This window comes from Alternaria infectoria, assembly GCF_024043175.1.
Source record: "Alternaria infectoria strain BMP 0036 chromosome Unknown scaffold_18, whole genome shotgun sequence".
Lineage (NCBI taxonomy): Eukaryota > Fungi > Ascomycota > Dothideomycetes > Pleosporales > Pleosporaceae > Alternaria > Alternaria infectoria.
In genome coordinates, this window is record NW_026250707.1 from 1 (window position 1) to 272,152 (window position 272,152).

The window sequence follows — 272,152 nt, forward strand, 5'->3', positions numbered from 1 at the left end:
GTCCTGCTGCCCGCTGTTTCAAACCGCGGTTTGAAACAGCGGGCAGCAGGACTATATAGTCCCCAGCAGCTAGGAGCGGGCGCTGGATCTAGGCCTTTTCTTCCTCTTTTCTTCCTCTTTTCTTCAACATGCTAATGGTTCAGCGCAGTACATTCGAAACATCGCACAGCGCTCAAGCCCAATCCCAAGGCTGACGACAACAACAACACCCCACAAGCGCAAGGCAAAGACTGAGGACCGCGGCCGCAACCGACACACGCCTGGGGCTCAGCATACAAGCGCTGGGTATCTTGCGCGGCAGTGCAGCGGAACCCCTAATATACTGGCCACAGGCAGGGCGCGACGCGACTGCAAATTCGATGCGAGTGCTATACGACTGCAGCGACACTTTGAGCCAGTTTACGGCCTCCGAAACACAAGCTTGTTTATCAACTCCGCAACATACCCAGATGCAGAGTTGAGAGCCAAGGCCCACGTAGCACTCTCATTGCCAGAATGGATCGTTCTAGTCTACTTGGATGACTCGCGACCCATTGTCGGCCAAGTGGATTGCTTTGCAATACCAGCATCTTCTATATGCGAGGAGCAAACCCTGCGGTCATGACTTAAGAAGTCGGAGTATCTGGCTGAAATCAAGCATCAGCGACTACTGTTAAACAAAACCCATTGTTAAACGTAAGTACACCACTTTGGGGCATTTTTCCCCGGAAGCGCTGCTAATATAACTTGTGTCTCTACAGAAATCTGATTCTCGTTCCCAACGACACACTAATGTCTACTATTTACCCACATTGGTTGAGAGCGGTCACCGTATACGGTGTAGTGTGGTACTTTCGCAATACATCCCGCACCCAGGATGTTGCCCTGGCTTTTTCGAACAGCCTAAATCTTAGCGAGGACGTTCTGGCAGCGGTACTGGAGCGTGCGGAACGACTTGCTGCTTCGAGAGGCACAAAGATACTCGTCACAAACTTGGCCAAAACCTGTGTCATGGCTAGCGGGACAGCGTCGAGCGTCGTCCGCGACTTCTTTCTCGCCCAAGAAGTCATGTGGATGCAGATGGATTTGCTCCCATGTTACATCAAGCTCCGGGTCTTTGGTCCTGGCTATGACCAGCTCTTAGTCAACGAGAGGTTGCGAGCCGTGGACAGAATCACCGATGACAACAACTCAGCCACAAGAGGACCGTTGTTGATAGCATCTGCCACTTTAGAGGACGCGGTTGACTTGGTCCCGTCCGATCCCGTCAAAGTGTCCACGGTAACCCCCGTGCAGGAACTCACAGCGACCGAGCTTGACGAAACCGCAATATCTGCTGAGTTCGTGCTTCCAGAAACTCATAACAGCGCCACCGCGACACTCGCCAACGATCGAATCTTCCGGGCTTCTCAAGCTACTCCCGTGGAAGATATCAGTGAGCCCAGTCGCGGCAACGATGCTGAGCCGGCGACGGAGACGGCGGGAGACATTGCCAAGAAACTCAGCGCTTTCCAGCACTGCCCAGGCATCACCAGCGATGGTACGAAATGCAGCCGCCGGAGGATCATGACGCCAGAGCGCAGCACGGAGAGATGGTTCTGCTCCAAGGCCCATCGCAGACAGTGGCATGATGGTGAGACCATCACTAGGTAGATGTCTAGCACTGTTGGAGCATTCGTCGGATAGAGTATGGTAAATGATTTGGCTACCTCTTTGGTTGCCCTTAAAGTTACGTTAGTATTGAGCTTGCTGCGTCTTGTGTCAACTCGTATATGCTATCTAAAACTCTATCTACACTTTTTTTGTTACAGCGATTCGACCGTGAGATCTGTTGCAAGGAGAGCCCGCTCTACCTCCAGCTGCGAAACGCCGTTCGAACCCCTCTTCACCCACAGCCTTGGTGCTTCAAGCTCTCTCGCAGGGCTTACTCGGCTCGCTCGCGGTCTGAGCGCTCATGAGGTCTCTTGCCATGTCAAGACGCGGTCGCGAGCAACTCTTTGTGCTTTGCGCTTGGTTCAAGTGCGGTATGTACAATATAGCTGGGCGATCAAGTGGCGCACGTTGAGAGAACATTGTGCGCATAGCTTTCGCGAGTTCGCCAGTGCGGAACACGGTCGTAGCAGGATCTCTTGCGTAGGCAAGCAACTGGACATTAAACTTTGATCGCTCCTGGTTGATAAGCTGGCTGACGCTTCCATGATCGGTAACACTTGAATCCTCAGCGCCAGCAAGATCCGCCAGTGTGAGCATCGCAAAGCCGGCTCCCCTTGGGATGAGGATCTGACAGATCAAGTGACTTCGTGAGGAGTTCTTGTTGACCGCAGTGGGCAATGTCTGCCGACTGGCAACAGTCCAATCTACAAGAGCTTGAAGATGTTCTGCTGAAGTAGCCGAGTAGGCTACTACCCGGTTCTTGAAAGCTGACAACTCCTGCCTTGTGCTGCTAATGGAGCGGAGCTTGGCTGGTGGAAAAGTTACCGATTTGTTGACGACGCCGTCCTGAATACTGTGTACTATCTCCGTCGCTGCGAAGAAGACTTGGCCTAGATGTAGCTGATGAAAGAGTAAGTCCCCAGCCCATTGAGCAATGCAGTCACGTGTCTCGAAGAGTGTGTAGGATTTCCCGGTGCCGGAATAGCCATCGGCTAAAATGACAAATCTGCCTCCGCGAACTGCAACAAGCTCGATTGCCTTCTGCATAAACAGGCAGATGTCGAGATTCATCGTCTGCGCACTGAAGACGTGAGGGAACTCATACTGTGTGAGCAAGCGGTCTGGCGAGTTTCTGTGCTCTCCCTCTTCCTCTTTCTTTGCTTCATGAGGAAATAGCTCGTAGATCTCCAGAGCGCGTTGCGACGCAGTGACGAGCTTCTGTGACTTGTCGAATACCTTTCCGGGGGTATCAGAAGCCGTGGAGAGAATGTTGGTCACCCGCGGCACACAGAGCACTAACCATTCTTGCTCAGCCCAGCACGTCTCAACGGTGATGGGTAGTGCTACAGGGGTAGGCGTTGAAGAAAACCGCTGTTCAGCTTCAGGAGATATAATGGTGTCGGCAACATCAGGGTCGCCATTCATGCACTCATTGAAGGGAACCGGAATAGCATCCTCCAAGTCATGAGTTGCTTCAATAAGCCTTGTCTCAGACACTCCGCCTGAAGTCTGGCGTTCATGGTATCTCGCAGCCAGAAAGGGCGGCTCATCCACATCATACTCTGACACGTCTGTGAGTGATGCTAGCCGCAGTGCCGAATCCGCAGTATGGGGGTCGCGCGTTTGTACCATGGAGACTTCGACCTCGATAGGCGCGGGTTGTTCTTGTCTTGTTGTGTCGACGACCGAAGAGGACTGACCAAGCGACACATGTTCTCCTCGACGTACGGTAGATGAGTGTGCTTGCTGGGCGCAAGGCGCACCCATTGTGACGAAAGCATGATGCAGAGGCATTACGAGGAAGTCAGGAGTTCTAGCACAACATCAGCAAGACATTTTTAGATTGCATAGGCTACGTAGCAGCTAGGGATAACAGAAACCTACCCGCGGAAGAGCCTTCGAATGAAACCGAACAAACATTTGGCTTTGATGAGATACGGCAACCAGTACCGGAGAAACTTGACCCAGGCAATTGTGCGAAGAGAAAGCCTTTCGCCACACACCTCGACCAAGCCACATACAAGTTCATCAAAAACCCACGGTGCTGCCAAATAGACTACGGCATAACCTAGTGCTTCTCCGAGAATCGACCGGACCACGCCACCGTAAGCTTCAGTATTCAAGGGATTGACAAGAGGGTCGCTGTAGCGTTGAAGTATGCGATCGCGTATCTCCTGCCAGGACTCTACGCTGCTAGTAGGTTCTTGGCCTGAATCGCCATTACCGGTCGCGACAGTATTGGGGGACGGTTCAGATGTGCCCTGGTGGGGTTGGTCGTTGGGATCGGGTGTTGATGGCGAACTCATCGTTTCGAGATCGAGTGGCACGTTGCCGACTTCAACCGCTGTCGAGGATGATTCCGATATATCCTGTGGAGGGTGGTCGTGGGGATCGGGTGATGTAGGTGGAGCGCTCATAGTTTCGAGGTTGAGGCGTTGGTGTCGCTTTCTATTGTTGTTGCAATGATGGCGCAGACAAAAAGTTTCCAAGTTTTGATGAGATCAGAATGGCTTGTGGTATGCAGGAACGCAGTCTTCAGACTTATATATGTAAGCGGTCAAGCTGAATTAGGTGAACCATATAGGAAGACACTCCCCCGATTGTCTCAGATGAAGACAATGCAACACATGACCGAGACGTCTTAGTACATGTATTATATCCGTGTTAGACAATTATTGTAACGTTATTGCGGAGTACATAGCTGCCGTTCCAGGCGGTCTGCTTCTATTTTACCAGTATGCACACATCTGTTATCAACGACTATCCTCTCCGAGTACCTACTTCTTACAATATGGCAACTGACCGGCTGGAAGCCTTAGAAAGGTTTCAGACAATGTTACGGGATAACGAGGTATGGAGTTGAGATACTGCGATCGTACGCAGCATTATACTAACGCTGTAGTTCATCATGGCTTTGCAGGAGAACCCTGCCCAGTCTCTTCCCCCTGACTGCAAGAAGGTGTTAACGGGGGTTGCATCTGCCTTTATCCCCGATATCAGCGAACTTCCCCGGAAGAAGAGCAAAGCTAGCGATGGTAGTTCAAGCCAGACGGCCAGAGACAAGGGAGTAGGTGGCGGCGGCAAGAAGAACGCAAAGAGCCCCTTCGTCACTATCCTGCGCCTCCAAGAGCTAGCGCTTTCACCCGTCGTCCAAGCCCACCTCGACACCAACAAGACTGACGCTCAGTCATTCTTCTACTCCAAAGAACTTGTCAACAACGTCCAAAACTACAGCAAAGACTCGACCGGTGAGGCAATGATCATTCAGTACCAATACACCAAGACCGTCTCTCGTCAGCTTGGTCTTAACAGCATTCGATGGCTCTTCCTTATGCTCATGTGGCACGATCTCGTTAAGCTTGCACGTCCCGACTGTACCGGCAACCGGATCGGCCATCTTATGAAGGTTCACCTTCTGGAACTCATCAAACCTGTGTACGCTAGCAGCTCAGACATGCAAAAGCTCGCTATAGAAGAGGTGGCAGATGAGTTGCATGCTTGGTGCAAGTTCGGAGCCAAAATTAACATTCTTGTGGAGAACTTCGGCGAGGGTTGCGTCTTCTACCTGCATAACATTCTCTCTCCAAACTTCCTCTCCGACAAGATGACAGCTTCTGGTGGATACTATGTTGAAGCTATCACCTATCTCCAAGACTCTCTACATATTACAAAGTTGCTAGATGATAATCCGCCAGTAGTCACGCTCGGCCGCAACATTCGAAGATACCTTGTCCAACCTTTTAGAGAGTCAAAAAAACAGATGTAGATAGTTAGAATTGATACATGCACTTTGTACATACAAGCTTGGACAAGGTCAGGATCCTAGTCCACAAGGCTCATACTCGCAGCAAGTAGGCAAGATGGCGGAACAAAACCAACAGCAACAGCAGCAGGAGGAGGTGCCTGATCACCCTCAGTTCAGACAACCGAGGAAGGATGAAGACGAGGGACCGGTCACACTAGGCGACGGGACTGTATTGCAAGAGAGCGATAAGCCGAGGAATCCAAAGAAGAAGATGTGGGAGGAAGATGTGGAGAGTGCGAAGCGTGATGAGGCGCAGGCGCAGGAGACACCAGCACAGGAGGGCAGTGGACAAAGGAGAAAGAGAGATGAGCTATGAGCTGCGACTTCGCAATTGGGTACGTAGATTGGAAGATATCCTATGATAATGACCATCATCATTACTTCGTCATCACTATCATCGCTCCGTATATCCTTCGTTTTTGTGGCATGTTGGGACCGCGCGTTAGCGGCTTTGCCCTATATAAATCGCTCTTTGTCTCGCATCTTGCCTCACTTCTTTCAACAACTACCAAAAACTCTTCTTCTCCCAAAAAGACACCATTGGCAGGGCATGACTCTGCTCTCAAAACGAAAACAAGAGTTCTACATGTGTGCGCTGCTGGCCGCGCCTTCCTTTCGATTCAAACCCAACGCGAGAGCTTCCTATGACTGTGTCGGTCCATTCCTCGAAAAGTCCAAAATAACCTGGAAGATATGTTCATGGCTGCACTTGTGCAGCGAAACTCCAAAAATATACCGATTCGCTTTATGTCTTGTCGAGTTGCCTGCTGAGAGTTACCAAAACTTTGAATGCTGTTTGCAATGGCCTGTTCCTCCTTTCCCGAAATGAAGATATACCCCGGCTATGTCACAGAACTGTGCCGGCTTTTACCCATGCCTTTGTTCTGGGTGCGTTCTAAAAAGACGTTAGTAAGATGCATGTTGGCTTTGCTCGTCTTCTCGAAACGGGCAACCGAACCCAGCATGTTCGTCCTTCTGGCCAGAAAGATACGTAAAAGGATGCCATGTGTTTGCCGTCCTTTCGTCAGAAACTACCGCACCAGCATTTCATGCTGTCTGGCTCGAGTTCCTGAGCCTAGCGATGGTGTAAAATCTACGGCTGTTGGTCTGGAGCTTCCTCCTTCCAACTACCTTCGCTGGGGCTTTACTTCCAAAAATATACCCGGGGAGATCCATGTGTTTTTCCAAAGCTTTCCGCAGGTTGGGCCATGTGCGTCTTTGCGCCTCTGCTTCCGACTCCAGAACGGTGCCTTCCCTGTCCGCTTCAAACCAAAGTTTGAATCCTTTTCGTCATGCGTCAAGCGTTGTGCTTTTGCTGTCTCAAAACTATCTAAATAAGACATGGTGCTGTGAAAACCTCACGGCAACATATAAAAGTAGCAGGCTTCGTTCTTTCTTCCTGCCTTTCTCTGCTCTTCCAAAATTTAGGCTGTATTGCTAGAACCAAGGCCTTCGTATGAAGCAAGCAGGTTGAACAACGATACTATGTTCTCGAAGTATACCGTAATCTAGATTATATTTGCCTAGCTAGTCTCATAATACGAGCCAACTGTTGCAGATTACAGTAGCATGCGGAACGCTATCTAAGGGCCACCGTTGCTCCCTTTGACCATTTCCTGGTCATACTTGTAAGGTATAGCTTTGCCGACGTAGTACGGATCCACTGCCAGGAGCACAAAGCCAGGATCGAGAGGCGCGATGTCCTTTGGCCAGCATTGGTTTGTCAAGAGCCCCTTTTCTGAGCCCGCTGGTGGCGTCGGCCACTTGGTGACAGTAAATTCGGGAATCTTCTGGGCGGTGCCGGAAAATTGGATAGTGGTATAGTGCCTCGTGATGTGGTTGTTTCTGCCCAACGACTTGGATGAGAGTACCTGCAGTTTGGCAAGGTCTTTTTTCTCCGCATCCAGGTAGTCCTTTTCGGTCCAGTCTCGCAACGGGGGCAAGAAACATACGCCTTTCCACATGTTCGCTGCTTGGACGTTCCACTTGCCTTAAGAAAAGTTAGTAGAGCTTGTGAGGAGGAGGGTGCCATAGTACCTCTGAGCCATCTCATAAGCTGACCATCCGGCTGTTTGCCTCCGTTGACCATAATGGGGTTGCCAGGGTACATAAAATACCTAATTGAAACGATAAGCTTCCCTTCCTGAAGACCTGAGTGTACCAGATGTCTGGATGTACTTACGCTGGAGGATATTCGTCCCTGTGGCAGTCCTGTTCAAGTCGATATGTGCTGTGTGTCCAGCCGTCCCCCCTGTGCTCGGCAGACCAGGTAGAAGTTGCGACCAGGTCTTTGTCTTCAGCTGTCAAAGAGCACTTCAGTCAGCAAAAGAACGTATGAGAAGCATATGGAGACTTACCTCTCCAAGCAGTGGATGCAGCTTGAGCATGGCAAGGTTGCGTAGCCCAGGCTGGGTTCACATCTATAGCCGAGCTGTAGTGGTAGCAAGCCTGTTCCCAAGACTTGCTGCACTCTTTTGAAATCGTGGTTGTCGGAGCGTTTTTGGCATACACGAGAGAAGCTGGAGCGAGAAAGAAAACATCGATCAGCAACAATTCAACTCCGAGATAGATCAGCGTACTTACTAACGACGTATTGCGTTATGTGAGTCTGACCGTTTTTGCACTCTTGCTTCTGCCAAACGTGGCCTTTGCCCCATGCTTTCGAGTCCTGATTAGGCCTGATAACACATCTGGCTTGCGTGGGTTGGTTGTTTGTAGATCTGGGCTTCGTCCTGTCACTTTCCGGGGGGTTCTGCGAGATATGTCAGTTTTCGATGTGTATGCGTTAGATATTTGGTTTACCTACCCCGTCGTCGCCTTTCTTACCGCTGCCCTTGTTCAGATTCTTTGGCTTCTTAAAACTTGAGACCCCATCAGCCACTGTGCTGAGTGTGTCGAACAATGTCTTGATGTCCTCAGGAACCAGATCGGTTCCTCCACAGGGCGATAACCACCACGAAAACGCGCCTTCGGGATCTTCTTCTTCGGGGTACAGATATGCAGCCATTTGAGCGGCTGTTGTAGCCATATCTAGACCAATGTCCAAGGCTTGTCCAACGACAGGAACAAACTGAGCTCCAACATCGAGTACAAACTTCAAAGAAGACATAAGTACGTAGCAGCTTATCTGTGTAGCTTTGATCAGTATCACCGAAGGCTATATTGAGGGAAGAGGGGATACCAACCTGTGCGATCATAGGCATTGCTTCAAGCACTGTATCCGCTATCTCGTTCATCAACCAGTTGTCACAAAGGCATGTGCCCGTGGTAATGTACCCATTGGGTACCCTATTCCATGTGATGCCGCCAGTACCGACATCAACGTTAGCTTGACAACCGTAGTTTGAGGTTCTCCCAGCCGCTGCAGCCGCATCAAGCTGCCTGTCAAATTGAATAAGGTAATTAGCATAGGCTTTCAGCAGTTGCTAAGAAGAGACTCACGGTTGGCAGACCTTCTTGCATTCTGCAACACTGTTATCGTATGGTGACAAGCCCTTCCATACTGTGCATGCTTTGGCGTATACGTCGCGCTTAGTCGGACTGGTGCTCTCTGTTTGTTCGATGATGGCACCGCTATCGTCTACTTCGTCGTCATTGACGACAGCGGGGCAAACATCGTCCGGGCAGTAGCCATACTTGCAAGCAAACTTGCAAAGCCGAGTGATGTCGACATCTGCAGGACTCCAGGCTTCGATGTCAGCCTCGCCCTGATCACGAGGCAGGGGTAACAAGTCGCCTTGCGCTCTACATTCACATAGTGTCTCAGGGCAGAACCCGTACGTGCAAGTGAACTCGCACAAATCCCAAGTGTTGAGGGTAAGATCTAACCCTGATACACAACCTTGTCCAGATGAAGGTCGCTCGGGAATCTCCATGTCGGCATTCGAGAACGCCTGCAAGTCGACAGCCCAGTCGATGGTACCAGCAAAGTTGAGATTTCTCCAGCGTTCTCGTCGAGATAGTTTGGAACTCTCATCCAAGAAAGAGACGTAATTGCCTGGAAATGATATGTGTGTTAGCCGAAGAAACCTCGATACGTGGGAATATGTTCAAGTCACAGGGGATCACATACCGTCCCAGATGATCACATTGGTGTTTGAGCTCGGGTCATAAAGCCTTCTGACACCTCCGCGTGACATCAACTCGTTAATCTCTGCTTGCGCGAGATAGCCACTGGTGTTGGTGCATCGGCCTGGAGTTGCGTCGGAGAGAGTCCGTGTCCCGGTAAACTCACACATTGAGCTCCAGCATCCAGGCTTTGCCATGCGGAATGATCTTCCATAGCTAGATTCGCCCACAAAAATCTTGTTGTTGGGTACACCAGCTTTGGTAACTAGCAGTTCAAATCAGTCTAACATCTTCCTATGGTGGTGTTTGATCTTACTCATGGCGAGGGCATTGTCGGTTTCTGTAAGATTCACTGTGGTCGGTCAATCAGCACGCCGCACTGTTGGTTTTGACCGATTTGTCGGCTTACCATGGCTCCTGATGCACTTGCCAGAGTCGCAAGAGTCAAAGGAGTTGGGGTTGCCGTAATCCCATTCTGTACTCGTCAATAAGTCTGTACAAGAGTGCCACCGGTTGGGCATATGCAGAGCACTCACGGCCATGAAGATCATATCTTCGGTAAGGATATCACGTCAGCTGTGTTTCCAACAATGTCGTTTTTATCACACTTACGTCATGTAAACAATATAGTCGATAACAGACGCGATCCGGTCGATGGGGAAGGCTTTTAGATACCAGTAGGATGCCGGCGCAGCGATAGAAACGAGCTTTGTTCCCATTTTCTGCTTCAAAACGGTGAGGAACTTGAGGTACTCAATACCGTCAGTCTTCTGGCTGATGATTGAGCCACCAACTGCAATATCCGGAGCCTGGATCACGTTAGTTGACCAGTAGACGAAGAGTGACTTGGGGATTGCCTTACACCTGGATATTCCCAATCGATATCAATGCCTTCGATACCTTCGTCTTGGGCGAACTGCGCGAGATTTGTGGCGAAGAGGTTGCGGTTATCGATAATCGCTCTACGAAGGATAGAGGCGCCTGGTTCTTCGGTCGAATAAGCCCAACCACCAAAGGAGACGATGCGCTTGACGTTCTTCAGCTTCATAAACCCGTCCCATTGTTTGTGCTCGTCTCTGATTATGACTTTGAAGGTTGTAGGATCGATGTCGGCGAAACTCCAGTGGATGTGCGTGTACGTTCCGTCCGTGTTTGCGTCCTCGGATCTGAGCCAAAGGCAGTCGCGATTCATGTTCCATGACTCATAATAGCCAATTCGTTCGTATTTGGTTGGCGCAGCCTAAAGAAACGTTAGAGTTGGAAAGCTGTAAAGCTTTGTCCTACTACTTACCGAATTCTTCTTGATCTCGTTGTCGCAATTGGAAACACATGAGTTCTGGAATTCCTTCAATTTGGTGCCGGGAGAAGAGTCAGGTGGTGCGTGGATAGCACAGTGACCTTCGAAAACGCCACAATAACCCCAGTTGCTACAACACGCCTTGAGCGGACAAGGATTGAGATCTGCTAGCGATATGCTACGATCTGTCAGTGCTGGTGTACCGGGTACGAGAGGTCCGCATTCGGCCTGCTCTTTCATTAGCATGTGAACTAGCCAAAAAGTCCACAACCTTGGAAATGTTTGGTGCAAATTGGATCGGTTACTTACTCCTTGCGCAGGAGGTGGCATGGGTGCAAAGCCATCCGAGACACACATGTTGTACCCAAGAAGCATGTCTTCGCATTTCGTCCATGCCCAGGTCTTCTTCTTGTTCCATTTCTCAATGTCGTCGACCGTGACTCCGTATTTGGTGGCTAGTGTTGTACATGTATCTCCGTTCTGGATGAGATGAGTCGCACAAACCCCATCAGAGCCTGGCATGGGGGCCACGGGCATGGCTGAAGGTAGATCGCCAGCTGAGCAACAGACAAAATCGCCCTGCTTCAAGGTCCCCGCTGCGCACAGCCCTGATCTTGGGTTGTACTTGACAAAGTCTGTGTTGGCGATACCGCATCGCTTGACAAGGGCTGGGCAGTTGTCCCCAGCTGCAACCGTTATGTAGCTACAGGTCGCACGCTTGTCCAGTCGGGTTGGGTATCGTCCATAGAATGATTGAGTTCCAAAAGTAGAATTCTGTGATAGCTGGCGTGCAGCGCGAGAATGAGTTGCGTTCGAGGGTAGAGTGCTGTTCTCTCGCAATGCAATCTGTAGGACTCTGGCGCCAGGCAAGTCACCGGTTGAGGAAACGCCATGTTTGTAGAAGCAATGACCTTTACTCCATTGAATAGTAGTCTCTTGAACAGATGCGAGATCGCGAGAGTTTTCGATGGTAATACCAAAGATGTTACCAGGATGTGTTGCGTCCGAATGACAGGCCTGAGCTGCAACATGACCCGGGAATGTTCCAGGTGCGTAACGGTCGGTAAGACTCGTCAAAGAAGACTGAATAGTGTCTTTCCCAAGGCCATCGCCAATGTAGACTCCTGCGACTGTTTCATTGTAGTAGCCGAACACAAATTGTTCATCACAGTTCTCGCGTGTGCTGAAGAAGTCTTGCATGCCCTTGATCAGAGTGGACGCACGGCCATTGTCTTCTTGTTCTTGCTCGGTACCACTGGCAAAAAGTTGCACTTTGTGTGATGTCTCAACGCCAGAAGCTACGCAAGTCGCTTCGGTCTCCCGCTTGGAGATAGCAAGGGCATTCGTCGTCTTTGGGTTTTCCACGGTAGCCAAATTCTCAGGCACGGAGATTCCGCCCTCACCGAGGGTGCAGCTGCGGATGAGGGTGGTGGCGTCCGAATCATTCAAAGATTGTGAGACGGACAATTGCAGCAGCCTGTCGAGATCAGTTTCTCTCCACAAATGTTCCTGAAAATGCGTGCATCTCACATGGGCTTTAAGCAGCGACGAAGACGATCTACAGAGAAGTAGGTGACCCAGCTGTGAATGTTTGCGTAATCCGTACATGGGAGTGGACAGTCATGTTGTTGTGGATAATAAGTGTTGATGTCCGATATGGGCGACGGGTCGTCTTCTGCAATCGGATCAACGACCTGATTGCCGTCAATGTCGATGGCTGATCGAACGAATCTGCCTCCCAGTAGGACTGAGAGCAAAATTGCTTGTCGCATGTTTGCCAGAGGTTTGCTGAATAGAATAGAGATTGTTTTGCCAGACTGGTTCGATTGAATTGCTACAGACTGTGACGCGGGACATGCCTTGAGCCTTTGCTATGAAATTCAGGCGTGATCGACCTTGACCCACACTTCAACATCATTCATCCGAGACAAGATGCCGCATAGGCAGAATGCTAGGATTAGGACTATGATTCGGAGACCTGGCTGTAAAGTGGCTCAAACAGGAAGCTGAACGATGAAACCGTGCCTCTAGACAGCGTTGGTCGCCAAAGTCAATTCGCTCAACGTACGGGATAGCCGCCCACACGTCTATCAGCAGCTTGCGATAATCAATCATTCTGCTTTCAAATTGGTATCGTCACTCTACTCAGTCATTCTCTCTCACGTCTAGACCCAAGCTTTCATTCTTTCAGGATTGTTGAAGGATTCGAAGGCGGCTTGGGTACTTGCATAGTACCGAGCAGGGTTAATACCCTTGAACACTGCCACGTCTGGGCTTCTTGGCTGCGCAAAACTATCGCACCGCCCTCAACCTAGCCGCATCTTGATAGTCTCCAAGAAGCTCGGTAGCGGGTACAGATCTAGCAGAATAACGAAATTACTTTGGGTGCCACTGGCGATACATAGGGGACTATCTACATATTGATTTCTCCATCGCATCTTGTGCATGCCGTCTCAGGCCCTCATCGAAGTTCATCATCTTTTCCCTCACTATTCGGTATCTGAGCACAATGCGTGATCAAGCCTACCTTTTGTTTCTTGCCGCTGCAGTCACTGCGGTGGCCCAGCTCACAAGTTCCGTGGGAGTCTCTACGATCTCAACTAGTGCTAGTCCTGCTTCGATTGCAACGGAGTCTATGGCTTCACATACACCAGAGCCAGATTCGTGGGACTGCATAACGCACAATATGTCCGACTATCTTCACCCACCAATGCCGACCGGTCGCTTGCTTGACATCTATTACGATCATTCCGACAAAATCTACCAGGAGTGCGAAGACAAGCTACCAAAGCCGTTCACATCGTTCCCAGCGTGCGCATCGATGGCAACAGCAAGCTGGTGCGCGGTACGTTTCCCCTTGCATGAGACATCCTCATCTGGCAGTGACACGCGCAATTCCTACCTCACAATCTCGATGATCATTTGTTGACTTTGCTGACGTTTTACAGTAAGTAAATACCTTTAAACGATGGCGAAAACTCTAGCTCTCAACACGACGAGAACATTACTGACTATTGTCTTTCAGAGTCTCTACCGCCATTCCTAGTGCATATTTGCCGGCCTATGAATCGTACCGTAGTGTGGCATCGTCTTGGTCGTATGCGCACAGCTCCAGACTGGCCGAACTGCAGTATGATTGTCCGAATACCTGGAAGCAGACAAAAGACCGATTTCCTGGTGCCGAGATTTATCTCAACGGAACCTTAGCTCTCGCTGCATGCGACAGTGAGAAGGTTTGACATGTGTCAGCCGGTACTGTACCTCACTCCAGGAGATCTCGGCATTGGGTGTCTAGACCATTCCTTTAAGGGACACGGCTGAAAGTGGGACGTATAGACGCGTAGCTATTGGTGTAGGTAGAAGAAATCGACAGGGTGCTTGACGCGGCTATGACAGCATTGTGGCTTGGTCTAAGGCTATGATAAACTTCATGCATATCAAGTGGGCGTTCAGCATGCGTGCCGTGCCGTACCGAGGGATGTCTGAACACTTAGGCGCCGGAGTGGAGAGTGTGAGCGATATAACCAGGTTATTGATTGCGCAACCCGGTCCACGTTCGGGGATGTTGGGAATCTCGATAGAACACCAGCTATTGTATGGTGTTGCCAGGAGATTTCTGGATCGGCAGCAGGGCACCGCAAGCAAGAGCTTTCTTCAATCATGCACACCTGAGGATGGTAGCCAGTTCGTGTAATAGGTATTCGCAGGATGCAAATCAAGATCTTCGCTGCGAAGCGCCGATATTAGTTTGTGTTCTGTCTTGATCATTTCAAGTACCTAGCTCCGACTTGGCAGCACGCCTGATGCTTTTCACACCAATCATCGATTACTCCTGAGCTCGTTAGGCAAAAAGCGTCTTGGCAAGGCTTCGGTAAGACCCGCAAGGCGGAGCCAAAGCCAACATCGCCTAACGACATCCGCGACATCTACCTGAGTAGGACCGTCAACGCCCCGGCGAAAGAGCACAGTATTTCACAATCTACGCAAATGAGCTGCAGACGATTACACCCCACCTTCCCGTTACGTCTGGAAAGATTAAGCAACAACACATTTCACCGGCGGCATTGAGACTTCGTTTTCCCGTTTTGCATGGCTCTTGCATGCAGGATAAATGTTGGCCTGACCTGACTACTCGATGCGGACTATCGCCAGCTTCGAGCATTGTTAGTTGTCTAGTACATCTTCAGCTGTGACTGCCGATATTGAAGACACGACCGAAAATAATCTGTCGACGCGATAGAGCGCCACCAATATATGGGATGTCATTCACATGGAGGATCGCACAGATCTTTAGCATTGAGGTTTTGGATCTGGACCGCCGGAAGAATTTGGGGTGGCTCGTAAAAGCTCTCGCGTCTTTCGTGAGCTAGCGTCGACGTTGGAGAACAGCAAGCATCGTAAGACCATCGAATTACAAGAGCCAAAGGATTTATAATGCTGGCTGCGCTTCTTACTGCTCTCCAGTTGTTATAAATCCCAAGCTGATCTGCACGATCTCGGGGTGCTGTCCAGCTTCTGTTACTCTAGGCTCATCTGTTCGCGCTATCTCTATACTTCATTGAAGATGCTGGGACCCTTGTTCTCATTCGTTCTCTTGCATGCTCTAGCACTCGCATCCTCAGTTGCTGATGCTCGCCGTCTTCACCGTCGAGCATGCACCTTCACGTGGCCAGCCATCGATGGTGATACCTGCGCCACCATGTCGCGCGACTGGGCCCTGGCCGCAGGGATCTTTCAGACCATGAACCCTGGGGTCGACTGCGCAAAGCTTGAGCCAGGCAAGGAGTACTGCATTGAATGGGAGGGCGCATTACCATCAGCCCCCGCGGTCACCTCAGCCCCCTCGGCCACACCAGCTCCTGTGCCCACATCAGCCCCTGTTATTACAAAACCTTCGAGTACCACCTTGATGACGACCACCAGCGTCGCTCCTCCCGGTGGGCCTGCTGCTCCATCTCCCGTACAAGAAGGGATTGCTGCGAACTGTGAGTCTGACAAATCTGGACAAGTCTTCCATACATCGGTGCTGACGAAATGACTGCTCAGGCCAAAAATGGTACTTGGTCAGCGGCGGCGATAACTGTCAGAAGATTATCGATGCCTACAAAACCTTCACTTTAGCTCAATTGTAGGTCAACAATAGAAATTTCATCTACATGCGCCTTCTGACTCTGAACGAAAAGCTACCAGTGGAATCCTGCGGTCGGCACAGGTAAGCCAATCTTCTGTATAGCCACATCAAGCCATACTGACCCATCATAGGCTGCGGCGCTCTCTGGCCAGGTTACTTTGTCTGTGTTGGTGTGCCTGGCACACCGACAGCTCCACCTTCGGTGACCACTACCACAGTTCAAGCACCAGCTATTCCAACACCAACTGGTCCTCCAAAGCCTTGCCGTTGGAACCCCTCCAAAGGGCAGTATGACTGTCCTGGTGTCTGGCCTGCTGCTCCTGGTCCTATCCAGGAAGGCGTGCCCTACAACTGCGTGAAATGGGTGTTGCAGAAGACTGGAGTGTTTTGCGCCGACATGGCGAAGGCGGGAGGAATTGCTCTGGATGACTTTTATTCACTGAACCCTTCCGTTGGCAAAAATTGTGGCGGGCTGTGGAGTGGATATGCGTACTGTCTGGCGACAGGCTATTGAGCAGTCGGCTGAGGATGCTACTTAAGATAGGAAAGGCGTAGTGTATTACTGTGATGGTGAAGCTTTCAGTACGCGCAAAACCTTCAGAACTCGCTTCCTTTTCTTGAGTGTTGTGCGCAATACCATTCGATGACAATGTGGTTCCGTATCTGGGTGTGGAATTCATTACTTCTGCGCAATGATCACATATGGCGGAGCTTGAACAAGCTTTATTGAAGCAGGCGTAACGAACAATGCAAGATGGCGAACAGCCGAATGCTTCATGAGCGGCCTGGTCCGTCGAACTTGTATAGTGGCTAGGCGATTTGAAATACGCATCCTCGGTCATGCCAAATCAAGACAACTGTCAGGTTCTAGAACGGGTACTGGCTGGTGCGTTAATTTCGTGGGGCTTACGTCCGCCTATGATGGGTTAATTCGCTTGGCAACCGCATAAATGGCGGCACGGCTGAATGCAGATGATTGTCAGCCCTCTCTTGTCAACTAACTCAACGACTATCACCCGAAACTCATCCGCCGCGATGGAGCCAATCTACTCACGCGATGAGTGTATCGCTGCGGTCCGCGACTTCTACGACTTCTTGGGAAAGATGTTCATGGACGTGCCCTCGTCCATCATCTACCCACCTCCCGGCGGTTGGCCCAACATGACTCCCGAAGTCGCGGATCGTCTAGGCAAGGATCCAGAAATCATCAATCTACTACGCCATCTGCCATTTCCTGATCACCAGCCTTACAAAGCACGGCCACACTGTTTGCCAGGCACCCGGTTCCACGCCTGGACGAAGGCAGTGGACGAGCTGAAGGAGCAGGAGGACGCAGAGAGAGAAGATCTACTAATCGAGACGGAGAGCCATGAAGACCAATTCGGCGGCATAATTCCCAAATACTGCATCGGTCTTACGTATGCTCTCAACATCAGCGAATATGTGATGCTGTTGGACGTCAGAACTGGGCTGGTATATTGGATGGACTGCCCGGAGGAGATTATCAAGGCGTGCGATCCTCAGCCATCACGTCTGGTGTATCCTTTGGAGGGGGAAGTAAAGGAGGAACCAGATAAAAGCGTCGTTGTTTTACAGGAGGAAGAGGATGATGTCGAAGCTTCAGACGACAACAGCGAAAACGAAACGCCTCCGACATCCGACGACGGTAGTGACGACGAGAACGATGGGTCTGTTGATTTCGAGGACGACGATGATGATGACGATGACGCGATGGACGTGGAGTGGGGACCCTGCTGGCCGGTCCGCCACTTCTTCGCCATGTTGAAGAACCACTATATCAAGCTGAACTTCATCCCACATAGCAGTAATCGCGTCGTTCAAATCTGGACGAAGCGATACACTGACCACGACCGAATCCCTGAAGGTTTCGCAGAGTTTTTACAGTCCATATATCACAAACATGGATGGCCTAATCTGGAAGTCTATCAGAAAGAAGCATGCATGGCAGAGCTCGAGAAAGCAACAGGAACAGAAGGTACCAAATATTACCGCCTGGAACAGTACTTCCAAAATCGCGAATACTAGACGAAGAATTCGGGATCAAATTACGAATCGAACGCGGTGTGACATGCACCATTGGTACGCAATGCTGAATAAATAACTTACTGCGGTTCCTTTCGGCGATGTGCACCGTTTTTCTCTCTTCTTCAAAGCCACTGCCTGACCCTGCATGTCTAATGGAACCCTTGACCTGAATCAATGAACGTAACCCACATTGTGGCTGTGAGTGGCCGTGCAGCTGTCAGGAACTCATAGGCAGCATATATCTGCGCCGTTATATGAGAATGTGATTGCGTGGTGCGGAAAATTACTGCCACTGCTTCCACGGTAAAGATCTTCAGCCACTGTCTCTTGCAGTGGTTCTAATACCCTTGAACGACTACACCAGTCCCGACTGAACTACTCAACCAGATCGTATTCCCCGGTGATCTTCAATCTCGACCATGAATGCCCTGAAGCACATTAGAAAGCTTTTCGATGAATCCGACATTGGAAACACATACCGCAACCCTGAAAAAGATACCGACAACTCGGTACGCCTACTAGACGATGGATTGCTGGACACCACACCCCGCGACGAGACGCTGGAGATGTAGGTGAAGCCTCGAGAATAATCCTCGACTCGAATAGAGAAACAGACACAAATTACACCGACAGTATCCACTAATACATCGTAGAACAACACAAAACCAACAAACCTCCCCCTTCCTCCATCTCCCCGCCGAACTCAGAAATCGCGTATACGACATCCTATTCGGCCACCGATCAATCCACCTCAAAGACCGTACACCTTCAAAATACCACCAGACCCCCCGACCCTGCGTCACGCACATCCGCCCCGTTCATCCCGACAACGATGTATACGGCCCCGGTATCGAAAACGACCGCACGCGCCATCCGGGTAAACAAACACATACATTCTCCTTACTTTTCGTAAGCCGCCAGATCTACGAAGAAACCCGCTATCTCCCCTTCAGCCTCAACACATTCAGGTACGACGAACGACTCGGGCGACAGACCTGGCTCCGCTCGCTGGCATCCCGGCTCGCTGTCGTGCGGAAAGTGCGTCTTCATGTTGAAGAGGATTGGGGCTTTAACTGTGGATTAAAGAAAGGTCTGGCCAACGGACTGGAGTTCTTCCCAGGTCTCGATTATCTGGAGCTGATTTGCGGGTATGACCGGTACAACGCAGGTGGGCTTGACAAGGTACGCAAATTGGCGAAGAAGACGAAGCAGGACCTGGAGGCGCTAGTCGGCTCCGAGGTCATATTGAGGATTTATATCAGGAAGGTTTGTCACATTCGCGAGTACTATCTTTTTGATTTTTACACCTATTTTCCCTTTAAGCTTTGAGCGTTGCGACCTATTTTGGTCGGATTGGAGTGACGGATTGCAGACATCATGCTCACAGCTGGCATGTTGACATGGGTCTGGTGTAGGATATGAACGGAAGAAGCTTGGTGAAGCTTGAGAAGCTTCGCGTTGAAGAGCCAGATCTTAGTCATCCATCATTCCCAACAGGGAAGGTACATAACACGACGACTTCGTCATAATAAAGCCCACCCAAAAGATATTTGACTCTCTTACCATCTCAGCTGTGATCCTCGCTTGCGACAGTACCATCTCATCCCTTCCTGCTGAAAAAGCCGAAGATGCAAGTCCACGAGCACCCCGCCTCATCCCCCATCCTACGGCGGGCCCTGAAAACCGCCCTACCCTACAGTGTCAACCTGGTCTACAGAATCCAACACCCAAACCGAACAGAGCACGCTCACATACTCGCCACATTCCCTCCGTCGGCCACTGAAATACCAGAATGCTGGGCAGCAGCCTACCTCGATCGCTCAATGCGCCCAGAGACCGAACTGTGGATCTTTAGTAGCGCAGAACAGCCGCATCACTCGAATGCAACCCCGGAGTTTCGTCAAGAGAGCAAGAAGGCGGTATTGGCATTACTCGAATATATGGCTACACTTGTTACTCCACCAATGCGTTCCGATAATCTACCTGCTTTAGAGCTAGCAAAACAACACGAGAAAGAATATCCAACCCCACCAGCGTGCGGCGCATACGAATCATCACCGGGGACGTATATGCGACATCTTCTCATGCCCCAAGTAGTCACTTTGGGTGCATGCCACCGCGATGTGGTCGAGATCCTCCGCGAAGCAGGAGTCTTGCGCACCGAGCTTCCAGGCCCTGATGCAGAGCTGAATAAGTTCTTGTTCAAGCTTTCTGATCTTCCAGAGACGCGAGAGCTGCCCAAGGGATTACGGTGGGGTGAGATGCGCGAGCAGGATATCGATGTCGTCAAAGCCAGGACGTCTATTCCAAGGACGACGAAGACACTCATGTCACTAAAGAGTGTGGGGGTTTTTGAAGAAGAGACAAATACAGCAGTAGCGTGGACATTCCTCGGTTTAGACGGCTCTCTTGTTACGCTACATACAGAAGAAGCATATCGAGGAAAGGGGATAGCAAAGGCCGTTGCAGCGAAGCTGTTTCGACAGTATGCCCCAGGGTTAGCAGTAGACGACGACGGGAATGCATGGTCACACGCGGACGTATACTTGGGCAATGCGCAAAGTGAAAGCGTTTGTCGAAGCTTAGGAGGCAAGCCGCTCTGGAGGTGCTTTTGGGTGCGGATAGACCTAGAAAGGGCGGGGCATCCTGCAAAGGCTGTCTGAGCTGCGGTCAGATGGTGCGCATCACCTCTTCACAGCATATTGAGGTGCACAAGCTAGTGGTATACCTGTTGGAAAGTCAGTCTCGAGCCTTGCCATGGTAACGAACGAGTGACTTGAAAGACAGGTTGCTCATTAAAAAATTAGAGTGTTGTTGTTGTATTTTGATCCTCACCGAGGAATCTCAGGGTTAAAAAGAAAATAATCATAGCAGCGCGAGATGAGAAGGGGATAGGCTTACCTGAGATTGTACTGACGCAGATGCTTTGTGAGCATCACGGCATAATGTCTGAACGAGTTCATCTGATCGTATTGTCGTTGACTGTCTATATCATGAAGACATGGTTCGACAGACCGTAGTCATACCGATATCTCTCAAGAAATGTCATCGCAAACGTGAGTAGCTTAGTCGAAGAGACCGAAGCCCATGTCGTCATCCTCAGACTCCTCCTTCTCCTCTTCCTTGGCCTCCTCCTTAGCGGCAGGGGCGTCACCACCACCGGAGGTGGCACCGACGGCAGGGCCAGCGGAGGCGTACTTGTCGGGGTTGGCGATGCGGTCCTTGAGCTCGGCGATCTCCTCCCACTCGTAGTCGGTCTCAATGGCGACAGAGATGACCTTCTTGTAGGAGTTGACAACGGAGTGCATGACGGAGGGCAGGGTGGGGAAGCCAGAGGCCAGAGAGATGGCGGCAATGGTGCTGATGGCAGAGGAGAAAGCCTTGAGCAGCTGGGACTCCTCAATGTCCAGGACGGAAGCCTCGAAGGTCTGGCCGTTGTCGTAGATCTGGTAGATACCCATACCGTAGGTGAAGGGCGAGATGTTCAACAAGTTGAGCAGGGTAGCCTCGGAGGCACCGACCTTGTTACCAGCCTCGATGAGCTTCAAGTCGGAGGTAATTTCGATGGTACCACGGGCAATCTTGGTGGGGACACCGAGAGCCTGGAAGAAAGAAGTCTTTCCGGGTTCCATACCACTGCGATATGTCAATCACTTGTACGATGTGTGCGCGCAAGACGTGTTCTTACGTGTTTCCGGCGGGAATGTAGACATCGCCGGGGGCGACGGCACCGGCACGAGCGGGAGCAGCGACACGGTTGGCGAGGATCTTGTCACGGGTCTCCTTGAGGTCGGCGTTGGTGAAGACGAAACCGACGTTGCCTGTACTAGTGTCAATGCTGTGCGCGAGCGTCGCGTGAGTTGGAAGACGTACCCTTGACGTGGGGAAGGAGACGCTCGTACTCGGGAGAGTCGTTGATGAGACCCTTCAGAGCACGGCGGACCATGGTGTTCTTTCCCATGAGAACGACACCCTCGCCGCGGAGCGACTGGCGGATCTCGTGCATCTGCTGGGACGAGACATTGTCGACGGTGACGATGAAGATGCTCTTGTACTCCTTGAGGAGCTGCTCGAGCTTCTCGAAGTAAGCGGCCTTGGTTTCTTTCTTGCCCCCCATTGTGTTCTGCGACCCAAAGGGATGTTTAAGGTCTTAGTTTGGTGGTGTTGATGGTTTGAGGAAGAGAGGGAAAGTTCGGCCGGCGAAAATCGAGGTTGTCTGCTGTGGGTGGCCCCTGCTCGCCTAACGGGCTAGCGCATTTGGGGCCTCACAGAAAAGTACCATCAACTCCACGAGCCGGTGTCCAACGCAGACATCATGACAGTTCCGTATCAGTGCATTGTAGCGCGAAGTTCTGAGTCTTCAGATGACTGGACTGTGTTTGCTGCGAGCGGCTCCAAGATTGTAGTTCAATCCAGTCGCGGGTCAGTGACGACATGGCCACAGCAAGACGCCCAAACTGAAGTGAGTGATGGCGTATTTCTTGTGATTTGTCGATGTCGCGGTGTTCGAATTGGTGGTCGAAGTAAGTGCGCATCGCTAATATGAACAGGATCAACAGGAGGGCGACTCCGAAGAGCGACCAGGAAAACGCATCAAATTGGAACAACCGAAAGAGCAAAAATCGAACTTTGCCAGTCTCATCTTTTCAAATGATGGACAGTACTTGGTCGGCATCACCGGCGAAGATAAATGCGTTCGGGTCTTCCAGATCGATGCTCAGAACCGGCTGCACCAGTTGAGCGAAAGGTAAGAGGCGCACGTTATTGAAAGGTTCGAAAATTGACATGATCAAGGTGCATGTCAAGACGGCCTTGCTCGATCACTCTCACGTCTGACGATGCAACCATATTGTGTGCAGACAAGTTTGGCGATGTCTACGCATTACCGCTTCTCCCTTCGCCTGACGACGACAAGGAAGAAGAGTTGCCCGAGGCACTAGCAACTGAAGAGGCCGATGAGAAAGAATGGATCCCCTCCGCTACTACTCTCACCGTTCACTCTGGGAGGAACCGAAAGACTCTCGAAGAGCAGCTGAAACGGAAAGCAAAAGGCCCAGCGAAGCCCAAGGAGACTATGCGATTCAAGCACGAGCTGCTCCTAGGCCACGTTTCTATGCTCACAGATGTCGTCTATGCTCAGGCAGACAGACGGGGCTATATCATGACAGCAGACCGGGACGAGCACATCAGAATATCACGAGGCCCACCGCAAGCGCATATCATAGAGGGATTCTGCTTCGGCCACGAAGCGTTTGTGAGCAGGCTTTGCCTCACACAATCTGGCCTACTTGTGTCTGGCGGTGGCGACGATCACTTATTTGTATGGGATTGGCAGAACTACCTCTTGAAGGAAAAGCTGGCCATCCGTGATCTTGCCTTCACTCATCTCCAGGAGCGTGGCATGATCCCAGCAGGAGTAAATGTGGCAACGTACAAGGTCGCGGTTTCTGGAATATGGAATTTACCAAGCAAGGACGGTGTAAGTATCATGAAGACTTTGACTTTGTTTCTCCATCATCTGACTGTTGATAGGCCGAGACAGTTGTTGTGGCATGCGAGGGAGTACCAGCGCTGTTCAGCTTCAGATTAGGTGCATCTGTACCAGGCTATGCCATTCCACTGGACGGCAACGCGCTGGACCTTGCCATCATCCGCACGTCTACTGGTCCTTTGAAGTTGGCTGTGTCGATAGACAACATCCAGAAGCCAGGCTCAACCACCGAAGTTCGGGAAGACACGGTAAGCTTCCTCAGAAGCATCTCATGGATGATAGCTAACATGTCGAACAGGCACCAAGACTGCAATACTTCGCAAGACAACAAGACGGTACATGGCACGCAGATGCAGAGCTCGCAGAGACATTGAAGAGTTTCGAACAAGGTGGTGACGACCGACTTGCAGATGACAAAGCAGTCCGGGATATGCTCTACAATGTGGAGAACCTCAGGAAGCGTCCAGGCGCGGAGGATTAGATAGCAGCGTTAGACGCCCACAATGGACTCGTAGTGCTCACTCCCAAGCGCGGGGCCGATATACAAAGACAGAAAGTGAAGCGCGACGCGTGCGACTCCAGAACGTGCATGAACTGTAATCATCCTAACAGTCGCCCCCAGACTACGCCTGAGCACCGGACGAAGTCGCGACATTTCGGACGTGGCTCCTGATGAACTTTGCCGAGGCTCGTGATACAGAAGTCGCCTCGAGTCAAGCATGTCAGCACCGGACATTAAACGCGAGATGGGCAAGATGGGTGGGCTGCGTGGAACGTGGGTCTAGTACAGGTCGATTTCTAAGAATGACAGCCCGGCCGGCGATGGCGTAGATCGACAGCAAGCAGCCGACTTTTTTCTTTCCAAGCAGAAATCTCCCAACGTCTGACATGTGTTGCATTTGCAAATAAGGTGTGCTTGCTCTCTTCCCTACTACCTACAGACGTGCTGCTCTCATTTTGATACCGCATTGCATATATATTGACTGCGACGCATAGTTGAGCACGATCTGCATCTCGAAAACCCCACCACGCCTCGGCTCGCCGTCATCCCCCAAATATCGCGGAACCTCCGAAGCTAGAAGACGACGCCCACTAATCGCAAACCCGCTGCGGCAACGTCAAAAGCGTTTTTCCAGCTCCTTCTCCGTCACTTGGTCCCTCCCACACAAGGCACCATCTGCACCGCTCGCACTCCGTTGCTAAACCTCCACATCGCATCCCACCATCCACACACGACCCACACGCCCGCAACCACATCTTGCACGCGACACGCGAAACTTTCGCACACGCCGCCAAAGTGTTCGCATCAATCTTCCGAAGGGCCTCCTCCCCCCGCAACCTATCCTTATTCTCCGTCCCCATCGCTGCCGCGGCATCGCATAATCAGCGCGTCTCACCTGTAGCGGGGCTTTCGACTGCTTCAACCTTTGCAAAAGTACAGTCGCGAAACATGCATTCAAAACTAGTCAGTAAGTAGCATCATATCAATCTGCGGCTTGGATAGTACTAACAGCATGCAGTTATTGGGTATGTTCTGCGATCAATGGCGCGATGGAGTCGATCTCGAGAATAATGCTAACATACACAGCTCGGGGCCAGCAGGCCACACCGCAGCTATCTATGCCGCGCGAGCGGATCTGAACCGTAAGACACCGCCACGAAATCACTCCGACGACATGCTAATCTTGTGCAGCCGTCATGTACGAGGGATTCATGGCTCTCGGTATTGCCGCAGGTGGTCAATTGACCACAACAGACGAAGTCGAGAACTTCCCCGGTTTCGTCAAGATCGGAGGCGGCAAGCTCATGGTCAGTAACAGCACGCGATAGTTATGCGCCAACTGGTACTAACAGCATACAGGAGCAAATGCGCGAACAATCCGAAGCCTGCGGCACCGAAATCATCTCCCAGACCGTCGCAAAGGTCGACTTGAAAGCGCGCCCCTTCAAGTACTGGTTACACCCCATGGGCGACGAGGAGGAGATTGAGGAGGAGATACACACTGCCGATGCTTTGATCATCGCGACCGGCGCAAAGGCCAGGAGATTAGATCTCAAGGGCGAAGACAAGTACTGGGGCAACGGTGTCTCCGCATGCGCTGTATGCGACGGTTCCCTTCCCATGTTCCGCGACCAGCCATTGGTTGTCATCGGAGGTGGTGACTCGGCCGTAGAGGAGGCTCTATACCTCACAAAGAAGGCGTCAAAGGTTACCGTACTCGTACGAAGAGACCAGCTCCGCGCGAGCCGAACGAACGCCCGCCGGTTGACAACGCACCCCAAGGTCGAGATCATGTACAACACCAGCGCAAGCGAGATCAAGGGCGAAGACAAGAAGAACGGTCTGATGACACAACTAGTGGTCAAGAACAACGTCACAAAGGAGGAGCAGACCCTCGACGCAAAGGGTCTCTTCTATGCTGTCGGCCACGATCCCGCCACTGAGCTGTTTAAGGGACAGCTCGACATGGACGAGGACGGCTACCTGATCACCAAGCCCGGAGAGGGTCTCACAAGCGTCGAGGGTGTCTTCGCTGCTGGTGACGTCCAAGACAAGCGGTACCGCCAGGCCATCACCAGTGCAGGATCCGGCTGCGTCGCCGCCCTCGAGGCAGAGAAGTGGCTTGCGGAGCAAGACGACAGCGTAGGCAACGAGCTCGAGACGGAGAACCAGGCTGAGAAGTCGCAAACCAACGGCGTCGTCCCCGAGTACCGCTCCAACCCTCTTCTATAGACGAAACACGCACCACAACATCACCATCACAAACTTGGACCATATTTGGACCATTTCTGGAATAACTCGCATGAAAGGGCATGGGCGTCTCATTGTTTAGCGCATATATGGAAGGCACGGGCACCATGTATAGACCTTCGGCAAAAGGCGGTGCATTTGATATAGAATCTTGAGCGGTTGATTTAGGGTTTTAGATAGAGCAGACACCTGGCAATGAATGTCTTCAACTGATGTATATCCACCGGGTTCCGTTCATTGCGACTGATCCTTCTCAACATGCTCACTTCGGTACTGATGGCATCCTACATGACGGAACAGCGCATCAGGTGCATCCTAGATGATGTGCACATCGAAAGGCTGGACGACCGCACCAATTGCCGCGGGGTTGGCGACGAGCTATCAGGGCCAGCGAGACGCTGTGAGACTTCCGATTGCGGCGGATGATGAGCAAGGTAGATAGCGCCTAGGTTGATGAGCATCAACGACCAAGGCCACTGGCTTTGAGGAGGTTGAGCGCACTCTCGAAGGCTTTGACTACATTGATGTCTGCGGCGTATTAGTCAAAAAGCATGAAATGAAGTAAAGGCTATCATACAATGATTCCGCTTTTGCTCCAATTCCGCTTCCTCGTGCTGAACATATGTCGAGCGTGTGCGAAGTCTAGGGCACGTCGTTAGTAGGTTACGCGACTTGTAGAAGGCATGTTTACCTTGCGTAGGTCCGCTCCGTCTCATGCTCATTCCCTGACGAAGCCCAGATGCGGAAGTACTAACAACTTCATCAGTAACTCGGGCAGAAGTAGCGAAGAGACAGCTGTACATTCATGAGATTGTCCCACTCTTGCATTAGCAGGTCCTCTTGGTTGTGGCATGTCTTCATCGCATCGTGGTACCGCGCCTCTAGGTCTTCCCAATCAAAATCGACAATTTTTTCTGCGGGGTCACTCTCTTCATCTTCCGACTGTTGTTCAGCGGCAGCACTTGCTTCGTCGTCGACCTCGTCTTTCGTGCGCTGTGCTGAAGATGGCCGCTCTGTCTCATCTGAGTGCATGCGTCTCATTGGCGGTCGTACAGTCTGAGCCTCTTGACTGGGTGGCGGCTCCGATTTGGCAGTCGGGGCAGTATCCATTGCGGTGGTATTTGTTAACTGTGTCAGTAGTGGAGGAGAAGATGGGTATGTCGACGAGATGTGAGAGGGGAGGGATGATTCGGGTTCGTGGTCGGGAGTCCTGCTCATTTGCGATGCCTTTGGTCAGTGCTGTAGGTAAGTAGAGTGATCGCGAGCGCGTCTCATCGTCATCAGAAAGATATTCGACGCGAAATATCAGTTCTATCAAATGGAACGCAGTACTCGAAAAGGTAGATTGAGGTTCACTCACGTATACCACGTGCGTTAGCGCGATCCGAATTGGTCAGTCGCGGCATGACGTTGGAAGGAGCGTCTGACTCGCGAAATCGCGCCTCTGCCTGAGTACCGCCTCCATCACACAACCTCTTCGACCACCAGCCTCTGGATGCCTTGCTTATGCTTCACGACAGAGGAGAGCGCTAACATTCACGGAGCCTAGACATTCACCGGAAACCCCACTGACGGATTCCATGGCTACGTAGGCACTCGCCAACCGCCTCGACGAATCACTCCCACCATGGTCTCGCTGCACCTTCCAGACCTACCACTCCACGGCATTTCTGCAGGCGACATCACATAACATAATCTCTACTCAAAATGGAGTGCGACATCTGCGGGAGAGACGGCAGCCTGAGCCAGCCTCTCCACTGCATGACCTGCGCGCGCTCATACCTCGAACAGCCCCGCATCCAACTCGCAAAGACGCTGATAGACCGCGATGCCGTTGCGAAACACGTCACAGCTATCATTAACGGCTCGGAAGACAAGGCCATCCAGCATGTTTCTCTCACCGACTCGAAAGGCGGGCTCTTGGTCGACAGGCAAGAGTGTACGAACAATCTGAACTGGGAGCGGACGAAAGCAGAAACGGCAGAGATACAGGACCGACTAGGCATGATATCAGAGCATGCCGAACAGCTCCGACAACAGATGGAGGATACCAGGAAGCAGCTTGAAGCGAAGCGAGCGGCGAACGCGCAACGCAAGTCAGACCTCTCATCCGCCACATACGGCATCGAATCGCGGCGGGCGAACGAGTTGGACAAGGTGCAGCAGAGGGTCAAGCGGTCGGACTACAACGCGGACAAGATGCACCACGATAACATAGATCTGCGCATGCAGCTATGCACGACCGCTGCGAGGCTCGCGGGACTCAAGATGCAGCGGCGAAAGACAAGGGACGGCGGTATCAAAGAGGTCTACAATATCGGGCCCGGCACGCGTTTGCGAATATACGATCTTCGAGATCTGAATGGTATGTCTTAAACCGCACCTGTCGAGGCGATATGCTAACTTTGAATCAGATGTGACGCCTGACGGCCTATCTGCCTCACTGGCTGCCGTGGCCCAGCTCGTCGTTCGAGTCGCTGCTTACCTGGGCATCCGTCTCCCAGCCGAAATCACACTCCCCCATGCCGATTATCCTCAACCTACAATCTTCAGTCCGGCATCCTCTTACCAGGGCAAGAAAGTACCTTTCCCTGGCTCGACACCCTCACATTCGTCCAGCGCCAGTCCGGAGGCGTCCCGAACGCTTGAGACGCGTATCCATCTTCCGAAGCCGCGCGCGTTATTCGTCGACCGCCCCCTGAGTCACCTCTGCGCCGAAGATCCTCCTGCATACTCGTCCTTTATTGAAGGCGTGTCTCTGCTTGCGTACAATGTGGCTTGGCTATGTCGAACCCAGGGCATGAAAGACAGCTTCAAACAGTGGGAGGATACTTGTTCGATCGGTCGCAATCTGTTCCGACTACTGATCACGCAAGACACATACAACCCCCAACGCCTCGAGAATCCATTGGAAAAAGATATCACCACTTCCAGGTCTTCCAGATCGATCCTCCGCAAATCACCTGTAGGCTTTGGGCAGCTTTCACACGCTACTTCACATTCCTTCCTAGGCATGGCCGAGAACGCACAGTACATCAGCGGATGGGGCTTGTCGCCAACTAAGATTATCGACGAGCTGAGGGGATATCTGTTGGCTGAGCAGCAGGCGCAAGAATGGGACGTGTTGAACCAGAAAGAATGGGAAGACATGGAGAATTTGATTGCGGAAGACCCCATACTCGTTGGTGAGAAACGGCGAGGTAACACCGGTCTCGACGATGGGCGTAGCTACCTCACGTCGACTACGAGGAACGGAAAGTCTTCACCATCACAGACGGGACATGTCTCCCAGAGCGAGCAGACAGCGCGGAAGAAAGGCATAAGTGGATATGTGAAGCTTAAGAGCCGGCCAGAGGAGGATGCATACTAAGCATCACCATTATACCCCCAAGATACCCATAGACGTTTGCGCCCTTCATAGACCTCTCTCCACTTCAATCAGATTACGATGCAAATCACTTGCCATTGAGCGCCAATGTTAAATTGTGCTTACGTATCCAAAAACTCTATAAAGCATCTCGCCCGAACAGCCTGCTGGACTTGGTAGCACTCGCAGCGCGATGTGTAATCGAAAAGCTGCCAAGGCCGTCACAAGGCGGGTCGGAGAATACTATGACACCATCTCCGCTTGCTCACGAAACCAACGCGCGCTTTGGGCCGAGCTGTGTATGCCACGGTTTGAGCAATCGCCGCCTGATTAATCTGCTGCTGAGAAATGTCAGACGTCCAACGCGGCCTGTTGGGTATAAGATGGCAGGAGCCATGGAGATGGTTCTCCCTTGCTTTCCATCTCCACTTTGACAGGAAATTCTGCAAGAAAGAATTATTCTGCATTCGCGCCATCACGGTCAACCGCACATGCACCACCGATAGAAAGCGCGCTAGGATTTGTCGCTAGAACAATAATTTACCTATAGGCGTCAACACCTCGGAGGGCCTGAAATTTAGAAAGAAGTTTGTCCTCTCGCTGCATTTCGAGGTTCAAGTTCCTTCGTACCACCACTTCAACTCCGCCCGCCGTTCAAAGAGTATTCAGAAGATCAAGATGACGCTCCCCGACCACCCTATCGACACCCCGCCACGCGCGCCGTCACCAGTCCACGGATTCGGCACGCTCGCCGTGCATGCCGGAAGCCCTCATGACCCCGTCACCGGAGCCGTCATCGAAGCCGTAAGCATTGCACGCGCAAAGTCTCACAGACCCATGGCTAACCCAATCAGATTTCTCTGTCGACAACATTCGCGCAAACCGCCGTTGGAAAGCCCATAGGCGAGTATGAGTACTCGCGCTCCTCGAACCCAAACCGGTACGCATGCGCGACACCACTCAGATATTCAAAACTAATGCGCCTGCAGAGACAACTTTGAAAAGGCAGTCGCAGCCCTCGAACACGCCCGCTATGCGCTCGCGTTCTCGTCCGGTTCCGCCACCACAGCCAACATCCTGCAATCGCTCGCCGCAGGCTCACACGTCGTGTCCGTCTCAGACGTCTACGGCGGAACGCACCGCTACTTCACCAAGGTCGCCCTGACGCACGATGTCAAAGTCACCTTCAGCCCGAGCATCGAGATCGACATCGCCGAGCTCATCCGCCCCAACACGAAGCTCATCTGGATCGAGTCGCCGTCGAACCCCACGCTGACGCTTGTGGACATCCGCAAGATCTCCACGATTGCGCATCAGCATGGCATCATGGTGGTTGTCGACAACACCTTCATGAGCCCGTACGTTCAGAACCCGCTGGACCACGGCGCGGATATCGTGGTGCACTCCGTCACAAAGTACATCAACGGCCACTCTGACGTCGTCATGGGCGCCGCGGCCTTCAACTCCGATGAGCTATACGAGCGTCTGTCTTTCCTCCAGAACGCCATTGGTGCCGTTCCCTCGGCCTTCGACTGCTGGCTCGCACACCGCGGTCTCAAGACTCTGCATCTCCGCGCGAGGGAAGCAACCAAGAATGCTACGGGTGTCGCAAAGGCTCTCGAGGCCTCGTCACACGTCGTTTCCGTCAACTACCCCGGTCTACCTTCGCACCCCCAACACCACATTGCGCTGAAGCAGCACCGTGACGGAATGGGTGGCGGCATGCTTTCCTTCCGTATCCAGGGCGGTCACGCAGCTGCAGAGCGTTTCTGCCAAGCGACCAAGATCTTCACATTGGCTGAATCGCTGGGTGGAGTCGAGTCGCTCGTCGAGGTACCCAGCGCCATGACACACGGGGGTATTCCCAAGGAGCAGCGCGAGGCAGCCGGCGTCTTTGACGATCTCGTCCGCATCAGCTGTGGTGTTGAGGATGAGGCGGATCTTGTTGCCGATGTTAAGCGTGCGCTTGAGGAGGCCGTTGTTGGTCCTAAGATCACGAACGGAAAGGTCTCCAACAATGCTGCGCCGACTGCTCAGTAAATCTTGCTCGAGTGCCGTGAGTGTGTACCGGGTGGAGAAAAGTAGCTTTTATGAGCACATATGGATAGATGGCGTTTTTATTCGGTATGGGCTTATGACCCTTATGATGGATATGATATCAGAGATAATCTCAATCGAAAGGTGTTGTGTCGTAGTAAGACACGGAATTATCGAGGTTGTCTGTCTTTGTACATTTGCACTTTCTACACATGACTCAAATGAGAGTCACTTTCCAAATGCGAAGTGCGCAAGCCGTGATTGGTTTGTCGCCCGCCCATGGTTACCACAGAGCCAGGGTAAGGGAACCAAAGTATGGCTGCGGCCAAGTGGTGAGTCATCTTCTTGTTTGCGCGCTCGTCTCGTAATGATCCGATTGCAATAACTTTAATAGTACTTTGGGTGGTTAGGTAGGCGATGACTATAATTTGCTAACAAATTCTAAGCTGGTTCGTCTCTATGTACATCCACGGTACGGCGATGAGTCTTTGAAACAAAGGTGGTGAGTCAAAGGAGAGTATATATTGTAATTGATGTCCATCTCAATTGTTTGCCCAACAGTCAATCCCAGCTCATCCGAATTGACCGTAACAGCAAGTATCAGTACTCTCAAAGTCATGTTTCCTCCCCCAATCTCACTTGAAGAAGTGCGCTGCCTGTTCCAGCAGCTTTTGGCAAGCAACCACGACAACCCCAATTCTCACGCACACCCCGTATTCATTTCCTTCGATATCGCACACGGAAACCCCAAGCGCTTCAGCGCTATCGGCGCATCCACACTCGACACGAGGAGTCTCACAACTTCACACTTCTCAACGCCGATGCACCATACTCACCCGCCCCTCCACACAGAGACTTTCGACTTCCGGTACGGTCGAGTAGGCGTAAATAGAAAGCAAGTGCAGGCCTTGTTCCATGGCCAAGTGCACGATGTGCGATGGAGCGAGCGCGCTGCCGTCCTCAACCACATCTTTTCTCACTACGTCAATGGAGATAGGGAGCCGTGCTGTAATGCGCGCAAGCTACCTTTGTACGACTTATCGAAAGTCAATGACTCAAACGAACAGCGACTGCCGATTATCCTTGTTGGCCACGACATCCCTTCGGATCTTCTCTCGTTGAACAAGGCGCGTATCAACATAAATGACATAGCCACCGTGACAGCGATCATCGACACGCAGAAGCTTGCTCGCGAGATGTACAAGGCTGACGATCCTGGATGGAATGTATCGCTCCGAACGCTATGTCGCCTGGTCGGTATGATACCCTCAAGGTTGCACGATTGCGGGAACGATGCTGCGTGGACGCTACTTGTGCTTTTCAGTCTCGCTGCGAAGCTGATTAGCGAGGATGACGAAGGGAGAGAAATACTAGAGGAGGTTGTAAGAGAAGGTACAAGCGATAGTAAGACGAGGAAGCAAAGGGACAAGGGAAGTAGAGTGAGGAATAAAGAAGATCAGGTGGACGACTGGGCAGACAATCTCGTTGTTGAAGTCCCTTGAGTTGCACTGCGCAGCAAGCTCATTGTACAGTCCGTCTGATACCTGGCTCGGGTTCGGCATCTATACTGTTGCTGCGCATGGGTGTGGTGTCTTCGTCTTGGGTCACTTCTCTAAAGCTGGGTTGTTTGGGTCCGTTGAACGTGGCTTCCCCATGAGCACGGCCTCCTCTAGAGAGCGACTTCCTTTCTTCACAAGCGAGTTCGCCACACAGTCAGTGACTTCTTCATGCGGATGCATCCAAATTACAGGTCGAAGGGTACAAAATGCCAGCGACCACCTTACTCATCTGACCTAGGGTATATAATGCTCGGTGTTCGCCATTCTTTCACCAACGGTACAACACGGTCCATGTGAGGGTTCTCATCGGACTCTACACTAGCTCTAAGAGGCCTGCAAAGGGTCCGGCGGTAGATGCAGCTGCCACATGCCAGGGGCTGGTTACCGGGTTCGACTCCTGGCGTTGGTACACAATTTCTTTTTGCAGATCGTAACACCTGTTCAATCGGGTCGGGTTTTTTTTATAAATGGCGAAGCTCTTTGTCACTTAAAACAACAATGCAAGATTGGTATGTTACTTGTCTCGGACCAATTGAATGAATCGACATGGTGACGTGAACTATGGAGTTGGGTGTGAGCTATTCTCTTATACCAAGAGTGCGCGAGAAGCGATTACAGTGGGTGTAGGCCTGAAGTTACGTTGACACGCTTCCGCGTCAAACTTATCGTCCAAGTGTCGTGTTCAATTAGAGGGACTTGTCCGGTGATGTGATTATAGAAATCTTAGTGACTGCATGAGCATAACGGTATTACGAATAACTCTCGACAGGTATTGCCGTGCCTCATCTACTTCACCCGCCAATCAAGTACAGGAACAGAAACGTCGCGACCTCTCTACACGCCAACGCAAACGTTGGTCTCTGCCCACATGCTTTGACAGTTGGATCCAACGCCAGTGTTCCACTTGACAAAATTCGCCAAAGTGATCTTCTCATAGCTGATGATCTGCTGGCAAGTGTCGCCCTTGGAGACGTAGTGGAACTTCCTGCAGTTGGAGACCATGCCAGGCTGGGTGGGTTGAGGGGTCTGGATGCCGTTTCCAGCAGAGGTGGTGGTGGTTGGCTTCTTGGTAGTAGTTGTGGCCGGGGTACCTCCGATAACACCAACGCAGACATTGACCTCAGCCCACAAGCCAGAACAGTCGTTATTCACACTAGGGTTCCACTTGGCAAGGTCAGTGAGGGCGATCTTCTGGCTGCTGAGAACTTGGCTGCAGCTAGAACCCTTAGGCACGTAGTAGAACTTGTTGCAGTTAGAGACCATTCCGGGTTGGGTTGGCTGAGGTGTCTGAATGCCGTCTCCTGCGGATGTAGTGGTCGACGGTTTGGCAGTCGTGACGGGGGTTCCTCCACCAATGACGCCAACACAGACGTTCACTTCGGCCCACAGACCAGAACAGTCGTTATTCACACTGGGGTTCCACTTGGCAAAGTCGCTGAGGCTGATCTTCTGGCTGTCGAGCACTTGGCCGCAGCTGGTGCCCTTCTCGACGTAGTAGAACTTGTTACAGTTGGAAACCATTCCAGGCTGCGTGGGCATGGGAGTGGCAACACCATTGCCGGCCGTGGTGGTGGTACTGGCCTTGGTAGTCGTAGAGGAAGTGGTGGGCCTCGTAGCAGAAGTGGTGGTGGTGGCCGGCTTAGTGGTTGCTGATGTGGTGGTGGTTACAGGAGTCGAAGTTATGATCGGGTCGTCGGTAACAGTGCCAATCACACAGTCTAATTGTCGGTGTAGGAAGTCAGCGTATACATCACATGCAGTTCGTAGGGAGGAACTTACACTCATTGCTGGTGTCGAGGTTGGGGCAGGTGATACCGGGGTTCAGATTCTTGAGATCGTCGACAGACAGTCCCCAACTGGATGCAAAACTCTCGCACGTCGCACCGCTGTCAGCTGTGGTAGAGAATCCACAGTCAACGCCCCGGCGAAGATGAGCGGGCCATGCTAGGGCCGATCCCGTGAGGAAACCGGCAGCAAGTAGACGTGTAAGTTGCATCTTTGGGAGTTTGCAGTATTACAGAAAAGTTGTAGAAACGAGTGTGGAATGGAGCAAGCTTGATGTCTTGATGGCAAGATGGGAACTCAACGACGCTCTATGCCATCTTTCTTATACCTTTCATCGCAGTTCCCCATCTTCTTTACTTGACTCTTCGTGTTCTAGCGTTCGAATAATTAGGCGGCAGACCAGGCGGGTCACTGGTGTTGGAAGCGGCCTGCATAGTTCATTCAGGAACCTCGGATGAGCTGACAACGGGGCGTAAGAGAAGCAATTGACGACACCACTAGCGCAGCCACAATAGCGGCCGGTGAAGAGTTTCCCCTGATTGTCCCTGCACTTGAGGCAGCAGCCATAACGGTTCGGGAACGGACCGGAAGTGGACATGAGGAACGGCAAGAACGCGGCTCGCGCGAGGGAGGTGGAGGCGAAGGCGTGGATGCCAAGCGGGCGTATTGGCGTTTTAGCCGCTAGCGTTGTTGCACGGTCGTTTGATAGGCCGCCTTCCCCCTTCAGCAAGGTACCTTGCATTCACTCTATCGATCCTCAATGTAACCTAAATCTTCCACTTATATTTTTCCACTTCTCGACTGTCTCCTTCTGTTCTACGACTACATCGACGCACCTTCGCCCCCAACTCCTCAGCCACCTTTCTACCGTCCCTGCTTGGCGTCAGCATGCTGGTCGCCTTACTCCTCGCCGCTTGCGCGGGAGCCGTCAACGCAGCCTCCGGCATGCTAGAAGTGGACCTCGTCTTTCCTCGCAACGAGACCTATGCCGCGACGCAAATTTTTCCAGTCATCGTCGCCATCCAGAACCCCGACCTAGGGCGATTCTTGAATCCTACGCTAGACGTGACGGTCACGAACGTGGAAACACAGGCTAGCAGAGACCTCTTCTACCACCTAAGATGGGCGAACTTCTCCGGCAGTGAGCCTTATCAGGAGGTCAAAATCCTTTCAAACTTCACCGAAGAGGGCGTGTGGGCGCTTCGCTTGGACGTGGGCTGGAACAGTTGCACCGAGGACTCGCTTGCATTCCTCGGAGGTGGTCTCGCAGCCAACCGCACGAGTCGCTCCACATTCTTCACCATCAAGAGTTCCGCACCAGAATTAGATCTCGTAGCCGCCACAACGAACCGAGATTGCACCGACAATGAAGCAGTTGCCATCAACGTCGACGCCACCCTGCCGGTCCCTGATTTTATCACCTGGGAGGATTATGATGGAAAGACTTGTGCATCTATGGCAGCCACCACACCGGCCCCGACTCCCTGCAACATCAAGATTGATGCGGCTGCTGCTTCAAACATTTCTGCATCCATGACCTCGCTTCATTGCCAGGCAACTCGAAAGCCTGGAGACTCTTGTCCAACTGACGAGAAGAGCACTGCACAGCGACTGATTGGTGGGGGTACGGCAGGATTGGTGGCCGCATTTGGTACATTCGGCTACATGATGGTGTGAAGATCTTCACAGTTACTTAATACACATTCACTCGGTTGTTGAGCGATTGACTTCCACTCCTATCTTAATTGGGACGACCATATTGCACATCGATACCTCAGATTCTGGCTGTAAGCAACAGCTAAGCAATAGCTTTAGATTACAAGACTTTTCCCGCTTGGACCATTGCATCAGGCCCCCATCAGGATCAATCTATGGAATTGCCGGGAGTTGGGCCGCACCGTGGGCAGCTCGGGTCTGACGGCACCGAAGTGCGGCTGAACTACGGGCCAGGCCGTCCGTAGGAACGGTCTAGTCTGGGTAAAAGCTTTGCTGAACGCTCCAGGATGACTGCAAGGCTACCTGGACTGGTACATCGTAGGGCTGATCTCAGACCGAACCCCTGCATACACCCGCGGATTTTCATCTCATGCTTGTTGGAAACCTACTGTAGCATGCCTCGGAAATGAGCATCCACAACAGGCCCCCCGAGGGCGGGTAAGCAATGACCGTGTTAGGTCCACTGACCGGAAGTTCGCCTTGCGGGAGACGAATCTCAAGATGGTCAGAGGTCTATCTAGGTCGTTCGATGCAAACCTTGACGAGCAACGGTGTGACTACAAACAGTATAAAGCAGACTTCTCCTTGTCGATAGTTAGGGCACCAGGTATCCAAAGTCACTCTTTTGACTCTGGTAGCTTCTCCTGTCACATTCATTTGCAGCCCTAGAGCTCAGTATCTTGACTGAGATAGCTTCAGTTGTTGTATTACAACTATGGTTGCCTCAGCATGGTTGAGCCCAGCAGTCAGGGCAATCGGATTCTTGCTCTTTGTGGACAGTGTGTCCGCGAAAGGAGACTTCAGACTTGCTACGAGCCCGAGCTACCGCAACTCTAATCCTTGCCCAGAACGATGCAGCATCTCTGGCGCGAACACGGGCAACTGGTCTGCCTATCCCAACTTCCAGCAGATCAAGCGGTGTACGGAGACCATGTTCTACGACTTCTCTCTTTACGACGAGGTCGATGACGATTCGAGCAACCATCGTATCAATGCCTGCTCCTCGTTTGGCACCGACTTCACTGAGCTTGCTAGCTCGGAACCGAATTCGACCAACACCGCCCAGACTGTCGATGTCGATTTCGAGATTGGCTGGTGGAACGAAGGCTTCGGCCTGGCTGCCTCCGGTCTCCGATCGCTCATCGCGCAAATTCGAGAATACGCAGACAACGGACATGGCGCTACTGATCGACCCTTCATCATGTTTGGCCAGTCTGGTCAAGCTACGATTGGTTTATACATTGGCCAAGGCTTGTTGAATCAGGGGCTCAGCGCTTCCGCCATGAAGCTTTTTGAAGACAAACTCGACAACCTCAATGTTTCGACGCCCAGCTTGGCTATGCAGCTTTGCGAGCCAAGCTACGGTAGCGACCATATCTTTGGACTCATGGTCACCAGCAACGGCACATTCACTCCAGTGCAAACTGCCATCAAAACTTGGGCCAATGCGACATGTCTATCCTTCTCCGAATCGACCAACATCACCGGACAGGCCATCTTTACCACGCCACTGGTACCCACGAACAGCACTACGAACTCCACCTTGTCCAATTCCACCTCGCTATTCGAGCGAACCAGTCAGCACCAAGCACACAAGAGGTATCCATCTCATGCCAGGTTTCACGCTCGTGCGGACTGCAGGACCGTTCAAGTCGATTCTGGCGACAGCTGTGCCAAGCTGGCTACCAAGTGTGGCATCACTGCTGCGGATTTCACCAAGATCAATTCGGACTCGAGCTTCTGTGCAAATCTGAGGCCAAAGCAACACGTTTGCTGTTCGAGTGGAACCCTTCCGGATTTCAGTCCCAGTCAGGGGTCGGACGGCACATGCTACACATACCAGGTCAAGACTGACGATAATTGCGACGATCTTGCTGCCCAATTCAGTCTCACGAGGGACAAGATTGAAGACTTCAATAAGAACACATGGGGTTGGAACGGCTGTAAGCTCCTCTTTGTAGGCACCAACATGTGTTTGAGCAAAGGTAGTGCGCCATTTCCAGCCCCTATTGCCAACGCACAGTGCGGCCCGCAGAAGCCCGACTCTAAACCGCCCACCGATGGCACAAAGGTTACAGATATGAATCCCTGTCCTTTGAATGCATGCTGCAACATCTGGGGTCAGTGTGGCATCACCAAAGACTTTTGCGTCGACACCAACACTGGTGCTCCTGGTACTGCTAAGCCGGGTACTTACGGCTGCATTTCCAACTGTGGAACCGACATCGTTAAGGGCTCTGGCAGCGGCGGTATCAAAATCGCCTACTACGAGGGTTATGGGATGGGCCGCGACTGTCTCTTCCAGGATGCCTCTCAGATCGATACTGCAGCGTATACGCACATTCACTTCGCCTTTGGCACGCTGACTAATTCATACGAGGTTGAGACTGGCGATGTGCTATCAACATACCAGTTTAACGCATTCAAGAAGATCAAAGGCGCGAAGAAGATCTTGTCGTTCGGAGGATGGGACTTTTCCACCTTTCCTGCTACGTACAACATCTTCCGGGAAGGTGTCACATCCGCCAACCGACTCAAGATGGCCACCAACATTGCGAACTTCATCAAGAAGCACGAACTCGATGGTGTTGACATTGATTGGGAGTACCCTGGTGCACCCGATCTTCCGGGCATACCTGCAGCTAGCAAGGCTGATGGCCCGAACTACCTGGCCTTCCTCGTCGTTTTGAAGAACCTTCTGCCCGGGAAGTCAATTTCCATTGCCGCCCCCTCCTCATACTGGTACCTCAAGCAGTTTCCCATCAAGGACATTGGCAAAGTGGTCGATTACATTGTCTACATGACTTATGATCTTCACGGCCAGTGGGATGCAGATAATTCCTATTCTCAGGAGGGATGCGCTACAGGTAATTGCCTGCGCAGTCAAGTCAATTTGACGGAGACAAAGCAGTCTCTTGCCATGATTACCAAAGCAGGCGTTCCAGGAGCCAAGGTTATTGTTGGTATCACGAGTTATGGACGATCCTTCAACATGGCCGAAGCAGGTTGTTGGGGCCCAGGCTGCGTCTACACGGGCACTCGCGAAAGCTCCCAAGCAACCAAAGGAAAATGTACCGGCACAGCTGGGTACATTGCTGATGCCGAGATTGCAGACATTGTGAATGATCAGAAGAGGGCTGGACGCGTAGTCAAGAACTTTGTCGACACTAGCAGCAACAGCGACATTCTTGTCTATGATGACACCCAATGGGTGAGCTACATGAGCGCCAGTACGAAGAAGACACGCGCCACTTTGTACTCAGCCTGGGGATTTGGAGGTACTACCGACTGGGCAAGCGACTTACAAACATTCCACGATGTTCCGAAGCCGGCGGCGAGCTGGGGCGACTACAAGCAACTCATCAAGTCTGGCCAGGACCCCAGGGCCGACCACACACGCAATGGCAACTGGACCAGTTTCCACTGTACTGACGTACTGGTCGACGATGCCTCATACTATACACCACATGAACAATGGGTGGGGCTCAGTACTGATGAGGCTTGGAAGGACATTATCAGAATCTGGAAAGATACCGATCGTGGTAGGGGTGGCATCAGCTTCTCTCAATCGGTTTCCGAGACTACCAATGTTGCCTCCTCACCCGACTGTGGTACGATGTCATCTAGCAGCAATTGCGATGCGACCGCAGACTGTGGCCAAGGATTGGAGGCAGAAGACTCAGGCCCCGCAGCCATGCTGATTTGGAACTCCTTCGTGTTCATTCATCAAATGTACAAGGATTACCATGACGCCTTGTTCGATGTGGCTGCAGTAGTTGCTACCAATCTGCGAGATCTGGAGAACAAGTTTGCGCCAATTCCACCCGAGCCCGATCACACATGGGAGCTATTCCTTATCGACCTTCTCACCCTTGGAACCCTTTCAGCTGCTGGGCCATTCTTCAACAATCTCATCAAGAAGATGCCTTATTTCAAGGGGGAGGGCCCGGCATTCGACAATGCGAAAGACACTACTTTCACCTTGATTGGTCAAAGCACAACCATCGCCAAGGACTTGTTGACTCTAGGTGACCCAGACGCAAAATGGACCGCCGAACTTCAAGATTCCTTTTCCAGTTACATGGGCAATGTTATCACTGGATGGGCCAACGTCACTACCATCGCGTTGAAGCGGTTGTTCGATGGAACCGATGGAAGCATCGATACTTTGTGGGACATCATCTCGGATGGAAAGCTTATCCTTGGCGCAGAGTCCAAAGACGTCCATGGTAGCGACAGATTTCCCAGCCCTATGACCGAGAATGATCTCCGTGCCAATATCCAGAAGTCCGTCTTTGGCTTCGCTATCCCAAACCTTTGGAGCGTTTCCAAGGCCTACCCCTTCATCATCGACTCCGGTAACGGTTGTGATGGCGACAACATTGGAAAATACATGGATGACGATACCATGAAGGCTACTGGAATGTGTTTTGAGGGCAAGATGTACTATATTGCCAGTCCTGACGGCGATGCTAGAGTGTGCAAGTGTGAGCCCCAGGAGAAGGGCCCTTGCCAGACTACATGCAGAGTCCAGAAGTTCTCAGCACCCAAGGGCCTCGATTCTTTGGACGGGAAAGACGCGTTCGGTGGTATTACCAAGGATGATCTCATCAAGGGCTCCGTCAGGACCTGGACCTCGAACGGTCGCAAGAACGGCGCAGAAGTTGCAGATCCCACCAATGACGGTACAATGGACAACTTGCTTGACATCGACGTAACGACGCCCGGCTTCATCCGCATACCCGTCTGCAGTGCAGACAGGGCTTTCCAATCCTGGGACACTGCCGACAAGGGCTCGAGCTCACACTATCCCTGCGACATACCACCAGGCCGAAACGACTGCAAGGACTCCTCTTTTGACGACAAGACGAGCGGTGCTTCACCTAGCGTCGACGACTGTCGCCAGATCATCACCAACATCCAAGGAGATGGTTCGACTGACTGGACCACGGATGTGATTGGGCACAACCAGCGCGAGATCGCCAAGTCTGGTTCCTGCTCTTTCGGTGTCGAAGCGTCCAAGACGAACGGTAACGTCAACTTCGTAGTTGGCGGACAGGACGTCATCGACATCATCAACACCGCTATCGAGAAGTTTGGTGGCAGCGGCAAGGTGGGAGCTGAAGGCCACATGGAGTGCAACGGCAACATCAAGGGCCAGGCAGTCACCTGGGGTATCTACTAGGAGAGTCTACTTAGACTCGTTTCACTTTTCTTTCTTGTACTTCCAAATACATCAGCTTGATGTACTGTTTCATTTGTATGCTTTTACTATAGATCAGAGACATGTTCGTTCACAACAATGAATGCATCATTGAACCTCGAGTAATGGCGGTTGACGAAGTCATGTATATCTTGATGTTCCCATGCTACCTACAATAGCGGAGAGGCTTATTTACATGAAGATTAGCACTGCATGACTATCTGGTCAGGGCCTCCCAGCGATATGGCTCCTCATCAAATCCCTTACGCGATTGCAACTTGCCTATGTCAGCTTCTGCCTCCTCTTGACCTCTATGACCTCCAGACCCATCCTACCAGTCGCCTCCCTTAGATAAACTCCAATGACATCGAGATTTATTGGCGGTGAGTGGAACGCGTAAGGGTAGATGGATACCTTTTGCAGCGAGGTCAGCGTATCGAGGTGCAATCGCGGGCTGTCGCTCGCATGATTCTCGGCGCGCATCTCAATCTCTTCCACAAGCTCTCCCGTCATATCGATAGACTTGACGGCGTTGAGTTGCTCCGCAGTGAGACTACTAGTAAATTCGATGAGTGAGGTGTCAAGCTCAAATTGGAATGTATTGAGCGCGAAATACATCATCGAGGCCTCGCTGTGGACTTGACGACATGTATATAGAAGCGCTAGCATTCTCCGTGTGATTTCTCTAGGGACAAAGTTTCCGTGCTCATCCTCCAGAGCGGGTATATCGACGTATACGGGGAGGTGATAGTGCAGAACGAACTTGTAGATCCGGTTTCGAAGCTCCCCCGGGAGTTGAAGAAGGGGCGAGTTGTCATGGTTGAGTTGGGTGCTAGTCTGGAGTTAGCTTTGATCGAGAAATGGCAAACGGAGAAAACTTACATGCGATCGTAGTCCGACATATTGTTGGTGATACGGCGACGGCGAGCCTTGAGAATGATCACTGGGTGGCTTGTTTTTAAAGCCTTGAGTTCAGCGGGAAGGTATCCTCCACCTGTTGAGGCCTTTCGTACACTTATCGAGCGAGCGATCTCGAATGGTGAAGTCAACGCCTGCGTACCGCAACTGTACACTACCTAGGTACAAGGTGAGAATGAGAGACAACGAGATCTTCAAGGAAACTATACCGGTTCCTAGCGGTGGGAGTGTGGATATAAATAGCGGGGGAGGGTACCTAGGTACTGGAGGGTTTGACTCAGTGACCAAAAAGAAGTGCTCCGTGCACACGCATAACACCTATTCACTGGGATGGCATTCATCGATATAAGACAACATACTCGCTAGGCTGGGAAGAATGCGACTCAAGAAACTACTCTTCCCGGCCGACCCCTAGAATTTTCAGACGCGGTACGGAAGGACCATGCCTAGACTTTGTTCCCATGATCGAAAAGTATCTTCGGCAGTGGCTTGCCAGCGCCGCACTATCTACATTTTGATCAGAGTCTAAAAACCTAATTTTAGAATAGCATCGCGATTCAAAGGGGTAGGTACAGCGTCGAGATGATCACATTAAGTCATGGTTATTTGAAATAGGCTCATCAAGCTTTTGTAGTGCCTATACTAATGCTAGTATGAGATCGCGCTCTGAAATCACTTTTTGACTTGAAAACCGCATCATAACCATGCAACCTGGACGTTCCTGTCTTCCAGTTGCGGTGATCTCCATATGCTCAGCCACGTACTTGTTATTCTGCTCCACGAACCTGGCCGTTGTGACACCCAGCCTCCATTCCATTGTTCCAACTCTCCAGGCCTGTCATATCGCCCTGTGGTTACTTCATGCTCTTCAAGTCGATAGTTTTCTCTTCTTCTGTCTCAACTCCAACACGTTCGTCCCTTCTATTTTCTGGGCAATCCCATCGTCCATCTGCAAGGCCGCCGTATCCGTTTTTTTCTTCTCTTTCTTGATCTCTTCGGCAGCGAGACGTTGCTGCAAGACCTCCACCTTGGCTTCAGATTGTTGCAACTCTATCGCCAGTCGCTCGCGCGCCCGCCGGTCAATTCTCCATAGGACGTCTTTCATGGCAGAAGCACCGGGCGCCGTCGCCTTGAGCGCCTCCCTCCGCTCATCTACCGTGTAGTCGTCAAATCCCGGCATGAGCTGTCCATCATGGCTCACCTTGAGCTTCTTCTTCATTGGCGGCGGCATGCCTGCAGGGTCCATGGGGCGAATCTTCCATTTCGGATCGAGTTTCCTCCACGCCTCTAGCTCTTCTTTTGTGATGTGCGGAGTCTGTTTCAAATTGCCCTGCTCGTCGTAGTTCCATGTGTAAACGGCAAAACGATGCGTGGGTTCCGGTGCGACACGTTGGATGAGCTCGTCTCCTTCTTTGATCATTTGAGCCTGTGACCGGGCAGTACGAGCTCTTACAAAGGTCGCATGAGTTCGGGTTGGGCAGGCTCTATCATTGGCATGTGCCCACGTTAAGGGGTTTGTATGATCATGAAAGAAGTAGTCGTATTTGTCTTCGGCTAAGATGACCGTGTTGAGGTCCGGGAGCTCGGAGAAGTCGGGTATATACTCCTCAGAAGTAGACGCAGTGGGGCGGAATAACTTTGTTGGAGGGGTCGACATGGTAGGCGCGGGGGCCGGATCGCCGGTAGGTGTTGTCAAGGATGGACCCATGGATCGGACTTGACTTGGAGGTGATAAGGGAGGATGGTTGATCAACGTGAAGTGTTGCTTGGGGGGAATTATATTCAGATTGGTAGTAAGAAGAGTAGTGGAGGATGTAGGAGTATCGATGGCCGGCTTTTATACAAGCGACTAGCAGCCGTAGAAGGGCTCGGGTGAGAGTCGCGTGGGTGAGAGAGCGAACCTGGGGTGACTGTGGATCTAGCCTCCCCCACGTCCTCGCGCAAGTACATCGAACGCAAGAGCGGCATTATATGGCCCTTGTCAAAGCTATTCTCGTTGCCTGGTTAGGCATCGGGGTGAGCAAGTTGGCATACCAATCCCCATGTCTCAACAAGCTTCGACGACTACTTCAAGGTCTGTGGTGCAACAAAGAGTTGAGTGTATGCCCAGGTATCGAATAAGATGTAAGGTGACGATTGATCCATCGCCAGTGTATGTAAGTGTCTGATCTTCCAGCATGTTCCACTCATTGGGGTTCTGTATGGCGTCCAGTGCTTATATGATGAACATGCTGGTGTAGAAACTGCGGGCGCAACACACTGGAGTGGCTCTATCCATGATACTGCATGCCAATTACATAGAGTTACAGCTTCATAGGGTATGCTTCAGACTATGAGCAGGTTGTTAAGCAGTCCAAGTGTAACTTCCTCATGAAGTGTAGCCGCGTGTATGCAGCAAACTACAATATGAAGTCTACGGTCACTCACAATCTTCCTTTCGCAACCTCTTCACTGTCATGCAGTCACTTGACATTCTTCTCCAGCCACTCTTCCCACTGCTCCGCCGTCCACGAACTGCTGATCTCATTGTTCACAACCCCATCGAACACAATTGTAGGCGTAACATGCACACCCGTCAGTCGATTCGCCTTCACCTGCACCTTAACATCATCCGTAACCCCGTTTCCTGAGTTCAGTGCCCCATCCTCGCCAGGCTTGTCACTTATCTCCAACAGTCCATAAACCTTGCCTTCATCAACACCCACAGACCCGGCGATCTTGGCCAGTCGCTTGTACGTCGCGTTCCTCGTCTCGTTAACCAGACTTACGTCGAAGAAGTCTTTCTGCTCTGCAAACAGCTTTTGTGAGAAGTCCCAGAATTTGGAACTGTCGACCTTTTGTACGGCGTAGGCGGCTTCATGGACGAGGGTGGAGGACGGGTGCCAGGGTTGGATTTGTTGCCGGAAGATGGTTACGACGCGGTCGGAGTATTTCTCGAGAAGTGTCTTGCGGAGAGGGGTCTCGTAGATTGTTTTGAACATCTTGGCCGAGAAGGGGCACACATAGTCGAGGTCTGGAATTTGACTGTTAGTCCGATGGAGGACTTGGGATGGGTCGGGAAGTTGTAATCCAGCAGTCGAGGATGAAACACTTACAGAGCTCGAGTGTGTGGACGGTCTTGGGCTGAATAGCACTGGAGGCCAGCTTTTGGCCAGCGAATTTGGGTGCGAGAGCCATGGCGATTGTTGATCTAAGGTTGTGCTGGGGGTCCGGTGAAGAGGTGGATGCTCAATTGATACAGAGCTGTGCTATATATTTGATGGAGACGAACAGATGGCGTGACAATCGGCAGCTTCGGAGTAGATGGATATGGTACCAGAACACGAATGCTGACATATGAGGATGCCATCGGAGCTATGGATATGACGAAAGCGGGGCCGGATGTCACGCATGCGAGAACACGGGCCGCAGGCAGGCATCTCCAGTAGCGCCGACCCGACGGCAAGAAATAAGCAGTATACATCTAGATGTGCCTGTATTTCTTCGTAATCTAATAATGCAGCTGTTGGATCGCACGTGTTGTCTGGTTGAGGAGGAAGCGCGGTCAGGGATAGCTCGCCCCTCCCCCACCGCGCTCCACCACAGCTGTCGCGCCAACTCCGCTCACTCCCGAGCCTCGAGCTCCATGCAACACCGCGTCATAAGCCGCGTCCAGTAGGCGCTATAACTTAGACATCCACAGTCCTTATCCACACATCACCGTAGTGATCGCCCATCATCCAGAGATGCCCGAACCTAGCTCAACAGACGACGACCTCCTTGCCCGCCTCAATGCGCTCAAGACATCCTCCGTCAGCCTAGATACCAACTGTAGCGCTTCGATAGCACCCACGAATCCTCCCAAACCCACCGATGACCTCGCCGCTCGCTTCGCACGTCTTGGTAGCGCGTCTCCCTCGGGCTCGCCACAGCCGTCGCGAACAACGTCCACGAACAATGCCGGCGCACCGGTCGCAGCACCAGGGGCACCGAGCTACCTGGAAGGGATAGCCCAAGGCGTAGGAGGCTCGAATGTAGAGTTTAACGAGGAAGATGAAAAGAGCCTAGAAGATTTACTTGGTGAGCTAAACGGCGCCGTCGGTGATCGGAAGGAATGGGACGTATCCAAGAAAGAACAACAAGATGTTGGAAAGCTATTGAGAGACATGCGCAAGATGCTCCCGGAAGTGGTGAATACTAGGGCACAAGGGCCGCAGAGTGGGCGTTCAAAATCTGAGCAGCCATCGAAGGAGGAGTTGACGGACTGGGAGAGCGTTGAAATCAACGTTGGAAGTGGGGAGGTTGGTAGAGCCAGGGAAGACACAGAGAGTGGAGATGAGGAAGACGAAGATGGCAAGAAGAGAACCGAGGACGACGAGGCAGACGATGTGATTGCGAGAGTCATGGCAGAACTGGAAATTAGCAAGAAATACGATCCCCCTTCTCCTCCGTCAGAAGATGACAAGTCAGAATCAGGAGACCAGAAGAATGCATCAACGGCAGATACCACAGACAGCGGCTTCACACTGCCTTCCGCACCGAATACCCTCCCCGAAGACGACTTCGCGAGCAGTCAAGCCATCGAAGATGCATTCACCGCACGCTTAGCCGCTCTAGCCGCTCCTTCGCCATCGCAGACAGATTCCCTCGGGCTTCCTTCCGCCCCATCGTTCGCACCCAGGAACAAGCCGCCGGTATCTACCAATCTACAAAAACAGGTCGATGACGAGATTGACACATGGTGTATCATTTGTCAAGACGATGCGACACTGAAATGCCTGGGCTGTGACGGTGATTTATATTGCCAGAATTGTTGGATGGAAGGGCACCGAGGGGAGTCTGCTGGGTTCGAGGAGAAGAGACATAAAGCCGTCTTGTATAAAAAGAAGAAGAAACAACCGGCCGCAGCTTGAAAGTCTCAAATCGGACCCGTAATATGCTGTGCTTGTGCGATTGAAGATGGCACCCAAGACAGGCCCCGGTGGCATTGCGTAGTGTCTCAAAGTCGACAACGCGAAAACAGGGATACGCGATAGGTTGTGTCCGAAGATTTCTGAACAGTAATACTCGCTCTTGGAGACACATGGAGCCTCTGGTCTGCACCGGAGAAGAGTGGACAGGTTTCCTCAAGCAAAACGCGAAGAGCCCCGTATACACCTCGTGGGGATGGGCGAACGGGCTTCGCCTTTAAGAAGCTTCAGTCTCCTCGGCGCATGCATCGCGGCACCGGGAACAAAGCATACGGTAGCACAATACCTGAAAGCATGGAGCTGTGTCACTTCAATCACTCTGCCACTCGGTTTTCTCGGAGCTAGGAACGAGGCGCTCTTCCAAATATACTTCGAGCCGGCCTATGGTGGAAAAGCCTCGCGAAGACAAGATAGATAGTCATTTTGGCTCGAATGAAGCGCCAGTTCCAAGCCAATCATGCATTCTACAAAGAATACTTAGGGTAGGCGTATACATTATCTTAGTAATTGTCTAGTTGTTAGGATTTGATAGTATCATACTTATACAGCAAGCTACAACTTGATGCACTACCATCTAAGCGCTTCTTGGATTCACTGGCGATTGGAAGAAGCGACGCTGTCTGGCCGCACCTTCCAGGTTCGTTCTCCAGGGCTCTCCCCTCCACTCAAACAACGCTAGCGGATGTTAGTCTGTGCCACCACCTCCCTCAGTCAGAATCAGTACATTGACCACATTGCATCAACCCCACTGTCTGTATTACGCGACCTCGAATTGTACAGCACTTTTTTCGATTTCCCCTATCTTCTCGCAACCACAAAGGGAACTCGAAACCTCATAATGGCGAAACTTGGAAGTCGTAGCTCCGACATGTAACACAACACTGTCCTGTCTGTCTGGCTGCCAGCTGACCGACCCTTCCAGTACTTCGCGCAACGCCGACTCGTCACCCCTTCTGCGTCTTCCAGCTGAGCTACGTAATCAAGTTTACGGGTGCGCAGATCCCTGCCCATCACAATACAAACGGCCTTTGCTAACATCTTGTGCCTCAATTAGATACGTACTAAGCGGCCGTGTTTACAGAGTCCAGGGCGACGGTCGCGTCAACGGACATCCGCTCAGTCTACTACTCGCTTGCAGTCAAACCTACCATGAGACTGCCAAGTCACCGTATATCGCACTGAACGTCTTCTCTTTTAACACTCTCCTCGAGTTTCAGTTATTCAAAAAGCGACTCTCGCCCTCGCAGCTCGACCAAATTCAGACCGTACAGCTCAACGCATGGGAATACACTCTGCCTTGGTACTCGAGTGGGAAGTCTCAAATCATCTGTGGTTCTCTTTACCTGCGCGGGCTGCGCGGATTACGAACTGTTTATGTTGAGGAGCCACTGATATCAAAGAAACAGCAGTGTGATGAGTTCCGGGCGCTTGTGAGAACACTCAGGAATTACTTGGACCGTACGACTAAGACCGTGGTGATAGTACCTAGGAAGCTATGACTGTCCAGGGCCGAGGAAAGCAAATCATGGCCGTCGATGATGGGGATGGGAAGAAGAAGTTGGATGTAGTTGGGTTGCTGAGTTAGCATGTTTGGATAGTGAAATAGACTGATCTCGTTGCACACGTCCAGATGATGCGATCTCAAGACGCGGACACTTGCTCGTCACTTCAGCGTGGCTTCTGGATTTTAGCTCGGGAAACACCGTGGGCGGCACCTGGGCACCTGGGGTAGGTGAGCGAGCGATCTGCTTGAGGCTAGCGTAATAGACCCTGGCCTTCCCTTAGTAGTCCTGGCTATGTGAATTACCTTTTGCTCCCCACGTCTTTCCCCATGCTACACTACGTCGACACCACGAGTAGCCAACAATGACGGATATGGAACGCACGACCGACGCATGCTTGCTCATGTAAGTACCGAAACACTGCACCGCAAGTGTGTAAGAGCCATTCACCATGCCAAGCTAACATCAACAGATACATGCGCAACACTGCCGAGTCCCCACTTTTGCGCCTACCCGGAGAAATCAGAAACCACATTTACGAACACGCTCTCGGTCAACGCACGTACGCCCTTTGGGTATATTCCTTCAAAGCCACATACACGCATCGAAATGACCTCGCTCTCCTGCGCGTCTGCCGCAAGGTCTACGACGAAGCAAAGCTCCTCCCCTTTGCGCTAAACACATTCTGCTTCCCCCATTTCCTCAAGTCATACTACACTCTCATGCTCGGGCTTGATGCAACGGAACGTCAGCTCATCCGCACGGTTCGCATAACGTTCTATTTAAGAGAAGCTGAGAGCCTCGTTGCGGATCTGCATGAGTGCAGGCTTGACTCATTGTCGCAAGTTTTCCCTGCAGTGCGGTCTGTACATCTGCATGTGGGCTGCGGGGATTTCGATCCGACGAGATTGGAACAGGCAGTGATGAGTATTGGAAAGCGGGTAGAGAGCGGTCTGGACGAGGGTGTTGACCTGGAAATCACTCGTGCTAAATATTGATTAGAGCATTGTGGTGGGAAGCCTCATCGATCATGCTCAGGATCAGGTTACCGGGGATCCGCGAAGAAGATTTCTTTTTGCGTCATGACGCCGTCTTGATATTGACTATGCATTGGAGTCAGATGGTAACCAAAGGCTACTCAAAGTCCGTCTTCACAGCTGTCGGGACTGAAATGTTTTCTGTAGCCCACGGGGCATGGGCATTAGCTTCCACGCATGCTGACAATTGAGTGATTCCAAGAAGAGACCCGAGTTCCGAAGCACAGCCATATCCATACTGCGCAACCTAGACTACTGAACACCCCCACCTTCATTTCACGGCATGCCTGACCACACCTTCAGCGACCCATTTCCCCTCAAACTTCTCTTCCAGCACCCTAAGCTTACTAAAGAATACATCGTCATCCACGTACGCCCCCTTCAGCCATCGCTCACCCTTTGTAGCATCGAAAGCCTTCCTAGCATGCAACACCCGCCTATTATCAAAGATGACACACTCCCCCTCATTCAACCTGTACTCATACAAATTCTCCTCCGCACTAAGAAGCTTCTCGTACGCATGCGAAGCAGCAATGAAGGAGCGAAGCGACGTCGAGTTGCCGCTGCCAATTCGCGCTTCGAACGGGCCCTGGAAAGGCGGGGACCAGTTTATGCGACGGATGGCGAGGTTGGCAGGATCGCTGTAGTTTGGATAGGCGAAAGTTTCAATCACTGGCCGGGTGAAGTGGTAATGGTAGGTCGGGTGGTGGTAGTGGTATGTTACGGGAAATGTACACAGCGTTCTGAAGTGCCCCTCTGACTGCCGCCGAAGTTGATGTGCTGCAGCGAAGGAGTCTGAGAAGAAGGATTCGCCACCTGGGGTACGGGCTCGCAGGGAGTGCAAGAGTTGCAGATGCGGGGGGTTGGATGTGTATAGCAAGTCCATGTGGAGACCGAGGTAGTCGGGCGTGTAGGCTATGTTTTCGGCTTTGGGTTTTGAGCGGACGTCCCACGTTCGGCCGTAGAAAGTATCTTTGAGAGTACCGATACGGGAGGCGAGCGCTACGACGGATTCCTCAGATTCGGGTACGTTTTTGATGAAGAGGAGGCCGTAGCGGTTCAAATGGGTGAGGGCTTCGAAGAGGGTTTCGTCTTGGGACATGTAGGTGTCGTAGTCGAGCCACTTGTTATCTTTTACGATCCTGTTCTTGTCCCAGAACACTCTGTCGTCGTGTCGCACTCCGCCACGTAGCTCAATCTCTGTGTTGAATGCGCGGCGTAGCCAGTCGATAGAGTGCCGTGTGCGGTGCTCCGGACCGAAGCCTTTGACGTCTGTCTTCCATTGAAGCTCGATAGAGACTCCCTTCTCTTCATCCACTACTGTCTTGCAGCTACCTTCTAGATCTTCGGGTATATCTGACGTCTGGAAGCGCTTGTTTTTGCTGTCAGGGTCCATGCATTTCGTACACGTGCAGCTGTCGCGAAGAAACGCAGCGTCGAAGATCTTGGGCTCTCCATCGATGTTCACCGCGATTCTCTTCGCTGGGCTACCGTCAAGCTGTCCAATGTTGGATTCATCATGAACGAGAAGTTCCTGCTCTTTCGATTGTCTCAGCTCTTGCTCCTGTTGCTGTTGCAGCTGTTCCTGGCGTTTGGTTGGCCGAAACGGGCCATGTGTAGCGGGGCTCCAATCAGCATGCTCGGCCGGCTTAGGTGATCGCCAGAACGAGTTGAAGAAGAAACACCGTCTCTGAACAGCAAGCGTAGTCCTGCGGGAAGTGGTGACTTGCGATCTCAGACTCCGTAGCGGTATTCTGGTGGTGATGGTGAAAGACATGGTCGGCCGCAGCTGTTGGCAGTGACGGGACACGGCGGGGTTCCTTGCTTTTCAACGCCAGGGAGCGAGCGTGGTGGAAACAATCAACCCGTAAACCGAGGTCTCTACTACCCTTTGCCCGGCACGTTTGCAATTACAGGTGTCCTACCGAGCATCGGCGGTGGGTAGCTAATTACGCGCGCGAACATAGCACGTGTCTCAATCGACGCGCTGGGCGCATGTCTGAGGGTGTCGCACAGCTGAAGCATGAGGTAGGAGCTTGTCTATCTTCACCGTTTACCGACGCGATATGCTGGCAGAACCAGGGCTAATATGACTGATAGGGCTCCCAGCGACAAGTTGTCGTCGCAGGTGCGGTGGCAGGCCTGGTGTCGCGGTATGTCTAATCTCCCATGTTCGCGCACATGGCTGACATTGCGACAGCTTCGTGATAGCTCCCCTCGACGTCATAAAGATCCGCCTGCAACTCCAGATCCACTCGCTCTCCGACCCGTTCAGCGTTCGCAATGTCCAAGGACCCGTCTACAAAGGAACATTGGGCACCCTCAAACAGATTCTTCGCGAAGAGGGTGTCACGGGGCTATGGAAGGGCAACATACCGGCGGAGCTCATGTACTTGACGTACGGTAGCGCCCAGTTCTCTGCCTACACGTACATATCGCATTGGCTAGAGACCATTCCGCCGCCATATACGCTTCCCAGCTCAGTCGCCAATTTCCTCAGCGGAGCAAGCGCCGGTGCCGCTGCGACGACGGCGACATACCCGCTCGATCTTCTTCGCACGCGCTTTGCTGCGCAAGGCAAAGATAGCGTCTATACCTCCATTATAGCGTCTGTCAAGCACATCGCGCAGCATGAAGGACCTAGGGGCTTCTTTCGCGGTCTCGGCGCAGGCGTGAGCCAGATTGTGCCGTACATGGGCCTCTTCTTCGCTAGCTACGAAAGCTTGAAGCCCATAACCGCATCCTCTCCCATACCACTGCCACTCGGAAGCTCAGATGCCGTCGCCGGTGTCATCGCGAGCGTTCTCTCCAAAACCGCCGTTTACCCGCTCGATACCACGCGCAAGCGACTTCAAGTCCAAGGGCCGATGCGCGAGCGATACGTTCATCGGAACATACCGACATATACCGGCGTCATCAGTACCATTGCGCATATATGGAAGCACGAAGGCAGACGGGGAATGTACCGTGGGTTGACGGTCAGTCTTCTGAAAGCTGCGCCAGCCAGCGCTGTTACAATGTGGACATATGAGCGGGCCATGGGCCTCATGCTCGCTTTTGAAGAAAAGCACAAAGACGATTGAACATCGGGTTTCTAACATGCATGGGTCGGCGTTAGGATACCAAATGCTCCTTTTTCATAAACTCCATTTCTCAAAACCAAGATACATTACAACCCAACCTCTTCGCGGGACTACGTCAAATTCCCGAATTGACCCTCTCCGCCCGTCCACGTTACCTTCATCATCGGCTGCTCTAGGAAATCCTCGACACCTCTCTTCGTCGTCACTTCGCCCCACCCTCTCCGTCGCAATGTCTGCTGTAATATAAAGGCCAGATCTACGTTGTTTACAGCTATCCCCAATGTCTCGCCTTTGGATCCTGGTATCACAAACTCTAGATATAGTCGTGGAGCGTCGCGGGCGGTCATGTAGAATGGTGTCCACAACGGTCCTGGTGGTGGGCGCTGAAGTAGCTGTGGGCGAGCGCGAGAGACATCTCTAGCGACGGATGGATCATGGAGAGGTGGCGATGGATTGGCTTGAAAGCTTGAATGGTTGATACGCCTGGTATCGAAGTCGGGATACTCGTTGCGTAACTTTTCTTCCAACTTGGCGAGTTCTTCTTGCATCTTGATGTTTTGGTTACTGAGTAGCCAGTTCGTGTGGTTTAGTTCCTCTATCTTTTCTTGGTTCTCACGGACGAGACTCTCGAGAGCTGCTAGACGCGTGTCTGTGGACATTACAATCTAGGCTATTCTGACGAGCCAGGTGGTGTATGTTAGAGAGATGACGGGAATTATAGCGATACCGATTCTGAACCATGCATATTGGATCTATTTATCACCTACGATAGTATGAGGGATTCAAGAAGTCAGAGTAAGGGTTTGAACCACTGGTACGTGATTCATGGGAGGATGTAGTCCATGTCCGATCATCCAAGTCACAAATTAGGATCGTAGCGTGAATTCGAGTTACGCGGGTTGGAATGTGCTCTTCAGGGAAGGACTAGGAAACGATGCTGGAGACGTTTTGATATATAAGCCCCGCGAGGACGTCTGCTGCTGACGCATCAACAACGACTCCACAAAACGCTACGTAGTTAACCCCTACCTAGGCAGTCTCTTGCCATTACTCCGAATGCTGACTGTGTTATAGTAAATCAAAACGCACACATACATTTCCCCACTGTCACATCAAGCCTACCTCCAGCAACGAGTCCGCATTGAACTCAACAACGAACTACACTTGTGTCAACAAAAGTCCGAAGCAAAGATCCACAGCATGTCAAATCAAGGCTGGATCTGTAAGGACTGCGGGGCTGTGAATTACCATAATGAATGGCATTGCGAGGTATGCACTCAGGTCTAAGAACTACTGTCAAAAGAAGCGATTATTGGAACGTCTTAGGCAGTTGCAATTGACAGGAACAAACATCTTCCACATTCAGTTCTGCAGTGTGACTAAAGTGATAAATGGTGCAAACCTCAGATATTCGGCTTCATACCACGCTATGCTCCATCACTATTTCTTCAAACTTGAAAAGAAGGTGTCATTAAGGAAAGCTAGAAGGAAGTGTTGGTTCCAATCACCACAATAGAGCTGCCGAATTCTTCCTCGCTGACATTACTCAGCACAAAGACAGCCATTGCAATCGATGCCGGATGTATGCATAAGCTACCTAACCTTGGAATAATCTCAGAAGCTAACCACTATAGGAAGCAAGGCAACATGTGATTATGCCAAGACCCACCTAGGCATCTGACAACCACTTCACACAACCTCGAAAACTTAGCAACCCATCGTTACCGACTATCCAAACCCCGGTCGTACATAACCAAAATTACTCACGAAAAAAACCCTTAGGCTCCAGCGCAATGTCCAGAAGAATGCGGCGATGCGGCTCTCACGGCATCGACCCCCGCTAGCCTACCCTTTTGGAACCCGTGCCGCACCTAAGTAGGTCCTTGCCCCTGGCGAGCTACATCCAATCCTGTCCCAAACTTGGACTATTGTACCCGACCGTACGTTTATCGTTCTACTAGGAATAGAGCTTTGATCGGGTTTGTTCCTATTATCCGTTAATCCTTCCAATACCTAATACAAATGTCGCTCCCCTGGACCAGTTTCATCCTTTGTACTGTGGTTTCTCAACTTTGCTGAATTACTTACCGGGTCTTTGCTACGATTTCTTCTTCAATATTATTTTCCCGACAGCCTTCTGGCCGTCTCTCGTCCCCAGAATGCGGGTTCTTACTTGGGTCACCTGGTTGTTCGTTTCCTTGCTTGGAGCTGTTGACGCGGCTGCCAGCGATACCTCAGGCCTTGTGGAAGTAGACCTAGTCTTCCCGCGCAACGACACATACGCGCCAGCGCCATATTTCCCCATCGTCTTTGCCGTTCAGAACCCGGAACTCGCAACATTGCTTAGTTTGCGGCTCGGATTCGAAGTCTGGAATATAACAAACGGCTCAATCGTCGACGAGGGAAGCTTCGGCGACTACTATAAGAGGAGTACGCTCAACTGGACAGACACGTCAAGTTCCGACCCGGAGCTCGTATATCGCCACTACACCGAGTTCAAGACGGAGGGCAAATGGATGTTAGTGTGGAATCTGATCTGGTCTAATTGTACATACGATCCTCTTCGGGAGATATATTATCAAAAGGGTCACTCGCAAACCTCAGGCGTTACGTTTACCACGAAGAAGACTGCGCAGGGTATTGATCTTGTCGACGCAACAAAAGACCAGAGTTGCCCTGGAGATCAGGGAATAGCTGTCAACGTTGTTGATACTACGAGAGTTACCGGAGGCTCCTACGGCGTGGGCGAACAGTGCGCAGTCTTGGACAATTCAACCGTCACCCCAACGCCTTGCCAGGTCAAGATTGACGCTGCAAGCGCTACAAGCATGGCGGTGGCCTTGACGGCAAGTCTCTGCTCTGATGAGAATCTAATGTGGGTGGAGGCTGGAAGGGCTCCAGAGCCAGAGATCAGTTGCCCTGTAGATGAGAGTGCCGCCCAGCAACTCCTCGTCGGGGGTCTAACATGCCTGATGGCTGCGATGGGAGCTCTGGGCTATCTCCTCTTGTAAACAAACCACGTGTTAAGATGCGGGCATAACGCCATGTAATAGCACAATGTATATACTTGGTATACAATCATACTCTCCAGCTGCCTAATACTCACGTTAGGTATCTGTACACAACAACCAGAAAGCAAGATTCAAAAATGAAAATAGAATTCGCAATCCTACTAAACCACACAAAAAAGCTTGGATATAGATGGGAATGAAGAGTCGAGTCGGGTTATCATATCCTTAACAAACGCCGCCAGCGCCCATCTCGGAGAGAGAGAGGGAGAGGGAAAGAGAAGAAACCCCCCCACAGTCGTGCTGTGCAAAGGCACGCCTTATGCTGCACACATGCCAACCACCCAGCCACCCCTTCCAAACGCGCGAAAGCGGTAAACATGCAAAACTGAATCGAAGCCAGAAGGAATCCGTAGAGAACCAGGCCTTTTCGTCCGCTCGCATTCTGTCATCCAAGTCCCGCCACACCACACAAAAGAACGCCATAGACGCAAGAACATGCGTGGCCAATCACCCAGCCGCATAGTCTTTGCGAACAAAAGGATTAAGCGCCTAGTCGAGACCATCTGCGCCGTCCATGTCCACATCTTCATTATCAGCCACCTTCCTGGGCTCTTCAAGATCCTTCTTGAACGCCGCCTTCTTCGCGTCTACATCGTCCCGGCTGAGGTCCTTCATCCAGGTGTTGTTCCTTACGAGGATATCTTGGACCCTCTCTCTTCGCTCGTCGTTGAGCTTCTTGTACTCTTCAGCTGGGTTGGGGACGGCCTCGCTGAGACCCGCGCGCACGGCGTCTGGTTGCAGGAAGTACTGGACACCACCTGTGCCGAAGGGTTCGCTGTTGATGAAGGTCATGATGTAAGCAGCGGGGCTGATGGAGACGGTGATCTTGTCGCTGTGCTTGACGTGGTCGAAGCGTTCTTCCTCGGTGAGATCTTCGGCTCGAGCGAGGCGCTTCTTGAGGTACGGGTAGTTGACACGGGAGAGGTCGACTTCTTCGGTGGGTTCCACGGCCATGTACGAGGCGACGTATGCTCGCCAGCGCTTGATCCGGTCGAGCGTGGTGAAATCAAAGGTCGGGTCGTCCTTCTTGAAAAGCCGCACGTGCGCCCACATCTTGGCGGGGTTCTGTAAAAACATCAATACAAGATTCATAGAAGGGGGGTGATGTTGGCTTACGTAGGTGATGCGGTAGGTGTCAGCGTCCTTGGCGAGCTTCTCCACAGCCTTGCGATAGCTAATCTCGTTCTTGTGAGTTGTGGTATCGTTGACGCGATCCTTTCTGAAGAGGTTGTAGATATCAAGGCTCTTATCCTTGTTATCATGACTGACAACAGCAAGAGCGAATCGAACAAGCGAGCTCAGGAGCCTGTCGAACGAGTACAACTGCCACCCGATCTGCAAATAGTACCTTCGTAAAGTCTCCTCGATAAAGTTCATCTCGACTTCGCCAGAGATTTGATCCTGGAACATTTCGAGAAGCTGTTGGTAGTAGTTCGCTGATGGCGATGTGTCCTTGAAGAAGTCGTCGGGCTGCTTGTCGAGCATCTTGAGCTTCTGCGCTGCCTTTGGCTCCTTGGCGCGCGCGATGACTTCTCGTACCTCCTCTTCGCTATCCTTGAGCTTCAGCAGCCTCTCGTAGAGCATGACGAACATGCGGAAGAAGCAGTAAATCGAAGCGTTGGAGTACATGTTGTACTCTACACGTTGGTAGGGCTCTTCGTGTTCGAACTCTCTGTCGCCGAAAGGCGTGGGAGCATCGGTATATTCTACCCATTGCCTCTCTGGCCGATCTACGCGGGGATTGGAGTTTGAGCTATCACCAGCAGCCTCCTCGTCCATAGCGGATGCATCCGGGGTACTGTCCCGACTTGCCGACGCAACACTGTCTTCCTTGTCCTTCCGTGACTTGTTGTTGGGATCGAGAACATTGCGGCGGAGGTCCCCCTTCTTCATTTTCTGCGAGCGTTGGGAAACATCGTCGTCTGGAGAGGGCGTGTCCTCGCCGGAATCGTTTGGCGTATCGCGCGGTGAGGTCTGTACCCGCTGCTCGAACTTGGCGGAATCGATACCAAAGAATAGAGGAACAAACTCTTTGATAAAAGGCACGACCTTTGCAAAGTCTGCGCTGTTGTTGTTGTCCGCAAAAGTGAGCATCAATCGAGCCACGTCGAAGAGTACCTCTTCATCCCGGAAGGAAAAGGCAAACTGGTAGTCCGGCTGCGATATCTCTTGGATCTGCTGGAGGCGCTTCTGCTCTTCGTATCTGACCTGGATCTCGTTCGTGAGGGACTTAGGCTGGAACTGTCGCTTGTCGGCCTGCTTGACGGTGATGCTCTGGTGATCCAGCGACTTCCAGAAGATCTTCTGGGTCTGATCGCGCCAGACCTTTTCCCATTCACGCTGAGCGGCCTTCCAATCCTCGAGTTTGGTCTTCAAGCGGTGGAGAAGTACGGGAACGACGCTCCAGGGCATTTGGAACAGTTCCTTAATCACGTCCTTTCCCCTGTCACGGCCATAGATCTTCATAATGACACGTTTGTAGATCGTCTCACTCTGTCCACCAAGTCCAGGTGGCAATGTGAATCCCTGTCTGTCCTCCGGCTTCATCGTGAGCAGCTGGTTGGCGATAGGCTCCAACTGTTGGATCGTGCGACTGCAGGCCTCGATGTTGAAGTCATAGTCGTGGCGCTCTTCCTCGATTCTGTGCAAACCCTCCTCGAAAGTGTTCTTGCGATGGGCAACGAAACCAGAATCCTCGGAGGCCCAGGTCGGGTGAGATGCCCACTCGTCGTTCAGAACAGATCTGCAGAGCTCGTCGCGTCCACTACACACGCGTTCTCGTTCGCGCCTTGGGAGCAAGCGATAGCTAGGACCAAGACTTCGGCAGTTCGATAATGAGACACGCGAGTTGACAGTCTTAGGACGGTACTTTTGCTGCTCTTCGTCCTCGCCCATGAACTTCTTGAACCAAGCATAGAGTTCCTGATTTCCGCCGATGAAAGATCCGGCGCGAGACAGTAGTAACTGCTTGTCGATCAAGTCTTGCGAGTAGAGATTGCAGAGCTTCAAGAACTCGTTCATCGTGTTCTTGTTTCCAATGAACTTCTTGACACGGTCAAAGAAAGCAAGCTCATCCTGGCTGGGTGTTGTAGTCGTCGTCGGTGGCATTGGCTCAGGTAGCGCAGGAGTCAGAGTAGGTGATACCGGTGGTCCATCGGGAATTGCCTGCTTTGCGCCATGTCCGGTCTTTGCGCGCTTCAACATGTTAGTTGATGATCTTTTGTGATGCTCTATTGCATTCAAAGGAAGGCCCATTTTCATCTCTGGTGGGAAGAGAGCTAAGCAGTACCCCACCATCAAACATAGTGATGATAGTCTCGATGACAATGATTGTGATTTGGTGGGGTTGAGATGGAAATAGAGTATGACCAAAGAAAAGAATTGAAAGGGTTGGGGCAGAGGACCATGGAGATGCACGTGCCTCTATAAAGAAAAACAACGTGACCTAACCCGGCCCGTGATAGTGTAGAATCATGTACGTACCTTGTTGACATTGCCCTGATTGTATCCGCCCCGAACGTTCGAGGTTGGCATTTCTTGCGACATCGGCGCGGGCATCGGCGCAGCCACAGGGCCTTGTCGCTCGCGCTTCCTCTTGTTGTCGCGGTTCGCTGTAGGTGTAGGTGCGAAGTTGCCCATCGGAGGCAATCGAGATGTATCGGCGCGTCCGGGCGTTTGTTGGTTTGCAGCGGCTCCGTATCCTGATTCACCTCGAACATTGCTGAGCATGACTGCGTCTTCAGCCGCGTTCTTGGCGGCCTGCTGTTGCGCTCTGTGTTGAGCAGCGGACTCCGGAAGGAACTGCTTGAAATCCTCCAGGAGATCTGGCGCGCCACCAAACAGGTGAGTGACTTGGGCGTAGACGTCCTGAATGGGCTTCGACTCTCTCTGGTACGTCTGTAATATCTCCAGGAAGTTTTTGTAAATGTCTGGGTGAGCTGCGAATCGGTTCTAGGGTACTATTAGCATTTTGGTTTTCAACCTCACAGTGAAGAATGGTACCTTGATCTTGTTCACGTAGCTAATCGCATGGTTGAACTCTACCGGCCCTCTCTTTTCTGCTGCAGCTCCGCCCATCTGTGGAAGCTGAGCAGCACCGTTCATTGCCTGTCCTTGTAACGAGGCACCCGGATCAACGCTGGGTGACATCATTGAGCGGCCAGTAGCTGCAGATACTGCGTTTTGTAACTGCGAAACGCCTCTCTGCTCTTGTTGGTGAGCTAGCGCTGCAGCTCCAGCAGGGTCAGGATGAGGACGCGATGTGACCTCTGGCGAGTGAGGCGCTGGGCCCTGCTGTCCTTGGGGACCGTACAATGGCCCTCCGAGAGTACGATTGTTGGGTGAAAACATCGATTCTTGTCCCTCAGGACCTTGAGCTCTCTGTTGTTGAGGCCATGGGCGTCCTTGGGCAGTCTCGTAGTATGTGCTCTCGTGTTGCAGGCCGTTGTTGCCATTGACAGCACCGCTGCGTGGCGGTGAAAGCGGCCTTGGAGCGGGCATAGTCGATACCATGGTTCCCATGGGCGTGGTGACTCTGATAGCGTTTGGGTCGCCGTTGGTGCCACACTCGATCTTGTAGCCGGGTGGCAGAAACGTGTTGAAACCTTGGATCAAGGCCGGGTTGCCCGCAAACAGTGTCGATACCCTCTCGATGACGCCTGGGGTGTCGATAGCACCGCTCTTGAAATCCTTCATGATGTCGAGGAATCGATTGTACACGTCGGGGTGGTCGGCGAACTGGACTTTGACCTGGTCGAGATAGCTCAGGGCGTCGTTGAGGATGGGCTGCTGTCCCTGGCCCATAGCCATTGATCCTGGAGGGCCAGCAAAAGGCATCAACATCTGGGCCTGGGTAGGTGCCTGTACGGCGTGTTGCATGCGCGGTGTAGTCTGCTCATGCTGTGCGGGCGCATTTCCATACATGGGGCCTGAGTTGGGGCCACCCATGGGTGGCGCAAGTGGGTTTGGCCCGTTCATGGGTCCAGATTGGCCGAGCAGACCGTTGGGACCGTGGATGGTTCGCGTCGATGGGGCGACTGCCACTGGCTGGTGTATTTGGATCGGCCCAGAGTGGTTCTGGTGCGCAGCGTGCTCGCGCTGCTGTCGCTCGTGCAGGTCGCGGTCCCGCTGCTCTGCCTCGCGCTTGACGATGTCTTCTTGCTGGTGCATGGCATGCGACTCCATCTCTCTGTCTCTGTTTTCGCGATCGCGCATCTCGCGCTCTCTGTCGGCGTTGGCTTGCTCCGAAGTCGGCATGTGCTGCTGCTGCTGCTGTAGGGTTTGCGAGATGCCCGGCAACGAGTACGGAGGGGCTTGCGGGCCTTGGTGAGCTTGCGCGCCCGCGTCGGACGATGGCGGTCGCTGGGCGGACATGTGGGGCGACGAGTGCTGAGGTTGCGCCGTCAGGCCGGGAAGTGTGGGGAGGTTCTGGTTGTGGGCAGTCGCGGCGTTTGACGAGTAGTAGCCGCCACCTGTGACGGGGTTAGCAATGCGAACAGGCGCGTCGTCCGCCGGTGCTACGTACCAGATGGTGGAGGGAGTACTGGTCCCGGACCCTGGGCGGGTGACGCATGTGAGGGACCCTGGGGCGTCGCGCTGTTTGGCCTGTCATCGGTCTCGAAGTCAGCGTGAATCCAATCGAAGGGTGGTGAGAAAAGGAGCTCGCAGGCGTCTTCGCTCATCGTGCCCGTCTGCTGTGGGCAGCGAGTGGGAGGCGAGTACGCACCCATAGGGACCCAGAGGCCGTGGCGCCTGGCCTTGACCCTGCTCTGTTTGCTGCTGGCCCTGCCCAGCTGCCGCCGCTTGTGCAGGCGGCCACCCGTCGCGATGCGCTGGATTCATCTCCTCGGCGTTACCAGGCGTGCCGGCGATAAGGCAGCTTGCGTAGCCGGTTCGGTAGTCGCGTTATCGTGTATTGAGCGGATTAGCCTCTGCTGGAGCTCATGGGAGGCTCGTTTCTTCGAGAGGGGTCTGTTGGGCGTGGTGTGGCTCGTAACTGGAACCTGGTCGCCCGCTGTTGATCAGGAGCAAAAGCGCGGCTGGAGCTGGCACGGGGGCCCAAGTCGCGCGATTCGGGCGTCGACAGAAGATGGGACGGCGGTCGAGATGTATGCGACAGGCTCGAACGAGTCAAAAAGAACAATAGCGAAAGGGCAGGCTGGTGATGATGCTTCCGCTATCGACACAGGTTCTCGTCAGGGACCACAGATCGGTACAACTGTCGGCCCGCAAGGCGGTGGCAGAAAATCAATCAGCGCGTCATCTAGCCGAGCCACTCGGCGCCAGCCTTATCTGAGATGCCGCATGCCGAAGCTACTTTCCCTTCGTTGGCTTATGGTATATTTTCACGCAAACCGACACCAATATCTCACGCGTCTTTTGCAAAATGAAGCACGAAAATATGTATTCACTGGATGTGACTTCGATGGGAAGCCAATTCAATCGCACTCGCCCATCCCCACCGCAAACGCCGCAAAACAACCAACATAAGAAGACTCGTGATGCTCGTTGTCCATTCCCTTACTCTCCGCTCAATCCTTCATTAGAAGATCCACTGGAAACTCTCCGTAACCTCAAAGCCGACTCTTGACCTGGACGTCACATTAGTAATCTAGCTTGAGTGAACCAACCAAGCGGCGGACTTACCTGATATCAGCGCTGCTAGCACCAATCAACACCTCAAACGCGCCTTCCTCTGCAATCCAGGCACCTGTCTGACCAAGACTCGTGTCGAAGTATCCCACGGAGTGCTTGTCCAGTGTCAAGACTACATCCTTCGTCTCACCAGGCTGCAAGAAGACTTTGCCGAAAGCTTGGAGTTCCTTCTCGGGGCGAGGAAGCGTCGATTTGACGTCTTTGATGTATGCTTGAACAATCTCGTGGGCCGCAAATGAACCCGTGTTTGCGACTGGTACGGTGATGGAAATCTTCCCATCCTCAGAGAGTACCGTGCTGCTAGCACTCGGTATTCCGTATTCGAAGGTGGTGTATGTAAGACCGTGGCCAAACGCAAAGAGCGGTGCAATCTTGGAGCGCTCGTAATGCCTGTAGCCCACGTAGATACCCTCGCCGTACACAGTCTTCAGGTTCTCGCCAGGCCAGTTGTGGTACGCTGGGTTGTCTTCGATGCGGACAGGGAAGGTCGTTGGCAATTTCCCGCTGGGACTGCTGTTTCCGAGCAGCACATCAGCAAGCGCATTTCCTGCTTCCTGACCTTGGTACCATGCTTGGAGGATAGCTGGTGCCTTTTGTACCCATGGCATGGTAATCGGTGTTCCAGATTGGTTGACGATGACGGTGCGTGGGTTGGCAGCTAGAACAGCTTCGATCAGACGATCCTGCGAGCCGTTCTTCGGGAGATCCATCGTTTGCCTGTCGTATCCTTCCGACTCCCACTCGGCGTCCAGTCCAACGACTACTACAGCCACATCAGCATCACGCGCTGCATCCGCTGCTTCTTGTAGACGGTCGATCTTATCTTCTTCTTGGTAGCCGATTCGGCAGCCACCGTAGTCGTGGCGACGACCGATCACAGAAACCTTAGACGCGGGTCGGACTTCGTTAGTGCTTTCAATCAAAATCTCCACAGGCTTGCCCTCTTCGAGATGAATCGACTTGAGTACATCTTCTGAAGCAGAGAACATAGCCTCGCCTTCCTGTATCCAGTCCCAGTTGTCGATGAAAATATCGCCATTGATGTACATGCGCCCTGGCCCCACTGACGCAAAGCTAAAGCTGTGGTTTCCGGTCGTCTTCGGTGTGAGTGTGGTCTTGACCTTGAAGGAGAAGTCTGGAAGAAGTTCCATTGGCGCAGAGTCCCATAGCCACAGATCTGTGCTGACCTTGTGTTGAACGACTGCCGGCTCACCCTTAAACCTGTCGCCCTTGTAGTATTCTAACCGAACACCGGTCTCACCATTGGACTGGCAGTATGGTGAAGCAAGCGGTAGCCACTTCGAGCTATCGCAGCCTTGGGCAAATGTGATTTCGCCGTCGAATCGATTTTGAAGGCCTTGCCAAGGTGTGACGTTGTAGTAGGGGTTTAGGCCTGCGCTCCCTCCTCCACTGGCGATGGCTCGCTTGACGTTCGGCCCAATCATAGCAATCTTCTTCGCGTTCTTGATGGGGAGTACGCTGTTCTCGTTCTTCAGGAGCGTCAATCCTTCGATACCAGCCTGGAGAATCAGATTCCGCGTCTCCACGTTGTCGATCGACTGCTCCGGCTCCTCTGGTGTCATGTTGTTCAGTCCCTTGACACGATCGACAAGATAGAGGACTCTGGCGGCGGATTCTTCGATATCACCACGGGTTAGCTCACCCTTCTCCAGACATTCCTTCACTTGGTCGATCTTGCGCCATTTGGACGGCCCGGGCATCTCAACATCAACACCAGCTTTTATTGATGGTGCAGTTGCATATGTGCCCGTCCAGTCGGAAATAATGGCTCCATTCCACTTCCACTCGCCTCGAAGAATCTCCTTGATCGAGTGCTCATACTCATCCGCGTGAATGCCATTGATCATATTGTAAGCACTCATGAGCGCCCAGGGTGACGCATCTCGGACAGCTATCTCGAAGGGCTTCAGATAGATCTCACGCAATGGCCGCTCAGCAATGATGGCATCGTACGCCTGCCGCTCAGTTTCTTGCTCGTTCCCGAGAAAGTGTTTGATCGTAGCTGCAACACCCTTGCTCTGAAGACCGCGAACATACGATGCAGCAAGCTTTCCAGTAAGGAAAGGATCTTCCGAATAAGACTCAAAGTTGCGACCACCAAGAGGCGATCGGTGCATGCACACGGTGGGCGCAAGTAACACGTGGGCGCCACGAGCCTTTGCTTCCTCTCCGAGGTGACGACCGATCTCCTCAATCATATCCAGGTTCCACGTGGAAGCCATGGATATGCCGCATGGGAATAAAGCGGCCTAGCTTCGTCAGCGTAAGACAAGCAGTGCCAAGCCGGAGTACGTACAGGTGTGCCGTTAGTGAAGAACTCTCCGCGAGCGCCATTGGGTCCATCTGATGTCTTGATTGACGGTATGCCCTTTTCGGGTATGGCTACAGTCCGCCAGAAGTCCGCTCCTGCAAGTAGTGAGATCTGGAATGGTCAGCCCGGCTCCGCTCAAGGCTGCTTCGGCTTTCGAATAGATTAACGAGGTCAGGTGGGATTCTAAGCGATCAGAAAGGCTATTCATTTTGATTACCGACTTTCGAGAGCCAATCCTTCTAGACCTTCTGCTCCAAAAGACGGGCTGAGATAAGGGATTGTGGCTGGGGAATGACTCGTATCCCTACCAGAAAGACGTGAAGGATAGAAGTTGACACACACTTCTGCCTCAATCATTCGACATGACCGTATCGAACGCCGAAATTCGAGATATCTGCCACAGAAGTAAAGGCGAACATACCTGTTCCTCTAGAGTCAGCTTCGCTGCAAGTTCCCTCGCCTTGTCGTCCGGCCGCTCCATGGAGAATATCTTCTTGCCCGCCATCGTTTCGTCTGCCGGGGAAGCCTCCTCTGGAGTCGCAGCAGGCGTCAACGTAGGAGTAACGAGAGTGACTGGTTGAATGTGGATAGCCGCGTGCTTTATGTCGTGCTGTTTGATATCTTCCGTCGGACTAGCGTTTCCAAGGTTGATTGTAGCCATTGCAGATCAACCAGAATTAATCATTCGATAAATGCGGAGCGTTCGAGCGAATTGCCGCGCCTTCTTGCCACTGCAACCGGTGCGGTAACGAGCGAGGAGTTGAACGACGATGCAAGCGAGAGAGGGAGGACAAGCTGAAGAATTAGCAAGTTCAGAAGCAGTCAATCGAAGTAGATTGTCATCCTTTAGTACTTGCGCAGCGCTGGATGCGACTGTCTCTTGACGCATGGACCCAGGGAAAACGCTCGAGTACCGGATCTATTGGAAACAAGCCTTGTCCTAGTCACGGCTCGCAGGCACGTCGTCTCAGATCTACAAGGTAAGTATTATTGGTCGGCGGGGGCAATCAACCGAAGTTAACGCGCCCGTCTCGATCTGTCGACAGGAGGGAGGCTCATGTGTGATCTCAATCTAGATCCGTTGCGACGGCTTCTTGTGGCGAAATCCGAGAGTAACGCGAAGGGTACGATAGCAACCCTTTGATCCCCACCTCGTTGCAGCTTTCTGAGCAAGTAAGAACCAGACATCCCGCGCAAGTAGGTTGAAGGAGCAGGTGACACGTAGACTAGACATGCAAGTCTACGCCGCGCAGCGAGACATTCGTCTCTCGAGGTAAGCAGCGTGGAACTTGATTCGTCGCCTACTCTTTGTTGGACAGCTGTGATGGCGGACCTGAACCTCCGAAGCTAGTCTAAAAGGCAGTTGAGCAGCTTCCGAAGCGCACATTAGGCAGTCAAAGGATGATACAGCGCGGTTGCATACCAATCAGTGGTGGGAAATCTCGCAATGAGGTTGTAGCGGCCCGAGAGGCGGGTATGTTAGCGGGAACCCGGGCCAGTGAACCGTCTGCATCCTGGCTTGCATATCACGCTGACGAAGTCTCCGCCTGGGCCAAGCGAGCGTTGATTGTGGTTCATCGAAACCATCGGACGTTGGAAGCAGTGACCAGACCAGAAAGTCGGAATGGAAACATCTGGACGTCGTCTGTTCTTACCCCGCCACCGCCGCACGTGCACGATGTCGCGGTTGGATCTCCGACACACGAAGATCATTGCGAAGTCTGGCTATCTTCACCGAATTTTCATCTGCGAATCCGTATTTCAATGAGGATGCGAATCTATCACGACACTACTGTTCAGGCCGGCTGCTAGCTCGTGCGTCAACTCGTAGCCCTATATCCCCACGCTGTTGAACACCTGACACGAGCAAATTGATCGGAGTATCGTCGGGGGAATAGCAAATGAAAAGGTACTATGGTACTTGATTGCGACCGCACCGTAGTCATTCAGTAACCAAGTGTTGGTAGTAGCAAGTACATCGTTGATATGCACTGTTTCCTGCTGTGCTGGTGTTGGAAAGGCACTGCGGCAAGTGACTTCGGGAGTAACTTCCGCGCCGCTTATCCTGCGTGCCTGCTTTCTCAGCAGGCGAAGCAGCGCTCAACCTCCATGTCCCCGGAATAGCATGTGAACACGTTCTGCGTATCATGAGGAAGGATAGTGGAGTACCGTGCCGTCTCTGGGGTCTTGCGCTGAATGTGATCGGCATGAACACACCGTTTGAGCAAGCCGAAGAAACCGCCATCAAAGCTGTGCCTGACGTCTCATTACTCGACCACGCAAGAACGTTGAACAATCTACATGTATTTCGGCGTCTGTGAATCAGAGCATGTTTGCCACTATCTCAGAGTACCTAATCACCTTCCCATCAAAAGCCATCTTTCCACATTGCATTCACGATCACAGCACATAAAATCCGAAATGCATGGCTCAAGACCAATTCTTCTATACGAATGCTAACTCATCGACCCAAAGAGGCGTTCCATCAACGTTGCCTCCTTCTCTTCTCATACGCCTCATCGAGGATGCTTTTAGCTTGAATCTACCAATCATCCTGCTTCCGTCCATGCATAGCAGCCTGACGCTGTCTAAGCGCCTCTGCTAATCCACCAGCGATACTACCACTGCTGTCCCGCGCGCTCTCCATTGTGCTACCCCCACTACCACTGTACCCACTATCCCGTCCAGAGTCACCGTTGACGGCTTTCCTGGCGGCAGGACGTTTGGCAGGTGGAGCCGGAGGCTTGGGCTTGCTGTTTGCAGGGCGAGCGGGTGGCGCTGGGGGTGGAGCAGGTGCTGCTGAACGTACTTCCTCAAGGTATGCAGACGGCGCCCAGCCGGAGGCGGATTTGTCAAGACGGGATGCTAGCCACCAACCTGTTGAAGCTTCGTTAGTATGTCGCGTTAGTGGAAGATCAGGATGAACGTACCATTGCCCTCCTTCTGTGTGACCAGGATGATCTCATCCTTCCCTAGACTCAACTCTCCAGCGCTCTGACCTGCAAAGTCATATAGCGCCTTGTATCGAGGTTCCTTCGGCTGAGCCGGCGCTGGCGGCGGTGGGGGTGGAGGAGGAGGTGTGCGTGATGAGCCGGCTGACACGGTACGCGCATGAGAGCCCGCACCGTTCGACAAGGCAGCGACGGGCGCCGGAACAGGTCTGGCTTGCGACACTTCTGGCTGAGGGACAGGTCTCGGTTGCGGGGCGGCAGGCGTGGGTACAGCTCTTGGTTGTGCTGGACGAGAGGCGAGCTTCGAAGGACCTCCGCCAGGACCACCGGGCCGCAACAGCTTACCCTTTGTGATGGGCTTTGCGGCGATCTGCTTGCCTTTGGGCGTGGGCTTGGAAACGGAGTTGGGTGGCTCTCCTGGCCCAACGTGGATGGTGCCACTCTTGTACTGGTCATCCCTCGGTACGGCGGGATCTTTGACGACCTTGACCTGAGCTGGCTTGCCAGGCTTCTTGTTGTATTGGATGCTACGGTGTGTTAGCCATTTTCGGATGCATGCCGACTGTGGAACTTACGTCTCGCCTATTTGGAGTGTCATTGCGCCTCGCAGCACGTTATGCAGCTGAGTGAAGAACTCAGTCTTGAATACGCAGTTCACTAGTGGATCAGGATCTGTTGGCGACCCAGCGCCGATCGAGAACCAGTCGTCTTTGAGTGTTGAACAGCTGATCATCTTGATGGCGCCAACGGGTATTACCCTCTCAGGCAAAATCTGGATTTGCCCTTTGACCGAGGCAACCTTGACCAGATAAACGTTCTTCTTTGTCAGAATGAGCGTGCGAGCTTCTGGTTTACTTGATCGACCGAGCTTCGATACAAGCACTTCCGCCCTGCACGAGAATGGCACCTCTTCGTTCGGAGCTATGCCGACCGCTTGGGCCATCACCTCACCAGTGCCACCTTTGTTTCCGATACCAAGGTAGTCACCCATGAATCTTCGGGAACCGATTAAACTGTATCTTCTGCGTTCTTTCCGTCCTCCGAGTATCTTGTGACCTTGGTCGCGCCATTCGATGAATTCCTTGCCGCCATTAAGCTTGCGCCAGAACCGCTGGATGCGCGTCGCGCACTCTGCTCGGTATCGTAGATAGTTTCTCCATGCGCGCTGAATGCGAATAGCCATGTTGTGCCAGTACTTGTCTCGCATAGTCTCCAAGGCGAACAGTGTCTCGGGTGTCTTGATGAAAACCTTTGTTGTACCAATTTGGAACTCCTCCGCTGGGATGTTGGTATCCTTCAAGATCTGTTTAGCACCCGTCTCGTAGTCGCCGGTCCAGGTGTACTCTCCGGCATATGAGCACTTTGGTGACAGCAAGAAGAACCGTTCCACGAACTTATCGAAGGTCTGACGAGACGCAAAACCTGCTCTCCGAATGCGCACGTTTTCTTGCAGACCCAGGTACTTGACCTGATGTAGTACGTTGGCATCGGTGAATTCCTTGGGCGATTTGTTCTCGTTGGGCTTGATGGTACGGATGTAGGACGGACGAGCTTGCATCAAAGTCGTCACCAGGTCGTTCGCAGAGGCTTTGATCTTATCTCCAGCCGTCGGGGGTCGCCGCCTGTTGTCCTGGTCCACCTGGTGGGGGAAGAGAGTATGCACAAAGGTGTTGCTGCTCTGACCAAGCAGGTTTAGCAAGTCTTTCAACAACTGATCCTTGTTCTTGTCGGTCATGCCATCGATCGCGTACGAGACCTCACCAGCATAGTGCTTAATGACGAACTGACCCTGGCGAGGCGTGAAGTTGGGGTTCGACGAGAGAGCGTTGAGTCTCTGGACGAATGTTTGATCCGCGGCGGTAGGATCGGCGTGGGCTGTCGCACAAGCGTCGTTCAGGGCAGCGAAAACACCCGGTGGCCGCTTCTCCTCAATCAGGTCGCATACAATCTTGTTGTCGAAGTACTTGATGGGAGTCCACTTGATCTGCTCGCGCTCGTACTCTTCTTGTTCCGCCTTGAGCGTCAACTGGATGAAGATTTGCTGTAGCTTCTCGTTGACGTAGTTGATGCACAACTGCTCGAAGCTGTTCTTTTCGAAAATCTCAAAGCCGTAGATATCCAAGATACCGATCGACTGAGCGGTCGCACCTCGGGCCTTCAAAGAGACGTTGACGCGCTCCACAATCCAGTCGAAGAGATTGAAGTAGATTCCCTTGGAGAGTGCGTCGCGGACTGCATTTGCTTGCGCGCAGTTCAGAGGCACGTCGTATACGGAGCCTCGTCGCCCTCCTCGACTTGTCTCCATAACACGAATAGTGAGAGCTTTGTTGACATGCGACGCATCGACTTCGAGGAGATAGGCTACGAAATCTACTACCGACTGGTCGACAATAGCTGCGTTGCCTGAGTCATCCTCGCGGAACGACACATTTCCTAGCCACAAAATTGCTGCAAGCATCCGGAATATGTTGTCCTGCTCCGCTTGTTGTAATCCAATAACCTTCATGGCGTTCAGCGTGTCGTCGAACTCGGCGTGGTCGTCGATCCCCGGGACGTCGAAACATTTCGATTTGCTCGTGTAGAGGTAGGCTTGCGGTTGTTGTAATCCGAAGATTTCTGTGCATGTCAGCGCGAGTCTAATGTCTGGTCAGATTAGGCGTACCTCTGTATTGTGAGGATGCGGCTTTTGTAAACTGGTAGAAGATGTGGAAGTTGCGCTCGTTCACAATCTGACCCGTCACTCGGGTCTTCTCGAGCAGGTAATTGTTGATGTTTGCTCCCACTGGCTCTCCTTGCGCGTTGAAGTGGATCTCGAGATACTTTCCGAACCGTGACGAATTGTTGTTCCTCAGTGTCTTCGCGTTTCCGAAGGATTCGAGCAGCGGGTTGGTGGCCAGCACCATGTCCTTGATCTCCTGGATAGATGAATTGCTACCTCCGGAGACATTGGCGATGTACTGCATAAGTCGCTTCGCGGCCTCTGTCTTTCCCGCTCCTGATTCGCCGGAGATGATGACACATTGGTTCTCCTTGTATGCGTTCATGTTGTAGTAGGCGGACTCGGCGATTGCGAAGACGTGAGGGGGTACCTATGCCTCATTAGCCCTGGAAATCGGCGGGCAGTTGTGCACCGCACCTCCAGCCTGTTCTTGCCCTTGTAGCTCTCCAGCACTTGGTCGGTGTAGATGCCCACTGCCACTTGTCAGCATCCCCCTCTGAGGCGCATGTCCTGTCACCTACAGTCGCGGAACGGGTTGACCGAGACCAGCACGTGGCCGATGTATGTCTGCGCCCATAGTCAGTCGCTGTCCTAGTCTATCGCTGCGTGGGTGTGCGACGCGGGGCTGGCGCAAGCGGGTCGACGCACGTATATCTCGCCATTTTCGAATCGCTTCTTCAGGTTCTCGTTGATGGCCTCATTCGAGACCTTGCTGATCAAGGTGAGATCCGATACACCGACTTCCTTCTTCTTGGTGGTCTCGAAGACGGCCTTGGTAGCGAACTGGGCCTTGGGCTGAGCGCCGCCTCCGGCCTTGCGCGCGGCGCGGTTGGTTTTCCCCTACATATCACCTGTATCAGCCTGTGTTCCTCCCCCGAAGTCTCTCTGCATCCTACCATGATTGGTGCCCGACGTCGAGCTGGGACCTGTAGCTTGAGCCGGCCAGTGGGGTAGTACGTATGCTGCGGATTTCAGGGAGCAGCGGATATGGTAATAATGGACGGCAAAGCCAGGTAGAGCCAGTATGGGGGGAGCAGTCGCTCGGGGGTGTGGACGTGTAAAGAAGGCTGCAATGCGGCGGTTGTAGAGACCGGCCAACGTCAGAGCCCTGGATGGAATCGGGCGCTTCGGAGGGTACTCGCCCCATCGTCCCAGCACAGCCACATCTATTCAAGTACGACGTACGCGCAAGCTGCCGCCGCGGCTGGAATTTCCTCGTCATCTCCATTCACCTCCATTTCATGTCGGACTGCACACACCAGACTGTCATGCATTGTAATCATGTCACTTCATCTCCCCTCATACTACTTCATCATTCACCGTCGCCGCTGCGAACCCATCCAGGCTCGGCCCAGTTTCCGCATCAAAGTGTCGCAGCAAACGCCTCACACAAGGACGACCCGGGTGTGCCGCGTACGCATAATTTCTCGTGACGTGTCACAAACTTAGGCATTAGGCACCAACGTTCTCATGGTCGTGACCGGATGCTCATTCAAACTAATCGCTAGGAGAAAACGCCAGCAACATGCAAACCGTCGTGAATGAGTGTTCGAACAACAGCACTGCTCAGTAGCAGAGACGACGCCGTGGAAATGCCCAAAACCCTAATAGAAATATCCCAGATCCCAAAAACGCCATCGCTCCAAGGTCGTCATTCAATCATCATGAGAAAACATCACCGCCAAAACGCCCAACGCTCGCCCAGTCCAGCCGCTTGGACTCTTCTAGTTGCGGACCGCCCCAGGAATATACCTTGGGGTCTACCAGGCAGCCCAGACCGCCTTCTTGACACCATTCCGACACGACAGCATAGATAAATTCAATCTTCGCGCGGAGGAGGTTGCCCTCTGTGAGCTCTTTGTAACTGTCTTCCTTGTCGGCTGAGCCGTAGAGAAGCTGTTGCAATGAACCGCGAAGATGTGCCCTGGCCTTTACGTGCTTCCACGGCACGTTTCCTGTCTCTTCGAGAAGAGACGTCGCATCCAGAGGAAGGCATAAAAAGTGCCCGTAGCTTGCATCTGACGACAAGACGAGTTTGGTGTGGTCGGGGAAGTTGAACTAAACATACTGTTAGACGGGCTTTGTGAGAGTTGGCAAAAGCACTTACTTGGAAGGAGCCGTCGTCGAAACCCCAGATCCCGACGTTACCCAGGCGTTGGTAGAAGCGAACAAAATTCACGCGGGGATCTTTTCTGAGCGGCTTTTCTTCGTCGCCAAAGGTTGCGCACATGTACTTTCCAAACTTGTGCCACACTGTCCGGATCTCCTCAATGCGTCGCGATTCGAGCACTTCAATCTCCGACAGTCCCCGGTCTTTCTTCACGGTCGTATAGTAGTTGAGCGCAACGCTTTTGGCAAGCTCCCGGTTGCCTCCAGCCTTCCGTAGGTGATTGTATCCGTCCGTGGCAAAAGCGATCGTAACGGGGTATTGATCCTCTGCAGAGAGGAGGGTCCCGATACTACCATCGTTGAGGACGTACCCCACTCCGTATCTGCGGCTGTAGTCTACCCATTTTGCGACAAACGGTAGTTGCGGTGGCTGGTCTCTTCTTGACTTTGTAGGCTTCTTGTCGAGGGCTCGTTCAAGATTATCGCGGAATGTCATCAAGCGCGCCAACACGGTCACTGGGTCAGTCGCAGGCATGTCATTGCTGACGGTCCGATAGCGGGGAGCACTTCGCGCTGAAGTTGGTTGCGGCGCAGGTTCCGACTTCGCGCTCTCTCGGGCGCTAGTTCGGGAGACTCTTAGAGGTGGGAGGTCAGGGAGTCCGTTCGATGTTGTCTTTGGCGCTTCCTTTGCGGTTTCCTTCGCTGTTCGTGCGCGCGTTGAAGTTCGTGCCTCACGAGGGACGCGTAGTGGCGCAGGTGCGGAAGCCGTGCTCGCAGTAACACGCCCAGTGTTCGAGATCTTGCGGGCTGCTCGTAACCGCGTCGGCTGTTTGTCAAGTATCCTGTGCGCGGGCTCTGGCTCTTCGGCTGGCTCTACGTTCTCCTTCAATGTCTGCATCGGCTGTGGTTCTCTCCTTGGGGCTCTGGATGCACGAGTCTTCGTCCGCTCGTTCCCGGTAGTTTCTGACAGGGCTTGGCTTTCAGATGACGATTCCTTCTCTTCCGAAATTTCGCTGAGCCCTCCCGGGGCTTGGTGAGGCCACTGCGTGCGGGCAGGGAAAGGTACGTAGACGACATCTTTAGAGAACGGGATGTTTGGTTGCTTGCCGGCTTCAATCTCCTTTTGACAATCTCTTGCTACTGTCTTGTTGGTTCTGCGACCGAAGGTTCCAAATGCCTTTCCTTGTTCGTATTCGCCGACCGATGAGGACTTGCAAAGTGCCCACCATTCCTCAGTGTATCCACGCCTAATCGTGGATGCTGTTGGTGGGCGGTTCTTCGGCCATTTCGGCACTCGCGAGGTACATTCGCTGCTCAGCTCCAATGGGATATAGCCCAGTTTGAAGAAAGGGTGCGCAACGATCTGGTCGGGGGTCGGTCTCTCGTCTTCGTGTACCAACAGTAGCGAGACGATGTCGCGGAGGTCGTCGGTGATCTCGTTGGCAAACTTGGCGAGGTCGGGCCAGGTGTATTCGCGAGCCTTCAACTTCCGGTAGATGTCTTCGCGCTTGGCTGCGTGAAATGGTGCCCTTCCGACTGCGAGTGTGTACATCATGATTCCGATAGCCCACAGGTCGACCTTCTCGTCATGACCCTTTCCTGTCTTCTCCAAGACCTCTGGTGCAAGGTAGTTTGGTGTACCACACATGGTTGTTCGACGGATCGCCCCATAGTCGCTCTGTGACACCAGTAGTGCAGCAAGACCGAAGTCGCCGACCTTGACATTCATATCGCGGTCGAGGAAGAGGTTGCCTGTCTTGAGATCGCGGTGTACGATGTTCCGTTGGTGGAGGTATTTGATTGCGCCGCACGTCTGAATCATGAACCGCCGGATTTCAGGCATGGTGAAGTATTTGCGCTTCTTGATCGCATCGGCAAGAGAACCGTTTTCGCATAGCTCCAGGACAACGTAGGTGCTTGATTCGAAAGAAAAGGCGCGGAAGAACTCGACGATGTTGGGATGAGATAGCTTCGAGTGGATCTGTAGTTCAGTGACAAACTGCGGCGCGTCAGCAATTAGCCATGCCTTCCTCCCAAGCTTCCAGTACCTTTTGCGCCAGTTTGGGGGGCTCCATTTTGGATTTGACAATCTTCAAAGCGACGGTAGAGCTGCCGAGGTGTTCGTGGCCCAGCAGCTTTGCGCGGTGGCAGATCGCGAAGCCGCCTTTGCCCAGCTGCGATCCCGTTTCATATTGGAGTCCCTCGGGGTCCTGCACCACGGCCGGCGGGGCATCTGCGTGTATCGACGAGGCAGACATTGGCGTCGAGGTAGATGGAGAGAGATGATGAAATCGGGGACGAAGTCGCAGAGTGTTGATGGCATGTAAACAAGGGCCCGTTAGCGTCGTTGCTAGGGCTGTCGGCCAATCGGTGCCCGGCACAGTCCGCTCGATGCACAGCGACTTGCACAAGCTTGCACTGGAGATCGTGCCTCACGATCCTGTACGAGTTCGACTTAGTCGTGTGAGCTGTCCATGCGTCTCGTCACGTCTCCCGAGTTGTCATGGAGCTGCTGGGCCCGCAGTCAATCGCCATCGCCGTCGGTGGATCTCCGGCAGCGCAAGGCAGCATCGATTTGAACATCGAACCTGCAGCCATGCGCACCACCACGAATAATCCTACACCACTTTGCTATACAGCTGTTCCGATGCGTCTATCTGTATGAAGCCTGCGATGCACAGCCGTCCGCCGGTCGATTGTCTTCATATCTCCCCGCGACCATCCGAAACGCTCTCGTAACCAGACATGTCTCTCACGCTCAAGGTCACATCACTGTTCGTCAGAACGCTTGCGAAGCCTGTAGCAGTATGTTGGTCAGCCCCGGGGATCTTCAGTCATAATTGACACATTCCAGAATGCCATCAAACGCAATGCCCACGAACACGACCGCTTTCGCCGGATATGCGTCAAATTTGCCCAAGGTTTGCATCGCGTCGACATGCGCATGCGCCTCGGCCTCCTCCAGGACCCGGCTGTTATCGACAGACAGATTAAGAAGGAAGTCCAATTAGCAGAGGCTGCGCGGAAAAAAGCAGCCGCCCCAACGGTTCTTACTGAAGAGGAGATGAAGGCGGAGGAGGCGCTCACGGAGAAGGAACGAGACGCTATCAAGAAGAAGACTGAAGAGAGAATCAAGCCTCGTATTCGACCTCTATCTGAACAAAAAGCCATCGAGATGGGCGCCAACTTCGCTGCCGAGACGTTTATATTCGCTGTTGGAATCGCTGTAATTCTTGTTGAGCAATGGCGACAAAGAAGGAAGGCACGCAATGCCAGAGACGATATAAGAGAAGACTTAGAGGAGGTGCAGGCTGAGCTCAAGGCAGTCAAGGCAGAATTTGAGGAGTTCAAGGCGAAGCACCCGAAGCCTGCTTCCTCAAAGGTACTAGGGTTCTTCACGGGCAGTGGAAAGAAGGAAGACAAGAAGCCTGAAGCCGTGAGCACCGAAGCGAAGCCAGCATCTGTCGAGGCTCAGCGCGATGCCACCCAAGCGACGAATGCTACATCCGCAACGCACGAGCAGTCGCCAGCCGATAAGCCCTCACAACATAAGGATCTAGGGATGTACACTCGGGAAGCGTAGATATGTACATCTTACGGGCATACATTCTCGAGGCTCGACTCATGGTAACACCATGTCGAAAGTACCATTTGGACACACTCCTCTCATATACCCAACACAATGATAGAAGCATGAAGTTTTCCATTCCCTACAGTGTCGCGATCCCAAAATCCTATGTTTCTAGCTTCGTGTCCTGATTTGACCTTCAGTTCACATCCGCTGGTTACTCTTTCCGTCGCGACCCACGCACCTTCTACAAGAAGAAGCTTAGCTCACAGGCACTGACCAGGGCCACATACAAAGAATACACTCCCTCGATATCTCAGAGACACACACTCAATCATTCTGACACCAGATCATCCCCAATTGCCTCGGAGACTCACATTCGCTTACTCTCGATATGGGTCTTGTGTGTCACACCAGCGATGCTGCGACTGCGCCTTGTCCCGATGAGAAGGCACAATCCATCATCCCAGGTGGAGAAAGGCGCCCCATGAACGTTGTCGCCCCTGCTCAATTAGACGGTGGAGCGGACTACTATTCGCGAGCAGTCAACGACAGGACCATCCACTCTCAGCAACGTCAACACCCCCAATTCCCGCGCCAAGCTCAGAATGCGCCTTCCGTCCCCCCACCACCGCCTCGCCAACCATCCCGCACCCTTGGCAATGTAGTCAACGACCTACTTCCTTACTGCACAACCGAGCCGCCTCTGAGCCAAGCGCAAGTCATTGCTCTAAGCGACGTTGTGGGTAGTCTAAAGGAACTCGTCGTACTGGCCCTAGGTGCTGCTGCTGGTGTGCCAGGGAGTATGGAGAAACTGGAAGGTGCGGTGGGTTCGCAGGCCGCAGTGAACATTGTGGAGTTCTTTGCCGACGAATGGGAGATCGAGGGCTGAGGAGACTCATGGATGTGGAGTGGGAAGTGAGGAGGTGGTTTGCTGCTGTATGGTGCATTATCATATGGGAGGTGATAAGGGGTCATGTGGATGCAATCATGAGGGAAATGTGAAGTGGTGATGGGAGATTGTATCATTCGCTACCAAGGAAAAAGTCCTGCGCTCGCTACCCAACCATCCACCACACCTATGAAGTACAAAAGACTTGCCCCTCCCGCCTCCTTGCTGCTCTGCACCTTGATCGACGATCGAGATGAAAGTCAAACGGCAATATCGACCGGTGATGATGAGAGAACGATGTCTTCGTGGCGTCGACGGTCTGTTCTGAGGTCAAAGAAAACGAAACAGAATAGCGGCGCCGACAGGTGATGACAAGAGGTCGATGTCTTCGCGACATCGACTAATGTTCTGAGGTTACAAAAAGAAAACGTTCAAACAGCACGTTCGACCGGTGATGACAAAGGAATCGATATCTTCGCGATGTCGAAACTCCGTTCTGAGGTCAAAGACACTGTTGTGCCCGGAAGAGGGCAGACTGAGTGTCGTGTTGTAATATTCCGTGCGCCGTTCAAAAAGGTCTGCCGTAGCAGATGAAGTAATGACGGGTGGATATCGTCGTTCTGGGAGAGAAAGCTCGACCGATCCGAAAAGCTCAGTGCAAGAGACGCGTGGGTTGATAGATCACCTACCTCAACTCTATCTTGACTCTGTTACGAGCGAACGGTATCACTCTCCAGGATCAGGGTAAATGTTCAGAATTGAGATGTTTGAGCAAGTAGCGCTTCGCGTTTCTGTGGCAAGAGCAAGAAGATTTCATGTTCCGAGAAGGTTGAAAGGCCCAGGCGCATGTGTTGAGTAATATTATGTATTACTATAACGACAAGGTATCATACATTAACCACTACACCCTCCATAAACACAATCATCCAAGCGATGGTATCAGAGCAGGCGCATATCAACGCTCCAGCCTCTCATGAATGACCTCAGAAACAAAGACGCAAAAGTACTGCGACGTTGCTGGGCAATCTACGAAGACCCGAAGCTGGTGATGTTAATCCCAATGTCAGCCAATGCCGGTCCAACATCGAGATTCAAGTTGATCGTGTTGCTCTTGATCGCATCTTCGTAGTAGGTCAAATGCTGACCATCTTTGATACTCGAGTTGCCCACAATCTCAAGCGGCAGCACAGCATCATTGTACTTGTTCTGGATCAGGCCCAAGATAGCGAGCTGGTCGACGTGGCTTTGCAGAGGGAACACATTGTCGCCGGGCTTGAGGTAAAGGTCTGGAATGAGTGCGTAGCCAATTGCGGTGCCGTCGACGGCTAGATTCATGGTGATGTTGCCTAGGTCGAGGGTCATGACAGAGGGGTTGGGAATGCTGACGTTGGCAATGAGGTTGGAGCCATCGGAAAGGATCTCGTCTGTGCCAGAGAGAATGCGCACGTCGCTGATGTTGAGTCCGGAGAGCTTGTTTAGTCCTGCAAACACAATTAGACTAGTCCTTACTGTAGCTTCAATGAGACCTACCCTTCATCGTAATGACTTTGTTGTAATCGACGTCCATGGTAGGCAGGCCAGAGAGGTGAATGTTGGTCTTGCCGTCAAGGTGAATTTGGAGTGTCTCGCTGTCAAGCACAGCCTTGGTATAACTGGAGAACTCGACATCACTCGCAAAAATGACATCTTGGTCGACGGTGACGCGGGTCTCTGCCTCAGACTTCGCTTCAGGTATGGTGATGTAGATGAAAGGGTCTTGTCCTGATAGCGATAGTCCTGCTTTGAAGCTATCAATCTTAGGGTGATAACTGCTGCCACTCCTGATGACTGTATCAATCTTGAGGTGGACACCGTTCTGCTGCGGGTTGGTAACTTCCTGGGCAGTAACTTCGAGTGTCGAGGAGTTGATCTCATGCTGTGCCTTATTTGGTATGCCAACAAATATGATTGGCAGAACGATGACCAACACTATGATCACAAGGACCAGGCAATCTGACGTAATGTAAACACGAAGTACGTTGAGGCTGTCGGGAGAGACTTACCACACCACCAAAACTTTCTGCAGTGGTTCTTCATACGCCCTTTGGCGCCTGGCGTGGGCCCTGGCGGGTAGAGCTTATTCATAACGCCGCCTTTCTTCTGGGGCGTTGTATACACATCGTCCGCCCGTGTCGCTCCGCCGTCTTTGCTCTCCATATTGACGGTCTTGTGTGAAGTGTAAAGAGGTTGTTGTGTACAGTTCGATCACTCTGTCGCCCACCGGTTGATGGCGATTCAGAGCGACTGTGGGTTCTTCAGGGGACAGACCCGCAGGGTGTCGCACGCGAATTAAGTAGAAACAAGAATATACACCAAGACTTCCAAGGACGGTATGAACGCGGAGGTACGCGGGGAACGCACACCTTGTGGATGTCAAAAGCTGGGGAATGTGTAGGAGACTGGCACATGCGCGAAAACGACCGAGACCCCTCTTACGCCAAATACCAATTGGCTGTGCACCGATGGCAAGGCGAATGTCGAAAAGGGTACGATCAGTGACAGGCCTCTTAGCGATTTTCATGAAGATGACGGGTTGCCCGAGAAAGTAGCCTGTTGCGGATACGCTCCGAAGCACTCACCACCTATCCGGTCGCATTATGAAGCCGAGGCAGCGCAGGCAATTGAAGGATCAACTGGCACATGCGTGAGGGATGTCTGAAGAATGCGGCCACATTTTGTAACCTAGGGCGCCGAAGAGCCGTGAGTGGATAGGTCTGCATGAAGCTCTAAGCTGCTCGGCAATGTCCGTCTATCTGGATTGGCTCGTCCTACTACAACCAGAGGCGAAAAGGCGTTGACTCGAGTGACACGCGATCATATTGAACAGCCCGAGCAGTGCGAGGGATCGTTGTTGACCCCAGACGGTAGCGCGGGTCCTGCACCTTTTGAGGTTAGAGGTGGAGAAACCCCCTGAAGCGGCAACCAATGTAAGCCAATGCTTGTCGGTGGTCGATCTGAATTCGGGAGACGCGCCTCTTTGTTGCAGTGAGGAAATAATCTAAAGCCGTCTAAATCAGCAGGTGAGCAGTGGCTTATTGCCTCAGGTAAGAGAATCACCAGCCCCCTCATTCACATGAAGGCGAAAAGCCGAAATCATGGGCTCAGCCGAATCAACCCCAACACCCAGCAAGGGGCTGCATCTCTGCATCTTGATATACACACTAGGACAAAGCATACAAGCAGATGGATCCGTCGCACTGAAAGTCGTCTAAATCAACATCGAGCAGGGGTTGCCTTGGCATCCGAAACACCCGCCATCTGCGGTTCATGTGGTGTCCAATTCGATTTGTGTGGCACTCAGGGCCGGCCCAGCCCTTTTCCCAAGGAACGTAGGTGGCGGAAGTCGTTGTTCGAGCCTCCCGGGTCTACGGTTGGAGACCAGATCGTTTGGAAGGCCTAATATGCACACAGGTCGTTTGGGAGGCCTAATGTGCACCCGCGATAGAATGCGCGATGCGTCACTGTAGCGCTGTTTGAGGGCCGATGGCATTTAACAGGCTGGGCGAGGAGATGTGGTCGAAAGAAGACTCTGGGGGATCGCCTGCCCTGACATATGCCAAGGGAACGCTACGAAGGTGGGTCGCTGCCGCTGCGGGCGGTCCTGCAAGTTGAGGCGCCCGAGTCGACAACACAAATTTTTAGAGCATTCACAACTCACTAGCACAAGATGGCGCAATCAGATGAGGAGGATGATTACATGAATATGGTGTTTGAGGATGCGCCAAAGGGACCAAAGTATGAGACTTCTCTCCAGCGCGCCGCGCGCAAGCGCAAAGAGGTGCGTTGAGTGGATTCGCCATATTTCGCCAGACTGACACATTGACAGGGCGAAGCCAAAGCGAGACAGAAGACCAAAGCCGAACGAGAGGAAGAGGCCGAAGCTGCACGAGAAGCTGCCCTCGCCACTGCTCTGCCTGAGACCAACAAGGGATTCAAGATGATGGCCAAATTTGGATTCAAGCAGGGTGATGCTCTGGGCAAGTCCGAAGACGCGCGCAAAGAGCCTATACGAGTCAACCCCAAAGACGACAGAGGAGGCATTGGTCTTGAGTCGGAAAAGAAGCGCAAGTTCAGGGAACAGTTCGAGGAAGCAGATCGACTGGCAAAGCGCGCAAAGGAAGAAGAGGGTGATTACCTAGAGATAATGCGCCAAGAACAGAAAGAGAAGAAGGCCGAACGAGATTTGGACAGCGCGCAGAGGACAGCCGAGCGCTTGTCGGACAAGAAGGCCGAAGAAAAAGGCGCGCCAGACACGAGCGAGAAACCACTGAAGGACATCAACGTCCTTTGGCGTGTTCGTGCGCGGCGCAGGGTGGAGAAGAACCGCGACAAGCAGCAACGACGAGAACTGAATAATAGCATTTCGTCGCGATTACCCACGCTAGCCCCTGAAGACGATGACGACGATTCGAAGATAGCACAAGGCCGAGACCTTGCGCCCTTCTATACTACACTTGAGAACGAGCTCGAGGATGAAGATCCAGAGCTGGCAGAGTTTGAGGCCTTGCCCGTGGCAGAGCGGTTACAGAAGCTTCTGGTATTCCTTCGCGAAGAGTACCATTACTGTCTGTACTGCGGATACGAATACCCTGATGCCGAAATGGAAGGATGTCCAGGAGTGACTGAGGAGGAGCACGATTGAGAGACCTAATCTTCACTACATGAAGATGTCTCGATAATACAAGCTACGAGCTCGAATTCTGCTATGCTCTTAGCCTGCAATAGGTGAGATCACGGCTGGACACATGAGACCGGCGTAACGTTCGGCTCGTGCAACATTGTCTGGCTTTGCAGCTCTGGGTCGCGGTCACAACATGGCAACGGTCTCGAAAAGTCATAGTCGCTGGTGAGAATCTAGTGAATCAAGGAGTCCAGTTTCTTCCGGCTCCAAGATGTTTATCGACGACCATTCGAAGGTGAGGTAGCTTCAAAGTACTTTCTACACTTCCAATAGCTATCGATTATCAATAAGATGGACAAGAGGAACGCGCGAGGTGAAAATAGTACAATACCTCCGTAGGCAAACCACTGCAGATAAACCGCAATTGAACAGAGTTCTCCGATGTCATACCTCTGTCACTCCTACCACAATATCGTCCATTACACATGCTGGCATTCGGCGTTGTCCCTGAAACAGCCTCGTGAGCTTTGACCAGATCACCAAGTCCCGTGCTCACGCGCTTCGCGATTCGTCGCGCCTGCCCCTAGCCCTTGCCCATCAACAACATCAGACAAGTAGAGAAATCATCACGACTGCAACAATCGAAAATGGAACATCAGAAAAGCTACATATATGAGCCACCTTCGACAGAAGAACGGGCGCCAAAGCGACAAAGAACCGGCAAATTCGACCCGCAGGCGCAACTACCAGAACGGCTAGCCAGGTATCGGGAATTGTGGGCACAGCAAGACGAGCGCATTCAAGTGAGCCGGATAGTAACACGCGTTAGATGGCTGCTAATGTGAGCAGAGTACTCTCGAAGGGGCAGATAGCGCCACCCAGGAAAAGATCGTCAACTTCATCTCCGCTTCCAGCGCATCGCCAGATGAGCCCAAGTTTGCCATTCCAACAGCGCTCATCGTTGCCGGTCCTAGCATTGCATCCCATGGCCCTTTCTTCGAGCGTCTGGGTAGGGGCATCAGAGCTGAAAACTGCGCATATGTTGTGCTGACGTCCAGCGAATGCCCAAATTTGAAGACGCTGCTGAAAACCCTCATCAAGAAGGTTACTTCGCGCGTGGATGATGAAGACGAAGATGATTTAGATCGCCCAGCTGCGTCTTCGAGGCATGGCCCGAAATTACTCAATTACGATCTTGGCCATGTTCAAGAATGGCAAAAGAAGAATCGCGCTTCTAGCATCGTCGTTGCTTTGCAGGATAGTGAGGCTTTCGACGTTGGACTACTCGTTGATGTAGTTGATCTTCTTCAGTACGTCTGATCATATCTAGCGATGGCCCATGCTAATTTATACAGCTCATGGCTCGATCGTCTGCCGTTTGTTGTACTCTTTGGCATTGCTACTTCGGCAGAGAGCTTCGAGGAGCGTCTTGCAGGCAATTCACTCCGCTACCTTGAAGGCCAGAAGTTTGACGTTACCCAATCTGATGAGATCATCGAGAAGCTGTTTCGCGCGACAGTTGTCAGCACAGATTCTCGACTTCACATCGGACCCAACCTCTGTCGCCGTATGTTGGATCGACAGAAGGATCACGTTCAAAACACACAGGATTTCTGTGATGGGCTCAAGTACGCTTACATGTCGCATTTTTATGCTAGTGTACCCAGCGTCTTCCTCGCGCATGATGTTACACCCGGAGACCTATCAGCGGATGCGTTCGAAGCTGTTCGTACTCTGCCATCGTTTCGCCAGTGGGTTGAGGGTATGCTAGAAGCTGGTCAGGCACAAGATGTACGAAGGGTACTGGAAGATAACAAGTACCTGTTCGACCAGATTGCACATCATCTGCAATCTGGCCAACGCGCCATGATATCATTGAGCCACGCTGCGGAAGTACTAGCGAACATCCGCGAGTCGCTTCAGATGTCACCCAGCGTCCGGCTTTCATCTATCTGGACCCGAGCAGCAGCTGGCGAGCTAGCTGGATCGCCCCTCATCCGCGAAACGATGTTGTCCATCAAGAAGATTCCATCCGACAGACTGGTACATTTGCTAGCATCGCTACGAGATCTTGAAGACGACAACCTCTCGTTGGGCATTGCTTCGGCTCAGCAGACGCTCGACAGCCTGTTGCAAAACGCCGATGCACCGCTCCGCACGCAGCACGATGTCCGCAACAACAGTGTACGAACCACTGTCGTGGCACAAAAAGTACTTCTGAGCAAGCACAAAGCTGCACTGTCCGAGCAAGACAAGGCATACTCAGACCTGGTCACAGAATTTCACGACAAGCTCGAGGCGTATTTCACCTCCTCGTTCATCGACCCGAAGACGTTGACTCTGAATGAGCTCTTCATATACGACCTAAAGTCACCACACACAGAGGTCTTCCAACCCAAGCCGCGCTTTGCTGTTGAGCGTGCACTAGCTTCTCCTCACGACTATCTGGGCTGCGAATGCTGTAGTGGAGTCGATGGAAACCCGGCAGCTCTTTCTGCAACACAACCCGCAACAGCCATTGTGTATCAGATGTACCTCGAGTCCGGCACGTTGATTAATGTCACCGATTTGTGGTCGGCGTTCAACGCCATTGCAGGAGACGGAACAGAAGAGAATGAGCCCAACACCATGTAAGTCTGCACCTACATATCATAGTCATGGTATACTAATCCGTCACAGGGCATTATTCCAGCGAGCACTAGCCGAACTGCGATACCTGGGCCTCGTCAAACCCAGTCGAAAGAAGACAGACCACATTTCCAAGATCATGTGGAAAGGACTATAAAACCCTTTTCCCGTCTCCATTGCAGCCACCGTACATACAATACATATTATAAACCCCATTCCATCCCATTCAAGCCTTCTTCGGCTGCGGCGCAGTATCACAAACAGTCCCACAATTCTTACACGTCCTCTTCTCCGTATCCGCCTTGAAAGCATTCACCGCATCCTTAATCTGCGTGCCCAAATCCGTACAATAAAACGCCGCCTCATACACCTTATCCCCACAGTTCTGACAATACCACCTCAGGCGGTCCAAACTGCCCTCCGGCCTCTTCTGCTCAAGCACCACGCCCACAGTATCTTTGAAGCGCACGGGGTTATGCGGTGTGTTTGGGGGCAGTAAGAACATGTCGCCTTCGTTGATGTGGATGTCTTTGAATTGCTGGCCTGGTGGGAGGGTCGTGTCGACGACTTTGAGTAGCATGGCGCCTTTGTGTTGGTAGAACCATTCTGCGGTTTCGTTGATGTGGTAGTCGGTTCGTTCGTTGGGGCCGCCGACTATCATTACGGTTACAGAGTCGTTGTAGACGCAGTAGTTGTTTATCGGCGGTTTGAGCATGTGCGCGTTCTCCGAAACCCTGCGTGCGAGGTTTGTTAGTTGGGTTTGTTTGAGGCAGGACGGGATGGGAGCAGCTGAGAGGAGCTGGGGTGGTATATGTATGTATCTTACCATTTTGGTATGTTCAATGGTGGACCTAGTTGTCGGTGCGGTTGCGATTGCGAGAAGTGGCGCTGTGGCAGTGTTACGGAAGCTCGCGGTGTTGATCGCGAAACGCGTTGCGCGAGCCTGATGGCCGGCCGTAATGATCGCGTCGTGTTCATGCTGGATTGATGTGTACGTCAAAAGAGAACCTCGTTCCTCAAGTCAGCGCGACGAGTTTGTTTGGTCTGCTTTGAAATGTAAAGTCGACGATGTAATCATCAAGGGTCCAGCACAAGTGGGGAGCTTCTCGCCCCGCGGCTCGTGCGTGCATTTGTCGATCACTGGTGCGACGCGTGCCATCACATGCAGCTTCTCGACCCGCCTATCTCGAGACACGAGCATAGCTTCCCCATCTCCTCCGCAGCATCCAACAACAACCACACCAACCGACCTCGAAAGCAAAACACAACATGGGCATGGATCACTCGCACATGGACCACGGCCACATGGGCCACGACATGCCTGGCATGGGCGGCGATGGACCCAAGTGCAACATGAACGTATGGCTATGTACGTCCCTGTATCGGACGACACGCTGACAAGTCGCTCGAATAGATGCTGTTCACCTGGGACACGACCGATCTCTGCATCGTGTTCCCCTCATGGCACATCTCCGGCACGACCTCGCTCGTCTTCTCGCTCCTCGCCGTCGTCCTCATGACCGCTGGCTACGAAGCCATCCGCGAGATATCGCGACGATACGAAGCCTACTCCAAGGGCGTCATGGAGGGACCTAGAGGTGAGTTTGCCTCTTTCATACACACACCCATACATATACAACCGGAGTAGTAGTAGTCAAGTGAGACTACGACAAAGAGGCAAGGTCGTAGAAGTAGGAGACTAGGGAGGTCTCTTTTCTTCTATCTTCAATCAACCACACTTGTTGGGGAACACTCGCTGAGTTTAACCTTTTCGTCGCCGTGTAAAGACGATGCAGATGAATCTAGCTCATTACTTGGATCAGGGAGAAACGGTGGTGTGGGGCGCAGTGCCGAGCAGCAGATGAAGATTATCAAGGCTGTTTTGTATGCTGTGCAGGTGTTTTACTCCTTCTTCATCATGTAAGTTCTTCCTGGTGGCATTGGAGTTGGAGATTGGGGCTGATGTGTGTAGGCTGCTTTTCATGACGTACAACGGTTGGGTTATGCTTGCTGTGGCTGTGGGCGCTTTCGTTGGATACTTGATGTTCAGCCAGTCTTCGTCGACAAAGTCGGTGGCCTGCCATTGAGGAGCATACACAGAAGCAATGGGGTACGGGGGATTGGAGAACAAGAGGGGACGAGGCCTACAGATGGTCTGCCCTCCACCAACGAGGTGCACATTGACATATCCTGTGATATCCGGGCCTAGTACCCTGCAGCTCCGATACATCGGACGCACCGTCCAATTTAGCTCGACTTCGTAGCGCCAACCCTGTAGATACTTTGAGAGGGAATGAGCACCTGGCAATATATTATATAACGAATGTCTCGTTCGGTCCTCAGCGTCGATTCGCGCGAGATACACCGAGATGGACCTGGTCGCATCGGCAACAGCTACCCCGAGAAATATAAATCCGAGCAGTTCCAAGGTTTGACCACGATTGATCTTGAATGCAGAGTCTTATACCTTGACATCGGAGCAGCGTGGGAAGTCGGTGTAAGATGATGGTCCGACATGGTTTTGGAGCGAGAGTCAGTTCCGAAGACGGCAATATCGCCCGCTGACTGTCGCGTTCGTGCGAGCAAAGACCGATCGGGCTATGATGCCTGGGCGGGATGATTTGCCATAACGAGCATCGTGGAGCTGAACCATCAACGAACATTGCAAGAGTTGAAGACGAAGAAGAAGTCGCGCAGCAAATGTATTGCGTCTACGATGTTCGAGATTTACGATTGGGGCTAGGCTTGACATGTGCTCTAGCCTTCACATGCCAACGGCGAGTTCCACGGTTGCGCGTTCCCACGCGTGACTTGCCCCAGGTTTCCCAGCAAGCCCCAACTCCTCGGCGTTCCGTCCGATGGAGAGGTCAGCCAACCGCCCTGCCGCCAACCACGCTGCGCATACCCAAGTCATGTGGGCGCTGACGGCGACGAGCGTCTTCACATGCAACAGCTGAACCGTTGCTCGATATTCACATCAGCAGCGCAGTGCAGGCCGGGCTTGGTGAGGCTCACGCATTGCCAGCAGACAAACTGCCGCCGCGTGATTGGCCCGCGCGGCGACAACCTTGGAAGTGCATGCGGGTTAGCGCATTCTCCACTTCCGAGGCACAAGTTGCGCTCCAAGTGCTAGACGGAAGCCGAGCAGCCATCCGTTGCATCCATACAAAGCAGAAGCCGATCCCCAGACTTTTCGCCTTCATCTGCTCTCTCCATACCCCGTCTTTTCTCCCCTTCCCTCTTCAACCGCATCCATCACCATGCCTGAGAGAGTCATTGTTGTTGGCGCTGGCCGTAAGCATCACCGCACCATACACCGTCACGCGCATGGCTAACCACGACGGCAGTGTCCGGCTTGAGCGCTGCTCACACCATCTACCTCGCTGGTGGAAATGTCGTTCTCCTCGACAAGAACAACTTCATGGGAGGCAACTCCACAAAGGCCACATCAGGAATCAACGGTGCTCTTACAAGGACGCAAGTCGACGAGAAGATCGGCGACAGCGTCAAGCAGTTCTACGATGACACACTCAAGTCTGCGCGAGACAAGGCGCGGCCAGACCTGATCAAGGTCCTGACCTACAAGTCCGCTGCTGCCGTCGAGTGGTTGATGGACGTCTTCAACCTAGACCTCACTCTCGTCTCGCGGTTGGGGTACGTCCGACAGTATTCCCGAATCTGACACATGTACTGACTTTGACAGCGGTCACTCCCAACCCCGTACCCACCGTGGCCACGATGCCAAGTTCCCCGGAATGGCCATCACATACGCTCTGATGCAACGATTCGAGGAGTTGGCCGAGCAGGAGCCGGATCGCGTTCAGCTTGTCAAGAAAGCCAAGGTCTCCAAGATCAACACCGAGGGCAACCGCGCCACTGGTGTCACATACACATTCGGCGGCGAGGAGACAACACTCGAGGGACCCGTCATCCTGGCGACTGGTGGTTACGCCGCCGACTTCACAGAGGACTCTCTTCTGAAGAAGTGGAGGCCAGACACCTACGACCTCTCCACCACCAACGGCGCTCACGCTACCGGTGATGGACACAAGATGTTGATGAAGATTGGTGCCAACGGCATCGACATGGACAAGGTCCAAGTGCATCCTACCGGTCTCGTCGACCCCAAGGACCCTACGGCAAAGACCAAGTTCTTGGCCGCCGAAGGTACGTGCATTACCGACATATATCTTTCTCATGCTAACAATCTCTAGCTCTCCGTGGTGAGGGTGGTATCCTTCTCAACAACAAAGGCAAGCGCTTCTGCGATGACCTCGGTCACCGCGACTACGTCTCCGGCATGATGTGGACTGAGAAGGAGAAGGGCAACTGGCCCATTCGCCTCGTCCTCAACTCCAAGGCATCCAACGTCCTCGACTTCCACACAAGACATTACTCCGGCCGTGGCCTGATGAAGAAGATGACCGGTGCGGAGCTCGCCAAGGAGATTGGTGTCAGCGACAAGGACCTCCAGACCGAGTTCCGAAGCTACAACGCCATTGCCAAGGGCGAGAAGAAGGACGAGTGGAACAAGAAGTACTTCCACAACCTGCCCTTCGATATCAACGACACCTTCCACGTTGCGCAGATGGAGCCTGTGCTCCATTTCACCATGGGTGGTATCGAGATCAACGACCAAGCCCAGTGCTTGAACTCCGACGGCAAGCCGTTCGACGGTCTGTACGTCTGCGGTGAGCTTGCTGGTGGTGTCCACGGTGCCAACCGTCTCGGTGGTTCATCCCTTCTTGGCTGCGTCGTCTACGGTCGTGTAGCAGGAGAGTCTGCTTCCAAGTACCTTTTCCAACAAGCGCTCAACAAGTCTGGTGGCGCCGCCGTCAACCGTCTCGGTCAGATCTCACTGCACATCGACCCATCGCAACCGGGCAAGGTCTCCGTCGAGTGGGGCAACGGTGTCAGCGGAAGCGCTCAAGCCAGCTCTTCGTCAGACCCCGTTGAGCAACAAAAGCAGCTGTCTTCCGCACCTGTCATGTCCTCGAACGGCGACTCAAACGACCCCGGCAAGGTTTCCAAGCCTAACGCACCCAAGAAGTTCAGCATTCCAGACAAGGAATTCTCGCTCGAGGAGGTTGCAAAGCACAACAAGAAGGATGATTTATGGATTGCAGTAAAGGGCATTGTCATGGATGTCACCAACTGGACAGATGAGCACCCAGGAGGTCCTCAGGCGCTCTTCAGCCATATGGGCAAGGATGCGTCAGAGGAATTTGAGATGCTTCACGACGATGAGGTTATTCCCAAGTACGCCCCCGAGATCGTTATCGGTCGGGTCAAGGGTCAAGAGGTGACACTTGAGTACTAGAGGAGGGAAAATGTTGTTTGTACTTTTAGCATGCTTGAAATGATATCACTCGCATATTTCCGATGAACGTTCGGTTGGCATACTCCTGTGATGTTTGTACCATTTATGCATTCACCTGGTTAGCAGGGTTACACTGCAGAGTCGAGCCTCTCGTGCCATGGTAGCGGCGGCAGATCAGCCTTGGATCAGCCTCGGACCCTGGGCCGCATTTTCCCCAGACCATGAACACGCCGCAACCCGTCCCCCTTTGAGCATTACGCAGGCGACATGCTCACGACTGCGTAACGTTTCCCCTCACGTGCATCCTTCCTCAAAAATGCTGCGCCAGCAACTCCTTCATTCCTTTGACAGACAATGACCACTTACGACGAGTATGGCATTCCCGTCGGCGCATACTCAGAACCCGAGAGCTTGACACACCAAGCATGGCGGTTGGGCAGAGCCTTCTTTCTATATCGCATACGACCTGCTGTGCAGGGAAAGAGAAATGAGCTGCGAAGTGGGAATTGGAGCTTTAAGCGGCTCTTTACCCTCGTGAACGGGCTGGTGCTGCTGTGGTGGGTGGTTCTGTACTGGGGCGAGAGAGGTATCTTCAACAGCGCCGTCGAGAGCTGCCACTGGGACAAGTGGGAGGACTGGGTATGTTTGTATCTCACAATATCTACTAGGCTATGCAAAACTAATCGCAACTCCAGGAACCCGGCGCGAACCCCCACAGACTCATCTTCGTCGCCGATCCGCAACTCATAGATCCGCACACCTACCCCGGTCGCCCGTGGCCTCTCAATCCTCTAGCCTACAAATACACCGATCTGTACCTCCGTCGCACCTATTCTCGCTTCCAGACCGTCCTATACCCTGACACTATCTTCTTCCTCGGCGATCTCTTCGACGGTGGCCGCGAATGGTCTACGCGCACAACTACCTCGCCCGAGAAGCAGTATCGCAAATATGGCGACGACTTTTGGATGAACGAGTACAGAAGATTCGGGAACATCTTCTTCAAGCACTGGGGTGATGGCGGCATGCAGACGAGACCAGGACAGCCCGGACGGAAGCTCATAAGCAGTCTACCTGGCAACCATGACCTGGGATTTGCTAAAGGAGTACAAGAAGGCGTCCGAAACAGATTCGAAGCCTACTTTGGCGACGGCAACAGAATCGACGTCATCGCAAACCACACCTTCGTCTCCATCGACAGCGTCTCCCTGAGCGCATTCGGCCAGGAGTCACCAGAACAAGTCGAGAAGATATGGCGCCCTACAAAAGACTTCCTCTCCGACGCAAAGAAGCGCAAGAAGCGCCTAATCCAACGCGAACTACAAGCGCAACAAGGCCTGCGACCCTACCCAGGCATGCCACACCACGCGATCCCAGCTCAAGACCTAGCCACCTCGTCCCTCCCCCACGCCAACGACGACATCACCGAATTCCCCACCATCCTCCTCACCCACGTACCCCTCTACCGCGCCCCAGGCACACCCTGCGGCCCCCTCCGCGAACACTGGCCCCCGACGCCTCCCCCACCGGGCCAACCTCCCCTCGACCACGACGACCGAAACGCCATCTCCGTCCGCGGCGGCTACCAATACCAAAACGTGCTCAACCGCGAAATCACCGCTGATATCGCTGAGAAGGTGGGTGATATCCGGTACGCTTTCTCGGGCGACGACCACGATTACTGCGAGTTGGTGCATAAAGCGTATACCAGTGCTGGCGGCGGCATACGCGAGATCACGGTCAAGAGCATTAGCTGGGCTATGGGCGTCAGGCTTCCCGGTGTTGTGCTGGTTAGTCTGTGGAATCCGGTTGATACGCTTGGGAAGCCGTTGAATGGGGGTGATGCGAGTAAGACGATTCAAACAAAGTTGTGTTTGTTACCGGATCAGATTGGCACATTTCTGAGATACGGAAGTCTGTTCGGGTTGACACTGTTGCTGCTGTTCGTTCGCGCGGCGGGCGTTATGCTAGGCGTTGTCTCGAATGGCGAGGACGAAAAGGCGGAAAGTCCGCTGTTACCTACGACAAACGTCCCTGCTGCTATGGAGAAGGAATCGCATTCCTCGAATTCGTCAACGAGTTCAGAAAGAAACGGCAACCTATCCGCTCGAGCAACTACTCAAGCACGAACCCAACAACAGCAACAGTCGAAATACCAACTCCCCTTGATCCAACACGCCGGCTACGATCCCGCCAAAGACTTCGACGTTGACGACGACGATGCAGGAGATAAGAAGGTCAGAGTCTACGGCGTTAGTACCAAAGTGACCAAGAAGCCGCGGAAACGGAGAAAGGGGTTAGCACTGTTTTGGTGGGAACTCAGAACGAGTTTGAGGACGGTGGTTGTGCTGGGGGGCGTGTGGTATGTGTTTTTGGTGTGGAGGGGGTGAGCGGTGTAGTTTATTTCTTGTTGCTTTCTATAGAACCAACTACGTCAAACCTAAGAAAAAGTTAAACATTATAGAGCCTGCATTAATGTAGAACTACGCTAATCTGGGACAGAACTAAACACTATAGAGCCTGCATTAATGTAGAACTACGTTAACCTAAGACAGAACTAAACACTATAGAGCCTACATCGACGTTAAGCTGCTTACTTTGCATGTTTCTATGTTAATGTAGTTTGCAGACCTATTTAAGGACTTTTCTTGTGTAAGGTGGAGCGCTTATTGTCAACTTCAAACTGGTGTTTTGGCTTGAAGTGCAAAGTGATGAAGTGCCACATTGTGATATCAGTTGCATACTTAACCTGCCAGTCAGAACAGGGAGACTCAGTCTATTCGAAGCAAGCAGTACAAGTCATACACATGTATTGATCTTCATGACGTCTAAATTTCATGCCATCTCACAGTACTGCGACTGGATCATACACGCACCCTCCCAGTCTAACCTCACGACCTTAGAGCTTAAGATTCTCAATGAACTTGGTCGCTTCCGCAACACCCTCATCAACCTTATCCGCATTCGTACCCTGGCCAATCGCAGTAGGAGCGCCCGGCTTGCCACCCGCCTTACCACCGATAATGGGAGTGACAGCAGCGGCCCATTTGGGTCCGTCGGCGCCTGCGTTCTTGAACGGCTGTGTTGTATACGTCAGCAATCGTTATCAAAGAAAAAGGAGAAAAGAGAATAGAACAAGGGGACGACATACCTCACTAACATAACACCCATGCACAACCTTACCCTCCTCAGGCGAAGCAGAGAAAAGATACAAACTCCGATCCTTGAGTGCACTCTTCGGTCCAGAGACAGTCTTGATAGCCTCGCTGATGGCCTTGTTAACCGTGCTCGACCACTCCAGCTTCTTCACCATGAACTTCTTGCTGTCGTCCTCGAAGAACTTGGTCACTTCATCGAGCACACGCTTGTTATCGGCTTTAGCAGCAGTCTTCTGCTCGTCCAGAATGCTCTTTTGGATCTTGGCGAACTCCTCGCGCAGTTTGGTCTTTGCGATGGCGGAGATGGTCAGGTTGTTGAGGTCGACGCCGATTTTCTTCGCTTCGGCTTCCTTGGCGGGGCCAAAAGCCATCTTGCCCATGGCTTGGACGCGTTCTTGGAATTCGCGCGCGATGCGTTGGACGTTGTAGGCTTCTTGGCCGGTTACCGCGACGATACGGCGGATGCCCTTAGCGATGCCGGATTCTTCGAGGATGACGAGTTCTTTGATTTCGCCTGTCTTGAGGACGTGGGTGCCGCCGCAGAATTCGATGGAGAGCTTTTCCCACTTCTCGTTCTTGACGTCGCTGAGGAGCTCCTCGACTGGGACGCCGACGGAGACGACGCGTACGGGGTCGGGGTAGGTCTCGCCGAAGACGGCGCGGACACCGCGGATCTCCTTTGCGGATGCGAGTGGTACTTCTTTGGCGTAGACTTGTGAATCCTGCTTGATGTACTCGGACGAGATCTTCTCGACCTTGTCTAGCTCTGCATCTGACAGACCAGCCTTGTGCGAGAAGTCGAAACGCAGCTTCTCTGGTGCGACTAGAGAACCCTTCTGGTCGACCTCGTTACCAAGGACTTCCCGAAGAGCGTAGTTGAGGACGTGGGTACCGGTGTGGTTGTTGCGGATGGGATGTCTCCGGAGCTCGTCGAACTCTGCAATGACCTCGCTGCCTACGCTCAACTCGCCGTACTTGATGTATCCAGTGTGCAACACGTAGCCGGCATACACCTGAACGTTCTCGATACTGATCTCGGCCTCGCCATCTACAAGTAACCTTCCAGTATCGAATTCTTGACCACCCTGCTCGGCGTAGAAGTTTGTCTTGTCAAGCAAGACACCGAACTGCTCGCCTTCCGGTACCTCTTTCGTGCTCTTGAGGAACTTCTTGTTGTGATATATCGCCTTGATGGTAGCGGTGATGTTTTCGCGGCCAAACTTAGCGGAGTCGTCGGTCTTTGGGACTTCGGGCATGTTCTCCAGCGCACCAAGGTCGTGTACGTCGAACTTGACGACTACGGCACCAGCCTTCTTATCTCCCTTGCTAGCTTCGCGAGCCTTCTCTTGTGCCGCATCAACCTCCTCGTCCTTGATCTTCAAGCCGCGCTCTTCAGCCATGAGCTTCGTCAGATCAACAGGGAAACCGTAGGTGTCATATAACCGCCAAACATCGTCTCCTGGCAGCTCATCCGAGCCCTTGACCTTGGCCTTTTGCGCGTACTTTTCGAAGATGACCTCGCCGCGATCTAACGACTTGGCGAACGCCTTTTCTTCCTCGTCCAGAATCTCCATGATGTCTTGTTGCTTCTTCTTGATCTCGGGGAACATGTCGCCCATCTGTTCAACCAGCGTAGGTACGATCTTGGAGAAGAAGCCGCCGATTTCCGTCTCGAAGTATTTGCGCGCGTATCGTGCACCTCTCCGAAGCACTCGGCGAACGACGTATCCCCGACCGACGTTATTCGGTACACCACCATCGGCAATGGCGAAGCTCATCATGCGAACGTGATCTGCAACGACTCGGTATGCAGTGTCGATACCATCTGGGTCCTGGTCTCCAAAGTTGCCCCTGTATTCCCGCGCTCCAGTAATCTCCTGTATCCTCTTGAAGAGTGGTGTGAAGACGTCGGTGTCGTAGTTGGACTTCTTGTGCTGCAGCACTGAGACTAATCGCTCGTATCCCATACCGGTATCGATGTGCTTGTTCGGTAGCGGTCGTAGTGATCGGTCGGGCTCGCGGTTGTACTGCATGAAGACGTTGTTCCAGATCTCGATGACCTCGGGGTCGTCCATGTTGACGAGCGACGCAGCGTTCCTGTACTCTCCATTGACTGGTTCCCTCAGGTCGTAGTGTACCTCTGAGCAAGGTCCACATGGGCCCTGGTCGCCCATCTCCCAGAAGTTGTCCTTCATGTCACCAGGCAGGATGTGGTCTTCCGGTACGCCCACGCTCTTCCACAGCTCCTTGGCTTCCAGATCTGGCTCCAGCTCACCTGGCACGCCCTCAAAGTATGTGACGTATAGCCTCTTGGGATCTATGCCGTAGACCTTTGTGAGCAGCTCCCAGGTGAAGCCTACCGCCTCCGTCTTGAAGTAGTCGCCGAAACTCCAGTTGCCCAGCATCTCGAAGAAGGTGTGGTGGTAACTGTCCTTGCCCACATCGTCGAGGTCATTGTGCTTTCCACCGGCGCGAATGCACTTTTGCGAGTTGGCGGCGCGCTTGAGCTGTGCGAAGTCGGACGAGGGGTCGACGGTGCCTTGGAAGATGGCCTTGTACTGGTTCATGCCCGCATTGGTGAAGAGGAGGGTGGGGTCGGAGAGGGGCACGACAGATGAGGAAGGCACTGTTTGCTGTCAATTGACTTCCTTGAACATGGTAGACTCATAGTATCAAGAGATGTCGACTCTCGAACACTGAGACGGAAACGCACCAAACGTGTGTCCGCGCTCCTTGAAGTAATCCAGGAAAGTCTGGCGCACGCGGACGGCGCCCCATTCGTGCTTCTCTTCAACGAGCGACATGTTTGCGGCCGGCGCGTTGCCGTGGGGGAGGGGCAGCGAGAGAAGGCGAGTGCAGGTGAAGAGTCTCGTGCAGCGTCTATACAGGACGAGCCGAGGCGAATGCGAACGAGGAAGGTGCGAGTGACGGGTCGCGAGCAAGGGCAGGCGTCTAACCGTATGGTGACTCAGAGGGGCAGCTCGCGTTGGTAGCAGCATTCACGAAAACATGTGGGCAGGGTGCGGGCGCCGAGAGCAGCTGCAGCAGCAAACTGCGGGGCTGTCCTGTCGATGGCGGGCCCAGGAGCTTCGGAGGACCGACATGGCGCGCCTCAGCCCTTCTGGAAGCTTCACGTAAGTGCGCCTAGACGACCGCGCTCCCAGTATAACAACCGCCATGTCCCGATCCCAACACCAGCCCTATCGCTAATCCATCACACCACCCCTACCAATCGGCTGTCTGCGGGAGTACTTGTAGCACGATTTCCTGCCAAAGCTGCGATGCATGGCGCAAGTCGCTAGCTCCCCTCGTCCCTTCGCGCAACAACAGAATGCGCCCCATGGCACCAAGAGAGCCGCTGACAGCTCGCTCGAGAATGAACAGCGGCTGAGTAAGCGGTTCGATCTGCTGAACCTAGGTACGCTCTACCCATTACACTCTACACATGGAAACCCCCTTCTAACAACAGTACAGTAGACAACAATGGCACCCGCCTCTACATCCCCGTCCCAGGCTCAACCGACGCCCCCCACCCCCGGCATCCCCAAGGCGCAACCTCCTACGGCGACCCTCTAGCCTTCGTCTCACCACGTCGCCAACAACCCCGCAAGCCACGCCACGTCCGCGCCAGCCCCTCCCAAGAAGCATGCGGCATGGAAGTAGAAGACACGCCCCACCGCGTCTACATCTCGGACCTGAGCGCCGAACTCTCAGACCTAGAATCCGACGAGGAAACGCCCATCTTCCTCTCCGACATCGAGAAGCACCTCTCCAAAATCCCTCAGCACATCTTACAGGGCCCAGAGCCCAAACCGACGGATAAGAACCAGTTGGTGCTGTATAATGTGCCGAGCAGTTTGACGGTGCCCGAGGCTCAGGATAATGTGCGCAAGGCGATTGTAGAGGCGCGGCAGAGGATTAGGGATAAGCAGGTTAATCCCGTGACGGAGCCTGTGGATGTGGATCTCGGGAGGGATAGCAGTGTGGTTGGAGGACCGAGGATTATGGATGCGATACCCCAAGCTATGGCGTCACCTGTAGAGGGAGACGGAGATGCCATGGACATTGACTGAGTCGAATGATTGTTTGAGTGAATGGTATTATTTGTTGTTGGTCATGAAATTATTATGGATAGTTTGTAACGCTTGTTATACATCAAATGCAATCAACGTGATCCAGTCACGATCTTGTATATCCGCCTTTTGCAGCTGCTTTGTATGTGCATCCTATCTACCGTCTGAATCTATCCAGCACACCCATGATCTTGGCCTTTGCTGGCCGGGGTGGCAGCTCTTGTGATTGTCCTTGCTCGACATCGGAACCGACAACGCCGCTCTGTTGAGGTCCGGCTTGTTGTGGTACTCCTTGTGGTGGGGCACCATATACTGGCATCTCCATACCCTGAGCTCCTTGGTTCGGGTTCATCTTGGTGGCGCCGGGAGGAGGGGGCGCAAAGTATTGGGGCGGTGCATCAGTGTTCTGGTACAGCGGCGGGGGTTCTGCCCATGTGCCGTCCTGTCTTTGTGTGTATTGCGGGTTGGGTGCGTTAGGTGCGTAGGGGTTTTGCGTTTGGTAGAAAGTAAAGTGGTTCTGGGGGACCTGACCATGACGGCGGCGTTCAGAGTAGGAAATGAGGAACTGTTGTGACCGTTAGTATATGAAGGGTTGCGTGTGTTGGAGAAGAGGGGTAACGTACGCGATGGTATGAGAGCAACGGTAGGCCCTTCCTCAGACGTTGCTTTGCGTGAATGCGGCCTCCTACAAACCAACCGAAGAATATGAGAAAGAAAGCTGCGAGGATAATCCATTTGACGATTATGCCTTTCTGTTATCTTGTTAGTTCAAAGTCCTGTGAAGACCACTGGGTGATGAGCCAAACGTACGTCTGAGTACCAAAAGCCATTGTCGTCAAAGCCACACTCCCTCGATCCGTCATCAAATTCGACGCAGTATCTCTTTGTTAATGAAATCATAACTGCGGTGTGTGTGTATTCTCAGCAGAGATAGTAGTGCGAGTCGTGGATGTCTACGTTGGATCGCAGAGGGGAAGATCGACTGGTATAAGCCCAGTATGTGCCGCAATCCAGGGAGGATGATATGGCCGATATGAGCGGTTAATGGGACAGCTGCGCCACTGCTACGTCGTTCTGTCCTTCGGTCGGTTAGGCTCCCGAGAGGGAGGTGTGTCGCGTGTGGAGTGGGTTGGCAACGGGTATTGTTTCAGATGTGTGAGGCGTGGGTGTGTTGGGTTTCAAGATGGGATGGATGCGCGGGCGGCTGTTGAGTGGCTGACCTTCGATAGTAAATAACTAAGGAAGTGGCTTGGGGAGAAGGAAATGGAAACGACGATGAATTGAATGAGTGACAAAAAGAACAACCAAAAAAAGAAGTGACGAAGATTGTGGCTGGGGCAACTGAAGCCTCGAGGTTGGGGAGGTCGGGGGAGCTCTGGTCTGCAAGGGACGCGTGGAAAGGAGTGGAGCGCGTCCCGTGCCCTGCAGGGCTGAAAGCTTGTTCCTTGCCCGCCTGGCCGGATGTGGCGGACTTCACTCCGCATCTTCGTCTGTCGAAATGTGGCTGTGGCATTAATTGCGTTGGAAAATGCGCGTGAGCCATGATGCAACAGTCGGTGAGGTTCGATTCTTTATATTGAAACATACACTTCCTTGTGTTACGTGTCGAGTAGCGCGTGTTCCCGCTAGACAGCAATGATCCGCCGCTGTTGCCGCCGCCGCAAGATACTTTCTTTTTTCGCACATCACATTGTAAAGTACTGTTGGGATACAGATCGAATTACGCGGAGAACCTCGCAGCACTGATGCGCGCACAATGGACATGTCATAATGATAGGTTGGATCAAATTCAGTGCCGTTGGGATGCCGGCTTCGCTAACCTAAAGCAAAAAAGAAACAAAACACAGAGTAAACGTTGTGGTATAATGCCACCAAACGCCTGATTAACATGCCCAATGAAGACCTCACTATCGCACTCTATACTTCCGCCATTCCACTGTAGACTCCAGAGATCCCCGCATGTTTCGCAATGCTACGTCACCGAGAGGGATATTCCTGCGTCGGACGCTGAACATAGAAAACGCCCAAAGGCTTCAACTCCGGTCCCATGCTTGAAGGTCAAATGAAACCGAGTATACAGTAGAAAGGATAACGAGGGAAAGGAAAGGATAACGAGGGAAAGGAAAGTCTAATGTAACAAGTTGCGAAGAGATGGACTAGCGCTAGCCCCCGTGTTGGCGCGCTCAGTGGGCGCTGACGTGACTGTTGGTGCCTCCCGCATCACTGTATCCATGGGTGTTGCCGGTCTGCCAGGTGCAGGGCTTCCGTGGTGGAGCACAGGGTACTGTGCTACTGGAGGAGGAGCAGTGAATGGGCTTTCACGCGACGCAGGATGTGCGTGAGGATGGGTTGGAGAATAGGGCATTGTCCTTGGTGATTGCATAGCCCCGTTGACCATCATCGCGCCGTTGTTGTGGTGTAACTGGGGAGGTCCACTAATGGGTGGTCCAGAGTACGGTGGCCGAAGCCCTGCCGCTGCTATCGCCGAGTGCATCGGTGCACCTGAAAAGGCTGCATACCCATTCGGCTGAGGCGGATATGGCGCGTGGAATGCAGGAATATGGCCAACAGGTGGAGCTTGTAGTGGTGGTGGCCCGTAACCGTTTCCATTGGGCATGTGGTGTGGGGGATGCCCAGGCCCTGGAGGAACACCGCTATGCCATGAAGGCAGCGGCGGAGGCTGACCTGGTATCGGTCCGCCTGGCAGCGCCCAACCTCCTGCCAAAGCTGGTGGTGGTGGTGGATATGGTGGAATTTGAGTCGCGGGCAGTGGATACGTTTGTGGTGGCTCTTTGAAGATCGAAACTGATCTCGCTCGCTCTTCCTCCTCATCATCTTTGCCATTTTGTTTCTTCCAATGACACTTCTGGCACATGTATGGAGCTGAAGGAGCCGCGTCCACATCAGTGTTGAGCCTCAAGGTTTTGTGCGCTGGTGAAGCAACAGCTGGCGCATCGGTCATTGGCTGATCGCCTTGGCCATTGCCGTTGACGATCTGGCCTTCCTCGACGACGGGCTTCTTCTCGATGTGGCCGTTCATGTCTGCAGTACCGTCGCGGTCGATTGGTCCGTCTACTATACGAGGCGCTTGCGTTGCTGCCGTTTCCTCGTCAAGTTTCCACCATCGTGGGCTAGATTCGATCTTGCAGCGCACGCATTTACGCTCAGGCTTGGGCGCCGCTGGCTCGCTTGACTCTTCCTTGACTGATATACCAGCGTTGGACTGTCGACCTCGGGCTGACGTGGGTGTGGGCGCTGCGACTGCAGATGCTCGGCGGTTGGCCGGCGCAGGCACGATTTGGGGTACGATGCGTGTCGATTGGTCCACCAGATTGGCTTTGCGCGCGGTACCAGTCAGGGTGAGGTCAGCCTGCTTGAACTCCCGCGCGAACAGCTGAAGCGCAATCAGGTCTGTTCCATCTACGGGTTCATTCATTGGGTGGACAACAGTCTTGGGAGCGTGGTCTTTACACCAGATCGCGGCGATCAGAGTACCCGTCTCTCCGTTCATAGTCACCGTAGGTACGGCATCTCTGCGAGAAACTTTGACTGGGGTCATGTCGAATCCGAATGTATATCCGTTGCTGTGCGCGCAGCCAACATGGAAAGTCGCGTGGCACTGCAGGCACGATGTGCATGCGCCGTCGGTTGTCTTGCAAAGCTTACAGACTGCGTCGTACCGAAGTGTTGGTGCTCCTATTCCCTCCACCATGTCGAGACGTGTCGCGCTGCTGAACTTGATTTCAGGATGCCATATTGCACAATACACGTGCACCCAGTTGTTGTCAGCGGTGCGCTTGAGCGGTTCACGGGGTACAAGCGGTCGACCCTTCTCTTGTTGCCGAAGGCGATACTCGTCCTTGGCTTTGTCAATAAGCTCCTTCTCTAGGCGCTCCCTTTCGCGATCACGATCCGTCCTCTTCTTATGCGTAATCTTCGGTTGTTCATAGAACTCTTGCTCGCTCTCCTGCTGTGGGCAGAGAACGCACTCGTACGTCTTTTAATGGTCAGCATGGTATCAGAAATAACGAACCTGCAACTTACATATGACACGCTCTCTTTCTTGTCGTTCTTGCATGGATCGCAATACCACTTGTTTGCCTGTCGCGTATCTTCGACACCGTAACAAGGTTTGTGAACAGTCAACCGACAGGCTGCGCATTCTAGACGCGTACCTTCCGACGACCGACATACAGCGCATGGCAAAGGCTTCAGTTTTGGAGGCGCAGGAACTGGTGGTGGAGTTGGGGCTTTGGGCGCCGGGGCAGCCTTCTCTTTTTCTTTCTTCTTCGAGACAGGCTCGTTGACAGGAGTTGTTGTTCCACTGTCTCCGTTGGTAATGGCGGCAGTTTTCTGCTTCTTCTTCGGTGGCTCTGCAATCGGTTGGGCGATAGCAGCCGGCATCTCGACGTACTCCGGAGTGGGGTTCTTGGAGCTGGGGTCTGACTGCGCGGCGTAGACCTCACGTAGGAGCTCCTCGTCGATGCGACGCTTCCACGCCTTACCTCCACCCTGCGCGACCTTCTTTGCGATCTCGTCTACATTTTCCCATGTCACTGCATACTTGCGCCATAAATTCGCGCAGCGCAGGCAAAGGGCGATGAGGAATCCGGTTTTGTCCTTGGAACGACCATCCGGGGGTATCATTTGACCAGGTGTCACGCCAGGCGCGCGTCTCCATTGGCGAGAGTGGCGAACCGTGCAGAACTTGCACTGGAAAAGTCGCTTGCGCTGAATGGCCTTTGCGCTGTCGAAAGCCGAGTCGTCTGCGGCATCCGCTACGTCGTCAACAAGCCGGGATTGTGCGTCAGGCTCAACCTTCTTGCTGCGGCCCTTGCGGCTGCTGTAAGAGCCCCAGATCTCCCTTCCTTTGGGTGTCTTCTTCCACATGTAGTAATAGCGCACGGCATCCCCGTAGAACATAGTCTTGCTGGTGTGCTGGCGAACGAGCCTGATCTCAGAACCATATTTTGCCACACCTTCGTTCCACTTCTTCTCTTCTTCCTTGGTCAACTCTGGTTCTTTCAAGTCTTTCCGCTTGTCGATCTTCTTGACATGCTTCAAGGCTACATCCGCATCGTACTGATATTTGGTGAAGAGCGTCAAGCACCGATCCAAGAAGTTCGTGTTGTACGGTTCCACTCCAACATGCGACTTGGCCAAGGCCCTTGCCCGATCCATGTACGCTTTTACTTGATCTTCCGTGACGTTGGGAGCGTTGTCTTCTCCTCGAGTGGAGTGTACTCCTAGTGGAGGCATCTTGAACATCAGTTCCGCGGTACACTTGGAGTCCTTGTTCGGCAGATCTTCACCACGACGAATATAACCAGGCGGCTCGTCCATTACCCACTTAGGGCGCTTGGCCTTCTCGGCCTTGTCTGCTTCAATCGCCGCTACCGTCTCTTTCGATAGCTTGCCTTCCTTCTTGTTACCCGCAGCCTTGACGTAGCGTTTCTTAATCTCCGCAGGTTTGACTAGTTCCACAGGGTGTCCATGCCAGACGTTGACGTTTGCTTGGTGTCGAGGTCCCAGCCGAGAACTTGCGCGAGGGTAAATGGCCCGATCGTCGTACTGCAGTGCGTCCTCTACCCGGCAGTGTATGCCAAGATATCGCATAGGCCACATCTTAGCCAAGGCAATCTCGGCCTGTGTTGCAGGATGTGTGTCGACTTGGGAATCGGGGTCCGGTGTGTCTGCATTGGTATCGCCGCTTGCTTCCTCCTCTTCCTCATCTATGACTTCTTCCTCTTCGGCATCTTCGTGAGTGGTACCCAGGCGGGCCTCCAACTTCTTCTCTTGCGCTCTGCTACATGGGCCACAAGCCCAAGCAAATCCACGAGATGGTTTTTTGAGTAGTGGTGGGCGCACGCAGTTCATGTGATAGGTGTTGTGACAGACTGCGCACTCAACGGAGTCATTCCTAATCAGGTTAGCCCCGTCACGTGGATGGGTAAATGGAGACTTACGCTGCGCAATATCCAACACAACGCTTGCAGCTCTTGACAGCGCTTGTGAGTTCCTTCACCCGACTCGTCTCGAGACAGATGTACTTCCACCGCTCGTCCAGGGCTTTCTTGACCTTGTCGGGTACGTTGATGACCGATGAGACGGGAATGACATCGTACCAGCGATGAATGAAGCGGTCAAAAACTTGGTTGAACCAGAAGCTATCTTTGGTTTTGCGATACTCGTCAAGATCGCCGATTTCGCTCCGATGCAAGATTTGGCATTTTCCCCGTAAAGACGCCAGAGGGCATAGATCAGAGTGCATGGTCGCGTAGACCAGACGAGTGTCATTGTTGTAGCGCTGGACATCTCGTGGGCGATAGAACCAATTGACTCGCATGGACTCTATCCGCTTCTTGGGGTCGTTGTCGACGTGGATAAATTCCATAACCCGGCAGAGGTAGTAAGGCTCGCCGGGCGGCTCGCACACGAGGTACACCTGATCTGCACATCCAATTAGAAAACGGAAATCAAGCCGCAAGACGTGGCTGGCGTAACGGAGCGACCGTCAGCTGCAGCCAAAGCAAATCAAAACTTACCGTTGACTGAAAGAATTTGGCCATCGTCGGCTTCCAAGTGACCGTCCTTGAGTAAAGCACCCGTGTTTTCGAACGTCATCATGTTGGTCTCGCGCGCGCTGTTGGCGGCTACCATGGCGCTGGCATGGCTTCCGCGCTTCGCCCCTGCTTGGCTTGGCGCAGCGGCACTCGCGTGACTACCATTTGCGCCATTCGCAGCAGCATTTTTGCGTCGTTTGGTTGCGGGCTGCGGTTGTGGTGTGCTTGATTGAGTCGATGCAGCTGTTGCTGATGTGCCGGAAATATGAGGATTCGGCGCGGTCTCTTTAGTGTTGGTTCCGGGATTACCCCACGATGCATTGCCTTGTGCAGAGGCGGAACCTTTCTTCCCACCCACACTGGCAGAGTGGCCGTTCTCGGGAGCCACAGAATTACGCGACGGCGGATCAGATGCGTTGCCATTTGTGGCTGCAGCTCCCATTTCGAAGTCCATTTCGGTGTCCTCAGCATAATTAGGTCGCGACCTGCCAGGACGGCCGCGCGATCGCGTACCGTATGACGATAGCGCCTCACCGTTTTGATCTGGCTCCTTTGACGATGCTTTGGACTGATTTGAAGCGACGTTGGCCGCCTCAGGTGATGGTTGCAGGTCGTCCATGGCAGAAGACGCGTCGTTGGGGTTATGTGCAGGCTCCCGTACTTCCAAAGAAGCAGCAGGTGTCGAATTTCTGGTAGAAGCCTTGCTAGTTGATTTCGAAGGCGCTACTTCTGATGCAGCGCTGGGTTGATGCTGTTGATTGCTTTGCGCGTCATCTTCGTTGCGCGGTGATGGTGCGTTGGACTGGTCCCCAGCCGTCGAAGACGGAGCCTCGCCTTCGCCGTTCTTCGTGTCCGCCATGCCGATTACTGCAGAAGAAGGCAGAATCAATGAAACGGCCGAGGCAAAGGACGGCGAAGAACCCTTTCAAGGCAGGCGCGGGCTGTCGCCAGGGTTGTCGCTAGAAAGAAGCCCGTCAAGTGCGGATATCAACGCAGCATGAGAAGGCCCATCAGCGCATACACGCGAACTTGTGAAGTAGCAGGTCAAAGGTGAGTATTTTCGGGGTTCAAGACGGCTGGCTTGATGGGGCCGATGGCGAAACCGGGAGAAGTTTCGTGGTTAGACGAAAGAAAGCGTGGTGTGGGGAAGAATTAGTGAAGAAGGGAGCAGTGGTTGAAGGAATTCGAAGATGGCGGACTCGCTGTAGTATGGGTCTAACGGTGCCAAGCTAGGCCCAAGGCTACGTCCGTGGGACCTAGGTTCTTTCTTACGCATATCTCATCTTTCTCATCGGTGCTGCTAACCACAGCACCCTGACAGCAGCGCCCGCGCCTGCCCACGCCGTACAGGTGCGTCGTTCGGCGAACGATGGGGGCGCTGATGGGTCCTTTGTCACGATGTGTTCTTTTGATGGTTTTTGCACGTTCATGTTCACACGGCTTCATCCTTCAACGATCTCCACCACCCCTGTCTGACATACACCGGCAACGCACCCATCATGCGGCGACTATCTCTGTAATGTGCAGTTGCTCCGCCTGTCTCAGTCATGTCCACTTGTATAGGCCAGCGGACAGGCTGCGTCGTTCGAGTCACTACTCGGTTTCATCAAATTGAGGCATTATATTCATCACATCTCATCGATTGCGTGCGCCTCGACATTTCGCCAGGCCTACTGATCTGGTATCGAGTGCTGTGATGATGGCGTGGGCGAGGCGACGAAGGTTGGAAGGAGGCGATGTATGGTACAGTCCATCGTCTAACTCGATTTAGCGCCGACAAGGGTCGACTGGTCTTAACGAGACCTCGTCGTTTGGCAGAGATCCGTGGATGGAAAGGCTTGATGCCGAATCTTCCACAGCACACATTGCGTCACCCAAGCTGGCAGAGTCAGGACATGCGCCTCATTGCCCGCGCATGTGTCCGGAAACGCAGAGCGCCTGGATCGTTTATTGTTATTCCTTTCTGCGGCCCTGCCACACTAGGCCCAGTCGCGTCTGACTCTCTTACACATCCACCTGTTCCGGCCAAATCAGCCTGGTTCGGACGGCCCGATCGTCTCCATCGTCGACTTCCATCTGGTGGTGAAGCTCCAGCGCCGCCCATGGTCGTGTCGCACATGTGCCTGCAACCCGTGCGGTTCGCGGGATTGCTACCTAGGTAGGTCCGCAGACAAGGGACGCTAGCAGACGCATTCAGTCATATCGTGTCGGCTGCCTTGTTGCCCCCCTTCGAAACACCCAGACACCCAGCCGCACCCTAGCAACCCTCGTCGGCCTCAGATTGCCCGCTCCTCATTCGCTGTTACCGGCATTCGCTAACGTGATCGTTGGCGCACATCAGCTCGCGCACTTGCAGCAACAATGTGGCCCACGCACCGTCTCATGGGCTTTGATGGGATTTTCGCTGAAGACGACACCGATGTCAAAACACGGCTTGTGAAAGCAGCCGTCTCGTTGACAGTGACTTGCGTGTGCGACCCGGCGCACTCCCCAGGCTTGCAACCGACCCTAACCAAAGTGGCCTATCCGGTTCTGCGCGGAACGCGCCAGTCCCTCCTTCGCTGGGCCTCACTCGAACTTGGGAGCCGTTTCAAACGTGTTGGTGACTAAACTCCGCCAAGTGACCGAGGATTCAGCTTGCGATATCTCACAACACTCTTGCGCCAAGACAGACGTGGAGTGATTGTCGAAATGCGCCTTGCAGATCAGTCTGCCTATGAGCAGCAGAGGCGGGGCCGGATCTCAACACTGCTCTGGTCCTACAGACAGGTCGCAGCTTAAAGACCTCATTAACTTGATCTCTGAAGTTGCGACACAACTATCTTGTGCCCACGCCTACCCGTGTTGACGAATAAGCGATAACAGCGAAGAGTCTCCTTCGTCATCGCTCGCGCGCGTATATCGATGCAGAGTCCTATAGTCACAAGACTATGAGTGATCTCAGAGCTCCACAGTGTTATCTTGTATTTGCGTTATCGGGGCATTTCACGGTCGCTTTCACCACCAGCACTCAGCGGTGCACATCATTTTCAGTCAAGGACCTGCCTACTCATAACACATCGCTTCGAGCCCCCCTCCACCGCGTCTGGTTTACAGAGACGTTTCATGCCTCAGTAAAGTACTTCGTGAAAGTTTGAATAAGCATGGTTCGGCATGGTGGTTGGGGATGTGTTAGCATTGTCTCATCTTGAAGGGGCGGTCTTTAGGTTCTTTTGCCATAAACTGGATTCAAAAGCCATGCGATCCGGTTCCGCCATGAAAACTACGAGAACTACGTCGTCTGGTACACGGCGATAGACAGACTTGGGCAAGTCGGTACACGCATTGCGAGTTGCGCGGTCGTGTACAGTGCAGGAGGGCACTGGCCGCAATCAACCGGTGGCTGAAAGATGTTCAAGGCACATTCAACACTCAAAACGCTATTCGTGAAATGCGCTGAATCACCAGGACGCCACTTTGCGACAGTAGAGCGCAGCAGGGTGGTTATCGGCGACGCCTACCTAGACTCGCACTCTAGTTTGGTGCATGCGGGAACGACAGGCGCTTGCAGATCGGTCGAAGAGCCATAACCGTGCCGGAACCTATCTGTTTTCTGTCCATCAACGGCGCGCAAAGCCCCTTTTCATGCCCATTGATCGAGCAAGGTTTTCAGCGACAACAATCAAACTTTCGGTCCGAGGGCAGATATAACCACTTACACAGCCGTGTCCGCACCGTCATGCTTGCCAATACTGCCTCAACCATGGGGAGCTGGGAATGTGCTGGCACCGTTCGTGATCGCAACAAACAACGCTCGGCTCCAGTACCGATAAACTGCCTCTTTTTGCGAAAAGCGCAGAGATCGCCATTTCCTGTTCCGGCTGGATATGTTCACGATGGATTACCCTGATTTCTTCAAGGTGTGCGGGCACTTGTCATGGTCGGGGTGGGGCCTTGATGACATCTGCCTGCCGAGGTCAAGCCGCTGACCTGCATGGAAAACGCACGAGCCAGCGCCAACATTAGCTGCGCTAGCATCCCCAGTGCGGATCCCCCTCCTCAGCGACTGCAACTCGCAACGGTAGCTCACGCATTTCACAGAATATCTACCCATGCGAAAATAGGTCATGTACAATCAATAGAACGGCAGTATGATTGAATTGTTCTGCACGTTGTCTGCATCTTGCCGCCAAACAGATCGTATCACTATAGGCTGCTGGCTTCCGCGCACGAGAAGTTCAGCATCCAACCATGATATAGCCATTTTCCGTTTGTCTTTTCCCTCATCAACTCCCACCTCATATCCCACCAAACGATCAACTCCTAGCAAGTTCCAAATTGTAGATGAAGAAGTTTACAAGGCGAAGATGGCCAAAAGACCGGCGAGACCGGCACCAGCGATACGAGCTGAAGCCTTGTCGGCGGCACCAGTGGAGGCGGGACCAGCTCCGGAGCCAGATTCGGTTCCAGAGGCAGAGGCAGAGTCTCCTGGGTTATCGTTAGTACAAGAATGAGCAGAATCTACTGCTGGTGACAATCATACCTGAGGTAGCCGTAGGGTTGGCAGAGCCGGTAGCAGAGGCAGAGGCACCTGCAGCAGCAGAACCAGAAGCAGAGCCGGAAGCAACAGCGCCACCAGCAGCGCCAGGGGCGAAAGCGGTTTGGCTGCTGGGGAAAAGGCTGTTGATGCAGCTGTCGACGCACTTGGCGTAGGCAATGGAGTCGGAGGTAGAGCCATCGCCCTGGTCGCACTTGGCAGCACATTCGTTGGTTGCGATAGCCTGGGAGGCGTTGGGGCGAGCGTTGCCCAAGCATGCAGCCTGGCAGTTCACATCGCCGGCGTCGCAGTCCATGGCACAGCTGATGGCGGGAGAGAGACCGCTAGGAATGGCGGCAGCCGCTGGGGCGCTGGTAACAGACGCATCCTGGGGAAGGGCGAAGGCGCCAATGGCGAAGAGGAGAACAGCGGAGTACTTCATCTTGAATTTGGTTCGGGTTTGGGTATTACTCGAAGGTTGTAAATAGCGGTTCGATTGTGAGGATTAATACAGGTATACTGAAGATGCGGTAAGCGAGCGTGGGAAGTACGAGTACTTGAAGGCTGAATCAGAATAAAGAACGAACGTTGGCGCACACACTGAGAATCCGGGGCAGGCCATCTCGCTTTTTATTGCACTGTTACACTACTAGTCAGTACATAGGGGTTTGGCGAGTAGTGGCTCCGTTGTGCTTATATTGGGTTTCGACTATGCCTCGTGTGGTAAGCCTTGTCGGGCCGGCGGCGTCATATCGAGGCACGTCGGCTGGAACCTTACCAGTGGTAGCCTGGACTCCAGGGCTGCAGGGGTCCACCACACCTGCCCCATCCATCTGCGCCAAAACGCGCTAGAAAACGACGCGTCGCGACATTCACCTCACCACGCCACTAATAAAGTGCCGCCGCCTCTCATACACCAGCGCAATGGACGACAGTGATGAGTATGGCGATGAGTTTGACGACACGGAGTTTCTCGATGCCGCAACGCAGGCCGAGAAAGAGAACACGCCTGCCTTCCCGCCCTCACCAAGGCCAGCCAAGCGGCGAAAGATCAGCAACGTAAATGAGCAATCGGAGTCTGTTCCGCGCAAGGCACAACGAGGACGTCGCCGAGGCCCATTCGTATCGTCTGATGAGGATGAAGACGCATTTGATGAATCTGATCAGACATTGTCTGATAAAGGCAGCAAGAGTGTCTCACCTGCAAAGAGCGTGCCTGCAAGTCGCAAGAAGAGAGCGCAGTCGAAGCAAAGTTATGATGAAGATGCATCGCCCGTCAAAGAGACTGCTGCGGATAAACGGAAAGAACGCATTCACGTATCCACCATCAACCTCGAGATGCCAGACACATTCTATACACAGCCACCTCCAACAGACTCCCCACCGTGGAAGCCGCGAGGAGCAATATGGACGAAGCCTGCTACCACGATTGGCGTTCATAAGCCATCAGCACCTGCGAAACAGAATGGGTTGGACGCTACGAGGAATGTGTCTTTGCCGGGTAGACAGTCAACATCATCTAGGCCCGCACCGCAAGCGCCGCCGTCTCCAGTTCCTTCAGACTCATTCGGGGATGTCGACATCGACATTGACGAGTCACCAAGATTACCAGTTCGGGCTGCAACGGCAACAGGTGCCTATGACTTCACCCAAGACCTAGCAGATCTCCCATCCGACGCCTTTGCCTCCTCATGTTCCTCGCCACAGAAGCAGGACGATGTACAAGTTACGTCAGCCAGAAAGCGTGTGGTCGCACCTCTCACTGGCCTACGGCAAACTACCTTGTTCGGTCGTGCGGGTGTTGATAGTACAATCGCCCCATCCCAAGTAAACAAGCGTTACAATTTTGTCGTCGACCAGAAGGCAGAGCCACCCACTCACCACAAGCTGGATCCAGAAGCAATCAAGACGTGGGTATATCCAACAAACCTGGGCACTATCAGAGACTACCAATTCAACATCGTCCAGAGAGGGCTCTTTCACAACCTTCTCGTCGCTCTTCCGACTGGTCTTGGTAAAACATTCATCGCAGCTACGATCATACTGAACTGGTTTCGATGGACGACGGAAGCACAGATAGTTTTTGTCGCTCCAACCAAGCCGCTCGTGGCACAGCAGGTAGAAGCCTGCTTCCATATCGCAGGTATTCCGCGCTCGTACACCACAATGCTTACCGGAGGCGTGTCGACAGGCTTACGCGCAGAAGAGTGGAAAGAGAAAAGAGTCTTCTTCATGACGCCTCAGACACTCCTAAACGACTTGAAGTCTGGATACGCAGATCCCAAGAAGATTGTACTGTTGGTAGTTGATGAAGCTCATCGTGCGACCGGCGCTTATGCTTATGTCGAGGTCGTCAGCTTCCTCCGCCGATTTAATACGAGTTTCCGAGTACTGGCCTTAACGGCTACACCTGGAGCTGATGTTGAGTCGGTTCAGAAAGTCATCGACGGTCTGGATATTTCCAAAGTAGAGATTCGAACGGAGAACTCTATGGATATCTGCAGCTATGTTCATCAGCGCAAGATCGACAAGAAAGTCTTCCAAAATACAGACGAGATGGAGATGTGTATGGAGCTATACAGCCAAGCACTACAACCCTTGGTGAACACAATAGCCGGTCTCAACGCTTATTGGAGCAAGAACCCCCGCGACTTGACGCCTTTCGGGTGCCAACAAGCCAAGAAGAAGTGGTTCCAAGAGGTCGGTCGAAACGCCAACCGTGGCCTTCAAAGCACGGTTCACACCATCTTTGCTATCCTCGCATCTATCTCCCACGGAATGGACCTACTGAAGTACCATGGCATGGGACCCTTCTACATCAAAATGAAGGAGTTTCAGGATGAAGCTGCCAAAACAAAGTCGAAGTACAAGAAGCAGATCCTCGATAGTGACGCTTGGAAGAAACTGATGGTGCGTCTCCATGGGTGGATCAACGACGACAACTTTGTTGGGCATCCAAAGTTGGAGTATTTGCAGCAGGTTATTCTGGATCACTTTGTTAACGCAGGTGATGGCCGAAACGTCGATGGCGCGCCTCCTTCGCAGACGAGAATCATGGTATTCGCCCACTTTCGTGACAGCGCCGAAGAGATCGCGCGCATCCTGAAAAGACATCAGCCCATGATTCGCCCACGCATCTTCGTCGGACAAGCGCACGGGAAGAATTCGGAAGGTATGTCGCAGAAGGACCAGTTGGAGGCTATCGAGAAATTCAAGAATGGCGAATTCAACACGTTGATTGCCACCTCGATTGGTGAAGAAGGTCTCGACATTGGTGAGGTCGATCTCATCATCTGTTACGATTCGAAAGCGTCGCCGATTCGCATGTTGCAGCGCATGGGCCGTACAGGTCGAAAACGCCAGGGACGAATCGTCATGCTTCAGATGGAAGGCAAGGAGGAAAACGACGCGAACAAGGCGAACGACAGCTACCTCAAGATGCAAGAACTTATTGCAGATGGAGGGCACTTCAATTTCCACGACGACGTATCTCGCAGGATTCTACCACCAGATGTCAAGCCAGTCGTTGACCGACGCGCGGTAGAAATCCCCGCCGAAAATTCTCAGAAAGACTGGCTCCCAGAGCCAAAAAAGGGAAGGCGGACAAAGAAGCCTCCCAAGAAATTCCACATGCCAGACGATGTCATCACTGGCTTCGTCACTGCAGGCCGTATGGGCGAGGAGATTGCACCAAAGGGTCGAGGGAAGAAAGCTGCTATGCCAGTATATCCCAGCGAGACAGCCTTTGAGATGCCACCACTCGAGCCGGTCCTTTTAGACGACTCAGCGATGCAGGATCTCGAGAGGCGATACCAGACAGTCTTCGACGATGATGACGCTCCTATGGTTGGGGGATTGGACCTGAGCAAATTTCCCGAGCGACAGCGCACCCTGCCTTACAAAACCCGACGAGTCGGGCCAGGTCGTGTCACACGGGCTTTTGCCGGTACTATGCAACGCATGCACGATATGGACACTGACCGCCTGGAAAAGTTCCAGCGCGATCTGCACTATTCTGATTGCGAATCAGATGCAGACGATGGTTTCGTTGTGTCACATACGGAGGTTGCGCCAGTCATCGCAGAAGACATGTGGGAAGACGATGAACCCGCTTCACCGGTCCTTCCGACGACCAAAGCAAAAGCAAAGCCTGGCCCGAAACCGAAAGCAAAGGCACCGGCGAAACCCAAGGAGAAGGCGCCACCAAAAGAGAAAGCGGCACCGAAACCAAAAGGAAAGCCAGTGCCGAAACCCAAAGAGATGGCACCTCCGAAGACCCCTAAAACACCAGCACCTCGTGGTCGAGCGCGGAAAGACAAACCAGCTGTGGAAACGCCGACTTACGACACCGACGCATTGGATGAAACACCGATAACAAAAACACCTAACTGGCGCGTGTCCAACCTCGCTATGGAAGGCAATGAGTCGTCTCCACCACCGACAGATCCCCGTTTCCGCCTACCATCCCAAGCCGACACAATTGGCTCGGACGATACGTTGGGTGCGGATGATCCGGAGGACCCTCTTGCATGGCAGAATGACTCGGAGCTGGCTAGCTTCATCATTGAAGGGGAGGAGGAAGAGGTAGTGCCTACATCCAGCTTGCCCAGTATTGATATCTTTGGTGTCGGGGCGGGGACGCAAGCAGTCGTCAAAGCTGCCACCAAACCAAAGCGGACACCCAGACGCGAGAAGCTCTTTACCAGCGATATCACGGACGACGATGCAGTTGTCAGCAGTGATAGTGACGATGATGCACCGCTCGTCAAGAAGGGTGCGAGTAGGAAGGACGCTGTCGTTCTTGATTCTGATTCAGAAGTGGAGGAAGACGCGCCTGTCGTTCAAAGGAAAAGAGGCAGACGGATTATAGACGACGACTCGGATGAGTAATAGATGAGGCATCGAATCGATCTTACGACCGTATAATTTAGATAATACAATGCATGTTCATTCAAACTGTTTCCAATACCCTGGCTCGAAGCCGTCCATTTGTTGAGTGTACGGTTCTCCAGCCTTCACCCAACCCTTGATGCCACCACCAAGTGTCAAAGATGTGATTTGATCATCGCCCTTGTCCGCAATATAGTCTGCAAACCAGCCAGAGCACCTGGGGCCTCTTCCATTCGATGCGCCTATGATGTGTCAGCGTGCTAGTAGGATCTTCTTGTTCGTGTTCCTAAATGACGATACCATGTGGCACGCATCTCACGCCACCAACACACGATCATCTCCTTCATGTCGCATCAAGAACGTCATTTTCATGAGGTGAAGAACTGACCACAATAGAACGCAATGCGTTTGACTCCCGCCCTTTTGCATAAGTCGTACAATACCCCGCGGTTCATGTAGAAAGAGTGGGCGGGAAGGTTTAGGCTACCTCTAATAGTTCCGCCCTCATAATCGGTGCGTCGCACATCGACAATGAGTAAGTCTGGAGACGAGAGATGTGACAGGGCCTCTTCGCGTGAAAGCGTCGGTGCGGTGCAACGTGGGGCAGGAAAGGCATCGGTCCAACTCCCCGTCGATTTGGTGGGCTCAGCCATGTCGAAGTATTAGCGGCCGTTATCAGGAAACTATTCTTAGGATATGCGCTCGCTGCAGTTGTTTTGGATATCTAACGCGCAAGTGGATTTGCAGAGCCGCACGAAAGGGTGGTCCGTTGAGCCTCCCGCTAGCGCGTCATGTCAGGGTCCAATTGGCATGTCACCGCCGCCACAGCCTTTGGTACTGGCCACATTGCTACAACCGTGGCCCGATGAACGACTGATTACAATTCCCTGGAATGCCGCGGATCTGTTCTAGTACGATACATCTGTCCCTTCCACGGTTCACTCTTTTGGCCTCTTGTGAATTCGGCTTAGGCTTCGTCTTTCATTTATCTTAGATTGCCTTGAGTCGGAACTTCCTACCACGTCCAGGGTCTGATTTCCGACTTGCGCCAACGCGGTTTCAATAATCTACACGCTGGCCTCTTTGCCTACCCCACACATACACTCGGCATTTAATTTACCGGAGAGACTCATATACCGAGGATACAAGTAGTTGTAAGTTTCCAACTCCTCCATCCCCTTGGGAGGCGCTGTCGCCGACGTTTACTGACTGGAGGACTCAAGTAGCCACATCATATCATCACCACGATGCGCTCCGCTGCGCAGGTGTTCTACCTAGCCGTCTTCTCGCTGCTGGGTAGCTCACACGCTGCGAGCCATGCTACCAAGTCGAGTAGTCCTCCGTCAGACGTCTGCGATGTAAGCAACAAGTCGAAAGCTCCACCGGCCCAATCTGGAGACTCAAATACTAAGACCGCCTTTCAGATATCGCCTGGTGCGATAGTTTCCGACGCTTGCGTAAGCTACAACACGCTCGAACAGCTCAACGAAGCCATACACCCATACCTCCAGTCCATCACGCAAAACACCGACTTCTTTTCGCATTACCGATTGAACCTGTACAGCAAGAAATGTCCGTTCTGGGACGACGAGAATGGCATGTGCGGGAACATCGCATGCGCGGTTAATACACTGGACAACGAGGAAGACATACCGCTCGTCTGGCGCGCAAAAGAACTCGGCAAGCTGGAGGGGCCTACAGCACAACATCCGGGGAGGAAGCAACAACGGGAAGAGAGGAAACGGCCGCTACACGGCAGCCTAGGCGAAAACGTCGACGAGAGCTGTGTGGTCGAGTACGACGACGAATGCGACGAGCGCGACTACTGCGTTCCGGACGACGAATCGGCGACTGCAAAGGGCGACTACGTGTCGCTTGTAGACAATCCAGAGCGCTTCACCGGATACTCGGGCGTCGGAGCTCAGCAGGTGTGGGAGGCTATATACCGGGAGAACTGCTTCAGTAAGCCTCCCAAGAATGCACCCTCCACTGGCAGTTCGTCACCACCTGGAGGATCGTCTTTTGGCGGGTTTGGAAACCAACAACAACTGCACGCCGCAAATCAGTTCCGCAACGTCATGCAGGAACAGGGCAAGAAGCAAAAGGTTCAGTCTGCGATTGCTCACGGTTCTCCTGTAGATAGCCTCGACCCTGTCGAATTCGACGATACCTGCCTGGAGAAGCGCGTCTTCCACCGCGTCATCTCTGGCATGCACGCGTCCATCTCCACGCACCTCTGCTACGACTACCTCAACCAGACAACAGGAGAGTGGGGACCCAACCTGGCCTGCTACGAGCAACGCCTACACAACTACCCCGAGCGCATCTCCAATGTCTACTTCAACTACGCCCTCGTCATGCGGGCTGTAGGCAAGATCAGGCAGCACATTTCCGACTACTCCTTCTGCTCCGAAGACCCCGAACAAGATCTCCGTACCAAGAACTCGGTCCTGCGCCTCGCATCCGCCCTCCCCTCAGGTCCCGAGATCTTCGACGAGACGGTCATGTTCCAAGACCCCGACACAATGGTATTGAAGGAGGATTTCCGCAACCGATTCAGGAATGTTAGTCGCATCATGGATTGCGTCGGATGCGACAAGTGCCGACTCTGGGGTAAACTACAAACGAACGGCTACGGCACAGCTCTCAAGGTGCTCTTCGAGTTCGACGAGGACGATTCCTCAAAGGACCCGCCGCTTCGCCGCACCGAGCTTGTCGCTCTCATCAACACGATGAACCGTCTTTCGCATTCACTGTCCGCCATCAAGGACTTCCGTCGCATGATCGAAGAGCGCGATGGCTTACCTAGCGACGTGGCTCCTGCGCTACCGGCGACCGACAAAGGAGTGTTGAAGACAAGACTCGCGCTCGAAGACTCTGACGAAGACAAACCAATCGACATCTTGACTGGCGGAGAAAAGATCCCAAGTTTCAAGCGAGACTGGGACGCGAGGAAGATGACCATGTGGCAGGAGGTTAAGGCCGAGTTCAACTTGGTCAAGAGAACATTCTACTACGTGTTGTGGCAGTGGACACAACTCCCCGGACGATTGTAAGTCATGAAATTACCCATAACTTACTAAGACACCAAACTAACAGATGGAACAGTACCAAGATCTTCATTCTCGAAATGAGGAGAGCCTACAACTGGTGGATGGGTTTCGTGCCCGGTCCGAGGAGTTGGGAGATTCGCATCCCGAGACGAGACGAGTTGTGAGCTTGTTCTCGAATCGAGACGCGTAGATGCGTAGATGCGTAGATGCATGCTGGTTTTAGATCGTACATGTGTTTCGATGCATAGCTTAGGCGTATTTGGGTATGATTGGGTTGGCATATATCGAAGGCATTAGATGGCGTTTACTTCATCTTGACACGCGCAATGCTATACACCTGGCACGTTTGAATATATCTTATCGCAACACACTCACCGTTCTCCTCATGCATTATGCGACGATGCGCTCACGCGACGTTCCCCAACCTCCGCGGCATCCATCGCGTCGTTCCACGCGCAATGACATATCCCACCTGCATCCCAACGCCGCGGTCTCAGCACCCCACTACGTCATCTCGGCCGACCTTCGCCCTCGCCTCGCCTCCTCATTTCCAATCCACTGTCTCCAAACCTTCCATCCGCGCACATCCGGTCGTATCGCGTGAATTAAGCTCTGCTAAGCATTGAGGAGAAGCTACACGCCTGTTTTCCACATATTACCCATTTGGGAAAGCGGAGAGGTGCGGAAGATGAAGTAGAGAGGGGAACAATGATGAGTAAAGTATACCAAAGGTATGCGTCTGTTTTCAATGGTGACTTCTCTGCGCGTGTTGCGCAAGGGATCGCCGGTCAGTGTTCGCGTTACCGTTATTGCCCTCGTCATCACGTCTACTAATCGTTGTTTACGTGTCGTTTACTGCAGACCGTGCCGCGTTCAGACTACTAAGCTTTTAGTTAAGCTACACGCCTATCATCCACGATTACCCAGAGCGGTAATTGGTAATCTAACAGAAAGAGAGGGGGTGCGAGAGGGGTTCAAGCTGTCCCACAGCGGGGTTCTGTGAGGGGTTTCGTCGTCTTGACTCTTGGGTACTCTGTTTTTCTGTGGTACTCTGAAATAATTTTGTGGTTTTGGGAAAGGTACCCGATGGATATTTGTGCCAAGGTGAGGAGAAGGCATACGCCTATTTTCTACAGTTGATGCTGGAGTTACTCAACGGGGTAAGGAAGGATGCGAAAGCGGTGTTTGCGCATGTCATGCGAGTGCGGCTCCCGGAGTTGTGCTGCTCGTCATACCTACGAGTTGTGGGGTTTGTTGCGTGTTGGTGATGATGGTTGAGGGGGGCTTTTCGCCTTCGGCTTACTACTTGCGGATGGGACGTTGAGGAACGCTTGGAAGTTTCGAGACGAGCGATAGCGCTGCTTTCGATGGTTACTGATTTGGGTATCTGATGGAGTGGAGATTAGGCTGTTAGAGTAAGGAGAACATGTACTGCTGTTTATCACCAAGCTTTTACTGAATAGCTGGAACCTGGTCGGCTTTCTTTTAGTTTGGTACAACATCCGTCAACTGAACAACATGACATGGTGGATGCTGTACTAAAGTGAAAGATGAACGATGAGTTCAAATTCAAACAATGAGTTTTGAATTACTTGACGAGACACGCAGGTCGTGAGCCGAGAGCCGCCTGACAAAGACTGCGAGGAAATCTTGTAGGCGTTGGAATATGATTAGAGAGAACACTGCCTCTGATCCCTAATGCCGCTTTCTCCCAGTACTTCGATTCGAAATTTGTTTATCAAATGACTGCAAGCTCGAGGTACATGTGGTAGTTTCAACGTCACCCAAAACGTAACATGTACTACCCAAACCATCAACCCACCGCTCCTTCCCGGACTCGCTCTAACCTAACCCAACGGACAGTTCTTTTCTAGAAATAGTAGTCTGCATTAGGTCTTCAGAAATCTGCAAGATAAAGCGAAGGAATACGCCTGTTTTCGACAGTTACCTGACTGGGACAAAACACCAGATGTTTGGGTACGAAGGAACACGCTTGTCAAGTGCTGGTTGCTTTTCTGCACGCCTAGTAGATTTGTACCGAGATCTGAACACATGCAAGATGAAGCGAAGGAATACGCCTACTTTCCATGATTGCCTGTCTGGGTAGGCCAAGTGACACACCGATGTTTGGTGTTGCTTTTTAGTGTTTGAGATGTTGGTACGCTTGCGGAGGCGTGTTTAGTTTGGAGGAATTCGAAGCAGGGTGCCGATGGCGATATATTGGTAGCACAGAGACGCGATGCGAGGTTTGCGACGCTTAAGCTCGTTGCGAGAAGGAAGAGGCGCGGATGGATTGGTATAGAAGTAGAAGTTATGTGTCCCTCAACGCTGCGTGTTTTACTATCGTGCCTGGATGCGACTACTCAAAATGCCAACAATTTGACGAGTGCATACGCCCGAAAAGACACACGGCGATCAACAGAACATGAGCGATCACACGTGACTTCTCAATTTACACCTGGGCAGCCTCACCAACGGAAAAATATGAGGCTCTCATACGCCTGCTTTCAACACCTACCCAACACCGTAAACGCACCCACTTCCTAAGGAACGAGCAAGCTACACCAAGTCTGACAAGCCAAACGCCTACTTTCCACGCCTACCTGTTCCAGTAATTTCTCGTCGTTGGCAAAAAAGACGACATCGACGTGTCGTTGGCGCGTCATCGAGAGAGGAGAAAAGTTTGCTTATTCCCGCGTAACCTTCCCTTCCGCGGGTACGAGTCGGTGAGCCACGGGCAAGCAGAACAAGCAAACCAATTTTTCTCCGTTGGCATTACCAAGCCTCCGCATCTACAATCTACGGTTTTCTTCAATGGGTAACTTTGAAGAGGCCAAGCTTTGGAGCCTGCAATCGATGGTTACTGTTTAGAGGAATATCGGCGAGGATGAAGCTGTTTCACCGTTATTGCCGTATCGAGTGCTGCGATCAATGCGCGAGTTTAGTGGATGGTGATGGGAAAGTGTTATTTCCGACGTATTGCCGAAGATGGTGGGTGAGGCGTGAGAAGGTTTTAATATAACCGTTTGGCGCCTGCTTTCGATGCCTACTCTATGCGGTAGGTGAGGAAGGTTCGATGCAGGGACGAGAGGTAGTATACGAGAAAGGTTGCGTGGTTGCTTTTGAGGATTGGTGGGTATACCCGCCTAGTTTTGATCCACCGACCGGGTGGACACTCAACGGGTATATACAGCCGAGCTCAAGCATTAACAACTACGAATGCCAGATAACCACCAGCCTAAGATTACAGCAGATCCTATTTACAAGTAGATGTAGCACAGAGGGCTACCGCCAAGGGTGTTGAGCACATCGCGAATCTTCACAGTCTTTCCGTTGACTCCCAAGACCAAGGGCTCGTCGATGGTGGCGTTGCGGGTTGGAGGCTTGTTCGACAAAGTCAAAGTACCGGTCACCTCGTTCGCCTCACGTGGGTGAAGTGTCTGCCAGATCCAGTAGATGCGGTCAAGCATAGCGTGGTGGAGCCAAAAGACGGGGTCGTTCACAGAGGAGTAGAGATCAGTTCCGTCGCCGCCCATGGTGTAGTGGCCTGATGTGTGTAGACCGAGGAAGCCGTCTGGGTAGCGACCTTGGATTTCGACCCAGAAGTCGCGATGCGTCTGAGAAGCTCTACCAATGGTTACATTCAGTAAGTTTGCCGTAGTGAACCACTTCTTGGGAATGTAAGGACTGATGTCTCGGCGCAGGCAATGAGGATTGTAGTCGTTGGGGTCGATGCCCAAATCGGGGAAGCCTTGCATACCAGGAGAAATCGGACCAATGTTCGCCACCGTGCTGTACTTTGTTAGCTCGCCGCAAGCACTGAGTTATGCGATGTTCTCACTTCTTGAAAGGGCCGCTCTTGACACATCCGCCTCCTTTTCCAGAGGGGATGGAAATTGTTCGGGCACCGGCAAGACTGCCATTGTGTGCGAAGAACTCGCCATCGCCACCCAGACTGGTATCACTTCCGTCGAAGACAGGGGACTTGTATATGTTGTCGGTATGTGCGAACCAGTTCCAGTACTTGGGAAGTTAGACATGTAAAAGTCACTCGAAGTGTCTGGTACTGACTGGTTGATAGCCCTTGTAGCCACATTCGTTTCGAAGGGCTTGCTCGTACGACCAGACAAAGTAGCGGTGCCAGGTGAGGAAGAGACCATTGCCATGAATGCCAAGGGTCTGGTTCACGTGGATGGCGACATAGTCGTCAAAACGCGTCTTCGCTGCTGAAGCCCACGATTTGTCGGACTTGGCTGGCAAAGTTCGCAGACATTGGACAGCTTTGATGTATGCTTTCCGCTCTGACTTGCTCAGGTGATCCCTTGTCGAGGTTAGCCAGCACTAATTCATGCGCGTAGTAAGCTTACCAGTCCCTCCGGATGGTTGTCTTCGCCAAAGAACAACCTTTGGGGGCCCTTTTTGAAACACTCTCATTTTGTTCAAGCGTTTCGTATGCGCTCTGCTGCAGTTGGGCGAGCGCCTCGAGAGGGTCTATTGCAGGGTCTATATCGATGACTGGAGTTGAGGGCGAGTCAAAGGGGACCGCAGCCACAAGGCTTACAGCCAACAGCTGCACGGCGGTTACAGCTTGTAACAGACGCATGGTGATGGTGATGGGATCGCTATGTGCAAGGTCTGGCGATTTAAGGAAGTAAGATCTGAATCCAAATCGACGGTTATATCCAATGCGAATGCAACCCTTGTTCATGCAAGGCCTTCGCCGCAAGCGTACTTCCGATTTCCAAGGACTTATATTAGAAGAAGCGGCTCTGCAGCGAGTCCAGATGAATAAATCGATCAACGCGGCTTAGAGTATAGGCGCGCCTAATGAAAGCCTGCATCCTCCCCGTACTTTAGCCCAAGAGTGTCCTGCTATGGGGCCATAGCTTGTACTGGAAACGCGGTGCAGGCTAGCCTACGGCCTCCTTAGGTACGTCTTTGACCTCGGAGTAGAGACTGAACGGCCGGTAGCGCTCGTCGTGGGATATTACCATGCGGAATTATATGCTGCCAAGATTATACCATGTCAGGGCGATGGGAGTGCATGCTTCCCGAGCACGGCACTGTGTGTGGTCGCCCATTGTTCGCTTGGAGTGGCGAGTAAACGGCTGTCACGATGGGGACTGTTTTTGGTAGTGAAAACTTCGCGCAATGCGATGCAGAAGGATCATCTGTCGACCGTTTAGCTGGGTGATCTAAAGGCTCCTGAAGCAAACTTGGCACTGCTGAGATCTGGGATCTGTGGGATTTTGTTGGATCGAAATGACATATGCATACAAAGGCGGAAGGTTGGATATCGACCAATGAGACGCCGTCCCACACCATGCGACTATATCTGACTGCGGCATGAGATCGTCAAAGGGTCGCGTAGGAGTGGCGCCTTCCTGCGGTGAATGCGAGACGGGACGGAGACGGGAAAGAGCCCTTGACAGTGGTAAACGATCCCTAGTACCTGCCGCCCCACGAACAACCGGCTCACTCCCATGACTGCGCCGCTTTATACCAGAAGCCTTTAGACCCAGAGACATTTTCATATCCCACGCAATGTCACCAAACAAGCCCATTGGCGATCAAGTAACAAATCGCAAAGGCTTCCAGCTCTGCCTCTGCCTATTCAGCCTAAACTGATCCTTCTCGTATTGCCACCCCCGAGAACCAACATGTCGGCTTGTTTACCACGGAAGCGAGCTCGGTTTTCGCTGCAAGTTGAGACCATTCATGCGCGTAGCGGACCATTAGCCACCCGTCGACCCGTCGAACCGTTGCGCTGGGCTGGCTCGTCTGCGATGGAATCCTACCCTTCGGCCCGATTACTTAGTGCGCGAACGCATCTGGGACCGGTGCATGCTGGAAGTAGATGCAGGTGCGGGTTGCATGCAGGCGATGCCGTCTCTTTGCCATGCAATATGGGCAATATACAGTCGTTTCAAGAAAAAGCAAAGCGCAGGAAGGATTCACCAAGAAATTGGCACGCAAGGATGCCACATCTCACGGTAAGCAGGCTGACGAACCAACAAACGAGGCCATGTCACCTTCTAGAACACTGCTACCGTGCTTTGAAGTCGTTGCAGAGAGCTCCGTATCCTGCTGAGCATGAAATGTAGGAAGGGGGCACGTAACACAACATATCCTTGGTTTCGACAGGATGCATGACACTTATGTCTCCTCCCTACGACTCCATTTTGCTAGACCCTCATCTTTGCCGTCACTATGGCACCAAAGAATACCGACCCGGTGCGTGCAGCAGAGAGTAATCTGGGATACCTCCTCGGCGTTACCGCGACTTTCCATGTCATCGCACTGACCTTTGTTGGAATGCGCATGTACGCCCGCTTCGTCGTCGTGAAGGCGTTTGGCAAAGATGATGCCCTCATACTAGCGGCAGCGGTGAGAAACTATCGTGAATCAAGTTTGAGTGCTTCTCTAACTGCGTGGATTAGACTTGTGTTTTTCTTGGTGGAATGGTGACCTACATACTAGCTGGCCAGCATGGCTTAGGTCGTCACACCGACACTCTCGAGAAGTCAGATCATCAAGAGTACCTGAAGTTGACCTTCATACAAGCTCTTGTATCCAGTATTGGGGGTATGGCCTTCCTCAAATTGTCTGTCGGGTTCTCACTCCTTCGTTTGGGTGTTCCCACGTTATACAACAGGATACTCTGGTCGCTTATCGGTAAGTCCATGGTGCTTTGAAAAGCGAATTAGTTAAGTCTACTAAGCATTGTCAGCATTTGTCTGTCTCTACACACTGGTATCTTGGAGTGAATGGGCTGCCGTGTGCAAACCTATCGCCGGCTTCTGGAACAAAGACCTCAAGCCAACCTGCGTGCCTGTGAAAATCCACAAGAGCTTTGCGCTGATGAATACAAGTAAGTATATCCTCCGCCACTCTTACTGTACGTGGTGGCTGACTAGATCGTACGCAGGCTGCAACATGTTTACGGATATCTGCTTTGCAACCATCCCTATTCCCATCATTATGGGGTTGCAGATGAAGCAGAAGACTCGCATGTACCTCATCTTTGTTCTGAGCTTGGGCTACACGTAAGTTCCCCAGCATCGGGAAGGGAGGCTTGAGTTGAGGCACAGAAGCTAACCCAAGTCAAGAGCGGTGGCCATGGGCATCGTCAAGGCCGTTGTCCAGAATACAAAGAGAGGCGACCCCGATCAGTCATTGTAGGTCTCTATGTCTATACTTGAACCAGTATGGACGTTTGCTAACAGTATGCCAGCACGAACGACATCCAATTCTGGGGCTTCCTCCAGGTGAACGTCGGTATCATAGCCGCATGTGCGCCATCGCTCAAGCCCCTCGTCGGTGGCATTCTTCGCCTCCCCTCGACACAGTATTCCAACAGCCGAAGTAACTTCGCCTCGGGATCGAACGGCCAGTCCAACAAAAGTAGATTGCAAAGCAGGATACGCGTTAGCACTCGGATTGAGAGCAAAGGGTGGATAAGGACAGATAGCGATATCGAGCTGGATGAACGAGAGTCCTTTGGCAGCCAGGCGCACATAACGAGCAACAAGGATGGAGTTCGTCAATGATAGACCTGTTTTATAGCCGATATTCATCTTTGCACCTCATACAGGGAAAAACCTGAACGGGTCTGCAGCCCACATCAACATGGAAACTTGCAAAGTTAGTGTCCTAACGTCGATGTAGGCTCCGGACCTGTTCAATCTCTTCTTAGGTTGACGTGTATGAATAGCACGAATGCCTTGGGGCTAGTTCTCCTCTGTGCGACCTTGGGAAAAGACCAGTGTCTTCGTTCCTCACATTCATTTGTAGAATTGAAGCTTGTGAAGATGCCTATGTCGAAGCAGATACCTAGGTAGGCAATCACAGAGCACGATACGACTGTGCAAGTAAACAGCTTTTCCAGTGGTCGCGCATTTAAGAAGGCAAGAAACCTGTCCCAAAGTATGCGATGCGCTGCCTGTGGACGTCAGATGTGTAATGAGTGTCGTGCGCGTGGTTCATGCCAGCAGTGGGCGACCTCGGGATGACGCGGGCACTAACGGGACCCCTCGGCCCCACCCCTCACTCCGCACTCATGTTACCTATGTATGTGTCTACACAACTGGACCCTACTAACTCACAGTATCCCGTACATTCAAGAAGGAGACTACCACATCGCCGTGTAAGTCAATGATCGATAGGGATGTCATTCGTAATGCGGGATGAGTCCTCACGGCAGTATTGGGCGAGAACGAAAACTGTTTACATATGAGAAGGCATCACCAGGGAAAGCATACGACGGGTAGTGCGAGGCAAACCTATTCGTTTCATCTCGTTTACGGTATAATGATACGCCAGTTATACTCCCTTCGCAACTTTCGGGGAACAGTGCGGACCCATCACGATTGACCTGTACCATGTTTGGAGCGACAACAGACAAGCTACTCGCAGTCTATTTGCCGGAGTTGTACCTCGCGCCGCCCTGGCCATCGTTGTAGTAGGTCGAGCCCTGGAAGTGAATCAGCAGGCATCCATCTGTGTTAGGCAATTTTGACGTACGTTGGGGTTGCTGTAGTAGTACGAGCCATCGGTGTTGGAGTAGTGGTAAGAGTTGGGGTTCGAGGCGCTGGAGCCATAGTCGCGGGAGCAATAGTGGTTTCCCTACGAAAGAGTCTCAGTCAGGCGTATGTAAAATGAAGAAGTAAGATCATACCTGGCTGTTGGTACCGGAGCTGGTTGTGGTGTAGCCTCCGCTGCCAGTATTGCCAGAGGAAGCCGAGCCGGAGCCGGAGGAGTTGGATGTGTTCTGGGACGACATGGCAGTTAGCTGACTGACGTGGGTATTCGGATAATTGAGTGGAAGCTGAGTGATATCAAGTGTTAGAAGAAAAGAGGAGAAGAGGAAGGGGTGTTAAATGTACGAGGAAGGCAGTGCCGTGAGGAGAACCCCCGCACTGACTTCCCGCAACGGCTTACGCTTTCCTCGTTCTGATCCCACGAGCTTCGCCACGCGGAACGCGCTACTGCTTGTATCAACGTTTGACCGCTATCGCGCTGTCACGAGCTTACCAGAAAGGACGGGCCGCTACTACAATCTTGGTATAGTGACACGGCTTTCAGACTACGCGACTCATGCGACGGGACGCGTTCAATTACCTTGGGCTCAAGATTTTACTGGCATTAGAAGGGAAGTAGAGTGTTCGAGTTACAGTATCATTTCTTAGGCTCGCAAGGAAAGCAAGTACAGCCCGACCATACAGCTTCCTTCCCTTCCTTTTCGTCTATCACATCCTTTGTATCTTCACCAGCTCCAACCTTGAATCCGTGTCATCTGCATATGACAACGTGTCTCAGTGCGCCGCTCCAACCTCTTAATGTTGTCGCGCCGGAGATGCCTGTAGAACGGCTTCAATGACAGAAAGCTCCACCAGCTCGGCAGCCGCCTGGTTCTGTTCCCTTTTCTTCTTTACTCTGTACCATGCCACGAACAAAACGAACCCTACGACGGCCGACGAACCGATTGCGGAGATGACGATGAAGATGATGATGGTGGCGGAGGTAGTCGCTTGCTGTTTCGCGACCTCTGTGACAGGCGAAGATTTGGGTTCAAAGAGACTCATGGCTGTTTGCTGTCGTTTGCTCTGAATGCTGACTTGTGGTAGTTGTATAGAGAATGGCGTCGCGTCGGTTCAGACGATGTCGTATCTGGATCTTGTCGTAGCAACAGTGCCCTACTGAGTCACTCGATCGTCTGACGTCCGAAGCGTCTGCCGTAAGTTGAAGGTCGAGACTGTTGGCCCAGGTGGTATCGGGTTCGTCCAGATGAGCGCCGGTCCGTCGAGAATGACAACGCCGCGTTGTCGAAGGCGCCTCCACCGCGCTTTGCTGTGTACGTTGGACCAACGGAGGAAGGCGATGACGAGGATGATCTGGAAGAGCAGGATGATGAGGACGCCGACGATGATCAAGAAGAGAGGCCAGTCAGGAAGATTGAGAGGCGCCAGTGGTACATGAGTGGATACTGGAAGTGCCGGCATGGTTGAGAAGATGGCGTTACCGGGCTGCGTGAGAGTGAGGATACAAAAGAGAAGAGCTTATCGGTGAGTTGTGAAAAGTCTGCGCGCGCGACAGTTGTGATGGGGTGAAGGTGAAAAGACTTGGACCGCGGACTTGACGACGTGCCTACCAATCTATCCAGATCCGTTTGCACGCTGCGCGATCGGCTCTCGACGCGTCCATCGCGCGAGACAGCCGCTTCTCGCCGCATCTCCTTCTTTCTTTCACTCTACGAGTCCTCGAGACGTATACATCCGGCAGAAGTCCCAGGGAAAATCGGGGGAGAAGAGGTTGTAGCAGGCAAACTGATTAGGAGGTTGGCCGGAAAACTCCTAGGGAGGTGAATGTGGGTGGTAAGCCACCATATGCAATGTCAATTGAGTGGGTGACATATCGCTGTAGTAGGCAAGTCGTTTGTTGGTCGGTTACTCTATATAGATGAGACATGTTGTAGTTCTCATAGTTTGAAGGTAAAGGTAGAGAAGAAGGTGGGATATTCGCTCTCGGACAGGCAGCATAGATGTGTAGTGCTACCAGGATTGACGCTGCTGGTCGAACCATGGGTCAAACTTTGATGCTCAGATGCCACATCCAGGTACTACCAAGGCGGCGACATGGGAAGCTATGATGGTATTCCCAATCCGATGTATCTGCCAGGTGAAGTTGCATCACTTTAGGGTTAGAGATATAGCACATGTAACAAGACTCTTGCCGCAGACATTAATTGTGGGCCTGCGCTATACTCTGTAGAAAAGAATACGTATGTCTTAAGATATGTTTTCTTGCTTAGCTGCAAATGTTAAGACTTTGTTGTAGTCTCTACAAGGTACTATGCCTAAATAAAATACCAGAAGGTAGATTGACGTATTTATCAGACCGCTTCTGCATGATTAACCCTTTGTCTTCTGCACACTTCCATCCCAGCGTACTGCACATGACCCATCCGGCAAATAAAGAGTACCTTCAACACCAGGACTTTGTCTCCTCGAATACTGTGAGCGCCCAACGCGAAGAACTCCACTAGCGAATCCGCTCACATGATGGTCATAGCCGTCGCGCGACTCCGATATGAAGACATGGCCATGTCTACGGCGGCTTTTGGCCCGCAATGCACTACAAGCCCGCTCAGCATTTGGTGAAAGTGGCGATAGTGGTACCAAATTCGCCTCTGATGTGCAGACATCCCGAATCCGTCGCATCAAACTGATCGTATCAGGTGCTGAAGCATCGACATCAAGAAATCATTTCTTGGTTGCTTGTACCACATACGAGATCATTCCCGCTTTCGTACTTCCTCAGCATCACATCTTCTCCTTCTCCCTGACCGGACTCAATATCGGCTGAAAAGCTTTGATCTGCTACAAAAGCCATTAGTATACTCCCATCCGAGCATCATGACATCACCAAAACATACCTTGCCCATCCATCCCCCCTCACCTCGTTCCGCTCGATCTATACCCCTTGCATCTCCGCCCATATCTTCTCCCCTCTTTCTATCTCTTCCTCCACACCTACAGCACACCACTTTTCTCAGCACAGCGACAACCATAAAGAAAGCCATCATAGCGAGGATGTAATTCACGCCCAGTACTATTAGGTAGCTGACACCGAAAAGATTGTCGCGCGTACAAAACCCAGGTCCTAGATTCCAGGACCGGATCATGGGGTCGATGAGCTGAGCAATGTACATTGGACATTTGTGGAGTGTGGGGTAGTCAGGGAAGGAGGGCGCGGGGCTCGAGTGTGGTAGGTGCAGGGCCGGGTAGGTGATGATGATTTGTGGCATTTTGAAGTACGTAGATATCTTGAAGACGGCAGTATAAGGCTGTGGATTATGAAGTGCGGAGTGTTTGTGGGTGTATACGTCGAGTTATGGTTCTTTGTGAGCTGAGGTGTATGAGTGGCCGCTGTCCCAGAACCGATGCGCCGCAATTTACATGACTGCCTTGGTGTTACACGGCAGCCACCGGGTTTCTTGGATGCGGCGTCGCCCTGTCTTAGTTAATGTGCGGATGCTGAGCGTCACTTTATCTGCCATGGCCTGAAACGCGCGTCATTGTTTCGTATACATGGGGATGGCCTTGCGCATTGGCCTTGGAAGGGTAGTTGGAAGATTAAGGTTTTGAAATGCGATAGATTGTTTCAATGGGTACATATGCGCTAAATGCGATATTTGGGTTCGTTTTCGATGACCCGAAAGGTTGGTAAAATGCTCTTTACCTAGTCCTTCCATTTCCCGCTCCATCCCTGCCGTGCCGCCTGCGCCGTCTCTGCCTCATCCCCACCATCACCGTCTAAGTACCCAAAGTATTTTCTAGGCCAGATATTCAGCCCAATCTTCTCACCTTCGCCTACCGGCAAGCCAGCATGCACCACTCTCCTATCGCCCTTGCCATGCTTGTCCAGATTAACCCAGAACACTGCATTCCCTTGGATTGGTTTGAATTTGATGCCTTTAGCTTCTCCATCCATCTCTCCGTGAGCTACTTTGCCGCTATAGAGACCTTCTAAATCGGTAGACGAAAAAGGCTCGACTAGAGGGAAAGACGTATACCCATCCGTGCAATTATCGCGCAGAAAGACGAAGAAAGACGCGACACGGTTGTAGTAAACCCGCCTGCCATTTTCGAGAGTGGTGATCTGGTGTTCAGGCCAAAAGTCCGTATGCAGGTTGTACTTCTGGCCAGGGAAGTAGCGCACCAGTTGCGGAATGCTAAAGGGCTCGGAGGAGAGTAGCATGGAGCCCATGAACGTTCGTGCGCGATTGAGAAGACATTCGACAAGTAGGTCTCCCATTGGGAGCGGCGCGGACTGAGAGGTTCGCCCTGTTACACGCTGCGTGTTGCCTCGCGAGCGGCTGATGAAAGATTCGGCGAACTCAGGAGAGCTGCGGGGATTAGTGACTATTTGCATTCGCTATGTACCGTCTACAATAAACGGAGGCGAGTATGCGTACCCGAGCTTGATAAGTTCCTCCGTTTCTCGTGCTGACGTGAAGTTGTTGATGTAGATCAAAAGAGGATCGAGAGATATGATCTCAGTCGTGTACTGGTGGCCTGCGCATGCTTCGGTTAGGTTCTCTGAACTCAGCGACTCTTGTGAGCTGGCTGATGCCGATGTAGGCAGGTACGATTGGAGCAGTTTGGGCAAGTACGCGTGAAGTATAGTCGGGAGCGTCTGCTGAGCGCCTGCATAAAAGATGCCGAAGGGAACAAGAGGAATCAGTAGCAGCAGTAGGACATTCGTGCTACGAGCGCCGACCTACAAGACGTCAGCCGTCTCTACGGAGAGAGTCCGGGTATTCCTTACGAGCCCTGACTTGCCTTCCATCGACGATAGCATCGCTGCGTTCACGCCTTTCTTGTTTTCGAGATTCTTGTGCGCCATAGCTAGATATCGCGTTTATGCCTCGAGGTGCCGGTAACTAAGAATGCGATGGCTATCGCGCACATGCGGGTAGCAGCGCCGATGAACGCATGGCGACAGTGCGATTATGTGCGGGGTGTGTTGCGTATGTGACGGCGGTACTGTCTGGCGGCATACGTATTGCGAAAGGTCTTGTAGAGTGATCTGTACGTGCTATATGCATATGAGCTGTGCATGACCAAGAGTCTGGGGTAATATCCGGCTACAGCACCCCGGTGCTGGGATACATGTGCGTCGTCACACCTACAAGGTCTTACACGTACCGAAACCAGACAAGCAGTAGAAACATTGCCCGTTCATTTTGGAACGCAAGTGGTAGATATGATGAAAGATGTGCATTGGAGATGCGCGATGTGCAGCTGCGACCGCTATCGTGGGAACAATTCAACTCCGCCGCTACCCTTTCGGAAAACCATTCATGGTGTCGTGGTACTCCAAACGCCGTGCTAGACTTTTATGTACAAACCCTTGAAGGCCAGACTTTTCATCCATGTGCGCTTCGCCCTCTTACAGCCAGAGCCAGGAAAGGACAAATGAAAAGTCGATCAGTTCGTAGAACGTTATTGGCTTACGTCAGACCTGCAGAAGAGTTTTAGACTTCATCCTCCACGATCTCCTCCTTAGCGGGATCGATTTTCATGGGGGAGCCTCCGGTGTCAGCGTCCTCGTCGGACTCCGCCTTGACAGCTGCGGTACGTTAGCATTGAACTGGGTACACATGAATAAATATGAACAGGTCTACAGCCTACATCAAGCTGGAAGCTTGCAAAGTAGGTGACCCATCGTCCAAGTAGGCTCCAGGGTGTGCTTACTCTCGTTCTTCTTGCCACGGGGAGCAGCCTTCTTCTTAGGGGAGGACTCGCCGTCGACATCCTGCTTCTTGGCGACACGCTTGCGAGGAGTCTTCTTGGGGGTCGCGTCGGCACCCTCTTCGCCGTCCTCTTGCTTGGCGGCAGCAGCCTTCTTGCGAGGAGTCTTCTTGGGAGTAGCCGGAACGGCGCCGTCGGGAGAGGGTGTCATCAACTTGAGCTTGATCTTGGCCCAGGCGTTGCTAGCGGAGCGCGGGTTGCCCATACCGGCGTAAGCGGCGAGCTTCTCGTAATCGATCTATAGCGGGTGTTAGTAGTGTGATAGGAATAGAGAGGGTGTGGTGACCTGCCTCTGGAGGACCGGACTTGAGGGACTGCATGGCCCATCCGAGGAGCTGGAGCTCGCGCTCGGTGAACTGAGGAGAAGAGCCATTGGCGACGGCGGTGTTATCGTTGTCAGACATGATGAATCTTCGGGGTGTGCTTGAATGTTGGTCGCAGTGTGTTGGTGCTCAAGTTGTAAAGAGGATGCAGGAGGGAGACGGATGCAGATTATGAATGCGGCGGATTAGCGCGATGGCGGGAAAGTGAAGGTGAGCACACAAGGATGGACGGCGCACACAGATAAGCCAAATACGGCCCTCACCTCGACTTCATGATGCGAGACCCTGGATTGAGCACGCGCTATTGGTCGCCTACCATCGGACACGCACACGTGCGCCACGACGAAGTGAAGGTGAGCCGCACCTCGATATCGGACTGCCTTACGTGATATGGTATGGAAGCAGACATTTCGGAAACCAGAGGTCTTACCCCCTCATGTCTTGTATAAATGATATGACGATAGCTCTTTCTTGCTTGCTATTCCATGAGCAAAAGTGGCAGTCAATGCAAACGACTGTTCGCATACTCGCAACGAGCTCTATTGTATTGCCACAACGAAAAGCGCTTATTCGACGAGACGAGACATGACATCTAGCATGATCAAAAGAAAGCCCTGAAGAGCGCTGACAACACGTCATGATGGAAGTGAAAGAGTTCGTCCTTGACGACGGAAGTCGCGATTGTTGAGAGAAAGAGACAGAAACAGGCCGCTGCTGCCACAAGCCTTGTGACGCGAGGACAAACACCCTTCCTGAAATGGACAACAACCCATACAACGCGATAATCAGCGACAACGAAAAAGAGAGTTGAGGTGTTGTTGCGTGAATTGACGCGTTGCGGGGATGGGGTACCAACGCCTGTACTCGCCTGACTCGTGTGGGCCGGCCAGCGAATCGCCGACTGACGAGCCGCTGGAGATTGAGGGGACGGGGCTAGGACCCAAGCGATACTCAAGCAACCCGACCTTGATCACGCCCGAGCGATACACGCCCAAGACCCGCATCAGAATCATGGCGGACCCCATTGACAGCGCCCTGTGAGGCTTCCCTGACCCCGCCTTTCCCGCGGCGATAGCTAACAAGCCGTGACAGCGACCTCCTGCGCCGACTGAACCCCAAGGACGTCAAGCGCAATGTCGACCACATTATCCAGCTCAACCCCTCGCTGGAAGAGGACCTGCTCGAGTCCGTCGACATACCACTCACCGTGAAGAAATGCTCCAAGACGAAGCGCGACTTCCTGTGCTGCGACTACAACCGCGACGGCGACAGCTGGAGGAGTCCGTGGAGCAACGAGTTCGAGCCGCCCATTGAGGAAGGTGTCACGCCTAGCGATCGTGTCCGTAAGATGGAGGTCAAGGCGAACGAGGCTTTTGACGTGTACCGGGAGCTGTGAGTGCACACAGGGGAAGGGGCAGCATGGAGAGCTTGGCTGATGCAGACAGGTACTTCGAGGGCGGCATATCGAGCGTGTACCTGTGGGACATGGACGATGGCTTTGCAGGCTGTGTTCTGCTGAAGAAGGGTAGGCAGTCTCGGGTCTATACAGGCATCACATGCTAACGCACGCAGCCGTCAACCCCACGCCCAAGAGCTCCGGCAGCTGGGACAGCATCCACGTCTTCGACGCCCAAGACCGCGCCCGCACCTCGCACTACAAGCTCACCTCCACCGTCATCCTCTCCCTCGGCACCGACAGCGAAGCGCTCGGTGGTCTTGACCTCTCCGGTAATATGGTACGCCAAGTGGAAGCCGACATGGCCGTCGAGGATGACACCTCGCACGTCGCCAACATCGGAAAGATGGTCGAAGACATGGAGCTCAAGATGCGCAATCTGCTGCAGGAGGTGTACTTTGGAAAGGCAAAGGATGTTGTGGGTGACCTGAGGAGCATCCCATCACTCAGCCAGACGAACCGGGACCGCGCGACACAGAGGGAGATGATCAACAGCATGGGTCGGTAGGAGTAATGGTATGTGTAGGAGGATGCATAGTGTGGCATAGATGATATCAATCGATTCTGGCTCCAGCGGTATACCCACGAGGACTGGACTATCTCCAACACAAGACAGGCTTTTGCATGTGATGAACGGCTGGCAGTGACGGGACCCCACAGAGCTACGCGTGGAAGGTTTGGAAGCCGCAGTAAGTGACATGCTATCATGTCGGTCGTAGACTGACTGCACGTAAACTTCGTACATCTTGTGCTTGAGATATGCACGGTAGTCCCTTCCCTGATCCCTACGCAGAGGCAATGCATAGTCTGACAAAGCGACAAACGCTCGAAGCGTCCGAGACAAACATTCCACAAAAGGCTAGTTACTTCCTACCAAACACAGCAGCCACTATATGAACACGTACATCCCCAGACACATCAGCCACCAATCTCAAGACAAGACAAGACTCAATTAAAGCTATTCACCCTAGCAAGTCCACTGCCCCAGATGACTAGCCCACCCGCAAACCGTAAGCGCTCACGGAATCTATCAACCAGTTCCGCATCACTACCTTCAGCAAAGCTAGCCGATCCGCCATCTGATCGTCATCGAACGTCTGCGATGGACCATGCAACCGAATCTCCACGCGCAGTCAAAGAGGACACAGATGCAGACGACATGAGTGGAGAAAACAAAGTCTCGGCGGAAAGCACTCTGGAGCGTGAAGAGGCAGAGACACTTGAAGAGTACAAGAACACAATGCCGAACCTGCACGAGATCAAACAGGACCCCGAATCAGTCGCACCCGGTGCTACGACAGTTTCGCCGACAGCGCCTGTCGCAACACCCGATCGTCGGGCGATAGCTCGGAAGGTGTTCAATCAAAAGGTGGACGAGCTCGCAGCTGACCTCATTACCTCTTCGAAACAAATCATTGAAAAGGCCATTGATAAGGTTGTTCAACTAGGGGAGGAATATCGCCAGCCTCTTATAACGATAGCGAGGATAGCTGCTAGAGATGAAGGCCGCAAGGAAGGCTATGAACGAGGTTATGCGGCAGGCTTAGAAGAAGGCAAGAAGTTGGGCTATGAGCAAGGCAAGGACGGTAGCGATGAAGAAGGCAAGAACGTTAGCGGCGAGGAAGGCAAGAAGAATGGCGACAAGCTTGAGAAGGCCGACTCAGAACTTTCGTCCAAAGCCATGTAGAAGCGAAGCCATAGCTTGTGCCAGTCGAAAAAGGTCATGGGTGGTTAGACATGTAGTAGGTAAACCAATGGAATCAATGCGCTGCGCCAATTCAATAGAATCTGTAGTTGCCTGTCCTGCTGGGGCGATACGGTTCGGGCCTAGCGCGGCTTCCGTTTCGTGTCGCACCCGTGGACTCGACGCGACCTCTTTCCCTCTCCCTTCGTCCTTGCCTTACTCTCATGGCGTCCACCCACCAACAACTGCCTGACGTGACCTTCAAATCATTGCCATTCATCACCCTACACCAACAACGCAGTGAGATCCTATACTGCATATCAAGCGCCCCGAACCGTGCCGCCCGCCGCTTACGCGTTCGTCCCAACAGGACGCCCTTTATCGACAAGCTGGTTACTACCAGAATCTTTCATCATCATTGCGAAAACAAAATGCCTCATCGTCAAGTACACTTACCGGATATAAATCCTAGGGTCGACTGCTAAAAGCTTGCCGTAGCTCCGAGATTCGCCAATCTCCGGCTATGGACGTAACGCAGATCTTCCGCCCGCAGTGTCACCACCAACTCGTTCGGTATATTACAGCTATTATAGTTACAATATGCAGTTATCTCGAATACGGTTGACAGGTTATTCCACTTGCAACTGAGGTCCTACCAGCCTTGCTTAGGCATACTATCACACCCTACGCACGGGTGCACTATTGGCCAAGGCTTAGTTATATCTAGACTTTAGTAGTTACATAGGTAGATACTTATTAGTAAGAATACATCTTAGTAAACCTTATCTTTAGACACCTAGCTATATTCTTCTATACTTAAAAAGGCTCTATTTTTAGTATCTCTCTAACTTCTCTATCTTATATTAAATATACTACTATAAGCTAAGCTACTACTATATTTAAATTAGTTTTTACTTATATTACTAAAGTCTTTTTAGCTAAAAAAAAAGATTCTAACTAACTACTTAGTAACTATAAGAGTTATATAAAAATTAGATAATAATATTATATTAAATTATAATATTATTATAGTAAGACTTAAAAGAAGTACTTAAAGATAAAATATATATATATAAGCTATTAGCTTAAAGTAAGCCTAATACTTAAAAAACTAAACTATTATATATTCTTTTCTAAAAGTGCTTAAAGTTCTAACTAAGTATTAAGAATATTAAAATAAAATTTTATAAGCTTAGCTATACTTTCTAAAAAAAACTTAGACTATATACTCTAACTAAGAAGTAAAGTATAATATAATACTATTATAAAGCGTATAAGTAATAAAGAGATAAAGAAAAATAAAAGTTATAAAGTTAATAAAAGATATAAAGGTAGTATATATTCTTATATAGAATAAAGACTTTAAGTAAGATAAAGTCTAGAAGTAGAGTAGAGTTTAGAAGTAGAGTAGAGTCTAGAAGTAGTGTAAAGTCTAGAAGTATAGTAAGATCTAGCTATAAACTAGAGTACTTATATAAAGAACTCTATTTTAGATATAAATATAAAGTTATAAGTAAAGTAGTTAGAACTAACTACTTTAGAGCTAAGAATATCTATAAATATTTTAGTTAAGTAGAGATATACGCTATAATTAGCTTAATAAGCTTTATAAGTAATATAGTTAAAAGAGTTTATAAATAACTAGCTAGTTCTTTCTAAGCTCTTATTTAATAAATAGAGTAAAGTAACTATAAGCTTTTTATAGTTATTATACGCGTAAAATATATTATAAAGTTTTAGCTTACTAGAGTTATAGTTATAGTAATTCTAAATAGACTTTTTACTTTTTTATAAGTTAAAGTATAGTTACTAGTAGCTAGTTTAGTTATTATTTATTTATTCTATCTTATACTATAAGTAGCTATAATAGCTAGTATAGAGATTATTTATTATATTATAAATATAGAAATTAAGAATCTAAGTAATAATATACTTAGTTTTACTATTATTAGTAAAATAGATCTTAAATAAAGTATAATTAGTAGCTTAGAGCTATTTAGATAGTACGTTATCTTTATAAAGCTATAAAAGCTATAAGTAAAATACTAGAAATAAAGCTTTAAAGCTATTAGAGAGATCTAATTTATAAGCTATATTATTAATAATATATATAATCTAGTAAGAACTTATATTCTTATAGTCTAAGAATTTTACTAGTTATTTAGTATAAATATACTTAGTATTAAAAAGAATTTAGTTACTAATAGTAAAGTGTAAAGCTAGATAGTAATAGATATTAGTAAACTTCTTTTATTTAGTCTAAGACTATATAATCTTATTATAAAAGTATTATTATATTATATTAATATAACTAACTAGAGTATTAGTAGCGCGTAGTTATATAGATATAGTTATAGTATTAGTAATAGCGTATAGTAGTTTAAAACCTATATAGAGCTAGTAGCTCTTTATAGTCTAGAATAGAAAAACTCTAGTTACTAAGCTAATAGCTAAATTAGCCTTAAATTTAGTAAAAAAAAGAAAATAAGTCTAGTTATTATTATAGTTCTAGCTAGTTTCTACTCTATTACGTTATTACGTAACTAGCCTAGCCTAATTAGACTAGACTATCTACTAGCTTTCTATATATAAAAGTCTTGCATTTTTATATATTATATAATAGCTTATATTTTATTAAATATATTTATCTTTATTTATATCTTTTATATTATATAAGCTTTTTTTTAAGATAAGTCTATCTACTTATATATAAATTATATATTAGTTATAAAGTAATACTAATATATATTAGCGCGTAATATAAAGTTACTATAGCTCTTTATATTTCTAGCGCGTAATATAAAGATTACTATAGCTTTCTATATTCTATATTCTCTACGCTAATAGTAAGATAGCTTAGCTAAATAAGACTACTAATAGTAGCGCTGCTAATAGTAGTAGTATTAATTCTAACACTTAGACCTAGTAAGAAGTTAATAACTTTTATAATAAGCTTAGTAACTTTAAGAATAACTCTAACTTTAATAAAAATAAAAAGGCCTAGTTCTATTAAGAGCGCGCTACTATCTAGGCTAAATACTAATATACTTATAGAGTCTACTTTAAAAAAAACGCTAGTAATAAGAATAGTAATAAGAATAGTAACTAGAATAGTAATAAAGATAATATAAAGCGCTATTACGCCTTTTATTATTAGTTACTTAAGATAGTAGTTAACCTACGTAGATAGACTATCTTTAATATTAGCTATAATAATAATACTAACGCTATCTATATTTACTTATTTAATATCTACTCTAGTAGTAATATAACAGGTAGAAATATAAGTTAAGATTATATTACTTATAAGATACTACGTTATTAAGCAAATAGCTATACACGTAAGGTTTTAATATTTCTTGCTTAATATAGAGCTAGGCCTAATTAGGTAGAAGTTATAGGTTTAATCTATAACACTACTCTCTCTCTCTTTTAGAGTAAGTTCTAACGCCTAAAACTTTTAGTATATTGCGAAAGTAATATTATGTCTATATACTAGTAAACTTTAAATCTAAATATAAAGAAGACGCTTGTTTTGCAAAAGCTATACAGGCTAAAGTATCTTCTATATTCTTTACTATAACCTTCTTCTAAGCGTTCTTATTATTCTATTATTATAGCCTAGTAGCATTATTTAGAGCACGTAAGCAGCTTTTATAGAAAAAGTAGTAGTAAGGTAGAGCTATTAGTAAGAGTATAGAAATAGATAATCTATAGTAGTTAGTATACTTAACAAGGCGCAACGTTAATACTATAGTTACTATACCTCTACGCTATTACAGATCTTTCTTACCTTTATCTTAACACTAGTCTAGTAGAATTATAATCTCTAAGTTAATATTACGTAATAAAGCTATAATAAAGATTCTATTATTAGAACGTATAGCAACTATAATAAGAACGTTAATAGGCCTTAAGTATATTAGTTTATATAGAGTAAGTATTATTCTAAGTTAAGCGTTATATACTAAGACAATACGTAGAGGTAGCCTTTCTAATACGTAGTAATAAGTTATAATAGAGTATTACGTAACTACTTATAACGTGCTATTTACGCAGCTATAGTTAGGTAAGATTATTACTCTAATAAAGTATTATTATTATAAGCTTCTATCTACTTATTAGTGTACTAAATTTTACATATAGGCCTAGCTTTCTAGGTTACTATTAGTAGAAGATATTAATAAGGTTAGTAGAGTCTACAAGATTTATATAAAGTTTCTAGAATAGATTATTAGATCTCTCTAGGTAATCTACCTATTAGACTCTATATTATAGTAGTTCTTTTCTACCTTATAGCTCTAGGTTAGGTAGCTTCTTATTAAGGCAACTATTAAGAATAGCTTCTACTAAGTAGTTAGTATTATTATTAATATTAGAGTTAGTAAGTTTAATATAGCTCTTAGCGTCTTATAGCTACCTAGGTAGTAGTTATTTATTAACTTAGTAGAGAAGCTATAGATAGAAGATGTTATACGCTTACATCTCTAGTATAAAAGTAACCTTATAGGCTATATTATTAATAACTCTTATTATAAGAAATAGACTATAGTTCTTAAAATCTAATAACTAGTTTAGGCGCGTAGTATAGAGGTTATAGAAGTTAACTATAACGTAGTTACTAACTTTAAACTCTAGAGTAGGTAGGCAATAACTATTAGCGTACTCTACTTACTTAGACTAGGCCTAGATAAGTTATTTCTTTAGGTAGGCTTAGAGCTTATTAATCTATTTTATAAATTTATTAGCGTTAAGCTAATTACGTTAAGTAGGCGCTATAAGTAGTCTAAGAGCCTTAGCTAGTTTAATACCTAAGCGTAGGTTATAGCTCTTTATAGTAACAAAGGCAGAAACACTAGTACTTACGTTTACTATAGTATTTGCCTTAAACTCTACTATAGACAATAAAAGAGCCTAATTATTCTACTTATAGTTAATATAAGCATAAAGGTACTACTTTAGAAAAGCGTTAGTGTTTTCTATCTAACTATTAGTTTTAGAATAGTATATAGTTAATAGCTTTAGCTTAGTACCTAATTATTAGCAAAGCTAGGTCTAGAAGTAGAAGGTAAACTAAGAGCTATAATTAGATATAATATACTTAGAATAGCTTTTCTCTTTCTATACAAATTTAATAAAGGCTCTAACTAAGGTATTAATATATAAGTTAATAATAAAAATAAACTTCTTCTTCTTACTAAGTCTATTAATAATAACTAGAATATTCTTATACGTTTAGCTATTATTAGTATATTAGAGAAGATAGGTAATATAGTCTATTAAGATAGAGGTTTAATACCTATCTAGAATTAGTAGAGAGTAGAGCAGGCTCTACTTTTCTTTCTAATATAACTTAGTGTAGCAATAGACAAGATACGCACTAGTGTACTAGGCAACGTTATATATTATACAAGGCTAGTAGTACTACTACGTAAGCTTTACGTAGGTCTTATACTTTCTACTATATCTACCTCTACATAAGAATTAGTAGACCTAGTTTAGAACTTATATATAAAGGTTATCTAAGTTAGAGACGTAAATCTTATTATAGACGTATAGTAGGCTATTAAGAAGTTTATAATTATCTAGTTTAATACGCAATTTATAGTTAGAGCTAGTAATATTAGTAAATAGGCGTCTTTATCTACTCTGCTTAGCAGTAATAATAGCTTATAGTAGCTTATTATCTAGATACACGCTTTAGATAGCGTTAGTAAGATTACCTATTATATTATTAGTAAGCGTGCTTTCTCTCTCTTATTTAGCTATAATCTTAGACTTATCTACTATAGAGCTAAAGTAGAGAGCGTCTAATAAGTAGCTTTTAGTTATATTATCTATCTTACTATTAGTATATATATAGGCAGCAGCGTTAAGAACTAATAACTAAGTATATTACAAATAGCACAGCGCAAGAAACACAGCGTAGTAAGTATTAGAACCTTAGTAGCTAGTAAGCGTAGTAACGTAGAGAGATAGATTAACCTAATATAGCTTAATAAGTATCTACTACTAATACTAGTGTTACTTATTATTAGTATTCTTAGAGAGGTTGCTAGAGCGTCTTATTAAAGTATCTAGTTTAGTTCTCTATCTACTAGAGTAGTATATAACCTTAAAGTTAAATTCTAAGAGAAACTCTAACTAGTAAGCTTATTAGCAATTTAGACGTTTATTAGTTATAAAAGTCTAAAGAGCTTAGTAGTTTATAAGCACTTTAACTAGATTAATAGTGCTAGCTAGTTTAAAGCGCTATTTCTTAAAAGCTTATATAATTACTAGAAGCTTTTTATTATATATTTTATAATTACACTCTATAGAATTTATCTTATAGAATAAGAAAGTAATAGAGCGTAGTACGCTATTAGGTTCTATTTACAAGAGTATAGCTATAGTAATAAAGTTAGAGGTATCTATCTTAAGCTATATCTTATAGTTAGTGTTAAAGTGTACTAATATACTAGTATTCTTAAACGCTGTTTTAATAAGATAAAAGGCCTTAACTACCTTTAAGTTAGGTATAAGAGAAAAGGCCTTCTTACTATCTACTTTAGTAAGCTCTATAAGAGGCTTTACTATTATAGAGAACTCTTTAATAAAATAGTAATAGAAGTTTATAAAGCCTAGAAAGGCTTAGACGTCTTTTATAGTGCGCAGAGTTTACTAGTTAAAAACTATAGTAACCTTTTTAAAGTCTATCTTAAGCCTATCTATTATTAGAATTAGGCTAAGGTATTTAACGCGCTTTATTAAGAAGAAATACTTCTCTACGTCTAAGAACATACTAGCTTTACTAATCTTTTCTAAGATAGTAAGTATATAGTCTTTATACTTACTCTTATTATCTAAATATATAAGAACGTTATTAAGATAAGCTATGCAAATTATGTCTAGGTAGTTATATAAGGTCTTATTAATAAAGATCTAGAAAGTCTCTAGAGCGTTATAGAGCCTAAATAGCATTACTAAGTACTTATAAAGACTATACTAGATAAGAAAAGTAGTCTTTTTCTTATAGCCTTTTTTAATATAGATAGAATTAAACGCTACAATAATATTAATAAGCGTTATTATCTAAACCTTTACTATTCTTACTAAGGTTTTCTTAATAGTAGAAAGTGCGTTCTAGTTCTTATAAATAATAGTATTAAGTTCTCTATAATTAATATAAATACGTAGTCTATCTAAAGACTTCTTAATAATAAGAATAGAGAAAGCGTATAGAGACATAGAGAGACAGATAAATCTCTTTCTAATTATTTTATTAATATAAGCCTTTACTACTATTATCTTCTCTCTTATTAGGCTATAGATATAGAGCTTAGGTATACTAGAGCTAGGTTTAATATTAATTATATAGTCTACGCTAGAGCGTTAGAGAGAAAGAATATTAGTAAGCTAAGAACTAAAGAGATCTAGAAACTTATTAAGAATATACGCTAGAATAAGCTTACGTATCTTCTTCTTTAATATAGATAGACGCTCTATCTTAGCTATATAGTGCTTAAAGTCTTCTTACGTAATAGATACTAGCCTAGTAACCTATTTCTTAAACGCTAAGAGATTATAGTTATTAGTGTAGAGATTCTTTAGTTATTTAATCTTATTAAAATAATAGAGTTTAAGCTATACTATAGAGTCTAGGTCTTTAGCAGTAGTAAGAGATATAGCCTTAGCACTAATTATTACAATCTTAATATTACTAGTAGTAGTGTTTCTAGTAGTAGCCTTCTATAAAGAGCTCTTAGATAAGTAGTTCTTATAGATAGTTTCTTATAGCCTATTCTTAAGGCAGTTTACTTTATAGTTCTTGTAGTTAAACGTTATAGTGTAAGAGAAGCTAAACCTAAGAATAGAGTAATAATAGTTAAGCTAATTTATACTAAGAATAACATTATATTTATCTATATTTATAACATAATATAGAACTATAGAGATATAGTTTCTATACTTAATAGTAATATTAGTAGTATACGTTAGATAGGCTACCTCTTTACTATCTATAAGTGCTAGGTATATAAGCTTTACAACGCGAAAGGTAGTATAATATTACTACTTAATCTACTCTTAACTAATAAAGTAAGCGCTAGCACTAGTATCTATAAAAGTAGTATTCTTTTACTATATACCTTATTATTACTTTAGCCTACATTAGAACTATAGCTAATAGCTAACGTTAGCCTATAGTCTATAAAGAGCAGCATCTAAGATATAATATATTTTCTAGATACTACTATTAATAGAGCAAGAGGTAGTAGCAAGCTTCTAGACTTTACTCTATTAGACGCAATATTATAAGGCTTTTACTAAGTTACGCTATTATTACTTCTACTTATAATTTTAATTAGAAGTATCTAAAAATTCTTCTTATTAGTCTTATTATTATTAATAACGTTGTTATACTTCTTAGCATTATTCTTCTTAATATTAATTACTACTAAAAGTAGAATATTGCTTAATATAGTAATAGGTTTACTATAATAAGGTACATTCTTATTAAACTAGTTATAACTCTTCTTACTATACTTATAGCAAGCGTTATTATTCTAGAGCTTATACTTCTTTTCTATAGTTTATACGTCTTAAATCTTACGCTTAGTATAGTAGTTTAACTACTACTTTTACTTAGATAACTAATTACTAAAAGCTTATTAATAAGACTTAGAAAAGAAAGCTATAGTAGTATTAGTAGTTCTACCTAGGTAGACGTTCTAGAAGACTTTATTAATACTATAGGCTTATTAGAGAAACTCTATAAGCGTCTTTTAGTTATTAGAAATAGTTACTATTATATTACTAAGATAAGTGTTTATAAGCCTATAGGCTTTCTTAATTAAGGTCTACTAAGAGTAAAAGTAGAGAATATTAGCAACGCTAAGAAAATAAGCTTACTAGGCTATAAATATCTTACCTTACTTCTAGCGTAGGCTATTATCTATAAGAAAGGTCTTAGCTTTACTAAACTAGTTATATATTAAGTAGGTACTATTAAGAGCGTTAAGGTACTATATAAAGTTAGTAACTTTTATCTTTTTAATAATAGGCTATATAGTACTACTAATATACTACCTAATATAAGTAATACAGAGCGCTTTATTAGAGATAGTAAGGCACTTATTAATAGCTATCTTGCGCTAACACTTATAGTTCTAGTTAGTATTACTCTTAAACTCTAGAATATCTAGTATCTTATATAACGTTAGAGCTATACCTAGTAGATAAGTTCTGCCTAGTAGGCCTTTAGTTAACGTTTATAGAGTAGAGAAGTAGGTCTAAGAGCCTAGCAGCGCTAACGCGTAAGAGTTCTATAGATATAAAGAAAAGCTAGCAGTTATAGGCTATAATAGTATTATTAACTATTCTAGGTTCTAGAAGAAGTAATTATAGGTTACGTAGGTATTGCAAGAGTTACAAATAGAAGAGGTACCTTAGTAGTTATAATAATTAGAATAGAGCTCTTAGTAAGAGTCTAGTTGCTTATAACACTTACGCTAGAGAAAGAAGTATAGCTTATAGCTTAGTTTATAAGCTAGTAGCTTAAAGAGGTAGATCTTTTATTTACACTAGACGTTCTATATACTAAGAGTAGCCTAGTTAAGCTATTACTAGAGCTAAGTAATCTTAGCGTTCTTAGCTTTAACCTCTACCTAAGTGTTAGCGTAGTTCTTAAACTCTTAGTAGTGCTTATAATACTATACGTCTACGTTATTATTAGTAGTATTAAACTTAGAGCGTATTATATTAAACGTAGTAGTGTTAATAGTGTTCTTAAGATAAGCTTTTAACTTACCTACCTTAAAAAGAGTAGCGTTACGCTTAGCAACTATAGCCTTATACGTTAGGTATCTAGCAATCTTACCTAGGTTAGTAGATAACTATAACTAGGTTATAGCCTTCTATAAGAGCTTAAGCTTCTAGTACTTAGTTTAATAGGCTTTATAGCTTATACTATTAATAGCAGCGTCTTAGAACTAGTTAATAGCCTTAGAAAGCTTCTTAATACACTAGTTCTTAAGCTTAACTAAGTGTATAGTATTATAGAGAACTATAAGAAAGCTAGTAATATAGAAATGCTAATTATAGAGGCAGTCTATAACTTACTTACTAAAGTTTTCTATATTAGTAATAGTTAACGTAACTTTGCTAAAGTACGCACTATTACTAGTAGAGTAGTCTTAATCTACCTAGATTATAAACAAATAGATATTTATCTTACTATTATTAGTAGCGTTTTTATATTATTAGAGCTTAAGCTAATTACAAGGCTTATTATTAGCGTTATAGAAAAGAATACGCACCTTATAGAAGTTATTCTATAAAGCTTCTATAGTAATATTACTAAATTTAATATAAATATATTTATTATTATCTAGAATTTTAGGTTCTTCGTAACTACTATCTAAACCTACTAGCTAGAGAAGTTATAGGTAGAACGCAAGAAAAGAGCTCTCGCGTTGCTAATTAGATATTAGTAGTAGTAGTAGAGGTATGCTTTCTTAGGTGTTATCTATAATAGTCTAGAATTAAGTAGCGCCTTCTCTAAATCTAGCGTCTTAGCTAAAGCTAGTAGAGAATATGCTAGGTACGTTAAAGCTATAGCTTAATATAGTAATATACGTATATATAGAAAGTAGAGTGTAGATATTATAGAGACGTAATTAGTTGCACTAAGAGCGTATACTACGTCTACTTACTCTAGTTATTTACTACCTTCTTATTTACTAGTAGAATAAGCTAATTCTCTTCTAATTCTGCAATTCTCTATTACTTATATAACTAAGCCTAACACTTCTATAGTGTTCTCTATTAATAAGTCTAACTATTATAGTAATAGGCGTCTAGCTAGCTCTAAATAGGCCTCTCTTATCTTCGCAGCTCTTCTTTAGTACGCTCTTAGTAACTACCTAATAAGCTAGCCTATAGATTCTACTTTATAGTTATATAACAGAGCTCTATAGACTAGCAGCTACTACTAGTGCAACGCTTTAGATAGCGTTATTTCTAAAAGAGTATAGGTATTTAATTTATTAATAAGCGTAATAGTAATTACTATAATAGCGTTAGAGCTTCTTTAGCTTTAAATTAAGCGCAGTTATTATAACTAATTATAATATAATTTAACTAAGCAGAGCGTAGAGTCTAGGTATAGATTTATTAAACGTAGTATAGTGTAATAGGTAGAAATATAAGTTAAGATTATATTACTTATAAAATACTACGTTATTAAGCAAACAGCTATATACGTAAGGTTTTAATGTTTCTTACCTAATATAGAGCTAGACCTAATTAGGTAGAGATTATAGGTTTAATCTATAATAGTAAGAAAGAAATTCTTACTAATATAAGAACTACTACTTAGTTCTATAAAACTATTAAAAAATATTCTAAAATAATATTTAGCTACGTTATTAATATTATAGATAACTAACTAGGCTATACTAACTAGGTCTAGTAGCTTTATAATAAAGCTTATTTATAAAAGAAAGCTATAAATACCTATATTAAGCGCGTAAAGACTTAGACTTACTTTATTACTAATATTAAAATTAAGTCTCTTACTAAGAAGTGCGTCTATATAATAAAGGTATATAATAACTACGCTAGTTATATAACTATTACTAATAAAAAGCTTTATACTTCTTATAAGTTAAATATCTACCTCTAGACTTACGTTACTAAACTTACTAATAATAAGAACTAGCTATAGTAATATCTAGGCTAGCTTACTAATAGTAGCTACCTTAGTAGTAGTAGTATTTATATTAGTAGTAGTATTACTAGTAGCTATACTTATAGTAATAGTCTACTAGGCTAGTAGTAGTAACTAGTGCGCTTACCTCTAGCCTATAACCTATTTATTAGTTTTAGTAATAATCTACTAGCTATTTCTTCTTAGTAGTTATAGCCTAACGTCTAGACGTAGCCTTTCTACTAGTCTTATAGTTAGAAATAAGCGCTACGCTTAGTAGGTACTTAGTTAACTATATCTAAGAACTTTACTACTACTAGTTCTAAGATATATAATATAAAGAAGTTTTATAGTAATAATACTAACTATACTAAGTATAAGTACTAGTGCTATAGCGCGCGTAACTTTCTCTTAAAAACTAATATCTATACTTCTATCTAGAATTAGATAGACTACGTTATTAATTATCTTTATAGCTTTATAGCTTAATAAGTTAAATACTATACTACTTTAGATATCTATAATATATTTATTAATATAGAAGATATCTTTATAAATCTTAACTATATTTATAATACTACTAACGCTACTTCTAATACTACTATAGTACTATAGAACTCTAGTTTCTAAGAACTAAAGTAAAAAGATAGTAAGTTTTTTAATATCTAGATTAGTTACTTTATATCTATTATTACGCCTATTTATATACCTAACTAGAAACTTATTTAGTACACTATTTAACTTATAAAGTTTAGTTATAGTACCTCTATATAGTACTATATTAGTAATAGCTAGAATACTTTTATCTATAATTACTACTTATAGTAGTAGTTTATATAACTTACTAGAGATAATTTTTTTTTTTTTTTTTTTTTATTTAGAGTCTATTAGTTTTTGCTAGTTAGAGCATATTTCTATTCTATATTACTTTAGTTATAATAGCTATAATTAAGACTTTACCTTATCTCTTTAATTAATAACAAAGTAGTGTTTATATATTTTGTATTTTTTATATTATAAAGCTTATAGCTAAATTCTCTAAACTAGTAGTGTTAAAATAGTGTACTAAACACTTTTATAGCTCTTAAGATAGGTAAGTTAGCTCTATATAAGTAATAATAGTAATAAAAAAGTGTAGCTAGTAACTATAGCTAGTAACTATAGCTTATAATTATAGCGCGTAACTATAGCTATAGTTTAAGCCTTATAAAGCTACTATAGAAAGTATAGTAGTAAAATAGTATATAAAATATCTTTTTATATATAAAATTCTAACTAACTTCTATATAAATTCTTTTATATACGCTAGCGCTTATTAAATAGTAAGACCTCTATTAAAAAGAACTTTCTTAATTAACGCTAATATCTAAAGATATCTAACTCTCTTAATATATACAGCGTAGCACTAGCTAATATTATAGTACTAGCTAATATTACGCTAGTCTCTAAGACTAGTATTTTATATTCTTTACTAGGCGTATAAGAAAGAGCTATACGCTAGACTAAATAAGTTATACTACTTTATAATACTATAGTAAAGTATAAGAAGTAGGCTATACGCTACTTTAGAATGTATAAGCTTCTTATAGAAGTTTCTTTATAAAAGAGTATAACTATAATAATTACTACTATAAGGTTTAGTATTCTTCTTTATCTTTAGTAGTTAGGTAATATACTTAGAGTAAGAGACTACTAGCGTAAAGAGTAGCTTTGTACTTAGTATAACTATCTTAGAAACTTAAAGAAAAGAAAACTAAAGTCTATAAAGTAGTAGAAGAATAACTTTTTATATAATATAGATACTAAACTTAAGATATAGCTAGGCAGGCTCTAAGAGTTTATTACTACCTTATAAAGAGATTAGTAGCACGTTCTACTAGAGACTTAGAGTTAAATATAGCTAGCGTTATAGAACTCTATAAGTTACTAGTATTACCTAGTTAGCCTAAAAGCTATAGTAATAGCTTGTAATAGCCTATAATGCGTATTAATAGATAATATAATACTTAATATAATAAATAATATAATAGATAATATAAGAATAATATAGAAATAAAAAGTAATCTAGATAGAGCGCGCGCGCGTGCGCGTATAATACTAAAGAATATAATAAGCTAAGTAATAGTAGATATACTAGGCTGTAGCGCAAGTACTATATAAGGTATAGCTAGATTATTATAATATTACTACTACTACTACAGGCTGCGTAAGTACTACGTAAGATATAGCAGAGTTATTATAACATTACTACTACTACTTTTATTATTATTATTATTAGTAAATAAAGAAAGTAATTAGCTAAAACTTTAAATAATATTATTACTTTCTAAGTTAACTATATACCTGCCTACGCGCGTATTTATAGCTATAAGTATAGTAAAGCGCTATAAGCGCGTAATATATATATCTATAGTAATAAAGCTATAGTAGTTACTAGAGATAATAATAGTAGTAGTAGTAGTAAAGATAACTATAGTAGTTAAGGTAGTAGCAGCGCTACTACTACTAGTAGTAGTAGTAATAAGTTACTATTAGGTAGCTATACTAGCTATAGTAGAACTAAGGCTTAATTAAGCGTCTTATTAAAGTAAAGTTAGTACTTTAAGTATAGTAGTATCTCTAACGTTAGTAGTAAGTTCTATTACGCTACTAACACTAACGCCTTTACTACCTATAAGACTAGTTCTATTATTATAGCTTCTAAGATCTTTACTCTATAAGCTATACTTACTAATATAGCTCTTTAGATAACTATTAAAGATACTACTAATAGTTTAGAAAACTAGTTATCTCTAGTAAATATTACTACTAGAGATAAAAGAAGAAGAATAATTATAATATACTCTAGAGTCTATAGTCTCTCTTACTTCTATATTTCTCTACTTTAGCTTACTCTAATACGCTCTCTAAAGTCTTTACTAGACTACCTTCTCTCTATCTACTAATTTCTCTACTACTCTACTTACTAAAGTAGTAGTCTAAGATTCTATAAGTTTATATATAATACTTAAAGAACTAGATATATAAGAATAATAGTAGTACTACTAGTAAAAGTGTAATACTTAGTTTAAATATAATTATAAAGAGTAAGTAGCTAGTATAAGAATAGTAATTTATATTTAAATATAGAGCTATATTATCTACTAGCGCTACTATTAATATAAAAGAATTAATAGACTCTAGCACTACTAGAAACTATATATTATTATTATTTATGTAATATAATAAACTATAAATATTTATATTAAAGTAACTACTTTAGCTTTACCTTAGTAATAGTAGTGTTATTAGGTAAACTATTACGTAAAGCGTTCTAGTACCTATTACTTATAGTAATTATAATACTAAAGAGCTTTTTTATTAAGTTAATATAACTAGCTATAATTTTATTTTTAGTCTCTTTTAGCTTAAGAAGTATAACCTATATATTAACTAGCGTAATTATACTATACTATTTAATAGTAAGTATTACTACGCTAACTATCTATTTTATAGTATTAATATTATAGTATATAGCGCCTAGTATAAGTGTAGGTCTACTACTATAAAGAAGCTAAACTTTACCTACACTCTTATAGACATCTATTATATCTCTAGTACTACTATAGCTACTATAGCTATCTATAATAACTATAATATTATTTAGATATATCTATAAGACTTTAAATAGTTAGAGCGTAGTAATAATATTAATAATAAGTATAATTATGTTTACTATATATTTACCTCTATATTCTCTATTAAGCTTAGCGCTCTTACTTAGAAAGATATTAAGTACTTTTATAATAAGCTTAATATACTTATAAAGTCTTATAAGAATATTATACGTAAGTTACCTAAGTAGCTTTATAATATAGCTTACTAGTTTAACTCTAATCTATCTACTACTAGTCTACCTAAGTATAGAGGCTCTATTAATTATACTATTAATATTATTTCTAGCTCTAAGTATCTTTCTACTAAGATATATAGTCTTAGCTAAGATAAGAGTATAGTAGTTAAAGCTTATATTAATAATATAAACTCTTATAGTAAGATTTATAAAAGTAAATTAGAGTTTACCTTACTAGTACTTATTATCTAGAAACTAGGTAGTAGTCTCTATATTTATATTAACTATTACGCACTAAATATAGTTATAATTAAGAACTATAATACTTTACTAATAATTAAGAAAACTTTTACTAGGCTTTCTAAAGTTATGTACTTTATAGTAGTTAATATTATTACTACTTTTAATAAGATCTATATTAAAAAGAGTAATAAGTATAAGATAGCTTTTCTTACTTACTATAGTCTATTTAAATACTTAGTAATACTATTTAGCTTTTATAACGCGCCTAGCACTTTCTAGTTATATATTAATAAAGTTTTATAAAAGTATCTTAATAACTTCTATTCTATATACTTAAATAATATTCTTATATATAGCTTTAGTCTAGAGTCTTATAAGAAATATATTTATAAGGTAGTTTATAAGCTTAGTAAGGCTAGTCTTTATTTAGATATTAATAAGAGTAAGTTTACTATTATAGAAGTTAAATACTTTAGACTTATTTTAACTACTAATAGTCTAAAGATAAATTCTACTAAAGTTAAAACTATTCTAGACTAGGCACTTCTAACTACTTTTAAGAAGCTCTAAGTATTCTTAGAGTTTATAAACTTCTATAGATAGTTTATTATAGAATTCTTATATATTATAAGACTACTTACTAATCTTATCTAAGAAAAGACTAATAGTAATATCTATACTAACTTTCTAATTATCTAAGAGTTTTCTACGTATAAAGCCTTTAAGAGACTTAAATATATCTTTACTATTATACTAGTTCTTTTATACTTTAACCTAGACCTTAAAACTTAGATTAAAATAAACGCTTCTAATATAGTTACTATAGTAGTACTATTATAAGTCTAGCCTAATAAAGTACTTAAGTCTATTACCTTTATCTCTATAAAGATATCTCTAGCTAAGTATAACTATACTATCTATAATAAAAAGCTTATAGCTATAGTAAAAGTATTTAAAAAATAGTAGCCTAAACTAGCTAGTACTACTAATTTTATTAAAGTAATATTAGATTACGCTACTTTATAAATATTTATAGTTAATAAAAAACTTAATAGATACTAAGTTTACTAGGTAGAGTTTCTAAGTAAGTTTAACTTTAAGATAATATATAGACCTAGATACTTTAGCTCTAAACTTAATACTCTTACGTAACACTCTAGTAATATACTTATAAATCTAAATAATCTCTATATTCTTTACTAGATCTAGATAATCTTAAGCTCTAACTATATTAACTTTACTCTTTATAAAGATATTATATAGATATAATAGAAGAATAGAGCACTATACGTAGTATACCTAGTAAGAATATTATTTACTAACTATACTAAGTCTACGCCTATATTAGTAGCTATAGTCTATCTTATAAGTAAGAAGTTTATTATTAATAATAACTTAGTAGATAAGAAATCTAAAGTAGTAATTATCTTAGATATTAAAGTAGAAGAGAAGTTAATAGAGAACTCTCTACTAGACACTCTACTCTCTTAGGTATAGATACTAAAGAGAAGTACTATAGATAGACTTATAGCTACTATTTAGATTATATATAATAAAAATAGTACTATATAGAATATTATTAAAGCTAAGACTAAGAGTACTTATTAACTTTTTTATAGTCTTATTACTAAGATAAAACTAAAGATAGAGCTAAAGAATTATGTTATTAAGAATAGTTTTATATACTTCTATAACTATCTTCTAGTACTCTTTAATAATAACCTCTATAATAAGATTATAGGTTTTTATTATAATAGCTTCTCTACTAGCTATAGTAGTAAGCGTTCTACATACTACTTAGTTAGCTAGCACTACTACTAGCCTTTAATAATAGATACTATTATACGCTATATATAAGACTATAAGATATATTACTAGACTAAGCTCTATAAGTTATAGAAGTAGAGTTTACTATACCTACTTTCTATCTCTTACTACTTCTAGACTAATATCTTAGTTAACTTTATTACACTATTACTTTATAGTAAGCACTTTAGCTATACTTATAAGTATATTATAGTTATTATTAATTACCTAAGTAAGTAATAATAGTTTATTACTTTAGAGAATCTTAAGGTGTAAATAGTTATACGTGCCTTTATTAAGTATATTTAGAAAAAGAAAAGCTTTTTCTCTACTATTATCTCTAACTATAGTACTTAGTTTATTTTCTATTTTTAAAAGAAGCTTTATACTAGAATAAGTATTACACTAAAGCTTTCTACTACTTATTATCTAGAGATAGATAGCTAAACTAAGGTAGCTAATACTAGTCTAAAGTATTATCTTTACGCGTATATTAACTATATATAGAATAACTAGGTTAATTAGTTACCTATTACCTAGCTTATAATTAATAACTATAAGAATACTTCTACTAGTATTATACTTATATTAGCTATAAAGAGCTATCTTCTATATATAGAGATAGAGTCTAATACCTCTATTACTACTACTTATATACGTATAAAGAAGCTACTCTATAAAAAGGTTTATAGTATAGTTAATAAAATAGCTAAAGTTATTTACTTTATATAAAAAAACTTACACTAGGTATAAAATAAAATAGAGTACTACGCTAATATTAATAAGTAGGCTACTCTAGAGTATTATATTAGTAACTAGGTCTATATTAATATACGTAATATCTCTACTATAAAGCCTAACTATAGTCTATCTATAAAGAACTTAGGCCTCTACTAGGTAAAGATAGTTAGTAATAAGTACGCTATAACCTTAGAGCTATCTAACTACTATAAGTAAATCTATTCTATCTTTTATTCTTAGCTATTATATATAGATATAAACTAAGCTTCTTAGAATAATAATAATAAGAGAGTTCTTACCTCTAAGAAGTCTAATAGTATTTATAACTATTATATTAATACTATTATTAACTATTATATTAATAAATACTATAAAGATTCTATTACTAGTAAAAAAGGTACTTAGTAGTATAAGGTTAAGTACACTAACTTTCTAAACTAGAATACTTTACCTTTATAGTAGAACTATACTAATTTATAAAGTATAGAAAAGGCTATCTAAGAGTTTTATAATATCTATCTAGATAAGCCTCTAGCTTATAAGCTATACTAAAATCTTACTTTATATTTTAATACTATTTCTATATATACCTTTAATAGCTATACTAATAGCTTTAATAATAAAGATATAGTAGAAAGCTTTATTACTTAGTAGGCTAATTTACTAAAAGAAGTTTATTATAGTACTAGTTTAAGAAGTAAGTCTTATAGTTATCTAGTTAACCTAAAGTAGATAGATAAGATAAAACGTAGCTTTAGTATTAATTAACTATATATAGTATCTTCTATTATAATAGTATAGACCTTTATATTACCTATACTATCTCTATTCTTAGCTATTACTCTAGTACCTAACCTTAACTCTAACTCTAACTCTAACTCTAACTCTAACTCTAACTCTAACTCTAACTCTAACTCTAACTCTAACTCTAACTCTAACTCTAACTCTAACTTTAAGCCTAGATATAGTTTAGCTCTTAGTTCTAACTCTAATATTACTATAAATATAGTAAACTCTTAGTATTTTATAAAGAATATAATACTTTATAGAATAATAAAAAAGATATAAAAAGCGTTACTATAATAGCGCGCTTAGTATATAGTAGAATAATAGTATTTCTATAAAGAAGCATACATTAAATAGTTATAATAATTACTAGTGTAACTATCTAGAAGAGAGAGGTAATATTATAGTTCTAGCTAGTTTCTACTCTATTACGTTATTACGTAACTAGCCTAGCCTAATTAGGCTAGGCTATTTACTAGCTTTCTATATATAAAGGTCTTACATCTTTATATATTATATAATAGCTTATATTCTATTAAATATATTTATTTTTATTTATATCTCTTATAGTTATCTTATAAATAGTTAATATAGAATTATAGATACTATTTTAAGTCTATATTTATATTCTCTATTTATTTATCTATTTCTAGATAATAGATAGTAGATAACTTAGAATAAGTTTCTACTTAGTTATAAAAATAACGCTAAAAGTAGAAAGTAAATTAGTATTTCTAGTTAGACACTAGCGTTTTAGAGTACTTTTTTTCTTTCTAGATATACTTAAAAAACTTATTAATAATAGTAAGTACTTTTATATTTTTTATAGTAATAAACTTCTTCTTTTTAGATAGTTTATCTACTACTACTATAATATAATAATATAAATAACTATACTAGAAAAATAGTAGTAATAAAGTAATAAAGTTAATAAAGATATTTTTCTAATACTACTCTAGAATAAAAAGAAAATAGAGAAGACTATACTTAGCGCTATAATTAACTTTAGAATAATAATACATAGTATAGTTATTAGTAAAGTATATAATTATATTAGTTATATCTTACTAGTAGTACTATTAACTAACTTACTAGTAAGTAGTAGTATAACCTTTATAGCTACTAGGTAAAGTATTATAAATATTCTTAATAATATAAGTTCTTAGCTTCTTACTAAAAGAAATAAAAAAATAGTTATTACCTAAGAATAGCTTTTTATCTTTACTTACTTCTAAATTCTCTAGCTTTAGGTATATACTCTTAGTAATAAGGTAATAAAAGATATAATAATTACTACTATTAAGAGTATTATAAATAGTAGTAAAGTAAGTATTAAGAGAATATAGATAATCTATAACCTTCTAGGTTATAAAATTATTAGCTCTAACTAAGTTATTATATAGATTAGACTTATTATATAATAAGAACTAGGCTAGGCCTATTATAGTAAAACTTAGCTAGAGAATACTATTAATATTATACTTTCTAGCTTTACTTAATAGAGTAAGAATTAATAGTAGATTATATAAGGCTTTACCTAAGTAGAGTTTTATAAGCTAGATAGTATTATAACTACTACTATTCTAGTAGTAATTACCTAGAATTATCTAGTGTTAGTGTTAAACGTAGTTATTAGTAATATATTTAGGTAAGTTACTAGTCTAATGTATTAGACTATCTAGCTTAGTACTTTATTTACTAAGCCTATACTTTACTTTAAAATTAAACTCTTTAAGAAACTTAGCCTAGTAAACTTATTATTAATTTAAGTATTATTTAGATTAGAAGTACTTAAAGCTATAGTAATTAGTTAAGACTTTAATAGTATTAGTAGTACTTAATAACTCTAGACGCTACTTCTTAAAAGCTCTAATAATTACTAGAAGCTCTTTATTATATATTTTATAGTTATATTTTATAAAAGTTATCTTCTTAGATAAATAGATAACTAGTTATATAGTATTATTAGCCTAGATTTGTAATAACACTATAGTGTAGATATAGTTAGAAGTATTAGTTTCTAGAATACTTTTTAGATTAGAGTTAAAATAGACTAGTATAATATTACTATAGAAAGTAGCCTTTAACTTATTAAATATATAGGCTACTTCTAGAGTTATTATAAATAAAGTAGAGTCTCTTCTTATAAGATATATAAGTAGCTTAGTAATATTAAAAAACTTATATATAAACTATTAATAGAAGTTAGTAAATTCTAAGAATACTTAAACGTTCTTTAAGGTCTTAGATAGTTACTAGTCTTAAATAGTAGATACTTTCTTAAAGTTTATTTTAATACTATTTATAGTAATAATTAATTCTAGAAACTTTATCTTTTACTATATAAACTTAGACTTAAGAATATCTATAGAGAGACTAGTATCTATAAGCCTAGTTATAATATATAGAAGATAATTATTATAAACTTTCTTAGTTTTACTAAATATAATAATATTATTAAGATATACTATATAAAACTTATTAAAATACTTATAGAGTATATTATTAATATATACTTAAAACGTCTCTAGACTATTATATATACTAAAAGATATAATAGTATACTAGTATAGCTTATAGAAGGTAATAAAGGTAAAAAAGTATTTATAATTATTATAAATATAGATCTTATTAAATATAGTAATAATATTAACTTTAGAGAAGTAATAAGTTTTAGAAAGCTTTATAAGTATATTATAGATTAGTAGAAAAGTATTATAGTTCTTAATAGTGTGTGCGTTAAGTCTATAATAGTTAATATATATTCTAATATCTTCTCTAGACTTCTTTACTACTAATAGTAGTATAGTCTATTTAGATATACTTTACTTAATATATTTCTTACGTAGTATATTATTAATATAGAGTTTAACTACTTAGGCTTTATTATAAGATAGTAGTTTTAGATATTATAATAATAGTCTAGAGAGTTAACTAGTATTAGAGTCTAGTTAAATCTTAATAGCGTAATCTAACTTATTACGCTAAGAAGAGATCTTATCTACTTCTTATAGATTAAATCTATAATATAAAGAATAAAGTATATTAGAAAGCTTTACTAGAATATTATTCTTACTTATTAGTAGGCGCTCTATATAGTTATAGAACTTTTTAAAGTTTTTTAGAAGTATCTTTACTCTAGCTATATATAAATATTAAGTATTAGTTTATTCTTAGTTACTTATATTATAAAGCCTTTTAACTTTCTTTATTATAGTTATATAGACTTTTTCTTTTTATATAACTAAGATAGCTACTATATAACTAAAGATAAAAGAGATATCTAAAGAAAGTAGAGCCTTTAGGTAATATACTCTCTTAAGCTTATATATAAAAGAAGAGAGTTACTTATAATATTAACTACTAGTAATATAGTAAAGCTTATAATTATAGAAGTACTATTATATATAGTAATTAGAATTAAATATTATAGATATTATTTTCTAGTTTACTTAAAGATTATGCTATTAAAACTAAAGTATTCTAAATATTATTTAAACGCTACTAAGCTTTATAATATATATAAGTACTTACTTTTTATAATTATTAAAAGTAATATTTACTCTAGTTATTATAGTAAAGTATTAATATAGAGTAAAGTAATAAAACGTAGTTAGTAACTCTATATAGTAATCTTAATATAGGTATATTTTCTAAATATCTTATACTTACTATATATAGCTATAATAATTAATAAAACTCTCTTTATAATATTTACTATAAATATAGCACTTTAATAATAATAATAATAATAACGTACTTATAGAGGGTAATAGTAATAGAAGCTTCTCTAGTATACTTAGAAGTAGACTTAGAGATAGTAATAGGTAAGCTATAGAGCTATAGAAATATTAAAATATTCTTAAAAGTTAATGTAAAAGCTTTCTAAGCGTAGGTAAACTCTAGGTCTAAAGTAATATTAAATTATAGTACTATACTATAAAATATAAAAAGATATTTACGTAGGTAAACTATAGTATAGAGAATAGTAGTCTAGAAGAGAATTATATAAAGCTTTATATATAGAGAATACTTCTCTTTATTCTATATTTTTCTTAATATCTCTACGTATATCTAAAAAATCTACTAATATATCTACTAAATATAAAGAATTTTCTATACTAAACTTTTCTTTTATACTTATAATAGAGGCTCTAGTTCTTATAATAATAATAATAATAATAACGCTTAGCGTAATAGAACGTACTACGCTAGTAGTTCTTACTAGTTATATACGCAGCGTATTTAACTTTCTAGTCTATTTTAAGAAGTTCTTAATAAAAGATTTATAGAATATAGCTATAAGAATAAGACTAAAAAAGAGCTTTTATTAAAATAGTATAAAGTAAATAGAAGTAATTACTAGTAATAGAAAACACCTTATAGCTTTATATATTATAGGTATATACTATCTCTTCTAAATAAACTTTTCTTCTAATATTTTAGTAATTATAGAGAAATAGTTTAACTAACTTAGTATATTAGATAAAAAGCTAGCTAAGTTAGTAAATATACTAGTAACTTAAAATAAGCTTAACTTTATTAAGCTTATAAAAGATACTATTTTTCTTAGCTAGAAAGAGGTAGCGCTTTACTAGCTATAGAAGGTAGTATATATATAGTATAGTATTAGGCTATACTAATAAACGCGTAATAATAGGTAAGATAGATAGTTAGTATACTAAAGAATAGCGTAATATAGCTACTAATATAGCTAGCTTATAGATAATTACGTATAAAGTATAAGTTACTAGTAATTATATAGGTATTATATATGCGTTATATAAGTATCTTAAGTTAAGTTAGACTTTATACTAGTAGTAGGCTTACTAGATTACCTTTTAGAGATACGCAGTTATATAAAACTAGTATTAGTACTAGTTAATAGTTTAGATAGCTATTAGTAATATATAATAAATATAAAGTAGTTAGCTTATTATAATTATATATATTAACTATTATATTAGTAGTAGAGGTAGTATAAGTATAAGTATTATAAGTTATAAATCTAGGCTTACGTTAGAGATTTTTTAAGTTTACTTTTAGAGTTTAATATAGTAATACGTTATTACGTAATTACGTAATTACGTAATTATTTAATTTTAAAAAAAGTACGCTATAGGCTCTATCTCTTAGGTCTAGAGAGAATTTTTTACTCTAGTTATATAAGTAATATTAGTAACTTAGAAGCTATCTACTAATTTAATAATAGTAGAATCTTATAGTATAATTATTTTATAGTAGTTTATATAAGTATAAGATTTATTAATAAAAATAGAAGTATAACTAGAATTACTTATTAGTTTAATATATAAGAATAGTTATAATAAAGAGAAGATAGTTTCTTTAAAGACTAGTTACTAATCTACTTAGAAAAGATATATAGCGCTATAAATAGTAGTAGCTATAATAGTAGAAATATAAACTTATAGAGTTATAGAGCTTTCTAAGTTCTTAATCTAGTCTAGAATAGCTTATAGTGTAGAGTTAGAGTTATTATTATTATTATAGACTTTAATAGAAGAAGATAAAGATAATAATATAAGTATAAATATAGGTATCTTTAAAGTATATTATTTATTATATTTCTTAGACTTAGAAGGTTTCTAAGAGTAATAGTTACTAAAAACTAGTTATTTTCTATAAAGATATTAGTTACTATAACTAACGTAGAAGAAGTTAGACTCTAAATAAAGTTAACTCTAATAGTAGTCTTAGAGATAGAAACTCTAGTAGCTTTACGCGCTTTATTAAAAGTAGTAAGAACTTTTCTAAAGTAGTTTATAAATATAATATTATCTTAGCTTTTATATAGTATATTAGAGTAGTTAAATCTATAACTAGCGTAGGTATACTTAAAGTAATAATCTATATTAGTAAGAATCTAAGTTTCTATTAGAGTATAGTTCTTATAAATCTTATTAATAATAAAGTAAGTAGCACTAGAGCCTTTAGAGAAAGTATTATTATAGTTATAGTTTCTATAACCTTCTCTATTACCTCTACCTTTATCTCTATCTCTACTAGTATTATTAGCTATATTAGTGCTATAAAAGAGTAGAACTAAGAAGTAAAGTTATTTAAAGTAGTAGAGCTTCTAACTAAAAGTAGTAAAGTTATTAGTATAGTAGTTATTATCTAAGAGTAGCTTAATATAACTACGCTACTAAAAAGAAAGCTTCTTATAAATTTATAAAATTATCTTCTTATTATTCTATTATAAAGTAGTAATACTAGCTTAGAATTATAATAAAAAGGTACTAATATTCTCTCTAGACTTTATATTTACTTTTTTATTATAAAAGTTATAAGTATTATAATAAGTATTAAGCTAACTATAGCTTTTATTAAGAATATTCTAAACTTATTATACGCGCTAGAATTTCTAGCTAGAGATAAACTAGTAAATAAATATACTATTCTAGACTAAACTACTAGTCTTTATATAGATAAAGTTAAGTTACTTTTTTTTATTACTTTTAAAGGTACTAGTATATATATAAAACTAACTTATAATATTTAGCTTCTACTTCTAATAGATATCTATATAAGTACTAATAAAGCTCTTAAACTTATTAGATTTAGATTACTTAAAGTAATATATATTATATATAAGTATAAGTAAAGGCGTATAAGTTAGAAAGTTAGAATAGTTAGAGGTATATCTATAATAGTCTAGATAAAGAGTACTAGCTAAGTTATTAAACTTCTCTAAGTTAAATCTATCTAGATTATTTAGTAAAGAAGTAGAAAAAGAAGCTTTTCTAATAAGTACTTTTAGATAAGAAACTTTCTTAAAAGTCTTAATATAAGTAGTATACTTCTCTTTATATACTTTCTTATAGATATTCTTTTACTTATATATCTAGCTATTTTATTATTTAAAAGTAATATAAAGCTTCTTAAGTTAAGTTCTAGTAGTATAGATATTACTTTTTATAAAGTAAAGTTATTCTTATAAATTTATAGCCTTACTATTAGTGCTAAGAAGCTACTATTAAATAATACTTAAAAACTTATTACTCTTAGTAAGTTAAAGTTCTAAGTAGTAGTTAGTATTACGCTTATTAGTAAGATCTTTCTAGGTTTTCTTTAAGTAACTAATATATATAGTAATATTATTATTAAGATAGAAGACTATATTAAAGAGAAGCTTATAAAGCTTTATACTATTTTAGAATACTATATAAATAAAACTATTTTTAAAAAGAGTCTTATCTAGCTTTCTAATATATTTAGATAGACTTTATATATTAAATTTATAAGCTACTAAAATAAGCTAACTACTTTAAGAGAGATTAGGCTTAGAGATAATATAGCCTATAATCTTATAGTTAATAAGTATATAAAATATAATATAGCGCGTAGTAACTTCTAGATCTAGTAATAGAGAAAGCTATAGCTTAGTAAACTTACTAGACTAAAGGTCTAAGGTAAACTTATATAAAAGGTGCTTAGACTCTACTTTATTATTTAGATTATAGATAGTATTATAGCTATTATTATAGTTAGCGCTAAGATAGTTATTACGTTTAGTATTAAAGAGATTAGAGTAGTACGCGCTACTATAAGTAATATAACTAAGTAAGTTAGTAAAAGAAGTATAGTAGAGTTATTTATTACTACTTTAGATTTTAGTAATATTAAGAAACTTATTAGAGAAGGTAATAGCTTTTATTAGTAGCTTAACTAAGTTACTATAGTTATAGTTATTATTATAGTTACTTATAAAATAGTAGATTTAGATAATATTAATATTATTATTATTAAAGTTAGTAAAGTAACTATCTTCTATAAAAAAGATATACTAGAAACTATTTTAGAAGAAGCTAAAGACGTTTAGTAAGCTACTATTATATAAGTTAAAGAAGCTATAAAAGTAAAGAAAAGCTTACTAATAAAAGTTCTAAGAACTAAAAGCTATAGTAGTAAAGAAGTTCTAAGTAGTAACGTATAAAAACTAAAACTACTAAAGAAGTTACTAACGCTAACTACGCGTAGTAAAAGTAGTAGTAGATTTAGTAAATAAAGAAGTAGTAGCGCTAAGTATAGCTATTACTAAATTAGTCTTACTACTTACTATTACTTAACTAGAGCTAGCGTTATAAAAGAAAAAGTAGAAAATATTTCTACTAAAAGAGTTACTAATAAAAAACTAGATATATAATATAGTTATAATTAATAGTATAAATCTTATAAAAGTAACTAGCTAATTTACTAGATTACTATTAAAGTTAGAAAACTATAATAATATATAAAAGTTATATAAAGATTAGATAATAATATTATATTAAATTATAATATTATTATAGTAAGGCTTAAAAGAAGTACTTAAAAGTAGAATATATATATATAGGCTATTAGCCTAAAGTAGACCTAATATCTAAGAAACTAAACTATTATAGTAACTATAAAAATAATATAGTAAGTATATTTCTTTTTAGCCTAAATTTACTAATAAATAAAAGCTATATTTATATATTCTATAAAGTTTATACTTACCTATTATCTAATAAGCTTATAGAACTAAACTACACCTTTATAAATCTTTATTACCTATTCTCTTATGTATATACCTAATATAGAATATATACTACTTACTAAAACCTTATACTTAGCTACTTTATAGGTAATACTACTTAATAAGATAAGAATAAGTACACTAAGTAGAAAGATATAGCTAATACCTTATTCTAGCTATACTAGTATAAAGTTATTAAGAATAGACTAAACTACTAGTAATTACTATAGAGTTATATTAGTATATAATAGAATAAATATAATCTAATAGAGGCTAAGGGCCCTACAACTCTTTGCTAGCAGTTAGCAGCTGTGGTAATAGCTTCGCTAATCGTGCCAGAGCTTAGCAGTCCGCTCCATGATTCGATCGTTGACCATTTCCATCCGGCCCCCGGGTCAAGCCTCTTAGCTTCGGGGGGCTGGAAGTGGACGGGGTTTTATCTAGATGCCCCCAATCTCACGTCTCGTGATCCCGTAAAGGAGCTCAATCTGCGTTCGAGTAGAACCGCGGCTGATCTTCGACCGTCGAAAGTTCTTGTACAAGACACACATAGAAGAGTCCGGTGGTGAGGCTCAACTAGATTGACTGCATGAAATGTCGACGTTCGCTATATGATGAGGGCATTATTGAGCTCAGCTGACTTAGAGAAGTGTGAAGGTATGGTTCATGACCGGAGTCACCGAGGTGTACGCGTTACTTCAAAATCGGCTTGCAGTGTGGCACAGCATCCAAACTTTCAGGAAAGCAGACTGAACGGAAGATGCATGGGTGAGTATTCACATCTTACACAGAACCCGTACCAGGGCATCTGGATTGTCCTTCCCACGAGATCCCATGTCAGAGTACGGCACGGTACTGGAACGCTTGCGCCAATTCACTGTCATCCCCGTATATACAAGGCCTTTGTTAAGGGAATGTACCCGGTCAGCAGTAGAGTGGCGTTCACGTTCCCTTCGATTCGGCAACAATAGCTCTTCCAGTGCGCCAGATAATACATGAGTGGAAGTTATTTTGGGCACTGCATATCTGATGATGAAGACAGCCTCAAACTACGGTTCATGGCCCCCCACCAATGCGCCTGCACACCACCTCGCTACAATCGGGTTGGACTGATGTTGGAACGCTTTGGTTGGGTGACGTTGAAATACAAAAGAGATATCAATGAAGGTCGAGCTGGAAAACGCATTCTTACAGCTCAGTCTTCGTCTAGTGTATGGAGAACTGCAAGATGGCGAGATTCTCCATTGCTTTCCTCCTAATCGGAACCCTACGCTGCTGTTTGGCATCACCTCACCAGCATTTCGCCCGAGACACTACCGCTCTGATACCAAGCGCAACTTCAGCATCGCCGACTTCAACCCCACCTTCATCTCCGGCAACAGACCAAAGGCAGCACTCCAAGCATGTCAACGACTTCTATAGACTCTACGGCTGGCTCAAGCCTGGAGCGTCCGTATCAGACAGCGAGCTTCCGAGAGCCATACGAAAGATACAAAAGAAGCTCAAAGAGCCTGTCACTGGGACTTTCAGCGATAAGATGATGGAGATGATGAGCGGGCCGCGTTGTGGCACGGAACAACCGTACAATGCGACAGATGCAGAGGACGCCTCGGACGTTGAGCGACGATACGTACTCTGGGGCCCGAAGTGGGCGAAGACGACGTTGACATGGCGCTTCGACAGTTACACGAATGATCTGTCTACAGCGCGCCAGCAAAGCACGATCAGGTAAGTTAAGCTTTTACATCTCGGTTGTGTGGTATTTTGTAGGCTATGGTGTGGACCTTCTTCAGGTCAATCTCTACTATTTCGTCTTCCAGTCCAATAATCCTGGTTGCTAATGCTGCACAGTACCGCTTTTGCCCAATGGATGAACTACATACCCCTCAATATCGTACAAGCAGCCTCGAACGCTAGAGCTGACATCAACATCCGCTTTTCTCCCCTTGGTCGAGACGATACGCGTTACGGTTTTACGTCCATGGTCTCTGATGGCACCTCCATGTCGTCTGGCAACATCAATGTAACCTTCAATGACGATTACCAGTGGACAGATGACCGCCTTTTCGGGTATACAGCTGTTCATGAGATCGGTCACGCTCTCGGGATGAGCCACAGTGGCGTCGAGGCAGCCATCATGTTCGCCTACTACGATGGTAGCATACGCCCTATGCATCCAGACGACAAGATGGGTATACACAGCATCTACGGCTGGAAGAGCCCGACTTGGAATCGTATCGATTCAGGCTCAGCAATCACAAATATGATCCAAGTCACGTCCAACACAGCTACTGCTTCGGCCAATGATGGTCTGTACCAGATGCGTTCATCGGGGCAGATTCTTCACTACTCAAACGGTGCGTGGGTAGTCGCCGACAACAACAAAGATACTGCTCAAATCACCGGTGCAAACGGGAACCTCTACCAACGACACTACGACGGAGGCACCTTCCGCTGGACAGGTAGCGCATCGAACTGGCAATCTCTTAGTAATACCGACTCGAACGTGATCGAAATTGTCGCTGCAGCCGATCAACTGTACTCGCGGCGCAAAGATGGATGGGTGGCTCGGCTCTCTGGTAGTTCATGGCTCAGTATTGAACAGCCCTCCGCTCCAGGATCCAAGCAAATAGCCGTCACCGACGATAAAACACTTTGGAACTTGCTCACGAACGGGTATCTTGTTCGCTCCCTATGGCCTCACAATTCAGGCCAATGGGCCATCGTTGACGACAACGCGAAGAACATCGCCATCGCAGTCGGTGGCAACGAATTCTACAAATTACAAAGCGACGGCTTAGTAGTCTGGTTGAACACGGCTGGTCCTAGTTGGAAAATGATTGAGAAAGCTGGGAGTGTGAGTATTTACGCTGTGGGGGGCTTGTTGTATAGCAGACATGGCGATGGAACTTTATGGAGGTATACTGGGACGCCGGAAGTGTGGGAGATGATAGACAATAGGAGTGGCATGGCTGTCAGTGTTGTGGGTGATCGAGTGGGAGGGGTCTGGGGGTTGTCGAGCGCTAGTGAGATTTGGACATTGGTGTCGTGAGCTTTGTTGTACTAAACCATGGTCTTGCCTAGTACGTAGGTGTATACTACATGTTTTATTCCTTGGAATTTAATGTGTAGTCCCCGAATTCTGCATAGCTTTCTCAAAAAAGACCTTCTGTTGATCTTGGGCTCGACAAATCATAACAACGTGTTGCTAGCTTTAAGCATAGGGTACAATGTCTCTTCTTAGTTGCGATAGAGGACTATGTACCGGCGGCAGATGGTGCAATGTCAACTCAAATGGAGTACGGAAAAACGGACACCTTGGAATAATATAGTGCCTACTAAGAAGGCCACCCCTCGCCTACAGTTCACTCATCATCGTCTAGGGGCATCTCATCGGCCAGCGGATGCTCAGACAAATAGGCCAGCCTCTACAGGCGCAAACTTGACCTGATCAGCTTGTATCTCCTCCAACAATCCATTGCCTGGGTACTCATCCAGATCCAAATCAACATACCCCCTCTCCGCCCATTTCCTCGCAGAAACAAAGAGGGACCGCCCGTTGACACTGGCATCACTCAGAATCCTCAATAAACACTGCCCCGCATCTTCCGTCGTGGCGAACTGAACCCCCACCTTCTCCACGGCATCAAAATCTTCGTGCGATAGGATACCCGTGCGCACGTACCAGGGCGAAATCATGTTGATGCGAGACCCGTAGTAGTACGCCGTCCGACGCAGCGAATGCATGATGCCGCGCATCGCATACTTTGACGCGCTATACTGGGGCCCTCGCGGACAGTCTAGGTAAGCCGCTCCAGAGCCGATGAGGACGAGACAGGTGTCTGTTTGGGAGGGGGATGGGGAAGTGCCGTTTTGGGTCATGAAATAGTGGGACGCGAGTTTGGTGGTGTAGAGGGCGCCGTTGAGGTTTACGGAGATGATGTCGAGGTTGGGCTTTTGGGGGGGTTGGGAGGGACCGTCGAATGTGAAGACGTCGTCTGCGTGTATGATGCCGGCGTTGGCGACTGCGTAGTCGATCTTGCCGGTGGCGGATAGGGAGGTGGCTTCGCTGAAGAGGCGGACTTGGTCGTCCCAGTTTGTTACGTCGCAGTGTACGAAGCGACAGTCTTTCAGTTCGGAAGCAAGCTGTTGTCCGCGGTGGACGTCGCGGTCTCCGAAACACACCTTTACGCCTGCGTTGACCAGTGCTCGGACATATGCTTCCCCGAGACCACTGCCGCCTGCCAAAGAAATTAGCTAGCTTTTCAATGAACGTACCAGTTACTATTGCAGCGACTGTGGTATTTGGAATAAGAGATGTAAAATACCTCCAGTGACTACAGCAGTCTTTCCTGATAAATGGCTGACGTCGAAGTCAATCGTGCAATCGACAGGTCTCGTAGGGGTGGAGCCAGGCATGGTGATCAGCAGTTCGACAGATGTTGATGAGAGTGACAGAGTGACTAGATGATAGATCGATGGCCGACTGACATCCTTTTATGGTTCTGATTCCATTCTTCGGCGCCAACCACTGTAAATATATCTCGCCCAAATGGGGTCAAATGGCCACCTAGGTAGGCAAGAGCCATGGAGTTAAGGATCGGTTATGTGCACGCAGCTGACAGACACCAGTGCAAGCAGGCTTTGGCCGCTACTCGATCTCATAGTTCGGAGTTAGTTGACCATGCATTTGAGTTCGGATGTGAGGTGACCAAATGAATGAGGTAGAGATGGTACCTGGGTGGCGATGGGACAAGACGCTAATGCAGCCTGCTGACACGCTACGTAAACACCGAATACATACAGCCCGATCGCTCTTGAAGCCTTGTCGTCATAGCATAGTGGTCTTGATATGCTTCTCCGTGCGATTGATGCAAGAGAGATAATTCATTGTTGGCTGATAGCGCTGTGTGGCACACAAAAGCGCACCCTGGACAGGGCCGAAGATGCCCGATCCCCGCGTGGCTAGCGCCTCTGACTGTATGCGACCTGTGCATTAATGCGCGTAGTTCCTACCCTTCCTCAACCTCATATCTTCAGTAATTAACGCAGGTTCCAAGAACAGACGTTCTACTCAACATCTCCGAAATCGTGTGTGCAAGACGCTGCCGTTCCCATTGCCGAGGTCTAGCCCCACATCTCCCCACACTATGTCAGCGGTCTAGGGTGCTACGCGGGGAGGCTGGCGAGCGCGGGTGCATGATGATATGTAGTTCGGGTGCCATTTTGTATCCTCATCAAGAGTCTTGGAAGGTAACGCGTAGGTGAAACGAACAATGTCGATCGATGAGAATACCCTCCAGCACCCCACACTACAGCGGACCTTACGCGGTACATCAACAACATCAACAACTCAGTTTCGCAATCTCAAATACGCATCGATACCGGCACGATACAAGGATTCGGTTCCAGACGACAGGCTTGAAGTTGGCGAGGACGGAGTTTTTGACGCTACGCAATTCGGACCATCATGTCCACAATTACGTGGAGCTCAGGCATGGGACCTGACTTTAGTCGGAGATGCCGTCTTGCCTTGCAGCCCTGGTCAGGGCGATACAGAGAGAATGGATGAGTTTGACTGCCTGAACGTAATCGTCACGGTGCCCAAGGATATCCCGAGCGATGCAAAGAGTGGAGGACGAGGTCTTCCAGTGTTCGTATGGGTACATGGTGGTGGTCTCAGCATCGGAGCAAACAGTTGGCCACAGTATGATCTACTTAGATTTGTCCAGCGAGGTGTAGAAACCGGTAAACCCTTCATTGGCGTTTCGATAGCATACCGAGTCAACGTATTTGGTTTCCTGGCCAGCGATGAGATTGGTGCAGCTGGTAACATGGGTTATAAAGATCAGGTGCTGGCTTTCCGATGGGTCAAGAAGCATATTGCTGGTTTTGGAGGCGATCCAAACAACATCACGACTGCAGGCGAGTCGGCAGGGGCGATTTCGCTATCAACGCTCCTCTGCGCGAACGTTGGGGACGAGGGACTCTTTGAGCGGGTTGTCATTATGAGTGGCGAGGCATCTTTACGCAAGTGGAGGAACAAATGGTGGCACCAGAAGATGTGCGAAGATCAGTCTACCTATCTGAAAATCGATAGCAACGATGTCGAGAGCAGGAGAAGGGCTTTATTAGACACCGATGCGGAAGAGTTGGCTCAGAGATTACCTTTAGCACAGCATTTCGCCGCAACAGTTGACGGCCAATTCTTCACACAAGAAGTAACGATCGAGTCGATAATGGATGGGTCAAGCGCCATACACAAGCCATCATGGTGCAGGGAGTTTGTGATAGGCGACACGGAGCACGATGCCCTCATTCTGAAAGGCCGACTCCTCGACCAGCCCAACAGTTTCGGGCGTCTTCTTAAAGCGTGCGAAACGCACCTTTCTCCACTCGAGACCCTCGGGCTCCTACAGGTCTATCGTCTCGATGGCAACGTATCAAAGGAAGTTCAGGGAGAGCGCTTGCTAGTACTCGCATCTGAACTCCGCTTCTATCTACCAGCGCTAGCAGCATATCGGGGGTGGAAAGCTCTCTCACCACCAAGACCAGCCTCACGATACCACTTCCACGTCCCCAACCCAATAGATGGGCCTTTCAAGGGTCTCGCAGCCCACGAGCTCGATGTTGCATATCTCTTGCAGAATTTCGACCCTTACTTCAGTGGTCGCGACAGGAGGATAGCACGACCTATGCAAGACCAGTTCATCCGATATATCCACGGCGAAGGGTGGGTTGAGGTTGGCAAGATGTTGGTCTTTGACAAAGACGGTACGACAGTGGTCGATGATGAGAGGTATGATGAGATGTATCGAAAGAGAAGAGGAAGTCTGCTGGAGAAGATCGGCATGGAAAAGTTGTGGCGTGTTGCCGAGATGTGGCAGGGTGTGCGGCAGGAAGAAGAAGAGAACGCAAATTTCTCGGGCGACTCGAAGTTATGAGGGATGTGCATATCATAATGTGTAGCTACTTTCTGGCGTTTCTCATGACCTGTCCAACGCAAAGCCATACTTTGATCCCATCAAGACAGTTGTGGCACTACCATGATACATCGCCGATGAGTCACTCCCAACCTCCAGAGTTCATAATATCTTCTTACAAAAAATCCCAAATGTAAGAGCACCAGGATTTCAATTCATTTTATTCGTTTGGGTCAAAGCTCGGATGTTGCTTTCAAGCCTTGGAGGTTCCCTCTGTGCGAAGCGGAACTCACGTGCCGCCTGCCAGCCACTTTGGTACCTCCACGTGCTACGTCGCTAAAAATTAGGAAGGAAAAGCCAGGCAACCATGTGCCCACATCACGGCTACATACCTTCCTGCATAAGAGCAGTTGCCGACTACAGTTCTCCACACAGCCCTCCACTCATAACCGATCCACTACCTTGTCACTGACAATGCAACTCAGAAACGGTAAAGAGTTTGCTCTGGCGGAACGTCTCTCTCATAAGACGGCGGATGCCAGGTAGGTCAACACAAATTTACTTTTCCCACCCACGCCAACCTAGAGAAAAGCAGAACAGCCTAGAGCCTACGTTAACGTTAGGTCACCTACTTTGCAAGGTTATAGGTTAATGTAGTCTGCAGACCTGTTCAGTTTTTTTCTTGTATGAGGTGCACCAGTGTTACCACAGACTGACGTCACCATCATAGAGCTCTACGAAACCAGCACGAGTCACCACTGCTTCGTCTCCCTGGAGAAATACGGGACGCTATCTACAAGTATACCCTCTGCGACCATCACATTGATCTAAAGCCATCACGAGGGACAGGCATCGCAGTCAGAACATCGAAAGGGGAACATGTTCCCAAAGCACGTCTCTTCGCACTCAGCCAGACCTGCCGACAAACACACTCAGAGTCCGCGGGCATGCTTTTCAGCCTCAATCATTTCATCGGTCTCTGTCAATCCAGGTATCATACCTCACAGACTTCTACGGTGCTCTCGCAGGACCAGTGCAACGCTATACGAAGCATAGTGATTTCGGCGTGTTGCTTTGGACACTTTGGCAGCGGATCGGTTGCGACTGTCGCACCGCTTCCTGGAGTCCAGCGGATAGCTGTGATGTCTACTTACCCGAGAGACTTCCAAGTAACGGAAGAGATCACGGAGAGGGTGAAGAGGGAAGTTACCAAGATCTTTGGGCGCGAGATGGAGGTTGTGGTGGTGAACTCGACGACGATGTTCGAGAAAAAGGCGGAGGAGATCGATACTCAGTAGAAATTAGGCGCAAATGTTAAGGTCAATGATGATCTAATCGAGACTCAGCAATTTGACCAATTCACTCGGTTTGTGCATGGCAACGTGACCTTGCCTATTTGGGACTAGCCTTCCACCGTTTGTAAGTCACAACTCAACCTTCGATATCTGTGTTTCGCACAGCGGATCCCACATCCGAGTCCAATCATCCCATGACTGTATCGCTACTCCCTCCGTTGTCACCCACCACCAAGCACCGCCCTTCATTCGCAATGTCAAGCCCAGAAGAAGTCCCCTTCTACTCAGCCGCGAATTGGCGGAGACGAACAAACATATACAACGTAAACACTCAATTCACAACCCAGAACCCACAACTCACAGCCATGACGTCCGTTTCAACTGATCTAACCCCAAACCCCCAGCAGCCCACCCTCTTCGGCGACGGCCTCCCAACCAAGCGACCCAAAGCGACCTCCCCACCCTGGGCACCATGGATCGATCCCGGCCGCGAAGTCCCCTCTGAAGCCGAATCCCGATGGTCGCTCTACCTATACTACGAGTTCGACCGAAAAACATTATTCTTCGAACAAGTGCCTGTTCCAGACAATAGCGCCGTCGCACTAGACGCGTCACTATGGCCATGGCCAGCCAAGTTCTTCGACGAAACAGCCAACCAGATCACTGAGCGCAATGCAAAGGAGTCGGCGTTTCTTCGTCTGCCGAAAGAGTTGAGGTGGACGATATATCAGTATGTCATCGCGGATAGTGATGGGACAGTTGGCAATATTACTAGTGCTGGAATCGTTTCACATGCGAGGGCAAGGTTTCCGTTGCTGCGAGTTTGTCGACAGATGTATGCTGAGAGGGGGTTTATCCCCACGTCTTGAAGGCATGTCCAGCCTTATCAATCTGGAGTTGCCGCATACCGAGGTGGATTGGAGCTGGAAATTTCGGTATACCTACGGGTGGCGGATACCGAGGTGGTCTATAAGGCTACTAGCTGGCGCAGGATTGTAACGCGCTCCGAACGTAGAGGTGGCCTGGGTCACTGCTGGTAAGACAAGGCAGTGAGAGCTCTTTTGAAACCTCTCAAGGAAGCGGAGCTGTTGTAGTGTTTCGTCGTCATCAGGTAGACTTGTTGTGTGTAACTAGACATGAATGAACGAAGCTCAAGGGAAGGAGAACATGTCTAGAGTATGAGTATATTATAGCATCGGGATGCGTACATCCCCAGAAGACTACAAGTTTTGTCCATGTACACCGGTTTCCCGTCCCCTTCCCCATCAACCCAGTTCTCCTGGTGCGTGGACTAGCACACACCCACCGTCTTTCCTTCCGCCACTACCGCCGCCCTGATTACGATTTCAATCCCATTGAAGAAGTACACATTACAGCTCCGCATCTTTCCAGCGCGCCCTTCACGCTCGCCAAGACATAAAGAAAAGAAAAGCGTTCGTTCGTGAACTCTTCCATGGAAGTATTCAAAGGAAACACCAATGCAAGAGGAAGTGTAGAAGAAAGAAAAAAGCAATGGAAATAATGGTGGGCTGCGCTAGCCGCGTGGTATCAAATCAATCCTGGTCCAACTTTAAATATATCAATCAGCCCACTAGGCTTTCGTCGTCGTCTTGATGAAATCGGAAATACGAAACATGGCCGGTAGCAAGTCCGCCATTGAATAGTCCTGGCTGTCGCCTGTCTCATTCGATTGTACAGTTTCTCCTAGTGGTGTCGAAGCGGCTACAGGCCCGCTATCAGGGACTGGAGTCTCTCCATCATCAGTCGAGGGGGCTACAATTCGAATTTCAGGGACTGGTATCACCCTATCATCAGTCGTGACAGCTACAGGGCCACTGGATGTGTCTTGTGGAGCAACGCTATCGCTATCGGCACTCAAAATCGCAGGGGTGGCAGAACCGCCTAGATTGCTGGGGCTCGAGGTCCCGAGAGCGTTCCGAACAGCTGCTCCGGCGGCAGACGTCCTACGTTGCCTAACCGATCAGGGTAAGACGTCGGGGCAGGGGAATAGCCCTGTTGCTTTTTGCGGAACCATTCGATAACGATACCGATAACGACGAGGAGGAAGGTGAGGACGAGAGCGATGGCGAGGCCAATGAGAACAATGGCCCATAGCGCGAGATGCTTGTCTGGGAGTCGTTAGCATACAGACCGAGACTGGAAATGGTTTCTGCGACTTACTTGACTGTCTGAAGAATGAGTTGGGGTTCTCTACAAACACAGAGGACAGGCTTCCAGTTTGTGTCGAACCGTCTTGGCCCTTGGTAGCAAGGAGGAAAGGAGTGAGTGTAGTGCCGTTGAAAAGCGCGGCAGATGCTGTTTTACCCGCAAATGAAGTAATGTTGAGCTGACCCATGAGAAGGAGATCCTGGTTGCGGTCGATGATATCGGAGTCGCCATGGTCTTCGGACAGAGAGAGGACCTGAATTCCACGAATTTCGGTCGAGCTACCGAACATAGCCCCATCAGCAGGCACCCACTTGGTACCGTCAAATCGCTGCAGAAACGCAGTGCCATCGCTTGCTGTGCCAGCGGCCCAGAATTGGTCTCCGTTACGGTTGGCAATGGTTAGAGCAGTGACCGGACCAGGGAGGTCGTTAGCACCGGGGACGACTGCGAATTGTCTGCTTGATGAGTCGTAGGTCAGAATCTTGGTCTGGTTGGTGCCAGAAGTGAGGTTGCCCGCAATCAGTAGACTGTTGTCGCTAACCCATGTGAGCGACGAGACGTCACCGGAAAGGCCATTGCCTGGTGCAGTCCACTGACTACGCTCGGTATTCCAGATGCACACCGCAGCACAGCTCAAGGCGCCAGCGGACTGGAACTGACCTGCGACGAAGATGTCCTTGGACTTCGGTCGTGGAGCGATGGCGTTAACTGTAACGTTCACACCCTGTAGCGGTGGGGGCTGAGCCTTCGTGAACGAATTGCTGTTTAGGTCGTAGGCGACAACACCAGCAACACGATTGTTGTTCAGCTGTCCGCTGATCATGCCACCGGCATACAAGACATTGTCCAAGACAGCGACAGCCGCAAAGGTGGAGTTGGCATCCAGCTCGTCGTCAAAGCCGGTCACTTTGTCAGAGTCGTTACCATCAATGATGAGGAGGTTGGTGATGTTGCGATCCTCTGCGCCCTTGGTTGCGAAGTGTCCAGCGAGGATCGTCTTGTTCATGCCATTTTCCTTGTAGAAAGTACCAGTACGGACTCCAGTGGTGTTGAGGTTTTGTCCTTGAACGATGGCTCGCTTACGAGAAGGGGTCTGCTGCTGCTGTTGCGCTTGGATCTTGATGGGGAAAGCACTGAGTGACAGTTCATCTCCACTTTCGAGCTCAGCAGTACCGCTCGCGAGAAGAGCACCAGATGATACAGATCCGCCATACCAGCGTTCACCTCCGGGCACATCAGCGAAAGTCATCAGTCTGCCGGACATGGCTAGAGAGTAGAAGTCCAGGTTGTGCAGCCAGTTGCCACGAGATGGCACCCAGACTGCAAAGTCATTAACGCTGGTGCTGGGGTTGTTACCAAAGGCATTGACCCGGCTGAAGAATCCGCTGACAGCGAGCACGTCTTCGGGAGTATTAGCCGTGATGTTGAGCGAGAACGGTACCAAGTATAGCACAACACCATCTACACCGGCACCAAGGGGTTGCCACTGGTTGTTGTTCAAGGTAGCCACTCCGCCAAGGCCTGCTACGTTGTTCTCCGCCGTGTTGGTGAAGTTACCACCGACGTACAGCGTACTAGCGTTGTGGAACATAGTCATGACCTGGTTGTTGAGTCCTTTGCCGGGAAGTGCACTGGGTTTGTCCTCTCCCTGTCGAACTTCGAAGATGTTGTTGCGGTCGTCGCTGCTGTTGAAGGATCCGCCGACATACAGTGTCTTGTCACCTGTTGTGACAGTGGTAACGAAAGCCTTCTCCCTAGGAATGAGGCTAGCTCCGGCGGCAGTGATGACGGACTTGGTAAAGTCGTCCGCGTCTACGGTCTGACCAGGCTTGTACTCGAAGAGACCGTTCAAGTTACCTGACGTAGCCTTCAGAAGCGTGAAGCGCACCCTCTGTGCAACGACAGTCAAGGGGCCAGGGCCTTGTCCGCTTGCGGGTCGAAGGATGACTTGTGGACGGGAGCCATCGGTGACATCGATGAAGCCGTTGTAAACCTCGTCGTACTTGTCAAAGTTGTTGGTCTGCCAAAGCTCAACGCTGTTGGGCTCGCCGCCCAATTGTGCTGTGACGTTGACCCGACCGCGGGTGCCGCAAGTACCATCGCCCTGGCATCCAGGCGTGTAAATGGTGACAGAGTAGTTGCCAGACTGTTTGATGTCGGGCAGGAAGGTGACGCTGGTCGACTCAGTGTCGATGGGTGTGCCCTGCAGAGATGTGGTGAGATACCTGGAGGAGCTGTCGTGTGACGGAGAGACCTGCCAAGAGCCGGTAGAGGTTGCTTCTGACCCTGACGTGGTTGAACCACAGTTCTTGGGCTCGTTGAAGTCGTTGACTGCATAGGAGTACATGGCGTCCTGGAACAGCTGGATACCGTTAAGACCACCACCCTGACCGTACCATTCCGAGACGTCGATCCTGAAAGCGTTCATACCAACGACGTTGACGAAGGAGAAGTCCTGCGCAGTGGTGTTGCCCTCGGGCAGGGGGCATGTGGCGTCGCAAAAGCGCTTTTGTCCGGTTCCGGGGTCAGTGAAGGTCAGGTTCAAGATACCGCCGTCTGGAAGTGCAGTGAAGCGGAAAGTCTTGCTACCACGGCCCTCGAAGTCCGTGTTGTAGAGCTTCATGCTTGTTGGCTCGAAACCGAAGCCAAAGTCGGCCTTCCAGAATCCGGGCGATCGATCGGCGAGCAGCCATGTCGAGCCGGCGCCTTGCGTGGAAAAGTCGGCTTTGCATGCGATGTTCTTGGGGTCTGAGAGGCCGTTCTGGCCGGAGCTTGTCTGGGCGGTTATGTCTGCGGTAGCGATGGGGATGACCTGCGTGTTGTTTTCGCTCGACACAATCGACGCATTGCCTCCTCCGAGACCGTTGAACTCTCCTCCAAAAATGATGTTGTCGTTGGACCGGATGATGGAGTGGATGGGGCCATTGAAGCCATTGAACGATAGGTCTTCCCAGCCGTTCTTCCATACTAGAGCGTTGGACGAGTTCGCACCTTCTAGACTTCCTCCCACGTAGACCTGACCGCCATCTCTATCACAGTAGAGCGCGTTGACCGATCCAGTAAGTCCTTCGAGTGGAGTGACATTGCCGTTGTTGGGGTCGAGCAGCGCGATGCCTCCAGGTGTGCGAAGATCGCCAACACTAGTAAAGTTGCCTGCGAACACGACTCGTTCCGCGCCATTGACCTGGAGCGCGCACATGGCCTTAATATCGGCATCTGTGGTGTTGATCGTCGCAAAGACGCCGTTGGGGTAGCGTGCAAGGAGGGCTCCTCCAGTAGCGGGAGTATTTTGATTTTGGCCTTCATACTGGTAAAGCGATATCGAATCGAAATCTCCAGCGAAGGCTATCCGGCCTAAATCGTCGAGGTTGAGGTTGGGGTTTGGGACGGGTTTGAAATTATAGGCCGTGGCTTGCGAAGCCACGAGCAGCGAAAGGGTGAGCTTGCCGGCCGCCGTGCGCAGAAGGGCAGCGAATGACTCCTTCATGGCAGCGGTGGGTAGCGAGGTCGATGGGAAGAATAGTGTTAGGGGTGCGAGTGTCGGAGGCGACTGTTATGAAGAAGGGATGGCCACGTTAGGCATGGGAGCGGGTGTCGGTGGGCGGGGAGGCAGGTGCGGTTTGCTCAGGGTCGTCGCGATCGCTGGATCCGGTAGGCTGGTTCCAGTGAAGCTGTCAATTAGCCTCGCAAGGGCGCGCAATGGTCTCCGGAATCGATTATGGACGGCAGGAACGAGGAGGGCGAGAGTCGGTCGCTCTTGCGATGCAGGCGTTCGCGGATGAGGAAGTGCCGGAGGAGCGTTGCTTGGCGCACGGTGAATGTGACGGTGATGGTACGGGGGGGTGTATTAGGTGCAGGTTGCTGCTGTGGTGCTGTCTTTGCTGGTTGGTTTCCTGAAACGAATGACTGAGGTGAGGGTTGCGCGTGCTTGAAGGTGTCTGGGAGCCGGCTTCCCGTGTGGCACTGCTTTTTGGGAGAGTTGTCAGAAGAGCCGTCAATCGCGTCGAAGGGAAGGGGCGCCCGGGGCTGGAGCTTGTGCGCTGATGAGAGGCCGCCAAGTGCTGGCGTGATTGGCAGCCCGTGTGCGCTAGTGGGTCCTAAGATTGAGCCTGCAGTAGCGTGCATGTGCGAACCGCGACGATTGAATATCGATTCGGTGCGACAAACACGTTCAAATTCAAGCTTGCAGGGTGTTCGCCGTCGCATTCACGAGAGTGTCCTGGACGACCGTGGCTGTTGTTGGGAGCCAAAGCAAAGAAACGCGTCACTCGCTGCGCCGTCGTCATCTGACCTGCCCCTTTATCCCAGCAGATGCACCGCACAACGCCCGCTATATAGCCGCTGCAGGGCGGTGCAACTAACAACTTGACGACGCACTCTCCCGTCATCGTGGCTGGGGTAGCACCATGTTCCTGCCCGCTACCCAATTCCTTAATCACCTTTGTGCGATCATGGTCGCGCATGTCTTTCACTGTTCTCAACAACAGCTTTGTTCACTAATATTCCTCTTCGGCGCCGTTTCTTCTTTACATCCGAGACTGCTAGGCGTTTGGCATTGATGCCTGAGGTGGCCAGACCTCGACCTCCAACAGCGTGAATGCAACGGCATTTGAAATTCCTGCTGCGTCACATCTTACTACCATCATGTTATAATCTGGCACTTGACTCGCCACTTGCGTCAAACTCAGTTGATAAGATAGGTTGACGGCATGATCGCGATAAGTTGTTCTGGTGATGACGCACGTCTGCCATCCAGACCCTTGCCCGGATCGCTGCCCAGGTGTCAACGGTCACGACGCACGACGGCGTGTTTCACGACTCATCCCGGCCGCTCCTGAGACCCAACCGTTGATGCTTAACCCGGTCGAGCGAAGTCTCACCCGCCTGTGCACCAAAAATACATTCGAGGCCTTCTTCAACTTCGATCGTGAGGCGAGTTTACATATGAGGCGCGTCTGTACAACAGACAACATCAATTTCGTTGCTAGGCACACTCAAGATGATTGTAACAAGAGATTAACACTATGCATCTGGTCGACCAAATAAGCTCCAACGCCGCGCTGATGCTTCGAAAAAAACCAGAATCTTCATATCCGCACCTGGCCTCTTACATCACAGGCTGTTCTTTCTCAACGTCCCCAACCTTGTCCTTGTCCACGAAACCCCTCTCCGTGTCCATGGCACCATTCAAATCGTAAGCCTTGATGAACCAACTGCCGAGCAAGGCCACTGCACTTAACACCAACATGACGATCCAGATGTACTTGAGAGCGTCTGTGTAACTTTCCCTGAGTTGCTCTCTCATTTCCCCCGCCGGCATCTCCTTGATGATTTCGACCAGTTCAGCTGCATTGTGAGAGTACTCGGCTGCCAGGTCAGCAAGTAGAGGGAACATACGCATTTTCTTTCTCATCTGGTTCTGAAAGATGACGCCACCGATGGCAACACCGAGTGTCTGGCCAGAAGCCCGGAAGAAGGAGAACATGTTGGCGGCATAGGCCTGGTCTTTGGCGGTCGCTGAAGCCTGTACGGCCAGAGCCATGGCAGTGCATAGAATGCCCGTTCCAACGCCGCCAACCAGATTGAGAAAGATCCAAGATACTGTGGACGTATCCGGCTTGAGAACTATAAGGAGGCCCATGCCGAGTGTGGTGAGGAACCATCCGGCACGGTTTGCCCATAGATATTTCCCCGTTACTGCGATTGCGATACCTGTTGCAACTGAAGCTGGCGCTACAGTGAATGTCCATGAAAACATGGCAACTCCGGCAAGGATCGGACCGAAACCTTTGACAGCTTCGAAGTAGAGTGGCATGCAGTAAAGAATAGCCCACATTATGATCCCATAAATGACCGTAGAGACGGAAAGAATGGCAGCCGACATGTTCTTGAATACCGAGGTTCTGATGAGGGGGTTGGCAGCGAAGAACTCAATATACGCAACGAAGGCGATCATACCCATGGCGCCTACAATTAGTACCTAGGTGACGGTGAGTTGACGCTCATGTCTCACTTTCACCTTCACTTTGGAATTTCATCTCGCCCGTTTGCGGTGACATCATGTTATTTCCTCAGTCACCTAGTCTTTTGTCGCACCCAAGAAGATACTTTGTCTCGTCTGTCGCAGCTTCTTACTTTCCTCGTATCCTATACTCACTTTTCTCAACACCATACACCCTCTGCCACCTACAATGGCATCGCCGAAGCTACAAGATAGCGGAACCGTGAGCTTGCCGCCTACGATGGCGCCACCAAAGCTGCAGGAGAACGGGATTCTGAGCCTGGAGGATACGCCCGCTGATATCGTCGAGATGTAAGTACATGATTGCAACATATTATGACTACAATTCTAACATTGACATAGCATTGAGAGGAACGCTGCGGAATCTCCGCTCTTGAATCTCCCAGCAGAGCTGCGCAATCGCATTGCGGAGATGGTCTGCGGGACCACTTCTGACTGCGTGTGGTTCCTCGGCCACGGCCAACACATCGTCACCTCTTCCAAAATAAGGGAAGTGACTTCCTCGAACCCTTTGAAAGCCGTGTGCAAGACCCTCCGGGCAGAGACAATTTGGCTGGAGATGAGGGTGAACAGAGTGAAGGTCGAAGCTTCAATTTTTGTTCGAATGCACCAAAAAAAAGACCTCCGTCTGAGGCAAATCAAGAGCAGCATCGAGATTGCAGTCAAATGGCAAGATAACTTCGCGCCCGAAATGAAGCGACGTCGCGCGATCTTCGAATACGCCAAAGAAAACCCCGACATCAAGATTGGGGTGCGTATCAGCAATTGGAAGTTCGTTTCGGCGATTATGCCGCTCCAGTATTTTGTCTGCGTTGGTTGGGCAATTGAGAAGTCCCTTCGGGGCAAAAAGTGGAAGTTCACCGGCTGCCAGAAGGCCTTGGTATGCTGGACAGACGGAAAGGCAAATGAAGAGCTTGATTTGCCAAATCTCAAGTTTTTCCCTCTGGTGGGTAAATTTGACGAAGACATGTTCCGTCAAATGGTGACCAAGGGTGAGGAGGCTGCATTCGCCCGGAAGCTCATAAAGCTGTATGGGAGTGAAGATGAGGCGGTGGCGGCGGTGAAGGTCTGGTTTGTTGAGGGTGTGTAGACTTTGTGAACTCCCTGGAGCCTACGTAGACGTTAGGACACTGGGTACCTACTTTGGATGTTTTGACCCCTCGGGACAACATTGCAGTGTAACATCTTTCGACCGGACATCTTACTTCAGCCTCAAGCCATCGCACTAACCACATTGCTCCATCACCTTACAATACCGCCACGCCAACCTAGGGAAAAGCTGAACAGCCTGGAGCCTACTTTGACTTTGGGTCGCCTCCTTTGCAAGGTTTTGGATCAATGTAGTCTGCAGACCTGTTCAGTTTTTCCCTGGTATGAGGTGCCGCGAAAACGTGGTCGGTGCAGAGCAAGACTTTGGCTTACGGTGGCACTCAAAGGCGCGGCCGAAATCAGGAAATCGCTGTTGGAACCAATCAGACTAGACAGCAAACCTTTCAGATCGGGCACAAGACGCGATATGGCGTTTTGGAGCAAGTATGTTTAGCGTGCATGCGATGCTGATGGGCTGCCACATCCAACGCTGCCCAGGTGTGCGGGGAGTTGTTCATCCGGCTCTAGGCCAATCTGAACTGGGGCGTTTTCGAGTCTCTCCGACGAGAGCAATGACGATGTGGTTGCCTGAAAAATAAGTCTCATATTATCAATCACGGCGATATGAGTGTGGAGATTGTACATGATGTAGAGTATGATTGTCGATTGAGATGTCGTGCAGCTTACAGTTGCTGATCAGATGGCCGCGCCTCAGGGCCGGAGGTGGTTGAGCGCTAGTCTCGAATCCGGCGAAGAGGCTTGGCGTTGCTGGAATACGCGAATTGACATGATGCATGCGTCCCACCCTCTTCAATCGACAGACTGCTTTCATGCAACATCACCCATCATGCCATTCATCGATTCGGACTGGTGCTTGCACAACACATTGTCCTCTTTGGGAGCTAGCGCTTAGCTGTGACTGCCTGTCCTCCAGGTGCCGACATGTGGAATCGCGAACTTGGGCAACCCGGCCTCCAGATGCCTAAGCACCTCACTGAGAAGAAACAAAGTGGATGTTCGCAATGAGCTGCTCTACTAGCAGCTGTGTACAGATCTTGCTTGGGCCAATGCGGGGCCGCATTCATTCCGTAGGCTCCAAAATAGAAAAGTTATTGACTTTTGTTTTGCGATAGGGCACCCCTAAGCGATCCGTTCCTGTTGATCGCCACGTGCAGCTCTTGATGGCGCTCTTCTTTGTTTGTAAACTTCTGGAAGCACTTCGGAGTGCGCAAGTAAGGAGTGTGTTCCAACAACTTGTACCTGCTCGCGACGGTCCAGGACGAAGGAGCGCATCTACCTAGGTATCCTTGAAGCATCATACCTTGAGGTCATCACCGCCCGAGAACATGGACCGAACCGTGGGGTCCTTCAAGTCCTTCATTCGAACCGTACCGCCAAATCCGAGCACCTTGAGCGACGTCTCGCCATTGACTCCAGGTAGTCAGACACTTTACCCTCTAATCATGCCATCACCGCCGAAGCAAATGGACACCGATGTTAACTTCACTCCATGGATAGCGCCCACCGAATGGGATTCCATTCCACCTGCTCAGCCGGTTCCGGTCTCTGCGACCCGCGAATGCTCCCCACTAATACCAGAGCCGTCTCCCAGTATTGGCAGCATACGCACAGAGTCTTGGTCCTGGTCGGCGGAGACAAGCGACTTTAAGCCTGCACCATTGCGACCTGTACGTCAATATTCGGACCCTGCATCTAACCAACCAACACGCAAACTGTCGAGATCTTCGTCGCATGGAAAGGCCCTAGACACTCTCATCTCTCCCACCTTTTCAGAACCATCCGCAGATGTCATATACCAAACATCAAACGATTCACGTAGAGCGAAAGCATACGTATCGTTGGGCATAATGTGGCCGAGAGAGACAAAGACTGGATGCGAATACTGGTCTGCCACTCCGGATGAAGACAGCACTACGCGAATATCTCCAGCATTACGAGGGAAGAAATTACCACCATTGTACCGTACGAGCCCGTTGTTGGATGACGAATGCGAAGATGAGGAGCTGAGCGATAAGTTGCTACTTCTAGGCTTCTCGCAGGACTATCATGGTGTACTGGCGGACCAATACTATGAATGCAGAGCTCTTCGACCTCGAAGCAGCGTTCGGAATGTCACCTCAACAGGGTTGTCCATGTGCGGCTGCATACCAATTCCAAAATTCCGATCGAGAACCTACAAGTCGATGTCAGAGCAGCCGGCAGGAAGAAAGCCTTCGAACATGCGCAGGAAAACTAAAAAGAGGAGCCTTTGGACACCACTCCAGCACATTGATCGAGAAGACCAGCAACCATCCGTCGATGAAGAAACACCTCCACGCTTTACCAAAGGATCCACCACTTCCCATCAGAAATCTGTTTCCGGCGTTCCATTCCAAGCTAAGGGCCAGGGGACCAACAAGTCACGCGCTAGATCTATCGAACATCCAGAGACCGAAAAGCCTTCTCATATCTCGCAAAGAACAGCCTCCAATTCTTCTTCACTAGGATACCGCAGTGTTCTGTTCCGGCTCCCCAGAGGTTTCGCGTTGGTCCGCCTGTCTTCAACTACAACATCACAATCCAAAGCGACAAATAGCTGCGACGCTCTTCCAAGTGAGCATGAACGACAAAAGTCGAGCGCAGTGTCCGACTACCCCTGGCGCAGGTCGTCCTGGTACAATTCATCTCCGCCGACTTCTCCGACCGCGCTCGAATTCCCACCTCCGCTTCCGGTCTACGCGTCGCAAATTCCGAGGTCTCAATCGGTGGGTTCCTCACCATATCTGGCTAGCAGAACGTGGGTCGAAGAGACACATGACGAGATACTGCCTGATGAAGAGGGTAATAGGAATAGTAATGGTTTGGTGAAAAGAGCACGGGATGTGCGCGATACCTGGCGAAGGCATCAGCGAGACACTCGGCAAGATAAGCTTAAACGCAGTATCAGAGTAGTTGGGCTTGTGGATCCAACATTAGCGGCTGGCTATGAGAAGTCTTGGGGTAGACGTGATGGAGACGATAGCAGTAATTAAGGATATAATATCAAAGCACACAGTTGAGAATTAAGATCCCACAGATAACTCTGTATTCGCGTACATGTCATTGAATATACCTTCAGAAACGCCTGAGCAAGCATTAAGTGCACGTGGGCGTTTGATCGACTCATAATTCTGGGCTAAGTAGATCATTGTAGACATATGGGGGCTTCAACAACATATAGTTTTGGGCTGGAAAAACCATCGTAGATATATAAGCGCTTTACTGACCTCTAGTTCTAGGCCGAGCAAATCAACGTAGATATATGAGCGCTTCATTGGCCCACAGTTTTGGGCCCATTACATCATAGTAGGCGCCAGACGCCGATGTGGTCGAAGTGCACTTCCTCATTTTGTCAACCTACCTAGGTATCTAGGTATCACCACTGTCTAATCCGAATGTGACGTCCTGAATGTCAAAACACCTAAGATCTAGCTTATAGTACTTATTGTGGCTGCTGTATTGGGAGGGAGAGAATTCACCTTCACCAAGATATTTGTCGTTGCGGAGCGGTGATGACGTTTCCGGCGACATTCACTACTAACGTGACTTCACGCTAGCGGCTTGGCCAAAGCTGGAGCTTCTACCTGATAACGCTTGCCCTCACCTTTTCTCCTCCATCAACATCCCACCTGCGTCTCTCATCAACGCAAATGCGCGCAATTATTGGAGAGCGCGACATCTCACGCAGACCATCACGAACCGACACAGATAGTAAGCCCAGCTCTCACTCTCAAAATCCCCAGCTTCACTGACATCGCCACCAGTTCTGGGCGAGGTATGACACCCCGAAACGTCAAACTGCACGCTACACTAATTATCCGCGACGAGCGGTCTCTTTGTCAGGAGCGTCCGCCCTGCAAGTACGAGCTGGCTTGTACTTGGCCTCTCTAGGGCACTCAGAGTGACACTGTTCGCACGCTGGCCGTGGCAGAACAGCTGTCGAGGTTATACTGCGACTGTCGCAGGTCGACTCGCGGTCACTCACCTCCCGCTTCGTTGTACGCACGAAACACATTTTCGATAGTATCGGGAAGATAGCGCTCTCCGAACTATCATCATACACGTGCGGGCACCTGTATGACGATTCTGGATAGACGACTTCGCGTGCCAGACGCCCCATCTGGTGATATGTAACGCCTATCATTACATGTCATGGATTGGAGGACTCACGCGTCCGGGCGCGTGACCTCTGGGCCACACCGGAGGATGGGTCCCGCTTGCTAGTCTTGTATTCCGGGATTAGTAAGGAGTCATGCCCCCATCTGAACACTGTACAGGTGCGCAGTCAACCTACAGTCCCTGTTCAGGATATCCACTCTCTCGGTGGTATCCTCGCTAAATCGCTCTTGGGTGATTCAGTGACGCGACAACGTCGCGTCATGGGGTACGAGGTAAGGCCTCTATTCCACTTGGATATACAGAAGCAACAGAGCTCGAACCGCATTTCGAGTGTCTTTCTGGTGAGGTACTTCGTATGAACGCTGGATCGTTCGCGGACACTGCCTCAGCCGATGGGAGATCTACTTTTTCATTGAGTCCTGGTCTTGATGGCTAGGATCGAGGAAGGAGTTTTTGGTTCGAGTAGTCTTTAGTCGTACCTGGGTAGGTAGGGTAAATGAAGCGATGACGTACGGACCGTAAGCGCGCCTCATAACGCTTTGACTCCGCTAGGTAACCTCCAGGGCAGCTTATCCTGTGTACTTCTACATCTGGGTAACACATTGTTTTCGTCAACTCTGGACTTGTCTCGCCATGCCTGAAGATCTAGCTCACATGTAAGCCTCAACCCGGTTGCCAGACAAGTATTAGATAGACACTGACTTCGTATATCAGCACTGCGGCCAACGCCCGCGACTCACCCCTACTGCGACTTCCTGCCGAACTTCGCAATCAAGTCTTCGAATACGTATTCGACGAGGTGCGGTTCCACACCGACAATAATACTACGCGAAGCTACCGTTCTTCAAACCACTTCCGTTATATCACGAGTTATGAAGTGCGCGTTCGATTCCGCATACCTTCCACGTGTTGTCAGATTTACGCTGAGACAGCGGTCATGCCCTATCGTTCCGTCGCTTACGAGTTCCTCGGTCCAGCAGAGCTCATGAGCTGGACGAGGACCTTGCCGCCGAGGATTAAGGGCAATGTGAGAGAAATTTCTTTCTTTGCAAGCGGTATTATTTGTCTGCCGTCGCGAGTTACCTCCAATGACAGAGGGCCTGGCTCCCGGCAACCCGCCACGCTCATTGAGGCCTGTAGCTTGCTACAGTGCTTAGAACGCGTTTACCTCGGCACTTATAAGAGACTCCTCGACAAAGGATTGATTGCAGATGTTGTAGCCCTCCAAGATAAGCTCGTTAAACCGGACGGAGGGAAGGTGGAAGTGATCATGCGGTGAGATGCTCCTTAGGCCGTGTTCGGCTGTCTTTGCACACATCTGACATTCCCCAGAGCTCGCGCACTATCCCGTCCGTAACTGCAGGTGGACTATGTATATTCCGATCCCGTAGCTTTCGTTTGAAATGGGTCTGGATTAGAATTAGCTCTAGAGGGTAGATACAAAAAGAGGGTAGCTTTGGTGTTGACGACGTCATGTTCTGACCGCATATTCTGGTACATATACCGATTGGATTCAGTCATAGAAGACAGCGAAATCTGTATAGCTTCAACATACTTTCAAACATGATGCTTGTCTCAATGTGTCAAGCTGTACTTCGATGTGAGAAGACGTGGTCATTCGACCAGCCCAAACCCACATTGAGGCATACGAAGTGACTTGACTCTCTCGTCTTGTACATCGCCGCGATGATGTCTGCTGCTAAACGGGGTTTGCGATTTGGAAATACCACTAGAAATGTATTTGTATTCCTTAGAAGCAGTAATAGCATCTCGAACTAATTACGAAAGCGTCTTGTCGCCTTCAAACCACCATCTCCCAAATCTGACCACCACCCATCAAGCGCCAAAGGCCGCCCTTGCGATCGCCAGCCACCTCACCTCTGCAAGCCCTTTGGTCGATCGTCTCCCTTTTACTCGGTACCGACCAACAATCGCCCGCCATCGCTATTCACCTGCGTCCCATTCGCGAACCGATCCTTCATGACCCAGCCATATGCCTCCGCGATATCTTCCGGGCGCCCAAGCTCACGCGTCAGGCTGCTCCCCTTCTTCATCTTCTCAATCGTCTCAGGGGAAGAGTTTCTGAAGAATTCATGGAATAACTCTGTTTGGATCGCGCCGGGGTGGACGATATTCGTGCGAATGGGAGCCATGTCCACCGCCAGACCGCGCGTCAAGCCTTCGACCGATGCGCCGACCGCTGCGCCTAGGGCCCAGTTTGGCATTGGGCGATGCGTGTTTGTGCCGCCTGTGAGTGTGATGGAACTGTTGGAGCTTTTGGGCATGTACTCGCCCGTCGTAATCAGCTTGGCCAAAGCACAAGGAGCGAGGAAGCGAACCGTGAAGCCGTTCATCAGGGTGTTCACGTCCATCTCCGCAACTTTGGGCAGTGAGAGCGCATCGCCGGCTGTGAAAGCGATATGATCGATCTTCTTCTTGCCGCCCTCGGTCACTTTGTCCAGCATAGTCTTCAAGTTGAACTCCAAGTTCTCTTTATCCTTAAGGTCGACAGCGAAGCCTGTTACATTGGAGGCTGGCGTAGTCGGGTACAGAGATCGCAGCATGTCGACCTTTTTGTCGACTTTGTCTTGGCCAGATCCAGAAATCGTTACGAGCGCGCCGGATGCGAGGGCCATGTTGGCGATGGCATAGCCGATCCCTGAAGTGCCGCCGAAGACAAGGACGTGGGCATTTGCGAGGCGATTTCGGTGAGCCATTGTAGAAGATGAAAGGCTTTCGGAGAGATATTGGTACGTGTCTGATTAAGGCTGCAGCAAATACAAGAGTGGAAGCTTGTGCTGGACTTCAGACATTGACATGATTGTCGCCTTTATATGTCGTATTTTCATGGTCCTTGAGCGGCCTCAAGCCCACTGGCAGCGGCAAAGAGGGGGGTCTAGCTTTGCTCCGCTACAGGAGTTCATGGCGGTCTGACGGGGACTGGCGGGCTCGGACTTAGTATTGCGGCCTCGAAGTCAACAACGGAACTGGTGACAGGGCGGGCTGGCGGCGACGCTAAGGCACGAGCGGTGTGGCGGGGCATTCAGACCACTTGCGCACCGCCTTGCATGCTTCATGACAAATCGAGGTTCATTCCTCTTCTCTCGACTTCTTCTTTGACGTGAGTCCACTTGGTGCAGTCAACCAACACACCCTCTAACCCCCGCTTCCGCAGACTCTGTAGCTCTTCCGGACTTTTCTGCACGTCATGCTCAAGCGCGATCTTGAACTTCAACCCCAGAAAGCTAAACACTTCATCCATGCGTCCGAATAGAAGGGCGATCAAGTCCACGTCCTCTTTGAAGCTACTGTCGCCGGTGACGCGCCACTGAATAGCGAGCACGCATGCTGCAACATACAGCGACGATCCGATGTGTGCAGAGAGCAGAAGGTCGATGGAGATACGCGACGCATCTTTGACGATCTGCGCGATGTTCTGAGCCGCTATCACAGCAAGTGTGAACTGCGAAGCCGACTCCTCGATTGAAACATGCGTCTCACGTCGGTAATGTAGGAGGATTGTCATGGTGTTCAGGATGATGTGTAGCCACGCGACATGACCACGATCAGCTGGTAACGCTTCCAGAATCGAACTTGCTGTGCGCGGGAGGCTGAGATTAAATTTGACAATCATGTCGTCTAATTCGGTGCAATCTTCAGCATATTCAGGGCTGTCTGGAGAGGTGTGGAGAGAACACAACAGTTCACCGACCCGGCCAAGCAGAACGTGTGCTATAATCACGTAGTGAAAGACGTTCGAGGAGTCCTTGAAAACCGATACGGCGTTTATGAGACGCGACAGGTTTCTCGTGAACGGTAAGTTAGTGATGTGGTTATCTCTCAGTTCAGGATTCATGCCCTGGAATATTGCCTCAGCAACCGGGATATCGACCTTGAATTGTATCTCGGGTATAGCATGGGCCCAGCCCGTCGGCCATGCATGCATTCGATCCATGATGAACAATAGCCAAAGTGCTCGTCGGGATTCTTCTCGCTCGAGTGCTGACTCGCGGTTGATATTATCAGAAGCACATGAGTATTCGTTAATGGGTATTGTATCAGAGAGGTGGTGGCTGGCATCCATACGGTTCAAGCCGAGCACAACAGCCTGCCTCCAGGCCTTCCCCAAGAAGAGCCAGCTAGCAGAGTAGTCGCCAATAGTCCAAGCGTGGAACACAAGGAGTAGTACGGCCTGTATTGTGCGGACAGCCGGGTCTGGTCTTCGCCGTGTCAGATCGTAGGAGAAACGTGCTTGTTCGTACCAGTCTTTCGAGCGCTTTCGGATTGAGGCGTCTGAATGATACCTAGCTGTTACGCAGCACATGGCATATAGGAGAAGCGGGGCATCTTTCTCCATATCACCACATTCAACCTTTGCCAGAAAGCTCTTCCTGTGGAAGCAAGGAAACATGTGGTAGAGATGTTCGAAGAAGAGTTCACCGAGTTGGAGGATAACATGTCGTGGGGGCAACTGTAAACTCTCCAATATATCCAAGTTTAGCGTACTGGCGGAATGTTCTGCGGTAGATCCCGGGGTGGGGTAGTGTAAGCTAGGTGCTACGGGTTCTGAGATAGTGGATCTGGGAAGATCGAAGTTCATGCCCGAGAATTGCATGAAGTCTGGTGACTCAAAAGGCATCGTATCGAAGCCTTGCGTTCGCGCCGGTGATGCCGAAACATGATGCTCTGTTCGGCTCGTTGATGACGTACAATCATCTCGGGTTGAGGCCGTGACAGCGTAGTCGCATCTGAGATTCAACTTTCTGCACAATGAGCAGCTCGGGTGATCTGCCTGTAGTAAGCAACCTATCATCAGCCCCTAGCCGGCATGCGTGGACGGTGGTGCACATACATCGCATCTCTTCTTGCGCTGCCGACAGCTCTTGCAGGCCTGCTTACGTTTACTAACAGAGGCAGGAATAGTTAGTGTCTGCATCGCGATACGATAGCGGGCGAGTAGTGCACCTCACGGAATGAGAGGAGCCCTGGAGTGAGGATGCCCAGCTGGTGCCGTTGTCGCACTAGTCCACGGGTCGGTTACGAGCGCATGCCGACGGATATAGCTCGGACTTAAGCTCGTTTAAGCAAAAGAGTAAATAGGTCTGCAGTCTACATTAAGATAGAAGTGAATAAATCACGTACTATAAGATTAACGTAGGCCCTAGGGTGTTCAGTTTTATCCTTCAATAAGGTGGTTGAACGCAGGACGGTAGAACTAAGATACGTATTGCTGGTTCGATGTACAAGTGATGAACCTGGTGAGGGCAGAATGGAAGCCAGGAGCCTATATTGTCGTTGGGCCATCTGTTCTGCCTATTTTCATCTCAATGTAAGGCCTACATTGCCGTTAGGTCATCCACTCTGCATGATTTCATCTAGACGTAAGGCCTACATTGTCGTTGAATCATCTACTTTGCATACATCCATCTTAATGTAAACTACAAACCTACCCACTCATTCATCATCTTCATCATCCTCATCCTCCCCAAACTCAACCCCATACTCCGCACAGACATCCCACCGGTCCCCCTTCGCACTCTTACTAACATACTTGGTGAACCGCAACACGCCCCGATCCCTCAGCACAATAGCGAGGTTATTCCACGCAGCGGGCTGACTGAACAAAATACCATCGTCCTCGTCGTCAGCAGCAGACTTGTAGATAGCAGGATCAGCCTTTGCTTTGCGACGCTGACCTGCACCAGTAGACGTTGAAGCTTCACCGGTGGGAACGCTGGGGTGATCGGCATCGTCTTCACCAGCCATGTACATTTCGTAGCCACCGACCTCCTCTTCGGGCTTGGGTTCAGGTTCTTTTGCCTTGCCCTTCTTCTTACTCTTTTTGCTGCCGCTGCCGTTTTGCTTGGTTTCTTCCTCGGCGCCTTCTTCGGGCTCTTCGTCTTCGTCGCCCCAGCCGCGGGAGGGCGTGATGCCGAGGCAGACTTCTAGCTGGGGGTCTTCTTCCTCGTAGGCGGTCGCGAGTGTGTAGTCGAGACCTCGTCGGAAACGGCGCGCGAAGATGTTGCTCTTGGTCAGGGTGATACCAGTCACGAGTGAGATCCACTTCATGAACGCTGGGTGCGGGAAGAGGATGTCGACGAGGTCGTCGTATGGTGTCATGCCGTCGTTCTCGGGGTACGGCGTGGTCGGTATTGGCTGAATAGCTTTTCGGTAGAGATAGCGCTGCTTGTGTGGCGGTCGTGCGACACCAACCATCGACTCCTTGGAGTGCGGGTTGTTGGGTAGGCTTGGGTTTGCCTCGTGGTCTTTGGACTCAAGGTACTCTCGTAACCGCGCGGAGAACTTGTTAGATAGGAACTGTGCAAGTCGTAACGATGACTCGTCGCCAAACATGTTGGACAGCTCCTCTACTGTGTCCGGTACCAGGTAGTTCGGGTTCATGAACTTGATCAGGAAATCAATGTCGTTCTCAGTAAGCTCGTCGTCCTCTTGTTTTGCCTGCTCTTCCCAGTCTGGGTTGTCGACCCAGTGTGATTGCGGCTCGTCGAAAACGTCCGCCTTGCCTCCCTGCAGTTGAGCAAGCGAGCTCTTCTCTGCCAGCTTCTCTTCGAGACCTTCTTCATAGCCTTCCTCGCCCTCTTGCGGAATGTGGAACCACCCGCTAATGGCCATGCGAACGCGCCCGCCGTCTTCTTCTGCCTTCTCTTCCAACCCTCTCCTGTAGACCTCCTCGACGTCGTGGAAACTCTCTCCAGGCTGGACGGTGAAGAAAGAGAGCTGGTTCCACGCCGGTGGTATAGACAGCGAAAAGTCTGGTTGTGGCACCCTGACCTTGTCGCCGTCTGGTGTCTCGAGGTGTTCGGTTGGGTAGAGTCGTAATGCGCCTCCCCACTCTGGCTTCCAAGGAATGTCAGGGTCCAGCAGATACAGAATCCAACTTACGCGCCGACTTCCGATGACGTCGTCGTGGCAAAGCAAGTGACATCCTGGTGTGTATACATTCTGCGCCGCAGTCAGTACAGTTCCTCAGATAATGCGTCGCGCAACCTACCACTGCCATGTCTGTCTTCACTCCACTCAATGGCCCAGATCCTGTTATCGAAGATAGGTACTTGCGAAAAGCAGACGAGTACAGCGAGTCGCGCAGGGTAAGCAGGGAGGGTAGGCGCTTGAGCGCAGAGTCGTGGAGGCCATCGAGATTTGCGAGATCACCAGATTGGTGAATCTTGTAAATGTCCGTCTCTTTGGGCGTAAAGTGGATGTGCTCGCGGATTTCGTTGCGGACATTACGTAGGAGAGTATCGTCGACGAGGTTATGGATTACGGCGTGCTTGTAGCTATGGTTCAATTAGAACGTCATGGGTCGAAGGTGCGGAGATTAATGCATACGGCTGCGAATCCGCGTATTCGCTCGTATATCCCTCGAGTACTTTGCTGTCGAAGAGACCGCTGCGGAGATTGTTATGCGCCTCGTCGTCGGAGATGGCTCTCTTCTTTTTCGCCTTGCCATGCGCAGGCGCCTCATTTTTGCGCTTAGCCATTGCGGAGGTTTAGAGATAATTCCGGTAGGTTGGGAGAAAGTTCAGCTGTTGCGGAAGAGCAATTGAGGGAAGCTCGAACATAAATTTGGTCGGCCTTGGACGTGGGAATCGCCGATGCTATCGCCTGCCTCACACCACACTTGCTCCACCTAGCCGTCTGCAGCATCATGACGAAGATTACTTCCCAGCGTGGCCATGTTCTCCTCATGTTGACCGATCATGCTTCGGCGCAATAGCAGCTAGTGCTTGCGAAACTATGCTCAGATGCGTCCACGACCTCGTACACAGCTTGCAGGATAGGCACTCGCTAACGTGCGGAGAGCCAACCACTCCGGTTGGCTGATCCCCCGGGGAACATGTGTCCGGTGGCGTCCGGCGTTTAAGTTTAGTATCACGATGATCCATTCCCAGCCTTCATGTGAAGGATGACGACAACTACAGATAAACACGGTCTTGGTTTGATTGATTATGAGTAGCAACTGTCTATTGGGTATCTCGAAAGTGATCGGCATGCTATGACCGGGTACGCCTACCGAATGCGCTGGGCGTCTCGATACAGAGTTGTTGCAAGCATCTCGGGGGTATTGATATCCGCGTGACTTCAGCACAGCTGAACTGGATCAAGGCAGTGGTAGCCGCGAAGTCGTAGTCCGCACGGAACACCTACTCCTCCTGGCCTCCTGCAAGCAGCTTGGCCATCTTCTCCTCCAGCATCTTGACATCATTCCCAACAGTCTTGACATTGTTGACCGTGGTGGCCTCGGCCTTCTTGTAGTCCCGCTCCAGAACCTCAAGTTGACGCTCCCACCGCTTAATTTCTTGCTCCTGCTTCGATTGTCGGCTTTCTAGCTGAGTCAATACTTGATCGGCTTGCCAAGCACTTGTGTGCACGAGTCGCAGTGTGCGCAGACGCTCGAGGACCAGAGGAAGAACGGGCGACAGCTTATCGATGGAAGGCAATGTGCCATACAGCGCGTTGATCTTAGCCTCTTGGTCTGGATAGGTCACCGCCTTGTTGTCGCCAGAATTTGAGCTAGCCTGTGCAGCTTCATTCCGAACTTCCTTCAGATGCTCCGCTTCTGCTGTGAGCTTCTTGACGTTCTGTGTGACGGCGTCCAAGTTGTTGCTCGAAGCATCCCCAATCAAGCTGAGCGTCTGCTCCAACCTCGTCAGAGTAGAAGCAACAGGAAAAGGCGTTTGGTCACTGAGCTCCGGCATTGTGTTCCCGTTGAGGCCCAGATTGTTCTCAATCTGCGTTATGCGCTTATCAAACTCTGCCGCGTGGTTCAGCACTACTTCGAGCTGACCCCTCTGAATCTGGGTGCCTGGTAGCGGCGGCTTGTTTGCGATGGCTTCGCTGAGCGTCGTGCTAGGATCAAAGGGCTTGTAGCTCTCAAACTTTTGTACCGTCCGGTCGAGTATAGCTTGTGCGCCCCGCGCCCCGCCCTTGTGTGCTGTGTATATGGTGTCGACTTTGCTTGCTATGGTCTCCATCAACTCCCTCGGGTCTTGCTCCTCAATCTTGGACTTGTCCCCGCTCTCCACTCTTCGTTCGTACTCCTCCTCCAACCCGGCTAGTTCTCGCTTGATCCGCAATAGCTTCTTCGCAAAGCCTTCCTCTTCTTCATCGCTCTCATCTCCTATTATTTCGCCTCGCCTTCGCTGGCGCCGTGTCGTTGTGCGATAGGATTGCCGTTGTGCGGTGATGTTGTCCGAGAAATCGACCCCGCGGGCGTCTATTCGTGAAGGCTGGAAGCGATTGCGGGCTTGATCGGGTTGAAGTCGCTGGTGACGAACTGCAGAGTCTCTCGGGTCGTCATCGTCGCCTTCGCCATCGGATTCGGAAACGGCGGTGGAGGCTTGTATTGTAGACACATCTTCGGCGAGCTCGGGGGTCTCGTAGATGTCCGGGGCGGTGTCAATGCCCGGGAGGTTGTCGTATTTTGGCCTGGTTCCTTCGGACATGGCGGTTGGCTGCAGGGAGGGGTAACGCTGGTTTGGCGCAAGGTGGGTGTGTGCCAGGGGACGCGTTCAGAGTGGCAGTCGCGACTTGCGCTAGTCCCCGCACGGCATAGTGACTTGGGTATGGACTCATGTTATACACCGAATGGCAGGCATGAATGTGGTGGTAGGCTTGCTTTTGCCTGTTACCAGGCGGGTTCAATCATCGCTAACTACATGGTACGCTCTCTCTGATACTTCATCCTGCATTGGCCACCAATGACCCTCCTCAATTCACTAGACATGTGCAGCGCATGCCGCCTTGTAATCGAAATGATCTTTCATTTTCATCTATGCCTGGACCTTGAAAGTACGGCCGCTGGCTGTCTTCTTCTCCTTCTCCTCCGTCTCGGGTCGGGCTCTGCGAAGGACTGTAGATTGTCAGTATAAGCCTGGCGCAGGCAGGATAGCACAACATACCTTGGAGGAAGTCTGCAGTCCGCTTGCGCATTCTTGTGTGAATGAAGGCCTTGGAAGCCTTGATGTGGTAATGGAAGTAATCGCGGAAGGTTTGGATGTGCGAGATAACCTCATCGCGCCGTTGCTTGGCGAGATGGCGAGGGAAGAGTACTGCAGAGGTTAGCAGGACGTACAGTCAATCGTGTTAGGCAACCCACCAAATGTGATGTAGCCAATCTCAGCTGAGCCAGAGTTGTCAACTCCGGGGATGCCTTGCAGCTCAAGCGGCGGGTCATTCCTGAACAGCACTTGTGGTGCGTTCTGAATAGCTCTCCGCCTGGCGTCAACGAACTCCTGAAGGAAGACCTTTCCGAATATCCTGTCTGTCTCTTCCCGGAAGACGGTGGAGAAGATGACGGTGACACGGTCGTGGCTGGCCTTGATGTAGATGGCTTCCTCCTCTCGGTAGTGGATCGCGCGCACGGCACCGCCCTCTGCTACACCCTGTGGCGCCGACTCGGATGTGTATTTGGAAGCTTCCTCCTGCAACTCATGGAACTCGTCGAAGGCTTGCTCGAAGGGTGCAGCCATGGCGTTCCGCTTGAGGAGGGAAACGCGCCTGACCAGGTCTTCTTTGGCATCTGCACACCGTCAGCACCTCGTTCCAGCAGTCCGACAACAGACCGTACCTTGCTCTTCTGGCAGGTTCTCCAAATCTACCAGCACGGAGAAGTCGTAGCCAGACTCTGGCTCCACGATATACGGCCCATACTCTCGCTCAAGCACTGCCTGCGCGCCGTATTGGACCAGCTCCTTGAAGCACTTGATGTGCAATGATACTAGTATCTTGGTCTTGCTCTCGGGTGTTGAGATGTGGAAGGTGACGCCATCGAAGTCGGAGACGACCTGGTCAATGTTGGCGGTAGCTCCTCTATGTGCTGTTAGCTACCTGGCTGGTGCTGCGGAGCGGAAGGCAGCGGGGTATGGCGCACCCATTGATTCGTTCCCGTAGGAGAGATTCGATAAGGACGTTCTGATAGTCGAGAAGAAGCATGTTGGCGGTGCAGCTCCTCGTAGGCGGGTGGGCGTCGTCGGGCGGGGAGCTATTCGAGGGCGGTGATGCGGAGGACGGAGGTGTGCTGTGATGCTGGAAGGTGGGTCTAGCGCAATCCGTGGGGTTGGCCCTTGTCTAAAAAGTTTCGAGAAAGTAACCAACTCCAAACCCGACCGTTGCCAGTGGCGCATACCCGCGAACATTGTCTGAGGAGCGCAATGACCTGAAGAGACTGACTCTGACATCCTTCAAACCCTATACTCACGTAGTATCCGGAATTTTATAGAGGCGGCGCAAAATGGTCAAATCATACAGGTAATGCGCACATGCAGCGCAAGTCGAACAGAGCTCGTACTAACTGTTACATAGCAAGTATGAGCAGTCCGATGCTTTCGGCGTGGTCGCGACTGCCACTTCCAACATTGTATGGACCCCCGAAGGCCTCACGCAGCCCGGTTCGAGTCGAGTCGCAGGCGCCGGACGCGCATACGCCGCCGCCAACGAAGAAGTGCTGTGCTGGGATGTAAAGAAGGGTGAACTGATGAGCAGATGGCGCGACAACACCTGCACCGAAGAAGTCACCGTAATATGCCGGAGCGATATCGACCCGGACGTCTTCGCTGTGGGCTACGCCGACGGAAGCATACGCATATGGGATGCGCGAACGTCGACCGTTATCATCAGCTTCAATGGCCACAAATCCGCAGTCACAGTCTTGACTTTTGACCAGAGTGGAGTACGGCTGGCGAGTGGTGCCAAAGATACGGACATTGTTGTGTGGGATCTGGTCTCGGAAACCGGCTTGTTCAAGCTGAGAGGGCACAAGGGCCAAATTACTGGCCTGCAGTTCCTCCATCCTGGTAGTGCTCCGCAAGAAGATGGCGTGGAGGACGAAGAGATGGACGTGGATGCAGATCAAGCTTTCCTACTATCGACTAGCAAAGACGCCTTGATCAAGATCTGGGATGTCACGACTCAGCACTGCATCGAGACGCACATTGCACAAACAAACGGAGAATGCTGGGCTCTTGGTGTTTCGCCGGATGGTAGCGGTTGCATAACTGCCGGCAATGACGGAGAACTCAAAGTCTGGGCTATCGACCAGGCAGGGCTTCGAAGAGCGGGCTCAGCAATCGGTGAAGGGTTCGAGCAGGAATACCTTACCTCCAGAGGCATACTTTACCGGACGGGCAAGGACAGGACACAAGGAATCTCCTTTTACGCCAAGGCAGATTACATTGCTGTACATGGCGCAGAGAAGGCCGTTGAGATATGGCGGATAAAAACGCCAGAAGAGGTCCGCAAAGCTTTGATCAGGAAGAGGAAGAGGAGGCGAGAAAAGGCCAAGACCGAGAAAAACGGAGACGTTGAAGACGACGCTGATGCTGACGACAAAGTCGACGCTGCGGATGCCGAGATTGGCGAAGTCTTTGTGCCCTATGTGACCGTACGAACAGCTGGGAAAGTGAGATCAGTCGCATGGATGCACATCAAAGGAACGAAGAAGCTACAGCTACTGGTCGGCACGAACAACAACCTCATCGACGTTTACGAGATACCCCAGAGAAGCAAGACGAAGAGCGAGGAAGCACCCGACTACAGCCGCACACTATCCGTCGAGCTCTCCGGTCACCGAAACGATGTACGAGCGCTTGCACTCAGCTCCGATGATCGCATGCTGGCATCCGCGTCAAGTGGAGGACTGAAGATCTGGAATGTCAAGACACAAAACTGCCTGCGCACTCTAGAATGCGGCTATGCACTTTGCTGTGCGTTCTTACCAGGAGACAAGATTGTTGTTGTAGGAACCAAGGATGGCGATATCGAACTGTACGACATAGCGGCATCGACATTGCTGGACAAGATCGACGCACACGAGGGAGCTGTTTGGACTATGCAAGTGCACCCCGACGGAAAGTCACTCGCCACTGGTAGTGCCGACAAGTCCATCAAGTTCTGGAATTTCGACATTGTCCAGGAAGAAATACCCGGAACAAAACGCACAACACCTCGTTTGAAGCTGACCCAGTCGCGCATACTCAAGGTCAACGACGACGTTCTAAGCGTGCAGTTTTCACCCGACTCAAAGTTACTCGCCGTAGCGACGCTCGACAACACCGTGAAAGTATTCTTCGTAGACTCATTAAAGCTCTTCCTCAACCTGTACGGCCACAAGCTGCCCGTACTCAACATGTCGATTTCCAGCGACAGCAAGCTCATCGCGACCTGTTCTGCCGACAAGAACGTCCGTATCTGGGGTCTCGACTTTGGAGACTGTCACAAGGCCCTTTTCGGCCACGAAGACAGCATCATGCAAATATCCTTCATCCCGCACCCCGTCGACAACGACGAACGCCACATCTTCTTCAGCGCCTCCAAGGACCGCACAATCAAGAGCTGGGACGGCGACAAGTTCCAACAAGTTCAAAAGTTCAGAGGACACCACGGCGAAATCTGGGCCATGACTGTCGCGCGCACAGGCGACTTCATCGTCACAGCCAGCCACGACAAAAGCATACGCATCTGGACGCGCTCCGACGAGCCCATCTTCCTCGAAGAAGAGCGCGAACGCGAGCTGGAAGAAATGTACGAAAAGACGCTCGCCACCAACCTCGAAGACGACGAAGACCCCACCGGCACCCGCGCCGAGGCCGTCGACGCCAGCAAACAAACCATCACAACCCTCACCGCCGGAGAGCGCATCCAAGAAGCACTGGACCTAGGCATCGCCGACCTCGAAGTCGTCCGAGACTGGGAAGCCCAACGCAGAACCAACCCCAAAATCGCTCCGCCACAGCGTAACCCCCTTTTCCTCGCTCTAGGCAACATCTCCGCCGAGCGCCACGTCCTCAACACCCTCTCCAAAATCCCCGCTGCACAACTGCACGACGCGTTACTCGTCCTTCCCTTCTCCTCTCTCCCTGCTCTCTTCACTTTCCTCGCTATCTGGGTGCGCAAACAGTGGAACGTAACACTGACCTGCCGCGTCCTCTTCTTCATGCTCAAAACGCATCAGAAGCAGATTGTGTCCAGTCGCGAACTCAAGACTGTGCTAGAGGGTATGCGCAATGATTTGCGGAGCACACTCATGGGCAACAAGGACTTGATTGGGTTTAATGTTGCGGCGTTGAGGTTTGTGGGGGAGAGGGTGGATGAGGCGAGGTTGGTGAGGTGGGAGGATGTGGATAAGATGGATGGAGAGGAGAATAGGAAGAAGAGGGGGTTTGTGGATGTTGCTTAGGTTCACCTCATTCAAGAAGAAAAAAACTGAACAGGTCTGCAGACTACGTTGACCCAAGACCTTGCAAAGTAGGTGACCCAACGTCAACGTAGGCTCCGGGCTGTTCAGTTTTTCCCTAGGTTGGCGTGGGTTGGTGGGATGGGAGATGAGGGTGCATTTGTGGCGTTTCTAGTTGGTGGTTTGGGTTGTGTTAAAAGTAGTTAAACGGGTGTTTTGCGAGAATCCATGTTTTGAACCCTTGTGCTTGGTATCCTTGTCTGTTTTGCAGTGTATGCTGAGAGTAATCAAGTCAAGCGTATGCTTCATATCAGCCAACATGTCCACTCTCCAAGGTACATATCTCTAAACCCACAGATGTTGATACATATCGTGATAGTCGTGCATCTCCCATATTGTACACCGCCACCATAACATCCTTGTCCACCAGCATAAAAGCTCTCCCACAATCTATCCCATAGCCTTCAAGAAATTAGCCTCCTTAATCCCCGCCCGTCTCTTATTCCTCATCGCCTTTGTCAACTCCTCTCTCGCATCCTGCGCCTTGACCGCGCCCTGCAAACTACCGTCTCCAGCCGGTAAATCAATCGTCTGTTCGTATAGCGGGACTTTGGGGACCAGCATCTCGGGGTTCATGGCTTGTTCCTTGCGGAGTCGTTTTGCGGCTAGACGGCGTTGTTTCTTTGATTTCGCTGTGGGGTGGTTAGCAAACATGTTCTCTTTCTCCATGCCATAAAGTGAATAGAGAAGGTGGGAATGTATGTGGATTGAGAGGGGAACGTACAAAACAAATCTCCCGCCCCAGCATCCGCCTTCTTCTCCTGCCGATCCAATATCGTCCACAACCAACTCGGATACTCGTCGTCAGCCAAGGCCACAGGATCCTGTCTATCTTTCAGGAAATTCAATCCCTTCAGCGGTTGGCCAGCTGGTATACTGCTTTTCACCAGCGGAGCAGCCTTCTTCTTCGCGGCTTCCGCAGCCGTGGCTTTCAAATCCGGACTCGCGGCTGGCGTTAACGGCTCGCTGAACGGCTGAGCCGCAGATGTGGAAGTCGCGGTTGGCGGGTTGTGCGAGGAAGTCGAGTCGCCTTGACGGCCGGCAGATTGCGTTGCGGTGCTTGCGGAGATGGGTGTTGCGTTGCGGAGGGGGGTTGTGGTGGTGAGGAAGCGCATGGGTTGCGGGCTTGTGGACGAGGTTATTTGGGCGCGCGAGGCGCTGCGCAGACAGGTTCGACATATCATCTTGGGCGTGTGTGGGGGGCGCTTTCAATTCGGCTTTGGGGTTGTTGCTTGCCAAAAGTTTGAGATGGAATCGGAGGGCTGCCGAGGTGTTTCGCCGGTTCCGGGTCGCGCTAGAGGGCATCCTTGTCTGCCGCCCGCTGTGCTTGGTCTTACGAGGGACCATGCGAGCTGCATGAACACCTTCATGCTTATTCCTGAACGACCTCGGGCTCACATGTGGTGGTTGTCGTGGTTGTGGTTATGGTTTTGGCAGGTGCTACGACCCAGATGGCACCTTCCAGTTTCGGCTGGTCCCATGGACACTGCTGAGCGACAAGGTAGGCGGAAGACATCACAATCAGGCAGGAAAATAGATAAGATGTATGTGTACATTTCAAATTTCGAAGCACATTCATCTGAGTAAGACATGAGCGCAGTGTGACCACTACGTCCAGCCAACCCAAACCCATGCATCGTATTCCTCCAACCGCGCCTGCGGCTGACCGCTTCTTCAATAACATCGTACAAGACAAACATGAGAGATCGTTAGAGATAGTGTGGGATTAGTGCCCAAGCCTGACGCTGGCAGTCCGAAACGCCGTGTTGCGTTCCTTCCAACCAGGCCAGCAAGTAGATAGTAAAACAATGGAAAAACTATAATTAGACAAATGAGTGGTGGGGATCACAGTCCCTATAAGTATGTACACGGAAAACGAGAGCGTACGACATCGTCTAAGGTATAGGGCTGAGAGCAAAGGAGACCGTCCGGGGAGCACAATAAGGAGACTTGATCAAATCCAGGCCATGGGTGCGGGTTGGTGTTTGATGGCGAATCGATGGCTGAATAGTGGGCGGATCTCTGAGAGGTAGTCGGCAGCGCAGAAAGCGGCGAGGTTTTTCGAGCGCATAATGGAAATGTCCGCTTCGGTCTCTGCATCTCGTACTACGCCGCCAAACTCCTCGACGACTTCGTTCAGTTGCTCGAGTTCACGGCCAAAGGGGTGGTTCTCCTCTTCAATCGTGCCCTTGAACATGTCGAGCGATGATCGCTGTTCGCGCGAGTGGCGTGCAGAACCGACGCTTCCACGGGAGTTCATGCTGCCACGAGTGCTGACGTTTTGAAGCGATCGCTTGTGCGCCAGTCGCTCATGTGCCTTTTTGCTGTGCGAGAGAGCCCTCTGGGGAATAGCAGGCACTGCCTCTACAGTCTCTTCCTTGACTTGCTTGAGACTGGTAGTTGAGGCGGACTTCTTGAGTTGCTTGCCAGAAGATGAAAAGTAGCCGGAAAGGTGGTTGGGCGCGGGCGAGATGGGTGAAGACGCCACAGAAGAGGCATCAGTTAGGGTGGTGTCTCTTGAACCATGCGAAGAGGCCCGGGAGCGTGTTGACACACTGTGGTCCGAGTCGTCCGCCGAGGAGTGGCTGAGGGAAGTTGAAGAGGAGACGTTCCTGAGGGTCGAGATGTCGGGCGCATTGTACGAGAGCATGTTGGTAGTCGACACCAGGGCGATAGGAAGAGAGATCTTGGAACGGTCAAAGTTGTTGTTGGCCATTTTGACACTCTGGCTGCGAGTCGGCGACACCGTGGAGTCCTTCGGCTCTTCTGTCCGCTTAATGCGCCTTGTCATGGCACGAGCGAGAGACATATTGATGGATTAATTCAAAGTAGATGTGCGATATTGCAGATAAGGGTCCAGCTGTCGGTTCTGGGGCCGGTAATTCTGGCGGTGACTGTAGTTGGTCGCTACTTTGGTGCAATGCAGATATGCGGGGTACTGCCTGGGATAGATTGCGCTTGAGGCTGGCACGAGATCCAAACAGTCGCGAGCTAGAGTTGCACTAATGCGTTTGTCGCCGTGTTCTAGAAAGGATCTGGAAAAGATCACGCTGTGCTATCGGTGGTGTATTTGGACGCGTGCCCTTTGCAGTGTAACAGTGCACTGGATTTCGGTGGATGTCGGAGTCGTAATTGTGGTACAAATGCGGCTAGAATGTTGGCTTGAGAGTCCGGCACGGTTGGTTCCAGTGATGCAGTCGAGTCCTTGGGTCCTGGGTTCTTTGTTTGATTTTCGGTTTTCTGATGCTGCAATCGCGGCGTTTAGCGATGGGGTGAAGAATGAATGGTGGATGTGAAGTAAGTTCGTCTGTCAAAGAGCGTAGAGACCAGCTGTGTCGTAAGGAGCGAACACCGGGCCGCGAAATGAGGGAATGATGGCTGCTGTGGAAGGCAACGAGAGCGCGTAAGGCAAAGGAAGGGAGGAAGCCTGAAGAAGAGGGCGGCGCGCGATAGAGCGACTGAATGGGTTGAAAAACCAGCATCCCCGGGGCGGCAGGCTAACCAAGCCGCGTCGACATGTCTCTCGAAGATTGGTAGGAATGACCGGGGGAACGCCAGAACCAAGCAAAAAGCAGCGAATCAGAATGTATTGGTTCCTGGGATGCTGAGTTAGTGGCGTCGACACAGCCCGGCTAAGTTTAGTGAGTGATACGTTTTCTATGGCTGGCGAATGGGATGGCTTCGCAGAGAGTGCATCTACCGCCCATTCGTCTCAGATTGAGCCGGGACTCGTTGGCCTGTTTCCCAGATCCGCACGCCTTTGGCTGGGGCTGCAAAGGCCCGCTGTTTCAACACTTCCCACAACAGAGGTCTGCTGCCGAGCTGAATTAAGGGCCTTCCCTTTCCTGTCGCGCGGCATTGACATGTGAGATGACGGAGAAATATGCGACGAATAAGTGCTGTCGGACGTCGGAGGCACAGCTGTCATTCAGCCCCGACAGCGCATGCGCTGCACGCATAGCATGGCATTATGGATAAGCACCGATGCCTGCGCAAACGGTACCGTGGTTGCGTTGGGGACGGCGTTTCTGTCAACCCCCTCCCAATCCGGTCACATGGCACTCTAGAACCTTATGCAGAAGCGCCCAAAGCAGGCCGCTCACTCGACGCCACGCGTGCCTTGCAGACGCACGAATAGACAGCTGTCTCGCATCCTCCGAGCATGTCAGTGTGCTGGCCATGGGCATCATCAAAGGGGAGATGGTTTTGGCGTTTCTGCCTTGCGCGTCCTTGGTGGTTTCGAAACTGTAAAGCGCCGAGGCCGGGTAACCTTGAGGTGACGATCTGGCCGTCATCTCGCGAGATCGCAACCTGAGGCAGCGAGGTCCACTTGGTGTCGATGAGGGTGCCCAGACCCAGGGCTCCAAGCTGCGAACGCAGATCAGCCGGCCGCTTGCTGACTGCCCAGTGCTGTGAGTTCGCCCGCTCGTTCCTACTTTGCTTTGTCACGCTCATGCGATGGCAGAGAAAACGAATCTGACTTTATCGTTTATCGTTTATTGATTTTGGTTGCTCGTGGTGATAGTGATGTCATTACAATAGTCCACTATGAATCATGCTGCGCCATGGTGAGGCTACTCGATTCAGATGAGATGAAAGGAGCTAAAAAGTAAGGGCGAGCTGGTTCGGACAATTTTCGAAACGTGTGCGGGACCTGACTCGCGATTGCGACCCGCGAAACATGGCCTCGAGTGTTGCGGGGACAAGCTTCACGGATGGCTTGATTGTGCAGGATATAGAACACCGTACACATAGCATAGAGCTCGGTACATTCACGACGCCTTTTGGATCTTATATGCTCAGGGTATCATCGTCTAGTCTTCCTCCATCGACTCCCAACCCTTCTCGTCACCGTTTTCGGCACCCTCCTCATCGCTCTCGCCCTCATCGGTATCGGAGTCTGTGTCCTGTTCCTCCAGACCCACGAGCCTCTCCTTGCCATCTCCTCTGATAGCGGGCACCTTGGTCGCGAAAGCCGCGCGCACGGCCGCATTGGTGCTTGTGTCCCAGATCTGGACTGCACCTTTGCTACCTGCGACGGCAAGGCGGAAACCCACTTCTTTATCGGGTGCAAAAGATGTTGAGAATACTCGCCCAACACCGAGATCCCGCGATACAACCATGCTGGGACCGTTGTCTTGAATGTTCCACAGTTTTACTTGCTTGTCTGTGGAGCCTGTGACCAGGTAACCGGGTATCACTGGGTTAATATCAAATGAAGAGATGGATTCGTCATGAGCTTGTAGTACCCACACTGGTTTCGAGGCAGAGGGATCTTTTGGCGCGTTGCGGACGTCGTGGTAGTGTATCATACCATTCTCAGTAGAGACCTGAGGTTGTTAGTACGACGTGATCAAGCTGGCGCTGCCACACTTACGTAGAAGTAGTTGGGGTCGTGAGGATTCCACCGCACAGTCTCGACATCACTCTCAACACCCCATCGTGGCGCCTTTGCATCGGGTGCGCGCACATCGGCTGCTACCACAGTTCTGTCGTAACTACCACTGAGAAGAGCAGTGGCCTCGACGGGATGCCAGGCTACGGAGCAGACCTTGTCTGTGTGGTACGTGTATGACTTGGCACACTTTGTCGTGTTCAAGTCCCACAGCTTGATGGTCTTGTCTGCCGATGACGAAGCGAGGAAGTTTCGGTGTTGTCGGTTGGCTGCGAGTGAGAGGACTGAATCGACGTGGAACTCGTCGTTGGCCTTCTTCGACTTCTTCTTCTTCTTTTTGGGCTTGTCTGCCTTTGCGTCCTCGGCGCCTTGTCCAAGAACTGCATCTGGGTACATGCTGTCTACCACATCCAGGTTCCAGATCTCGATATCAGGATCCATAGTTCCAACCGCGACGTAGTTTCCCCTACCCTCACTTGTGCCTACTGACTTGCCTACGGGCAGATCTAACCACTCGACGGCAAGTGGAATTGCGGGCAGCATGATGTCGTGGTGCACGTAGATATTGTCGTCCTCGTCTTCGTATACGTAGACTTCCAGATGCGCGACTTCGTCTTCTATGCGACCAGCCAGAACCAAGTTGTCTGTAGCGAGAATTTGAAGCTCCTCACGCTCCTCGTCATCTGATTCCTCTCCAGCCTTCATAGTGATGTATGGATCGTCCTCGTCGTTCTCGTGGAAAACCAGGTTCTTCGCGTTGCCGAACATGGCCATGGTATCGCCGCGGTCTTCAGCAACGTCGTCGTCATAGTGCTCGAGGTCGTATTCCTTGAGGTCGTCATCGTCGTCCCTTTCCAGTCGTTAGTCTTTGAGGTAGTCTGCTTGTTGAGTGCACGCACTCATCGTCCTTCTTGGAAGCCTTGGTCGAAGTTCCGTTTTTGCTCCTTTCTTCGGCTTGTGCTTCCTCGAGATCTTCCTTGGCATCCTCGAGTTGGAGGTTTGCCAGCTTGGATATGCGCTCGTACTCGTCCTCGTCGAACTGGTACCGTGAAGGAAAGGGCGCCGCATAGCCGCGCGGCACCCACGTCGTCGCTGTGATCATAGACATTGCGCTGGTAGTGTAAAGTAAAATGCGCAGTGAGAGCGCAAGTCGCGTGGGGAACTTTTTCAAAAGGTTGGAAATAATTTTGGGCGCCCCGCAACGATTGGCTGAAGCTCGTCCTTATCGATAGCGACAATTGCGGACTCCCGAGAGAGAGCATCAACTTTCTCGGCCTCTCAACCCTCGAGCTACGACACCCGCCATCGCCCTCCCTCCATACGCTCACTCGCCCTGCCTTGTCTAAAGCGTCCCCGGTACCTCGGTCACCATGGAACGCGGTCACAGCCCAAAACGGCGCAAGCTCGACCCTGAAGAATACTCCATCGCGCCCCGTCCCAAGTTTCGCAAGCCCAACCAGCCTGCCTCTGCCCGGCATACAAATTCACGCGACAATGGCGCAAACCCATCGCAGCGGCCTCTAGAAGGGTCAGAGCCTCTGGTGGAGGAATTCGACTCCATGGCGCTGGATCGCGACTGGTACGGCGGTGAGGAGAACGGACACACCTTCGGAGACGATACCCACAACCCCTTTGGTGGTGCCGAGAGCACATGGCTGGATGCGCAACGGGAGGCTGCTATGACCGAGAAGAAGCAGAACAACCGAGCAAGTATGCGCGCGCAGCAGAAGCAGAAGGATGTCGATGCTTGGGAAACCAACCGCATGTTGCAGTCTGGAGTGGCCCAGAGGAGACATCTTGACGACGACTTCGACGACGAGGAGGACGCGATGCGGGTGCATATTCTTGTGCACGATTTGAAGCCCCCGTTTCTGGACGGAAAGACTGTCTTCACCAAGCAAATCGACCCCGTTCCGGCCGTACGCGATCCGCAGAGCGATATGGCCGTCTTCAGTCGGCGAGGTAGTCGCGTTGTCAAGGAGAAACGTCAACAGAAAGAGCGAGCGAAACAGACGCAGGAGGCTACCAGTGCGAAGGGAACCACGCTGGGAAACATCATGGGGGTCAAAGAAGAAGACACGGATAGTGCTGCCCCAGGCCCAGAAGACGAGGAGAAGCAGGGCGGCAGCAAGTTTGCGCAGCATCTCAGCAAACAAGAGGGTGCGAGTGCTTTCAGTAAGAGCAAGACGCTTAGAGAGCAGAGACAGTACCTTCCCGCCTTTGCAGTCCGGGAAGATCTCCTACGCGTTATTCGAGACAACCAAGTCGTTATCGTGGTCGGTCAGACGGGTTCTGGAAAGACGACCCAACTGACCCAGTTCCTTTTTGAGGACGGGTACGCAAAACAAGGGCTGATCGGATGTACGCAGCCTCGCCGTGTCGCAGCCATGAGTGTTGCGAAACGTGTGAGTGAAGAGATGGAGGTGAAACTTGGTGGACAGGTCGGATATGCCATTCGATTCGAAGACTGCACCAGCAAAGAGACCAAGATCAAGTACATGACGGATGGTGTGTTACTCCGAGAGTCATTGGTGGAACCGGACCTGGACAAATACTCCTGCATCATCATGGACGAGGCCCACGAGAGAGCTTTGAACACCGACGTACTGATGGGACTTCTCAAAAAAGTGCTGGCACGCAGAAGAGACCTCAAGCTAATCGTCACATCAGCTACCATGAACTCGGAACGATTCTCGCGCTTCTACGGAGGAGCTCCCGAGTTCATAATTCCAGGGCGAACATTTCCAGTTGACATCCAATACTCGCGGTCCCCATGCGAGGACTATGTCGACAGCGCAGTCAAGCAGGTGCTCGCCATACATGTCTCCCAGGGGCCTGGCGATATTCTGGTCTTCATGACGGGTCAGGAAGACATTGAAATCACATGCGAACTGGTCGCCGAAAGGCTGAAACTTCTCAACGACCCGCCGAAACTCAGCATTCTTCCAATCTACAGTCAGATGCCTGCTGATCTGCAAGCAAAGATCTTCGACAGAGCAGCCCCTGGCGTACGCAAGGTCATCGTGGCCACCAACATTGCAGAAACGAGTTTGACGGTGGACGGCATCATGTATGTGGTGGATGCTGGATTTTCTAAGCTCAAGGTTTACAACCCGAAGATGGGCATGGACACGCTCCAGATCACACCCATCTCACAGGCCAATGCCTCTCAACGTGCTGGTCGCGCTGGACGTACTGGACCTGGAAAGTGTTTCCATTTGTACACGGAGAGAGCTTTTAGGGATGAATTCTACATCCAGACCATCCCAGAGATTCAACGAACAAACCTCGCCAATACGGTTCTTCTCCTCAAGTCTCTCGGCGTACGAGACTTGCTAGACTTCGACTTCATGGACCCGCCACCCCAAGACACAATAACAACTTCTCTCTTCGATCTCTGGGCCCTCGGCGCCCTCGACAACATCGGCAACCTCACCGAACTCGGCCGCACCATGACCGCTTTCCCCATGGACCCCTCCCTCGCAAAGCTCATCATCACAGCCACGGAAATGGAGTGCAGCGAAGAAATGCTCACAATCGTTGCTATGCTCTCTGTGCCTTCCGTATTCTACCGCCCCAAAGAACGCCAAGAAGAATCCGACGCCGCGCGTGAGAAGTTCTTCGTCCCAGAGTCTGACCACCTCACCCTCCTACACGTATACACGCAATGGAAAGTCAACGGCTATTCCGACGGCTGGTGTATCCGCCACTTCCTGCACCCCAAAGCGCTGCGCCGCGCCAAGGAAATCCGCGACCAGATCTACGACATTATGTCCAAGCAGAAGATGAAGCTCGTTTCGTGTGGTACCGATTGGGACGTAATACGTAAGTGCATCTGCTCAGGCTACTACCACCAAGCCGCCAAGGTGAAAGGTATAGGCGAGTACATCAACCTGCGTACTAGCGTCACCATCCAACTCCACCCCACATCTGCTCTGTACGGTCTGGGCTACTTGCCCGATTACGTCGTATACCACGAACTCATCCTCACAAGTAAAGAATACATGTCGTGTGTCACATCTGTGGATCCACACTGGCTCGCAGACATGGGCGCGGTCTTCTACAGCATCAAAGAGAAAGGGTATTCAGCGAGGGATAAGCGTATTATGGAAACGGAGTTCAACAGGAAAGCTGAGCTGGAGGCGCAGATGGCGGTGGACAAGGCGAACGAGGATAGGAGGATTGCGGAAGAGGAGAATGGGCCGGTGGTTCAGAAGAAGGGTGTTGTGAAGAAGAAGGAGGCGGATGTGGAGGGCGTGGTTAAGAGACCGGTTGTTGGGAAGAAGAAGTTTGGAAGGAGGTAGCTGGGTGGGATGGCATGTGTTTAGGGTTTTACACGGGGGTATTGAGGAGAGAGTAAGAGTATATGGAGTGGATCGATTGGTATGCATTGCAGAATATGTTTATGTAATTTTGTTTTATTCATCATACCTGAACCGCGCCAGGAGATCCTCAGCTACTTTTCACGGATCCATTGTCTAGCTTATGACCTATTGTGGCGACTACATCAGTGGTAATTGCGAGCACACAGATTCCTAAGATTGGTTCACAGGGTTACAATGTTATCGATTCTATTGAGTTGTGAGGTGTACCCTGAATGTATCCTTCTCAGGTAATGGATACAACACGGACAAAAACAAATCATTTTTGCGCACGACACGACGAGATCATTGAACATTGTCTTAAACATTAGACTAGTATCTGATATGTGCTCGTGCTACATGTAAAGAAGACAAGAAACCTAACCATGCAACGCCGTAGGGTATGCCAAGGAAAGCCCAGAACATAATAGAGATGAAGCATCAACTTTGCAAGGAGAAGAATTTTCCGAAACTGTATCGCTAACATATAGGAGCCCGTCCAAAACATCGTAGAGCATCTTGCTGTGATGGATAGATGCTTCTACTCCTCAGCCTCGCTCTTAACTTTGGCGGCAGCCTTGACGAGCTGCTTGAGGCGCTTCTCCATGACAGTGCGTCCGTCGAGCGTGTCCCAGACCTGATGAGGTGCCTTGTTGACAACATCCCAGCTGACGAGGTTGTCAGTAAGGGTAGTCAGATCCTTCTGCTTTCGCTCCCACTCAGAGTCCGTCTTGACCTTGATACCGCTGGAGACGACGACGAGGGGAGTGTTGGCGCTCTGAATGTTCCTAGCAGACGAGACCTCGTTCTTAGTCAGGCTGTCAGCGACAAGGTTCTCCTGGAGCTGAGCCTTGATGTATTTGCCCGATTGGTATGCGTTGCGGCCGTAGACACGGTCTTCACGAGTGCGACCCTTGAAGAGCGCGCCTGCGAGACGGACAGTGCCAATTGGTGAGATGATACCCCAAGCCCAGAGAATGAAACCACGACCGGGTCCACCGATGCGATGCAGAAGATCTTCGTGGAGAGGGTCGATCATCATGATGCCAACGACTTGCTTCAAGTGGCGCGAGCTGAAGATACGGGAGACGATGCTGCCAGTACCCGCAGAGACCAGAATATAAGGACCCTCTTCTCCAGCCTTAGCAAGAGCTTCCGAGAATGCGTCTGCGGACATGCCGGCCGAGTGTGGGGAGGGTGCGTTATCAGAGAAAGCATAGCCGGGGCGGTCCCAGTAGCAGTAGCGGGAGATGGTACCGTTCTTGTAAGCTGCGTAGGCCCAGTGCTCGAAGTCGTACTCCAATGGCGATTCGCCCGCCTCGAGGAGGATGGTAGGGTCGTCGACGCCGTGGGTCTGGGTGACGTTTCCGACGCAGGCGAGATGCACGGCATACTTGTCACCGTCTACAAGGATGCGTTCACCATACATCTTGAGTGTTGCGTCGCGGCCACGCATGCCGAGGGTTCCAGTCATCAAGATGACGATGACGATGAAAACGACGGTAAGAATCGTAGCGACGGTAACAGCAAGCCATTCCTTCAGTGTGCGGCGCGTCTCGGCTCGGCCAGTAAGACGTTCCTCCTCTTCGTGCTTGCCGTATGCGACGACACGATCGGTCAGAATGCACCAAACAGCCATGACGAAAGCCCAGACAACACTTGCGATACCGACCCAGCCTTCCTCGAGCCTGATGCGAGGAATGGCCAAGATGAGGATCATGTCGATGGCTAGGAGTCCGGCGATGATAGCCGTGGTGATGCGCAGGCCTCTGGCAGGAGTAACGAAGAAGATGGTTGCGACGAGAAGGTTGCCAAGGGTGAGACATGTGTAGGCGAAGTCGAAGAAGCCGGATCCACGAGTGTGTAGGCCAGGAGGGGAGACGAAGATGGAGACCAGCAAAAGCACCCACCACAAGAAGGTGACTACGAGGAAGAGGATGGTCAAGTATCGCATGGCGCGAACAGTCCATAGGTTGTATGGTGACACCTGACATGGTTAGATAAATATTGATAAGAACCTCGAATAACTCACAGCTGGGTCATCTGGATCGAGGTAGCCATCTGAGTTGGGTGGTGGCCTGGGACGGTCGAGAAGACGGGTCCTCTCCGTGGGCTCTTCGCTTCTCCTCGATGCTCCATTACTTCTGCGCGAGGACCTCGACGCTCCATCGTCGTTGGAGATTGGTGTGGGTTCCTGAGCCGACAGAAGACCCTGGCCGCCATTGTCGTTGTCATTTCCTTTCCACATGCTGGGCATTGGGAGCTCTTGGAGCTACAAACACCTGCGATATGGTAGTTTTAGCGGACGATAACACTTATCGGTGATTTGCAAGGATCCGTAGAGGTCCCAGGAGAGATTGGAAGAGATTGGAGCTATTCAAAGCTCGTGAAGCTTCGAGGAAGGCGACCGGGGGCGTGGAGGTTTTACTTATGCTTGACGCGCTAAGCCAAAGATCGACCGACGTCATCATCACAGTTCATCCAAGTTCGCGACTAGCGCACATCAGAAGGCTAGATCGTCCCGCGGAAACCTCCAAGCGATCCCTACCACGTACCAACCATCTCCACGGTACCGCCCAGCCTCGTGCCGCATCTCACTGTCGTCTAACGCCGCTGCGTCATTGGATTGCGAAACGGGCTTCGCGATGCATCTCTTTTTGCCTCGAACGGCCTCTCGCTAAGACATTGGCCTTTATCCCTGCCGTCTATCTGATAGCACCCCGCCTGCGTCAAATCCCCTCACGCCTCCAGGCCACGACATATTGGAACGCTCAAGAGAAGCTAGCGGCCAATCACTGACGGGCGGATCTCCACGCTCACGAAACCCTGATTTTTCGACACAAATACAGCCTCGCCCAAGCCACCATGTCCAGCTTGGCTAGAGAGTTCGCAAAGACTAAACTTTCTTCCCTGCCACCGCCGGAGCCCTTGCAGGAGGAGCCTCCCGAGTACGAAGATGACTCGTCTTCGGCATCGTCAATGTCTAGCACCGGTACTGTCAGACCGTCAAATACACTAAGACCCGCCCCCGCAATACATTGGTCCGACTACTACGCCCAGGAGTTCTATCTTGAGCAGCGCAGGGATGGGTCAGGGCATGCCAAGTTTCACGTATACCTCACACCGCCGGCGACAGCGAAAGCACCCTTGGTCGTGCTCCACCATGGCGCTGGGAGCTCAGCAATGTCCTTTGCGCTGGCAGCCAAGGAGATTCGCAGGGCCATGCCAGAAATTGGGATCCTAGCTGTCGAAGCACGCGACCACGGAAGTGTAGTATGGAACGCTAGTGGAGAAGTGGACAACGACCTGAGCATTGGGCAGCTCAGTCAAGATTTGGTCGACATGCTGTCGCTGACCAAGAGCAAGATGAACTGGAAAGAGCTCCCACAGATTGTGTTGATAGGACACAGTCTGGGTGGTGCAGTCGTCACCGACGCTGCGAACAAGGGCTTACTAGGAAACAAGCTGCTGGGCTTTGGAGTGCTTGATGTTGTCGAAGGCTCGGCCATGGAAACACTGGCACATATGCACACTTACCTTGCGAGTAGGCCCAAGTCGTTCCCTTCGCTTCCTGCTGCTATCGAGTGGCACATCCGATCACGAACGATACGCAACCCCCAGTCAGCGCGAGCAAGCGTACCAAGCCTGCTACTACAGAACTCGGATGGGCGATGGGCATGGCGGACGGAGCTCGCGAGCACAGAGCCATACTGGGAAAACTGGTTCACGGGCATGAGCGGCAAGTTCCTCAGCGGAAAGGGTGCTAAGTTGCTGCTGCTCGCTGGAACCGACAGGCTGGATAAGGAACTGATGATTGGGCAGATGCAAGGTATGTCTATCGCCTTGTCGCTTTTGTATGAGGTATCTAATGTAATACAGGTAAATTTCAACTCCAGGTCTTCCCTGCTGCTGGGCATTTCCTCCACGAAGACCTCCCGGAAAAGACTGCTGAAGTCGTGGTCGAGTTTGTGAAGCGCAACGACCGGAGTGCGCTTATTCTTCCGCCTAAGGTCTCTGATCTCCTTGCGCAAGGCAAGAGAGTATAGGACTACCATCGCGAGTCTTTCCCTTCAACGGACTCGCCCCAATTGACCTATATTATGCATGACATACGATCATGGTAGGTTGTCCCGCCCATTCGGCTCTCAAACCTGACAGCCTCCAGTACGTCGGGTATCGCATGTTGGCCCACACTTGGACCAGGTTCTCCTGCTCCAGCTATCATGGCGAGGCAGGCTCACCTCCATCCGGCGCATCGCCGCCATCATCAGCCTTGGACTTGTGCTTCCGCCTCCTCTTACGAGGTGCTGATTCTTCCCGGTCGCCCCTCTGACTGTCTCCACCGTTGGTCTCAGATGTAGACGGCCGCGACTTCTTGGTAGCACTGGGCTTGGTCGTCTTGTCGTTCTTCGGCTTCTTGACGCTCAGCGGATTGGGTCCCTTGGGGCCCTTGCGCTTCTTTGCCTTGGGCTTTGCGTCTCCCGTAGCCTGATCTCCAATAGATTGATCACCTTGTCCCTCATCTTCTCGTTTCCTCTTCGGGGCCGTGGCCGCATCTGGCTTCCGCTGTCCCTTGAGTCCCAACTTGAACTTTGATTTTTCTTCTCGCTCGCGGTGTTGCTCCGTGACATCAGCCATAGACTCCATGAGCACTATAGACTTGGACAGGTATATGATGGGTACGCCGGCGATCTGTCGCATCTTTGCGCGCGTGCTTGGGTCGTTGGCGGCGACGACATATCGATGCTTGTTTGTCGCATTGTCCTTGGGATCCACCACAGAGCTCAGGCACTCGAGCGTGCTCAGCGGCTTCTCCAAATCTTGATGGTTGCACCGCCGACGTTCGTACTCCTTGGCTTGTAATATGAGGGTCTCGTTCTTGGGTTCTGCGAGGTAGAGGTGTCGCATGTCGCACGTCGTGATCATGGGCTTCACCTGTCCGCCGAGCATCTTCTGGAGTCGCGCGAGGAGGTCGATCTTGCAGGAGTAGGCATCTTCGAGGATCTGTGAATCGAGCAGGACTTGGTAGGGTTCGCGGAAGCCGAAGTTGAGTTCGTATTGGTGGAGCTGCTTTTTGTACGCCTGTGGTGCGATTAGTAGACTGCTCGAGGACGTGCAATAAGATTCCGTCGCTTACCTTTGCGCGCTTCAACTTCATGGCGACTGTGTGTTTGGGAGTGGTTGATTACTCGCGGGGAAAAAAAGTTGGATGCGGCCAAAGTTTGGACCCAGAGGGCGGAATCTAACGCATGCACCAGCCACACGCGTGCGACGCTAGCCCCGTATGCGACGTCTGCGGCTTGGAGACACCCCCGTTGCTCTCCGCTTTAGTAAATCCGCCTCAGGGCATCCCACGCCTAATTGTACATATTGTACGTACCCGCACATACATTTGGATTGCTCCCTACGGCGGCCCCTGCGCTTTTCCCTGTTGATACGACTGCGAACCTGCCTCTCCATGCGTTTCTCACGGTAGTCCCCACCAGTATGAGCGAGAACCCCGCCGCGGCCCCCAAGAATGAGGGAAATAATGCCGAGACCGCGGAGGTGAAGAAGGAACCCAATGAAGCGGTTGAATACGATGATTTTGGTCTGCCTATACGGAAGAGGCGGCCGCGGACGCCCGTGGAGGACAGTTCCGACTCGGAAGGGGAGAAGTTTGAGGATGCCGTAGCCTCTACAGCGGCGGGTCCGAAGGAGGTCGCGGTGCCAGCACAAGAAAAGGACGAAATCAAGGCAGAGAGTACGGTGGAAAAGCTTTCTGAGGCCGCACCTGAGGTTACTGCGAAGGAAAGCGATGCGACACCGCAAGTCAATGGGCAGGCGAAGGAGCCCGTGGAGGACACCGACCCCAAGGCACCCGAAGACAAGCCTGTGGAAACGAAGCAAGACACACCCGAACCTACAAAGCCTCCCGAGACCACAGAAACACGCACAAGCACGAGTGCCGCGCCTTCACTTCCCCAACAAACGAGCGTTCCGACCGTATCCGAGTATTCACACCAGCATGCAGTCATACAGTCACAAAGAGAAGTCAAGGAGGAGAAGAAGGAAGAAGACGACGGCGAATGGCAGACTATGCCCGCATACGCTCGATACGACATGTACGACGACGACAACAGGCTCATTGCGGAGGAGAACACGGAAGAGCTGGAAGACATGCACGGTTATGCCAACGTCGGAGGCGCTGCCAAAGGATACACCAGGGTTATAATGGACGACGATGCTGACTCGCAAACGAGCATGGACGACAACACCGCCTATCTGTTCAAGGAGAGGAGTACTGCACTAGCCGATGAAGACGAGGAGGGTCGGGACCCGCTCTCGCAAATGCAGGCGACGAAGAACCTCCTCACCGAAGGACAGCGTGTCGCATACGTCGGTCTGGTACGATTGGCCATGGTGGAGATGGAACGCAAGTTCTCCAACTTCGAAACGACCAACAAGAAGATGAAGAAGCTGCTCGAGCTACAGTCAGGAACGACAAAGATGTGGGCACAGAAGATCATGGTCAAGATTTACGGGCACATGGACATCAACGCCTCTGAGCAGATCATGATCGAGCAATTGTCTGAACACGGCGTGGTTCCTGGAGACCTTACACCAGCACTGATGCAGAATGCGCGAGTAAAGAATCCCGCAGCGGAAGACGCGGAGACGGTGAACGACTCAGACTCTGCCAGACCGTCTATATCGTCGCCGCGCCCCGAATCACCCGCAGAGAAGTCAAAACTGAAGAGGGCTTCGACGATGGAGTCGCAAGACGATCTGCAAACACCGCCTCCCCAGCCGTACCAGGAGCACCAGGATGACGATTTTGATTATCCAGAAGTCAGGTCGCCGTCACAACTTCCCACTAGTAAGAACCTGGATATCGATTTGCGGTGGACCGTCTTGTGCGATCTGTTCTTGGTACTCATCGCCGACTCGGTCTATGATTCACGTTCACGAGAGCTGTTTCAGCAAGTTGGGCAATATCTCAGCGTAGACTGGCTGGAAGCTTGTCGCTTCGAAAAGCGTGTCACCGACGCTTTGGAGATGCAGGAACAAGCAGACAAAGAGAACTGGAACGAGGATGAACACATGGTCAGCCGAGCTAAGCGGGCACGCAACAAGCGATTGGCATTCATGGGTCTTGCAACTGTTGGCGGTGGTCTTGTTATCGGATTGTCTGCTGGACTTCTTGCTCCAGTCATTGGTGCTGGTCTCGCTGCGGGCTTTACGACAATTGGCGTGGCAGGCACGAGTAGTTTCCTAGCTGGTGCTGGCGGTGCCGCTATCATTACATCGACTGGCGTAGTCACGGGTAGTACTGTCGGCGTACGAGCCATGAACAGGCGAACAGGTGCTGTCAAGACGTTCGAGTACCGTCCGCTTCACAACAACAAGAGAACACATCTCATCATTACGTTGGCAGGCTGGATGAACGGAAAGGTTGACGATGTCCGTCTTCCGTACAGTACGGTCGATCCCATCATGGGCGATATATATTCCGTGCTATGGGAACCTGAGATGCTGAGGAGTATGGGTGACACAATCAACATCCTTGCCACTGAAGTGAGTTTATATACATGCAAACTGCAAAGGTGCTTACTGACCACAACAGGCTCTCACACAAGGTCTCCAACAAGTCTTGGGAAGTACCGTTCTTACAGCTCTCATGGCCGCCATGACACTTCCCCTGGCCTTGACCAAGCTTTCTTACCTTATCGATAATCCGTGGATCGTTTCGCAAGCACGAGCAGACATGGCTGGACTGATTCTTGCAGACTCACTCATCGATCGCAACCTCGGGACACGACCTGTCACCCTTGTCGGTTTCTCGTTAGGCTCAAGAGTCATATTCTCATGTCTGAAAGAACTTGCGAATCGAGGGGCGTTTGGTATTGTGCAGAATGTGTACATGTTCGGTACACCGGCAGTAGCCAAGCATGATGAGTACATCAGGGCAAGATCTGTCGTACCGGGAAGGTTTGTCAATGGGTATGCTACCAATGACTGGATCTTGGGTATGTTGCGTATCTTTCTTCTACTTGCTGTCAACTGCTAACAGCGGGTCCAGGCTACCTTTTCCGTGCAACCAGTGGTGGTGTAATGCGCGTAGCTGGTCTCGCGCCTGTCCAGATCCCGACCATCGAGAACGTAAACGTGACCGAGCTGGTCCCCGGCCACATGGCCTACCGTGCCGCCATGCCCAAGCTACTCCGCGAGGTTGGCTGGCTAGTTGAATCCGACGAATTCGCCGAGATCGAAGACCCAGACCCCGAGAATCATGAAATCCGCCAGCGTGAGCTCATCAACGAGATCGAAGAAGCGCGAAAAGACCTGGAGAAGAAAGCACAAGAGAAGGAGAAGAAAGGCGGCAAACTAAGCTGGTGGAAGAAGAAAAAGGCCGACAAGAAAGACTGGGAAGTCTACGACGAACACTCCACCGCAGCTCCGCCCGGCCACCGGAAGCTAGACGTAGACCAAGACCCCGCGAAACTCGCCGAGAACCAGGTCATGTTCGACATCGACGCAATCAGAAAGGAAGTAGCAACTCTAGCCGCCGAAAGCAAAGAATACAACGCCGAAGCCGAATTCGAGATTAAAGAAATCAAGAGCACGCTCCCACCCATGAAGATCGACATCGCAACCGTATCCCCATCCCAGACAACAAGTCCGTACTCGACGCTTAGGGAAACGAAGAGCTACAACGACAGTCTAGGCATACCAAGCACAGATGCCAAAAAACCTTCTCCTTCATCCAACGGCCACTACGACGAATACGACGAATTCGATGACCCCGGCGCGAGTCAAATGGAAATGACATTTGACACCTCGTTCCGCGACCCCCCTTCCTCCGCTACAACACCGAACAAATACCCCCTCCCCGCATCACCCTTACCCCTACAACCAAGTCGCTCCGGCACATCCTCGCCCTGGGACTCGGGCACACCCAGTAAAAACAACTCTGGCACTGCCCAGCCTTGGAATGCAGATGCTACTACTGGTCAGCCGTCTTGGGACGATGCTACAGGCCCTGCAGAACGCCCTCCGTTGCGTTCAGCGAAGACGGAATCGCATGCGAGTAGTTTGGGTCCTGCGCAGTCCACGGGTGATCTAGGACATAATGCTTGGGCTGATGAGTTTGAGGATGATTTTGGGCAGGAGAAGGAGGTTAAGATGAGTTTTATGTGATGGGAGGGGAAGGGGTATCCCTTTCTCGTTAATGTGGCGTATTAGGCTGGTTGCATGTTGTTACCCGTTTGCTGTTTTTGCTCGCGCCTTGTTGCATATTTCAGCGCGCATTATGGAGTTTGAATGTCGTTATGTAGTCAGTAGTAGGCGTTTGTATTACGTGCGTTGGGTTGGGAGATGTTGTTTGGCGTAGGCATTGGGTGGGTATGCGATTGGGTAGTCGTTTCTTGCTCATTGCTTGCGTAGGTGTCATAGATAGTAGATAATATCAATAAGAACATATGTCATGCATTTTGACCATTTGGCACAAGTTTGGACAATTTACGTGTGTCATTAATCGTAACCTACTAAAAACTACTCGTATATCGTACACGGCTCCTATCGAGCCCCCATATGCGGCGCAAACTATGATATACCATGAATGTACGTCATCTATGCGCTAATACCGTCGAACCCAAAACATAAAGGAAAACAATGACGCTCAATATGCGTTAGTATGCCATGCGTATGTATACAATTTCGAAAAGTCGCTTAAAACGGAATGGGTATCAAGCCGTTGCGTGTGCGTGCGGAGCCTCGGAAAAGCGCTTGGAGCGTGGGAAGAGCGAGATCCCCTAGATCTCGGCTTCTTGCTTGCGACGACGGATGCTACCGAGACGCCTCTTGATTGCGCCGCCAACGCTCCTACCAGTGGTGTTGCTGCGGCCGATGCCAGAGGCTTCAGCGTCGGTAGCGACGGAAGGGACGATGCCGGGTGCTTCGGCATGGCCAACGCTGCGAGTGCGAGAGCTGCGGGTGGTCATCTCTGTGCCGCTGTCGCCGAAGCGCTTGTGGTCCTTCAGGGCCTTCTCGATGGAGTAGGAAGGCTCACCCTTGCCCTTGAGATCGTCTGGGTGGTATTCCTGTGATGTGTTAGCAAAGTTCGGCCTAGGAATTATTGCAGAACATACAACACCAGGCCAGCGACGGTAGTCAGCTCCAGGCTCTCGCATCAGGTCAGCACCCTCTTCATAATTGAGTACTCTTCCGAAACGATCAGCCATGCCAGGTGGTACGATGGCGACTCCCTCCAAGGGACGATGCCTCTGTACAGAGTCGACGATGTTCTCCCGTGGAGTAGCCCTCAAAGCCTCCTCGTTCGAGTCCTTGACCGCCGCGAGGGGACTGTATTTTTCGACGCGGTTGCGAGCGAGACTGGCAGCATCGTATGGGCCCTCGTGATGGTACCGACCGAAAGGTGCCTTGTCGAGACGATCGATGACGTCGGCGCCTTGGAAGTTCTTTTTCCTAAGATGGGGAGCACGGTGAGCAACTTTCTCATCATGACGCAATTGGTCAAGAGGCCTGTGTGACTTGTCACCAGGATAGCGCTCTCTCAGTGAGCCTGAGCGGTCTCGCGTTACTCCGCTCTTCTTCATGGATGCAGGGGCATTTTCGCTGGATCGTCGGGGTCGGCTTCCGTTCATGGGTCCGAAGATTTCCGCGCGGTGGTTGTCGGAGAAATGGGCACGTCTGGGGCTGGCAGAGGCAGGAGGGGATGGGTAATCATACCTCCTACTCTGCGGTGTAGTCTGCCCAACCTGCGATACTGATGCCGAAGCGCCCTTTGCCTCGGATGAAGCCCGGGAACGGCGGAATGGGTTGGTCTCGACGGAACTGCCGGTGTTGTGGACACTGACGGTTGGGTGGCCTTTGGCGTCTCCAGCGGATCCGGGTGGTGTGATGGGTGCTGCGGGAGCATATGTGGAGCGGAAGTGGCTGTTGAGGCCAGTCTCATCGCTTGGGTCTGGTTCGATCAGAGGATCGATCAACGCATGATGGGCCTGCTAAGTCAGCTTCAATGTCTAACGATGATTTATTGCGCTGAACTGCTTTGAGACGGGCTTAGTGAGGCGTGCCGGCGCACATGGGAGGCACAATAGATTGTCCAATCATGCGCCCGGAGCGAACGAAAGATAAATACTTACTGCGTCCATTGCCATGATGGTTGGTTTGTGTGCTAGTGTTTGATAGTTCACGAACTTGGGGAGGTTGGAGTAGTTGTAGTGATGGAGATTAGTGGTCGGACGAGTGTCAGGTGCTAGATGGATACGAGAGGAAAGAACAGGTGACGGGAGGGAGAGCGAACTACATAAAGGCCTGACTTGGCAGGTACCGTGGACGCGTACATCATCGGTTCGCAGTCGCGGCCCTGCGTCAGATTTCTTCTTGTCCGCTCTTGGAGAAAAGAGCGGCCCAATCGCTGCCATACGTCATGCGGATGCGCTAGGCTGCAAGTGGGCCCGCCGCTTGGTCCTCTCCACGAGTGACGACAGCTACGATGATCCCTCACCATCACGATCCAGCCCGCCATGTCGCTGGTCGATTATCCAGATTCTGCCTCGGATGATGATGATAACAGCCTCGATGCCTTTGCCCAGACGGCACAATCTGCCGCCAAACCTACATCGAAGCGCAAGCACAGCGCCTCTGGGGATGCCCTGCCACCGCTTCCGCCAGCCTTTCACGACCTCTACGCGACAAATGCGCGCGTCAGCACTAGCGACAACCCAAGCCTACACGGTGGACGAAAACGGGCTGTACCTCACGTCGAGGGCAAGTGGCCTAGTCATGTTTACTTAGAGTGTAAGGATACCCAGAAAAACTCCCCACCAATATGGATGACAGACTAACGCGTTCGAGGGATACCTACACAGCCTGAGTCTGATGCTCTACACAGCCTACTACAGCATGTGAGAGATACTATTGATCTTGAAAATGCCAAGCGAACGAAGAAACTGCCCGTACCAGAGATCCTACCATCTCTTCAATCAGAACTGGGTGCGTCGCTACCTCTTCATGTCTCCTTGTCGCGCACCTTGCAAATCAACACCGACAGCAGAGAGCCTTTTCTGGAATCATTAAGTGTTGCTGTGCGGCGGTCCGCAGTGCGCGCTTTCAATTTTGAGTTTCAGAACTTGAAATGGGTGTCCAACTTCGATCGCAATCGATGGTTTTTGGTCCTTGGCATTAAGAAGTCACGGCTCAACGAACTTAACCGCCTGCTACAAGCATGCAACGACGCGACCCAATACAGCGGTCATCCAGGTCTGTATACAGGCGGAGTGGGAGACGGTCCGAAGGAGAGCCATGACTCTAATGACGGTCCGAAGCGGAGGAAGGTCGACAAGAATGAGCCTCAAAGCCATGATTATTCGCAATATTTCCACGTCAGCATCGCTTGGAACCTGGCTGAGCCTGACCCTGAGTGGGTTGCTCTGGTCCAGGATATCGACACCAGTAAGTTCGTTCAGGCACCTGAGGCTGCTTTTGATGCTGTCAAAGTGAGGATTGGAAACACGGTCCATAATATTGCCCTGGCTAGCAAGAGAGCTGGTCTGGGGAGGGTCGGAGGAGGGCTGGGTTTGGCATGATCATCGCATTGCGATGACGTGCCGGGTTCTGGATTCGCAAGCTGGCCAGGGTCTTATCTCCTGTTGGGTGTCAGGAATTATGGACCCGGCAGCACGTTCCAACAACAACACGGCACACACGAACAGATACTTCACGTGCGCACAACTCTGAGTGTGGAGGTCTTTAAACAGGATCCGCCTCATTTGGCGACTGGATCTCGGATGCGATGTAGGAAATCACTTCGGATCGTAGAATACTTTTAGATTGACGTAGGTAATTGCGGACAACGATCGCGCAGTACAAGAAAAAGCAACGCGATCAGATCCCAACACATGGAACTCGTACCGGTTCTTTTCGACGAAGAAGAACAATGGCATCATGTGATTGCTCCTTTCGCATCTCGTTCCAACGGCTTGCGGCTCCAGGCACAGCATTCACCGAACATCACTTGGCTCAAAGCTTGATGCAGATAAGGCGCGTTGCGACATGTAACCTTATTTATTCTCAGTAAGCACTAACTTGGCTGGACTCACGCGACCGTCGAGCCACGTTGATCTCGGACGAACCTCGTGCACATGTGAGTTATGCATTTCCAGGCCCTCTGGAACAGCCCATCAATTGATGGCGAAGTGAATGGCATCTCGAAGGTCATTCCCAGTCTCTGAATTCATGTCTGTGGCGGCTGGCTTTCGAGGCGCAAACTTTCGGCACTTCGAGCAGTTTCGGGCCCGACGCGTCAAACTCGCGCTGTGTACACATTCGCGACCCGAAGGTCCGCGCGAGGACGAGACACGTGACGCTTGAACTAGGCAGCACAACAGGTGTAGATGTATATATCGCGAGGTTTGAAGGTGTGATATCATTTATATTGGATCTTGATTCAAGAAGCTCCAGTTGTACTACTTTCCGCTTTGCTCACGCCCTGCATTTACAATTGAAGAAGTTGTCATCACCAAAAAAATCGCGAACAGCAATCCGAGTCCATCAAGACACCAGTCAAGGAACTGCTACCCCCCTGAATAGCCATGGGATCAATCATGAAGCCTTTTCAACCCAAGATTGGCCTAGTTGGCGCTGGCCCTGCCTCTCTTACCCTCGCCAACATCCTTCAGAAGCACTCTATCCCCTTCATCATCTTCGAGTCCGCGTCAGAACTCCGCACGCAAGGCGGCTCCCTGGACCTCCACCCAGAATCCGGTCAGCTCGCCATCAAAGAAGCAGGGCTTTGGGAACCGTTCGCCAAACATGCACGTCCAGAGAGCGACTGCATGAAGGTTGTGACTTTGGACGGAGAGGTACTTTGGGATGAGAACGGCGCTGACAAGCAAGACATCAAAGAGGATGAGAAGTTTGAGGGAAGGCCTGAGATCGATCGAATGGCGTTGGCGACGCTGATGTTCGAGAACCTGAAGGAGGGGTCCGTACAATTCGAAAAGAAGCTGAAAGAAGTTGTGCCCTCTGATGAAGGAGAGGGGAAATACGATCTGCACTTCTCAGACGACACGAAAGAGTCCGGATTCGATCTCGTGGTCGGGGGAGATGGCGCGTGGTCCAAGGTTCGCAAACTTCTCACCGACCAAATGCCACAGTACTCAGGTATAGCTTCTATCGCAGTGTCGTGCAAAGACATCAAGGCTGATCCCTGGCTGCTTGACTATGTCGGCTCGGGCTCGATGTTCGCTTTTGGGGAGGGTTGCGCGGTGCAGTCACAACGGCAAGGTGACGGTAGCCTAGGGACGTACGCCAGCGTGCATGCACCAGAGGATTTCCTGCAGACGTGTGGCATCGATTGGGACAACAAAGCGACGGCGCGCAACACTTTTGTCGACCGCTACCTCTCTCATATACACGATGACCTCAAGCGTGTCATCATGTCCTCTGATGAAAACAGTCTCATTCCTCGCAAGCTGTACGAGCTGCCGGTTGGATTTCGCTGGCCCTCTCGCTCAGGCGTTACCCTTATCGGCGACGCTGCGCATGTCTTCACACCGTTTGCTGGACTAGGAGTCAACACGGGCATGAAAGACGCGTTGGTATTGGGGAAGGAGATTGTCAAAGTGTGCCGTGGAGAGAAATCTCTGGATGCTGCTGTGAAAGACTACGAGGAGGAAATGTTTCCACGGTCCACAAAGGCGGCATTCAAAACGGTAAAGGGGAAAGAGGGGCATTTCAGTCGGGATGGAGCTAAGCATTTTGCCGATATGATCAGATCGAAGTACTACAGGCAGGATGAGGTCGTTGCGAAGTAGGGAGGTGGGAGTCCAGACTCTGGGGGTGGATCAGAATACTGGGTCGTAGTGATGTTCTCGAAGAAGTCCTGGAAGAATTGGATCTGCATTGCGGTATTTCATGGCATAACAATACATACTCGACTCACTACAGTTCTTAAGTTGTATGCAAATCCATAAGTGTATAACGTGACCATCCTGGGGGTGTGAGTTGAGGACCGGAGGAAGCCGTAGGAATACCAACGAGTCGACGAATGCTGGAGCTTGCTTGCTACATATTCTAGCTTGAATGATCGCTTATCGGCGAACGACTGCCTATAGCTATGGGACAGAAGGCTCTGTCAGCGCGGGTACAGAGTGGTCGCCTGACTTCTTGTTCAATCGCTCGGCACCGAGTTATGTAGCCAATGCCGACCAGGCACCCAAGGCTCGCAGCGCTTGGTACAACTGACTACGCGCCATTGTAATTGCGATGGATCGCCGCTCGTAAAGTTGACATACACACCGTATTCATGCGCACGAAAAATTCCACTTAGCCACATCTATGTTTAGCAGCTCGCGGGTGTCTGTCTGCCGAAGAACGCGGTATCGTCAAGCGGAGAGTTTAGTGATGTCCATCAATAGCGGTGGGCGCGGTAATAAGGCGCCGGCCGCTCTTGAGTCGTGAGAGAAAAGGGGCACGCACCAACATCCAGCACCGCCTGAACTTCCACCCCAACCCTTCGATGCGGCTTTCGGCCAATTAAAGAACGCCCGGTAGGCAGAACCCTGCACAAGTCGTTCTGTACCTGCATGGTGGCGCAAGCTGTGCCCTTGCTCTACTACGAGCTGCACAAAGATTAGCCGTTCGCGATTGCTACTTGTGATTGCTGATATGCGCGTTGCCGTGGATTTGATGAGGATGGAACCATCCGATGGGTCCTAATTAGCGACACGAGGAGGGTCTTACCAAAACGGTTATCGGGCACATGGCAGCTAAGAGAAATGCAACAAGTGGCTATGCTGCGATAGAGTTCACTCGTTCCCCGGCGGAGTTGGCGCAAAGATTTGGTGTGGTGTTTGTTGCCGTGACGCTCTCTCCTGCACGGAAGGGTTGCTCAGGGTGAAAGTAGGCTAGCCCCATCCCGACCTAGACTGGACCCACCCTCGACCTAACACGACAATTATACCCCAGACTCATTTCCGCTCGGAGCACATCACGATCTCAATAGAGCCGTAGGATGCCGCCCATGCCGTTCTTGTACAACAATGATCACGCCAATTTCCAGGACCCCTAACCTAACGCCTTAGAGGCAGTTCTCCACCAACTGGTGCTCACAGGCCATGGCACATAGGTCAAAACCGCTGTGTTCCCCAAGGTTTCCTTCTTTTTCTCACTACGCAAGGCTTTCAAGTTACGCATCACCAGCCTCGTTGACAAGCACCCTTGGCCTTTGTGCCCCGTCACTCATTACACACTTTACTTAATATTACCCGCTTCACTCGCTCAGCGGACGATCACCACTACCCCTAGCCACCCCAAACCACGTAAACAAGATCAAGATGCGTTACTCTTACGTTGCAGCTGCCCTCGTTGGGTCTGCTGTTGCCGCGCAGCACAAGGCTCATGCTGGATTCCACATGCGCCGTGGAGCTTACGCTCCCGAGGAGGTTTGCACGGTCTACACCACCGTCTACGAAACCGCAAGTATGTGAAACCCATGTTAGAAGGAGCCGTGAACAAAGAGGAACAGTTATGGCCATTGTCTTTCAGCGACTAACATGATTCAGTGCCCTCCATGGCTCCCAACTCCACCATGCCCGCTGTCCCAACTTCCGTCCATGCGGAGACCGCCTCCACCTCCTGCACTGAGGAGGGAAAGACTTCCATGTACACTCCCGTCGTTCCGGCTCCCTCCAGCCCGGCTCCCGTAGTACCCGGATCTTCCATGCCCGGCTACCCTGCTGTTCCTGAGTCCAGCAAGCCTGCGGTTCCCGAGTCCAGCATGCCCGCGATGCCCGAGTCTTCCAAGCCCGCCTACCCTGAGGTGCCCATGTCCTCCACACCTGCGTACCCCGCAGTTCCCGAGTCCTCCAAGCCAGCTGTTCCCGCTGTCCCGGAGTCTTCCACCACCTGCACTGAGGAGGAGGGCATGACTTCCTCCATGGAGGCCCCCAAGCCCACTGGCCCGGCTCCCGTCCCAGAGCACTCCACCCCAGCTGTCCCCGCTGTTCCGGAGACCTCCACTACCTGCACTGAGGAGGAGGGAAAGCCCACTGGCCCTGCCCCCGTCCCAGAGAACTCCAAGCCCGCTTACCCCTCTGTGCCTGAGGTCACTAAGCCCGCTGTCCCTGAGGTTCCCGAGACCACCAAGCCCGCGGTCCCTGAGGTCCCTGCTCCCTCCAAGCCGGCTTACCCCACCGTTCCTGAGGTCTCCAAGCCTGCTGTCCCTGAGGTTCCCGAGGCGTCCAAGCCTGCCTACACCCCTGAGGTCCCTGCTTCCTCCAAGGAGGCTGAGAAGCCCAAGCCCACTCCCAGCGCCACCCACGGCTCTGACAAGCCCAAGCCCACCGGCAGCTACAACAACGGTGAGCACATCAAGACCAACGGCGACAAGTGGGCTATTACCTACACTCCCTACGCCAACGACGGTAACTGCAGGACCGCCGACGAGATTGCTGCCGACATCAAGAAGATCTCTGAGCTCGGTTTCACCACCATCCGCTCCTACAGCACTGACTGCGGTGTCTTCGAGCACGTTGTCCCTGAGTGCACCAAGTACGGACTCAAGGTCATCTACGGCATCTTCCTCGAGGCCGGTGGCAAGGCCGGAAAGGGTCCCTTCTCCAGCTACGCCAACGACCAGTTGAACGACATCAAGGAGAACGCCCCCAAGGACTCTGTCGCCATGGTCATTGTTGGAAACGAGTGCGTCTTCAACGGTAACTGCGAGGTCAGCGAGCTTGGTTCCTACCTCGACTACGTCCGTGATGAGCTCCGTGGCGCCGGCTTCCCCTCTGACATCGCCATCACCACCACCGAGACTGTTGGATCGTGGGAGACGATTGGTGATGCTCTCTGCGACCACATCGACATCTTCACCGTCCAGATCCACCCCTACTTCACCCAGTCCGTTACCGCTGACATGGCTGGTGACTTCGCTGCTCAGCAACTCGAGCAAGCCGCCAAGGTCTGCCCCGAGGCCGCTGCCAAGGGCAAGTTCATCACTGAGATCGGCTGGCCCAGCGCTGGTACCTCCAACGGCAAGGCTGTTGCCGGTGTCCAGGAGCAGAAGACTGCCATGAAGAAGATTCTCGAGAGCGTCGGTCCCGAGTCCTGCGTTTTCTCCTTCGCCAACGACGGCTGGAAGGCGCCCGGTGACCTCAACGTTGAGCAGAACTTTGGCTGCGTCGACGCTCTTCTCGACGGTCTTAACATCTCCATCGATGTCTCCTTGTAGAGTCCCTATGATGTAGCCCGTAGCTCTTTTGTCAATCACGTTTAGCTACGTTATGCGTTCACGTCTTGCATCTGTCTTCATTCTGACCATACTATGTTTACTGCAAGTCGATAGCGAAGGTGGCTTGGAGGTAGTTTTTAGTGTTTAATCTATTTGCCAACAAATAGCAATATCCTGTTCAAACAAGCTTTGGTATGTGCGCAATGTTCCCAGCCGTGAAATCGCTCATGTTTTGGGTCGGTGGAGGTTGCTAATCTTCTCGGTGGGACGCAATTTAGACGTGGCATGTCAGGCATGGATCCTGCGACAACGCCGGAGATCAGGCGGTGCGAATCCCACTCCCGTAGTTGAACATGGAGAAGCAAGCCTGACGAGAGATGTCACCGACAGCATTGTCTACAGAATTGGGTAGGCCGTTTGCGGGGTTGCTGTGCCGCATGAGCACAGACCTAGGCGCCTTCCGATGCATGCGTTGAGATCTCTGCATCTGAACCAGACCTTCCGCGAATAGGTATTTGTCTTATCGCACATCTCTTCCACGTGCATGTTTCGTAGATATTCCACAGACAGCTGATTGCGCAGTCACCGCTATCGACACTGCATTCGAATACCCGAGCATCGACAACTTCATCAACGTCATTGACAATGGCAACCACCATCCCGGGCTTTCTCAGGCTACCACTCGAAATCCGCCAGCAGATATACCACTATCTTCTCGCGCAAAGTTTCCAGAGTCGAACGATCAACATGAGCGTCCGACAGCGACACACTGGCTATAAACTGCAAGGTCTCGAAAGCATTCAAAGCCTTGTATTCGTCAGCCGCATCTTCCACGACGAGCTTCTCAACTACTGCTTCAGCCGTTTCAACTTCTTTCTCCACAACGGCTCAGAGTCCATACGCTGGGTGGCACGAGAATTCTATCGCCAAATCGGAGTCGAGAACAGGAAGCTGGTCAAATACATCACCATTCCCAGCTTCAGTATCGATCTTGTAATGATGAATCCAGACAATATGATTGAACTCTTCGCCGTTCACAAGGCTTTCTGCCTCGAGCTTTTGGATGAGATGCAGCGTGTTTTTGCCCTTCTGGCACGCTTCCCAGCATTGGAAGAACTCGATCTGGGTATTGACAGTCTGGAGGCAGTGCGTCTGACTGATCGCATGCATTGCAATATACCACCGCCGTCTACGTCGAGAGCAGATCTGAGAAGAGAGCGTGGGTTGATGTACGCGACTGATATCAGGGACGCTCTGCAAGAAGCAAGGTTTCTACCAGCAAGGGTGACTATCGGTATCTGGTGGACGACGATAGGTCAGGATAGAACTGAACTAAGAACGGATGAGGAAATTCGGCAAGACCAGGAAGACTTTCTGCATCGAGTACGAGAAGACATTATGCCTGTCCGAGTAATATGTAAAGGCGTCATGTAAATAAGGAGCGACTCTGGAGGTCTTTAGTCTGGTCCTCGTGATTTAAACAATGAAATTTAACATAAGACAGAGCCGTAGCATTCAACATTAGCGGTCAGTCTCGTCTACTTCTGGTATTTCTCGCATGAGAACTTCATCATATACGAAAGCTCAAGAACTAAGACTGGATACCTAGCTACCCCCAAACGCTATTGTCAGCGCATGTGAAGGAGCCTTCGACAGGAACGAGAGGATCATGGTACGCAGCTACAAGCTGCTCAATGGAAGCCCATAGACCGACACCGTTCGCAAACAAAGTCAAGCCGATGATGGTCCAGTTTAGAACAGCCAGACACGTCTTCTTCCAATCGCGGAACTGAACGTCCCAGTTAAGGTAGAGCCACATGACTCCCGATATCCCAAACGTAAACCAGGAGACGAAGAGCGCGGCCGACACCGACAGGATCGAATGGAAGAGTGGTATGGCGTTTGCGAGAAGGAACACAAGGGTCCAGAAAGTGGCGCCAATACCGAGCCACATTACCCAGGTCTGCCTGGTGTTTTGGCTGTACTCGCTCTCTCTGCCCATGAAGCGTAACCACTCGATGAACATGTATCTGATCGATGTATGGCCAAACACCAGCGATGTTCCAAGTAGCGTAGGTAGGAGAAGACCATACGCGATCTTAGCTGTGATGATGGATGCTGCTCCGAGTGCAGGACTGGTAGTATATTGTCCCGCTAATGCATAAACTACTATTCCAACGGTCGTATACATGGGTATTGCGAAGCCCTGTAGAATGAATACCGAAGGCATGAAGTCTATTGACGGGTCTTGCATCTCTGCCATCACTGTAACGAATGCCTGGTTGCCGGCATACGCGAAAGCGATATTAAGAACGGAGGTAAAACCTTGCGCGAAGGAAGGATGACCAACTAGCACGATCTCTTTCTCCCATCCTGGTGGCGCACCGTTAGGTCCAGTGATACCAAGTGCAACCATAACGATGATAGTCGCAGCAAGGATCGAGATAGTGCAAGGGACTGCCACACATTAGCCTTTCTTGTGACAAACCAGGAGCTAGACTTACTGCCAAAATCCGCCAGAAACTTCATGCGTCTGGGCATACACAGAACGCAAGAAACGATAGTAGGGATCAGAATGAACAAGATGGTGCACATGGCATGCTCCGAGATGCTGTTAAGCGCGATGCTCATAGTGATGACGGCGGATGAGCAAGCAAAGAGCTGGTTGAGCACGAAGCCAATGCCTACAACAGTAGCCAGAGGAGTACCGCCAATAATTCCGAAACAGTCGACGCAACTCAAGACCGAAGGATATCTCCTGAAGAACTGGAGTAGGACGTATGCTGTATACATGACCGTGATGCCTACCAGAACTTGTGTTAGCAAATAGATTATAGTGTCCGTTCTTCTAGTGTCTAACCTACCTAGCCCGATAATATAGATAATTCCTGGGATCAACCCGAGAGTTTGCAGTGCCGCAGGTAAACCCAATATACCTATGCCTACCTGATTCGTGATGTAGATCAGCGACGCCTGCCATTTGTTGAGCTTCCTGTCTGGACTAGCCTGTTCTCCAACATCGAGGATGTCACTTCGTTCATCCTCGTTGCTGCTCTCGTCCGCCTTCTCGCTATCATGCGGTGGTAAAGTGGCGGTCTCGGGTATTCCAGTATGTGCCATGTCACAACTGTCCTCCTGATCGCAGTGTCCGGTTCCGATCGTCTCGCATTGGCCTCGCATAGTTGACCCTAACATTGAAATCCTGTCGCCCTTTTCGTAGAACGAATGGGTAGATGTAATGAAGAAGCGGAGGAAAAGTTGGTGGGCGATGAAAGCAAACCATGATGGTTACAGTATCATGGCAAGTGCCGTTCATGAGCACGTCCCGACGCAGGGCAGATACGGAACCAGAAAAAAAGTGTATTCAACGAGAGAAATTTGTCTGTTGTCACGGACGTTACCCCAAAGTCCGGTGTTGCATTTGCCAGGTGCGTCAGATTGTTGATCGACAGCGGACGCGAACTCGTAACATATCTCTGTATACGATGCCTTTAAATGACAGATACCGATCATTACATGTAGCTGAGAGATCTTCTAGTCTTTTTGGAGGTTGATGTTGATGTAATAATGGGGATGGGTGGTAGGGTCCCGAGGTCGGTTCGGGCTATCTTGCAGGGTTCGGTGACGTCACGCCAGTCGCGGAATGGGGAAGCCGACGCAACACCATCAATTCAGTGCACTTCATTCAATCTCAGCAGTAGTACACACTTGTATAAATCTATTCGTAATGATATCAAGGTTCAGTCGCCTTGCTTTTCGCGTTCAGATCGTCAGAAATTCGCACACCTGGGCAGCCTCCGTGTCAAACTGTAGCCAAAGGCTCGCCTTCCCTCTCTGCCATACACACTTGTGGTTGTCGCATAGGTCGGGGGGACCACGGCTGTATGTATCTCTCTTCACACCCAGTGAGTAGATTGTTGAATCGGGCTGACAGCGTCAGATTGGGTTATAAGTTCTGGAGGTACGACGGAAATTGGCTGATGTTCCACAGCCTCATTACCAGAGCTGTCGGATATGCGGGCGACCTCCTCAGCGCCGGTCGTCTCTTCCGATATCGAGTGCGTGTTATCACTGATGTGAGCAGTCGACATCTTCGCCCCGTCCGCCAAACATGGACGGCCAGTTTGGTTGTCGCGAAGTGACCACGCCATGCCTCCGGTAACGGTATGCTGAACTCCAACAAGAACCAGCGGCAGTCCATCCTTGTCATTTTCTTGGAACAACTCCTTGTCAGACTTGACGATGCGGTTCTCGGAGTTCCTCTCGAAGAGAGCAGCCGCTAAGCCTGGGACACCAAGCCGCGTCCTGACTTGGTAAATGTCTTGGTCGGCTGTCCTCCAGGCCATGATGGCAAGTCCAATTCCGAGAGCCGCGAAGAACAGGTTCGCTAGAACCAGCAGCCAGACAGCAGCGACAGGCGCTCTAGTCATAATCTTTTTGGCTCTTGTCTGCACTAGAATACTGTCTGCCGGCACTGTGTGCACCACTAAAGGAAGGGCGAACATGGTGCTCATCCCAAGCTCTAAGGCTGAGATCCACTGTTCCAAAGATGTTGGAGGATTGGCTTGTCGCATAACGCTGTATTTTAATTCCGCCATTTGTCCTGTGCTGTCGATAGAGGGGAGAATTGAGATACCCGCCACAGTAGAGTTACTCTCATGGGCATCCAACTTTTTGATTGTACCACCAGTAGCACTATATGTGACATTGTAGACTGGAAAGACCTATTAGATGAAGAACAACGACCGTAAAGCGCTCTTCGGTAGCGGTTACTCACCTGTTGTGTTGCATGCAACAACCATCACGGAATGCGCATACGCGGGGTCCATCAGCCAGGCTTTGCCAATCATGTCTCTTGGTAAGTCGTCCAAACGGACGTCTAAATCCAGAGCAACGGCTGCGGTCCATCTCCACGTGCTTGGGAACATCTGAGCACTCTCCTGTTTTGTTATGTTTGGTATAATGGATTCCTCCTCGTTTTTAGGGGTAAAATCGAGCCCTCCCATTCTACTAAATGTCCCGCGTTCGTTTAAGTGCTTGTGGAAATCATAAAAGATGTATGAGAATGCGAATCCGATGTAGCTCCCTGAGTAATCGATCGGCGAGCCGCGAGCGATGGAGCAGTCGAAGGGCATTATTATCTTTCCAAGGTCATTAGTTACGTTCGAGTTCACCTGCATATCGCAGGCGGTAGCAGGTATAGGCGCACACTGGGACGAAATGGCGTACGATGTCGCCTGCCAGTCTGTTTCGGAGGGCGATATCGTTGGACCAACAACCGCGTATTGGCTTCCAGTCTCCTCAGTAAAGTTCATGATGCCTTTCCCATAGCCTTCGTCTACCATTGCGAGAAATTCGGTGTTATTTGTAAGTCTCAACCTAGACTCGTTGTCGTCTATGTGTGTCGTCATACCGCAACCCCAGAAGTTTTTGTTCTGCATGGTACCCACGGTTTCGCTATCACCAAAGCACCATGGATCAATGCTCCTGCCGTACTGATGCTGAGTAGGATCTTGAGGGAAGACCTGAACTAACTCTATTGCTTCGGTCGCTATATGGAGATAGCCGTCTGCCGCATGCACAAGAACACTGGGAATATTAGCACGGCCTTGAGTCTAATGAATCACATGCGTACCTCGCGAGCACAGCTAGACATAGAACGAATATTGATGCTCGTAGTACCGTTGGTTTCGTAGCTCGCCCGGGTGATTTGCTTTTCGTGCCGCGCCGAAAGGACCACCGTCGCCATGGCCGGGATAGTTCCCACAGAGACAGGTAATCCGCATTCAGGAGTCGGACTACAAGGCTGGTCTCATAAGATGTAGGAAGACATCTGCTCTGGTCCTGCGACACGGAAGCTTCCGTAAGCCGGCGCGCAGCGCAATAGGCGTAAATCGACATAAGGGCGCTCACGAGAGCGAAGCTAACGGTGGATGACCAAGAAGATACGAAAACGAGGCGAGTAGCCGGAAAATCGACGTAGTAGTGAGACGCCTTGGTGACATTGATAAGCGGAGACTGTGGGCATATCTCGCTATAGGGACAGTCTAGATCACTTGCTAGATTGTGAAAGACTAGCACAAGGATCACGACGGTGAACGTGATCATCGGAACGACAACGATGGAAGAAGCCAACAGGATGTGTTTCGTATGGGGTTGTAAAGTGAATGGAGGCATGTTGATGAGGGTAAATGTTCAGGCAAGATGACTTCGAGTGGCTTTGGTCTCTCCAAAGAACAAGAGGGTTCTACTGTTTTTATGAGCGAAAGACATGGAGTAGTGTAGCTTGAGAGAACAGCTCTGTAGCGCTGTATTGGGGAAGGAATAAGCCCCGATGCGGTACGCTTCGACTTCACCTTGCCAAGCTTGACTTGATCGACACCTGGGCACAATTCATGTGAGGCCAACCGACCGCACCCACAGAAGTCTAGTCATGCAAGGTCTTTGACCAATGAGGCGCAGAGCCTTCCATATCTTCAGGTTGGACGTCGTGCAAATGTTAACACGCAGGGGCTGCGCGCTTCGTTATCGAGCAACAAGCTTGGACTCGGGGATGTGCGAGTGGCGCAGCCCATTTTCCATGTAGGTACATTTTAGCCATATTAAGGCAGCCCTGAAGACCCTTTTCCTGGGAAAGTTGGCCAGTACATTTTCGGCCTCAAGATGAAGGAGATGAAGGCGGTAGCCAGTAGGGACCTTGGAAGGTGCTGAGGCGCAGATTAGAATTGGGCTGTGTCTTCAAGACTGCACTGATGTTTGTCGGCCCCCCACAACTCTGCGATGCCGTGAAACGAGACTGTCGCTCCTGGGAGATAATATTTTGAAAGGTCTGCCTATGAGTGAGAACGCACGTCCAGGGGTTTTGGGGGCCGCTTCTCCCCCGAGCAATATCGCGACAGTCAGCATGAGGGTCGGGGGTCGAGATCGAATGACAAGCAGAACAAGTAGAGTGCGCCCTTGACTCAGACTACTGTCTGGTACTGGTTCGGGCTGGTCATTGGATTGTGCTTTGGTATACGGTATGATTGCGATGGCTTTGATGTTGTTCGCTGGTGTCTGGTGACGTCATACCCGTTGCGGTTACGGAATGAGGAAGCCGTCGCAACATCATCGATCTCTTGCACTTTCCTCTCGTTTTTAACGGCACTAAACACCTAAACTCATGATTCTGATCGTGTAACTATCAAGGTGTGACTTGCTCACGACTGAATCCGAGCGTCACGACATGCGTTCAGGAGAAGAGACATCGGGTTCAGTGTCAAGAAGCCTACACGAACAAAACCGACTTTTCGCATTGATCGTATCGAGATAGTCGTCGTACCGGAATACCTCCAAACGACTGGACTTTCGTGCCAGATTTGTACCACTCGTCATGTAGATTACGAAAGCCACGGATACACCGCCTGCCAATCGACGCAACCGTTATCCAAGTACCAAAACCCGAGACAGCGCACTAACCCCAATACAATCTCAACTACAAATGAGGCGTCAGCAATCATTTCTCTACGCTCAAACCGCCGATACCATGATTTCATACCAATCCAATGGCGTACCTCCACTGCCTAGGCATTGCAGGTACACCGGCAAGTCTCCCAACCCCACACACATCCTCCGCGATCTTGATACCAACCGACCGAACGAGGGCAGCATCGCTTACCCCCTGCAGCGTTTAAGCAGCGATTCAGACAGTCCCTTCCCCAATTGCGCTCACAGCCTCCGCCCTCCCAGCTGATGCGTCGGCCAGGGCAAGCCTGAGCAGTGGTAGCATCAGAGGGGGGTTCGGCGGGGATTGCGAGAGTCGCGGCCGAGACCGTGAGAAAGGTAGTGAGGAATGGGAGGAGATGCATCTTTGGGAAGTGTTCAAGTTGATGTTGGGAAGAACAGTAGCGACGATTCGAAGCATGCAGGTGCTGCATTATGGATTTATATAGGAGTCCCGCATCGGCAACAGACGAAGATACTAAGACTTTGGCTTGATCATGAGATGGATGCCAAGCAGCTTGTTACTCTCATGGTGGTATCTCACTTCGTAAATCTTACGGTGTGGAAACACAGGATGTCACTCTCTCGACAGATCAATGGCTCTGAAAAGCGGGGTTGGAAGCCATATATGGTCTTCTGCAACAAGTGTTACCTACTAAGTGGCTACGGGCGCTGCAGTAATACTTATATGCTCGACATAACCAATGAGCTATTGTAGCGTCATGACCAACCGGAGCTTCTGCATTTGCTGAGGTACGTCCCTCACTTCAAATCCATTCGCGCTTCTTCCTCAAGTGACGCCATGAAGACATCAACCCGATGAAAAAGATGTGGAGGACAAGTGGTATAGACACACTGTTCAACAGCAGATATGGGGCTTGCATCGTGGACGGCCGTAAGCTATCCGCACAATGTTTCCGCCAGCGGCACGGGGGAGACCTCCGCGAGCTCCGCTTTCCCCAAGACTGACAACGACAGGAGCGCTCCGGGGCGCAACGTCGCATTCATAGCACAGGCAGACCAGCCCGCCTGTGCCAACGAAGGTTTTAGGTCTTCGACGAGCGGGAACTTGCTGTTGACAGGCACGAGTGACCACCGACATACCTGTTGTCTAAGTGGTGTCGTATAGCAGCCGCTTGAACACGCGAGGTCCGGTCTTTTGTGTTCAAGGAGCGTACTCATCCAAGTATTGAGAGTAAGACCTGGTGAAGCGTCTAAACTCTTCATATACTGCATTGTTGTGCTGGCCCAAGCAATGCCACCGGGAGATACGCAGGCAGGTAGCAATGCTGCTGCCGCGATGCTTCCAGGTGTGAACGGTGTCGTAGTCCATTCTTGCATGAAGCGAGAATTTCCAAGAGAAGCCTGCGAGGTCATCGCTGTAGTTGGGGAATGAACGTACATAGATCAATAGCGACGTACGTCGCGTATGAGGCTGACGCGGTCGGCCAGCGGCGCAAGCGGGCGTTGCGAGATTTTTGAGTAGCCTGTCGCTCTGTGATGGTGTAAGAAGCAACATTGGTGTAGTTCGTAAGTGAGGGCACCTGGGGAGCGCACGAATATATAGTTCGCGCGGAAGGCGCTAGTAGGCGCGCTTGCCGATTGTGGATTGCTCGCTAGTAGCAGGTGAAGGTGAGTGCGCACTTATGACGTCCCTCGTAGTCTAGTCAACTCATATTCACTTGGAATTGATACCAATCTTACCTAGTCAGGCTGTAGGCAGCGATTGAGCGGGGTATCTCATCAGACTAACCGATACTTGATTCCTAAATGAAGATGGAATGGCCCTCCCAACGAGCTCTGACCAGCTGTCTACAACCAATGAGCGCCATACGTTCAGACTGTGGTCGTCAGGTAATTGAATCCCCTCTCACACACTCTAATCACCGCCCAAAGCACTCTATCACCTGTGAGACTTCCAAGGTTCGCCTCCGGCTCGACTATGGCACCAGTGGTACCCGACCCGCCTTCCGGCGCCCTCTTGCCCTTATACGCTGGCAGCTACGAACACAAGCCCTCGAGTGTTCGCGTCAAGATCAGTGTTGTGAACAGTAAGCTCCAGATCGAGGATCTCGATCTTCAAGACCAAAAGTATGGGATTAAACTCCACGAACGAACCGCAACAAATGGTTACCCAATCGAATTCATACCTACAGGCACTGTCACACCAGCCGCCCCCCGAGACCGTTCGAGGAGAACATTGAGCCAAGAGCCCGCCGGCCGGCACATCAGCTTCTTCCTCAAAGGCAACACCGTTGGCAGGTTGATCTGGAAGAAGGATGGGATCGAATTCGGAATGCAATTCCAAAGGATGAGCACGCTCCTCAGCCTGCCAGAAGAACTCCGCAGTCGAATTTTCGGATTGGCGTTGACGGACGATGGTGGTGAGATACATATGCGAGAGGAGCAGGGTCACCTCCGCCTAGCCATCTGCAATAGTGTACCATACGCAGACGCGCGAAACGGCTTTGCTAACTACGGGGATGTGCGAAGTCTTCCAAAGGCCTTCAATGCCTTACAGTACACCTCCAGGGAGCTGTTCACGCTCACGCGCGGCCTGGAGTTGCGCTTGAACGACCTCAAACTCAACGGGTGGACTTTCGACACCTTCCGACGCCTCGAACATCTTCGTCCCACTCCTCCATGGTTCTGGACCGGACCAGACTGGTTCGACAATGTGCGCAACGTTACCCTCGTCGGCGACTTCAAGGTCGGCAAGACTGCGGACGAGAACATCCTTCATGGTATCTTAAACTTCGGTCGCGCTCACCCTAAGGCTAACATCTTCGTTGGTATCGAGTCGCTTCGACTGAAAGGCAAGACGCTGCCCGCCTTCGTCATGTTGGTGTGGCTAATTCGAGAAGCTGTTCGAGGCATTGTGAAGACGGGCTGGAAAGCACAGGGGGACAAGAAGAGCATCTCCAAGTGGCGCTGGGGGAAATCAGTGGATTGGATGAACGTACAAAACGTACGCTTCATACCCTCTGATGACTATGACGAGGCTGAGCTGAGGAAGCGGACCTCGAAGTACAAGAAGAACAAGAAGACTAAGAAGAATAAGAAGGCTTCAGGACAGGCGAACGCACCGAAGGAAGAGGGCGTGGTCGGGATGTTGGTGCAAGAACTTGGAGGCGTTGACGAATTCTTGGAGTACGTCAAGAACATCTACAAAGGCTTCTAATATGGGAGGACGAAGAAAAGGCTTCTGGTGATGACCTTCTGCTGAGGTTCCCATATAGCCCTCACGGTCTGTTTTGTTTGAACGCGCTCACGGGTTACATGAACGTCGCTTAGTCGATATGATGGGAGAATGAGGTTGATCGTGTTCTGACGCGCTTGCATAGCCCTTGCGGTGCTTTGTACAAACGCATTTACGGTTCACATGCATCTCTATTAGTAGACATGGTGATAGACTGAGTCTGTCCAACACCACTTGGAAGCCAGAGATAGAGGGAAAGTCTTCTAGAAGTGACCAGGAACGGAAAGTTGCGCCATGAATACAGAAATGATACCTACTTGAATGATGATCTACAAATCGACCGGGTAACGTTCCCTAAGTCTCTCACCAAAGATAAAGAACAAGATCGGAGCAGGCGCAAGCAGCAAGCTCACAAACGCAAACGTACTGATACCCCAACCATACCCCAGCTTCTCGAACAGCATGGGCGCAAAGATCGGGATAACACCTCCCACGACACTACGGAACACAGTACCAGCAGCGATGGCACTAGCCGCGTACTTCTCAAAGCTGTCGATGAAGTAGTTCTGCGTGCTGTTCAAGATCATGACTTGTCCGATGCCGTAGAAGAAGGTCGCGGAGATGGATGCAAACCAGTGCGTGTGCTTCTGTACTGCCCAGGCGAACCAAAAGAGCGACATGGGGATGAAGACTGAGCCGATGTTTGCCAGTGGGAGGCGGAACTCAGGTCGCGCCTTCTCGTGATTCTTCGCTGTGAGCGTCTTGTACACGGTGTCGATTCGTGGGACGAGGAACCAGACTGCGAAGAGGAACCCAGATCCAGGACCGAGGTATAACAATCCGACCTGCTCAGTGGAGAAACCGTAGCCGTCATGGTATATGGGCTGCATATTCGTGTAGATGCTGTATGTTGTGCCGAAGATGAGCGCCTGGTACACAGCCATGACCGCGACGATGGGTTGCGCAAAGATCTTCGGAGGGCGCTTGAGAGCCTGCGTGAGCTTCTCGTTCAACGGCCGTGTATCTTCGCCCTCGTACGAGTACTTCGTGCCATCCCACTCGTTGCTCTGAGACTCGAATTCCGCCTTCTTCGCATTCAGGATGACAGGCGCGTACGTTTCCCGGAGGAAGAAGTATCCAGCCAAAGTGTTGACGAAGCAGACGATAGTCATTATCCAGAAGACCCAGCGCCAGTTCAATCGCTGTACGATGATACCGCCGAATAACGGTCCCAGGGTAGGTCCAAGCAACGGGCCCAACAGGTACCAGCCAAAAACTCCAGCTCTTTCGCTTGGTAAGAACATGTCGCTGATCGTGCCGCCACCATTCGCTATGCCAACGCTACCAAAGAAGCCAGCAATGCTCCGTACCGTTATGAGGAACGCGATGTTCGGCGCGAGCGCGGCGGGGATTTGTAGCAGGGTGAAGATGGAGAAGCACACGAGGTATATCTTCCTCCGTCCAAACGTCTCGGACAGCGGCGCGAGGATCAAGGGACCGATTCCGAGCATGACTACGAAGCCAGTTGTTGTTCCAATAACGGCCGTTGTGCTGCATTTGAGGTCTTCGGCGATCTGCGCAATGCCGGGCGTGAACATGGAGGACACGAGGGGGCTGAGGACTGCCACAAGTGTTAGTATACATCATGTAAAGGCGACGGGAGTGTATGTACTGGACATGAGGGCTATGACAGCCACGTTGGCCATCTTGCGCCATCGCGCCCATTCTCGCGGGTTTTCGTCATTCGAAAGGTCTTGGATGCGAAGATGCTGTCACGAGTTAGCAGACGCAAAGAAAACGCGTGCGCAAGATAACTTACAGTCCGCGGCTCGCCTTCCTCACTCCATCTTTGTTGCAGCAACGGTGCGCGCTCGCCCTGTGAAGACATGATCACCGGGGTACGAGGGATGGGTTGTGATCGTGTATCAAAGAGGAAGCGCACCCAAAGAATTTTGAGGGTCGCGTCCCAGCCTTCAGCATGACAGTGGGCGTCATCGTAAATAAGCAGCCGTTACCTTTAACCGTGTTTGGGCGCGTTGTGGACATCTGAGCTTTGGAGCGTCATCGATCGCCGCCGCGGAGGGCTCGATCGATTAAACCCATGTTTCGGCTACCTGCAGCCATGGCCAATGAGGTCAATTCACCACAACGACATCTTGCGAAGCTGGACTTTAGAGCTATGGATAGATTGTGGTTTGCTTTGGTATTTCCATTATAAATGAAAGTGTTGAAAGGATTCATTGTATTGTATTGATTATATTTGCACGCATATTAGATGTTTCCGTCCACCATCCTCCAACTTTGCAATAAAGTTCGTTCAAGCCACTTCAAAAGCATCCATATCCCCTGTCGGCAGGTCAGGTACACCCACTGCGCATCTCGCTGCATCAATCATCACCTCTACAACCTCAGGTGGATAGCTCCTCTTGAGCACGACTCTGACAAACTCACTCAAGAGGTTCAGTCCCATATCACCAATCTGCTCATCCGTCAACATCTCGTACTCGCTTTCCTTCAGATCCATTCTCGCCAACCGTCGTTGGAGTAAGATGTTGTAGACCATGGTTATGCGATCCGTGTTCTTCTTGTTGGAACGACTGTGGAAGTGTGAACTGCGCACAGCTTCGGATTCGCGTGTCATGTCTACCCAGGCTATCTGTCCTTGCAGTATTTGCGCTGCTTCGTTAGTGGGAAAGATGTCGAAGTGATGGCGAAGGACGTGCAAAGCGATCAGGGAGCCAGCCAGATCTTGAGTGTAGCTGAAGCAATGCATGATGAGTGATGTGATTGCTCCACTATCTGCGCCTGCGAGGCCCATACGAAAGCGGTCGGCGTCGTAGCGGCTGCGACTGAGCGTCCACCAGCTGATCATCTCTGCTAGTAACTCACGAGGGGTGGGTAACCCTGGATTTTCGCGATTTATAGGGTCGCCAAGCGCGAGACGGAGCGTTTTCCAGAGACAACGTATGCTTGCACCATTAGGAAAGACACCTGCGTCGCCTTCTTGCGGTTCAGTCAGAGTCTTGTAGATTTTCCATGCTTCGCTGTAGGCACCTTGGCGGCATTTGTTGTCCATGAGAACGTTCATGATGGTTGCATTGGGCTCAAGTGTCGTTTCTTTGAGCTGACGGGACAGATAATCGACGTGTTCCCATTGCAGACTCTTAGCGTGGTGCTGCATGATGAGCGCGAATGTTGTAACGTTTGCAGGAGGAGCACGTTGGACGATATCGGTACTTTTGTTATGAGTATCCGCGGTTCTCTTGTCAATGATGCGCGCCGCTGTGTCTCGAGGAAGATCACGTTGTTGCGGTAGTGTACGAGCTGCTTCGATCATGCGCCAACCAATGTCTTCGGCTTTCAGGACGTTCGGACTCTCTTTAGTCCGTATCAACGCTTTGAGGAACATGTTGAAGTGAAATGTTTGCGGTTTGTAGCCTCGCTTGAGCATCATCTCCATGACCTGAGCGGCCACCAACGGCGCCTTCCTAACCACAGCCGCTTTCATCCAGTCACCGAATAAATGGCCGTGATAAGCAGGCGGTAGCACGGATATAGCATCGAAAGCGATACTAGTCATTGCCGCTATATCAGTTCCGAGTCGATACAGCATTTGCAGTCTCTTCAGAACTTGTTCAACTCGTTCTCCGGTGCCGCTAGTTGCCAGATAGCCCTCCCTGACCATGTCCCGGAACACCTGTTTGGCGTAGCCCAGATTTCGGGATTCCAAGAATCCCACAAGCCAAGCGTCGTAGTCCTTGATCGAGCGCGCATCGCCCTTCTTCTCCTTCATTGAGACATAGATCTGTTTTGCCAGATCATGGTGCTCTTGAAGTTCGGAACTCGTGTGAGCACGGAAGACGGCCATCATGACGGAAGTGTCCCAACTCGGGTATAACTTGAATAGCTCTTCCATGATGCTTCGGCTGTAGTCTAGATTCCCCGCAAGCGCATGGAGCTTAGCCCCGACCTCGAGATGCTCTGGCTTGTAATCCTGTCGTATGCCGTCGAATCCCAAAGTGTGATCCTCTTCCCATTCTCTAAGAGCTTGGTCTTCTCTACCAGAGAGAAAGGTGCTCTCTAGATCTCTGGCCCGCTGTCCGGCCGTTGTAGTCCTTCCAGCCTTGTCCATGTCACGGTAGAGTTGTGCAATGTGTGCCGTGCGATTCGCGTTGGTGGATGAGTCGATGGATTGCGTAATCCAGAGCAGGTCCCAGGCTCTTTCTGGAAGACGTGCTAAGAGTGTCGGGTCAGAGGCCTTGGCCAAAGAGTACGCCCGCCAGAGGGGCGCGCGTAGACTGGCGTCGCGGCCATTGGTGCTGTTGACCAACTCCAGTACTCGGTCCAGTCTCTTGATAGCTAGACGCTTTCCAGGAGCACTGAGCCCAGGCGTGACAATGGATATGTGTGCATCCCTGAGCTGCTCGCGCTCCAAACTTCGGTCGGGGTCATAGACAGGGTTTTCAGCCGTCTTCGTTGACTCAATCACCGCCGTAGCGGGTCGCGTAGATTTGTGTAGAGTGGGATCCCATCGCGGGACATATGTCGGTATTACTCGAGGGAGCGTTCGTAGAGCGCGCGCTTGAAACGGAGTGGAGTGTGGAAGGCATCGCAGTCGATGGAGCGCAAGCATGAGCAAGCGCTTTCTGCAGGTAGCAAGAGCAAGAGGCGGTAACAAATTTACCGCATCTAAGTGGTATGTTTGCAGGATTCCAAAGGTCGAAGAATTACGAAATAGCAGCCAGCCATGACTTGCTATGTTACGTGCATGTCTCGTCCGCCGAAAGGTTCAGATGACGCTAGCGTTATCGATAACAGTGACGGCCGGGATCTGTGGTAACTTTGCAGACACCCGTGGACAGTAATCGACGGGCTTCCAGAAGTTACCTGATTGGGAAAACGCCAAGCAGCGCACAACACCAACGTCGTGTATGTGGGCATTGCATTCTCCGTCTACCAAATTCCTCGAGTCTGTTGTCTCACTATTCTGTAGACGATTTCATCCCTTCCTCGAGTAACCCCATAAAGGCGAAAGCTCAATGAAAAGAAATGTAGACCTTGTATACAACACAAGTCGAGTAACGGACAAGGGCATTGCGCTGGCAGACTACGCACCATCACGACAAAAGTTCCCAGCGAAGCACGTTCCGGCACTGAGGCCTGTGAATCGCTCTCCATACGTGGCAGGGAGACGTCTATGCATACGGATATGCTCCCGAGGTCGTTTCTCCAAGAGACCATGATTCAAACGAGCCAGCTTGTAAGAATCCCCCGTCCAAACCAGGACCGGCGCCAAAGTTGCCAGGGCCACATAACTAGCGCCCAAAGGCATTCGTATGATCGGAAGCCCACGACAGAACTCGACGGTGAAGCACTTGGTGAAGTGCCCACCAGCGGTGTCACGGCGCGCTCGATATACGCGCCATCTTCCGCTCGCCCAAATGCATAGTCGAGACATCTTGATGTACGGCTGTTATTATTGCATGCATCGTTCGCGCTGGTGCAAGCAGATGCCACCAAAGGCGAGCCCGAAGGTAGCGAAGCCAGCCTCCTACTCATTCCAAAGGTGCAGGCGGTGTCTGAAGGTGTGATGCGATAAGGTCATTCGGATGACCGTATCTCAAGAGTGTATCTCTGTGATCTTAGCGAAAGTGAGGGAGGGTGTTGCTCACCATGATCCACCAAGTCAGTCTGAAGAGTCGATAGTTCCATTGCGATAGCGCTGCGATCTACCGAAGTGTTGATAAAGAAGCGGGCCAGCTGGCAAAGAAGAAGATGGAGTCAGGGGGAAGGACAGCGGGGATCTTATGGGCGGCGGCGGCCTGCGCTAGTCTCGCGCAATGACCAGCCAAAGATGGGATGGTGAAGGGGAGTTCAAAATGAGCGTTTGCATACAACGCCAGGGAAACTAAAAGAGGGGAATTCGAGCCTGTTAGGAATGCAATTTGGAATTCATGTCTTCTTTATTCGCTGGCTACATAGATGGTATCCCCAGCAATGGGTTGATTGGAATATGTGTTTGTAGAATACGATGTTAACTATTGCTTGTTCTTGAAGTGTTGTTGATTAGGTTTAGAGCTTTAACTATACTTTGGACCATCCGTTTAACCACTGAAAATTGCATGTCGACCTCTTGATACACTATGGGCCCCCTATTCAGTCACTGAAAGTTGTATGTAGTGTTCTGGCCGTTCATGAACTCGGTCTATATTCTTAGGCTCAACGTCTTCATTTACAGGCCCAGAGGATTGCTGGCCGAACCACCCCCCTTACCGGGCCCTCCTGAGAGGCCAGGCACACCAGGCCTGCTAGCCATGGATGCCATACCTCCTACGCCACTTGTGCTCAGACCGAGAGGATTCTTGTTCGTGGTCGACCGACTGCCGGGAGCGCCAGTGATGTCTTTGAGGGAGTTGCCGTACTCGCGGACCATGTCGCCCCAAGTGCGGGACGAGTTCGCAATACTATGGCATGTCAGTCAGGGAAACTACTGCAGGATGTGGTGTATTACCTCGCGCCAGCGCCTCGCCCTGCCCCAGCAACACCACTGCCTGCCGCTGTCACGACTGCACCGGCAGCATTGCCGATACCAGTCGTTGCGGCGCCGACAGCACTTCCAATGCCTGATGATGCGGCACTGAGACCTTTGTTGATCCAACCTTGTTGCTGTGGCTGTTGAACAGGCTTCTTTGCTGGTGCTGGTACAGCTTTCTTTTGACCGACAGCTGTGACGGGTTTCTTGGCTGCGACATTTGTGACGGGCTTCTTAGGGGCCGTGGTCACAGGCTTCTTCTGCATGGCGGTATTGACAGGCTTCTTGGGAGGCTGAACGGCTGGCGCCTTGACAGGTGCTTTCTTGACTGGGGCTGTTACTGGTGTCTTCTTCGCCGTCGACGTGACGGGCGTCTTCTTGGTGCCAATGGGTTGCGCGACCATGGTGAGACGTTGATTCAGTGCTTTTCTTAAGGTTGCTCGGGTTGTATCAAGTGTATTGAGTCTAATCAGGTCTTAGATCGGATATTGAGTATGTATGGAGATATCTAGGGAGCATCTCGACCCAATCTCTTTTGATGCACAGAAAGTTGGCAAGCTGCTATGCCTGCCGCACATGTGGCGCAGATGATGTCAGGCACGGGAACGTGGGGCGCGCTTGCCCCAGATGGAATTAAGGTTGCCTTAGCGTGACCCGCGCGCGAAACGTCGAGACCCTGGATCCATGTTTCGCATCGTCAACACTTCGATGTCTGCCAGATGGCACCGCCGTCCCATCTCTCTATACAGCCCAATTCTACGTCTCGCTTTGTTCATTCATTTTCATCTTCTCCGCTACTTTGCATTGTGATCGTGTCTGGCTGATAGGCCTTCCAAACCTCCGGAGTGTGGAGCTGTGAATGTGAACGAACACCCACGCTCACCGCACGCGACCCTGCCTGCCATGAGCCGCATTCACCTGTGGTAAACAACGTGGAACGTCATAACACAACTGTGAGTGCGATTTGTCTCCCAAACACCAACATGCCGCAATAACACCACAACGTCATGCTCGGCGACGAAGCGGTGTTTAAATTGAAGCGGTCGGTGAGCGACGGCGACCATCTCATCCCTATGGGAGAGGTGACCCCGCCTCGCTCACTGGACAGCACACCGGCGACACGATCCAGTCGCTCTTTCTCGATCTCCAAGCTGACAGACTCAATCAAAGGGAAGATAGCCAACTCCTCCCGCTCCTCCCGCTCCTCTCGCACCCCTTCCATCGACAAGCGCGATATCTCGAGTCCGATATTAGACCACAGAAGCCCGCTGTGCCCGCCTACGCCGAAGCCAAGGCTTGCCATTGCCCTCCCGGAAACGCCTGTCCCGCGACGACCTCTATCACGATCCATTCCAGGCACCATCAAGCCTGGCCGCCCGAAATCCACCGCAAGACACTCGTACTCTGCCTCTGACCCTACCAATTACATATCGCCCGGTCGGCGTCCACGCCAACCTGACCGCCCGCCTCCGCCTCTACCAATCGCAACCAGCTTCGAGAGCACAACCGCAACCCTAGTAGACAGTCCGTTGGAGCGCATAGCAGAGTCGCCCTTCGAGCCGCAAGAAGACGCCCCAACCGAACGGCTCCACCTCGACAAAGTATACAGATACCTCAGAGACATGGAACCTGCAAGACTGCAGCCGCCCATGATGGGTGGCACCAAAGGGCGTGCAATGCAACAAGCAAAGGATATGGAGCTCCTGGTTGCAGAGAGAGCCAAGCGGGGTGGTGAGGAACCACCGCCATACGACTTCTACGAGCTTATTGGCAAGGGTGCATATGGCCGCGTCTACAAAGGGTGGGTATCATGCAGCGAACCCCAGAACACTCGCTGACACTACAAAGAAAGAGTCGAAATACCGGCGCGCTCGTTGCCATCAAGATCATCGAGATCGATAAGGTTGACTACGAGGAGATGACACACAAGAACCTCCAGGACACTCTTAAGGAGATCGATATCCTGCAGCAGCTCAGAGACAGCAAGGCAAGACCCTACGTCAACATCATCGAGGAGGCCAGGCCTGTTCATAATGAACTCTGGATTGTCAGCGAGTATGCCAGTGGTGGTAGTGTCAACACGCTGATGAAGCCGACGGCCATGACCAAGGATCCTGGACCTGGACTGGCGGAGAAATTTATCATACCCATCGCACGTGAACTGGCGCAAGGTCTCAAGTACATCCATGAAGCTGGTGTGCTACATCGAGATTTGAAGTGTGAGTAGTGCTGGTTTTACTGTCCTCAATTCTTGCTGACCAAATCCAGCCAATAACGTTCTTATCCTTGAAGACGGCCGGGTGCAGCTTTGCGACTTCGGTGTCTCCAACACCCTGGAGCCGGAGAGATCGAAGCGCTCGACTATCGTCGGTACACCTTTTTGGATGGCGCCTGAATTGCAAAAGGAATGGGTCAAGGATGCGGACCCGCACAGCTTGATGCAACCCAAGGAGATATCCTACGGAAACGAGGTTGATATCTGGGCCTACGCTTGCACTGTCTATGAGATGGCTTGCGGTTACCCGCCTCATCACAAGATTGGGCAGTTCGATTTGCCAACGGCCGGTGTTCCTGTGCTTGAAGGTGATCGATTTTCCCAAGAACTCAAGGATTTCCTAGCTTTCGTCTTCCAGCCAGAGCCGCAAGATCGACCAACACCCGACCAGATCCTGGAGCACCCATATCTTGCGGACACTACCAAGATGTATCCGACTGTGTCGCTCGTCAAGTTAGTCGAGGACTACTATGTATGGGAGCAACAGGGCGGTGCACGCCAGTCGCTCTTCAATCCGTACGGTGCCCAAGCACCAGACCCGCTTGCCCCAGAGGAGGAAGACGACGAAGACGATGACTGGTCTTTCAACGTATCAGAAGAATTCGAGCAGGAACATGCACCACAATTTGGCGATCCTTTTGCGGGTGGGGCCGGACAGGGCTTCAACGGAATGGGTCTACCACCTATAGCAGATATGGGACGATTCGAACAGCTCCAGGCTAGGTTCAAGGAGGAGTCTATCGTCCGAGGCCAGAAACGTCTGAACAAGCTATTCGATACGAATACAACACCGTACCGGTACAGCGCAGTCGATATGCCAGATCCTCCGAATGGTCGCCCTCCATCCGATCTGGTCCTACGCGACTTCAATCCTGGCGCGCCCAACCGCGAGACCGTCATTGACCTGGACTTCTCGATGCCATCAGCAGATGAGATACCCAGTATCGATCTGGGTGAGGTGCCGACCATCCGCGCGAACCGCATGAAGAGCATCATACGTGAGATGGAGGAAGAAGAGGAGCGCCGGGATGCTTTCAATGAGGAAGATGAGATGACTAAACGAGCCACGAAAGACTGGACCTTCCCCAGCATGAATGACGAGAATCGCAAGACCATGGAATGGTCCTTCCCCTCGGAACAACCAAACCGAAAGACGATGGAGTGGTCGTTTCCTGCTGAACAGCAGCCTAATCGCAAGACAATGGAATGGTCTTTTCCGACGCAACCTCAGAAACCAAATCGACGCACAGTAGAATGGACATTCGACGCAGCGATGGCGGAGGCCAATAATGAGCCCAGGAATCGCGCATCAAATCGGATCTCTCGACGACGCGAGACGAAAGAGTGGACGTTCCCCAAGCAGGACGATAATCGCAAGACTCAAGACTTTGCCTTTCCCATGGGTAGCCCGAAGGAGCCACGGCGCGGTCAGCACACGAAGACGGACTCATCTTCACCAATTCTCGCATCTGGTTTCCGGCCGACCCTGCGACACGCCCAAACAGCGCCTGTTGACCCTATTGATGACTATCCCGAGATGATCAGCTCTGCGCCTGGATCTCCTCTTCGTTCGTCCATGATTGACCTCGATATGGCAATGGTGCAGGACTACCGTCCATCCACGTCTGGCTCTGATATTGTCACAGCGGGAATCGACCGCATGAATGACAACCCATTTAACCTTGAGGACCAGGTACAGCTATCACAAAACAACCACCGCGCTTCGTTCCACATGAAGTCGCAGTCGGAACCGAACCAGGCCGTGCCGGGCTTATTAACACCTCAGCAATACGATGAGCAAGGCCATCCTACAAACCAGGACCCACACCACCCCAGCATGCACGCTCGAGGCGTCAGCTCAGCGAGCCAGGTACAATCACAGGCGAAACCAGCACCCAGCTCCGGCCAATACCACCGCGGAAACCAGCGCTCTCAGCAGATCATTTGGGACGGCTGGTCGCATAACATGGCCTACGGACTAAGCAGCGACGACCAATCACCTCCCATGAGCGTGACAACCGACACCTCGCTCGAAGAAGAAGACGTAGACGACCTCTGGGACACATTCGAGCGCCTCAACCTCGCCGCACAACGTCGTCCGATGGGCCAAGCTTCCGCCCCTCTCCGTTCCTCGCGCAGAACCGACTCTACATCCACAACCCTCACTTCCACCACGTATACCCTCGATTCCGACACCGACGACTCGTACCACCACGGCAACACGTACTCTTCCTCCTCAGACTTTGATCAGCAAGACGCTCCACGCTACAGTCGCAAGTCCACCACCGTCAGCGTCGGCCCGAACGGGAAGCCGCTCGTCGATTTCCCCGTCCCGACTGGGCCTGAAGTAGAGGCGCTGTTGGGCGTGGACATGGATGCAAGGGTTATGGCTGATATGCTGCTGAAGAGTGCGGTGGAGTTGAGGGATGGCACGAGGGCTAGTAGGGACCTGTTGAGGGCGATGCGGTTACAGGATGTGGAAGGCGAGGGCGAGGATGATGATGAAGGTGCGGATGAGGAGATGAGAGGGGGTACTGTTAGGTTGAGGGGGCCTGCATGATTTACGATGAAATGATGCCGGTTATGGGAATGAGGCGTTGGGCGACACTAAGCAATCTTTGCTGGAGTTGGGCTGGGTCTTTGATGAAGTTCATCCGGACTGTCTTTTTCCGGCAAGGAAAGACTCGGACGGGATACATTCCAATTGAAACATGAAGCAACGTTCAGTCTGCCCCTCCATCGTGACCTTACCATGAGCATTGACGACAACGCCAGTCTCACCGTCACCAACAAGCAAAGCTCTAAACTGAGTAGTTCTGATTATCGAATTTTTCATTCCATTCTCTCTCGAGTATGTATAAACGTAAATCTGCCTCTACCAGGCAATCAACCAGCTGACCCAAATATCAAACGCTCAATCATACATGTAAAAAAAAAGCTCAACCAACAAAGATACCCAGGCCATATGTGAAGCAGGCCGTCAATCATAAAAGAGACGCTCCCAAGCTATATGCCCATTTTGTTCCCTGACCAGCGCCGAGCAGAAAATCGCTGCTCTTGATGCTTTCCCGCTCCCAATATACGCCGTAAATGCAATGCACAAGAGATTTCATCATAGACTGGCTTCCGTACTACCGTCGTCAAGGTCGTCGGGGTTTGCGACGCCATCTTCGTCCTCGGATTCCGCTTCTGATGTGCTGTCGCTGTCATCATCAGCATCATCTTCGTCATCGTCATCGTCGTCCTCCTCATCTTCATCATCATCGTCTTTTTCGACGGGCATACCGGGTACCGGCCGCCATGCTACGTAGTCGTGCTCGACCCAGCGCTTGCTCCGTGGGAGCACGTATGGGTCGAAAGGAAAGTATGCGTCCAGGAGGAAGGCTTCCTCGCCCTTCTTGCTTGTGAGAGCAGTCTCTCGGCCGCCGATACCGTTGAGGTACCCACTGGCCAGACTGCGGGACAGTCGTACACGCTTGTTTGTCTCTACCAGCGTATCGATGTATGTGAAGCGGAGGTGCTTGGCGATGCGGCCGAACTGCTTGACGATTTCCGGTGCGCAGATTCTGAGTGGGTTCAGTTTGCAGAAGATGTTGCGGCGTATGGTTTCGAGGGTCGACCGGTGCCACTGGAAGTCGCCTTCGTGGTACATGATGTCTGCGTCGGTGGGCAACGTGCCGTCGGGTGTGACGATGAGATCGCGCCATCGGAAGCAGAAGGCGTATAGCAGTGCCTGCACGATGGCGTAGTATGTGCCGTACCGGCGTAGGTCGGGACCGATGCACTTGGGCTCGTGTGCTTTCCGCTGGTCCTCAAGCTGGAAACATAGCGTGTCGAAGACGTCGCGAACAATGGAGCCAGGAACGTGAGCGCCGCGCGCGATGTAAGAGGCGAGGTAGGCACATGCGGCTGAGCGTAGTAGCGGGGGTCGGTTCCGATCTATAGCCATGTGCGAGCAGGTGTCTACGAACCGACCCATGAATTCTGTCGAGATCTGGCTGAAGTGGAAGAGCACGAATTGAGTATGCCGTGAGCGGTAGGTCGGTATGATGATGGACTGGAACTGCGCGATGAGGGTTTGGTAGGTGCGATCCATCTCTTGATAGTCGTTCCGTTCGAAAACAGAGTCGTAATAGGAGAATTGCACGTCCATGACGGTGTCGAGCTTGAGCATCATGTCTTTGACGTCTTTGAGTCGCTGCTCTGCCGGGTCGAGGCTCTCGTCACTCGATACGGAGCCGTCATCGCTCACGTCGTCGTCGTCTTCCTCATCGTTGATGGCCCCGTCCATAAGTCGCTCCTCCAGGTCGTCGTCGATCTCTTCCATGTCTACCTGCATCTGTGCGTCGATCTTGCATAGCTTGTCTGTGACGAGTGCCAAGATCTCGCCTTTGATCTCCGGCGCGTACTCTGTGACCTTATAGATGTTTCGGATGTACTCGACGTGGACCTTTGCGGTGTCGTTGGAGAAGGGGAAGGTGCTAGAGATGACGGGCGCGAGGAAGGAACTCGCCATCGGACTGTATTGTAATATGCCCATGAGGGTCTCGTGTACGCGTGCTTGTAGGCGGACTCTTTGGATCGGTGGATCGTCCTGCTGCCTGGCGTTGACGGAAGGCGCACTCAGGAACATGTCGACCAGCATCTGCAGCACGGTCGACATGTAGCTCGACTGAACCGAGAGCAGCCTGCGCAGGAACATTCGGTAGGAGCGCAGGAAGTCTTCATTACGCGCTGTCCAACTGCAATCGATGACGGCATGCACCAGGCCCTTGCAGTTGCCGTCGAGTTTTGGCGTGTGCTCGGTGAGTGCGATGAGATATTTCTGCAAAAGTCGCGAAAGCGGTGCACCTGTGGACGTTGGTGCTTCCTTGAAGAGGGCTTTGAGCCCATCGTAGGCCGCCTTGTCGCCTGTCGCATGCCTTTCGATGGCGCGCCGCACCTCCTCCCCCACCAGCTCCAGACTCTTCTCGTGGTGCTCGCTCAGTATCCGCACGTTGACTTCGGGGTCGAAAGTGACTCGGCGGCGTTTGAGCGTGTCTAGGGTCGCGTTCTCGGCGTCGGACGAGTTGTCGATTTGCTTGCGTTTGAGGCTGCCACCCGCGCTCGGGGCGGCGGTGCCGAGGGTCCTGTTCATTGTGGCAAGAGCGACCATGTTGTGGGCAATGTGGTTGGCGAAGGGTTTACATCTGAGCAGGAGCGCGAGGTGTGGGAGATTGTCGTCCGTCGGTGGGCTGGTGAAATTGGCAGCGAGGACAGCGGGGGTGAACGCACGCGACTGTGCTGCGAAGTATTGAGCCCGAGAGAATTTCAGCGGGTCACTTAGGTAAGCCAGTAGTTCACCATGGTTCGCCGATCCAACATCCAATGACTGCAACAACGAATGATGCGATTCATTTGAAATCGTAGAAATGTATTTAGTTTCCTATCCATCGCTTGCCTGTATCAGGATTGGATAACCATAGCTTCGCGAAGTCGATACAGACTGGTTACTCGCGCTGGCCCCACCACGCACTGTTCTTCTTCGCGCTTCGTTTGATCAAACAATGCGTTTCAGGCTTATAATAGATTCTCTAGATCCTACCTGAGATCTTACCTCGAGGACTGGCGTCTTTTTGCTGTATGATCTACGAGCTTACATCTCACCGCATTGTGAAATGGCAATGTCTTGCACTGGCTTCCCTTCCGGGTTGGCTACTGTTCGCGTATTCTCGATCTTGGTGACAACGTCCATGCCTTCGATGACATTGCCAAAGACAACGTGCTTGCCGTTCAGATGAGGGGTGCCATTCTTCGCAGTGATGATGAAGAACTGGGAACCATTGGTGTTGGGACCTGAGTTCTGCAATAGTTAGCATGGGGATTTCAGGTAAGCTGCGAAAACCTACAGCCATGGATAGAAGACCGGGCTTATCGTGTTTCAGGGTGAAGTTTTCATCGGCAAACTTCTCAGTCCCCCAGATAGTTCTTGAGCCAGTTCCGTTGCCATTTACAAAATCGCCGCCTTGGATCATGAAACCTTTGATCTATGTTCATTTAGCATGTGAAAGATAGTGCACTGTGATGCTACTTACGACGCGATGGAACTTGCAGCCTTTGTAGCCCTGCGGCTGCCCGCGGCTGTTCTTGGTCTCGCCCGTGCAGAACTGGCGGAAGTTTTCAGCAGTCTTTGGGACTACATCTCTGAACAGTTCCATCTTGATCCTCCCCAGCTTCTCCCCTGTTCGCTTATGTCAGTCACCATGGTCGGGTCGCGGGCGTTTGCCCAACTGTGGGCTAGGCCAAGAAAGACGCGTAGCAGATGGCGCGGGGTGAGGGGTAGCCACTACTGGGTCACATGGGTGGATGCATACCTCCTAGGGTGATGTCGAAGAAGACGATTGGGTTGGGCTCGGCAGTCTCCGCCATGGTTGCGGCAGTGCAGTGCTTGAAGAGCGGACTAGTGACGTTGGACGGGCTTTGGCAGTGATGATCGAGGGAGTCGCACGGTAAGTGAAAAAGGCGTTCCGTCCAGGTGGTTCCAAGATATGCCGAGCAGAGACAATGGTGCAGAAGCAGGGGAGTCGGGCGGCTGCCAGTGGTGGACAATGTTCATGTGGATTTAGCGGGGAAGACTCCACCGGAAGGGCAGGGATCCGACATGTCTACGCAATAGTGAGCAGACGGCCTGCCTTGCGACACTGAACTCTGGTCCTGCGATGTGAGCCTGAGACTGTGTTGCAGTTGTAGTAGTGAGTGAATGCAGTCGTGTTGGTTATGCATCACCGCATCAGGCTGTCAGCAATTTTACAGTGTGATAGCACCTGCATGCGACGGCATCCATGCGGCCCAAAGCAGAAACCCTGCTTCGGGGTGCATTGCGCGGACAGCGCCTGTGACATGTGCATGGTGGAATCGCAAGCAACACCCAGCGCATTCACGAAGCTCCCCCTCATTATACAAACAACCGCATACTTACCACTCGCCACTGCCCCAAACGCCACACTGGCGTACCATTAACCTTCTACTGTCATCATTGATGGGCCTGGTTGCCGGTCATCCTTGGCACCTGCCGGCGACGTTAGCGACGCCTCTGCGGCCTTTATCCGCCTGAAGACCGGCACCTCCCCCGTTCAGCCCTCGGCCACGCACTCGCATTCACTGCCCTTCCCTGACCATCCCGCCGAGTCTGTTGCTTGACCTCCAGCGCTCTTCGCATCGCATGGCCGATAACGATCCGTTCCCAATTCACCGCTAGCGATTGTGGCACGGGCAGTCACTGCGAACGACTACAGCCTCTAGGGACCCGACTCTCCATCGCCACGCCCGCAGTCGTTGCCGTCACCATCACCGATTCATCACCTTCTCCGGCCCTTGCCTTAGCCCTCCCGCCGCCACTTCCAACTTATCGCAACCACTCCACGCGCGATAGATACTCTGTCGCCGTCGTCTCCAGTCGCCTCCTGATCCGTTTCACCTCCAGCAAGGCTCGCCGCATCCGGCCTCACTCGCGCATCGCTGACTCGGTGTCCTCCACGACTGCGCGATAGTATACCGACGTATGGAATAGCAGACTCGTCGCAGCCCACCATGTCCAACGTTGTGCTCTTCCCGCGGCAACAGGCCACCCCAACAGACGGCGCCAACAACAGCGGCAGCAACAACAACAGCAACGGGCCCACCAGTTCGCCGCTGCTTTTTTTCGTTGCCCTGGGTTTCGGTGTCGTCTTTACAAACTTATGGTAGGCAATGGCAGTTGGCTCGGTTGCTGCTCCTCGTACTGACTGCGCTCAGGATTATCGTTGGTGTTAAGTACTGCTTCCGATACAACCGCCGTCGCGCGGCCCAGGCTGCTGCAGATGGCGAGCCAATCGATATGACCAACATGCCTCGCCCGCACCGGAGAAGGAGGGAGAAGAAGCTGATGACCATGGACGAGGTCAACGAGCGGTTCCCACTGACCAAGTATAAGCAATGGAAGTCAAGTCGCGAGACCGAGGGCTTGCCAGCTAACGGCGGCATTGCGACGGCGCCCCAGAGCAGAGCAGCAAGCTTGAAGGATGTCGAAGGTGTCGTTAGTGCCCAGGACGAAGGTCCAGGACCGCGAACCGACACTGCCCTCTCCATGGCCCGCAACGACCTCAATGCCCCGGCCTCCTCTACCGACCCCGTCGCTCCCCCGAGAACAAGTGTCGAAAGCAGGAAGAGTGAGCACGTGCAAGACCTTGAGAAGCAGGTCGCCGACAAGTTGAACTCGGAGAAGACGGACAACGTACAAGGGCAAAGTGGTACACCCCAGGCCAACGTGCGCGAGCGCGAGGACGACTCAGACGACGAAGAGGATCCCATCAGCACTGCCGCTGCACCAGAGATGTTGGCCGAGCCGGGAGACACGTGCGCCATCTGTCTGGATACCCTGGAAGATGACGACGATGTACGTGGACTGTCTTGTGGCCACGCCTTCCACGCCAGCTGTGTCGACCCATGGCTTACGAGTCGCCGCGCCTGCTGCCCTCTCTGCAAAGCCGACTACTACGTTCCGAAGCCCCGTCCTGAAGGAGAAGTTGACCCTCTTACTGGTCGCCGCTCAGTCGCTGGTCTTAGGTCACCACCGCAGGCGGTCTGGACTTCCACCAACCCATTCTCTCGGTCTCGCGTCATGGTCATCAACTCAGACTTCCAGCAGCGACAGGGTGGTGATCGATTCGGGCGACTGAATCGGCCTACTCGCCGCGAGCGCGTGGCTGGGAACGCGCCCCAAGCGACAGGGCAGACTGGTGAGAACCAAGGATGGCGATCGAGGATGGCGCTCAACCGAACTCAAGGCCCTGGCTTCTCAAGCTGGTTCGGCCGCAACCGTGGCGCCGGTGCCACTGGAGAAACCCCTGTCTCGCAGCAGCCAACTCCAGGACAGCTCGAAGCAGGTGGCCGATAGACGCGGTCCTGTTGTCACCCAGATTTCTCGATCCTTCTCACGCCCAATTACGACTACCATACCCTCCGTTTTGTACCCGATCCCCACGGCACTTTTCTGTTTTTCTTCATTCCGGCGTTTCCTCATCCATATCCTGAGCAACTTTTCGTCTTGGTGTAATCTCGCTCACACAGTACCTATCAGAGCATAGCGGGGTCTCTCAACACAGCATTTGGCAGGCGGGGAGAATGGGCTATACATGGATAGTTGCTAGTTGCGACAAGGCTATAGTTCTGGACTGAACTGCTAACATTGTAGATATTATAATCTACAGCTTTGCAGGCGCGATTGTCCCAATCATGGAGGCTTTTTGGCAAATTATGTAGCATATACTAGGCGATTTCGATAGCGAGCGAATAGATACATGGAACACAAGATGCTTGAAGCAAGAGAGACCTCGCTTTTCGAACCAAAACAGTGATGCTAATTACACTACGCGCTCACAAGCCAGCGCTAGGATCAGCGCGGTGAACAAAAGAGGTAACCGCGGCCCATGACGCTAGTCAGCAGCGCATCTCGCCTTACGTCAACCTCCATGTGCATGAAGTACTTAGGCACCTACATTGACGGATTCTCTTGGAAACATCCGATAGTCACGGCATAATATGCTGCAGGACACCCTCAGGTTTCTTTCGCGCAACTTGTTGAAATCCGACGTCTTCTCTAGGCAGCCACCCTCACAGACGAACAACATGGCGACCCCCAAAATCACCACAATACCCACCGAAATCCTCACATCCATATTCGAGTATCTTGTAGACGACCACAAAACGCTCGAGAATGTTAGCAAGGCCTATCCAGAGCTCGCTCCAGCGGCGAACACAGTACGCAGCTGCGTTCGAAGACTCCTTGTCCGCGGAAACGGTGCACACGAAGCGTGCACAGAGTTTCTCCAAGAGCTTTGTCTGGCCCATACACCGTCTGGTAAACCCATTGGACCCATACGCTATCTTGAGCTCGTCTTCGACAGCCGGGCACAATTCCGACTAGAAAACACATTGCAGGACATCCTGGATTTCCTTCCAGCGGTCCAACACGTCACGCTCAAAATCAACGCTCGGCCCTTCCCCGAAAGTCCTAAGCAGGAGCTTATCGAAAATTTCAAAGAGAAAACGCGCGGAGCCGTGGAAGACTATACGAAACTCATGGACATGCTCAACTCACTGAGGCCGGCAAGAAAAATCGGTCTTAGCCTCATCATCAACGATTGCATACTCCGTACCTCACCTATCATCGCACAAAAATACCCAAACATCACGCTCCGAGAATTCGACGTCAAGATATACTTGTGTCAACGCAATACCCTCGCCGCCTTGGCCCATCGTCTGCTCTACGCAACGAAAACCCTGACCGACTTCACGATACTGGAGGACCAAAAGAGTCCATGGGAATGCGACTGGATCCCTCTTCTCATGCCGTTTTCCGGTCTCACTTCCCTCAAAAAACTACACATATCGTCTGGCTGCTGGTTCTCAAACTCGGCATATAACGCCATGCAGGGTCGCCAGGGCTTTCTATGGAAAGGCGAAATAGTACGCCCATCCATCGTCCATTTACTGCCCCCATCGCTTTCCTCGCTCCGAGTAGACTTTAGTGGTAGCGCGGCCATTTTCGCCGTGGGTGATGGATACCGTGCCGCCTTCTTCCGCATGACGTCCGACGAGATCAAAATGAAAATGAGACCGTGTTGGAACTGGATATACGAGATTGCCGCTGCTGATCCTTTGCGATTTCCTCGGTTGGAAAAGGTGGAGGTGCTGGAGCTGAAGTATGTGGTCAGTGATAGGGGTAGGGTCGTCAGGTGTGCGGAGCCGATGGATTGGGACCCGCCTGGTGAATTGAAGAAGGCGTTTGCGGATAGGGGGATCGAACTGACGATTCAGATCAGGGGCAAGACGGAATTTAAGTCGGCGCCGCCGGGGCCTGATGTGGTGGCAACGTGATAGTCAACGAATACAACTTTTAGTAGCTCTCAACGCATCAGCCTCACACATTACACAATGAGTATTCACATTGCTGGCCTACAGATACTGAACTCACAGTCACAACAAGAGGGGTGGTTTTAACGATGACTCGTTACATCGCTTCACACGAAATGTTCGACTTTCACCGCGTTTCCAATGAGGGCCGTACGACGAGTAATTACCCAAATCCGTGTGAATGACAGGCAATCCCTCACTCGAGTAGCTACATAAGTCCCCTTTCCCCTCCATAAGAGAATCAATATCAGCTCAACCGCAATCCCTCCACTCTACCCGATACCTAATCTTACCCTTCAGAAACCGACGTTTCAGTCGCCAGAAAGATGACCAAACCCATGATCACCACGCTTTCAAACGACGTCTTGGATCAAATCTTCGAGGATGTGGATCGAAAGGATCTGCTGAGTCTGATCAAGACGCACCGAGTCTTCCACAAATCCGCCCAACGCCTCTTATTCCAGTCGATTGATCTCCCTGTACAATCGACCCTGGCCCCTCCATTCGTTCAAGGCGGCCATGCTGCGGAAGTCAGCCACCTACCGACACCCCAGGATCGGCAGGATCCGGATGAAGAGCCGCTGCGGTATCGACGGGAACCCCTTCCATTACTACCTCCGGTCTTCCTGCCATTAGAAGACTATCAGATCCCAAAAGAATACAGGGAGCATGAGGCATATGGTAATGTCGCGGCTCGGCAGAAAAGCATTGCGTTGTTCCTCCAGGCTATCGAGAAGACGCCAGAACTGGCAGAACATGTACGTCACGTTCGGGTAGACGCTGAGTGGGGCCTACCGCTTTTCGTCCACGAGCAAGCCATTACCATCTTCGATAAACTGCCGAACGTGCGAAGCATCGATGTGACGGTCAAAGACCGGCTTAAGGGGTCCAGATGGTCTGCTCACCAGGACATCTGCATGAAGCAGCTCTGGTCCGTACTTGAAGATGAACCCATCGAGACCGTCACGTTGAAGACACCGACGTTGAGGATCCTGCGTGAACTCATCCAGATCCCTACTCTGAAAGACTTTTCGATTGAAACCCCGGCGCCCTGGCATGAAAGCCCCGAGTCTGATATCAAGCCCACTCGCATCGTCCACAACTGGTTCCAGTCCGAACCCGACTCCCTCCCTAACCTCAGACACTTCAACTCGGGAACCTTTCAAATCAGCCCTCTCGCTCTGGGAAAACTGCTACGCCTATCTGAAAAGACGGAGTCACTGCACCTAACCATTAACTGCCTGTACGCCTGGCAAAGGGATATCATACCCCCATGGTTCCGACCCACACCTCCTACTCCTCAAACCGTCATCGACGTCCTGCAAGCATACCCAGAACTTCCCTCAACCCTAACCCAACTATCCCTCCTCGAACCCCCTTCCGCCAACTTCAGAGAACACCCCTACCCGCCCTTCGCCGCCTCCTTCACCTTCCTCAAAAACCTCCAAGTACTACGCGTAACCTCATCCCTCTTCTACACCTCCCTTATCGACCTCCCCAACTCCGCAAAGAAAACGTGGATCTGGCAGAAGCAGGACCGTTGCGCCGCAGCCGCATACACCCTCGTTCCCCCCTCGGTTCGCGAACTAGAAATCCAGTTCTGTGGACCTACTGAGGCGATTTTCGCTACGGGCGAGGCGCGGGCGCAGTTTAGGCGTTTGCCTCAGGCGCTGCCGCCCAAGGGGTTGAACTGGATAACGCAGTTTGCGGAGATGAAACTAGCGGGTAGAGGGTTCTTGACGGAGCTCAAGTGTTTGAGGCTGACGGAAGTGTCGGGTGTTGGTGGTGCAAAGCAGGCTTTTGATGCGTATAAGCCACCGAGGGTTGTTGGTGAGACTTTTGCTGAGGCGGGGATTGAGCTTGTTATTAAGCTGGCGAAAGCATAGGGGAGGTCTGGAAGGTAGTGGCAGGAATCTGAGTAGCATGCGTGATGGGATGGAAGGTGGGGAACCTATTTCGAGAGTTCCGCATTGTATTGACCCCAGTCAACAGTAGGTACCCTTACCCGGGGGTGTTGGAAACATCCACGCTGGGTATACTTCTCTTCTGCGCCATGGCCAGTCCGTTGGCCCTGCCTTTTTCGACGTCTACAAACCAGAAAAAAGGCGCAGGAGATATCATAAGAAATGCAAGAAACCAAAAACCCATTCTAATGGAGCCCGTGATGTCGATGATACGGCCTACGACGGCTGGACCAATAACAGAACTGCCTTTGTCTGTAACAGCATAAAGAGAGTAGAAAGCTGCTTCCATTCCAGGCGGAATCAAAGTACCGAATATCGAGCGAGCATACGACGAGATGCCTCCCATGATGAATCCAAGAAGAGCGCCAAGAGGGTAGATTTCCCACCATTTCTGTAAGCCGAGAAAGCCTAGCGACTTGATGAACGGGACGAAGCCAAGCAATCCATAAAGAGGAATAAGCTCGAAAAGGCATATACAGCTCAGGAGAATGGATATCGGCTTAAGCTTCCAGTAACGGGCTATGATGGGCCAACACAAGGCACCGATGATGCCTGATGCAGTAGCTGTTATAGATAGAAGTGCTATAGCGGCGGCGCCCAGTTGTAACTCAACTTTGGCAAACAGGATCGCAGTCCCGGTAATTGTCGCGATACCGTCGGATAAGAGAAACCATCCTAGAAGGAATATAAGTACTTCGCGCAGTTTCACAGCGATCAGTATGGTTCGCCATAGAGAGACCCATGCAAAGAGCAAGTAACGAAAGCCTGGGACGATTCGTCCTTGTTTCTTCTTGTTGCCGACGTTCCAGGGTAATGGTGGTCCCGGGCGACGACGAAGCCAACATGCAGTAGGTACTGTGAATGCAGCCCACCAAAAGCCCACTACAAACAAGACAGTGCGTAGGGGCATGGTTGTTGAGATCTCTGAACCAGAAGCTCTGGCCTTGCGGTAGAGAATTATGATGGTTATGCTGACAACTTGAACAAGAACCGACGCAGCATATCCAATGCCAATGCCTTTCGCCGATATCGTGTTGGAAAGTTTTAACGAAGGCGACACTTCTCCTAATGTGGTCATTGTCGGTAGACTGAGAAGGGCATCGACGGAGAGTCTGTCTGGAACTAGACGTTCGTTGTCAGGAGCGTCGGCGTCGTCATCGTCATCGTGGCCGTTGTCGCTGTCCTCGGAGCCTGAGAGTACATCGTCAAGTGGTACAGAGTGGAACTCTTGCTGTTGGCGTATAGATGAATGATTCGCTACGAGAAGCGGAAGAAATGAGTTTAGCAAGACAAATGAGGAGCCAAGGCTAGCAACGCTCACGATCGTCAGAAACAGTCCAACTAGAAAGATGCTGGGGTACACAAAGATGAACAGCATGCAAGATGTAGAGCCAGTGAAGCTCAGAATGAGCAAGAGCCTTTTCCGGTTACTGCCTGCGAAGGTGATTAGCTCACGTCCACAACATTGTACAGTGAGGTCGGTAATACCATAGTCTGCTATAGCACCTATCGATATCAGGACAAGCGTCTGTACAATGATCGCCAGCGAGAAGGAGTACAGTGTGAAGCTAGAGGTGTTGAGTTCGTGGCCAAATAGCTGGACGATACAGTGGTTTTCGTCCCTTGTATGAAGCGTCGGCGAGGTTGAAGGGGGCTCATGCTGAGCGCAAGGCGTTGATCTGTCGGATTGAAGCACTCCAACTTCGCGTGCCAGAGATTCGAGCGTCATAGGCAAGAACGAGCCTGTAGCACAAACTCATCAGATGTAGCTCAGACGGAGAGTGTTTCGACAGCGTACCAACTCCGCATACAGTAAAGACTTCGGCAGCGAGGCCGTACGAATACCATCCGTATAGCTCGCGACGACTTGTGGTTCGAGTGTCCTGGCCTTCGTAGCGAGTGGTCGCATCTTCCATAACGAAGTCGACAGTATTGGTCGACTTGGAATCGTGAATACGCGGTGCGGCGCAGGGCAAGAGAGCCTGGTCATATAGTAGTTAGCAGTCGAACAGCGCATGAAATCCTCCCATTGCGGGGGAGTGATACCTACTCAAGTAGGTGTGCTCACGGAATTAACAGCCTACAAAGCTCTCTGCAGTGGTACCGTGCCTATCTGATACGATACCTACAAATCTTGTCGACAGTTTAAAGAAGCCACCATAATGCGAATGGGTTAGCAATTTTGGATGAGAGAGCTTGTATAGATCGTTGTGGTAAGCACGGCCAAATAGGGCGCAGCCTTGACGGGGAAGCGTGAGTGAAGGTCAGGCGGCAATCTGGACTGAAGGCGCTTACCTGCTGTTCCCGTCAGAGCAGGGCGAAAACTGTCTAGAGCCCCTAAATTACATACACATGCGAAGGCAGTCGGCGTTACGCGCTTCTCCATCTGATGGAATGTTGTTCTACAGATCTAAATCCGGATTTAGTCCACGGGTGAATCGATAGCGCTAAGATTGCTGGAACGCCCCTGCCAGTCATCAATAGCAGTGTTTCAATCGCAGCATCGAAGTACCTAGATAGCTTGTCGCGCAAAACACGTGCTTGCCTATCACGTTGAATACTAATGAATTGTGGCCTGCTAGTATGAGCATGTCTTGACTACAGGTCTATATAAAACTTTGTCCTCGACACTACCTAGGTATAGTCGGCTCGAGTGTGTGCTCTCTAGAACCTTGGAGACATATTCCCCACGAGCGATGTAGGTGCGGGAAAGCCCATAGTGGGGGGCCCCAGTAACACATCTCATTCGCTACCAGCTGCAAAACCAATCACGACCGGTGCGCTTTACCCGGCCCGTATCACATCAATTAGCGCCGGTCACACCTATGTACGCATGTATGCATCGGGCGGGGACAAGCGAAACTCTAGACGTCTCCCACGCGCCTCTTACCTAGGTACACCGGAAATGGAAAATGGCAGCATGCACGAGCCCGTTTGATCAGCTGTTCATGCAGTCGATCATCGTATCGACTGCACTGATTGGTATCTACGGCTCGTCTCGACACAATCGCCATTGTTCAGCTGATGAGCTGTCCTAACACTCCCGCGACGTTGGACTATGGCTATAGTCAAATCCGCGGAGGAGTCCCTTGTAATGTAGTACAGCTCCAAGAACAGCAGCGACATGAAAAATCTGATGCGACGCGCCCCAAATATCGAACCTTCCAGGCCTCCATCGTTCAGGGATGCGAAACTTTTGAAGTCAACTAAGAGTTTCGAGCCATTTCGAGGATTGTCACTTACTGCGTATATCGCTGCACCAACGCCGTAACTAAGACCTTCAACAAACATCATATTCCACCCGATTATTTCGTTGGCCTTGGGTCTACCCCACTTCTCCGCCAAATGCGTCATTGGAAGGACACCGTAGAAGCCGATGGAGATGAACAGATACGCGCGCACATTCCGCCATCTTGGGTGTCGGAACTGAGGTTTCGTGCAGAAGACAGCGCATGCGAAAGTTATGGAGAGAATCTGATATTGCTTCGTTAATTCCGTGCAACACTTGTAGGGCGGGTAACAACGAACCCCTCCTGAGTAGACTTTCCACCAGAGGCGTTCGCAGTAGAAAGCATAGTAGGTACCAGAGAAGATCGTCGCGACAATCAAGGCGAATACACCATAAAGATCGAAAAGCAGCCAGGTCTGATTGACTTCTGCAGAGTGATGCATGAACAAGTGGAAGCAAGCACTAAATCCGAAGCAACTTAATGCGCAAATGAAGAAGACCCCAAAAACGAGGAAGTCGTTGAAGTCCGATGTTGGATATCTCTTGAGGACGTCGTAATATGTCTGTACAGCCCAAGCTAGAAACACAAGTGTTCCAAGCAAGTGCGTGTAAATGTTGCTTGTTTGGTTGTGTAGATATCCAAGACTAGTGAAGCAGTCGCGGTATGAGTGAGACGCCCTCCGATAATGGCCGATGAGATATTTGTTTTCGAGCTGCCAGCTTTCAATCTCGTGGATAGTGCAAAGTACTGCGTTTCTCGTTGGTTTGTGGGCCGACATAGTTGCTAGGGCTGAGATATTGAACGTAGTTTGTATACATAAAAGGAGTCGGGGAGTGGGAATTTAACGCCAGTGACGCTTGATCTTACGGCGACAAAGTATGTATCCCTCCAGTACTTAGGTTAAACGCGCATACTGAAGACCGTCTTGGCCAGTACATGTTACTGGCTGAATTGACCGGTGAAGGGCAGGGTATGATGCATGCTTCCTACGCATTATCCCACTGTCTTAGTAACAGCCTTGCTTCTCCTAATCACTGTTCGCCGCTATTGGAAAGTGAGTGCCGATCTGACTTTATCGTTCGACTTGCGTGTAGCTAAAGTTAGAAGTGGCGCACGCTCTGTGTTGTCTGGAGCACACGAGCGATATATGCATGCGTGATACCTGATAACGAGTGGAGTGGTTTGTGTACACGAAATGTCAGCAGCCACAGTGTCTTCGGTCCGGGATTGATGAGATTGGCTCGAACGTTTCACTAGAGGGTGTCATCGACACTGGAAAGCTGGGGGCTGCAGTGCCAGCTTCCCGAGGTCAGGCTGATGTGTCGGGTACGTACAGATCGCATCTTGTCATCTGCTTCTGTCGCGAACGCAGAATCCCTCATATCCCAAGCACGCCAAATATACTTGGGCACGAAAAGATTCTTCGCAGCGATCTTTAGACAGGAGGATTGACTATCTACCTTTGAAGATGTCGACTCAACCATCCAACACATCTACGTATCCCTCATTCATGTACCACCTCGCTCGTACCGCCTCGCCACCCTTACGCCGTACCATACACTACATTCGGCTGTTTTTGAAATGGCACGTTCCAATCCTATTGGTACTATGGCTATTATGTCCTGTGATAGCGCAAGAGATCCCATCTGAGTGGCTCAACGAAACAATTCTCAACTGCAGTACGATCACGGATAATTACGTTGGCAACGCACAATTGAGATTTCAATTCAAAGACTGGGTTAACCGTGGACGGTGCATTCGCTCAGGAACCGATGGTGGCGGTCCGTACAAGACCTACGTTTGCTATTCCCGCCTACAAAGCGCTATCGCAAACAATCTCAACGAAATCCGAAAGGCGGAGTACAATGGTGCGGCCGGCGTTCTCGCACTCCTACCTACAATTGGAGCTTTACTTGGAACCCCTACGAACGAGATCTGGCGTCTGCTCACGATGATTCCTTTCGGAGGCTTCCTAGCAATGGCATGTTCCTTTGGAGGGGCAATTCTTCCCGTAAAGATCAAAGATTACGAAAGTGCCTTCATGAAGAAGAACATAAAGGGAGACTTGCGCGCGTGGAAAAGTAGTCTCGAAGTGCCAAAGACGATTGAGGATGGCGAAAAAGAGAGAATAAAGCAACGAGCAGACATCTTGTTAAGAAGAGTCCAGCGGAAATTGCAGAGCGAGACACAAAGAAAGGTCCCAAAGATGTACATCCTGGTTGGAATCACGGGAATGTCGATCCTCCTACTCTCTGCTCAGGTCGCAATGATTGTCGTGGAGTTAGGAGCTGTTCTTCCGTGGTGGTGCATATCGAAATGGTGGGTCCACTTGTGGTACATGATGGGTAAGTCACGCTACAGAACTTGGTTGGCAAGTTTTACTGACAAAGACTCAGTCATATTAAGCGCCGCTATCGACAACTACGTGCAGCTACCTTTCGAGAAACAATGGAGGCTATGTCTCTCAGACGTCCCCTACGACCTCACTGTTATAGGCGGAGATGATATCACCAACCACATCCCCGATCAGCAACACGAGACGGACAATGTCAAAACTGCCCTCAAGCAGCTGAAATCACTAAAGACAGGGACTGTGAAGTTCACTGGTCGGCAACAGCGCCGCGCGGACGCTATCAACACACTGTTCGTCCAGGTCTCTGTCACAAGTCACTCACATAACTGGCGGAGAACATTCACTCGTTCGCTTAGCAAGATCTCTAGTATCGCCGTGTTCATTGTCGGTACTGCATGCTTTGCTTCAGCTCAATTACTTTCTATTGCGATAGCTACATTCATCTTGACATGCGTCCTTGGGGCAGGTGTTTTCAGTCGCGCGATTACATCTTGGATTGTTGCCGGCATTGAAACAGCGGACCCAATGTTGCATTTCGTGGCCGATACAGATCAAGAAGCTTACTATGTTTTGGCTAGACTCTTTATGATCAGCCTAGATAATGCAGCTAAGCCAACAAGGCGTAAGATCCAGGTGGAACTAGGCGGCAACGTATTTCTAGACCGGCGTCGCATCACAACTCGCTCACCATGGCCTGCGCGATTCCTCGGCGTTCTAACTTCCCCATACGACATTGCTCGAGCCGTTATCAAAACGAAAGGGGATGATGGCGTCTATGAATTCAATAATCTGGAATTAGGGTTGGAAAGTACCAACACCGTCGAACAGCCTTTACTAAGGCCGTCACTGACGACAAAGTCGACATTCGGAACGGAGATCAGTGAGACAGTGTCCCTGGACGACGATCAAGCACTTTCACGACGGCCGACTTTCCAGCGCATGGGTACTATCTCGAGCGACTAGTCCTCTATCGCATGGCACCTGGAGTGTCGTCGCTGGAACATTGAAAAAAGAGCGGAAACAAAGGATCTCATGCGGTTCAGCTCTTCTGCAAGCCGTAACTCATTGTATTGTAAGAGAGCAAGGCGTTAATACTGAACTCTTCGATGTTATTTACACAAAACGTACACAAGAATGAACGAACGTGCGCCACAGAGTCCAGATTGACGTATGCGTACGCCTCCTTGTACATCTGTGTGATAGCGATCTACGAACCTCAGATACATATGAGCGCTTGGTGATGAGGCTCCGCACATAGCAAGCTGCGGAAAGCGGGGCAAACATTACTAGGTAGAGAAGGGGTTCTGGACGCTAACGAAGCGCGGGGACTGGATTGTCCCTGAAATTGGCCAAGATTTCATCTCGCCCCCACGTCACGCTCGGCAAAGCGGCAGGGGCAAGTTACACAACAACAGTGAGCTGCGCTTTTCAGCCATCTGCAGCATCTTCCCTGTCATCAACATTGCGGGCTTCTCGGACTCCTCGAAGGATACATGACGGTTGTTAAAACCATATAATTGAGGCGCCACAAAGCTGTCAGGGATCGGACTTGATACATGCCATTTAGCAGCTATGATGACAGCTTTCCTCCTCTCAGCCTTGGAGCTTTTGCGGCTCTCTGGATGCAAAGTACCTACATTCGCCTTTCCTCTTCGATAAAGACAGATTTGTAACATCGTTTCCATTCGTGCTAGACGCAAGTCCCAACATCCGACCACATCCTGGATAATGTCTTATGCGAATGCACGATCAAGTGTTGCAGAAAGCAACGGCGAGCAAGGCTCGAAAGTTAGTCACCCAGACTCGTCGCTACATGCGGATCCAAAGAAAAAGCCACTGCTGTCAAAAGCCGAAACCGTACAAATAGCCCGGGCCATCTTGTTTGCTTTGTGCTTTTTCGCAAGTGCAGTCTGGTAAGATATGAACACATACGTTCAGTGCCTAGATTTACGGGCTTACCATATTTTAAGTCTACACGTTCAGCAATGGCTCGGTGTCCCTATGTATTGGCTCAATCGGAAGTGGTTCTATGCTTGGCAAGCAATAGTAAAGGAGTCTACTGCACTTCTTCTCCTCGGCCTCAACCAACGGATCGCTCCTTGCTCGGCGAAGATCTGTGGTGACTCAAGTGTTAGAGGTCAAATACGAAAGGCCTCTAGCGGTCAAGTTCAACTAGACTTTCCCAGTCGTCTCGTTTTAGTCGCCAATCATCAAGTACGCTAGACCTCCTCTGACATCGCATGAAATGTTGTAGCATAACTAACATCTCTAGATATATACGGACTGGCTCTTTCTTTGGTGGTCTGCGTATACCACTCGGCATCATGGCCATCTGTTTATAGTTCTCAAGGACTCGCTCCAGAGAATTCCAATCCTAGGTCCCGGGATGCAGTTCTTCTCATGGGTCTTTCTCTCTCGCCGTTGGGAAACGGACCGACCGCGGTTTCAACACCGCATGAGCCACCTCCAGGATGTCACGTTACAACAGGCAATGTGGTTGCTTATCTTTCCCGAGGGGACGAATCTGTCAAGAAATACGCGGGAAATGAGCAGTGTTTGGGCGAAGAAGATGCGTATGCCTGACCTTCGGCACGTCTTGCTACCAAGGACTCGGGGCTTGCAGATCTGCTTGGAGGGGTTGAATCCTTCAGTGCAATGGATGTATGATTGCACTATCGCATATGAGGGTATCCCGTAAGTCGCTGTTCTACACTGAGTTTCTTCCATCTAACCAGGTTTAGTCCCGGTGAATTTGGACAAGATATTTACAGTCTCAAAAGTCTTTACATCGAAAATCAGAAAGCTCCGATAGCTCACATACACTGGCGTTGCTTTGATGTCAAGAGCATTCCTGTTGGTGATGATGGGGCTTTTGATCAGTGGCTCTATGAGCGATGGGCTGAAAAGGACGAATTGCTAGAACACTTCCAGCAACACGGCTGTTTCCCTACAGACGACGGCTATTTTGAGAGCGAGATCAGGATGAACAGCGTTTTAGAAGTTTCGCAGATCTTAGCTAGTGCACTCGCGGTGCTCGTGGTCTGGTGGGTCATGAACACCATCACGTACGGCTTTAGAGCCCTTTTACTATCCAATACACTGTAAGTTCGGAGACAGTGTTGTACGGTTAGGCGCACCGATGGCAGATGCAGAACAAAGAAAGCGACAGACAAGTTGTTGCGTTGTTTGCCTCGTCGCCTAGCTCGTCCACGGTTATCGCAAGGTAGAATTATCAACATAAGCCACCCACTTGTTACGTAGCTACAATGCAGCGGGTTCAGTCTGTCGAGCCCAAGATAATCTCTCAAGAGCTCGAGACCTCTCAGCATCGCGCAACACTCGTCCTATTCCAATCGCCAACCCTGAAACAGTATTGTAAAAACCAGGCAAGCCTTCCTAGTAGATCGTTTGGGCCACGTGTGGCAGTGGAGATGAGGCTGATGACATCATGACACTCGCCAGTGTTGATGGTGTCCAATGCAGAGTTGCTTCCAAGCCCAAGTCCTGCCGAAACATCGGCCAAGTGCCGGTGTGTACACAGCAAGTCGAGAACGACAGTCGCCGAAAATCTGCCTCATTGTTCGTGATGGTTTTGCGATCCGCTCATCCAGTGCGCATAAGGATGTTGCGTCGTAGGCCCTGCGTGTTCGCCACGAAGGTTAGCACCCAGCAATGCGGGCATTAGTAAAAGTTGAGAGTGATGGAAGTTGCACATACAAGTAAACCCGTAGCCACTACCAAAAACATGCGAGGAATCCTCTGGTACTCCAGAACCGCAAGGCTCTGCTGTTGCGTCTCCATCGCCAGAGTTGTTTGCGTGCCCTTGGTTATGATCGTCGAGACCCAAACTGAGCGCAGCCCAGTCGATGCTTTCCCAAGCGTTGAGATCGGGCTCGGCAACATGATGTTGCAGCGGCCCAACAGGGCTGTTGGCGTCTTCAGCTTTCAGGGGCGCTTCGAAGAAGGGCGCGAGCCTACGTACAAGAAGAACTCAAGTATAAGCAAGCAAATGCATAGGTAAGAATGTACGGTCATCTAACCTGAGATTCACAACCCTGGCCCATAGCTGACACACAGCGTCGTTTAGCTTGTAGCTAACCCAGCCGCAGAGATGGAGTCGTTCGAGAAGCGCTTCAGCCGATGGGATGTCAAATTCCGCACAGGCAAGCGAGGTCTGATACACAAACCATGTGCTGTCTGGCGAGGGTTCCGCTGATATCGCACCGATAGAGAGTATCCAGAGTAGAAGGTCGGGACAATGCTGCCACTCGGTACGAATAGTGCAGTTCAGCGCTTTCTCCAGTCGCTTGCTCGCTGCAGAGTGGAGCAGATGGACGTGAGACTGTAGCTTAAACGCTTCGGTCGTCCGCACCGTAAAGATGAGTAGCGCAACGCATAGCGCGTCTTCGAGAGGGGTGACAAGATGTTCGTTCTTGCGCAGCCATGTTAGCAGAGAGCATTCCAAGACGCATGCAAAGTTCTGAATATCGAGAGGATCCAGAGGGCTCTCAGGGTCACCGAACCAGACGTTCAGGTCAGCGATCAGGGAAAGTACCAATTCCACCAAGGCATTAAGTGGCTCTTTGATACCCGCATTCCGACAATAATCAGTCAGATGTTGAGAAATGTTCGACTCGTAGCCTGGTGGATGACGTGGGAAGCCTGCTGTGCTGATGAAATCCAATGTAGAGGGGCTTGGCGCTTGGAAATCGTTAATAGCGTGAGCGGTCGAATGCCTGATGCTCAGTAAGCACATGCCAAACCGGTTCTGGACAGAACGCGGAAGTAGAGGCTACGCACCAAAGCATAAAGGCTTGAAGAATGCGATTCGTTTTGATTGCTCCTAGTCCTCCACGCAGCTGAACCATTCTTTGCAGCCCGGTTCGATGGATCTCGAGTTGGACTGTGTGGTCTTCGTGTAGATCGAAAAATGGCATACGGAGACTCTCTTCTATGGTGAGTAAGTTGAACACTGCACCGATGTTTGCGTCAGATATCCCATCCGGTGTCAGTATCGCTGCATTGACAGCAGCAATAGCCTGTGCTCGATGGTGCAAGATTGCATCGATGGTGTCTTTTCCAAACACCCAAGCGTGCAGCGCGACCGTAGCAAGCAGACTGTGCATGAAGCCTGGATTACTTATCGCCGTGCCGAACCAGTCCGACTTCATCAGAGTAGAACGATGCCGGACGTCGACGGCGATGATACCAGGCGCCATCTCCGTGGAAACTACACGGTTCAAGTCAGCGTTTGAGTACCAACAATGCCGGGCATTGAGATGTTTGGCGCCATGCAATCGGATGCAATCTAGACTTCGCACTCTCGAAGCCGTTGTACAGGGTTGTCGTGCCACGAACCCAGCGAACTGGAATGTCTCGATAGAAGGATAGATGCAGGGACAGCCACTTACAATGCTTCAACAGTTCCGATACGCTGCGGGTTACTTCGACGGATGAAGTCCGAAAAGGATCGAAAAGCTGATTATTTGGGTCTTCTGCAGGCGCCGCAGGCTTGACCAGCAAACATCTTTGGCAGAGTCCCTCACCCGGGCGGCACAGAAAAATCTGACACTCTGGACAAATGTCCCTCTTGGCTATCGCACAATCTTCAGACTCTGGGGAAGAAAAGTAATCAGACCTGTTCGCAACAATTGGAGGGCTTGGCGTCGCCTTGTTTGACGTAGACGCACATGTACTGTTAGGACTTGCGCTTTCTGAGCTTCCCGTTTTCCTTTGCTTCGCAGCATGTTTGCTTGTCGACCATGGATTTTTCCTGCGGGCGTTCTGCATGACAAAAGAACGAGCATTGCGACGACCTTGGCGAGACGTCTTCGCTTGAGCTGCGTCGACGAACAAAAAGTCTCGCTGATCAGACATTGTCGGTCAGAGCCACCCGGTCTCCCTTTGGTGGCTCCTTCAGGCCCTCCAGCGGTTCTTCCCGTTACAGAACTAGCAATATGCCGTATTGTCCTGTTCAGAGAAGATGTAGATGGTGGGGCTTAGCAGGGTGTAGCCGGGACGACGTTGCGCGTGGTGACTAGTCCAGACTTTCCCAGTCCATGCTCGCGGATCAACATTTTGGTACCGACATGTGCCGTGACGACGTTGGGCTGCGGCGGTATCGTCCTTGGTGTTACTGGAGGCGATGGAGGGGCGCGAGACGTGAAACTATCAAGGACCCGATTCGTGTTAGGCTGCAGAAGCGAAGTCGGGTGTGACGGGGTGCCTGCGCCGATGCCAATCTCTCGAATGATGATGCAGCTGCGCCGTCCCAAACCCGTACGCCAGATAGCTCCACGACACGGTGAACAACGCAGGGTCTCTGTCTATATATGTAGACGATGGAGCTCGCGGGTCGCTGTTACCGAAGGATCAAAAATAGCACCGGCCACGGCCGGTGGCTAACGTTGCGTGATGTTTACAGGACCTGCTGTCCAGAAAACTGGAGATGGACATGAAAGACGCCACAACCGATGCTAACAGGAGCCGGGGCACGGTAGTCTCCTATGATACAAGGCAGACTCTCAAGCGTGGGCCCAGACCTTGTATGGATACTAGATCTTCGATTGTCGGTAGCATGACATCTGAGGTTCGCGATGTAACAGGTATGACGCACCCCTGGCTTTCGGCGCATTCGGAAATACTTTTTTGTCCAGAGTGCATGTTGGACCCCCGAACACACGTACAAATAGGTTTGCAGTCCGAAAGGAAGTGAATCTGTCGGAATGCGGACCCGACGAGGACGTGAATAGGTGCAAGGCCGAGGAACAATAGAGGCTCCGGACCCCGGCACCTACTGGGCAAGCGCGACGGAACCGCGCGTACCTTGATGCTCGGAAGCTCTGTCAACCACCGCCATGCAGGCAGACGGCATTCTAGCAGGTAGGACATGGCTGCTTATTCTGCTGACTGTGGCGCCCGTATACTGACCACGTCATTGTAATATAGGCCTTTCGGAAATACCTGCGCATGTCCTCCACGCGGAATTGCTCCGAAGACAGCAGGACAACGATGAGCGACCGGAATGCGGAAGCAAAGGGGCAAAGGGCTACTACAACACACCCATACATGTCTTCGCCTTGTTCTTAATACTCACACTTAGCACTGCGGGTTCGTACGTTTCTTCGCATACCTTCCAATGCACTGCTGACCGTCCCACAGCTTGCTCCTTCCCCGTGGTCGTCAAGCGCTTTCCTTCGATACCCGTTCCCCACCAGTTCCTCTTCATATCTAGACACTTCGGCACGGGTGTCCTGATCGCGACTGCCTTCGTCCATCTCCTGCCTACCGCCTTCGAATCCCTCACCGACCCATGTCTACCCCCGTTTTGGAACAAGGGCTACTCGGCCATGCCGGGCTTAATAGCCATGACATCAGTCTTTGTAGTAGTGGGCGTGGAGATGTTCTTCGCATCGAGGGGAGCAGGCCATTCGCATTCGACTGGCTACGAAAACCTAGGCCTTGACGATCACGCTGCGGCTGCGCGCCCGGGCCACAAGAGAAGCCATAGCTATGGGAGGTTCAGCAACGGCACACCAGGAGCGAATGGCCACATACCGGGCATCATGCTGCACGATGTGGAATCTTCGGCCAATCTCATGGCAGGCCGATCACCGTCCTTCTCTCTGGCATCGCCGATGACGCCTAATGATTCGATAAGCCGGAAGTCCATTGACGACGACAATGACTCAGATCTTGAGATAAGCAGGGAAGAGCTCGCCCGTCAAGATGAGGAGAACTCAGAAGACGAGTCTCGCCTGCTGCCCGGCCCTCATGCCCACAATCATGCCCACCAACCTGGCGGCGAATCCTCTGAAGATGTGGAGAAAACGGAAGCCCAGAACAAGAAACTGCTCTTGCAATGTCTACTGCTCGAAGCTGGAATCCTCTTCCACTCCATTTTCATAGGTATGGCGCTCTCGGTCGCCACTGGCACCGCCTTCATCGTCTTCCTCATAGCCATCTCTTTCCACCAAACCTTCGAAGGCTTCGCACTCGGCTCCAGAATCAGCGCCATTCGCTTTCCAGCCGGATCGCCGAAACCGTGGCTAATGGCTCTAGCTTACGGGACTACCACACCCATTGGCCAGGCAATAGGGTTGGCAATACACACCCTGTACGACCCAGCAAGTGAAGCTGGCTTACTAACCGTGGGATTCATGAACGCCATATCCAGTGGCTTGTTGCTATTCGCTGGCTTGGTGGAGCTCCTTGCTGAAGATTTCTTGAGCGACGAAAGCTACGTGACTTTACAGGGGAAGCGGCGACTACAGGCCTGTGCCAGTGTCGTAGCAGGGGCGTTGCTGATGGCACTAGTCGGCGCATGGGCATAGTCCCCAACGTTCTC

General features: G+C 50.0%; 89 protein-coding genes across 89 annotated transcripts; 46 read left to right on the plus strand and 43 right to left on the minus strand.

The window, feature by feature from the left end:
- Nucleotides 1-990: 990 nt before the first annotated feature.
- On the plus strand, nt 991-1,632 carry J4E92_008619 (uncharacterized protein; the record flags this gene model as incomplete). Its single annotated transcript, XM_051499970.1, has 1 exon — nt 991-1,632. One exon carries the CDS (start codon nt 991-993, stop codon nt 1,630-1,632), a length of 642 nt encoding a protein of 213 aa, XP_051349668.1.
- A 252-nt stretch (nt 1,633-1,884) lies between these two features.
- J4E92_008620 (uncharacterized protein) lies at nt 1,885-4,049 on the minus strand (the record flags this gene model as incomplete). The annotated part of the gene is made up of 2 exons (XM_051499971.1): nt 1,885-3,445; nt 3,517-4,049. 2 exons carry the CDS (start codon nt 4,047-4,049, stop codon nt 1,885-1,887), a joined length of 2,094 nt encoding a protein of 697 aa, XP_051349669.1.
- Nucleotides 4,050-4,465: 416 nt separating this feature from the next.
- On the plus strand, nt 4,466-5,398 carry J4E92_008621 (uncharacterized protein; the record flags this gene model as incomplete). Its single annotated transcript, XM_051499972.1, has 2 exons — nt 4,466-4,483; nt 4,535-5,398. The coding sequence occupies 2 exons, from the start codon at nt 4,466-4,468 to the stop codon at nt 5,396-5,398; spliced, it is 882 nt and encodes a 293-aa protein (XP_051349670.1).
- A 17-nt stretch (nt 5,399-5,415) lies between these two features.
- On the plus strand, nt 5,416-5,753 carry J4E92_008622 (uncharacterized protein; the record flags this gene model as incomplete). Its single annotated transcript, XM_051499973.1, has 2 exons — nt 5,416-5,424; nt 5,451-5,753. The coding sequence occupies 2 exons, from the start codon at nt 5,416-5,418 to the stop codon at nt 5,751-5,753; spliced, it is 312 nt and encodes a 103-aa protein (XP_051349671.1).
- Nucleotides 5,754-7,020: 1,267 nt separating this feature from the next.
- J4E92_008623 (uncharacterized protein) lies at nt 7,021-12,574 on the minus strand (the record flags this gene model as incomplete). The annotated part of the gene is made up of 18 exons (XM_051499974.1): nt 7,021-7,427; nt 7,475-7,554; nt 7,620-7,737; nt 7,795-7,868; nt 8,017-8,189; nt 8,244-8,467; nt 8,529-8,818; nt 8,879-9,434; nt 9,672-9,770; nt 9,822-9,857; nt 9,915-9,980; nt 10,042-10,058; nt 10,118-10,314; nt 10,368-10,745; nt 10,797-11,030; nt 11,112-11,257; nt 11,714-12,279; nt 12,468-12,574. 18 exons carry the CDS (start codon nt 12,572-12,574, stop codon nt 7,021-7,023), a joined length of 3,768 nt encoding a protein of 1,255 aa, XP_051349672.1.
- Nucleotides 12,575-16,968: 4,394 nt separating this feature from the next.
- J4E92_008624 (uncharacterized protein) lies at nt 16,969-17,979 on the plus strand (the record flags this gene model as incomplete). Its single annotated transcript, XM_051499975.1, has 1 exon — nt 16,969-17,979. One exon carries the CDS (start codon nt 16,969-16,971, stop codon nt 17,977-17,979), a length of 1,011 nt encoding a protein of 336 aa, XP_051349673.1.
- Nucleotides 17,980-18,398: 419 nt separating this feature from the next.
- Nucleotides 18,399-19,308, plus strand: J4E92_008625 (uncharacterized protein; the record flags this gene model as incomplete). The annotated part of the gene is made up of 2 exons (XM_051499976.1): nt 18,399-18,547; nt 18,633-19,308. 2 exons carry the CDS (start codon nt 18,399-18,401, stop codon nt 19,306-19,308), a joined length of 825 nt encoding a protein of 274 aa, XP_051349674.1.
- A 1,736-nt stretch (nt 19,309-21,044) lies between these two features.
- J4E92_008626 (uncharacterized protein) lies at nt 21,045-22,096 on the minus strand (the record flags this gene model as incomplete). The annotated part of the gene is made up of 3 exons (XM_051499977.1): nt 21,045-21,615; nt 21,668-21,800; nt 21,853-22,096. 3 exons carry the CDS (start codon nt 22,094-22,096, stop codon nt 21,045-21,047), a joined length of 948 nt encoding a protein of 315 aa, XP_051349675.1.
- Nucleotides 22,097-22,294: 198 nt separating this feature from the next.
- Nucleotides 22,295-23,951, plus strand: TRM82 (tRNA (guanine-N(7)-)-methyltransferase non-catalytic subunit trm82; the record flags this gene model as incomplete). Its single annotated transcript, XM_051499978.1, has 5 exons — nt 22,295-22,441; nt 22,530-22,726; nt 22,786-23,458; nt 23,512-23,718; nt 23,769-23,951. 5 exons carry the CDS (start codon nt 22,295-22,297, stop codon nt 23,949-23,951), a joined length of 1,407 nt encoding a protein of 468 aa, XP_051349676.1.
- Nucleotides 23,952-24,920: 969 nt separating this feature from the next.
- CYS9 (Thioredoxin reductase) lies at nt 24,921-26,204 on the plus strand (the record flags this gene model as incomplete). The annotated part of the gene is made up of 5 exons (XM_051499979.1): nt 24,921-24,939; nt 24,991-24,997; nt 25,059-25,114; nt 25,164-25,279; nt 25,332-26,204. The coding sequence occupies 5 exons, from the start codon at nt 24,921-24,923 to the stop codon at nt 26,202-26,204; spliced, it is 1,071 nt and encodes a 356-aa protein (XP_051349677.1).
- Nucleotides 26,205-26,909: 705 nt separating this feature from the next.
- J4E92_008629 (uncharacterized protein) lies at nt 26,910-27,332 on the minus strand (the record flags this gene model as incomplete). Its single annotated transcript, XM_051499980.1, has 2 exons — nt 26,910-26,972; nt 27,024-27,332. 2 exons carry the CDS (start codon nt 27,330-27,332, stop codon nt 26,910-26,912), a joined length of 372 nt encoding a protein of 123 aa, XP_051349678.1.
- Nucleotides 27,333-27,929: 597 nt separating this feature from the next.
- Nucleotides 27,930-31,629, plus strand: J4E92_008630 (uncharacterized protein; the record flags this gene model as incomplete). Its single annotated transcript, XM_051499981.1, has 5 exons — nt 27,930-28,587; nt 28,637-29,545; nt 30,140-30,393; nt 30,444-30,529; nt 30,579-31,629. The coding sequence occupies 5 exons, from the start codon at nt 27,930-27,932 to the stop codon at nt 31,627-31,629; spliced, it is 2,958 nt and encodes a 985-aa protein (XP_051349679.1).
- A 2,390-nt stretch (nt 31,630-34,019) lies between these two features.
- J4E92_008631 (uncharacterized protein) lies at nt 34,020-34,970 on the minus strand (the record flags this gene model as incomplete). The annotated part of the gene is made up of 2 exons (XM_051499982.1): nt 34,020-34,823; nt 34,965-34,970. 2 exons carry the CDS (start codon nt 34,968-34,970, stop codon nt 34,020-34,022), a joined length of 810 nt encoding a protein of 269 aa, XP_051349680.1.
- An 888-nt stretch (nt 34,971-35,858) lies between these two features.
- J4E92_008632 (uncharacterized protein) lies at nt 35,859-36,647 on the plus strand (the record flags this gene model as incomplete). Its single annotated transcript, XM_051499983.1, has 1 exon — nt 35,859-36,647. The coding sequence occupies one exon, from the start codon at nt 35,859-35,861 to the stop codon at nt 36,645-36,647; it is 789 nt and encodes a 262-aa protein (XP_051349681.1).
- Nucleotides 36,648-37,401: 754 nt separating this feature from the next.
- Nucleotides 37,402-41,871, plus strand: J4E92_008633 (uncharacterized protein; the record flags this gene model as incomplete). The annotated part of the gene is made up of 1 exon (XM_051499984.1): nt 37,402-41,871. One exon carries the CDS (start codon nt 37,402-37,404, stop codon nt 41,869-41,871), a length of 4,470 nt encoding a protein of 1,489 aa, XP_051349682.1.
- Nucleotides 41,872-42,171: 300 nt separating this feature from the next.
- On the minus strand, nt 42,172-42,791 carry J4E92_008634 (uncharacterized protein; the record flags this gene model as incomplete). The annotated part of the gene is made up of 2 exons (XM_051499985.1): nt 42,172-42,721; nt 42,772-42,791. The coding sequence occupies 2 exons, from the start codon at nt 42,789-42,791 to the stop codon at nt 42,172-42,174; spliced, it is 570 nt and encodes a 189-aa protein (XP_051349683.1).
- Nucleotides 42,792-43,675: 884 nt separating this feature from the next.
- Nucleotides 43,676-44,464, minus strand: J4E92_008635 (uncharacterized protein; the record flags this gene model as incomplete). The annotated part of the gene is made up of 1 exon (XM_051499986.1): nt 43,676-44,464. One exon carries the CDS (start codon nt 44,462-44,464, stop codon nt 43,676-43,678), a length of 789 nt encoding a protein of 262 aa, XP_051349684.1.
- Nucleotides 44,465-45,269: 805 nt separating this feature from the next.
- Nucleotides 45,270-45,984, minus strand: J4E92_008636 (uncharacterized protein; the record flags this gene model as incomplete). The annotated part of the gene is made up of 2 exons (XM_051499987.1): nt 45,270-45,820; nt 45,903-45,984. The coding sequence occupies 2 exons, from the start codon at nt 45,982-45,984 to the stop codon at nt 45,270-45,272; spliced, it is 633 nt and encodes a 210-aa protein (XP_051349685.1).
- Nucleotides 45,985-46,532: 548 nt separating this feature from the next.
- Nucleotides 46,533-47,699, plus strand: J4E92_008637 (uncharacterized protein; the record flags this gene model as incomplete). Its single annotated transcript, XM_051499988.1, has 1 exon — nt 46,533-47,699. The coding sequence occupies one exon, from the start codon at nt 46,533-46,535 to the stop codon at nt 47,697-47,699; it is 1,167 nt and encodes a 388-aa protein (XP_051349686.1).
- Nucleotides 47,700-49,734: 2,035 nt separating this feature from the next.
- Nucleotides 49,735-50,256, plus strand: J4E92_008638 (uncharacterized protein; the record flags this gene model as incomplete). Its single annotated transcript, XM_051499989.1, has 1 exon — nt 49,735-50,256. One exon carries the CDS (start codon nt 49,735-49,737, stop codon nt 50,254-50,256), a length of 522 nt encoding a protein of 173 aa, XP_051349687.1.
- Nucleotides 50,257-50,566: 310 nt separating this feature from the next.
- J4E92_008639 (uncharacterized protein) lies at nt 50,567-52,072 on the minus strand (the record flags this gene model as incomplete). Its single annotated transcript, XM_051499990.1, has 1 exon — nt 50,567-52,072. The coding sequence occupies one exon, from the start codon at nt 52,070-52,072 to the stop codon at nt 50,567-50,569; it is 1,506 nt and encodes a 501-aa protein (XP_051349688.1).
- Nucleotides 52,073-52,290: 218 nt separating this feature from the next.
- Nucleotides 52,291-53,378, plus strand: TPC1 (mitochondrial thiamine pyrophosphate transporter; the record flags this gene model as incomplete). The annotated part of the gene is made up of 3 exons (XM_051499991.1): nt 52,291-52,323; nt 52,396-52,448; nt 52,496-53,378. The coding sequence occupies 3 exons, from the start codon at nt 52,291-52,293 to the stop codon at nt 53,376-53,378; spliced, it is 969 nt and encodes a 322-aa protein (XP_051349689.1).
- A 2,159-nt stretch (nt 53,379-55,537) lies between these two features.
- Nucleotides 55,538-56,389, plus strand: J4E92_008641 (uncharacterized protein; the record flags this gene model as incomplete). Its single annotated transcript, XM_051499992.1, has 1 exon — nt 55,538-56,389. One exon carries the CDS (start codon nt 55,538-55,540, stop codon nt 56,387-56,389), a length of 852 nt encoding a protein of 283 aa, XP_051349690.1.
- Nucleotides 56,390-56,938: 549 nt separating this feature from the next.
- On the minus strand, nt 56,939-62,130 carry J4E92_008642 (uncharacterized protein; the record flags this gene model as incomplete). The annotated part of the gene is made up of 5 exons (XM_051499993.1): nt 56,939-57,514; nt 57,566-59,644; nt 59,933-60,400; nt 60,452-61,920; nt 61,974-62,130. The coding sequence occupies 5 exons, from the start codon at nt 62,128-62,130 to the stop codon at nt 56,939-56,941; spliced, it is 4,749 nt and encodes a 1,582-aa protein (XP_051349691.1).
- Nucleotides 62,131-63,090: 960 nt separating this feature from the next.
- Nucleotides 63,091-66,096, minus strand: J4E92_008643 (uncharacterized protein; the record flags this gene model as incomplete). The annotated part of the gene is made up of 3 exons (XM_051499994.1): nt 63,091-65,373; nt 65,421-65,546; nt 65,857-66,096. 3 exons carry the CDS (start codon nt 66,094-66,096, stop codon nt 63,091-63,093), a joined length of 2,649 nt encoding a protein of 882 aa, XP_051349692.1.
- Nucleotides 66,097-67,977: 1,881 nt separating this feature from the next.
- Nucleotides 67,978-75,472, minus strand: J4E92_008644 (uncharacterized protein; the record flags this gene model as incomplete). The annotated part of the gene is made up of 10 exons (XM_051499995.1): nt 67,978-68,312; nt 68,366-68,913; nt 68,962-71,002; nt 71,049-71,475; nt 71,523-71,578; nt 71,627-71,672; nt 71,754-71,945; nt 72,801-73,163; nt 73,213-75,213; nt 75,263-75,472. 10 exons carry the CDS (start codon nt 75,470-75,472, stop codon nt 67,978-67,980), a joined length of 6,219 nt encoding a protein of 2,072 aa, XP_051349693.1.
- A 487-nt stretch (nt 75,473-75,959) lies between these two features.
- Nucleotides 75,960-76,797, plus strand: J4E92_008645 (uncharacterized protein; the record flags this gene model as incomplete). The annotated part of the gene is made up of 2 exons (XM_051499996.1): nt 75,960-76,019; nt 76,069-76,797. 2 exons carry the CDS (start codon nt 75,960-75,962, stop codon nt 76,795-76,797), a joined length of 789 nt encoding a protein of 262 aa, XP_051349694.1.
- Nucleotides 76,798-76,849: 52 nt separating this feature from the next.
- Nucleotides 76,850-77,674, plus strand: J4E92_008646 (uncharacterized protein; the record flags this gene model as incomplete). Its single annotated transcript, XM_051499997.1, has 2 exons — nt 76,850-76,858; nt 77,132-77,674. The coding sequence occupies 2 exons, from the start codon at nt 76,850-76,852 to the stop codon at nt 77,672-77,674; spliced, it is 552 nt and encodes a 183-aa protein (XP_051349695.1).
- A 1,026-nt stretch (nt 77,675-78,700) lies between these two features.
- On the minus strand, nt 78,701-79,870 carry J4E92_008647 (uncharacterized protein; the record flags this gene model as incomplete). Its single annotated transcript, XM_051499998.1, has 3 exons — nt 78,701-79,155; nt 79,205-79,666; nt 79,717-79,870. The coding sequence occupies 3 exons, from the start codon at nt 79,868-79,870 to the stop codon at nt 78,701-78,703; spliced, it is 1,071 nt and encodes a 356-aa protein (XP_051349696.1).
- Nucleotides 79,871-81,380: 1,510 nt separating this feature from the next.
- Nucleotides 81,381-82,355, plus strand: J4E92_008648 (uncharacterized protein; the record flags this gene model as incomplete). The annotated part of the gene is made up of 2 exons (XM_051499999.1): nt 81,381-81,491; nt 81,540-82,355. The coding sequence occupies 2 exons, from the start codon at nt 81,381-81,383 to the stop codon at nt 82,353-82,355; spliced, it is 927 nt and encodes a 308-aa protein (XP_051349697.1).
- A 626-nt stretch (nt 82,356-82,981) lies between these two features.
- Nucleotides 82,982-85,119, plus strand: J4E92_008649 (uncharacterized protein; the record flags this gene model as incomplete). The annotated part of the gene is made up of 4 exons (XM_051500000.1): nt 82,982-83,137; nt 83,184-83,644; nt 83,690-84,964; nt 85,014-85,119. The coding sequence occupies 4 exons, from the start codon at nt 82,982-82,984 to the stop codon at nt 85,117-85,119; spliced, it is 1,998 nt and encodes a 665-aa protein (XP_051349698.1).
- Nucleotides 85,120-85,188: 69 nt separating this feature from the next.
- Nucleotides 85,189-85,940, minus strand: BNA1 (3-hydroxyanthranilic acid dioxygenase; the record flags this gene model as incomplete). Its single annotated transcript, XM_051500001.1, has 2 exons — nt 85,189-85,696; nt 85,789-85,940. 2 exons carry the CDS (start codon nt 85,938-85,940, stop codon nt 85,189-85,191), a joined length of 660 nt encoding a protein of 219 aa, XP_051349699.1.
- Nucleotides 85,941-86,231: 291 nt separating this feature from the next.
- J4E92_008651 (uncharacterized protein) lies at nt 86,232-87,049 on the plus strand (the record flags this gene model as incomplete). The annotated part of the gene is made up of 4 exons (XM_051500002.1): nt 86,232-86,321; nt 86,377-86,560; nt 86,786-86,882; nt 86,935-87,049. 4 exons carry the CDS (start codon nt 86,232-86,234, stop codon nt 87,047-87,049), a joined length of 486 nt encoding a protein of 161 aa, XP_051349700.1.
- A 1,173-nt stretch (nt 87,050-88,222) lies between these two features.
- J4E92_008652 (uncharacterized protein) lies at nt 88,223-90,282 on the plus strand (the record flags this gene model as incomplete). Its single annotated transcript, XM_051500003.1, has 4 exons — nt 88,223-88,256; nt 88,310-88,616; nt 88,666-89,129; nt 89,177-90,282. The coding sequence occupies 4 exons, from the start codon at nt 88,223-88,225 to the stop codon at nt 90,280-90,282; spliced, it is 1,911 nt and encodes a 636-aa protein (XP_051349701.1).
- Nucleotides 90,283-90,636: 354 nt separating this feature from the next.
- Nucleotides 90,637-92,672, plus strand: J4E92_008653 (uncharacterized protein; the record flags this gene model as incomplete). Its single annotated transcript, XM_051500004.1, has 2 exons — nt 90,637-90,921; nt 90,978-92,672. 2 exons carry the CDS (start codon nt 90,637-90,639, stop codon nt 92,670-92,672), a joined length of 1,980 nt encoding a protein of 659 aa, XP_051349702.1.
- A 509-nt stretch (nt 92,673-93,181) lies between these two features.
- On the minus strand, nt 93,182-96,244 carry ALA1 (Alanine--tRNA ligase; the record flags this gene model as incomplete). The annotated part of the gene is made up of 3 exons (XM_051500005.1): nt 93,182-93,361; nt 93,434-96,066; nt 96,154-96,244. 3 exons carry the CDS (start codon nt 96,242-96,244, stop codon nt 93,182-93,184), a joined length of 2,904 nt encoding a protein of 967 aa, XP_051349703.1.
- Nucleotides 96,245-96,725: 481 nt separating this feature from the next.
- Nucleotides 96,726-97,513, plus strand: J4E92_008655 (uncharacterized protein; the record flags this gene model as incomplete). The annotated part of the gene is made up of 2 exons (XM_051500006.1): nt 96,726-96,858; nt 96,915-97,513. 2 exons carry the CDS (start codon nt 96,726-96,728, stop codon nt 97,511-97,513), a joined length of 732 nt encoding a protein of 243 aa, XP_051349704.1.
- A 157-nt stretch (nt 97,514-97,670) lies between these two features.
- J4E92_008656 (uncharacterized protein) lies at nt 97,671-98,413 on the minus strand (the record flags this gene model as incomplete). The annotated part of the gene is made up of 3 exons (XM_051500007.1): nt 97,671-98,078; nt 98,137-98,265; nt 98,324-98,413. 3 exons carry the CDS (start codon nt 98,411-98,413, stop codon nt 97,671-97,673), a joined length of 627 nt encoding a protein of 208 aa, XP_051349705.1.
- A 1,228-nt stretch (nt 98,414-99,641) lies between these two features.
- J4E92_008657 (uncharacterized protein) lies at nt 99,642-104,935 on the minus strand (the record flags this gene model as incomplete). The annotated part of the gene is made up of 4 exons (XM_051500008.1): nt 99,642-101,510; nt 101,558-103,433; nt 103,480-103,963; nt 104,059-104,935. 4 exons carry the CDS (start codon nt 104,933-104,935, stop codon nt 99,642-99,644), a joined length of 5,106 nt encoding a protein of 1,701 aa, XP_051349706.1.
- A 3,474-nt stretch (nt 104,936-108,409) lies between these two features.
- J4E92_008658 (uncharacterized protein) lies at nt 108,410-109,034 on the minus strand (the record flags this gene model as incomplete). Its single annotated transcript, XM_051500009.1, has 2 exons — nt 108,410-108,543; nt 108,599-109,034. The coding sequence occupies 2 exons, from the start codon at nt 109,032-109,034 to the stop codon at nt 108,410-108,412; spliced, it is 570 nt and encodes a 189-aa protein (XP_051349707.1).
- Nucleotides 109,035-109,516: 482 nt separating this feature from the next.
- J4E92_008659 (uncharacterized protein) lies at nt 109,517-113,482 on the plus strand (the record flags this gene model as incomplete). Its single annotated transcript, XM_051500010.1, has 1 exon — nt 109,517-113,482. The coding sequence occupies one exon, from the start codon at nt 109,517-109,519 to the stop codon at nt 113,480-113,482; it is 3,966 nt and encodes a 1,321-aa protein (XP_051349708.1).
- A 57-nt stretch (nt 113,483-113,539) lies between these two features.
- On the minus strand, nt 113,540-114,135 carry J4E92_008660 (uncharacterized protein; the record flags this gene model as incomplete). The annotated part of the gene is made up of 2 exons (XM_051500011.1): nt 113,540-113,724; nt 113,871-114,135. The coding sequence occupies 2 exons, from the start codon at nt 114,133-114,135 to the stop codon at nt 113,540-113,542; spliced, it is 450 nt and encodes a 149-aa protein (XP_051349709.1).
- Nucleotides 114,136-114,729: 594 nt separating this feature from the next.
- On the plus strand, nt 114,730-116,699 carry J4E92_008661 (uncharacterized protein; the record flags this gene model as incomplete). Its single annotated transcript, XM_051500012.1, has 3 exons — nt 114,730-114,840; nt 114,907-116,534; nt 116,591-116,699. The coding sequence occupies 3 exons, from the start codon at nt 114,730-114,732 to the stop codon at nt 116,697-116,699; spliced, it is 1,848 nt and encodes a 615-aa protein (XP_051349710.1).
- Nucleotides 116,700-119,795: 3,096 nt separating this feature from the next.
- On the minus strand, nt 119,796-121,138 carry J4E92_008662 (uncharacterized protein; the record flags this gene model as incomplete). The annotated part of the gene is made up of 4 exons (XM_051500013.1): nt 119,796-120,327; nt 120,377-120,558; nt 120,607-120,856; nt 120,903-121,138. The coding sequence occupies 4 exons, from the start codon at nt 121,136-121,138 to the stop codon at nt 119,796-119,798; spliced, it is 1,200 nt and encodes a 399-aa protein (XP_051349711.1).
- A 1,607-nt stretch (nt 121,139-122,745) lies between these two features.
- Nucleotides 122,746-124,085, plus strand: J4E92_008663 (uncharacterized protein; the record flags this gene model as incomplete). Its single annotated transcript, XM_051500014.1, has 5 exons — nt 122,746-122,922; nt 123,024-123,210; nt 123,266-123,406; nt 123,647-123,713; nt 123,770-124,085. The coding sequence occupies 5 exons, from the start codon at nt 122,746-122,748 to the stop codon at nt 124,083-124,085; spliced, it is 888 nt and encodes a 295-aa protein (XP_051349712.1).
- Nucleotides 124,086-124,951: 866 nt separating this feature from the next.
- On the minus strand, nt 124,952-125,317 carry J4E92_008664 (uncharacterized protein; the record flags this gene model as incomplete). The annotated part of the gene is made up of 3 exons (XM_051500015.1): nt 124,952-125,008; nt 125,059-125,160; nt 125,213-125,317. The coding sequence occupies 3 exons, from the start codon at nt 125,315-125,317 to the stop codon at nt 124,952-124,954; spliced, it is 264 nt and encodes an 87-aa protein (XP_051349713.1).
- Nucleotides 125,318-128,775: 3,458 nt separating this feature from the next.
- Nucleotides 128,776-129,942, minus strand: J4E92_008665 (uncharacterized protein; the record flags this gene model as incomplete). Its single annotated transcript, XM_051500016.1, has 3 exons — nt 128,776-129,442; nt 129,512-129,816; nt 129,865-129,942. The coding sequence occupies 3 exons, from the start codon at nt 129,940-129,942 to the stop codon at nt 128,776-128,778; spliced, it is 1,050 nt and encodes a 349-aa protein (XP_051349714.1).
- Nucleotides 129,943-130,573: 631 nt separating this feature from the next.
- On the minus strand, nt 130,574-131,223 carry J4E92_008666 (uncharacterized protein; the record flags this gene model as incomplete). The annotated part of the gene is made up of 3 exons (XM_051500017.1): nt 130,574-130,668; nt 130,794-131,088; nt 131,137-131,223. 3 exons carry the CDS (start codon nt 131,221-131,223, stop codon nt 130,574-130,576), a joined length of 477 nt encoding a protein of 158 aa, XP_051349715.1.
- Nucleotides 131,224-132,184: 961 nt separating this feature from the next.
- Nucleotides 132,185-133,137, plus strand: CAP2 (F-actin-capping protein subunit beta; the record flags this gene model as incomplete). Its single annotated transcript, XM_051500018.1, has 4 exons — nt 132,185-132,210; nt 132,266-132,565; nt 132,619-132,698; nt 132,746-133,137. The coding sequence occupies 4 exons, from the start codon at nt 132,185-132,187 to the stop codon at nt 133,135-133,137; spliced, it is 798 nt and encodes a 265-aa protein (XP_051349716.1).
- A 594-nt stretch (nt 133,138-133,731) lies between these two features.
- Nucleotides 133,732-134,316, plus strand: J4E92_008668 (uncharacterized protein; the record flags this gene model as incomplete). Its single annotated transcript, XM_051500019.1, has 1 exon — nt 133,732-134,316. One exon carries the CDS (start codon nt 133,732-133,734, stop codon nt 134,314-134,316), a length of 585 nt encoding a protein of 194 aa, XP_051349717.1.
- Nucleotides 134,317-163,144: 28,828 nt separating this feature from the next.
- J4E92_008669 (uncharacterized protein) lies at nt 163,145-165,149 on the plus strand (the record flags this gene model as incomplete). The annotated part of the gene is made up of 3 exons (XM_051500020.1): nt 163,145-163,659; nt 163,783-164,788; nt 165,144-165,149. The coding sequence occupies 3 exons, from the start codon at nt 163,145-163,147 to the stop codon at nt 165,147-165,149; spliced, it is 1,527 nt and encodes a 508-aa protein (XP_051349718.1).
- A 190-nt stretch (nt 165,150-165,339) lies between these two features.
- On the minus strand, nt 165,340-166,350 carry J4E92_008670 (uncharacterized protein; the record flags this gene model as incomplete). Its single annotated transcript, XM_051500021.1, has 2 exons — nt 165,340-166,172; nt 166,260-166,350. 2 exons carry the CDS (start codon nt 166,348-166,350, stop codon nt 165,340-165,342), a joined length of 924 nt encoding a protein of 307 aa, XP_051349719.1.
- A 1,145-nt stretch (nt 166,351-167,495) lies between these two features.
- On the plus strand, nt 167,496-168,875 carry J4E92_008671 (uncharacterized protein; the record flags this gene model as incomplete). The annotated part of the gene is made up of 1 exon (XM_051500022.1): nt 167,496-168,875. One exon carries the CDS (start codon nt 167,496-167,498, stop codon nt 168,873-168,875), a length of 1,380 nt encoding a protein of 459 aa, XP_051349720.1.
- Nucleotides 168,876-170,403: 1,528 nt separating this feature from the next.
- J4E92_008672 (uncharacterized protein) lies at nt 170,404-171,018 on the plus strand (the record flags this gene model as incomplete). Its single annotated transcript, XM_051500023.1, has 1 exon — nt 170,404-171,018. One exon carries the CDS (start codon nt 170,404-170,406, stop codon nt 171,016-171,018), a length of 615 nt encoding a protein of 204 aa, XP_051349721.1.
- Nucleotides 171,019-172,051: 1,033 nt separating this feature from the next.
- On the minus strand, nt 172,052-175,805 carry J4E92_008673 (uncharacterized protein; the record flags this gene model as incomplete). The annotated part of the gene is made up of 2 exons (XM_051500024.1): nt 172,052-172,278; nt 172,331-175,805. The coding sequence occupies 2 exons, from the start codon at nt 175,803-175,805 to the stop codon at nt 172,052-172,054; spliced, it is 3,702 nt and encodes a 1,233-aa protein (XP_051349722.1).
- A 1,620-nt stretch (nt 175,806-177,425) lies between these two features.
- J4E92_008674 (uncharacterized protein) lies at nt 177,426-178,280 on the minus strand (the record flags this gene model as incomplete). The annotated part of the gene is made up of 1 exon (XM_051500025.1): nt 177,426-178,280. The coding sequence occupies one exon, from the start codon at nt 178,278-178,280 to the stop codon at nt 177,426-177,428; it is 855 nt and encodes a 284-aa protein (XP_051349723.1).
- A 280-nt stretch (nt 178,281-178,560) lies between these two features.
- Nucleotides 178,561-179,430, plus strand: J4E92_008675 (uncharacterized protein; the record flags this gene model as incomplete). Its single annotated transcript, XM_051500026.1, has 2 exons — nt 178,561-178,631; nt 178,683-179,430. 2 exons carry the CDS (start codon nt 178,561-178,563, stop codon nt 179,428-179,430), a joined length of 819 nt encoding a protein of 272 aa, XP_051349724.1.
- A 6,067-nt stretch (nt 179,431-185,497) lies between these two features.
- J4E92_008676 (uncharacterized protein) lies at nt 185,498-186,304 on the minus strand (the record flags this gene model as incomplete). The annotated part of the gene is made up of 1 exon (XM_051500027.1): nt 185,498-186,304. One exon carries the CDS (start codon nt 186,302-186,304, stop codon nt 185,498-185,500), a length of 807 nt encoding a protein of 268 aa, XP_051349725.1.
- A 356-nt stretch (nt 186,305-186,660) lies between these two features.
- Nucleotides 186,661-188,226, minus strand: J4E92_008677 (uncharacterized protein; the record flags this gene model as incomplete). Its single annotated transcript, XM_051500028.1, has 1 exon — nt 186,661-188,226. One exon carries the CDS (start codon nt 188,224-188,226, stop codon nt 186,661-186,663), a length of 1,566 nt encoding a protein of 521 aa, XP_051349726.1.
- Nucleotides 188,227-189,041: 815 nt separating this feature from the next.
- On the minus strand, nt 189,042-191,089 carry J4E92_008678 (uncharacterized protein; the record flags this gene model as incomplete). Its single annotated transcript, XM_051500029.1, has 3 exons — nt 189,042-190,550; nt 190,600-190,885; nt 190,938-191,089. The coding sequence occupies 3 exons, from the start codon at nt 191,087-191,089 to the stop codon at nt 189,042-189,044; spliced, it is 1,947 nt and encodes a 648-aa protein (XP_051349727.1).
- A 663-nt stretch (nt 191,090-191,752) lies between these two features.
- J4E92_008679 (uncharacterized protein) lies at nt 191,753-193,054 on the minus strand (the record flags this gene model as incomplete). Its single annotated transcript, XM_051500030.1, has 1 exon — nt 191,753-193,054. The coding sequence occupies one exon, from the start codon at nt 193,052-193,054 to the stop codon at nt 191,753-191,755; it is 1,302 nt and encodes a 433-aa protein (XP_051349728.1).
- Nucleotides 193,055-193,381: 327 nt separating this feature from the next.
- J4E92_008680 (uncharacterized protein) lies at nt 193,382-194,543 on the minus strand (the record flags this gene model as incomplete). The annotated part of the gene is made up of 5 exons (XM_051500031.1): nt 193,382-193,461; nt 193,511-193,660; nt 193,708-194,130; nt 194,179-194,420; nt 194,482-194,543. The coding sequence occupies 5 exons, from the start codon at nt 194,541-194,543 to the stop codon at nt 193,382-193,384; spliced, it is 957 nt and encodes a 318-aa protein (XP_051349729.1).
- A 298-nt stretch (nt 194,544-194,841) lies between these two features.
- J4E92_008681 (uncharacterized protein) lies at nt 194,842-197,784 on the plus strand (the record flags this gene model as incomplete). The annotated part of the gene is made up of 2 exons (XM_051500032.1): nt 194,842-194,858; nt 194,913-197,784. 2 exons carry the CDS (start codon nt 194,842-194,844, stop codon nt 197,782-197,784), a joined length of 2,889 nt encoding a protein of 962 aa, XP_051349730.1.
- Nucleotides 197,785-198,231: 447 nt separating this feature from the next.
- Nucleotides 198,232-199,025, minus strand: J4E92_008682 (uncharacterized protein; the record flags this gene model as incomplete). The annotated part of the gene is made up of 2 exons (XM_051500033.1): nt 198,232-198,473; nt 198,566-199,025. 2 exons carry the CDS (start codon nt 199,023-199,025, stop codon nt 198,232-198,234), a joined length of 702 nt encoding a protein of 233 aa, XP_051349731.1.
- Nucleotides 199,026-199,795: 770 nt separating this feature from the next.
- Nucleotides 199,796-200,650, minus strand: J4E92_008683 (uncharacterized protein; the record flags this gene model as incomplete). Its single annotated transcript, XM_051500034.1, has 1 exon — nt 199,796-200,650. One exon carries the CDS (start codon nt 200,648-200,650, stop codon nt 199,796-199,798), a length of 855 nt encoding a protein of 284 aa, XP_051349732.1.
- Nucleotides 200,651-202,655: 2,005 nt separating this feature from the next.
- On the minus strand, nt 202,656-204,344 carry J4E92_008684 (uncharacterized protein; the record flags this gene model as incomplete). Its single annotated transcript, XM_051500035.1, has 3 exons — nt 202,656-203,171; nt 203,219-204,086; nt 204,136-204,344. The coding sequence occupies 3 exons, from the start codon at nt 204,342-204,344 to the stop codon at nt 202,656-202,658; spliced, it is 1,593 nt and encodes a 530-aa protein (XP_051349733.1).
- Nucleotides 204,345-204,606: 262 nt separating this feature from the next.
- On the plus strand, nt 204,607-207,540 carry PRP16 (DEAH-box RNA helicase prp16; the record flags this gene model as incomplete). The annotated part of the gene is made up of 1 exon (XM_051500036.1): nt 204,607-207,540. One exon carries the CDS (start codon nt 204,607-204,609, stop codon nt 207,538-207,540), a length of 2,934 nt encoding a protein of 977 aa, XP_051349734.1.
- Nucleotides 207,541-208,138: 598 nt separating this feature from the next.
- Nucleotides 208,139-209,854, minus strand: J4E92_008686 (uncharacterized protein; the record flags this gene model as incomplete). The annotated part of the gene is made up of 2 exons (XM_051500037.1): nt 208,139-209,584; nt 209,630-209,854. 2 exons carry the CDS (start codon nt 209,852-209,854, stop codon nt 208,139-208,141), a joined length of 1,671 nt encoding a protein of 556 aa, XP_051349735.1.
- Nucleotides 209,855-210,462: 608 nt separating this feature from the next.
- On the plus strand, nt 210,463-211,643 carry J4E92_008687 (uncharacterized protein; the record flags this gene model as incomplete). Its single annotated transcript, XM_051500038.1, has 2 exons — nt 210,463-211,426; nt 211,477-211,643. 2 exons carry the CDS (start codon nt 210,463-210,465, stop codon nt 211,641-211,643), a joined length of 1,131 nt encoding a protein of 376 aa, XP_051349736.1.
- A 175-nt stretch (nt 211,644-211,818) lies between these two features.
- Nucleotides 211,819-212,755, minus strand: J4E92_008688 (uncharacterized protein; the record flags this gene model as incomplete). The annotated part of the gene is made up of 2 exons (XM_051500039.1): nt 211,819-212,679; nt 212,735-212,755. The coding sequence occupies 2 exons, from the start codon at nt 212,753-212,755 to the stop codon at nt 211,819-211,821; spliced, it is 882 nt and encodes a 293-aa protein (XP_051349737.1).
- A 329-nt stretch (nt 212,756-213,084) lies between these two features.
- Nucleotides 213,085-216,777, plus strand: J4E92_008689 (uncharacterized protein; the record flags this gene model as incomplete). Its single annotated transcript, XM_051500040.1, has 3 exons — nt 213,085-215,154; nt 215,204-215,606; nt 215,660-216,777. 3 exons carry the CDS (start codon nt 213,085-213,087, stop codon nt 216,775-216,777), a joined length of 3,591 nt encoding a protein of 1,196 aa, XP_051349738.1.
- Nucleotides 216,778-217,391: 614 nt separating this feature from the next.
- Nucleotides 217,392-218,759, minus strand: J4E92_008690 (uncharacterized protein; the record flags this gene model as incomplete). Its single annotated transcript, XM_051500041.1, has 3 exons — nt 217,392-217,679; nt 217,728-218,600; nt 218,745-218,759. 3 exons carry the CDS (start codon nt 218,757-218,759, stop codon nt 217,392-217,394), a joined length of 1,176 nt encoding a protein of 391 aa, XP_051349739.1.
- Nucleotides 218,760-219,128: 369 nt separating this feature from the next.
- J4E92_008691 (uncharacterized protein) lies at nt 219,129-220,190 on the plus strand (the record flags this gene model as incomplete). Its single annotated transcript, XM_051500042.1, has 2 exons — nt 219,129-219,384; nt 219,517-220,190. 2 exons carry the CDS (start codon nt 219,129-219,131, stop codon nt 220,188-220,190), a joined length of 930 nt encoding a protein of 309 aa, XP_051349740.1.
- Nucleotides 220,191-221,207: 1,017 nt separating this feature from the next.
- J4E92_008692 (uncharacterized protein) lies at nt 221,208-222,419 on the plus strand (the record flags this gene model as incomplete). The annotated part of the gene is made up of 1 exon (XM_051500043.1): nt 221,208-222,419. The coding sequence occupies one exon, from the start codon at nt 221,208-221,210 to the stop codon at nt 222,417-222,419; it is 1,212 nt and encodes a 403-aa protein (XP_051349741.1).
- Nucleotides 222,420-223,940: 1,521 nt separating this feature from the next.
- Nucleotides 223,941-225,838, plus strand: J4E92_008693 (uncharacterized protein; the record flags this gene model as incomplete). The annotated part of the gene is made up of 2 exons (XM_051500044.1): nt 223,941-223,944; nt 224,169-225,838. 2 exons carry the CDS (start codon nt 223,941-223,943, stop codon nt 225,836-225,838), a joined length of 1,674 nt encoding a protein of 557 aa, XP_051349742.1.
- A 747-nt stretch (nt 225,839-226,585) lies between these two features.
- On the plus strand, nt 226,586-227,272 carry J4E92_008694 (uncharacterized protein; the record flags this gene model as incomplete). Its single annotated transcript, XM_051500045.1, has 1 exon — nt 226,586-227,272. The coding sequence occupies one exon, from the start codon at nt 226,586-226,588 to the stop codon at nt 227,270-227,272; it is 687 nt and encodes a 228-aa protein (XP_051349743.1).
- Nucleotides 227,273-227,447: 175 nt separating this feature from the next.
- On the minus strand, nt 227,448-228,254 carry J4E92_008695 (uncharacterized protein; the record flags this gene model as incomplete). The annotated part of the gene is made up of 1 exon (XM_051500046.1): nt 227,448-228,254. The coding sequence occupies one exon, from the start codon at nt 228,252-228,254 to the stop codon at nt 227,448-227,450; it is 807 nt and encodes a 268-aa protein (XP_051349744.1).
- Nucleotides 228,255-235,262: 7,008 nt separating this feature from the next.
- Nucleotides 235,263-236,501, plus strand: J4E92_008696 (uncharacterized protein; the record flags this gene model as incomplete). The annotated part of the gene is made up of 1 exon (XM_051500047.1): nt 235,263-236,501. The coding sequence occupies one exon, from the start codon at nt 235,263-235,265 to the stop codon at nt 236,499-236,501; it is 1,239 nt and encodes a 412-aa protein (XP_051349745.1).
- A 347-nt stretch (nt 236,502-236,848) lies between these two features.
- On the minus strand, nt 236,849-238,407 carry J4E92_008697 (uncharacterized protein; the record flags this gene model as incomplete). Its single annotated transcript, XM_051500048.1, has 3 exons — nt 236,849-238,140; nt 238,192-238,288; nt 238,339-238,407. The coding sequence occupies 3 exons, from the start codon at nt 238,405-238,407 to the stop codon at nt 236,849-236,851; spliced, it is 1,458 nt and encodes a 485-aa protein (XP_051349746.1).
- Nucleotides 238,408-238,836: 429 nt separating this feature from the next.
- On the minus strand, nt 238,837-241,208 carry J4E92_008698 (uncharacterized protein; the record flags this gene model as incomplete). Its single annotated transcript, XM_051500049.1, has 2 exons — nt 238,837-241,165; nt 241,204-241,208. The coding sequence occupies 2 exons, from the start codon at nt 241,206-241,208 to the stop codon at nt 238,837-238,839; spliced, it is 2,334 nt and encodes a 777-aa protein (XP_051349747.1).
- A 1,543-nt stretch (nt 241,209-242,751) lies between these two features.
- On the minus strand, nt 242,752-243,455 carry J4E92_008699 (uncharacterized protein; the record flags this gene model as incomplete). Its single annotated transcript, XM_051500050.1, has 2 exons — nt 242,752-242,983; nt 243,031-243,455. The coding sequence occupies 2 exons, from the start codon at nt 243,453-243,455 to the stop codon at nt 242,752-242,754; spliced, it is 657 nt and encodes a 218-aa protein (XP_051349748.1).
- Nucleotides 243,456-244,058: 603 nt separating this feature from the next.
- J4E92_008700 (uncharacterized protein) lies at nt 244,059-247,886 on the plus strand (the record flags this gene model as incomplete). The annotated part of the gene is made up of 3 exons (XM_051500051.1): nt 244,059-244,852; nt 244,900-245,270; nt 245,320-247,886. The coding sequence occupies 3 exons, from the start codon at nt 244,059-244,061 to the stop codon at nt 247,884-247,886; spliced, it is 3,732 nt and encodes a 1,243-aa protein (XP_051349749.1).
- A 552-nt stretch (nt 247,887-248,438) lies between these two features.
- Nucleotides 248,439-250,481, minus strand: J4E92_008701 (uncharacterized protein; the record flags this gene model as incomplete). Its single annotated transcript, XM_051500052.1, has 1 exon — nt 248,439-250,481. One exon carries the CDS (start codon nt 250,479-250,481, stop codon nt 248,439-248,441), a length of 2,043 nt encoding a protein of 680 aa, XP_051349750.1.
- A 480-nt stretch (nt 250,482-250,961) lies between these two features.
- Nucleotides 250,962-251,734, minus strand: CYP3_2 (Peptidyl-prolyl cis-trans isomerase H; the record flags this gene model as incomplete). The annotated part of the gene is made up of 4 exons (XM_051500053.1): nt 250,962-251,168; nt 251,215-251,352; nt 251,401-251,546; nt 251,680-251,734. The coding sequence occupies 4 exons, from the start codon at nt 251,732-251,734 to the stop codon at nt 250,962-250,964; spliced, it is 546 nt and encodes a 181-aa protein (XP_051349751.1).
- Nucleotides 251,735-252,895: 1,161 nt separating this feature from the next.
- On the plus strand, nt 252,896-254,240 carry J4E92_008703 (uncharacterized protein; the record flags this gene model as incomplete). Its single annotated transcript, XM_051500054.1, has 2 exons — nt 252,896-253,047; nt 253,100-254,240. 2 exons carry the CDS (start codon nt 252,896-252,898, stop codon nt 254,238-254,240), a joined length of 1,293 nt encoding a protein of 430 aa, XP_051349752.1.
- Nucleotides 254,241-254,971: 731 nt separating this feature from the next.
- On the plus strand, nt 254,972-256,222 carry J4E92_008704 (uncharacterized protein; the record flags this gene model as incomplete). Its single annotated transcript, XM_051500055.1, has 1 exon — nt 254,972-256,222. One exon carries the CDS (start codon nt 254,972-254,974, stop codon nt 256,220-256,222), a length of 1,251 nt encoding a protein of 416 aa, XP_051349753.1.
- Nucleotides 256,223-256,279: 57 nt separating this feature from the next.
- Nucleotides 256,280-258,144, plus strand: J4E92_008705 (uncharacterized protein; the record flags this gene model as incomplete). Its single annotated transcript, XM_051500056.1, has 2 exons — nt 256,280-256,283; nt 256,559-258,144. The coding sequence occupies 2 exons, from the start codon at nt 256,280-256,282 to the stop codon at nt 258,142-258,144; spliced, it is 1,590 nt and encodes a 529-aa protein (XP_051349754.1).
- Nucleotides 258,145-263,793: 5,649 nt separating this feature from the next.
- Nucleotides 263,794-264,768, plus strand: J4E92_008706 (uncharacterized protein; the record flags this gene model as incomplete). The annotated part of the gene is made up of 2 exons (XM_051500057.1): nt 263,794-263,797; nt 263,849-264,768. 2 exons carry the CDS (start codon nt 263,794-263,796, stop codon nt 264,766-264,768), a joined length of 924 nt encoding a protein of 307 aa, XP_051349755.1.
- A 6,386-nt stretch (nt 264,769-271,154) lies between these two features.
- Nucleotides 271,155-272,138, plus strand: J4E92_008707 (uncharacterized protein; the record flags this gene model as incomplete). Its single annotated transcript, XM_051500058.1, has 1 exon — nt 271,155-272,138. One exon carries the CDS (start codon nt 271,155-271,157, stop codon nt 272,136-272,138), a length of 984 nt encoding a protein of 327 aa, XP_051349756.1.
- Nucleotides 272,139-272,152: the final 14 nt, after the last annotated feature.